The 276,019-nt window shown below is 43.6% G+C and overlaps 2 protein-coding genes across 10 annotated transcripts in view; both read left to right on the top strand.

Moving 5' to 3' along the window:
* Window positions 1-93,168: 93,168 nt before the first annotated feature.
* Window positions 93,169-203,756, top strand: SCAF8 (SR-related CTD associated factor 8). 9 transcript variants are annotated; one of them, XM_070417428.1, is made up of 22 exons: window positions 93,169-93,249; window positions 93,587-93,670; window positions 100,006-100,068; window positions 123,559-123,642; window positions 124,918-124,962; window positions 128,000-128,161; window positions 129,177-129,330; window positions 130,180-130,310; window positions 132,327-132,503; window positions 133,496-133,575; window positions 135,528-135,645; window positions 137,562-137,693; window positions 137,968-138,080; window positions 139,667-139,860; window positions 142,430-142,530; window positions 144,451-144,564; window positions 145,388-145,544; window positions 147,571-147,704; window positions 149,184-149,328; window positions 150,837-150,905; window positions 154,298-154,516; window positions 155,214-157,322. In XM_070417428.1, exons 1-22 carry the CDS (start codon window positions 93,169-93,171, stop codon window positions 156,662-156,664), a joined length of 4,008 nt encoding a protein of 1,335 aa, XP_070273529.1. In that variant the 3' UTR covers window positions 156,665-157,322. The 9 variants fall into 9 exon arrangements, with proteins under 9 accessions (XP_070273529.1, XP_070273528.1, XP_070273526.1 ...); XM_070417420.1 differs by lacking the exon at window positions 93,169-93,249 and adding an exon at window positions 202,485-203,756 and having other exon boundaries at window positions 93,590-93,670; window positions 155,214-156,678; XM_070417421.1 differs by lacking the exon at window positions 93,169-93,249 and adding an exon at window positions 172,271-172,758 and having other exon boundaries at window positions 93,590-93,670; window positions 155,214-156,678.
* A 22,774-nt stretch (window positions 203,757-226,530) lies between these two features.
* Window positions 226,531-276,019, top strand: part of TIAM2 (TIAM Rac1 associated GEF 2) — a 184,314-nt gene continuing 134,825 nt past the window's right edge. The window contains 1 exon segment of the mRNA XM_070417418.1: window positions 226,531-226,559. The gene's annotated coding sequence lies outside the window, so the exon portion shown is untranslated.

Genomic DNA, 276,019 nt, shown 5'->3' with positions numbered 1-276,019 from the left:
CACAGCGCCAGTGAGCGGGGCTACACGGCCAAGGACCACACTGACATTCACCTCTGGTCCTATTTGCAAACCAAGAATCTGTCTAGGACATCAGTATTCGGAGTGTTGACGGATTTCTTGGACCTTAAATCAGAAAGACAGCATCGTTAATGCCCAGAAAGGGTCTTCATCTCTTCTTATGACTCTCCCAATAATGGCTATTTAAACAGGAAAAGGTCATTTTTCAAGAAAGGCCACAGAAAGCTACGTGGGTGAAGATCTTTTTCTTACCCATCAGCAATAAATTTTGTTTTCTAATTTAAACACAAGTCTCAGGCCATAAATTCATTTTGGATTTTACATTCCTGTGTAAGAAAGCTTTTTAAAGGATAAGAACCTTAACAGTTCGACACCAAAATAAAAATGTTGCAAGCTTTTAAATTAAATTTGAAAGTATGTGAGAAAAAGGAGAGGAAGGAAAAATAACAGTACTTCAGGAAATTTCGCAAGTTGTTTCATTAAAACAAGCTACAGCAATTTATAGAAAAGAAAAACTGTGAAATCACTATCACAAAGAATTAAATTAACTTTGTATGTTAATAGCTCCATGAAAATACTTGTACATTTTATTTTATTTTATTTTATTATATACAGAAAACAACAAGTCAAAAAGACATTTAATTCACTTAATGACTTCATCCAAAGATAGTGGACATTAAAAAAAATAAAAGCACAATATCTTAATGATAATATGTCATATATTTGTCAAGCAAAGGAAACTAAAAAAAAAAAAGAAGCACAAACTCTAAGTAATATTTTAGGGTAAGAATGTTATATGTTTTCAAGCTATGTTTTTAAATGAAAAAAATGAGCTGGGTATTTAAATCCATAAAAATATAACCTAATTGGACCTTGAGCCATATAAATTATATATTAAACATTGTATATAGTGACTATTCCTTACTCTTTCTTATTAGATGTAACCAGATCCCATGGTTCTCTGTAAAGGAACCCCACATGTGCATTGAACCTGAAAGTAAATCGGTAAAGGCTGCTCCCTCTTCCCACACTGCGCCTCACCCCCCAAAGCCATCGCTCCCAAGGTAAGATCAGTTTCGAGTCTTCAGACTGAACCAGATCCAGGTGAGTTTGCGGGATGGATAGGGAAGGACAGCATCACTGAAACAGGCCTCCTCCCCAGCATATGCCAGGACAGCTCCCCTGGGTACCACTTCCTGTCAAGTCTTATTATCATTGTAATACGACTTCTGTTTTTCTTGGACTCAGTACAGAGAGACTTCAGTTTTGGATGAAACCGTTGGCTTAAAAAAATACTTCGGGGGGAAAACATATCACTGAACAGAGTTAGCAAGGGCCTTAGAAGTCATGGTTCCCGACCCCTCCCAGCCTCCTCAGTGGCAGTTCTCTAAATATTATCCCTCTCCTCTGAGCAGGCTATGTTATCCCTGAGCCCACTCCCAACTGCAGGCTGGGGCTCTCTGAGAACTCCCTCTCCTCTGCACCGAGACAATGCTTCAGAAGGGAGGGAATCCCTCCAGCTTCCTCTGCCCGGTTCAAAGTCTTTCTCTCTCTCCATACGCACAGCCTACTCGCTACCTACCTGCCATGGTGCCAGGCATCCCACCCGTAATCCTCTGCTTTACAAAAAGGCTCAGAGAGGTTCAGAAATCCACCAAAGTCATGGAACATGTCTCCAATGATATGTTCCTCCTCTTTGTCTCAAAGAAGCATCCCATAGTTGACAACACCGTGTTTAAAATTGAAATTTGCTAAGTGAGTAGAACATAAGTGTTCTCTGGGGGGGAGGGAGGGACACACAGAAAAAGTAGATATGTGAGGTGACGTGTTGACTAGCTCAAAGGAGGATCCTTTCATGAGATATACATATCACTATGTAGACCTTAAGTATAGTACAATTTCATTTGTCAATTATACCTCCACAAAGCTGGAAAAATAAAATAAATAAGAGAAGCATCCCTATCAAATCTTATACACACACACCTGTGCTTATTCCCATCCTGCCCCTCGCTTCCGGTGGCTTCTTTATCAACCACCCCCATGACTTCCCTTTTATTCCAAACCGGTCTTCCCTTTACCCTCCTGTGATGGTTAATTTTATGGTAAAACATTATTTCTGGATGCGTCTGTGAGGGTGAATTCTTGCTCTCTCTTCTTGAGCTGGGACACCCATCTTTTCCGGCTACCAGACATTTGAGTGTCTGGTTCTGCGGCCTTTGGACTCAGGCCAGGGCTTAACCTAGCCCAAGAATTCACCCTTCCCTCACCGTTGGTCCCCTTGGCCCCCGATGGATTGGATGATGTCTGCCCACATGGGGCAGGGAGGATCTTTTTACTCGGTCTACTCACTCAAATGTTCATCTCTTCCCGTAACACCAGCAGGGAGGGCTGCTCACCTGGACATGTGTGTGGCCACCCCTCTCTCCAGTTAGGCCTCAGTGCAAGAGTCCACACAGAGAGGCCTCGCCTCTGGATCAGGTGGCCCCTCCATATGACCCAACTCCTTCGTGCATAGCATTTGCCAACATATGAAAATATTAGGTATGTTCAGAGTTTATGTCTGTCTCCTCCCATTAGAATGGGGCCCCCCCTGGGGTCAGGGTTTCAGTCACTGCTCCCTCGCCCTCTGCTCTCTCTAGGAACAGTGTCTAGCACAGAATAGTTATTCAATAAATATTTTCTGGAAGAATGCATTGAACCCATTGGCTTATTCCTCTCAGCTTACGTACAAACTCATGTTTCTCTCCCTAAGACATGTCTTCTTTCCCCTGTGAACTCCACTGGCTCCATGGCTTTCCTGCATTCCACCACGGATTTTCTTGAAAGAAGCTTCTCCCTTTCTTCCAGTCACACCTCTGCGACTGCAGCTTGACCTCTGACCCCATCACTTTATTAAAACTTCACTGTGCCTTCCTGGTGGCAAAACCCAGTGCCTTTTTTCAAATTCACACTCTACCCAACTACTTTGCAGCTTTGTATCCCCAGAGCCTAATTCCCTCCCAGGCACATGATAAGTGTTTCGTACTGGTTGAATAAATTAATAATTGATTAATAATTTGACTCAGATTATCACAGACTCTTGAAATTTTCTCTTTATTTCCTTCCACTACATTGTCTTGCTTTTTCCCAATTGGCCACTTAACTAATATTCTTCTTTCTCAATCTTTTTCTTTTCTTGTTTTTAATTTTTTCATTTTTTCAATTACAGTTGGTTCAAGATCTGTTTATGTGATACACCACATAAACGAAATGAGAGATAAAAATCATACGATCATTTTAATACATGCAGAAAAAAATTTGACAAAATCTAGCACCCATTTATGATAAAAACTCTCAGTATAGTAGAAATAAAGAGAAAATATCTCAACATAATAAAGGCCGCATATGACAAACCCACAGCTAACATCATAATCAATGGCGAAAAGCTAAAAGCATTTTCCTTACAATCAGAAGCAAGACAAGGATGTCCACTTTCACCATTTTCTCGGTCTTTTTCATGGGTCCTTTCCTTCAGTAGATGTTTTTACTGTTCATCAAGGGAAATCTTAACCAACCCAATAGCTTCACTTGTCACTGATCTTGGAGACTCTTCCGTCTATACCTCCTGTCCCAATCTCCTGCTTAAGCTCCAAGTACATATCCCCAACTTCCAAAACATACCTTCCTGTTGATAATGCACAGTTACATCAAGTTACACTTGTCCAAACATAGCTCCCTCATAGAGAATTCCAAAAGCCCACTTCTCCAAGCTAATAATCATGTTTCCAGTTCCAAATTCACTCCAACCTCAGGGGTTAACTGTAGGCTTGTTCAATCAGTTGCCCAAATTTAGAACTTCAAAATACTGTCTTCTGCCGTCCACTGACTTTGTAAAACATTAGAAGCAGAAGAAAGGGTGGAGGGTGGAAAAGGGCAACTGAGAATTTTGTATTCTGCTTTATACCATTACCAACACAGGAAGTGTGCCAAATGTTTCACACACTCCAACGGAGATGTGCAGGAAAATGTAATGTCTTTCGTTTGGTCTTTTTCCTAAGCCTGGTCAATAGAAAAACAAATTAAGTTAAATGTTCAAGTCTGTTGAAAGCACAGTGCAGGCCAATAACTTAAAAAGGCCATTTAGGGAATGCCAAGTGCCTGCCGGGAAGAACCCCTCAGTCTCTCCGCCGCCTTCCCCTCTTCCACTTCTTCCTTAAAATCGTATCCAGGTTATCGATGTAGAAATCGTCCAAACCTGTAGAGGGTTTTTATAAGAGTTTATCTGGGCCAAACGGACAACTTATGCTGGGGAGAAAGATCTCAAATGCTCTGGAAAATAACAGTTTTGCACTCTCTTTTATACATTTGAAATTAAGGAGGGACATGAAGGAAGATTGCATGGAGGTGGGAGAAAGCAAGGTGGGAATTGAATTACAAGGTAGTCAACAAGATTATGTGCCCCCCCGGAAGGTGGTTATTGCTTATTTCCAGGGCGTGTTAACTTAGGTGTACAGAAACAAAGGACAGGTCTTGCTTAAAGCAAAGATGAACATTTGCTAAAAAGTGACATGCCTGGGGGGTGGCTACCCACCATGACCTGCCCAGTTAGGCATTTATGATCAGTCGCCCTGTGAGGGTACTTTGCATAGTAAAGTAACTTTTTTCATTCACCAGGTGTATAGGAACAGAGCTGTGGGACAGATGGGTTATTGAGGTTTGGGGGAGACACTGGGGCTCTCAGATCTACACAGAGTGGCCCAGAGATCCTGGTCACACCAGTGTGGGTGGGCCTGTGATCGGGTCCTCTCGGCTGGGTCTGACCAGCAGGGCTCAGGGCCGTCTCACCTCACTGCTTCCCCGGAGCCGAGGGCCGCAGGTCGCCTTGCTTCAGAAGGGACCGCGGCTGCCTCAGCTTCGTTTCCGCACAGGGGTCGAGGCTGACCTCAGAAAGTATCCGCACTGCCGTATTTTTCGGAGGCTGCACCCGGGCTGGCTGTGGTAATAGCTCTCCTCCTTGCTCTTGGACGTATACAACCCACTGGCTTAATGGGCCCCCACCCTCTGGAGACTCAGGGCAGACTTTCGGCTCTACTTCCTCTCCTTCCCCATCACACAAACATCCTCTGTCTCCCTTCTCCTCCCCACCAGCCCCAGGACTAGAAGGCGGGTGGACTTCCCTTTTTCTTCCCCATGCTCTGCCCTGCTCTTTGCTGATTCCATCTGTAATGGGGGCAGGAGCCTCTCCCTCCCCTATACCGTGGGAGAATTCCATAAGCCCACTTCTCCAAGCTAACTTGTTGGTATGCAAAAAAAAAAGGGGGAATTAAAAGAATTTGGAAAATATTTTCTCAAGATAGTCTGGCAAGTCTCATATAAATTAAAGCTGCCGAAGTAAACTTGACCCAGCAGGCTAGGAATTTTGATTGATCCTAACTAAGCTGACCGCTGTAAACTTATTACATGTTTTCTTTACAAGATCACATTGGCTGCAGTACAGAGAGTTTTTGCACCAACAACACGCACGGAAAATGGTAACACTGTCAGGCACAAAGGGGAACGGAAAGAGGTGGCCCCAGGCCCCTCCCAGCTTCCATGAGGACCCAGGGGATGAACACACCTGGAGCACATTCATGGCTACCCATTGATAAAGCAGGACGTGCAAGTCTGGAAGTCAGGAAACACTTCAAAAGGTCATTGCAATATCATGCAAGAGATGATCATTGTCTAAACAGTAGTTCTTCCTGGCAGGGGATATGGGGAGAAATGAATGAGTTGAAGGATACCAATGAACTAGGACATTGTGTTTGATTGCACCGCTGGGTACAAGGTGGTCCCGGTTCATGGAGATTGAAATAGGTTTTCCAAAGCAGTGGCAAGAGGTTGATGTTCTTGCCAAGTCTGAAGTAAGGAAGAGATTACTATGGGGCAAAAGAGCTGCTGATAACATTACAAAGAATTTTGTCTAAATTGTACAAGACCTTGCAGATCACGTTTCCCAACCTGCCCATTATACGGATAAGAACAATCTCACTGGTTGACTGAGTGCCTCTTATGTTTTAGGCAATGATCCAGTTGTACTACAAGTATCACATCATTAATTCACAGGTAACGCTATGCGGTGGCTGTTATTACTTATGAGTGAAGGTCTGGAGTCTCTAAGACATAACTAACTTGCCTGGACAACTCAGAAATTCAGGCACAGAGCCAAGATTCAGATCCCGACCTCTCTGTTGCCCAAACCAGTGATTTTCCCACTGTCCCATACCTCTTTAAAGAAAATTTGATTTATTTTTTAAAGTTGCACAGCTATGCATGTTTTAAAATGTCTAAAATGCTTCCATTTTATGCCCAAAGTCATAGAGCCAGTTAACAGGGATTAGACCCAGGTCCTGCCTCACCTTCCACTTTTTCCCCACGCCCTCCCTGTGCCTTTCTCTTCCTGAGCGAAGTGCATGTTGGGAAAAAACAAGACTGCATTTTGTTTGTGAGCCACGTTGTAACTTTACAGCCACCTGTACACCTGTAGAAACTCCCCATTTCTGCTGTATTACCATGCTGACTCTCTCTGCAGACACTCTGGGGCTCTCGGCTTCAGCACCCCTCTTTGTCCCAGCATCCCCACATTTAGTGATGTCTAGATTATCGCATGGAGGTAAAGCATGGGGAAAGGTGGACAGCTTCAGATCTTCCCTGAGCCTGCTCATATGCAGACTACTGCTTCTTTGAGTCCAGTTCTAAAAGGCAACGTTTTAAGACTGAACATAATTTGCATTTAATTCTATTTAAACCTGTGTCTTTTCCTTCTCACGGTGAAAGACACCAGATAACTCTCCCCATTATTAAGGATGCAACATACATTATGCATGGGGTCAATTGCCCCAAGTCCGATGAGATCATTTCTGTGTTCATCTTAACCATGCCCTGGCCCCAGGGGGAATGACTCCTTTCGCTCATTATGAAAAGTCAGGGCTTCTACCTGAGTTAAGATGTGCTTGGTGATATGATTTCATTTTAGAACCATGGCATTTCTAAGTCATTAAGCCTATGCTAACGTAAGCTTCTTAGCCATGTATGTTTTGAGTATAAACAAATGCCAGCCTTACCATCAAATTCTTTAGATGCCTCAGCACAATTAAAAGAACTAAGTTGCTTCAAGTTAATTGTGTGGATTAATGTGTAATCCTGAGTAGTAACACCCTGGCAAGCATGAACTTGGCTTCCTTACCGTGGGGAGAGCAGTCAGATGGGTCGGGGGAGAACGCAAAACATAGGCTTTCGCCTCTGCGAACAGGCTTGGGTGACGAGCTAGTGTTTCAGTAACTGAGGGGATCTAACGCGGCTGAGCCCAGTTACTGCTGGAACGCCCTGGGAGACCCATTGCATCCCTAGGCGCTGTGCCAAAAGCATTTCTCTGCGAGAAGAGAGGAGACAAAGTATCATTATGAAATTTCTTCTAGGGTTTAAACTGGCAACTGAGCCTATATTTATTATTATATATTTTCTGGGGGGGGGAAATGTTCTATAAATATTCATGTATACGTTCAGCAAATCAGAGTAAAAGAAGTATAATTATTGTTCTGATTGAGATATTTTCTACTTTTTACTAGTTACTATGTAAGGATTCTATGAAGTAAAACTTTACAAAAGAACATTCCCCACATTTAAAGGGGGGTTAATGTGAAGGCAAAAACAATAATCAGTATGTGAAGCAGATGACAGCCGCCCAGAGGAACCATGTGACATCTGACATCTTTGTGCCCCATGGAGTTTTTAGGGCCCTTCGGAAGGAAGTGTCCATAGTGTGACAGGGCAGATTTACAGCTCAATAGGTCTGTCATCTCCCTACTCATTCTACGTTCCTTTGATGGTAAATATTGTTAGTAAAAAACAGGGATGCATTTCAGAAACATAAAGTTGAGTGAAAAAAGTAAGTTCCACGGTTTTCATACAATAAGAAATTATTTTTGTGAAGCTTTCTAACAAACAAACCAAATAATATTTTGCTTGTGAAGTATGTACCTCTAAGCAATACCTATAATAATAAAAGCGTAATATGCAAATTGACCAAGCGGCTGAACAATGGAACAACCATCTGGATGACCATCCTGATGACCACTCCATGACACCCACTGGTGCCAGGCCAGCCAAAGTGGGTGCAATGCAATTGGTAAGGGGCCTGGCCATCGCCCAATGATTGCCCTGCAGAGGGAGGCCTAGGCCACCGGTGGATGGGGTAATGGATCAATCAGGGGGCTCCACAACTGCCCCAAAGAGGGAGGCCCAGGCCACCAACAGGCTGGCTGCAGTGGGTGGGCGGGGCCTCCCTCTGCAGGGGTGATCAATCGAGGAGCCCCTGCCTGGTGGGCAGAGCCTACCTCCTTGGGCAATCGATCGTGGAGCCCTGCGATGGATCGATGGATTGCCCCAAAGAGGGATGCCTAGGCTACCCAGCAGTGGCACTGTGGTGGGTGGACAGGGCCTCCCTCTGGGGGGTTGGGAGGGGAATCCATTGCGGGGAGTCCTGGCTGGGTGGATAGGGCCTACCTCTTTGGGGCAATCTCCAGGCTCCCAGACTGTGAGAGGGCGCAAGCCAGGCTGAGGGACACCCCCCCCTCCCCCACTGGGCCTCTAGTCCTCCTATCTAATAATAGACAAACATGGTAATTGACCGTACCTTCGCTACGCCTCCCATGGGCTAATCAGCACGATATGCAAATTAACCACCAACAAAGATGGCGGTTAATTTGCATACGTAGACTCCAAGCGGCGGAGGGAATACTGAAGGCAGCTCCAGCCGGAGCGAAGGCCTGGGTCCCGGGTGCCAGAGGAAAACCTGTGCCGGCAGCCAGGAGAAGGGAAGGCCTAGTGCACGAATCTCTTCGTGTAACAGGCCTCTAGTAAAAACGATAAACAGCAAGGAAATGCATGTACAGTATCCCTTGCTCTGGTTTAGGAGGGAAAAGAATAGGATCTGAGTGGGCCCACAGGTCATTTCAGTGACACTGGTAAAGTTCTAGTTCTTATGCTGGATAAGATTTTTGTGATTAGAATACAAGACAGATTTTTAGGGTTGGCAGTGTGGCCTCATAAGCCGTAAATCAAGTCAGGTGAGGCAATTTAGCTGCTTATGTCTTAACCAGATGTCAAAATAACATTTTGTGGTGGACACTTTTTCAAATAAACTTTATTTGATGACATTTTCAGGTCTTTTTGCGCATGCCAGCTGTTAGGTTTGGGGGCAAGAACCCTGTAATTTGAGGACACGTCAAAACCAGAAGGCATGTTCGGTTCATATTTCTGCATCCATTAAATTGCTGCCAGGAAGTAGACGAGCGTCCAGGAAAATTTCCATCAGGTACCAGAAATCTGCAGGGATGGCTTTGTGTTTCAGTCACCGCGCTGTGGACACAATGAGGGGAAATGACCCACTCGAAGAATAACATCTGGACTTGCCCAAACACACTCATTACTTCAGGCCTGGTCAGTTGCAATGTCACGAGAGTGATGATACCATCATTTTCAAATGTGTTTCCGTTGACGTGCCAAATGAGGTTGGACCCCGTAGTCATTCTGGGTGGCATGGGACATTTGCTCTCCTAACATCCTGAAAAGTGATCTCTCTTTTCTAGTTTGTTTTATGACGGACTGGTCCTATGTTCTTACTTTGCGGGCCACAACCTCATCCCCCAAAAAACAAAACAAAAGCCCCCAAACCCAGCACTAAGCAGACCAGCTGGCCCTGTGTCAGTGGAAAGTGAACGGCGGTAGACTCACATGACCCTGCTCCCAGCGGGTAGCCCACTGGCTACCGGTGTGAGTAATGTGGCCACAAGCCCTCTGACCTTGAGTGTTCTCAGTGATTAAATGGGGAAAATCACGCCAGCCGGGTGCACAGGGCGAGGGCGAGGAGCATGGTGATAGCATATGTGGCTACAAAGCATTGGAAGTCAGTGTAAATCAGTGGTTCTCAACCTTGGCTGCACATTAGAATCACCTGGGAATCTTTTTAAAATCCTGATTTCTGGGCCTCATCCTCTGGAAATTCTGTTTCTTTGTTACTAATATTGTGGCCCCACCCCATAACAAAGAAACAGAATTTCCGGAGGATGAGGCTCAGAAATCAGGATTTTAAAAAGATTGCCAGGTGGTTCTAATGTGCAGCCAAAGTTGAGAACCACTGGTTAAACAATCATTTTAAGTGGACAGGGACGTGTAGCAGAGGAAACAAACAAACAGAGGAGAAATAAGAAGTGGGGCCTGCCCGAGGAAGGAAGGAAATTCTCAGCTCTGATTCTAACAATTTTAGGATGGATAACAGGGAGATGTGGAAAGTATCTACTAGGAAAACCCGCTTGAGGCCTGGTTTCTGTATTAAATATCATCCGACCCTGACTCTTCCAAGCAGTTTCAGGCACACACGCCAACCAGTGCAAGTTCTCCGGATGCGGGCTGTTTCACAATCCACCAAAAAAATCATGCTAATCTTCAGAGACAATTCAACCAGGGCTTCAGCCAAGGAGTCACTTATAGAAAATTCTGTAGAAAGGGGTTTTACTTACCGGTTCCGAACTGCCTGGCAGGATCCAGAGAGAACCCTCAGAGGCCCGGAGAAACTGAGGCGATTCCCGTGCGCTGAGAGCTCAGGTCGCTCAGCCGCGTTCGAAAGGGATGCTCAGGCCAATGGCCGGCATGATGGGCAGGGTATCGAGCAAGGGGGTGGCCCAGGCCTGGGGACCTGGACACCCAGTTTCAAATCAGGCCCTAGAGAACTGGTCTTCGGTTCTACAGAAACACAAAAAAAGATGTGCTTTTTCAGTACAATCAGAGTCAAGCGAGAAGCCTATTCACTTCTCGTTGGTCTTTTGGTAACAAAAACGTAATGCTTTCAACAATGGCGGAGCTAATTAATTGATCAAGCCCCGCTTGATTGGCTCCATTAGGAAATAGGAGAAATACAGCCCAGCAGGAGAACATCAGTGGCCCTTCATTTAAAGGGCCCGGGCCCTCCTGGGGGAACCCAGCTGCGGAAGCCGTAGTTCAGCAGTTCTCAACCTGTGGGTCGAGACCCCTTTGGCGGTCGAACAACCCTTTCACAGGGGTCACCTAAGACCATCCTGCCTATCAGATATTTACATGACGATTCATAAAAGTAGCAACATTACAGTTATGGAGTAGCAACGAAAATAATTTTATGGTTGGGTCACAACATGAAGAACTGTATTTAAAGGGCCAGAAGGTTGAGAACCACTATTGTAGTTCAACTTCTCGGTGGGGGAAGGAGATCAGAAGGAGGTGACAAAATTAATATGCAAATATTCATAACAAGTACAGTTGTTTGAATACTAACTCTAGCGCCTCCACTCTCACTTACAACTCAGTCTCCTATTGCCTTCCCCCTGCCTCCTGCCTGACTATTGCTACCTTGATCTGAACAGACTTCACCAGGATAACAATGTCAGCAATGGAGACCGAGACCAGCCACACAGTGTTGGGGGGCGGGGGTTCCTTGACTCTGTTAGGAAGAGTCTGTGAAGTCTGCGTTCAGAAAAAGACTGCATGAATTCCAACCCCATCTCCCTCATGTCCACCTCTCATCCAGATGACCCTGAACAAGTCCCTTAGCTTCCCCAGCGTCCCTTTCCTCACCTATAAACAGGAATCTGCAGATAACAGTGTCTGTCTTGGCTGTGCGTGTGGTGTGTGTGTATGTGTGTGTGTGTGTGTGTGTGCATTAAATGAGATAATATATAACACATAAGGCAGGTACTCAGCACGTAGTAAGAATTATTATTTTTCTTGGATTTACTAATGGGCTTTGTATTTGGGGTTTATGCTTTCAGGGGAAAAATCCAACAGGATATTTGCAGGGAGTTCTGGTTTTCAAAACTCTAAGCAAAGTGCTGTATTAGAAAAGGGCAAAGTCAATATTAGCTTCGTAGAGAGCTCTGTATCCCAAACAACCAGCTTCTTGTTCATTGTCAAGTTCAGTTAATGTACACAAAGTCCCAGAGACCTGATAATAATTAGCAATACTCACAGGCTTCTTCCTCGGGTTCCTTTTCATCACGGCCTCAATATTTGGGTGGTCCGTCAACTGGCCTCTTTGTTACTTTATCCCACCTTTTGTTCCGAGTCTGGGACACCTGGGGAAAATTTCTAAACTAGAACATTTGCTGCAACGGTTGTCCTTCTTTCATGCTCTGGTTTTAATAATGAGACACGATTATTCTAGAGAAACCCTTCACAGACTGAATATTGTTTCAAAGTCGGCTCTATTGACATTTCTCTCGGACCTCTCTGTGGTACACTGTGTTCGGTAGGAAACATCTGTCTTTGGGGTTTTCGTCACTGAGAGGCAGTTAACTCCAGGGCACGGCCTGCCTGCCTGCACACAGATAACTCCCCAGTGGGGCCTGGCCGGTGCACGTATCTGCAGTGACGTCCGCAGCCCTGTCCTCCCCACTGTCCTCAGGGATCCAGAGGTGTGGTCCAAACAGAAATGCCCCCAGCGGGTCCCTGGGCAGTGTCCATTAGTGACCGGAGCCCAGCCTGTCGCTAGGACAGAACCTTCAGTAACTCAGCAATGCTATCTGTAACCCTGGGGGCTCTTGTCCAGTGAGCCCTGGTCTTTGAGGGACGCACACTTTGGGAAGTTGGAATTGATCAGAACGTTTGCTTCCCGTTGACATGTCTCGTTTTTATGGAACTCCTGTGTGAGCAGTACCTTAAGAGTTGTGTTTTGAAATGATTACTCTGGCTACTCCAGGGACAAAAGGAATCCAAAAGCCTGGTGTCCTCAACCATGCGACTCAGTTCATTGCTTATGCTCTACATCTCACTATCCAAAATCTGGACCCAGCCCTGGGCGCCTGGTGTGTTTCATGATTATCTGCTTCCTGGTAGACTTCCTATGTTGGTTTTTAAAGATTGGAACCACCTGTACCCTCTCCTCCACCCCCCCAACACACACACACACAGAAAAGCTCATGGGAACCTGCCCTGAGACTCATAGATAGCACTGATTTCCACGGCCCAGCCCAAGAGGGATACAGATCCCAGCGACAGTGTGGGATAGTGGAGAGAACACGGACTTGGACTTAAACCTACCTCTGTTCCAGTTCCAGCTTTGATAGTTACTAACTACAGAGCTTTAAACAAATTATCATACCCCTCTAAGACACATATGTAAACAGGGGATAATGATGCCTACTCAGAACATGATGAGGATTCAATCAGATCATGTACATAAAGAATCTGATTCATAACAGTCTAGAAAATAGATGATTATTATTATCATCATAATGATTGCATGATGGAAACACTGTGATTTATGGGGTTTTTTCTAAACCACAGAAATTATTAACATAGTGCACACAGAATTGAAGTAAACAAAAAACAACAACAAATAAACCGAAAGGAGCTTGTAAATAGAACTGACAAACCAGTTTCGTCCAATTATCCCAAGACACGGATTTGGTGTTTGTGAGAAACTGCTGGGTGTAGGGAGAAAGTGATCTCCCAGAAAGTAAAAGTCAATAGCACGCGGACAATTTCCTGGAAAAGTGTTGTTTTTTTTTTCCAGATCTCTTGTTTGAAGAGCAGTTAGATTGACAATGAAACACAGATGCTGAAGCCTTGAACAGGAATGAGATTCCGCAACGTCCCATCCCAAAAAGGGAATTGTATTTTGATGATCCAGCAAGAAGTGCTCGTTAGTGCAGGCACACATGCCTGCCACCTGTCCAGGGAGGCTATCATCCCATGATCAACTCCCACACAGCAGGCAGAGCTGTAACCATCTTTCACCAGGCCGCGGAGATCACAGAGCGAGCATGCCCTCTCAGCCCCAGGTCTGAGGTAAGGAATTCACAGGTGTGCTGGGTCTACCCCAGGTCAGTGAGTCGAGACCGCTATACTGGGACCTCCCCCAACCCAGAGAAGGTTAGCCCCAGACAAAGCTCCCTCATCTAGCAAGGGAAGCTGGGGTTCATGTGCACCTACTTCCCTGTCTCTTGCTCGTCAAACTTCATCACACGTAGACTAGACTGCAAGCAGTGACTACAAACCCAAAAGGGAGGGGAAGACTGGAAATAGTATTGACAGCAACAGCTTACTGTTGTCTGACTCAGCAACACATACATTGCATTCAGATGCGCAGGCCAGGGGTCTACAGATTTTTCATGCTTTGGATACTTTCCACAGACCACCTACTTTACTCATCATCTCTTACCACGACAGCAATGTGTATATGTTCACAGTGTATATATGTATACTAGAGGCTCAATGCATAAAATTCATGTAAGACGTAGGCCTTCCTTCCTCCTGCTGCTAGCACTGGCTTCCCTCCAGCACCCAGGACCCAGGCTTCCCTCACAGAGGGAGGCCCCACCCACCTGCTGCAGCCTGCTGGTCGGTGGCCTGGGCCTCCCTCTGTGGGGCGATCATGGAGCGATGGCCAGGCCCCTGACCAATCACATCACACCCGCCTTGGCTGGCCTGGTGCCAGTGGGTCTCATAGCGTGGTCCCAGATGGTTGTCTGATGGTTATCCGGATTGTTGCCCAGATGGTCATTCCACTGTTTGGCGGTTTGGTCGATTTGCATATTATACTTTTATTACATAGGATGGTGCTGTGTGGCTGACAAAGCACTCTGGCATACATGATTTCATCATAATCTTTATAGCAACTCCATGAACAAGGCCATCAGTGTCCCTTTTTTTACAGTTGAGGTCACTGAGCCTCAGGAAAAAAATTAAGTGGTTCACATGAAATGGGTCTTGGGTCAGGGATTTGAACCTGTGGCTCCTGACCCCAAGTGTTTTTTGTGTGTAGCTACATATTCCATAGAGTTGCGGGCCCTAATTTCTGCATATCGTCCACAGTATTGTCATGGCTCTCAGCGGGGAGTGGGACAAAGTGCATTGTGCCTGTGGCTCTGAGCTGGGGCTGCATCAGAGAGTAGGTAGCCCACAGAATCAGTCCCCATAAGCCAAGTGGTCATCAGTCCAGAGCCCAAGCTGCCTGGCCTGAGGGAGTGTGCTTTGAAAGCACAGTCTCGGTCAAGCCAGTAATCTCCCCAAAGCCCAGGGGATCATGGGCAACTGAGCTCTGTGAGGGAGCCGGTTTCTTTCTCTCAGTCAGTAAAGCAGCAACGTGGGTTGAGCGATACAATTTGAAGATCTCTTTGAACCTATTAATAAAATTGGAGCAAATCATCCAAACTTAGCCTGAAGGTCTGGTCTTCAACTTTGGTTAAACATTTCCTTAGAGTAAAGTCTTTTAAGTATAGAATCTTGACCAAAAGGTTTGAATGGAGGCTTTTGCTCCCATTTTGTAATTTCTAAAATTTTTATAACCTGTTGTTCTTATTAACAGAAATGTGTGATGTGGAAACTATCTTAGCCATTTAAGGGATGTGTGCGTATTTCCTTTGGTGGCCACAGGTTCTCTGCCATGAACCTTAGTAAGCATGTAAGCTCCATGAGGGCAGGATTCTTGTCTCATGTATCACTCATATGTCCTCAAAACCTGGCACATATTGACTGAATAAATGGATTGTGATGATGTGGGGGGGCATTTTACGTTGCCTTTTGGCAGAAAAAGTTGCTTGTTTGGAAGGCGAACTAAAAAAAAAAAAAAAAAAAGGTTCCCTCATTATAAAGTACAATGATTATCTTGATAAAGACAATATTAGGTATCTTCCCATTTACCTGATCCAGTAGCTGCAACTAAGATATAACCTATTTATTGTGTTTGCAATAGCATGTCAGATTCAAAATTACCATGTGGTTATGCATACAACACATAAAATATGTGAAGTGTAAAAGATACTAATTATGACAGCCATTGTTTCCCATAAGAGCCAAGGATGCCACACCCTAGTTCTACAGGGGATTATGGCCTCATATCCTATGTGACTTTCCTGTAAGAGGAAAACCTGTTTATATTATCTGAGCTCAGAACCGAGCTCCACTTCAATTCTAAACACAAAGTATTTTGCACCATTTGAATATACACAGAATTCTCCAGGAAGGCAAACATCATGTAATCTGAAAGAATATTGAGACTTGTTTTGTTCCGGAATTTACCAAAAGTAAATTGACTATTAAAGAAAATTACCATCAACAAATGCTCATACTATTAATATTAGATGCACTAGTTAGAGAGCACCTATGTTTTTTTGTATCTGTTGCATTCACAGTGATACTAAATTAACAGTCAAATGTATGTATTTAGACTTTCACTCCCATATATGAAGTATTATTTGGTACAGGAATTACTCTCCTGCCATGGAAACTGAACAAAATACATAAAACAACTGTTTTTCGGACATGGGCCAGCTTGGCAGTGCTGGTCAGACTGTGATCCCTGATGGGAGAGATCAGGTGAGGTGAGTGTTACAGTTGCCCCAGCTTACTGCCTGGAGCAGTTTCCAAGCCACAGCCCTGGACCCAACGGTCTCACTGAGTTAGGGAGACAGAGAGCACAGTTAAGGAGCCAGGGTGGCTATGATTTGTGAGGCAAAGGACTGGCAAGGAGCGAGTTTCACACAGAGAGAGAGAGCTCCAAAGATCTGCAAAAGGCTTCTCTCAAATCTTTAACTAAATTCTAACAATAAATGTGATCACTGATAGGAAAAAAAAACACTAGATTGTATTGATAGCAATTAGACACGACAGAAGAAAGGTCAGTAAACTTGAAGCAATAGTATCTCTCCAAACTGAAGCACAAAGAAAAGGAAGACTGAGAAAAGATAAAAAGCATCAGTGACAAATGGAACAACATCAAGTGGTCTAGAACATGTATAACTGAGTAGCAGATAGAATGGGTGAAAATAACAGAAAACGTTTTTAAAGAAATAATGGCTGAAACTGTCAAAATTTGATGAAAACTACAAACTCTCAGACTTAGGATGCATCAGGAAGTCAAATAAAAATAATCATAAAGAAACCAAGCTAACAAACATTATAGAATCAGTGATAAAGTTAAAATCTTAAAAGCTCTGGGGTAGGAATTATGGGGACACATTACATACAGAGGAACAAAAACGAAACTTTGTAGGCCGGAAGACAATGGAGCAACATCTTTAAAGCATAGTCCTGAAGAAAAAAAAAAAAGCTTTCTATCTAGAATTCTATACCCAGAGAAAATAGCTTTCAGAATGAAATGAAAATAAAGACTTATTCAGGTGTACAAAATCTGTGTGAAGTATTACCTGAAGGATGTATTACTACAAGCAGTATGGAAAGGAATTCTTTCAGACGGAAGGAAAACAATACCAAATGGAAATTTGGATCTGCATAAAGGAAGAGCATAGATATTATAAATGTGTGAAAATGCATTAAAAGGTTTTTTTCTCATTTTAAATCTCTTTAAAATACAATTATTATTAAAATCAATAATAATAGCATGTATTGCAGGGCATGTTTGACAAAAATAGCATGATGTATGACAACAACCTGTAAGAAACAATAGTGCAAAGCACAGGAGGAAGAAATAAGATGCTCTATTGTGATGTGCTTACAGTATATGTGTAGTAGTATAATAACATCTGAAGGTGGTTGTGATAAGTTAAAGATACACTGTAAACCTCTGAGCAATCACCAAAAAAAAAAAAAAAGGGTAAGGGAGGGTAGGGGTTTGTCAAGGGCGGGGGGGAAAAAGGACACTTATGTAATACCCTTTGTAATACTTTAAGCGAAAAATAAAAAAATAAAAAAAATAAAAAAATAAAAAAAAAAAAGAAGTGAGGTAAAATGTATAGCTGGTCAATCACTAGTGATGAAAAAATAATAATCATTTTAAAAACCTCAGTAAATCCAAAAGAAAGCAGCAAGCAATAAAAAAGGAGGAACAAAAGCCAAATTGAACAAATAGCAAGATGATAGATTTAATCCAAACTATATCAGTATTTATATTAAATGTAAATAATCTAAACACACCTATTAAAAGACAAAGATTGTCAGATTTAAAAAAGAACCAAACCTACAGTGCTGTCTGTGAGAAAAACACTTTAAATACAACTAAACAGATAAATTAAAAGTTAAAGGGTGGGGAAAAACATCTGAGAACATTAAGCAAAAATTTGAAAATGTTGAAGGAGCTGTCTTACTATCTGATGAAGTAAATTTCAGAACAAGGAGTATTCCTGGGAATAAACATGCAGCACTTTTTTTTATGACAAAGATGTGAATTCATCAAGAAGACACACAATCTCAAATGTTTACTCACCTAATAACAGAGCTTCAAAATAATGAAAATGGTAAAACTAAAAAGAGAAGTAAAATAATTTGAGATTTCAACACCACTCTCTTAGTTACTGATAGGACAAGTAAACAGAAACTCAGGAAACATTTAACAACACTATAAATAACGTTGTCTAATTACTTTTTCTAGAACACTCCACCCAGCCACAGAACATTCATAAAGATAAATTATATTCTGGGTCATAAAACAAATGTACTTATTTAGTCCTCATTTCAAAATGCCAAATATAAAGACAAAGTGTGGGAAATACTCAGTTAAATATCATTCTTACTTATAAATCTAACTCTATTCATTGCAACAAGAAGCAAGTCTCTGACTACTTCATTATATCTTCTTCTATAGCAACTGAGAATTTTATATTGAACTAGAGGCCTGTTGCACGAAAAGATTCATGCAATAGGCCTTCCCTTTCCCTGGCTGCCGGCACCGGTTTTCCTCCAGCACCCGGGACCCAGGCCTTCGCTCCGGCCGGAGCCGCCTTCAAAGCCCTCGCTGCTCCGGCCGGAGCCACCTTCAGTCTTTGCTCCGCAGCTTCACACCGTTTGCAAATTAACCACCATCTTTGTTGGTGGTTAATTTGCATATCGTGCTGATTAGCCAATGGGAGGCGTAGCGAAGGTATGGTCAATTACCCTGTTTGTCTATTATTAGATAGGATTGCTTTTTATTTGTTGTGTTGCATGTAAGACACTGTATTGAAGGATATAAAATGTGTGTGTAAAATACCATAATAAATTTAATTTTGTGACAGAGAAATGAGAATAACAAAGTGGTCTGCAGAAAGGGACATGGGCACAGTGGAATATAGAAACACTTGTCTAAAGCAAAAGTAAGACGCGCCAATGTTCCTTTTGTCTTTACCATAGTCTGGTAGAAAAGCTAGCAGTGAAGTGGAGCTTCTCATATATGCAGACTCCAATCCCTTCCCCTTGCCTAAATGGCATGCTGAGGTAGATCGCTATAAATTTGAATTTTGTGTGCAGAAAACTCAGAGTTGAAAGGAATTGTTAAAACTATAAATGCAATATAAACAAAATAGAGTGCAGTGGTGTCATTACCATCCTAGACATGAAAAGCATATTCCTGTTAATGCAGCGACAGTTGTAGCTAGTTTTTCTAGAAGCCCCATCATACAGTTCATATCACATTTATGATTCACACGTTTCCCATAGGTAAAAGAAGTGAAAAGACATGAGCTTTACATTTGACCAAATGAAACTTTGCATTTACTTACTCCTGTTAGATTTTATCTCATTGACCTGTGAATTCTACTTCCAGTCTACTGAGATGATTTTGAATGCTGATTCTGATGAGCTTCATAGAGTTGCCTCCTATCCCCCAGTTTTGTGTCAGGGGTAAATCTGATTATAGTCTTTAGGCAAGAGGTGAAATGTCTTTGACATACATTCATGCTTTTTAATCAATCAGTATTGTTTTGCCGGAAAGCTCCAAGAAATGTATCTTGCACTATGGGTTCCAGAACTGGGGGCTCCATGGGGCAGCACGCCAGAAGTCTGGGTGACTGTTGTCTCTCAGCTCTGCACCAGCTCTCTATACCACTGAGGCGGGAAGTCTGCAAACCACGTTCTCCAAATTCTCTCAGCTCTGTCTCGTAAGGTCTGTCAGAAAGAAGCACGAATCTGAAGCAGAGAGAAGCCTTTTGTTTACTGGCAGCTGCTAGCAGTTTGGGGGAGTCATTAAGATGGGAGAAGGGTGGGGAGCTACGTCGGCAGCCCAGGAAGTGACCACCTCGTTAATGGTCCCAAGCTGGTAGAGAAGACCTCCTCAGTGGATCCAGAAGCCAACAGTGCAACATCAGGTGGAGGCTCAGGATGCGGGCGTAGCTCAGCCCAGGAATACTCTCAGCTTCTGACATGTGGGCATCACCCCTGTAACTTGTTGCCCCTCAGGTACCCTTCTTCAGTCTTTGCCTTTCCAGCTCTTTTAGGGCATCTTACACCAACTCCCTGTATTAAATGTGCTCTATTTGAAATGTCTAGGGTCATCTCTGATGTTCTGTTTGAACTTCGATGGATACAGTGACTTTTGGACCACATTCTCAAAACCACCACCTTTTCATGGAGGAAAAACTCACTTATTGGGTAATTGCGACATGCCATGCACTTTGCTAGGCACTGAAAACACAAGGTCAAATAAGTAAGACATGGTTCCCACCGAAAAAGAGATTTCAGTATGGCCAGAGAGGAAGAAAAGTGAAGAAATGGGTAGAGTCATTGGATAGTTGTTACATTAGAAATGTGTGTGAGGTTTAGGGAATGGAGAAGGATAGCTAAATATAAATGGTTAACTTGGGAAGGGAATCTGGAGTATTCGATGCTTGTGGGGCATTTTGAAGGTTAAGACAGACATCAGTGAAGAAAAGCAGGAAGGGCATTCTAGGTACTCGTGGTAGGTGTAGACACGAACTACCAGGATAACTTCGGGAATGTTGTGTTCTAAATGGCTGGAGTTCACAGATGCGTATGGATTTAGGAGAACAATCTCCTACTGAACACCCCCAGCCTTTCAGGGACTGCAACACTGCCTCAACTCCAGGGGTTTTGCGCTGTTCTGGTATCAACTCAAAAGGTTTTGCTGAAGAACTTCTTTTGAAAATAGCCTGGCCGGTGAGGCTCAGTGGAAAAACCAAGCTAGTATTTCATTTTGATGCATGACTTATTGGTGATTAAATATGCCATTTCTGGTTAGTTTCACGGAAAATTTACCCGATATATGGATTATAAAGGTAGTTGGACATGTTTCCTGTTTGAAAGTGGATGAAGTAGCATCATAATGGAAAAGCAGTTAAAAATTTTTTATTGTACAATATGATTAGAGAGTTATTTGAAAACTATGTCCCTGTGCTGAAACTTGCTCCATGAAATAAAGCTTTAGTACAATTTAAATTATGCAAGCACATGAGCTAGAATTGCAATTATATGTAATTGACTTTGCCAATATAATTGAAGTGTGTGGTCTTACTATATAATTTACAAATCTGTACACAATTAGCTTTGGATGGCCTTTTTGATCTCTTTTTACAATGCTATCCTTCTCCAAGTTATGTGAGATCCAAAAGCCTACTTCTAAGGCCACTGTAGGTGAGTACACCTCTCTGACACCCTTCATAAAATATCCATCCCCTTGCCATTCTGGCTCTTGGCTTAATTGACTAGTGAAGAGACCCAAATTGGTTCTGTGCTTAGAAATTGCGTTCTTCATAATTATCTGCACTCTCATTGTAATCCTCAACCACCACCACCACTATTTCGCAAAACATTAATTAAATATTTCTTTGGATGTTTTATAAAGAAGGGCTTTACAAATGCATATTTACTGCCCTCCAGAAAATAACTTAAATGGAATATATATTATCTGCCTGAATTTCTCAAAATTTCAATATTTCTAATTTCTACCCAGAAACTTAGAAATTTTTTTAAAGATTTTTTCATTGATTTTTTAGAGAGGGAAGGAGAGAGAGAAACATCGATGCGAGAGGGAAACATGGATCAGCTGCTGCCTGCATGCCCCCTTCCAGGGATGGAGCCCCAAAACTCAGGCATGTGCCCGACCGGGAACTAAACCAGCAACTTTTTGGTGCACTGGACGAAGCCCAACCCATTGAACACCACCAGCCAAGGCTTGGAATTTTGAATAGCAGTTCCAGGAAACCAAAAGCTTTTGATGATCATGGGGAAGATATTTGCTGTCTTCTGGCCAAAAGTTGACTTCCTAACGATGTGGCGGGACCACATAATTACTAGAACTCCCAGTTCTTTATCTTTGGCTCACCCTATTCAATGACAGCTGATCTTAGTAAAGGCACTGTCTCACAGGGCCGGCAGGATCGGCTCAGGAGTCTCCGGCATTTGTTTGGAGCTTTGAAGGAGTTGACACTTTGCAGCTTGTGTCTTTGTTCTTCACTTCTCCTTCTGTTAAGACTCTCTGATTAGCAACTGCTCTCTCTCTTTCTTGGATGGAGGGTTATATGCAGCCATATTTTATCCTTTGGGTGTGGTCATAGACCCTCAATTATCAGGAACAGAGATATGCTCAGGCCACCTCAAGAAAAATGGAGAAATATAAAGATATGTGGGTGGCTATGACATTGCTAGGCAGGTCTTGCGATACCTCTCCTCTCCATCTCTCTGTTTGAGATCCAAGTGGCATTGCCTCAATCTATGTGTCTGCTCCATCTTTCTGGAATCTACTCTGTTTTCTAGAAATAATAGTTTTAGAGAAAACTAGTCTGGGTGGCTTAGCTAATTACTATCCTTGGATGAGGCAAAGCCCTTCACATCTGGCCATGGGTTGAGTGCTCTATCTGGTCCCATCAGAAGCAACCCTTGCACAGCTAGAGGTAGATACTGCTTCACTAAGCAGGGGACTGTGACCAAGGTGGTTTCTATTTCTACTCAAAACAACAAACAAAAACACCTCGTGGCAGCAGGCATTGTAATTAACCTCCCCAATACATGTTTCATCAGAATTACACAGGTGCCTCAGCCTGTGCTGAGAGAGGATCCCACAGAAGCCTGATACGTCCTCCTTGCCCCACTTGGAACTGATCATTCCTGAGCCTTGGGATTCTACAAAGGAAAGCGTTGGCAAAACGCAACCCTAAGGTACTCTGAGTGATAGATCCAGAACCACCTTCCTTTGTTCAGTTACCCATCTGCTTTTTGAGTCATTGACCTAAGATTTTGCTCTGAATATTCTAGCCATTCCACTGGTTCATCTGTATAGTAGGAAATAATTATACCTCATATGCACTTAATAAATAGATCACACTGCTTAACATTCTGTCCTACAGTCAGAAAAATCAAAGGGTAGATTGCTCTGCTTTTTGCTAACTTTTTAGTGACATCAAATTTGGGGAACAGATTATACAAACCTTGAGTCCTGGTTCCCAGCTCTTGGAATAATAAGATTTTTTTTTAAGTTTATATGAACATATAATAATCACCAAGATTTCGGAAAGCTGCAGAACAATAGGCCTTTGGACTCCTGGGCTAGTTTTTAAGAGAAAACACAGCAACCTGGGTTTTTGCAACAGCAACTCACCCTTTAGTCTCTCCTCAGATCAATGAAACCCTAAAGGGATTGTTTGGTGACCTACACCACTCTTTCTAATCCCCCCGCATTAAAAAAAAAACACCCACAAAGTATATTTTAACTTTTCTAGTTATTTTCTCCTTAGTCTTTTCAGACCCCCACTAATTTAGGGGTACACCTCCTCAGGAACAAAGTTGTCATCCTGAAGTGTCGGGTGCTTGCTCTTGCAAAAAGAGCATTGGAAAAAATGTTCATTAACATTCGTTTGGAAGTAACATTTCCTTCTCATGATATTATCATCGTTTCCCTGAAAACATGCCATTCAAGGTGTGGCATGTCTCAGCTCCAAGAAAACTACAAACTAACCTTAGATGAACTGAGAGCTAAAAATGGACCCGACGTCGTGGGGTCAACAAAGCCTGGGTTATTCGGTCCTGCTGAGAGCAGCCCTGTGCTTGGAGCCTGTGCATCTGCTTCTCTCCAATCCGGGCACATATTTACTCAGAGGAAATGGGGAAGCAAAGCTCGGCTCGTGAGCAGCAATGTAAACAGCGTCACACGTACTCTCAGCAGGAATCGTTTGCCCACCTGTCTTTCTTGGAAACGTTTCAACGGGTTGTTTTCTCAGGTTCACGTACAATTTCATGAGGCCCTGGAAACACCAACTCTGTGTCAACGGTGCTGGCCATGAGAGAGAGAGAAAGAGAGGACATTATACACCAGGCTCCGTTCTCTAGATGCTTGTTCAATGCATGTCAGATAAAATATGTAAATTTAGAATTATAAAAGAATATAACACATAGGAATAGAGAGGAGAACACAAGGAATCCTCATGCAGCCTGGGGAGGAGGAAGGAGGAAGTCAGGGAGGGCTTCCTGGAAGCAGGGACCACTGAGTGTTAGAAGGAAAGCAGGAGTCAGGTAGAAAGAAATACATTCTCTACAGGGAACCCGGCAACGGAAAGACCCTGGAGATAACGAACTGTTCACAAAGGCCTTAAAGTCTTCGGTGCGGGGCGCTGGGGGTACCACAGAAGTTTAATATTCTAGAACCCAACGTGTGGGCTAAGCAAGGATTGGAAAGGAGGCTGGCGGATGAGAGGAATGGAATCACAGAGAGCCGGGTCCACCACCGTGTTTGGCAAAGGCTGCCACGTTAGAAGGTCTGTTCAATACGATGTAATAAAAACTAATTACTGTAGACTTGAGAGATTATCCAGGAGACATCCTGCCACTTTGATACTCAGGCAGGATATTAAAGATATTTTCATACAGAAGCCTTTGACTAACTCTCATGTCTGCGACACTGCCGTCTATGCTTGCATTTTCACGTTCCAGCTACTTAGGCCTCATGGCAGTCCTTTAAGGGCACAGAAAAAGGAAGCGCAAACTAAAAAAAAAATTATTGTAATTAAAAAATAAATAATCAAAGCATCTGCTTAAATGTTGCTTTCTGCCAAGGTCATGACGATTAGGAAGCCGAATGGTGGAAAACTCCCACTTGTCTTCACCAATGATTCCTTCAAACGGGGAAGGCTGGATGTGCTGCCATCGGGCGGGACTTGCTCACACATTGCTCAGACCTTCTCCGGTCAGAAAATAAAGGCTTGGGTCACCCAAAGGCCTCGCAAGGAGCAATCAGGTCATGCCACCAGGGCCCCCGGAGTCCTTGTGAGTAAATAATCCTCATTTTCCTTTCTCCCCCCGTTCTCTCTCCAGCTCCAAGCAAAGCCAGTGCAGTGGGCAACCTCTGACCTGACCCCGTGTCTGTGAGAACATGGCTTCTGCTCCCTGGCACACACAGAGGGGAAACAAAGATCAAAGAGTCTTATAACTAGGGAACCAGATGCCCTGCCTCACCCGGCACCGTCCCAGTTTATGTCTGTGCTGTCAACAGAAATACCAATAGTGTCTCTGCTGGGATAATAAGTCATATGGTCACCCTGCTTCTAGAAGCTGGGCGCCTGCGCCTGAGCCTCTCTCCTATTCGGTCCCGCAGCAGCTGACACGATGGAATTCCAGTGAATTCCTGTGAAACGTGAGAACTGGAGCAGTGCCTTAGAGATTATGGTTAAGAGTGTGATCTGTAATTATACATTCCAGGACCTTTCGGATAACCTGGAGAATTGCATTTAACCAACACAAGTCCTTGTGGTACTCCTATGACAAATAACTCGGTCATTTTTTAATACACAAGGAAGGCCCACCTCCCACTTTAAGCAAAAATGAACAAGGCACTCAGAAAACCTAAGGCAAAGCGTGTGATGAAAGCAGACCAGGAAGCGGCCATCAAACGCCATTCCTGCAGAGATGGCCTTGGGTCATGGCGCAGGTCTTCTGGTCTGGTGTTCAGCCATGAGCTGGGAGGGCAGCTTTTTCCTAATAATGCTTCCCTCTCCCTCTCTCCCCATTTTAAACAGCACGTTCTGCAGAGTTGCTGATTCTTTATTATTATCATTATCATTATTATTATTATTTCAGAGAGGAAGGGAGAGGGAGAGAGAGAAACATCGATGATGAGAGTGAATCATGGATCGGCTGCCTCATGCACACCTCACAGTGGGGATCTAGACTGCAACCCAGGCATGTGCCCTGACAGGAAATCAAACCCTGATCTCCTGGCTCATAGGTCGATGCTCAACCACTGAGCCACGCGGGTCGGGCCAGAGTCACTGATTCCTTATCTCTCTCTCTCCTTCCCCAACTCTGAGTCTTTTTAGAAGAGTCTAAACTGTTTTTTTCATTTGTTTTATTTTTAAAAAACAACTTTTTGAGACATAATTAACATGAAACAAACTGTCCATACTTAAAGGGTGCAATTAAATTCATTTTGCGGTCTGATTGCTCCTATGAAACTTTTGCCATGATCAAAATAATGAACATGTCCATCACCCCCAAAAGTCTCCTCCTGCTCTTTTGTGAACCCTCCCTTAGACCCCTCCTACTCCCCAACTCCCATCCCCAGGCATCTTTCATTTGGCTTAAAACAAAACCAAAGAAGCAAACAAACAAAAATCTTTTAAAAAGGGATTCCTTTCCAATACTTTTAAATTGCTTAATTTAAACCTTCTGAAGCTCTATGACTTCTTGCTAATCCATGTGAAACATACACAGCAATCTGCTTCATTGTCTGGCACACTCTGCCCATTAAAAAATAAATAAAATACCAGAAAATTCCAAGAGAGCAAAGAACATATTTGGCTTGTTTGACAAGCATAAGGGGAAGAAGTATTTGCTTTATCTTAAAGCCATTAACAGCATTCTTTCCTATGGAAAAGGGAATGCCGGGAACAGCGAGACGCTGACATGGTCCAAGTTTTCATTCAAAAGTGAGAGGTGGCCAAAACCGGTTTGGCTCAGTGGATAGAGCGTCGGCCTGTGGACTGAGAGGTCCCGGGTTCGATTCCAGTCAAGGGCATGTACCTGGGTTGCGGGCATATCCCCGGTGGGGGATGTGCAAGAGGCAGCTGATTGATGTTTCTCACTCATCGATGTTTATAACTCTCTCTATCTCTCTCCCTTCCTCTCTGTGAAAAATCAATAAAATATATTTTTTAAAAAAAGTGAGAGATGGCGTTGCTAAAAAAAAAAAAAAAAAATACCCACCCAGGCCATAGAAATAAGCCGAGTTTCACCCGAGTGAGTGGAATGCCTTCGGTTTCCATGGAGGCGTTAATTATTGAGCAGCCTCTTCATCAATACTTCATTTAAGAAACTCACTGGACACTTTAACTTTGAAAAGAATGCTCAGTGTGTATTCTTGGTTCAGACTGCACTTGCTTTGGGAGGGCAAGTCCCTTTTAATGATGGGAAACTGGGAAAAGCAGAGTTCTGAGCGGCTGAAGATCCCTCCATTACCTGACTGCCAGAGCCGACACGTCATTTCACTTCAGCGTCTCATAGGCATCGTGAGAGGATTGAACCAGAGACTCTTCAAAGTCCATTCAGGCTCCAAATCATACAGTGTGTGACCTTTTCAGGAATATCTTTGTCCAACAAAGGGCTCAGCTGGTTCAGGTTCACCCTGGAGTAGAAAGAAGAGGAACGTTGGTGCCAGTAACCACCTTCCCTCCCACAACCCTCCTCTGCTACAGCTGTAATACTGGGGTGCACACTCTAGAACTGAAGGATGGCCAGTGGGTGACTATTGTCGAGGAAAGACATGCGGGCTGGAGGGTCTGCACGTGTGAGGAGCCCTCCTGCTGAAGGACAGAGACGGGGGGAGAGAAGGGGCTGGGCTGTAGGTGGAGGGCTTCAGTCTGTGTTCTTGCCCCAGACCTTACATCTTCTGTGCCTACTCCAAAGTCAAGACGTCCAGGCCATTTTCTGCCCCCAAAGCCTGCCTATCTGCCTCATGTGGCCTCTCAGAGCTGCTTCTACACTGCACTTGGAATTCGTAGCCCCATTCAGAACTGAAAAACCATGTGGAGGCTGAGCCACTCCATGCCCCAGCCAACTGGGATGGGGTTCAAGCCTCCAGTGGCAGTGAGACCAGCCGCACCTCCTGACAGGCAAGGACACACTGCTTGGGGGGATCGGGCCACAACATGGGGGTCCCCCTCAAAGAAGAGGGCAATGGGCAGGGCACGCACCAGGACCAAAGGTACACTGGGATGACGCGAGGCCCGAGCGCGTGGCTCCCGCCTGGGATGCTACCACCACACACTCCCCGGGAGTCCCTTCCTCATTCCACGGCTATGACACTGCACTCTTCTTAGAAGGACCAGCCATGCTGGCGCCACCTCCGGTCTGCTGCTTCCTAGAGGCAGGTCAGCCTCCGCAGCACAGCACACAGGGCGTCCGGCTGCACCGTCTCACCCTTTGCTGCAGCCTCTGAAGGGCGGTGCGGCACGGGGGTCCCTCCAGACACAGTGGCTCCCCCTTGGAAAGCGTGAGCTAGTCTCGCCTTGGCCAGGGACACTCTGATGGGTCACAGGGCCGGCGGCCAAGCTGGCCTCCGTGCAAGACGAAGAAGCAGAGAGTCCTGATGGAAAGAATGCGTCTGATGCACAGCGAGCATCAGAGGCCAGAGGCATGGGTCCCCGGGGAGACGGAGGGAGCAGTTTCAGGTTCCAGATGGCTTTTCAGGCTTCAGTCTGGTTGAAACAATGGCCGTTTCAATGAAAATATCTTGTGCTTAAAGACAACAGGATTTCTATAACCTCACACACGTACATACACACGGAGACAAAAACAAAAACACCTGCTTTCACTTGAACATACTTGAGGGTATCAATCTGGAAGCCAGGAGAAACATAATCAAAAGTAAAGTTGCTTGGGGAGATCCCATTCACACAAGGCAACACGCCCATGCCTGTCACTCAGGTTCCACGCCACGTGAAACGCGTGAACCACGTCCTCTGAGGACCTTTGGCCCCGTACCCCTGGTTCACAGATGGCGGAGTCACCGACCTCGCAACGCTGACCTCTCCAAAACACCAGCCATACCTCTCCACTGCGATCCTGACACAGAGCTGCCCTTCTCGCCCATAGGAGACCACCCGCTATGGACTGGAGTCCAGTCTCAGTGGGTGGCTCCTTGGGGTTCAGCTACATCACACACCAGGCACCAGGCATCCCCTGTGGCCTCAGCCCCTTCCTTCTTTAAGAACTGCTTGTACCAACCACTTCTCACACGGCACGCTGCCCTGCTCGCAACCTTCAAACCTCTAACCTTTGAGATAGGTCCTATTTCTGCACTTAGGCTATCCTTCTGCATACAGCCTTGCCTTCTCAATTCCTACCATTGGAGTCCACGCCAGCTACTCTCTTCTGAGCACCCTTTGCAGACCCCCATCTCAGTAGTGATCCCACCATGGTGAAAGTGCATTCCTGCATTTAGACCCAGAACCGGAAGGTAGGTAACCAACCACCGGACATCACAATTCCATAGGCACGAAACTAGAAATCATGCAGCCAACATGGTGAATTCACCCCTGCAAAACTGCGGAGAATCAAAACCCTGCGAGTCACAGCTGTGCCGAACCCATTTCACACCAAACTTCAAATCCCATCAGACAGAGAGTTTACACAAATTCACCTTTTAAATATAAGCTGTCACCGCGGAGTTCACAGAAGCAACAGCCCAGGGAAAATGTCATTATCTGCAGCCGAAGGTCTTAATCGGAATGGGCAGCGAGTGAAATTATCCACAAAGAGCGATCCTCCAGGGACGGCCACGGATGACCTGCGTCAAGCAACCAAAGAGATTTTTTTTCCTGGTAGAAAGGCTAAAGATAAAAAGTCCAATCATTAATGAAGGGCATACCTCTCCCTAGACGTTAAAAAAAGAGTGATTAAAGTTTTATAGAGTTAAACACACTGTCTCCCAGAACCACTTTTTTCTTCCTGCTTTTCAATGTGGGTCTTCAGATTGCGGCCGATCATTCTTATCTGGGAACTCGGAGTTTACTGTGACACAATGGCCTCCTGAAAGCCACCGGGGTTTCTGCCAGATCCATACAACCGAAGCCCTTTGATGTTCCCCAGACGCAGGTCCTTCCTCACCCCTCCGACTTTGTTCCCACCACCAACCCTGCCTGTGGCTGCCCCCCTCCTCTCTTCCCATTCAAATCCCAACTCTTCTTCAAGGCCCAGCTCAGGTTCCAGCCCATTCGGCAGCAATCTTTCTCACAGCTCTGGATTCTGATGTGCTTACTACCCATCTCACTAATTTGGTTTCTATCATGTATTGTGTTATGTTTTGGATTTCCTATGATGTCACTTTCTCACCCTATTGAACCTCCTTGGAACCCCTATACCTATCAGCATTGAAATGGGATCTTAATTCAGTGACATATATATAATGAGTGCTTAGTAAATTCATCTTGATTGGTTGGATTGGAATATTAATAAATGAGTGTTTTAATAAAGTGTAGGGTAGTTTCTAAATATCACAAACTTTTTATATGGATGTATTATAATATATAAGGACAAATGCTTAATCTGATAAACTACAAATTAATTCAAGAGCCTTAAGTATTAAAGAAAGATTCAACTCAATATATTGTGGGTACATACCTTTGAGAAAATGTTTGAGAAACAAGATTTGACATGCACTGTATTTGTTCAAAATCTATTCTTGGATTTGGGGTGGCCTCATAAAACTGCTGTCAAGCTTGGACGTCCCCCATTCCGGGCCAGGGTGACCTGGGGCAGGGGTTAAACCAAAGCCGTCTAAACAAGTGTAAATGCATGGAAAACTGACTGTGATCCAGAAGAACCCAGGGTCTGAACACCAAGTTCAAGATTCTAGGTTAATCTAGAAAATGGAAAATCAAAAGGGAGAACGAATGCAATGTGTGGAATAGTTCAAGGCAACTGTTTCAAAATTAAAGTTGCAAACAGCTGGAAAATTATGCAGAAACTCTTTCATGTGGTGCCTAAGGCATGACTAAGGGGTAACAGTGGACACTCACAGGCTGGGCAATGATTCTTAAGTATAACACTCAAGAAACCAGAAAACATTCTTCTTGCATTCCCTCAACCTGCTGTCCCATCATTCATGCATTCCCTGTGCAGCCAGAACCCAGGACCCTTTGGTCCGCAGGCCAATGCTCTATCCACTGAACCAAACCAGCTAGGGTGCACACTTATTTTCTCTTGGTGTATTTCCAGAGTGCATCATAGTGCCTAAGTAATAATATAGCTTCTAAGTTCTAAGTTCTAATATAGGCTCTAGGTTCTAAGTAATAATATATTTACCTCTAAACTCCAAAACTTAGCTGCCTTGTTCACAGTGATATGCTCAGTACCTAAAACAGCGCTGTACACATTGTATTCTCAATAAATACGCGGTGAATGAACAGGAATGAATGAATTAGTGAATGGATGCTTGCCTATGTGCCAGACCCTCTCTAGGTGTCAGGGAATATGCACATTCCCTCTAGCAGGTTAAAGAAATTAAATTCTTGTCACATATTTTATCCATAATCAGGCAGTGAGTATGGAAGGTGAATGTGAAATAACCATTGAGTCATCTGAGACCAAATGTTCCAGGCAGTTTAGATCTAGTGCCATAAACAACTACATAAAAGACTACCCATGCAGACATTAGCAGCCTAAGGCATTCCTACTTAATACACTTGGGCTGAATACACATAGCTCCACCCACCCACACCAGTATCTGTGGAGCGAAACACCTCTCTCAATAACAAACACATGCCCTAGGAGTCAGACTGATAACCACCACGCCCAAGCACACCCAACCCAACCATAAAAACACATGTGCCTCTCCTTACACCTGTACCAATGGTGAAAGTTAACTGCCCAACCCAGCTTCCACCTTGACATAGGCAATAGCCTTTGACCTTATCTTCTAAAGGTTCAGTCTCCAGCACACATGTATGTACAGATGTTTGCATTTATGTACACATCCACACATGTGCATATGCATGCATGCAAACGCACACATAATGTGGTTTCTGAAGGCAATAGTTAATACTTCTCTGAAAAACAACAGCTTAAAGACTACAAAATTAGGGGCTATGAGTTAATTACTCATTTATGAATTTATTCACTTATTCTTTCTTCATTCATTAAACATTTATTGAGTCCCTACTCCTGCCAAGTATTTTTCTAGTGCAGAGGATTCAAAGGTAAAAATAAGACACATTTCTTATTTTCCAGGAGACTACAATCAACTGGAGGAAAGAGACAATCAAAAATTACTGTGGCCCAGCTTACGTGGCTCAGTGGTTGAGCGTTGACCTATGAACCAGGAGGTCACAGTTGGATTTCTGGTCAGGGCACAACCTGAGTTGTGAACTCGATCCCTAGAGTGGGGTGTGCAGAAGGCATCTGATCAATGATTCTCTCTCCTCATTGATGTTTATATAACTCTCATCCTCTCCCTTCCTCTCTGAAGTCAATAAAAATGTTTTTAAAAAATTACTTTGGAGTGTGGTCTCCACTACAATAGAGACCAGAAACTCCTGTTATCACACTGATGGCAGGAACACACTTTTTAAAAAAATATTTTTATTAATTTCAGAGAGGGAGGGAGAGGGAGAGAGAGATAGAAACATCAATGATAAGAGAGAATCATTGATCAGCTCCCTCCTGCATGCAACCCAGGCATGTGCCCTTGACTGGAATCGAACCTGGGACCCTTCAGTCCACAGGCCGACACTCCATCCACTGAGCCAAACTGGCCAGGGCAGGAACACACTTTTACTGAGCGCCTGCTCTGTGCGAGGAGCTTCTCAGGGGGTATATCATTAATACTTAAAAAGTCTTATGACGTAGGTATTATTATATTTTTTTCCAAGTTTTAAAAGGAAACTTGAGGAGTTTAAGCAGAACCAGGATTTTAATCCAATTTCATTGACTTGCAAGTCGGTTACCTGGAGTATTCAGGCCTGGCATCACCGAGGAGATGGAATTTTAATTAAACATTAAAAGATTAAAGGTCATTTACCAGACAGAGCTGGTGACTGGGAGAGAGGGCGCCCAGGGCAGTGGGAACAGCATATCCAAGGCTCCGAGGAGGAATATTTAAGGAATGGCAAGTAGTATAGTTAAACTAATGGTCAGGTAAAAGACTGCCTTCCATCTGGATCACTTCCCTGTGGTTTCTCTTGGAAGTTAGTCTCTTGGAAGTTAGGACCAAGTATACCATCTCCTCCTCCATGTCCAATCTGCTTTTGCGAGCTTGTGGCTGCTACCAGCCCAAGGAACTGTCCTCTCCCTTTGCTGTCAGCTGGGATGTGTTTGTTTTTCTAATTCATTAACCTCACTATGAGGAATTCAGGCTCATCAAAGCAGCATTACCAATATTTACGTCAGTTTTCAAACTTAATTTCTCGGCGCGGAGGAGGAAGTCGGCAGTGGTGGTGGAATGTTTTTGTTTCATGAGCACAGGATTTCTATCCTGGCTTTTCATTTTGGCTGAGGTCGAGGATGCCTCCCTGTTTTTCCAGTCAAACAGTAAACACTACCTTTGACGCCTGGACCTCCTGGATAAGGAGATAAATAATAGTGACTCTTACAAATTTTGTTAGTGAACTCGATTTTTAGCTCACTGTAGACATTGTATAATGCATCCCAAGTGGAATAAGACGTGATGAAGACCATGGTTATTTGCCTGACGCTTCAGTTCCATCCTCGTTCCCATCCCGGAGATTGGTACGTCTCCAGCTATTTTCCAAAAGTACAGACTGGGTGCAGGTGGAGCCTGATGTGGGCCAAGTCATCCCTGTGTCTTTCCTCAGATATCTCTCCTCTGGGACTCTAAGGCCTTAAGGGCAGGTTCTACACATCTGCCCCTATTCCTGGTATGTAGTAGGATCCTGGTTTGTTGTTGTTGTTGTTGTTGTTATGGTTGTTAAAATAATAACTCAATATGTTATCCTCAAATGGCTCTTCAACCATCTGCTATGTTTGCCAAAAAGTTATCTGTTATTAACACATTGAAGGAACCCAATAGGGTCATTAGTTTAGGGCAGGTGTGATCAAGGGAGGATGACGGAGAATTACAACACACAACTACTCCTGCGTCTCACCTCCCTCCTCAGTGCATCGATCCTTTGCCCTTACATCAGTGTCTTTGTGCAGCTCAAAGCAGGGCTGATGGTTATCCCACCTTCTAAGTTACACCGCCTGCCCTTGCTGATTTGCCTTCTTGTTTTTAGTCTCCCCGTCAACGCTTCACATGGACCCACTCCTTGATCACAGCTGGATGGTGATGGGAATGGGATTCTGACAGAGACCTGATTTGCTAGGAGCTCTGTGGGCTGGATTCGGGGATATTAGAAGACCCACAGGGTGTGTAGTGAATGCTCCCACCTAAGCAGTAGACAAGGGAGGGAGCAAGCGATCCCATTCTCCTGCATGCCAATGAGGCTGAGTGCTGAGAAGCAGGACTGAAACAAGCCGCCCAAAAGGCACGTTGGTCATCCCCTCTCTCCTCCAGGCAGACAGAGGAGGAGATGTTATTGTGGAAATGGAACCACAAGCCTGTGGCTGAAAGGCAATGTGGTTGAGGCTGCTGAGTCAAGGAGTCCCCAACACTGACAAAACAAAACAAAAAACAATGCTAGCAATGAGGAACTTGCTATTCGTTATCGAGCTTTCAGTGCATCACAAACAGAACTTTGAATGTTTCGGAGCCAAAAGCAAGTGGCTGCTCAAGAACTGAAGTGGACGCACAGCCTTGCCACATACAGGAACTCTACCAGGCTCATGTGCCCGGCCCCTGCCACAGCCCAACATGGCAGCAACAAGGATGGGGTGCTGGGTACCTTGGTGGCCAAAGGCATGAAGGATGGTGACAACATGCACAGAAAAAAATGGGGCCTAGAAGCCAGGCGCCCATCGAATGCCAGAAAGTTCTTGGGAGAGGAAGCAGCATCCTCCTCAGGCCCTGATGCTGGAGCAAAGAGTCATGGGAGAAAAAAAAAGCCACCCCACCATGCCTGCAGGCTGGCCTGCCCCCCACCTGGCATGCCTTGTCCCCCCCAGGGTGAGGGCAGCGATCCCCTGGCTGCTGCTGCTCTAGCGCCGAGCTCACCACATGCACACTCTTGTCCAAATTCCTGTAGGGAACATGTTACCAGATTTCAACTAATGGGGCTTGGACTGTGGGGAGGTGACATTAAAATAACTTAGCGGGTGAGGGCCCCCGGTGAATTGATGTATTGTTGTGGCTTCCACGTCTGCATGTATATGGAGTTGATACATTACTCACTTGGATTTCCCTACTCCTGAGTATTAGAGGAATTCTCCTATTCAGGGTCTGTGGCATATGAAAGGTGCTAGTGGTCATAGCACACACCCCACTATCACCATCATCACAACCTGCCCCCCTGTCCTGGCCCCCCCTCTAGGTGGTCCAGTAGAAACACTATAGAATCTGAGAAGGGGAAAGGGAAACGCAGTGCCCAAGGCGGCCACTTGGTACACCCTTGTTAAAAATAGGAAGGCAGCTATTAACCTCCTACTAAGCTCTTGTGGAAATTGGAGCTCTTATAATATTCCTGTTTGGAGTTGGGTCAACTCAGTGTCAATAACTAACAAGATGGGAAGGGCCCACAAGCCTCAGGAAGAGTGGAAATGGGATGATCAAGAACACAGCTGCCCCAGTTCCAGTGGCATCTTGTGTGGGGAGCAGCTACATACAGTGTTTGGACAGGTTCAAGCCTTGGACTGATGAGAGGGCACAGTCCTCTCATTGCCACGTGCAAGTCCCAGCTTGGAGGGCAGGGCCCTCCCAGCACAATTATAGCCAACAGCTGTAGTTGTAAGCTTGAACCTATGGTCTGAACCTGTGGTCCCACGTGCCTGAGTGATGTATAGAGTTCAGGTGCATGTAGTTGAGTAGGATTGAAGCCCATGAGAATGTTGTCAACATCTTGATCATGCCCTTACTTTGCCTCGTGGCATCTGCTATAAAATAAAGACATGGCTGTGGGCGCGGGCGCGGGCGCTGGCGCTGTCCATCAGAGAAGCAGCGTCCCACTGAGACTCAGCTTTCATTTCCTTGTCTGTCTTTTCTAAGCCTTTTAGCCGTCCCCACTCGGGTTCACCCCTGGCAGTGCTGGCACAGCACAATCTTGTGTTCACATGACAAAATAGTAGCTACTCTTTGAGGAAAACTTCACACACACTCACACACACACACACACACACACTCATACACACACACTCACACACACACACACACACACTGCCACTGAAGGAAAGCCATTGGCTCAATGGAGCCCTCAATTTACAGAAGTTCCCCATAATACCTAGTTACCTAGGCTGATGGTTTGGCTAAGCTGAAACCCTGGGTGTTTTGGTGTCCACTAGGCTGTTGTGGCTCAGCAAACCCAGTGCCAGGGATGCAGAACTAAAAGTAGAATGAGGTTACTCCATTCAGTAAACAACCTAAAGCGGTCCTCACAGCCCTGGACAATAGTCCCCTTAATGAAATGTGCCGTATGTTTACTGACGCTTGACTGTTGTCAATGTTCTAGCTGCCCCGTCTGCCATATGGAATTCTACAGACTATCAGATTGAAGACACTTTTCTTTGGGGCTCTGAACTGTGGAAATGAGTCATACTTGTCACTCATGTAGATTTCCAAGATAAGGGCCCATTTTCTGGTGAGAACAACTAGAATCAAGCTAAGCAAGGCTGCGCCGTTCAGACTGCCACCATTACCACTTGAATCCATCATTGCACCGTAAATGACAATGAACCCACCACCGTAGATGGGGCACACAATTTAAAAAAATGACGATGCAGAAGCTAACACTGTGATTTGTGTCTCCTGCCAAAATTTGGTCCATTTGTCTTGTGGTGAAGAAGCCATATAGCGTTGGTATTAACCCCTTCTGCTCCTGGCAAATTGGCTGTATCAGACTTGACCTCCTCCCAAAGGTACAGCTGGTATCTCCATAAGGTTGACACTTTTTCAGGGTACAGTGTTGCTGCTCTAGTCCAATCAGTCAACTCTGATGACACCTTGTGGCTCTTGAATTGTGTCATGTTTGTCTGCTTTCTGGATCATGTATAGTCAGAAAGTGGTACACCTTTTGTTGCAAAGATTCAATAAAAGCCAGTAGTCAAAGGTAGTCCATGCTCCCTCCAATCCACACCATCAGGGATTGCTGAACACTGGGCTAACCTCTTCAAAAACCCCTTCTAAAAACGCCTGACTCGAAAAGATATCCTCTAGTCCAGTGATGGCGAACCTATGACACGCGTGTCAGAGGTGACACGCGAACTCATTTTTTTGGTTGATTTTTCTTTGTTAAATGGCATTTAAATATAGAAAATAAATATCAAAAATATAAGTCTTTGTTTCACTATGGTTGCAAATATCAAAAAATTTCTATATGTGACACGGCACCAGAGCTAAGTTAGGGTTTTTCAAAATGCTGACATGCCGAGCTCAAAAGGTTCGCCATCACTGCTCTAGTCCCTCCTGGTCCACACAATGTAATAAGGCAGTTAGGCCACCGAATGCAACTGTCTCCAGAAAGGGTTTTATCCTGGGTGGTAGTCAGAATAAAAGGGGTGAGGGGCTTCACAGACCTATTTTGAAAATCCAGTGTTCCAGGCATGATATGGCTTTCTCCTCCAACAGCAAGCCCAGGCCAGCCTATCTGGTACACTCCCTGGGTAGCAACCAAGCCGAAAGGAGACCTACCTACCATACCCCAAATTAAATCTGGTCCAGCTGCCTGAATTCTCTTTGTGAACTGGCATGGTCCTAGATCAAGAAGACAATGACCACCTGGTTGGGTACACTGTCCCCTGAGTTCCCACTCAGACCAGGTGGACGATGGAATTGGTCTCCATAATTTTACCAAAAACACTGCCCTTCCCCCCTCCCTCCAGAGCAGAGCAGCTGGGCCTGCAGGGGAGGAGCGGAAGCCTGGCCCTCAGTGTGGGTCCTCCTCCTGCAGCCCTCATTGAGGCTGCTTGGAGTGAGAGCTGCTTCCTTACAAAGCTATACATTCCAGGGGACTCGATCTTACTCACCCCTCCGCCATAATGCTTAGTGGACCGCCTTGCATGTCTGGGCTCTCCATGAAAACTTGGCACTGGCTGCCCATGGCTCTCAGCCCTGACCTTTACTGCTTTGGATCTGCTGCCCCAGGAAATGCAGGCTGGGAAGAAACCTCGAGGGGCCGTCTGGGTCATTTGGGAAGGGGCAGGTGAAATAAATGTCCCTTGTGTTCCGCATCAGGAGGGAAACGGACAGGCCCAAGGTGACACAGCTGGCTGTGGGAAGGGAGTGGGGGCAGGGCCTGGCATGAGGACCCTCTGTTCTTTGAATTACATTAAATTACCATTTGCCTCAACAACTATTGAGTTTACAGGAATAAATCTTTCCAGAAAACACTGGAAAGAACATCCGTAATAGTATTTGCAAGAAATGCGTTAAAAGCCATTATTCATCCCTGGAAAGAGGCTCCAGCTGCCCAGAACCGCCGGATTAAGTTTGCAAAGGGCAGGCGTGGAAAAAGCTACCTCGCCTTTTTCCCGAAAATGAAGCCAAGAGCCGACTGGCCCTCCACACAGAGGCCTCCTCCTTCCATAGGCCAGAGAGGAGCATTGTAGGAAGTAAGTAATGAATATTTCTATTTTTTTCTCTTAAAGCTGAACAATGCTTTTTATCCTCAGGTTTCATCAGCTCGTCTCACTTTTTCTTGTATTTCTTTTTCGCAGCAGAGATAGGAGTGAGGAAGCGTCCATGTTAGTCTTCCCGGACTGAGCCCCCTCAGTCTGGTATTATAATAGATTCCAAATTCCTTTGCTTTTATTCCATATTACTTTTTCCATAGGTGGCCGTTTCTATTAAATCCATAAATCAGTCATTTGCAGATGGTTGGGCTTTTTTTTTCTTGGTCATAAGATATATTATACTAATAACTATTAATTTCATTCACTTTATATTTTCATTGGGCACATTTATTTCAGCTCTGAGTCATAAGAAAATAGTGTAGCAGACGAAAGAAACACAGATTTCATTGAGTGGGGCCAACCTAATACCGATAGTAATAATGCTCTTTGTAAACAATTTGAAGCCCGTTTCTGTGAATATTTAATCCTAGAATGTTAAACCTAGAAAAAAATGTCAGGATTCATCCCCTTCCACCCTCTAGTTCTCCAAAAGAGGACCCTGAGGCTTGAGTGAAATTAGGTGCCTGAGGCCTCGTAGCAAAGTAATGGCAGAGGCAGGGCAGGAAATCAGATTTCTCCATTTCTAAGCAAGCTGTTTATGGGAAAACCAAAATATTGTTCTGTAAAAATGTGTTACTGAGGCCTTGCACATAGTAGGCCTTCAATAAATATGTTTCTTGAGTACCTGATTCATAGAAATTATAAAGAATCTCTGATGGCCGTAACCGGTTTGGCTCAGTGGATAGAGCGTCGGCCTGCGGACTGAAGGGTCCCAGGTTCGATTCCGGTCAAGGGCATGTACCTTGGTTGCGGGCACATCCCCAGTAGTGGGTGTGCAGGAGGCAGCTGATCGATGTTTCTCTCTCATTGATGTTTCTAAACTCTCTATCCTTCTCCCTTCCTAAAAAAAAAGAAATCTCTGGTGATAATAAGTAAATGGGGGGAAGAGACAAATCCGTTCCATCCTCAGGGAAGTGGAGCCTAACTCCCACTCCTTCAGTGTGGGGAGCTCATGGTGATTATCTTCCAAAGAGGACAAGTGGGCATGGGGAAGGGGGAGGAGTAACTTTACTGTGGAGAAGCTGACAACCGCTACCTCAGCCAGTGATCAAGGTCAACATCAACAATGATAAGTCATTTCGTACCCGCAATAAGGTGTCATGCTAATGGTACTTCCTGTCTGTCGTCTTCCTTCCCAAAAAAACTCAAAATCCCAGTCTAATCATGAGAAAAACATAAAGTAAATCTCAACTGAAGGACAGTCTACAAAACTCCTCACTAGTGCTCCTCAAAACCCCCGAAACTAGGAAAGTCTGAGAAGCTGTCACAGCCAAGAGGAGCCGCAGAGATGTGACAGCTAAATGCAATGGGGTGTGGTGGAATCCTTGAACAGAAAAAAGACAGTAGGAAACATGCAATGAGACCTGAGTCAAGTAAGAACTTTAGTTAATAACAATAGTGTTGATGTTGGTTCATTCATTGTAACAAATGCACCATATTAATAATGTAAGATGTTAATAATAGGGGAAACCCTCATATGAGTATATGAGAACTTTGTATACTATCTTCTCAATTGTGTAAATTCCAAACTGTTCTAAAAATGAAGATTATTTTTTAAAAATCATTGACGAAGGGGTCAGAAGAAAGAGCAAGTGTTTTCAATGGCAGCCCATTGATATATTGGCTTGCTCCACTGCATCTATTTCACCCATCACATCCCATCTAAAAGCTACCTCTCAAGAAGGAGTTCCCTTAGAGAAAAAGGGAAGAGGAGTTACTGTGCTTTAACTTCACCAGAGTTCCCTTCCCACTCAAATATGTGTGCTGTTTGTTCACACAAACCCTCCAGATGGGACAATAGACTAAGAAAGCGGTGCACTGAAGTTTCCCAAGTCTGTAGAGAGTGTCTGGTACCCAGTAAGCTCAACAAATATTTGTAAAATGACAGCCTTAGGGTAAGAAACTACACTTGTTAGAAACATCTATTATGTGAAATAAGATCTAAAGTGCTATAGCTAATTTTTCAAAATAAATATACCCAAACTTAAATAGCAAAATGAATGTGATCCCTCCAAAGTAGTACCCTTGGCAGGCATACACTTAATTCAATCCTGCTGTTACTCTGAATAATTTTAGGATTCTTCCCTTGGACTCTTCAGCACTTCCAGGATCAAGTCCAAACACGAAAAATGAGAACTTCATAGTCTAGCCCTTCCAAGCTCTCGAGGCTCATTGCTATTCACCCCTCTCCCACCGTTTCCTCTAAACCACTTCCCATGAGACAAGGTCCTCCTGCCTGAAACCTTTCCCATAATTCCTCCTTAAAATCCTAGCTGAAGCGACACATTCTCTGAAAAACTCCTCCTTACTGTCACACCACTATCATCCTAAGAGATAATTAATCATATTTTTGATCCTGCCTCTGTCCCCTGTCATTGCCTTTATCATGATGATCTGTGTTCATGTGTTTATCTTCATTTCCCATATTACCCTGTGAGCTCCTCAAAGGAAGGAGCCTGTATCACCCATCTCCATATCCGCAGCGACCTACAGAGCTGCTAACTCAATGGCTGCCTGTTGAATGGCAGGAACAGAACAGTAATTAAGTCCAGAGTCATATGACTTACTCCTTTCAATAACCTCAGTGGTGGGAAATCTTAATGCTTTTAAGATTAATATATGATTGGAAAAAGATCAAAGCCATTTAGTAACTATTGAGCCATGCTCTTTTATACAACACAGAAAAGTCTACAAATAATGAGATCAATGTCCTTATGTCTCATAAGGTAAATAAGTTCAAAAATTATCTTAATATCTAATAACTAAATCTGTACCTATTACAAAATGCTTACATATATAGATAATGGAACTCATTCATTTATTCAACAAGGTACTTTTCAAAAAATGGAATAAGCATGATACTGTCTAGATCTGTGGTATTGCAAGAATGAGTAAAATCAGGTCTCTGTCCCCACCAAACTCATATTTAAGGGGTGAAGACAGATATACCTGGTTATCACACAAGTCAGACTGTGATAAATGAACAAATAAAGGTGTAAACACTAAAGGGACCCAGATTCTGAAGTAGATCTTTTATTATTTGGCGATAATTTTAAGTGTAGAATACAATATTGTTGACTATACAACATTATACAGCAGATCTCTAGAACTTACTCATTCCGCTTAACTGAAACTTTATGCCTGCTAATCAGTAATTCCTCATTTTCCTCTCCCACCAGCCTCTGCCAACCACCATTCCACTCTTTAAGTCTATAAATTTGACTATTTTAGATAGCTCATATAAGTGGAATCATGCAGTATTTGTCTTTCTGTGATTGGCTCATTTCAATATCCTCAAGGTTCATCCATGTTGTCACATATCGCAGAATTTCTTTTTTAAGGTTCGATACTATTCAATTATACTTATACCACATTTTATTTATTCACTCATCTGTCAATGGACATTTAGGTTGTTTCTTGGCTCTTGTGAATTATGCTGCAATAAACATGGGAGTAGTTCATTTTGACTGGGAAGGTATTGAGAAAGCATACTTATGAAATTGTCTTTGGCCCACTCCAGCTCTGGATGCCTATAGTGTGCTGACAAGCAAGGTTTAGGCCAGATTGTGATAACCTTTCAATACTAGCCTATGATATCATTCTGTAAAAAAAAAGTGCAGCCATTAGAAGTTTCTAAGCTCAAGGCAACTACCAGACCTATGTTTCAGAAAGATAACTCTATTGCTTGTATGAAGGACACACTGAGGGTGGTCAGGGTAAGGGATGAGATGGGAAAAGCATGAGAACAAGGAATACCAATTAGCCAAGGCATTCATGGAGGCCAGTGATTGTCATGCTATTGGTCCCAAGACCCTTTTATCCTCTTAAAAATTACAGAGGATGCCAAAGAGCTTTTATGAATGTGTGTTGTATCAATCTATATTTACTGTATAATAAGTTACAGTTGAGAACTTTCTAAAACAGAAGAATGCAGAATTCTGTTAGCCAGCAGAGATGTGACACCATCATAGTTTTTATAGCATCTGAAAATTTTCACTTTCTTCTTAAAGATTGAGAGTAAAAGAAGAAAATAATGAAAATAATGTTTTATTATTACTATAAAAATATTTTGATCTTAAAGATACCCTGAAATTATTTTTAAAATCCCAGTATCTTAAGAACATACTTCAGAACCACTGACCTGGGTGACAGGCTCAAGGCAGAGATAGCAGGGAAGAAAAGAGCAGATGGATTACACGTCAGAGGTAGACTCAGTAGGACCTGGTGACATTGAATTAGTGATGGCTCTTAGTAGGGTGGTTTGTGAGCAAATGAAGGAGAGAAAAAAGCAAACAAAGGAGACTCATATTTTTATCTTGGAATACTGTGTGAATGGTGATTCTTTCTCCCAACCCTTCCCACACTTATGTATGCGATTAATAAAATAGAATTTGAATAGGCTCACATTATACTCACACACTTTAAAAGTGTCCCTTAATTTTTTTATATCCCTATTGAGAAACTTAAGCAAACTCATGCCATTCTACCCATAGAGATTCTATGAATCTATTTCTCCTACCAACACAGTACCAAGTATAGTAAAGACTCCATATAAATGTTTGATGAGCAGATGAACTTTGACTAAACTAATTGGGTCTAGTAAATAATTTTCTAAGCCCTCAGATGAAAAACATACAAGTGAAAATGTCCACTCTTTAACAATGAATCACCTTTTAAATATTTATTGAAATTATTTTCATAAGGGCCCAGCCTTCAACTCTGCTAGTCCAAGAGCAATAGTACTAAGCTGGCCTTACCCTAAAAACACCCATCACTTAACTGGTTTTCATTTAAAATCCAATTAACAAAGTTTCAACATAAAACAACAAGATAAAAGTCAACATTTTATTTCCTGACCCACTAAATCAGTCTCTGATGATTCTGACTGAACCTGAACTTGTTTTTAAATTATATTATTCCAAAGTCTTTCTGAAGCCCACATTCCATTTCTCTTCCCAACCTCTGTTCCACACCCTTCTTTCTTTTTAGCCCATTAACCTCATAAACATGTTTGGTTTGCCATTTGATCTTAATTGGCCACTTCATTCCATTATTTCTGTCCTGTAACGAACCCGGATACACTCCCAGAATACAACACTATACATTGGGACATGATACAGAATTAGCACATTTTTAACATTTAGAAAGTGTTCGCTCTGACATGCAGAGCCATCATGAGACCTGAGCTCGCATTCAGCTACATCCCTCTCTAACCTCCATGGGCTGTCCCTGCCATGTCTGAGTGGTCTTGTCATTTCCTGGTCATCTTGTGCATGTCATGCTTCTGTGGCTTTTCTCTTGCTGTTCCCTTCATCTGGTTTGCTTTCCCCCCTCTGTTTCCTTTACTTCAAGGTAACAATTCACTTGTCTTCCTACAGGATGCCTTCTCCAGTCCCTCTGGCTCTTCTCCAGTAGTTTCCCAGTTCTTTACCCCATGACTCATTAGGCTGTGGGCTGCTTTCATTCATAATATCATGTGCATAATCAGTTCTTCATAGTTGTTGCTTGAGTGAGATTGAAAACCCAACAAGCATAGAAAATAACCTTTTAACTCAGCATGTGTACAGAAGTTTCCCCAAATCCCTAGCTCACATTTTATCTCTTTCTTTGTCTTCTCTGTGGCATTTAGCATATATTCCCAAGTATGTCATTTATCTTAAGAGTCATTGAATGTCCAAGTCATCATCTCAGCATAGGTAGTAAAGAAGCTTTTAACTGGAGGAAAAATAGATGAGATGAGATCCAGAACAATGAGTGTGCTAAGCATGGATCTCCAAGTACTTTCTACATTGACATTTCTCTCACCCTCTGTCCAAACACTGTGTACCTTGGTTTATGAATGAACTTATGATGTCTATTACTGACTCCAAGAATACAGCTTGTCTGAATTCATCTCTGGTCTTGAGTTACTCCCCAAATCTGAACTGTCCTTCCACCATTCCTTCACATTTTCCTTTGAAACCAAGTTCATATGGCTTCAACTTTCCTTGACCAGAATGAGGAAATGTTAGCCCTGGAATTTCTATAGTTCACCCCCTTAATTAACAAATGGGGGACTGAGGCCATTTAGATGAGGTGACTTGTCTAAGACCACAGAGCTTCCCTGAAATCCAAGTCTCTTCGATGTGTAACCCTACCCTCTTTCACCATCCCCACTTCAATCTTTACTCACCTTGCTCTTCTCGCAGCCACTACATCAGGTGAGAAGTTTTTCATGAGGGATAGAAATTTATGGATCCCAGTCCCTGGTAAGATTATGGAAAAGAATTATGGGAGTCAGTGTGATGAAATAGAAACTCTATGGCATTTGGGATTAAACATAGACTCGAATGAGGCTCTACCACACTCTAGCTATGTAGCTGTAGACAAATAATGTAACTTTCTGAGCCTTCATTTCCTCGTCAGTAAAACAGGACTAAGCATGAGTGGGGCCCAGTAGATGCCAGGAGGTTGGATCAGCCATCCGAAGATGGACACTGACCACAGCAGGCTGTTTAAGTGAGGACCAATTCCTGACACTGGATGGCCTAGAGAGAGTAGATAGCATCTGTATGGCCCTCTTTCCATTCTAAATCATTTCTTGACTCTGGGATTCAGGGTGGTGTCTATTAAAGCAACACGTCAGCTTGTTTTCAAGAAGGGAAATGTTTATGCTGCCTCTGCATAGTCATTAAAAAAAGTCTCCCAAAGATATAGTCCAAAACATAAAAATAATAACAAAAAAACTTTAGCTTTCTGCCAAAATGACTTCAACGTTCTTCAATAATTCAAAACTCTAAAACTTGACCTTATGCTCAAGGGCATCAACCTCCCAGTGCAGCTATTTTGGTCTTCTTACCCTGACCAAGGGCTGTGTTTCCTTCTTGACCAGATATGATATCCTGTAACCCTTACCTCTGTGTCCCTAAGCGTGGAATTCAACTTTTTATCGTTTCAAAGCAGACCTCAGCACAAAGCCTGCTCACTGAACCCTGGGCGAGAGTACCTCATACATCAACCTTTTAAAAAGAGATACTCCCTTTTAGGAAAACCTAGAAAAGGGAGCCCTACATATGCTGCATGTTTTCCGTGTCCAGGCTGGACTCAGAAATGCGAGATGAAATGAGTGTCTCTTTCTTTAAATACCTCTCGTACTTTGATTATGCCATGGAGCATGGAGCTGTTTTGGCATTTCATAAAATTATTCGTTTTCTTAAAAGGCACTCCGTTTAGTTATAAACAAAATGGGTTGGTGGTGGTTGTGATTTTTATCCCCAACTTGCCTCCACTTCCCCAAAAGTTCCCAAATGCAGTTCAGGAGCTGATGTGCAATTTGATCTTACGTTTCCTAAATTAGCCATAAACTTCAAGTTCGCAAAAGTCAGTCAGTTCTCCCTTTTCTCTTGATTTATAGACATAGCTGTGTGCAGATTAACTTTCCCTGATCAGTAGGCATTTCTTTGTGATTTATTACTATTGATTGCTCCCTACCCAGCTTCCTTGGCGTCTGCAGTGGATGCTGTTGGCACCCTGTTCTGTCCCTTTTCCAGTGGGTGACACCACCACCCAGCTGCACAAGGCTGGTGACTGTTGGCTCACAGGTGCCCTCTTCTCGGGAGAACTGTTCTCACTAAGACCTGCCTAGGAGGTCATGCCTCCCACCCCTCCCGGCTGGGGCGGTGCAAAGCCACTGGCTGAGCAAAAAGGCACAGTCCCATTGCCTCATGTTCCGAGCTGCCCTTGGGCTTCATTGAAAGCCATGTCTTTGTGCCTGCCCGGCCAGCATGGCTCAGTGGTTGAGCATCTACTGATGAACCAGCAGGTCATGGTTCAACTCCCGGTCAGGCCACATGCCCAGGTTGTGAGCTTCATGCAGCTGATGGATGATTCTCTCTCCTCATTGATGTTTCTATCTCTCTCTCCCTCTCCATGCCTCTCTGAAATCAATAAAAACAAAACAAGCAAACCAAAAAAGCCATGTCTTGGCTTATTTTCTTGCCATTTCCTTACTTCCTTATAGGTTTCTCCCTCAATAAATCACTTACATGCCCTAAGTCACTCTCATTTCAGGCCTGGGACAGTGCCCTTGGAGACCCTTATGAGCAGCATTTACATAATTATACATGCATTTATAACTGATATATACACTTATATCATGTGTGTGATTTCATATAAATTTCATACAAATCATAGCTGATTAAAACCTAAAATTTTTTTTAAAAATGACAAATTATTACAAAGAAACAACTGGCTCACTAACCTCCATACTCAGATATGATGAAATCCAAAATGTTGTTCAGATTAACAGCAGGGGCCAATGCTCCGAGGGGAGAAACCAGGATAAAATGCAGTTGTTATGCCCGGCATACATGAGGGAGGGGCACGTTTAATACACATTTAACAACTGGAGAATTTGGGGGGGGCAGAAATTTACTTGATTGGCACCCAATTCAAGAATGGAAGTGACTGATAACAATGATTGTAAAACTGTTCTTGCGATGTTTATGTAATTTTTTGGATCCCAGGATACCCACTTAACATGGAGGGGGAACTATGCAGGCTTGAGGAATAGCAAGAAGGCAGGTCAGACCACACTCCAACGTTCAACTGGCCTTGCCCATTCCCGCATGATGCCCGACTCCACTATCCTGAACCACAGCCCCGAGGAAAGGATGGACCCTGTCGGGGTCTGAAAGAACCCCGTCTCTGAATGCGCCTGGAGGGCAGGCCTGACAGCTGTGTGAAATAATAATAATAACATACACAAAACATGTATTGACATCTTTTTAAGCTTTCTGAAGTTTTAATAGATTTAATACAGTGAAATAAGAAATAAAGAAAGTTACTGGCATATTGGTCAATTAATATAGAATCTATTTTTTATTCATAGGATAAGCTGGAATTTTCCTTTTCTCAGGAGAATTTATTTTATAGTCTGATCTTGATCCAGAATAATTGTATGTAAATAGAATTTTAGAGATAAGAAAGCAAATGACATCCTTTCCATCTGTGGATTCAAGTCATATTACTAAAGACCCAAAGGAAAACACGTTACATCATTTTCTGTGAGGAATGCAAGCGATTGATAGGAATAAAGTTTAGTCACTCTGCAATGTATAAAGTGGTGAATCCTATTTCAAGTACTATATAAATATTCACAACGTGAAGCCCTAAAGAGCATGTCTACATTTAAAGGAGTCAGTCCAGGAAAATATCTACTTTTTCCAATGAGGTTGCCATTGTTTAAATAATTTAGGAGACCTTACTTTAGAATCACCTTCACAAACTACAGCATAATTCTTTTTTAAAAACATTTCTTATTTTTTAATTACAGTTGACATACAAATAGTATATTAGTTTTAGGTGTACACCCCAAATTAGACATTATATAACTTACTAAGTGATCATGCCAATCAATCTCACACCCCTCTGACACCATACAGAATTATTGGAATACTAGAGGCCCGGTGCACAGATTCCTGCACTGGTGGAGTCCCTTGGCCTGGCCTGTGGGGATCGGGCCAAAACTGGCCCAGTGCATGGATTCGTCCAGGGCATGTCCGGCCCATCTCACCCAGTCCCAATCGGCTGGACCCCAGTCGCAAGCTAACCTACTTGTCAGAGTGTCTGCCCCCTGGTGGTCAATGCACATCATAGCAACTGGTCGAACATATTGTCGGACACTTAGCATTTTAGGCTTTTATTACATAGGATTATTGACTATATTCCCTATGCTGTACTTTACATCCCCATGACTATTCTGTAACAACCAATTTGTACTTCTTACTCCCTTTATCTTTTTCATCCAGCTCCCCAACTCCCTTCCCATCTGGCAATTGTCAAAAGGCCAGGGGTGCCCAGCCAGTGTGGTTCAGTGGTTGAGCGTCAACCTATGAACCAGGAGGTCACGGTTCAATTCCCGGTTAGGGCACATGCCCAGGTTGTGGGCTAGATCCCTCACTGGGGAAGGGAATGGGAGAGATATAGAAACATCAGTGATGAGAGAGAATCATTGATTGGAGTGATGGAGACAGCCAATCAATGATTCTCTCTCATCACTGATGTTTCTATATCTCTCCCATTCCCTTCCTCACTAAAATCAATTTTATTAAGGCCAGGAGCACAATGAGGCCAAATACTGTTTGGTTCACAGCTTGGCCTCACCGGGGCACCTCACCCTGGCCCTGTTGCCTACCACTGGGTATCTCCATGGCGGTTGTTTTTCATCTGGACAGTAAAATCTGTTGAGTTTTTCTATAACCCTGAAGTTCAGTTCTCAGGACATAAATTAAATCATATAATATGACAATAATACCCTTGGCAGTAATCTCTCCATGATGTTAGCTTGAAGTTTGACGTCTTGCAGCCTGTGTGCTCATCAGTTACATTTCCCTAAATCTTTACACGGCAGCGATGCCTGATAATAGCATGGGCCCTGGAGCCAGGCTGCCTGGGTCCAAATCCCTGTCCCGATATTAATAGTAAGGCCAGTTACTTAACTTCTCTGGCCTTGAACTCCACCATCTGTTAAGTGGAGGTAAGAACTGTACCTTCCTCGTGTTGTTGTGGAGATCAAGTGACTTAATATATTTCCAGTGCTTAGAACAGCGCCTGCTGCACAGTCAACACTAAATAAGTATGAGCTACAGTAACTATTTTGAATGGTAGCTGTAACAGGCAAACAATGAGAAGCTAGCCTTCAAAAACAAACCAAAACAAAAAAAACACAAAACACAAAAATCAACCCTTTATTGATTCCAACACTATATTCTCCTAATCCAAATCAGAGGGCCTTCGAAGGATCTAAGGCCACATAATGATTCACAGGGCTCTGAATCTATAGCCTACAGGTAGCTGTTGGGAGGCCCTTTACAGCACCCTCCTGTAGTTCCCAATGTAATTGTAGGAACCTCCAAAGAGGTGGGATTATTGCCGTTATCACAGAGTTGGCTGTTATACTGTATTTTATTGACTATAAGATGCCACCGATTGAAACTGGTGTCTCTGTCTCAGAGATACGAGTATGAATGACTGTGCGCCTCAGAACCCATGAGATATGGTCAGAGTGTCTGAAGGACCTCTAGCTGGCCAGCTCGGTGGCTGCTTCTACATTCCACGTGGGGCCCCAGCCCTGAGACGGGGAAGCTCCCCAAGATGCAGTTGCCAAGGTGACACCTGAGCTTCGGGGGTAGCACCGTGAGGAGGGGGAAGTCCCCCAGGGAGGACCACGTTTTATACGAGGCGAAGAAAAGGCAGAAGAATGTGGGAAATGTCGAGCGAGCATACATGGCTCCTAAGGAAGGTGTTAAAAAACGACCCGAGTGAATTCTGACATTCGGGAGGGCTTTTCCATCTGTGGAAAGAGTACGTTGTTCCAGTCCAGAGCGAAACAACCGCTCAAGAGGGACGAGCTCCCAAGCTTCTCTTTCCATGTTGTCCTCTGGGCTCTGGCAGCTCCGGGTTTGGACTGCAGCCATGTTTTCTGTCACCTGGGCTGGCTGGTCTTCTAGGTACCAGAGCCAAGACACCCTGTAATGAACATTAACGATGCAAATGGAACAGTGGGCCCCCAAGGCCAGATCCCGTGTGTAACCCTTTATGTTTATATACCAATTCCACAAATATTAGTCCAAGAATCCGGACTAGGTACCGGGTATTGTTTTTTTTTAAATGGGACCAGGTGCAGAGTATTGTGCCCTAAAGGGTGAGAAAAAGCCTCAAATTTGGTGTCCACCTGGAACTCCATTCTGTGCAGGGGATGAAGGGAATATGAACTGAGAAAGACGGGGAGGGGAGGGGAGGGAGAGGAAGAGGAAGAAGGAGGTTTCACCTGCAAACAGTCCAATTTTCTGGGTGTTTTGGACTGTTCTAAAAAGATCTTGCCGAAACCGGTTTGGCTCAGTGGATAGAGCGTCGGCCTGAGGACTGAAAGGTCCCAGGTTCGATTCCGGTTAAGGGCATGTACCTGGGTTGCGGGCACATCCCCAGTGGGGGGTGTGCAGGAGGCAGCTGATGGATGTTTCTCTCTCATCGATGTTTCTCTCTCATCGATGTTTCTAACTCTCTATCTCTCTCCCTTCCTCTCTGTAAAAAATCAATAAAATATATTTAAAAAAAATAATAAAAATAAAAATTAAAAATAAAAAATAAAAAAAAAATAAAAATAAAAAGATCTTTACACAGAAGTGCAGGAAAGCCTGCCTTCTGGTAATCCATTGTAATCCATCCGTCGGAAATTTGAGAGGAACTGAATAAGTGGTCCTAGGTTTCTTTGCATCTCACACTCTCTCCACCCTCCAGCTGCAATGGTCTAATCTGTAAATGTGCACCATACTTCCTATAGAAGAATGTGACTTTTGGACCCACCTCCGCTGGTTTGGAAGCCTTTCTGCATAAAGTTGGAAGTTCTGAGCAAGCCCTTGAGTAAATCTACTGCTTTTTTATTTTTTGGCAGATGAATGGGATATCATTCAAGAATGATCATATCTTAATATGAAAACTGGAAAATGAACAGCAGCATAACATTATTTTTTAAATTGGGGTAGGAAAAAATGTATCTTATTTTTATCCACTTAGAAGTAACTTCTATTTAGAACAATTAACAGTTATGTTTCAGTAGTTATTTAATAATAATGCTCATACACTATTGCAAGTAATTCTAAATTGTTTAATGTCTCCCACTTATGATTTGGATCCAATGTTACTTGAATTAGGTCATTGAACATCTGGTCTTGAAAAGCTTGTATACAAGGATTTTGGATTAGGAGAATATAGCATTTATTATGGAAGAATTGGTGGTGATCTATCAGGAGATTACCTCAGAACATCATTTAGCTAACTCAACTTTTCCTTTTTGTTTCTCATATGTTTTTAAAAGGCAAATTCCCAAATATAGAAATGACTGTGTTTGGTTATCTAGTCTTTCATAACTAACCCATTAATGTCATTGTTAAATGTTTTGCATCGCATTTTTGTTGTCGGCAAACTGAGTTGGTAACATATCGAAAGCCTGTCAGCTCCACCTTATTCTCTTTCAAGCTTGATGACCTCATGGCAATGAGCTTGAAGTCTTCCCGCTACCTCCGCTTTTCCTGGTATTTTTCACCACAGTTCCACGTCACTTTTGTCTGAGGACCTAAAAGATGGCAATGACAAAGCAGATGACATCGTGTAAACTATGGTATTTGGATTTGGATGTTGTCCTGAAATATAAACCCTGCCTAAGGCTGCCAAGAGATTTGGCAAAGGTCAGCCTATGCTAAGTGGGTGAAATCGGAGTTCCTCAGCCTTACACATTCTTGCAGTCTCCACAAACAGCTCCTCCTCTCGAACATCAAGTTCACCTCCAGTGTTTACTCCCATGTGTTTGGCCAACTAATACTTCTTTTAATGAGAATTCCATTCCCTGCCAGAAGTCCCATTTGGATCGTTTATTTTTCCTTTGTTGATCATATCAAGCAAATCACTACAAATAATAATACTATAATAACATAGTTCTTTCCAGGAAATGTCATCTTGCTGATGGCATCTAAGGCTGGATATTATTAAAATCTGACTTGCTTTTTTTCGTTCGGCCTGCAGTGCAATGTAACACCCCTTGAAGAGAGGCAACATGGAGAGATTTTCTGGCTCATGATCAGCATTTCAGGTTGGGGGGCGGATGAAGGCTCCGATAGAACTCTTTCCAAGTATTTGTTGTGTACTCGTAGATGCCTGTGCTGCCCTGACTCAAGCGGTTTTATAAAATCCCTCTGTGAAAACTGCCCATGAAGGCAGTCCAGAATGAAATAGAAAAAATAATGATTTCATTTGTTTCTCATTTTCTGAACATGTATAATCCAAATAACTTTATTACCCCTTCATGGCAAATGCATGCAAAAAATGCCAAACCGTGCAAAAACATTATACAAAGTTGAATTCTGAAATAACAGCATTTTCCTCCATCTTAGGGTTCATCTATTCTTGTCCCATCTGTTCTGATGCCCCACCAATCACACAGAAAGAGCACCTCCTGAATTAATGAAGGAAACAGTGCTGGTTTGAATGAACTATACAACTTTCTAATGGAATATTAGTTTCCAGCAGAACTTTGTAGAGCACACTTAGTAAATGACTTCTCCAGAAAAATGGCAAGGACTACTTCTTTGGCAATAGATGGATAACAATTTTTTTTTAAATGTAGAATCTGGGTGCAAAATGCTTAATCTTAATGTCAGGATGTACTTGGCTAAAATTACAGAATACCCAATTAAAAATAACTATAATATAAGAATTTCTATTTCGCTTAAGCAGAAGCCTGATAAAGGGTTATCACAAGTCATCGATGTAAAAACCCTTAGTCAACAACATCTGTTAAATATGGCATTCATTCATTCTTCACTCATGCCTTTAAATATTTCCTTGGCCTCCTTTGAGCTGGTGTAAGGTCAGAGAGCTGGTGAGTGAGGGAGCTGGCCCTCCACCCCAGCCAGCCCGGCTCCACCACCTCATCTGCCCCTCAAAGTCTAAGTAGAGCCTCTGAGTCCCTGAGCTGATGGCCGGTATCCCAACTGCCAGGAATCAAGAAAGGCACGTATGTGACCCTGTGCCGTCTAAAACTTACAGAGGCCAATTCTACAACATGGAAAGGAAGATCAAATGCTGAGCGGGAAAAAGTACAAATACCACTCCAAAGACTATGAAGAAAGACAGGTAAGAAGTAAAATAAGTGAAGGACCCAAACATAAGGAAAAACATCCTAATTATTCTTAATTATTATTAAGAATAATAGTTATTAATAATTATTAAGCCAGCCAAGATTAGGTCATCTTTTCTTTCTAGGGGTTAGAGATACACAGATATAAATATTAGTGACCAGAGCCTTGTTTTATTTCTCTCCCCTTCGCCCTTTGCCCTGAATTTTTGAGCTATTTCAGTTTATGCTCCAGTTAATAGCTAAGAAGACCCTATTGATAATGCCACATTAATCAACCCTAAGGAATAATTACTAGGATTTCTTATGTTGTTTGCAAAGATAGAGAAAAATAAATTGTGTTATTCCAAATTACTTGGATTTATGTACCCAGCATCCAGTGAAACATGTACAATATAGTATTCATGTACTTTGATAATGGGGTGGGACTATAAGGGAGATAAAGGGAATTTAAAACCCTTTAGCAAGGGAGCCCTGTTACATTTACTAAAGACATCAAATCACAAGAACAAACATTTGAAGGAAAAGTGAATGTCTTCTTTGATAAAAATATATAACTAGGCATCTAAAGTATATACATATGCAGTATTTTTCCTACAGGAGAAAATCTGGCATGGTAAAACCCAGAATGTGAATTTAAAAGGACATATGCCACAGGTGCTCGCTCAGCTAAGTTTGGAACAAGAGAAAAAACTAGGAACACAGCTCAGAGAAGAATTCTGCACTCATATTTCCTTTTCCATATTTTGCACACAATCTATCCTCATTTCCTTAAATGTCATTATTCTATTTAATAAACAAATGATAAAGAAAGGGCAAGTCATGAAGCAAGTGGCACAATAGTTTTCATTTGATTTTTTAAAAACCCCACAGTTAACTGTAAAGGCCGATTTGATTTGAAGCCTAGAGCCAATGACTTTTTGAGATGTTCCCTGTTTTCCTTTCAGAAGAAAAAAAGCCAGTATGAATAATAAGGATTTGTGGCAAATTCTAAACATAAAGCCTTCTTGCATTTATTTACATATTTCCACCTGTTTTGTTCTCTTGCTCTTGAGTTTAATTTCTTTTGTAATTCCACAAATATGAGTTTTCCTGAATTTGCTTTTTGACAGCTTTTCAATAGGTAAAATGGATAAGTGACCTTATTATTTTTCTAATAACAGTTAGGGCAAAGGCATCACATTCATCTCTGTTTCTGATACTTGTTTCTCATTTATAAAGATAAAGATTCTGAAAGGAAGTTTTGGTGACTGGGAGAGGCAATGTTGTTTCTGTTTAAACTGACTTTCATTAAGAAAACTTCATACTGCCCAGCCTGTGTGGCTCAGTGGTTGAGCATCAAGCCATGAACCAAGAGGTCACCGGTTCAAGTCCCCATCAGGGCACATACCTGGGTTGCAAGCTCAATCCCCAGTAAGGTGTGCTGGAGGCAGCCAAGAGATGTTTCTCAGCCATCAATGTTTCTATTTCGCTATTCTTCTCCCTTCCTTTCTCTCTAATATCAATTTTTAAAAACATTTTTTTAAAAAAAGAAAGAAAATTTCATACTGAGTTAAACCAGCCGATTACCCCATCCCTGGTGGGGCTGTACTCTGGAAAGTCACTGCTGCCTTTCATGAGTTGAAACTCAAAAGGTCAAAAATATACTCAGAAAAACTCTAGTGTTTTTTAAAATAATTCTAGTCATCCATAAATGTAACCTCTTTGTGGTAAACAGGGAGCACTTACTGAGAAACTGGTCCATGGACTTGGTCTTCACCTTGTACGGCCATTCTTGTTTGTCCTAAAATGGCTTAGCTGAGCTGTCAAGGCTGCCTCTAAATATCTTCCTGATTTTGGATCTTATTTCAGATACTTTCTTTATGAGGTAACGTCGTTTACTTCCCCTTGGGAAGAATGATGAAGTAAATGATTTTTATCATCTCTTCTTACTTTCTTTACCTTTATAAATCCATAAATACTTGGTTTTAAAGATATGTGCTAGGAATGTTAAGACTGTAGACATGTTCTCTGATCTAATTGATCCTTGATTTCTTAATCAGCAAAATGAGAAGATTAGCTGGAGATGATCTCTAAATTAACTTTCTACAGTTAAACTGAACTTACGGTGAAAGCTTAACCGTATTCACCGTCTGTGCTTCACTTCAGGTTCACACTGTAACATGAACATGGTCAACAGCCAGGTCACTTGAATCTGGAAATAAATCCAAGGTGTTATACTCAGTTGAATTGTCCCTTTTTTCCCCTTTAAATTCCTCAATTGGGTTCACTAAAAGTTACCAAAACAATCAAGCTAACAGTTTTTCTTGTGCCTTCGATCCTGAAATCTATGCGTTGAATTTTTCTATATTTCCTCTTTGTCATTCTTTTGATGCCCCCATGTTGGTGAGGTTACAAAATGACCTTACAAAGTGACCTCTTTCACATGGAAAAACATTTAAAAAGACATCCATAAGAATCACTTTACCCAATGATTAACACTGAATCTTTTGCAAAAAAGTGTTTGTTTTTGAGAGATACAAGTAAGTTGAGTCTCAAATTATGCAAAATAAATATTTATCCTGTTTCAAGTGAAAAAGTAAGACTTCTTTAATGCTATAATGGAGATCTTGTATTATGTAAAACAACATTCAGACTGTTAACACTCTACTAGGTAGTGCTTTAATGTTTCATGACTTTCTTGGGCACACATTTATTTCTATTATTAGATTTAATTATTTTTCCTCCAAGGAGCTATTGTTGGTTAACCATTAATATTCTCATTGTCATGAAGTTAAATTAGTAACTAACTTCATGACAATGAGCATATCAATAGCAAAGCCATCATCTAACACTGTAACAAATATAAACTAGAAGGTCTCACATGTTACATCAAAATAAGTTCTAGGTGGATCAAAGATTTAAATGTAAATAAAGAGAAGAAAAAGAGAGAGCGCCTTGGGGGGAAAAAAACTTATACTGGAGAAAGCCTTTTTAAATATGACTCAAAATATGGCAACCATGAAATAAAGAATTGCTACATTTGGCCACACAAAAAAAAACAACCCACAATGGTAAACTGGACAATACTTGTAATTTCTATCACTGACAAAGAGCTAATTTCTGTAATATAGAGATATCCTAGAATCAATAACACAAAGAAAAACAAACCAATAAAACAATGTGTAAAAGATATAACCAGACAGGTCACAGAAAGGGAAATAAAATAGCCTTTTAATTATGAAAAAGGTATTTTACCTCATTCAAAATAAAGGAAATGCTAATTCAAACTTTACTGAGATACTTTATTCAATGGTCATATTTATGAAAATGAAAAATTGTATGATTCAGTATGTTGGTACATTCTCATACTTTACTGATTGCATTATAATTGATGCCTCTGAAAGAATTTAGTGATAAGTACTAACATTTAAAATATTCATACCTTTGCCCTAGCCAGTTTGGCTCAGTGGATAGAGCATCAGCCTGCGGACTGAAGAGTCCCAGGTTTGATTCCAGTCAAGGGCACATGCCAGGGTTGCAGGCTCGATCCCCAGTGGGAGTCATGAAGTAGGCAGCCAATCAATGGTTCTCTCTCATCATTGATGTTTCTATCTCTCTCTTCCCCTCTCTGAAATCAATAAAAAAAATATACATACTTAAAAATAAAATATTAATATATTTTAATCTAGCCAATTACACACAAATACACACACACATAGTGATAACAAATTGATTACAAGGCACATATTAGGAAGTGTTCATATTTAATAAATAGAGGCCCCGTGCACAAAATTTGTGCACCGGGAGGGGGGAGGGTCCCCTCAGCCCAGCCTGCACCCTCTCCAATCCAGGACCCCTCGGGTTCGGACATCCCTCTCACAATCCTGGACCGCTGACTCCTAACCGCTCACCTGCTTGCCTGCCTGATCACCCCTAGATCACCCCTAACTGCCTCTGCCTGCTGGCCTGATCGCCCCCAACTGCCCCCCCCCTGCGCCCCCCCACCAGCCTGGTCGCCTCACGCAGCCTGTTTGGTCGTCCATTCAGTTGCAATGGTCGCTTAGGCTTTTATATAGATAGATATTGAAATTACTTCCACAACAATAAAAATACAATAGAAGCTTCTTGAAGCTTCTCTCTCTCTCTCTCTCTCTCTCTCTCTCTCTCTCGCTCTCTCTCTCTCTCTCTCTCTCTCTGATAAGCTATTGTGAGCAAGAAATTAAATTAAAATGTATGCATTTTATTTATGGGACACAAAGCAACAGAATGAAAACTTCAGTGTCACCGACCCTAATTCAGCAGATTAGGGGAGCAGATTTCAGGGTTTTCCTTGCTTCTTTCATTGTAAGATTCTTTCCATCTTCCCACATCAGTTCTGAACTGAAATTCCCAGTAACTGTCCCAGTCTGTGACAGAGACACACACAGAGAGCTTCCTACTCTGGAAGTCTTCTCTGTGCTTTTGGCTGGAAAGAACACAGGGAAATCAAAGCATTTCCTAAACAATGAAAGCCAGGATAACCTACTCATTCTAAGAAACAATGGAAATGAAATTTCCACTGGGATCAAACTCAACACAGCCGATTAGCATTGCTTTCATGCTAAGTTTTGGCTTATATATCAGGGTAGGGGTTAGTAGAGGTGAGTCCATTAGCCATTATACCAAACATGAACGTTCACCAAAGAGCAATTAACTTGTGTTTTACTTCTTCAAGTGCCCTTTCTCCTTCCTAATGGTCAGTGTTAAGTATCCTATCTTGGACCAAAATCTTTGTTTGCTTTTCACATTTTTCCAGTTTGACAGTAAGAGGCTGATTCTACTGGTAGAACAAACCAGACCACCCACCAACCACCAACTAGTAACATTTTGTTGTATATTATGTTGTGTTTCTAATCCATCTTCAGTAGCATTTCTATCCTGCTAATGAAAAGACTCAAGTTTCTCATAGTTGTTCTTTCTATTTAGCATGTAACCTAAGTGGGCAACAGTGGGAACCTAAGAATATTTCAGTAGACATAATATGTTCTTTGGGAGGGAATCTAACCTTGTTTATGCATCCAATACCAGGCAATTAAGACTGGTATCTTCTTTTCAATGAAGGCAAACCTAGCCACAGGTTCTGGTTGGCTCCAGAGTTATATTTACTGTACGTACGTTGTTTTCATCTTGTGTGTCTGCTCTCTCTTCTCTTCCCCTGGCCATTTATCCCAAGTACCCACCTGTACTATCCAAACTCAGACGCCAGCAGTCGCCTGTGCTCCATTTGAGCCTTCTTTACTCCCTTCATGACTTTAATTCCCCCATCACCTTGAACTCCAGGTTCACTTCTTTTTGTGACCCAGGTCTCAGATTTCTGGGTTCAAAGCTTGGCTTTGGCTTTTTTGTCTTCTACTGGCTCGTTCCACCTTCTACCAACCTCCAAATGCCTCTCTGGGTTGTTAGACCTCTGCTGCCTTTACTCTTTCTCACTCTACGCATTCCCTTTGTTTTTGGTGTCCTCCACTGTCCCAGCGAGATTATCCTTGTGTGGTTCTCATCCTTGGACGATCAGGGAATCAGGAAATATTCATATCAGGATCTTGTTTCAACAGGGACTTCCTAAGTTCCACTTTACACTGGATTCTGTGTTCGTTGAGGTTCAGTATAAGTGTTGTATCCACTATTTTATCCCCAGCTGCCAACACCATGTCAAACATATGAGATTCTCAATCAACAAATGTTCACTGAGTAAATTTCTAAGACAGTGACAAAAAGTACTTCTACCATTGGTCCACGTAATTAAATGAATGATTTCGCTTTGTGAGCAACATGCGGGTTACCTTCTCTCATGTTCATTTCCCTTCTTTGAAGGCATAGCTACATTGGGCAGCACCAAATACACACACAGTGGGCTACATGGACTCAGCTGGACCTCATTGAATGACCTCGCAGTGAGAAAACTGTCTTATGAAACCATGACGCTAATCTCTGAGGTTATGATGACAGTCTAAGATCACCAAAGTAATAGCAGGTAAGAAAATTCAAGACGGCTCAGAAGATTGGCTTAAAGATAATCAAGAAGTTAAAAAAATTACAATTGGTGTGGGATGCTGTGAGAGTACACATTATATTCTTTCCCTAAAACCTCTGTTTTCTTACCCCAGCTTTCATAAGATTCAACACCCTGCTACCGAACACTCTAAGACAGTGGTTCTCAACCTGTGGGTCGCGACCCCTTTGGTGGTTGAACGACCCTTTCACAGGGGTCGCCTAAGACCATCCTGCATATCAGATATTTACATTATGATTCATAACAGTAGCAACATTACAGTTATGAAGTAGCAACGAAAATAATTTTATGGTTGGGTGACAACATGAGGAACTGTATTTAAAGGACCAGAAGGTTGAGAACCACTGCTCTAAGACAAAAATGTATCAGTAAGTACATTGCTATGAAAAGGATTTCTAATAAAATATATAGTAATTTGATAAGACTTATCAAAACAGCATGAATAGCCCTAACCAGTTTGGCTCAGTGGAAGAGCGTCGGCCTGTGGACTGAAGGGTCCCAGGTTCGATTCTGGTCAAGGGCATGTACCTCGGTTGTGGGAACATCCCCAGTAGGATGTGTGCAGAAGGCAGCTGATCGATGTTTCTCTCTCATCGATGTTTCTGACTCTCTATCCCTCTCCCTTCCTCTCTGTAAAAAATCAATAAAATATATTTTAAAAAAACAGCATGAATAATAGAATTCTGTTCCTGTAAAAATGTACAGAGACAGAGAAATATCTGGAAGATTTTTAAATTGATACATAAAACCCTTACAGTAAAGTGCACAAATCTTGTACAGCTGATGAATTTTTACTTTGTATACCCCACATGATGACTAACCACATGGAAATATAGGATATTTCCAGGACTCCAAAAAGCTCCCTCTAGCCCCTCTCACTTTCCCCAAACATTTAGTAGTTATCCTGTTGGAGGGATTGAAGGTGATTTTTAACTTTCTTTTTTATACATTTTTTTTTGCTAGTGTTTTCTACATTAGTATCACCTATATCATCAGAAAAATAATGCTGTCATTTTCATTGCAGACTTTTTGAGCAGCAGGAATACTAATAAACTAATCTCAAGGAAGGGGACTTAAGGCATCTGAGTTCCTGAGTCCAGCATTTACCTTGTTTTCAACGTTCAACTCCTTTATTATTCTTATTTTTCTTGTTAAAAAATATATTTTTTATTGATTTCAAAGAGGAAGGAAGAGGGAGAAAGAGATAAAAACATCAATAATGAGAAAGAATCATCGATCGGCTGCCTCCTCCACGCCCCCCACTGGTTCATAGATTGATGCTCAACCACTGAGCCACGCTGGACGGGCTTTCTTATTTTTCTTTGCATATATTTTTGCTTTTCTTTTGTTTCTCTCCTTAAAACCTTTCTTTTCTTTCTAACAGCCTAATCTATTCAAGTGAGCAGGGTAAGTTGTCCATGTTTCCCGAGCCTCCTGGACATGTGTGGGCTACATACACGGAGTGTGGGTCTCCCCTCCAAAATCCACACATGAAATCCTAATGCTCATGTGATGGTGTTTGGAGGTGGGGCTTTGGGGTGATTGGGTCATGAGGGCCAAGCCCTTATGAATGGGATTCCTGACATAACAGAAACCTCAGAAAGTGACCTTGACCTCTCCACCATGGGAAAGGATGACTCTTACCCGGCACTGAATCTGCCGGAAACTTGACCTCTGACTTCCCAGCAACTGTGAGAAATAAATCCCTGTCGTGTATCAGCCACCCAGTGTGTGGTATTTTATTATAGCAGCCTGAACAGACTGAGACAGGTGGCCAGCTAAACCCAAAGCGGAATGAGACCAATCAAGAAAGAGACACAGAGTCAGAGAGAAAAGAGTATCAAAAGGTAAGGTTTATTACTGCGAAAGGCATACTGAGGAAGGCAGCCTGGGTCTGCAGCCAGGATCACCCACCCTGTGGCTCACACACCCACAAGCCCAGCTCCCTGCAGAGACAGCCTCCCTCCAGGAAGCGCGGCTCGGGTGAGAGTTACAGCCTCAGGTCCCAGCTCCAAGAGATGGGAGACCAAGACCCAGCGCTCAGTGCTTCCTCCCAGTCTCGCCACACAGGGAAGTCGCCCAGGGGAAGTGGAAGAGAGAAGAGCAGAAGTCATCCTACTAATGTTCCCTCCAAGGACTGGAGTGGGAGTTTTCTTTTATAGAAACATGAGGATTCAAAAATATGATCCCTCCAGCACGCTGGGTACACGGCTGACGGAATGATCCTGAGGGCTCCATAAATCTAGTAGACTCTTGTTTCTCTTTTCTGTCTTTCACTATCGGGGTTTTTTGTTTGTTTGTTTTAAATATATTCTTATTGATTTCAGAGAGGAAGGGAAAGGGAGAGAGAGATAAAAACATCAATGATGAGAGAGAACCATGGATTGGCTGCCACCTGCACGCCCCACACTGGGGATCGAGCCCACAACCTGGGCCTGTGTCCTGACCGGGGAATCGAACCATGACCTCCTGGTTCATAGGTTGACACTCAACCACTGAGCCACACCAGTCGTGCTCTATTAGGTTTTTTAAAGCAGGTTTATAAGTAAATAAACAAGCCGACAAATGAGTTTCATGAGATAAACAAGAAACTTTAATTATATGGAAGCTTACACGTTATTGGTCAGACACAGGGTTGACATCCTCTGAGAACCCCTGCATTATTGCAAAGACAAAGCAAAGAGAAACTGGCTTACTCGTTCCAGTAACTGATCCCCTTTGTGCCCGGACGTCCCTCGTTGTCACAACGTGGGACGAAGAGTCACTGGAGTTTCTGTGTCAAGTGCAGTTGGCAGCGGATGACACGCTGCGGCTGCAATTCCCACCACGCCTGTTTGTGTAACCTGTGAAACACATTCAAACAATTCAGGACCCGTTTCCTGAAAGGATGTTCTCCACTTTCCAGCAACTCTGCTGACTTAAAATTGGACTCAGCCTTCAACTGGGGAGTGTGAGGATCCTGAAAAGGAAACCATTTTTTTTGTGTGTTTCTTCAAGTAAAAATCTCCAGGGTGGGGAGGGAAGGGGAAAGGTTTACAGGATAATGACTCCCTTTCCTTCAAGAATTCTCAAAAAGAAGTCATGCAGATTTATGTACTTATTTTGTAAGTTAACTTATTTTTTCTGACGTACGGCAGCCCTATGGGGATGCAAAAGTTGGACAGGGAAGAAGGCTGATAGGGAAAAAGTGCATTCACTTGCAATGCCGTGTTGGAGGAGAGCTGTCCAGGTTCCCTGGGCCAGAAAGATGAACAAGTGAGTCCTAGAGCAAACAAAGCCTGAAACATTACTGGAGGCAGAAGTAACACTGAAATTGTCCTGCTTCAGGACATCATGAGAAGACAGGGTTCTTTGGAAAATACAACAATATTGGGGAAAATGGAAGGCAAAAGTGGAAGACCAAATATGAGCTGGACTGAGTCCATAAAAGAAGCCCTAGGCATGAGTCTACAGGAGCTGAGCAGGGCTGTGGAGGGAAGGCCATTATGGACATCATTTATTTGCTTTATTACCAGGCACTTGGCAATTTTGATGCTAATACAAATCATGTTTTTACTTACATTTTCTAATTTTTTTTTTGCTGTCCCTAGAAACATAAGTGATTTCTGTATATTGGCCTTATATATAGCAACTTTATAAATGCAGCTATTAATTCTAACAGTTTAATTACAGAGCTGTTTAATCCGCCATGTAAATAATCATGTCACTCATGGATGGTGAGAATTTTGTATCTTCCCTTTTGGTCATTGTTACTTGCTAAATTACATCCTTCCAAAATTCAGATGTTGCAGTCTTAACCCCCAGTTCCTCAGAATGTAGCCATATTTGGAGATAGGTCTGTTACTCTGATATGCCTGCTTAGAAGAACAGGAGATTAGGACACAAACACACACGGGCAGGAGATGGTGTGAAGACACAGGCAGAAGATGACCATCTGCAAGCCAAGGAGAGAAACCAACCCTGCTGACAGCTTGACCTTGACCTCCTAACTTCCAGGAATTTGAGGAAATAAATGTCTGTTGTTTAAGCTACCCAGTCTGTGGTATTATATATGGCAGCCCTAGGAAACTAATACAATCATTATGCTTCATTAACTCACAGTGACTGAATTAGATACTATAAGCCGGGCACTGGGCTAAGCACTTTTCATAACCGTTTCTTTTATGTCTCACAATGTCCAAAAATATATGTCATACTGCCTCAACTTTACAAACCATCAAATAGACCCTGAGAGCTAGACATCAAACCCGAATCCTTGCTCCTCTGCCTTCCCAGAGCTGTGAATCACAACATTTGTGCCTTCAGTTGCTTTCCTTTCATTTAATTGAAAAATAATTCATTTTTTTCTCAGTGGGGAATCTATATTCACATCATAGAGGCCTATCTCTGGTCCAGTCCTATCACCCAGAGCTATAAGATTTAACCAGTATCCCAGAGTGAAGTGTTAAGCAAGATGCACATTTTCAAAGGATCTCACAACGGAAAAAAACAAAACTGGCATATAATTCTTGAGCCCCCTCGCCTCACTGAGAACATAAAAGGGTCAGAAGAGAGTAGATGGAAAGATTCTAGATTGAAAGAATCCCCGCCCCACCTGGAGCCCCTCCCACCACACACGGAGGCATTGGCGAGGCCTGGTCCTCTCCTCCCCAGCCTAGTGGGAGGCCCGGGAAATCTCTCAGCGTGGGGAGACGGTGGATTGTTTGTTCTCTGGTTCTCAGCTGAGATCTCCAAAGTGAGATCGCAGGGACAGCTAGCAATGGAGGCAGGCCAAAGGGCTGTGAACAAAAATATAAATGGAGCCACTTTCACATGCAGCCGGAGCTGCCATCCAGAGGCACTGCCTTGCACGTTTTATGCCTCAAATCTCTGGAATGTTAAATGACCCTTGGACTGGGCCTAAGGCGAAATGGTGTCCCAAAAGAACTGTTTGCAAAGAAAGCAAGAAAGCACTGATTATGACTACGGGAATGATGACTACCAGACTGAAAGTTAAAAACATTGTTTAAAATTAATGTTACTATGTCCCGTTATCTGCACCAACAGAAACGCCTCGCTTCTATGATGTAATTGTTCCCTTTTTCTTTCTCATAAATACCCATTGCTTTTGTCTCCTAATCGACCATTATTTGTTTGGGCTTCTGCCTGAACCAATGGTTCCCGAATGGCTCTTCTTATTGATCTCAAATAACTGCGTGTTGCCTCTGCCGCGGAAAGGCCTGGATTTTCAAGCTAACGGGAGTGATGGCAGTGCTAGGCCATCCACAGCTGCAGAATCTTTTTTTTTTTTTTTAAAAGAAATGTTTCTTGTTGTTTTTTTAATATATGTTATTGATTTTTTACAGAGAGGAAGGGAGAGAGATAGAGTTAGAAACATCGATGAGAGAGAAACATCGATCAGCTGCCTCCTGCACATCTCCTACTGGGGATGTGCCCACAACCAAGGTACATGCCCTTGACCGGAATCGAACCTGGGACCTTTCAGTCCGCAGGCTGACGCTCTATCCACTGAGCCAAACCGGTTTCAGCCACAGCTGCAGAATCTGTGGGAGCGGAGATGAGCTGATGTTTCACAAGGACCTCATAAGAGGAGGTTATTCTAGGTCAGCGGTTCTCAACCTGTGGGTCGCGACCCCTTTGGCGGTCGAACAACCCTTTCACAGGGGTCACCTAAGACCATCCTGCCTATCAGATATTTACATTACGATTCATAACAGTAGCAACATTACAGTTATGAAGTAGCAACGAAAATAATTTTATCGTTGAGTCACAACATGAGGAACGGTATTTAAAGGGCCAGAAGGTTGAGAACCACTGTTCTAGGTCCTGTCCAAAGGGGCAAACTACAGGAGCAAAAAGTCCTCAGCAAAGAAAAGTAGACATGATCCCCAAGTTCTAGCTGCTGAGGGAATCAGCAACCAGCTAGACTGAACTATATTCTCTGTGTGCAAGAGGAGAGAGGAGGGGGTGGGTAGGCCGAGCTCACCCCAAAAATCAGTAAGTCAGCCTTAAATTAAACACCTGCAGGCCCAGGAAATACCAGGTCGCCTCAGGACAGTACCAGAAAAAGAAAGGGCTTTCCTGGTCTGGAATTCCCCCTATCCCTGTTGTCCAGCAGAAAAAAAAAAAGAAAAGAAAAAAAAAGGAGTGGGGGTGGGGGCAAAAAATTCCTTTCTTTTAGGCTTCTCCCAAACCCCCCTCGGGGCTTAGCTGGGGGAGGGGAATAGATGCCTCAAGCTTAAATCAGTTTGGACATTTTCACTAAATCATGATTCTTTGTAATACCTAAGAACAACTGGAAAAGTAATCTGGGCAGAGGATGTAGTAATCCCATTCAATAAATTTAACAGATATAAAAGATAACTAGAAACTGCAATGAGAAACCATCATAATGGCCATAAAAAAGATAATACCAAGTGTTGTCGAGGATGTGGAGAAACAGGAATCCTCTTATCCCTGGCAGGAATAAAAACGGTGCAGCCATTTGTAGAGCAGTGTCGCAGAGTGTCGAAAAGATAAGCATAAACTTAGCCCAGCAATTCCACAGCTAGCTACCTACCCAAGAGAGATGAAAACACGTTCATTCAAAGATTATTACATGAATATTCATAGCAGCTTTTTAAATAATAGCCAAGTTCTGGAAACAATCCCAATGTTGATCCACTGATGAATGACAATTAAAATGTGCTACATCCATACAATGGAATACAATTCAGCAATAAAAAGAAGCGAACTACTGTTACATGCTACAACACTGAGCAGCATTATACCCAAAACATTATACAAATTTTAAAAAGTGAGATGCAAAAGACTATATATTATATGATTTCATCTAAATCAGTGGTTCTCAACCTTCTGGCCCTTTAGATACAGTTCCTCATGTTGTGACCCAACCATAAAATTATTTTCGTTGCTACTTCATAACTGTAATGTTGCTACTGTTATGAATCGTAATGTAAATATCTGATATGCAGGATGGTCTTAAGTGACCCCTGTGAAAGGGTTGTTTGACCGCCAAAGGGGTTGCGACCCACAGGTTGAGAACCGCTGACAAATGAAATGCCCAAAAAGAAAAAAAATTTATAGATTTGTAGATTAGGGTTACCTGAGGCTGAGTATGGGAGTAGGATTGACTTCAAACAGCTATAGGAAAACTTGTTGGGGTGATGGGAATATTCTAGAACTATGTTGTGGTGATGGTTTCACAATTCTATAAACTTTATATCATTGATTACAGTTCAATGTAATTGTACATTTTCTTACAATGAGTGACTTTTATGATATGTAATATGATGCTATATAATAAAAGGGTAATATGCAAATTGACCCTAATGGCAGAACTACCAGGAACAACCAGTCACTATGACGCACCCTGACCACCAGGGGGCAGACGCTCAATGCAGAAGCTGCCCCCTGGTGGTCAGTGCACTCCCACAGGGGGAGCTCTGCTCAGCCACAAGCAGGGCTGATGACTGCAAGTGCAGTGGCAGTGGCAGGAGCCTCTCCCACCTCCGCAGCAGCACTAAGGATGTCACACTGATGGCTTAGGCCCGCTACCCACGGGTAGAGGGTCTAAGCCAGTGGTTCTCAACCTTCCTAATGCCGAGACCCTTTAATACAGTTCCTCATGTTGTGGTGACCCCCAATTTCATTGTTACAAATTGAACATAATTAAAGCGTAGTGATTAATCACAAAAACAATATGTAATTATATATGTGTTTTCTGATGGTCTTAGGCGACCCCTTTGAAAGGGTCGTTCAACCCCCAAAGGGGTTGTGACCCACAGGTTGAGAACCGCTGGCCTAAGCCATCAGCCAGACATCCCCCGTGGGCTCCCAAGCTGCCAGAGGGATGTCTGACTGCCAGCGTGGGGAGCAGGCCTAAGCCAGCAGGTGAACATCCCCTGAGGGGTCCCAGACTGCAAGAGGGTGCAGGCCAGGCTGAGGGACACCCCCCCCCCAAGTGCACAAATTTTGTGCACTGGGCCTCTAGTACTTCAATAAAACTATTTAAAAAAACCAATATGGGATCAGAGGTAGGGATATATAGATAAAGCAAGTTTGGCAATATATTGATAATTATTGAAGCTGGATGATGGATAATGAGATTTTATTATACTATTCCCTCTACTTTTATGTATATTAAAAATTTTTTCACAGGAAAAGATTTTTAAAAGGCAATGAGAGATTAAATTAAAATTGCTTTATAAAGACATACTCTTTTAAGTATTCACCATAACTCAATCATTACACCTACATTAAATGTGGCAGTATTCAACAGAAAACTGGCCAAGGAGATGCAATTGACTGATGTGTTAACTAGATCTGTACTTGTAGATTGCATCCAACTTTAATAGGCCTAATGCAACTCAAAAATCATGGGGTCAAGAAATCATAAAGCTAAGAGACTTAGAGAAGTCACCAGATGACCTCTGCTTCTGAAACGGTCTCACACAATAAGGCTATCTTTTTCTTTTAAAATATTTAGAAATGTACGTAGGGAGAGACTCAAAATTCCTTTGCTACTTTAAGTCCACACAGTCTGGCTGCGTTAATGAATACCTTCCTGTGCTCTGCTGACAGCCAAGTCAAACAACGAGTATTTGGGAGCCAGAAGTAGGTTATGCATCCATTCTATGTCTGGCTTTTAACATAGAGAAAGAGCTAATGAAGGAAAAATTACTGAGCAATTAAACATGTATTATTAGAGAGTTTTTAAGATACTTTGTTTTTAAGGTACTATGATACCCAACTGGCTCATGGAACAGACGTCCCTGAACCATGGGTTGACATCTGGAGGGTTTGCCATGAAATAGTTGGCAGTAAGACAGCACCATCTGTTGATATATAAAAAAAAATGTTTAAGTCTTTCCAAACGCTTGTTAAAGAGTCGTGTTAGAATTAAAGCCACAAGTTCAGTGGAACAATTACCAAATTGTGTTTATATAACACGTTTCCCATGGAAACAGTCTATTTGTATAGACTAGGCTGTTAAGTGTGCACGCACACACACACATACACACACACACACACACGCACACAAATCTATATTGTTATACATAATATATAATTTATATAATATCTAAAAAGTGATATCAATGTTTGCACCCCTGCAGATATCTGAAATGTCTCCACCTTTACTTTCTTCCACTACTTGAAACAATTATGTGGGGCCACTTAGAATCTGTTCCTATGACTTACTGGAAGTTTCTAATCTTGATAGTTATTATACTCCTGCTGTATGCTGCTAGGTTTGAAGGGATTGCTGATAAATTTTGTCGCGTATATTAAAACCTTCTTTCCAAAACAAGTTAAACATAAACAAATAGACATTCCCATTGCAATATCAATCCTTGTGAACGGTGATATGCTCGTTTTTCACTCTGAATAAAACCCCTGGCCTATTGCAATGCATAAACATCTAAACACCAGAATACCTGGGCCTCTTACTTGAGATCAGTATGTACAAGGAGGGAATAAAACGCATTGTCATTGTTCACAAGGACCTAGAAGTCAATGTTTTGATTCCAATTCTTTCCTCAACCTTTCAAGGTTCCTGAAAACTCAATGCTTCTAAAATCAGATAAAACAGTTTTAGTTTATGTGCTAAAAATAGATAAAACATGGGTAGTTCCCACCGTGAGCACAGAAAGTTCTCTAGTCCTTTCCTGGAAGATTCCAGCTCTTACACAAAACAAGGTCTTTGTTAAAGCCTGTCAAGTGCATGGCCTTTTTAAAGCTAGTAATTCCTGTCTTTCAAATGAAGGAGCACTACATTTATTATTAGTTTTGAAAGAAAATGTTATGAAAGAGTCAGAGTACATATACTACTCCAAAGTTCAGGCATCTTTCATATTACCGAAACTTACCACATGAAATCCTTCCAAGATGCTATCTATAGTTTTTGGACCCAACTTGCTAAACATTGTCTAAGTGCTTGCAATTGTGAACATTCTTGATTCTTCCGTTCAGTCAGCCACTTCATTCCATTCAGGAAGAACCCATTTGAAAGAGTCAATGGAAGAGATGTCAGGGAGTGCAATTTTCCATGATTTTCCAAGAAATGGAGACCTGGGGTGCCGTGTCTTGTGACAATAAGAAAGAAGCAAGCATGGATGAAGAGTAGCCAATCCTCGGGAGAAAACCCCCTTCCTTTGCGGACACTGCTGCTCAGGAAGGCAGAGCCTTGCTCTGTCCTGAAAATCCAGTTCCACAAGTGCTCACGGCCATTCATCTCCAGAGTGGGCAGGTAAGACCGTTCTTTGTGGAGTAGGAAGAAAATATCCGAATGCCTATTTCGGGTTTTGGTTTCCATTTTTGTAAATGTTGTCTGATATATGCCATTAATAGAGTGATTTATAATTAAATATATATATTTACATATATATTTAATTATAAATATATTTAATTATATATATATATGTAAATATATATATATATATATATATATACAGGTGAAAGTCAATAAATCATGTGTTTTACCAACAGGAGTGAGAAATCAAAGAAGTTTGGGGTCTGCTATTTTAAGAAGCCATAGCCAATAAATGGGAATTGTTATAAGGAAAAAAACTAATTGTCATCACTACTTTGGAGTCTCTCTAATGTACTGCAGCATCTCTCACTCACTCAAACAAGCAAACAAACAAAAACACACAAATAAGCCAAATCTTGATTTACTCCTCTACTTCCTGGTCAAAAAGAAGAGCTTCCTTCCCCTTATGCTCATGACCAATACAATAGGGACCATGTTAAAATTCTGTTTTTATCCCAACCTTGAATCCTACTTCTCATTTAGTGACAGACTCTCTAGATCAACTGTTCTCAACCTTCTGGCCCTTTAAATACAGTTCCTCATGTTGTGACCCAACCATAAAATTATTTTCGTTGCTACTTCATAACTGCAATGTTGCTACTGTTATGAATCATAATGTAAATATCTGATATGCAGGATGGTCTTAGGCGACCCCTGTGAAAGGGTCGTTCGATCGCCAAAGGGGTCGCGACCCACAGGTTGAGAACCTCTGCTCTAGCTACTTATATCATCAACATCACTGGGAAGAAAGATTTGATTGACAGAGTTGTACTTTCCAATATTTACCAGGGTCTCATCTATGTGTACTGGATGGCGATAGCCATTAGTGCTAGTCACCGAATATTTCACCCTCTGCCTTCTGGGCACGAGGTAGGACTGTGCGTCCTGGTCCCATTAAGTGTGGGGACAGTGGACACTGAGCGATGTCACCTCTATTCTGGAGCATTTGATTGGCAGTGTGAGAGCTTCCGTGGTGTTCTCTTTTCTCCCTCTACCAGGTGACCTTCCCCATCAGCCGAATGTCTGAATGACCACTTTGAACAAAGCCATCTGCCAACTGCTCAGATACGAGCTCCAGTGAGAAATAAACCTTTGTTGTTTTAAGCCGCTGAGATTCGAGGGTTGGTTGTCACCCGAGCATGATCCTATCTGCCCCATGACATCTTGAGGGGCACCCAAAAATCCACTCAGAACCCAACAATCACATCTCAAAGTTCTGGTCAATAAGTTGTTGTATATTGCAAGAGGTCCAGCCTTAGTGTCAAATAACAAAAAGTTCTCCATTAATAAATTCCCCCAAGAGACGATTGGCCCTACCTATTCCTGTAGTTTTGAAAGGGGAATTTCACCCTTTGAAGTTTCAAAGTGGAGCCTCTGGAATCAGGGCCAGGTGGGTCTGCTCAGAGAGCAAAAAGCAGGAAACCGTCCCATTTAACTCTGACTTGAAATTTTCAACCTTGAGCCCTCGCCTCCCGAGGTGAGAGCTGATGAGATCTGCAGACCTGGTTAGTCTTCCAATGTTTCCTTAATCTCTAAGCAAAAGGAGAATTAATCTGATGTAATCAATTCCCCCCTAAAAAAAATCCCATTTATATTTCATAGGGGATTAGTGTCCAAATATAGGGTGGGGCAAACGTAGGCTTACAGTGGTTCATATAGAAAAAAATACAATAATTAATAAACAATAATATAAGAATAAACTCTGCGTTTTGCACACTCACAACTGTACACCTGCTTTTGCCTTTCCTTGTGTTATAGTTTTAAGTATACAAAACACAGAGTTCATTCTTATATTATTATTTATAGTTATTGTGTTATTTTCCATACGAACCACTGTGAACCTACTTTTGCCCCACCCTGTGTGTTCTCATGCTGTTTTATTGTCCTCCTACAGGACTATATTCTTTCCCCCCAGTGGATTATGAAAGGAGGGAACTATGCTAGGCTGTTCCCAAGCCTCACACAGGCCCAGGAGGCAGGCAGCATGGTGCAGTGGGTAAGACATGAACTTGACCCTCAGTGTTCAAGTCACAGCTCTGCCCCTAACCAGCGTTGTGACTGCGTGGGTCACTTCACCTCTGCCAGCCTGTTTCCTCCCAGTAAAATGTTCATGATTGTGGCCTCCCCTCGCTTGGGGACCGTCGGTCTCTAAAGAGACATTGCGTCTGAAAGTGAGCAAACAGTTGTGTTATTTGGCAGAAGGATCATGTGCTTGGGAAAAGTTATGATGAATCAACACAGACTTACTGTCTCATCACTCGTTGAGCCAGATTGTTTCTGACTCTGCTCTACAGCTTCTGGTGTTTTATTTTTCCTTTCTAATTGTCCCCAAGTCCGTTTACAGAACCGGAAACTCTCCCATCACAAAACAGGAGAGGCCAAGTCAGGGCAGAATGGTCGGCTTCCTCCCCTCTCCCTCCTTCTTGGGGCCTTCCTTTCCTTTGACTCCATCCCCGGTGCCTGCACTCACCTGCAGCTTCGGTTTCCTCCGCTCTTGTCCATTACCTCTTACACCTCAGGATGTGGGTTTCTGTCTCTACAGCTCGCCAGGCAGCTGATCTGATTAAATCACCTCTGTGGCCTGGCCTGAGTGGCTTAGTGGTTGAACATTGACCTATAAACCAGGAGGTCACAGTTCGATTCCCGGTCGGGGCACATACCTGAGTTGCAGGCTCGATCCCCAGTGTGGGGTGTGCAGGAGGCAGCCGATCAATGATTCTCTCTCATCATTGATCTTTCTCTCTTTCTCTCTCCCTCTCCCTTCCTCTCTGAAATCAATAAAAATATATATATTTTTAAATCACGTGTGATACCACTCTGCAGTAGGTGGCCTGTCCCCAGCTGGATCCTCAACCAGAGAAGAAACACTATGGTTCAGGTTTGGGAACAGATGAGAGGGAGGACAGCGTGTTGAGAAAGGGGAACCTGAGTCACATTCTGCAAACAATTGTGTTCACAGCCCACACACAGGGGGATGCTGGGGTCATGGCCAAAGACACTGGCCAGGCCAGTGTGAGACCTGAGATGGAAGTCTGGCCCCGAACCCGGAACCAGAGCCTGGGTAACGTTCTGCACCCATCACTGATGGAAACCAAAAGGATAACCCAGGAGCTCTGAGTAACGAACAGAAAAATCATGCTCTTGTTTCGGGTGTGTTTTTTTCTATAAACGTTGAAAAATATGTGTGGTGTCCCCTGCCAGAGGAAGCTTGTGGAATTTATGTTGCTAGTCCTGAGCCCCTCAGGGTCTAAGGCACTGCAGGAAATGCTGTTGGGAAGGGTGTGTGTGTGTGTGTGCGTGTGTGCATGTGTGTATGTGTGCGTGTGTGTGTGTGTGTGTGTTTGATTTTTTGAATGATTTCTAAGTGTAGACTAGTTTGGAACTTCTCATTTTTAGGATGTGCTGTCCTGCTGTCGTTTCTTTTTGTTTTGCTCTCTTTTAACTACATGGGGATGTGACATTTTCAGGAAGAAGAGCTTGGAGAGGAGGGAGATTGGGGGAAGAGGAATCAAAAAGACACTGGAAACTCCCCTAAGGTTGGAGCATCTCAGAGCGGGCAGCCAGGGATGCGCCGCTGAGCCGGGAGGCAGGTTTCCCGGGAACCACGCACCATCTCCGTGATCACACAGGCTTCCCGTCAGCGTCCGCAGCAACTCAGGGTGGAGTAGTGAGAAAACCTGTCCTGGTCCTGACGCACCGCCTTCCACCTGACACACAGCCAAGGAGCGTTCCCGAAGAGCACCGTGTCCGGAGTCTGCCCCAAGATGTTTCAATCTTGATAGGCAGAGGATTCCCACCTTCTGTCAGAGCACAGCCACTTGTCGGTCTCTTGTAGATTTTCACACAAATGCCCTATGTCAGGCACAAAGGGGGTGCAGCACCAACACCAGGCATGTCTGCTGCCCCCAAAGAGCGTTTGGGTCCATCTCAGCCTCAGCACTGAATCTACATCAAGTGGAATCCTCGCTGCGGAACTTAGTCTATCCCCCCCACAAAGGCAGGTCACGTTCCTGTCTGTGTTTAACATGACTGACCTGGCTCTCAGCCGGAGGTCAGTAAAATAAACGTAAGCGTGTTCCTCAGCTTTGTTTATTGTTAAGGAGCTTCGAGGAACAGACCTTCTCCCAAGCAAACCCTTCCCAGCTCTTCATGGGCTGCCAGGTGTGGTTTCAAATAATTACCCAGAAACCTCAGCGTGCAAGCTCGTCTTCCTCTCCTATTGCCCCTTCTGCTCTGTAAGAATGCAGAAATTTTTTAAATACGTTTTTGTTGATTTCAGAGAAGAAGGGAAAAGGAGAGAGAGAGAAACATCAACGATGATGAGAGAGAACCATTGATTGGCTGCCTCCTGCACGCCCCACACTGGGGATCAAGCCTGCAACCCAGGCATGTGCCCTGACGGGGAATCGAACTGTGACCTCCTGGTTCATCAGTCAACCACTGAGCCACGCCCAGCCCTTCGCAGAATTATTTGTGGGTGGATGGACGTGAAGCACCTGGAAACCATCCAGCATGTGGCCCTGACTCACCACCTGGAAGAGAGCCCACGGCCAGGGGCAGGGTATGCCCGTGTGAGAAATCAACTCTTGTTTCTCTCAAGTCCCCAGACTTCAGAGTTAGGAGGCAGCAACGTCTATTAGCCCGGCCTCAGAGCACTGGTGTTGGATGGTGAAGTGGTGGTCAGAGAGAGGAGTTAGAGGTCAAGATCTTGCACGGGGAGCAGATCCAGGAGATGGCCTACAGTCTGGCCATGTCCACCGGTCCGTGGGTGGAGTGGGGATACAGATCATTCTGCTAGAGGAGGGAGGAGGCCTTCATTAAAGGTCTATGTAAAAATATCTCCGTAAAAGTGGTCACTCCCACCTAAGGGATAGAGTTGGATTCAGTAAATAAGAAGGAAGACATGTGTGATGTGGTATCTAAAGTCTTTCCTTTGGAAGGCGGTCTATGGCTGAGGCATTCCAGTTGGACATGACATACAACGACTGTGAAATTCAGCTCACACTTCCCATACTCAGAATGGAGTGGGCCTATCACCTGGGAGAGTGAATGAGCCTGCACCACACCTGGCGTGCTTCCAGGGCCACGAGCAGGACTTACTTTTACTTAGAGCGAGGAGCAGTTGAAATATTGAAGGAAATGGTGAAATGACAGGATTTCCTGTAAAATGCACGAACAAAGCAATGCTGCACAAGGTGCCGTCGGACACGGCCCTGTGGGGTTACGTTGCACAAAAATGCCTGGCATGACCTTTTGTGCCTTTGAGGTACTTCAGTTACAGTAACATCAGAGAAGCTGGCCAAACGCGTTTCCTATTCGTTCAAATGTTTTCCTATTGATGTGAATCGTGCAGGGAAATGAATGCCTACCTCATATTCAGACACACTGAGAAAGGCTATCAGCAGGCACACACACAGGGGGCACGAATACACCCTGTGTACCCTGACCCCGTCTTGTTTTGATGTTATATGAAGGGAACACCAGCGAGCGCATGTAGTCTAGGGAAGGAAGCGGCAGGCTTCACTAAGCAGTTACGAGATTCCAGCCACCAAATTAGCATTCCTAAGTCACTGGCCGTCTGAATGATTTCACCAAGATTTGTCCTAAGTAATTAACAAGTCAAACACTTTCCCCTCAAGCGCCTAGAACTTGGCAATATTAAAGACTCTTCTCATTACTTGGCCATTAAAATTCATGCACCCCCCCCAATTATACATATTTGAGGCATTTTAGGTTTAAATTATTTAACACTTAGTAATAAAGGGAAATAATATTATTCTATCCTGTAGTCTCTAAACTTTTTTCCCCTTTCTATGACTTTAGTCACTGGATTGCTATTGAAGAAAGCAGTTTTCTATAACATTTTATTCTACTGCAAAATGTTGCTCCTGTACTTATCTAGAATATGTATCATGATATTGCCTCAGTACCAATAAGGGAATGGCAGGCGGGCAAGATCATGATGGGAGAGACTAGAAGAGAGCAAGAAAGTGTAAGCTGTAGGGACTTGGGTCTTAATGAGGAACACACCTGTGAATAACATAAAAAGCTATTGTAAAATATATGCCATTGTATACCTGTACCACATTTTCCTTATCTATACATCCATCCCAGGCTTTGTGCTAGTGCAGGCAGTGGCAACTTACAATGAGTCTACAGGGTCTGAGCACCAGACTGGCCCGCAGGGAACAGACACTCATTCCAAACCCCCCTCCCCTATTCCTTCTGACTTCCATCAGGGCCTGTCCAGAGAGCAGCAGCTGCCATGGACCAGCTTCATTTCAGTGTACCCCAACTTTACACGGCATTATAAACACATATTTACAGTCCTCTGTGTGGCCTCAGAATATCAATGGCCCCGTTATGGATTGAATTGTGTCCCCCCAAAAGATATGTTGAACCCCAGTACCTGTGAATGCAGCCTTATTTAGAAATAGGGTCATGAGGTTATCCTGGATTAAGATGAGCCATCTGCAGGCTTCTGACCTATGAATAGTGTTAATAATTATTTATGGGGCACACAAGTATGTATACATAAAATATACATGGATTGAGTACTTGAATTCAATAAAACTATTGTTTTATGGTTTAAACGCTTCTTAAATTTAGTTTTTTGTCCTTTGCAGAGACATTTTTTTTTTTTTAGCTGATTCAGATTAAATAAACTTTTGTGAGAGGTAGTGGTGGAAGTAATGATTTGGCAAATGTCAATAGAAAAAGAGAGAGAGAAAGAAAGAGAGAGAGAGAGAGAGGAAACTTACTAACAAACTTGCCAAAAAAGAAAATGAAAATTTGGAAATATGCCGTATGTGGTATAAAATCCAAGATTCTTTTAAATGAGGGCATTGTTCACAGGAATATTAAAGTGATCATTCTATTATACTTCAAAAGAATTTAAGACCTAATGGAACAGTGTGTCTTTCATCTCAGCTGTAAAATATCCAAATAAGAACTACACCAAACCTAAATTTCTCAAACCACACATTTGTGGCCTAAACTTGCTCCCAGACTCCCACACCAGTTATTTCCTGCCTGGGAGGGGGGAGGGGTAGGGGGAGGTTTAGGAGGGTCGAGGTGGCGGAAATCTACCAGTGACTTCCCAAAAGACTTGGCATTTCCCAGATGAAATGATTTCTGCTCCCAAAAGTTTGGGATTAAAACCAGATTCTCATCAAAGAAAGCAAGGGGGTAAAATAGGAGGAAATGGAGTGGGAGATAAGGCTAATGGGAAGTCCTGTTGATGGCTTTCACATTCTGGTTCTCCCTGTGGTGACCTAAGTGTCCTTGTGTCCTTTTGCGAGGCTTGAACCAGGATTTGGCATCAAAGGTTTCTGCTTGGGCCCTACCGGGTTTGGCTCAGTGGATAGAGCATCAGCCTGGGGATTGAAGAGTCCGGGTTCAATTCCAGTCAAGGGCACATGCCCCAGTTGCAGGTTTGATCCCCAGTGTGGAGCATGCAGGAGGCACCCATCAATGATTCTCTCTCATCGTCTATGTTCCTATCTCTCCCTTCCTCTCTGAATTCAATAAAAATCTATTTAAAGAAAAAACAAACAAACATTTCTGCTTGGTACCCAGGTGTCCAGCCCCACCTTAGGCTAGGAGAGCTCTCTTCACAGGGAAAAGAACTGAACATCAGTGATAAGTAAACACTTATACTCTCACCTTTCTCTTCCCCGAAGACATTCTGGGTTTTATCAATTCATTAGCAAGGATATTTCCCAGGCTTGTTCACTAGAGGTCTCTCTCCTGACTGTGGCCTCCAGTTGGTCTTTTGTTCCAGGGAAAGCCTGCGGGAGCCAACGCGGGCTGCTGCTCAGTGTGTCCAGCAGATGTCACTAGACTCCCATGGAACAACTGCACTTCACTGACAGCATCTCACTTCTGTCAAGACAGGTTCATTACTTCGATACATTTTTATTTTATTTGTATTTTTATTTTTTTTAATCTATTTTAGAAAGTATTACATATGTCCCCCTTTCCCCCCCCCATTTCCTCCTCCAGCCTGCCTCCACCACCTGCCCCAGGCCTTCACCACCCTATTATCTGTGTCCATGGGTTATACATATATGCATTCAAGGTCTTTGGTTGATCACCTCCCACCCACCCACACTCCCCCGCCTTCCCTCCAAGATTCCACATTCTGTTCCATGCTTCCATGTCTCTGGATCCACTCCGTTCATCAGTTTATTGTGTTACTTAGATTCCACATATGAATGAGGTTCTGTGATACTTGTCTTTCTCTGACTGACTTATTTCACTTAGCATGATCCTCTCCAGGTCCCTCCGTGCTGTCTCAAAGGGTAAGAGATTCTTCTTTGTTACTGCTGCATAGTATTCCATGGGATAAATGTACCACAGCTTTTTTATCCACTCAATACATTTTAAAACATAACACTATTTGGTTGTCAAAATAGTCTACCCAAAACACACATAACTCATCTTCGGGGAGAGCAAAACAAAATAAGATATCCTGCTTGAAATAACAAGGTAATGGGGGGTGTGAGGAGGTATGGGGGGTAATTGACAGGAAGGGCAACTGAGATTGGGTTCCAGGTTGTTTTTTCAATGGCTTTCACTAAAACCATACTACATCTAAGATCAGGGATACAAATGAGTGCATATGGCTTCCAGTGTCTTAATCAGGTTGAGCTGCCACAACCAAATACCATAAATGAGGGGTCGTAAAGAGCAGGAATTTGTTTCTCACATTTCTGGAAGTGGAAAGTCCAAGTCAAGGGGCGTGGCTGCAGGTAAGGACTCTCTGCCTGGCTTGCAGATGGCCACTTTCTCAGTGTTTGGGAAACGCGGGCCGGACCAGGCTCGGCATCAGCTGCTGTCGCCATGGCTCCACAGATGTCACACGCTGTTTGGTCACGTGGGCTCCATTCATGAAGCCTGCTCTGGTGTCTCTTCTTACCAGGGCACTAATCCCAACCTGAGAGCCCACCCTTAGGGTCTCATCTAACCCTAATCACTTCCCCAAAACCCTAAGCACCATCCCATTCGGGGTTAAGTCTTCAACATGATGTGGAGGAGGTGCAGCTCAGTCCACAACACCGAGTTGAATGGTCAATAGATGCCCACGCAGCCCCTGTTCAGTGAGGCCTGCACTATGTCAGAGGAGCCTGGCCTTTTAAACCCAGTGAGGCCTCCAAGGCCTTGTCAGCCCCCAAAGCCCACCCTATTCCCTTATAAGAAATTTATTGCTGCACTAATTGCTTCAGAATTCTAGTTCCTAGGCCATCTGCCTGCCTACAGCGGCCCCACCCACTTTACCTCTAGGACTTTGCTTGATTTATCTGGAAAGCTATCTCAGTGTATCACTATCTGGGCAGGTGCCATTATATGATGCATTCATGGGGGGCTCTTGTCCACTCCCCTTAGAGCCTGGTGTATATCATGCTATTCTACTTACTGCCCATTTCATAAATATAACATTGTGAGAGCAAAAGAGGCTATCCAGGAAGGATGAGTATGAAGATAAACCTTAGCATCCTTTTTATTGTTATGACTTAACTGAAAGAAAGAAAAACAAAGACAAAACAGGAGCTCAGGTCACCATATTGAACCAGAAGTCTCAAAATTAATTTGAATATTAAAAGAAGCTTTGTGCCCCAAATTAATAAATTAAACTACATTATCTACACTAATAAAAAAGAGAAAGATGCAAATTGACTGTACCTTCGCGATGCCCACCAGACAATCAGGAGTGAGTATGCAAATTAGCCCAACAAAGATGGTGGGTTAATTTACATATGCCAGCAGCTCTGGGCCTCTGGGCAGCATGGGAAGGCGGAAAGGCGACTCCAGGCTGGAGCGAAGGTGGTGCCGGCAGCCATGGGAAGGAAGGCCCATTCTTGCACGAATCTTCATGCATCGGGTCTCTAGTTTACATATAAAAATTAAGGTAACATATTGAAACTTATTAAATAATAATACATCATGCAGTGAGCAAAAATGAAGAGTATCTAAACTTTGTCTGATGTTTTAGAAAATGAAAAGAGAGTAGTGGCATAAGGAGGGGACCCCAGAAAGATGCCAGGAATGGCTCAGAAAATCTGAGTTGGGAGGTAGACAGACAAACTACCCAACAACTTCCTTAGATTTGGCCTCATCGGTTTTCAACCCCATAATGAGGTCACACCTAGGAAAAATTAGTTTACATGATTCTGAAGTTTCTTTTTTCATATGGAAAATATTACGGAGGCTCTCAGTTACCAGAGAATTTATTTATTACTGTTAATTGTTTAATTTTCACTCATTAATAATATATTTATTGATGACTTCTTACTGTATGCCAAGAACAACTGCTCTAGCCACTAAAAAGAGCAAGACAAAAAACAACAACAACAACAACAACAACAACAAAAACCAACAACCTCACAATTTGAACCTGAAATTGTTTGGTTTCATGGTGAAAGGGAAAGATAAATAGACACATGTACCCAAAAAAGGAGGTAGGGAGCTCTTAACTTTGCCTTGAGACGGGAAATCATTGTAGAAATGGTTATGTCTTAGCCTAGACTCAGAAGAATAGGAGTGAGCGATGTGCAAGCTGGGAAGGGCATCCCAGTCAGCATGTGAGAAACACCACGTGCTCGGAGACCGTGGTGCCCTTGGAGACTTACAAGTGGTTCGATATTTGTGGAGCATGAAGTGTAACAAGAGAGAATTCTAAGTTGACACCACATACAGTAAATGCAGATCAGTGTGATCTGGGCCACTGCTGTTTACGAAAGTATTTATAAAGAAGATTGTTATCAAATGTGCAAAAATACTTTGAAGCTAGTACAGAAACATTGGCCTTTCTTTCTAAGCCAAACTCATATTTCAGATTATTTAAAATCTCATTGGATTATGTCATAGTTTTTTTCTAACAAATTACTTTGGTCAGGTTTTCTTGGTCTAGAAATTGACTTTCCTCCTTCCCTTAGACAATATGTTGAAGCTAAAACTAACTTTTCCTACACCCTTCAGGCAGTCCTGGGTGTGTTGCTATAAAACTCTGAACAGCCATTTATTTTATCATTTCAGATCAGATTAATGGAACATAGAGTAGTTAAACAGAAACTTTATTTGTTCTATTTCAAGTTGAAAAATAGGAGCTATTCACTCCTTTCATATTTTAAGAACCCAGAGGTAGCTGCTATTTCATCATTATCTTATACAAGGGATGTATGGATTCTAAAAATGAACAAATTCTCTAAGAGACACCCAATAATAAAGACTTTCAAAAGAAAATGAATTCCCAGTAGAACTCAAGTGGAAGACAACAGACTAGTATTGAATCAATGTCCTATCCACTTAACTTTAAAAAAAATCAAAATTGATTTCTTTAGAGCCTGGTGATTTGTTTTTGGTTTTGGTTTTTGGGCTTTGGGCTTTTTTGTTTCTTGTGGTGTTTTTTTTTGGTCACTTACATTTTTTTAAAATGTTTGGCTTCAGTTTCACAAGCCTCACTTTCTCATTTCACATTTCTAGCTCACTTAAATATTCATGGAGGATTTTTTATTCTTGATTTTGTTCCAGCATCATTGCCTAAATATAGAATCTCTGATGAGCAAGCACTTAACCCCAGTTTACCCCTCACAATCCCACATTCCCCTTTTCACGCTTAACGTTGCGTAATATATTTATTCTATTCCTTTCATAACCAAATAGAAAGATTTTTAAACTAGAGAGTGCTTGTTCTTCATAAATACTTTTATTAGGGAGCAGTGTTGCAAGTCACCTGTTATAAGTGTGCCTGGGCAAAATACTTACGGGATAATCTGTTTGCGTAGTGGGAATCTGTAAAGCATCTACTATCAGCATAATGTTAGGCATGGAGTAGCAAACAGAATCAATATGAATATAGTCCCTCTACAGCAGGAGCACATCACCTTACTGAGGAGAAATACAGAGGAAACGGACTAGGAACAGTAAAAGGCTATCAGTGATTACCAAACCAAAGGGAGGGCAATATGTCTGTTTCCTATGCTTTCCTAGCAGAAACATCCCCTGGAGAAGATTAGGTCTGGGAAGGAATCAAGGAATTTGAATTTACAAGAACCAGGTGTTGATTATTATTAAGATAAAAGCAAAAGCAAAGCACTCTGCTGTGCCCAGGAGTATTTCATTACGGAAATGAGCAGCCAGCTGAACCTAACAGGATGGAAAGGATGTAGTCTGATTTGAGAGCAGGAAGAAAGCTGTGTGTGTGTGTGTGTGTGTGTGTGTTAAAAAGTGTGCTAAATGATGTGTTTGGCTGAGGTCAGAGAACTCATTTTAGAAGTAGCAAGAATTAAAAGTAATACAGGGACTAATAAAGAATTTTTTTTTAAAAAGTAATACAGGGTTTTGTTCAGGCTGAGAAAATTCTCACTTTGTAGACAATGCAAAGGTATCAGAGCTGAGGACTGACACAATAAAATCAGCCTCTCAGCAATATTTATCAGGCAGAGGCCTTTAGGATAAATGCATGGTGACAGCCAGGAGACCCCGCCCACGCATGCATTCATTCACTTAGCAAGTACATGTTGAACACCCAAACAATGTGCCATGCCCTGTGGCAGTAGGAAGCGTGCACAGCTGTGAGAACCAACAGCCAGAAGGAGTAGAACACCAGCTCTGGGAGTTGTCTGTGTTGAATCTTTTTTGGTCACTTACATTTCTTGTTGTAGCCTGCCTTAATTTAGGACTATCCTAACAGCTTTCAGTTCTGTATTTATGCTAATTTGCCTGCCTATTTGGAGTTACTGCATTTGCAATTAAAATGTTCTATGTGGTTGTTAGAAAACTATGTAACTGAGATGAAAAACAATTTTGTTCCACCGAAAATATATTTAAAGGACTCTGAGAGAGAAAACTGGAGATTTTAACAGACCCTCTCAAAAATACATTGCTAAAGCCTACTAAAAATAAGTGCAGATGCAGATGCTATAAGTAACATGATTAATAAACTCACATAAAGAGCTACATAAACAACCAACCAACCAAAAAACAAAAATTCTTTTGCAGAAACACATGTAATTCGGACAAAAATTCCCCAGAAACACTCTCAGCTGACTTCTGTCTACATCTCACTGACCAGACCTGTGGCTAATGGCCCCTCCTAGCTGTATAAAGCTTATAAACTAGCCTAGGTATTGACTAACCTCTATTGGAGAGGCAGCAAGGGAAAAAGGATGTTGAGAATGATGGTGAGTCAGCCAACCTACACTGTCTGCCATACCTTGGTTATGTCATTGTTCTATCCTTACTTGAATGATCAAGAGCAACTGAATTTACACATTCAAATCCCAAGTTTTTATGTTCAAAATTTCAAAGCATTGCCTGCATCCAATGCAGAGAAGAGAAGTTTTATATCTGTCCCTTCCAAGTTCCTTTGTAGTTGTCCTAATTTTTACTCTGAAAATTTTTAGGATCTTTATATTTATTTATATTCTCATATTCTGAAATTGAGTGACTGTGTCTAGGTGTGGGTTTTTAAAAAATTGATCCTATTCAGCCTCAGTCAGCCCTTTGAATCCGAAGGCTTCTAGAAGTTTTCTTCTATTGTTTCTTTGACAACATTTTCTCTACTTTCTTGAGACTTCAGTTAATGGGATATTTGGGCTCTCCTGGGTTGTCTTTCTCTCCTATTTCCTGTATTATAATTTTGGATTCTCTTTTCCCGCCTTCTATATCTATGGCCCTTCTACTCACAATTTGTTTGTGGACCCAGCAGCCCTAGCCTCACCTGGGAGCTTGTTAAAAATGTAGAACCATCAGGCCTCACCTCAGAACTACTGAATTAGAATTTTCATTAATAAGATCCCCAGGTAATTCTTGTGCACATTAAAGTTGGAGAAGCATTGTGGGATTTCTTCCAACTTTTCTCTCAGTTCTATTGAAATATTTTTGTTGTGGCATTTATAGTACTAGTTTATAGTAGCCCTTTCATGTACTGTTTCCTTTTTAAAAAACATTTTTAAAATGTATAAAATACTTTTTGAGACTAATTTTATTTTAAATCTTCTTCTGTTCCTTAAATTATCTATTGACTCTGGGATTTTTAAAATAATATTTTTATTGATTTTTAGGGAAAGAGAGGAAAGGAGAGGGAAAGAGAGAAAAAAAATCAATGAGAGAGAAACATCTATCGGCTGTCTCCTACCAGGGAACAAGCCCACAACCTGGACATGTGCCCTGATTGGGAACTAAACCAGCAACGTTTTGGTGCATGGGACTAGGCTCAACCAACTGAGCCATACCGGCCATGGCTGGAATTTTTTTTTCCTTATATATCTTAGTCTAGCTCTTTCATGCTGCTTTCCTTGCCCCCCCCCCCCCCCCACCCAAACATCTGTTGATTCTTGATAGCTCCTTTCTATTTAAGAATATAGAAGTGATACAATTTTCTCATGCAGTTGGAATGAATTTCTCCTAAACCCCTTTTCCTAAATGGGGAATTGTTATATGTTTTATGGACTTGTTAATGGTGATGCTGTATGACATCATTGGCAGCCAAAGAATCAAGCCAGTACTCACCTTGGAAAACTTAGGTCTTCAAACTGCTAAATTTTCTTAGAAATCGGGCTTTCTTGTCACTTGTGGTGCAGCCTCTGGTGAGGTATGAAAGTTGGGAGTGGACTCACACAGCTCTTCTATTTTTTCAGCCCCATTTTGCCCTCCCACTCTCTTTGATTTATTGATTCCAGCTGGTCTCCTGACTAGACTGCTACCCTATTGAACTGAAGTTTGCGTTCCTTCTTATCCAGCAACACACACCTGTCCCTCTTTGTCTACCAGAATTTATCGGCTGATAAATCCCCTCATTGTCTACTCTATGGCAGTGTTTATGTTACTTTTTCTATTTCCATTGTGTCACGTCAGTGGAGTCGCAGAAGGGAAGTGAGGCAAATACATGTGCTCCGTTAGGTTGCTTATCTTGAGCCAGAAGCCTCTACAGCAGTTTTTGTGGTGCCTTATTTAAAGCATAAAAGTGTGGTCCTTAACTATAGGCTTAAAGCTAAGATTCCCACCATGGCATTGTGTTTAAAGAGGATTTGTGAAAGGAATGCTATAGCATTTACGAGGAATGTAACTGCATTGCAGGATGCTTTTGTAGACAAGTTGATATAACGTGGGTAGATTTGTATTCAATGGAGTAATAAGAAAAAACTGAAACTGCTCTTTGATGTCAATTGCGAAAGGGCTCTAAAGCTATAGACTCCTTAATAATCAGACTTTTTTTAATGGCTATTGACATCATGACATTGAGAGTGTGCTGATTAAATCTCCAGATGAGGTAAAAATAGGAAACTAATAGATTGGACAGAATATGGTTGTTGTTTTTTTTTAAAAAAGGAGTAGATTGGAATGATGGGCTTAATCTAAGAACACGAAGTTTAATATAGAGAAGTGTAATGCTTGGCCCAAGAAACCAACTAGACAGGAGTACAGCGAAGATCAACAAATGTGATGTGATATAGGAGCTAAAAATAGCAAATGCAATTTTTTAAAAATATATTTTTATTGATTGCAGAGAGGAAGGGAGAGGGAGAGAGAGATAGAAACATCAATGATGAGAATCATTGATTGGCTGCCTCCTGCACGCCCCACACTGGGGATCAAGCCCACAACCCAGGTCAAACCTGGGACTCTTCAGTCTACAGGCTGAAGCTCTATCCACTGAGCCAAACCGGCTAGGGCAAGCAAATGGAATTTCAAGTTATCCAAATAGAAGTACAATGGAGGCCTTACTAGGTCTGGTCCTCTCTGAGCTGGATGGTCCTTATTTGTAGCATGTGTAGTGTTGTTTAGAGAGTCACTATTTAGGAAGAAATTTAGACTCTGGTGCAGATCTGAAGACAATGGTTTGATTAGTGAGACGATCATATGATGAATGACTAAAAAAATGGGGGGGGGGGGCGGGAAGAAATGGGAAACAGTAGTTGTTTATGTCAAGTAGGAAACATGATAGCTTTGAATTCTGAAAAGGTGTTTTGAAAGAGGAGTCAAACCTACTACACAGTGTGGCTCTGGGATATAGGCCCGAGACAGGTGGGTGAAAGTTCCATGCAAGCATGTTTTGGCTCAGTTTGGCACACAGAGCTGAGATAAATTGGAGAATAAATTGGACTTCCCAGCACTGGTACCACAAAAGCAGACACTGTCTGACCACTTGTGAAACATTCACATAGGGGCTAAGCATTGGTGTATGCTTATGTTCTTTTCAACTCTGAGATTTTATAAAATATGAATAAGGGGGAAGGAAATATAGGTTTGATGCTTTATTCAGTTAGAAATGAAAAAATGTGAACTTAGTTATTTCTGGACAATTAATCAGTGCTCTCCAAATCATGGGCTTGTTTTCAACACAATCTGGATGTGTCCTATAGCCTTATAATATAGATTTATATCTATTATATAGTTATATGTCAAATGTGCAGATATATAGCTTCATAGTAGGTATACTTTATATCTTTACATTATCTTCTGCCTTATAGCTTAATTATTCATTACTTTATTGATAGAACTTGATTGGTTTCTACTAATATAAATAATGCATCAGTGAGCAATTTTAAAGATAATACTTTAAGTTGAAGATTATATTCTATCTTCAACAGATGTGTATGTGTTTATATATGTTATATATATATAAAACATCATATATACATATGTGTGTATATACACACGGTTACTAGAATGCACGGTAATAACGTGAATGAATCTTATAAGCATTATATTAATGAAAAATTGAAAAATACATTATTCCACTTATATGAAGTTCAAAACATTGCAAAACCCAAAATAAATTGTATAGGCATACTTACATATCTTAAAAAATCTGGAAAAAAGCCAGAGACTAATAAATACTCACTTTATATGGTGGTTACTTGGTGGATGTAGGAAAAATGATTGGTATACAGTGACAAAATTTGAGATGGGCCCAAGCAGGAAGCGGTGGCAGAACAGATTAACAGCAGGCCTGAGACTGCTGTCCTTAGAAAGACTCCCAGTTTAGAGCTTGGCTGGTGTCTGGGCGCTTGGGTTTCACCTCGGGAGAGTTCCCACCGTTGCCTAATGAGAGCGGCCCTCTGTGCCTGAATGTTTGCACCAACAGTGTGCTTTGTGCCAAGCACCTGCTTTCCTTCCGGAAGTCTTGACTTTTGGGAGGCGCGCCAGGCACAGGGAGGCTATGTGTGCAGCCCCAATAAAATCTCTGGGTGCTGTGTCTCTAATGCGCTTCCCCGATCGGCAACATTTCATACGCGTTGTCACAGTTCATTGTGGGAGAATGAGACTCATCCCGTGAGACTCCCGAGGGAGGACTCTTGGAAGCTTGCACCTGGACTTCTTGTGCCCTTTCCCTCTGCTGGTTCTGCTTTTGTCATTTCACAGCAATAAATCATACTGTGAACAGGACTGTTTTCTGAGTCGGTGAGTCCTCCTGACGTAGAACCTGGAATTGTTCTTGTGACTGTCTTTCAGAGTGAGTGACACAGGTATTCGTTTTAATATTTTTATATCATTGGTTTATTATACATATTGTACATATTTACCAGTTAATAAAAAGGAAAGATGAACATGAATTATCCAAGTAAAAATGAGATGCAACTGTTGCAGCAAGCATTCCAGTGAAATGAAATAGCATGGCCAATCCTGGTGTGCCCAGCATCGATGTTTCCTATGTCCCTCCTATGACACTTTTCTGAGTTTGTTGCTGCGCTCCAGGTACGTAGTCTAGGAACCACTGGCCACAACCCCTCGTCCTCTTTAACTCTTACTTTATATTTCTCCTCTCTTTGCGGTAAATCTCTTGAAGAAAGTTGTTTATAGTTACTCCCCATCCCATTGCGCTCTGGTTTTCGCTCATGCCCCTACCCTGAAGCTTTCACCAAAGTCACCAATGAAACCTGTTTACTAAACCTCATGGAAACATCCAGACTCCCAACTCCCTAACTTTAGGACAACGGTGGATCCTTTTGACTGCCATCTCCTTAACATGCTTTCTTTGTAAAAACGTCCCTCTTGGCCTTTCTCTCATTGTTGCTGCTCCTTTTCCTTTTAAAATCACCATTGCCATGTCTTAGAATGTAGAAAAAGTTGGGCATTTTGTAAGCACCAAAGACAAATCCTAGAAAAGCCACAGAAACATAATGCACGTGTCTGGGAGGGGTGGACGGAACCACTGATGAACACAAAAGGTAACTCAAACCGAGCAATGAGAACTTGCCAGTGCAGGCCAGGTGACCTGGTGCTCAGTGAGCATGTGTCTTTTAGGGCAGAAATAACGTTAGTCTCAGCCTCCACCTGCTTGCCTCTAGAGCTGTCTCTCATGGGCCCAGCTATTTGAATGGCAAGGAAATTCCAGCGGACCCCCATCCCACTACCACAGTGCGGGATTCAGGTTGCCCCTGGAAAATGGAAGCGCCTGGGACTTAGCTTCCCCAGGCCTGCAAGTTGCTCTGGCCCAGTCAAAGGGAAAACCCATTTTCTCCTCCTGCCAAAGCTCTGTCCTGACTCTAAGCCAGTGTAATAACTCTGCCAACAGTGAAGACACATTTCACGTGATCATGCTGAGCAGCAACACATTTCTTCATTTTCAGAATGAAATTGTAAACAAAAACGGTATTCCCCATTGCCACTCCCCCGCCCTCCCCGCCCGCCATAAAGAGCAATTTTGGTATCAGAAAGGATTCCAAATCTCTTCCCCCGGAATGAAACTGTTGGCAGCCTTTTCCACTGCATGCAGCCTGCAAGCTTTAAACAATATTGGGGTCCCAGTCTGAGAATTTTGTATGACACCTGTGTTAGTTCGCTGGGGCTGCCCTAACAAAGTACGAGGGACTGGTGACTCCCGCAACAGAAATGCATGTGTTCAGGATTCAGGAGGTGGGAAATCTGGGACGAGGTGTTGGCAAGGTTGACCTCCTCCAGGCCTCTCTCCTTGGCTTGTGAATGGCTGCCTTTTCCGTGCGTCTTCACACGGTCCCTCCTCTGTGTGTGTCTGTGTCCTAATCTCTTCTTATAAGGACACGAGTCATATTGGGTTAGATCCCATCCCAATGAATTCAGTTTTAACTGAACTGTTTCTTTAAAGACTTTATCTCCAAATAAGAACCCTGCGTTCCCGACTTGGGGTTAGAGGAGAACAACCTAACAGTGAATTCTTTCATGCTTATGCTAGCTCGAATGGGCTTGTTATGCTGGAAATAGGAGTCCTAACTAATATATACATACATCCACTATAGGTGTGGGAATTGACATTTTCACGTTGTGGAGGTGTGGAGGTGTGCATGAACTCTTTATTTTGTCATTGCTCTGAGTTTCCAGGCTCCCTTTGCCCCCTCTAACCTTGTCCTCTACTTTTCTTCTTGCTTTACTTCCTCCTCACCTTAAGAGTGTGTTTAGGCTGTCCTTCCCTCCCCCCCCCCCCCCCCATTTTCCTTTCCCTGATTAAAGTATGCCCTCTGCTATCTTCCTGGGTGTGGAAGTTTTATTAAATCAGGCCATGTAACATGTTAATACCCCATTTTATTCTTTAGCTTGAACTGCATTGAATCTCTCAGGCCTGAGTAAGTCAGTCAACATCCATTAATGACTGACTGAATAAACAATCTCTCATCCGCCAGAGCAGTGAATGCTGAGAATCTGGTATGAGTAGAACTGAGTGGGAGACTTGTGTGAGCCCAGCACACGACCATACGCGGACTGATTAGGACAGACCTCTCGAGGGAGGGCGACAGAAAGAGGAGTCAGCTTTGAAAGGAACCATCACAGCACCCCGCTGAGGCAAGAGACACATGCAAGCATCCTCCTCGGTAGGAAAACAATGCTGTCAAGGAAAATGGGAAGTCATGTGGGCAGAGTGAACAAGCAGGAAGGTAGTGTGAGCTGAGGCGGCCGGACCATGGTAAGAGGTAATGATCATAACTGAAGTGCAATGGGAGTTTTATAGAGATTTAAGGAAGGGAGTAACCTTATCTGATTTGTGTCTAAAAAAAATAAATCCCCCAAATCCTCTGGCTACAGTCTGGAGAATGAACTACAGTCAAAAAGCCACCTACTGACCAGATACATTCTGAGAAATGTGTTAGATTATTTTGTTGTGGGAAGATTATAGAGCAGTGATGGCGAACCTTTTGAGCTCGGTGTGTCAGCATTTTGAAAAACCCTAACTTAACTCTGGTGCCGTGTCACATATAGAATTTTTTTGATACTTGCAACCATAGTAAAACAAAGACTTATATTTTTGATATTTATTTTATATATTTAAATGCCATTGAACAAAGAAAAATAAACTAAAAAAATGAGTTCGCGTGTCACCTCTGACACGCATGTCATAGGTTGGCCATCACTGTTATAGAGGCACTTACACAAACCTACTACACACTTAGGTCATGTGGTCTAGCCTATTGCTCCTAGGCTACAACCTGTAGATCATGTGACTGACTGTATAAAACAGGAGACAAAATCAAGCAAAGCAAAATGATTCATTCAAGAGATGTGGTAAATAGGAGATATATGAGACTGCTGCTGGCAGAACATGGCACAGTATTTAATAGCAATATTTTTTATAAGTAAAACGAGTATACCCTAAAATGATAAAAAAGTATAGTATAGTCAAAACATAAGCCAGTAACATATTCATTTATTATCAAGTACTAGAGGCCCAGTGCACAACATTTGTGCACTGCGGGGGAGGGTCTCTCAGCCCAGCCTGCGCCCTCTCACAGTCCGGGGAGCGGGCCTAAGCCGGCAGGCGGACATCCCCCAAGGGGGCCTTAGTGCTGCCACAGAGGCAAGAGAGGCTCCTGACACCGCTGCTGCGCTCACCAGCTGTGAGCCCAGCTTCTGGCTGAGCGCACTGACCACCACGGGGCAGCTCCTGCATTGAGCGTCTCCTGCACATCATAGCGACTGGTCATATGGCCGTTCAATCTATTTGCATATTAGCCTTTTATTATATAGGATTATATACTGTACATAACTTTATGCGCTATAGTTTAAAATATATATATTAAAATTTATTTCAGAGAGGAAGGGAGAGGGAGGAGAGAGAGATAGACATATCAATGGTGAGAGAGAATCATTGATCAGATGCCTCCTGCATGCCCCTACTGGGGATTGAGCCTGCAACCTGGGCATGTGTCCTGACAAGAAATCGAACTGTGTGACCTCCTGGTTCACAGGTCGACACTCAACCATTGAGCCACACTGGCCTGCTGTATGTGCTATAGTTTTATATGACTGGCAGGGTAGTAAGTTTGTTTACACAGCATCACCACAAACAGGAATAATTCATTGTGCTGCAATGTTAAGTTGGGCTATGATGTCAATAGGCCATGGAATTTTTCAGCTCCACTACAATCTTATAGGACTGCTGTATCACACGCTGTCCTTCCTTGACCGAACCATCATTGCTAGTATGTGGGTCATGACTCTACAGGCAGACAAGCAGGGTGGCAGTTGGGAGGCTACTGCAGTTCCTGACAAAAGATGAGAATGGGTTGGCTTAGGAGAGTTGGGGATGGAGAACTTTGTGACAGCAGCTGAGATTTGAAGGTAAAGTGTTGGGGTCCTGCCCCAGCAGGTCCAGAGGTTCCCCAAAGGTGTGGACGGAGTCGGCGAAGAATGAAGGACACGGAGGCAGCGTTCAGTTGATCAGCATAGCCACGTTCTCTCTTTATTGTCTTGTTACATCTGTATTTATACCATTTTATCCTATAAGCATGCCTCTATAATCACATCATGGTATGTTTTGGGTAACCTTCTACAGTTCCTTGTTCCATAGTTTCTTATCTGACCTTTACCAAAAATCCTGTCTCTATCTAGTTCTGTTGATCTTAATCCTGTCTAGGTTAATCTCTGTGTTCCATTATAAGGGTTATTCCAAGGTCACTGCTCTACTGATAGGCTACAAGGAAGTGACTGAAGGAGATTCTCCTACCCAGTAAAGGTTATGTCCTCCCAGCCTCGCTGCTTGCCTTACCTGGGACTGCCCTGTGTCGGTGGATCTCCAGGGGTATAGGCTTTGGTGTTTTCCCTGGTGGGCAGACCCCTGGGGATGTGGGCCCAACAAGTCCAAAATTTATTGCCAACAGTCTTAGTCCAAGTTCTTCATAAGTAGTACATGGTATTTCTGTAACACTAGGGGTTTTCACTGATTTATTCTCTCCTTAGTCCTGTTAATCCCTAACTCCACGGAAAAATCCTCACCTGGGTAAACAACCTTTCTCGGGGAGGTGGGCCTGTTTAAAACACATAGTGCTAAGAGGGGGAAGCAAACATATGCCATATACGCCAGGTCCCTTGAAACATAAGCTGTGCAGATGTTTCTTCCCTGCAGCGACTGTGTCAAGCAGCAAGGGTGGACCGGCTTCCAGCAAATTTCCCCATTTTTATTTATTTATTTATTTATTTATTTATCATAGCGCGTGTAAATCAGCGGCCACCTCTCGGATTGGGTTGTTTAAGACTCGGAAGACCTGTTTGTGACTTTGCCAACAGGTCAGTCTGAGGCTTAACCCTATATCGGCTCCTCACAGTGAAGTATAAGCTCTTACAGATGAGGTTATCCCTTTTAGCCTGAGTCTCCATATTAAAGCTGTCCATGAAGTCAACTCAAAGACCTAAAATGCGAAGCAGCCAGTGGTTCTTAGCTCCATAGGGCTCAGGACCCCGCTTTCAACCAAGTACCTTGGTTACAATCCTCTACTCTCCTTTGCCTCCCTTTCCTTGAGTGAAGTAGGGAGAAAAGACTGCTGAAAACCTCTCTCAGCAAGAGGACAGTGGTGCTCAGGGTTCGATGATACACCCTAACTTTCAATGTTAAATAAATGCTCACTTTTATTTTGGTATTCGTTATTTTACCTTGCACAAAGTGAGAGGAGGAGGCATTTGGCTCCCCTTTCACCTAGGAGTATTGTATTCACCCTTTTACTCCAAACCACCTAGGGCAAAAATCCTTTAGAATAATTCATCTTTCCCAAAAGACGGTTCCCTTTCACCTATCCAAACCTTGTGCGCCAGAGGACCCGCTCCCTAGAGCGGACAAACGCACTCATTGTCCGCGCCACTCCCGGCCCCGGATCTAGGAGCGTGCATTTCCTGCAGCGACCTGCCTGCGGCTGCAAGCGTGCTCGCCGTCCGGACCCGGATCGGGACCTGTGTTTCTAACGTGACAACCTTCCCCACCCCCCCGCCGCGCGCTATTAAAATGCTCGCGCACAATTTTCGCCAAATAAATGAATGGGAACTTTTCTTTCCTCCGTTAAACTTTAGGCCACCGTCCAGCAAAGTCCTGATGGTCAACAAACCCCAGCCTGCCTTGTAAAGGGGCCGAGCCACACGGAAACAGCAGAAACGTGGCAATGTTATGACTTCCTAAACTTGCGGCTTTGCCGGGCCGTTTGCTTTTTTGTTTCGAGCAACGCTCAGCACGGTCCTCCCACCGGCTAGCAGCGCTCGCTCCCGCGTGGGCGGGGCGAAGGGAGGGGGGCGGGGCGACGGGAGGGGGCGGGGCGCGGGCTGTCCCAGAGCCAGGCCTCCGGGCGGCGACGCTCTGGCCGGGACACTCGATGGTCTCCGCGCGGGCGCGGCAGCCACGCGGTCCGGGCGCCAGGGGGCGCGCTGGTGGGCGCCGCGGCGCTCGGAGCTACGCGGCCCGACTCGCTTCCGCCATATTGGATGCCGCAGCCGCCGCCGCCAGCGCTTCCTCCTCCGTCGTCGCCGTGCGCTGCCGGTTCCTGCGGCCCTAGCGGCGGGGAGGTGAAGCCGGAGCCCGTCGGAGGAAGAGGAGGAAGGGGGTGGAGAGTGTAGGGACCGGGACTCCCGGGGGGAAGACCGAGGCGGAGCAGGGCGGAGAAGAGAGGCGCCGCGGCCCAGCCCCTCCCCCGCCGCCGACCCGCCCAGGCAGCGTTGTGTCCCCTGATCGGCGCTCCGCCCGCCCGGCGGCCATGCCCGCGCCGCGCGGCCCCTGAGGGCGCCCTCCCCGGCCAGTGCTCGCCCTTCCCCTCCGGGCCCGGGGTCGCCGCGGCCCTGCCCTCGCCAGCGCCCCTGCTCGCGGCGCCGCCGCCGCCGCCGCCGTCTCGCCCGCCCCACGCAGTGCAGTGGCCGCCGCCTCTTCCGCCGCCGGGCTCCGGGCCTCCGCGCCGACAACATGGAGGCTGTGAAAACCTTCAACAGCGAGGTTGGTATTGCCGTCGGTCCCCCCACCCCCACCCCCACCCGCACCCGGGACGAGGCCAGCATGGGGAGGGAGGGCGCGGGTCTGCGGGGCTGTTCGGGACGGGCGCGCGGCGGCCTAGCGCGCCCCCGTGGGGGAGGGGTGTCCTCCCCCCGGCGCCCCTCCCCCGAGCCCGGGGGGAGTGCAGGGGGCGGGCCGGCCCGGGCGGAGGGCGGTTCCGGCGTCGCCGGCGCCCTGTGAGTGGCTGCGGGGCGGGAGGGAAGGCCCGGCGGACCCTCCCCCGGAGCCTCCGGGCTCGTCTCCGGGGTCGGTTCCGCGGGGGCCTGGGCCGCCCCCCTCTCTCCCGGGCCCGTGGGCTGTGAGCTGCGCGCTGGACATCCCCGCCCAGACCTCCCCGGGTCCTCGCTGGTCCCTGCATGGAGGGGGGCGGTGCAGGGGGCGCTGGGGGCGGATGCGCTCGGGCCCGTGCGCGCAGCGGGTGTGATGGAGAGACTGTGGGCCGGTGACCTGCCAACTAGGAACTTAGCGAGGAGGAGGGTGGTGGGGAGGCGAGGTCATTCTGTGATTTCTTCTATTCCAATCCCTCCGTCCACTCCCCCTCCCCCCCCCATCACGACAGAAAGACAAATGGTAGGACGAGGTCTGCGCGTGGAGGGGGCGGGCGCCGGGGAAGGGTTTCCCACGGGCTCGTTCCCGGGGCAGGTCTGACACTAGAAGTGCACAGAGCAGGCGTCCAGTCGTCACTGTTGAATTGAATTTGCGAGCCAGCTTTTGATAAAGTATGTTTGAAACATTGCTAGAACTCCGACTCAGGCATCGGTGCAAACATTAAGTAAACATCGCAAGCACATGACCACACAGCCCGATTGATCCTTAACCTGTATGCCTTAGGGGGAAAAAAATTAATGTAATGTTAACTACGCATGCATTTCGTGAACTTTTGATGTGGAAGTGCTAGTACTTTATTCAACAGTATCATTTACAAAGTCTTACCTTTTAAAGTACTAGAGCTGCCATGATAGTACCAAGAGGGCAGAGCTTTTGAAATCTACTTCGCAATTTTGTTTTTCCTTTTATTCATGTCCCCGCCTCCCCCGAAGAATTGGCATCTGGGAAGCTTAGCAAGGAGGCTGAGAGTTAGCTAACTCCTGTGAATTGGGCTCCCCCTGTGAGTAGAGAGCAGTGGCACCGCTGAATGAAAACAAGGTTTTTTGTTTTGTTTTTTGTAAAGGATTTTCTCCTCCTTGACAAATAAGCAGAGCAATAGACTTGAGAATATTTTTCATTATATTTATGAATTTATAGCTGATAATTTCGGGCAAATTATAAAATTTGGTTCCACCCCCACAATACTCTATGGTGCTAAAATCTGGAATAATAAATATGTAATGATACTGTGATCTGATTTGTTGTTAATAGTTTCACATCTGTGCAGGAAACCTCCCCTGTCCCCAGCTCTATGTAGCCTTTTTATTTGCTACATAGAGTGCTACAGCACTAATACAGTGTTAAACTTTATTATTTTTTAAAAAAATCTTTTGTCTTCCACTGCAATTATTTGATTTACCCTACCCCACCTCTTTTTGATGGGTGTCTCTCCTGTTTGTCTAGGGCAGTGGTTCTCAACCTTCCTAGTGCCGCGACCCTTTAATACAGTTCCTCATGTTGTGGTGACCCCCAACCATAAAATTATTTTCGTTGCTACTTCATAACTGTCATTTTGCTGCTGTTATGAATCGTAATGTAAATATCTGATATGCAGGATGTATTTTCATTGTTACAAGTTGAACATAATTAAAGCATAGTGATTAATCACAAAAACAATATAATTATATATGTGTTTTCCGATGGTCTTAGGCGACCCCTGTGAAAGGGTCGTTCGACCCCCAAAGGGGTCGTGACCCAGAGGTTGAAAACCACTTGTCTAGGAGGTTCTTAATATGTATTCTCTGTGAAAAACAAGATCCCTTATGTGATAGATAGAAACAAACATAGTATGTATGATTGATCACAGTAGAGCACAGTGGAATAGAAATGTTTTTCCATTTTAATATTGACATTAAGTATTAGGGACCTAACATTGACATGGCACTTCACCGCTTTATAGGAACAAGTAAGTAGTATTCCCATTTTAGTGTATGTAGCACTCATCCCTCTCCCCCTATGGATTTCAAATAACTTAAAATCTTTAACTCCCTTATTTCCTAATGTGCTCAAATTTCACCACGTTTGAAAGTGGGGTTAACGTAAAAGTAGTAGACATACTACTATAGGTTGAGGAAGGGAAATATATTTGAAGAAGATCCACAAGAAGAGTATGCTTAAACCTTTTTTAAAAAAAATTTTTGGTTTAAACACAAAATATATAATCTTGATAGTTTTTTTCTGATTTTGAATATAGTTTCTGTGAATGTCTTATTATACTTGCTGATGTGAAAATTTTGTGCAAGTAAGCACATAGTGGGAAATAGTTCAGTAATAAGTGTTTTCCATTAAATCGTGTTGCAAAAGTGCAAAATTAAAAAGAAATCTAAATTATAGGATTAGGGTAAAAGATGTTTTAGGTCCTTTGGGGGTCGCCTAAGACCATCGGAAAACACATAAATAATTACATATTGTTTTTGTGGTTACTCACTATGCTTTAATTATGTTCAATTTGTAACAATGAAATTGGGGGTCACCACAACATGAGGAACTGCATTAAAGGGTCGCGGCATTAGGAAGGTTGAGAACCACTGTTTTAGGAGGTTGACTGTGTTTGGTTTTCAAAGGCATTTATCCTTGGGCTGAGCCCTTCAGCACTTTCTCTGCTATATTTAAAGATATCTTTGAAGCATTGAATTGTGAAGAAATTCCGTTTGCTTTACAAGGCACCAGAAAGTAGCCCTAAGCATAATTATTAATGTTTGTCAGTGAGATATTTTGATACTTAAAATGTGTAAAATATGAAATGCTTAGCTTTTATGGCTTGCTACTTCTCAGGTTTTTCAAGACTGCCTCCCCCACCCTCCCCAATTGGTTTGAAAACAAGATCATGCCAGAAATTGTAGTCCTGGCTGGTGTGGCTCTGTTGGTTGGAGTGTTGCCCAGTGTACTGAAGGGTCACAGGTTCAATTCCAGTCAGGGCACACCTAGGGTTCAAGTTTGATCACTGGTCAGGGCCCATACTAGAGGCAGCTGATGGCTCTCTCTCTCTCTCTTTTTTTTTTTTTTCTGTTGGTGCCACTTGAAATATGTATTTTATTGGTCTGAAAAACAGTTATATCACTAACGTAAGAGTTATAGACCTACCATGTGGCAGGCTGATTAAAGAGAATCTGCAAGTGCTCTATTTGTTAGGGACTAAAAGTTTGTGTCCTTCCCCCCAAATATTTGTGTTCTCTCAGCTCTCTTTTTTTTCTGTCTCTCTCTTTCTCCTCCCCCCTCCCTCTCTCCCTTTCCCTGTTCCTCTCTACCCCTCTCATTCTCCCTTCCTCTCTCTAAAAAATAAAAAACAACCAATAAAAAATGAATATAGGTTTTAATCTATAAACAATGGATGAGTTTCAAGTCTGAAAATCCCTTACCTTATGCAGGATATGAATGAGTCATGGTTGTCATGCTCCCCTCCCTCCCCCACCAATAATTTCTCAGGGGTTCTGTGGCCTCCCCACCCCTGTGTTCAAAATTAGTGTCAGAAGATCCTTCATGTGGTTATTTCTCTTAATTATCATGAGTTAAAGGGGATTTAGGCTCAGGAATTGATACATTTAGGTGCCCACTCTGTTTTGTGGGAAAACTAGAATTTCCACTTAAATGTCATTGTGATGAAATAGTTAATGCCATCACCACTAATGTCAGTTCTGAAGTGAAAGAAAGAATGTAAGACTTCCTAAGAGTCGATGCTTGACTGGGCAGTTAACTCTAGAATTGTTATCATTACAAGATGTTGTAGTTGTTGATACTCTAAGATAGTGGCCTTTGCTTATGGTTTAGTGTTCTCACCTAAGTGGAAAGGGTCTCATTGGTCCTCTTAAATCTGTGGACTACTTTAGTGCCACAGTCGATTACTGGATTGCAGCAGCTTTATGTGAGTTGTAAATTTATACTCCGTCCTTAAGAATGCCACTGTGTGGAGGCCATTATGGTAAAGTTTGCTTTTGAAAAGAGGGAAAAGAGAATAGCAATGCATGACCCTTTGTTTAGGAAATTATAACTTAATTGGAGGGGGCACTTTCATAACGTCGGAACTCCTAATACATGAAACACAGAAGAACCTGTTATGCATTGGTTGTGCTTGGATAAGAAAGTGAATGGTGGTGGTAGATTTTGCTTATGTAGTGGATATTTTTTTCTATTTAAGGACTTTAAAAAAACAGCACCAATTCCAGTTCACACTTCAAAAATTAATAAATCTTTAAAATAATCAAATACCAGTCAGAGATCATCCATTTAAAAAAATATATATTTTATTGATTTTTTTACAGAGAGGAGGGGAGAGGGATAGAGAGTTCGAAACATCGATGAAAGAGAAACATCGATCAGCTGCCTCCTCCACACTCCCCACTGGGGATGTGCCTGCAACCAAGGCACATGCCCTTGACCGGAATCGAACCTGGGACTCTTCAGTCCGCAGGCCGACACTCTATCCACTGAGCCAAACCTGTTAGGGCTTTTTTTTTTCTTTAGGTTCTTTGTATAGCTAGTTGCACTACTATGGTTGTTTTCCCCCTATGAGCCATTCTCTTGCTGCTCTGAGTAGGCTGCATGGGAAGGGAAGATCTAGGACCAGATTTGTAGGTATGAGATGCAGTTTAATTTTTGGATTTCCCTTGGTTGATCAATTCTGAGAGGATTCTAGTGCCTTTTATCATTTTTGGATACTCTAAATTCTTAGTGTTTTTGTCCTTAGTATCCTTTGGTTAGTCAGATAACTTACTCTAAACTGTTCCAGGGTGCAGACTTTCCAGTCATTGTAACACCATTCTATGCCTTGTCTTTCATATCAAAACTGAAGTCCCACCCTCATTTAACTCTGTTTCCAATTTTGTATCAAGAATGTTGATTTGCTTAACTATAGGACTTTTTATACTCTTTCCACCAATATCTAGAGATAGACATGGGTTGGTAGAAAACAGTGGAAAAGGTAGAGGGAGGAATAAATGTGAAAATTTTTACTTTGTGTATTTTCCCCTTTGTTTATGGTTCAGGAAAGGGAATTTATGTGAAGCAGCTATAAAGCATTGCATTTTCTTTAATTTTCATCTGCTAAGGAATCTGTTTCTCCTTTTTCTTTCCTATTTTAACTTCCCCGTGGGAGGTTTGGTTAATTGTATCAATCAGGCCTTCTTTTTTGTTTCTTCTGCCTTGTGAAAACTCCTTAAAGGTGTAGCATACTAAGTGTTATAACAGAAGGAAGCCTTCACTAACCCCTCCCTGCCCCACTAGTTTAGGTCAGGGTTTCTCTGCTTCAGCACTATTGATATTTTGGACTAGATAATTGCTTGCTGGGATGAGCTGTCCCGTGCAGCAACCCTGGGTAGAAGCAGCAACCCTGAGTGGAAGCCAGAAATGTCTCCAGATATTACCAAATGTCACTTGGAGGACAAAATTGACCTTGGTTGAGAATCACTGACCTAGCTCTCCTGTTAAACAGTCTTAAAGCACTCTGTACTTTCCCTCCTAGTGATTACTACACTCTTAAGTGGTTACCTTTCCCCCAGAGTGTAAGTTCCCTGAGGACAGTGACCATATATTGTCATTGCTTCATATCCTTCATACATAGCCGTGTCTTAATACATTGTGTACACGAAATACAGATTTCTTGAGTGAATGGATGGATGACATACTAGGCAGATGATTGACTCTGGACCAAGGTAGTTAACACTTCTGGATATTTTGTTTTTTCCTCTGTAAATAAATTACCAATTTGAGATTGTATTTAGACTTCCTGTTGGAAGATTCTTAGACTAAATATAAAATTAACTTTTTGAAGGGCTTAGTATGTATAAGCATTATTTGGAAGGTCATTTTATGGTATTGTAGGACTATAAGAGATTAGATGGACATTTTAAAATCAGAACTTTGATGTGTTTATGATTTTCACTTCTTGCTAAGGGGGAGAGTCAGGAGGGGACTTGGCTTAGAGCTAGTGATTATATTACTACTCGTACACAGAACTTCAGATATGTCTTTCTAGGGCCAGTTTTGCTGGTGTTGGACAACTACTAAATCATAGTGATATGAGAGAATGTAATGAACCTTGACCTTGAACACTGGCTGAGTTCCTAAGCTCTTAAGTGAGCTCAATTTATTCTGGTTTTGTTTTCTCAACATATTTCTCTACTCCTCTCTCTCAGGATTGTGCCTCTACTCCTGCTTGTACAGACTGCTTTTCCAGCAGCATGGACACAAGAAGCATAGTAAGATGATTATAACCCACGTAAGGCAGGCCCTTTGGAAAATATTAGGTTTAGATTGATACTGAAATGATGTCTTGATTATATGGGCAGTACTTGGGAAGCAGAATAAAGCTGGTCACTTAGAATATATTAGTAATCTTAAAAGAGAACATGCAGGAAATAAGTTTAATTTCTTCACACACAAAAATAGGTTAAGTGAAATAGAAGTTATTTTCTTAATAGTGAGTATAAATTATATATACTCTGGTTGCATTTATTTGCCTTCTGCTTCACAAAATTTTACTGTATGTTTTGTAAAAAAATTCATTGCCTACTTAATATGACTAAAATGCAATTTGATGGTTGGAAATAAAATGCATCTTATATTTTGAGGAAGTTCTTCAAACTATAAGATGACATATCATTGACAGATATGCTGTAGGAATAGAGAAACAAAAATGATAATCAAATTTTTGATTTTTTAATTACAGAAGAGCAGATTTTGGTAGAGGTACTATTTATGAGAAATAAATGTTGATGAGAAATGTTTCTATAGCCTGTGATTTCTTATCTGAGTTAATACTATCTCAAGTTTGATTGTAAACATGATACATTTGCTTTCCTGATTTTGATTTTATGCATTTATTTTGTCTTTCTAATTCTGCTTTACAAGAGTTTCTGATAAGACCATATTTTAAACTCAGGGAAGGGTATGTAAATGTGTTATGGTATCTACTATAGGTCAAGATATAGCTTACAAACTTTGACATCTATTTAGTTAGAATGGGGAATATTGATTATTCATTGTTTCTGATTTACTTATTTTCTATTCATGTTTTTAAAAATAATGTGGCTATTAAGTTAATATATGCCAAGTTTTTAAAATAATTCTGCAACTTAATATAGGTTGACTTGAAAGACCTGGGATTTAATTTTTTCGTTCATTTATTCATTCATTTAACCAATATTTAATGGATATTTGCTATGTACCAGACACTTTTCTATCTGCTGGGATAGTGATAAACAAGATAAGCGAAAGCTTACCCTCTTGGAGCTTATGTTCTTGTAATCCTTTGAGTGCAGTGGTCTTGCTGCAGAGCTAGTGAGGCTGGTAGGCATTACTGACTCCAGTTGATTCTTTTCTAGGGATTGCTTTGTCTGGGACATCTCTCCAGGCTCAGATCTGCCTGGTCTGTTCTCAGCATTTTGCCTTACAGAGTCCACATTGCTCATCTATTCAAAATAGAGATTGAGCAAGTAGACTTACTTAAACAAGAATATGGTATGTTTTCAACAATGGCCTAACACAGGGGTGGGCAACCTTTTTGTGAGTGTGTGCCTAAACCAGCAAAATCTCTGACTCAAAATTCTTCTGCGTGCCAACCCTAATTTTTTGAGAACATGTTACGCCTACTTGATATCTCTTAAGGTGTATGTATGTGAAGAACCTTGAAGAAATAATAAAATTCATTCGAGCGACAAAAACACAGTATATGATGATGAAAAATACATTTATTTTTTAATGTATACATGTTATATAAAATTATTTATCTAAGATGCGCCTACACTGAATTTATCTGAAAAATAAAAAAGTCGATATTAAGAAAAAAAATTGCAAATGGAAGATTATAAGAGAGGGTTTCCCGTGCCAGCAAAAGTGACTGGCGGGCCATGTTTGGCACGCGTGCCAGGGGTTGCCCACCCCTGGCCTAACATGTATTTAAAAATACACTTGGTATTTTGGAATAACTCTTTCTTACAAAATACAGCCAATAAGGATGTTTTCTTTTGTCCGTGAGATAGCAGTGTCCACATGTAAATGATTTAAAAATACTTTAAGTGGTGACCAAACCTTTATGAATTTAGAAAAATAAATTAATATTTTTATAACAAACTTTCCCTTGACTTAAGTATATGAAAAAATTTGCCCCCCCCCCCCAACATTTTTTTGAATTTGGTTTGATTCCTCAGGGCTTATTTTAATAGCACGTAAGTAAAGGAAGAAGCAGTTTGGATCATGTATTTACTCTGTAGAACTTGGAAAATGATATGAAGATCTTTTTGTACTGGGTCACAGTATGTAAAAGGTTGACCAGTATAGTATACCTGAAACTAATACGATGTTATATGTCAATAATGTTTTAATTTTTTTTTAAAAGTTGACCAAGTCCTAGTTAATGGCTTTCTTTAATTTAGCAATGTTTTGATACTATAGTTTTATGGCAAAAAAATCGATATAGCTATTTCCATTTCTTGAAATGTTTGAAATTATATTGGTTAAAAGGATGTTGAATAAGTTAAAATTTTTGTAAACCAAAACATTGTATGCAGCAAGTGTCTAGTTTCTAGAACCAGCTGCTCGCTATGATGAGAAATACCTGGCTTATGTATTTTTGAAGTACTACTCTTTTTTTTTAATCAAACATTGTTAAAAGTGAGCCGCTGTAATATATAGAGCTTTATAAACTCCTCTTTTCCCCAACCATCATTATGTTTCAGTAGATCTTTAGGATAACCTTGTGAGAAAAGTAGGATAGGTATGACCCTCTTTTTCACAAGTGAATAAATTGAGGCCCAACCATTGTGGTTTTACCCAGGAAATGCAGCTTTGTGAGTATTAGAGTTCCATCCAGGTTTCAAACTCTGATTGAGATGTTTTTCTTATCCTTCTGTGTAAAGGATAAAAAAAAATCACTTGATTTTTCACAATTTCTTTTTACTGGCATTGTCCAAATATAAGTTAACTATTTTTTCTCAGTTTTTAAATTTTATTTTTACAACTTCAGATTTACAGAGAAGTTCTAAGAATGATAAGAGAATTTTTGTGTGCACTTCATCCTAATTCCTTTACTTAATTATAACCATATTTTTTCTTTCTTTCTCTCTGAACACATGCAGGCTTTTTTTTTTTTTTGGAACATTTTGAGAGTAAATTGCAATTCATGATACCTTTTACTTCTAAATAACTGTTTTCTAAGAAGAAGAACAAAAAAATCACATTGAAAGCATTGTTTCCTGATCAAAAAACAATAAATAAAGAGAAGGACATTCTCTTATATAACCATTGTACGATGATCAAAATCAGGAAATTAACATTGATACAATGCAATAGTTGCAGATCTTATTCAATTTTACTAATTGTAAATGATTTAATTGTAAATGAGTAAATTGTATACTACACCTTGCATTCATTTGTCTTGTCTAGTGTCCTTTAGTCTAGAGCTCTTAGTTATTAGTGTCTTTGTCATTTATGGTCTTACTAGAGGCCCGGTGCACGAATTTGTACACGGTTGGGATCCCTTGGTCTGTCTGGTGATCCAGGCCATCTGGCCGATTGGGGCCAGCCGAGGAAAGGAACCGCAGGAGATTGGCCGGCTGCAGGAGGTTGGCTGTGGGAGCGCACTGACCACCAGGGGGCAGCTCCTGTGTTGAGTATCAGCCCCCTGGTGGTCAGTGCGTCCTCATAGCAACCAGTTGAAATGGCCACTTAGGCTTTTATATAGAGAGAGATAAATTAAGAATGGGCCAGTTATTTTTAGAATTCCCTCAATATGGATTTGCTTGCTGTTGCTTCATAGTTATGTTTAGGTTATGCATTTGGCAGGAATACTCCAGAAATGATTGTGTCCTCTGGAAGTAGATGATGTCTATTTATCCCATTAATGGGAATGTTAACTTTTTTCTGCAAATTTTCTCCATTGTAAAGTTATTCTTTTCTCCTTGGTAACAAATATCTTAAGGGGAGATACTTTGAAACTATGCAGATATCCTGTTACTCACCAAACTTGCACCCATTTGTTTTAGCAACCATTTAGTTCTTCCCTGAATCAGTTATTACTAAGATGGTTGCCAAATAGTGATTTTCTAAGTCTATTCTTTATGTATTAGTTGGACATTTTGTAAGAGCCTTTCTTTCTCCTCATTTATGTATGTATGTATACATGTAGTATGAACTTATGGATTCCTTTTTACTCATTGGGGTGTTTTGATGCTTAGCTTGCCTCAGTTTTGACCAGTCAGAGCTCTTTCAAACTGGCTCTTGTGTTTTTTGTTTGACATGTGCTCATCATTTTTTGAGCACCCCCTTACTTTCTTGAATAATACGACATTCCCACCCCAGCCCTGGAATCAGCCATTTCTCCAAGGAGCCCTAATTTCTTTTAATAGATATCTATTAACAGATTGAGCTGAAAATTATATATTTATATATATACATAATTTTCTTTACCTAAAAAGCCATTGAGTTCACCCTGATGATACCATCAATTCCATTCTAACATCGAAGGGTTCATTCTAGCCTCTCCCCTTTCCAAATGTTATTTGATCAACCATAAGGTACACGAAAGTAGTTTCAGAGTTGTTAAACCGTATGTCTGTGAAAATAAACCTTTATCCCTAGATGGTTTGGCTCCGTGGATAGAGCGTCGGCCTGCAGACTAAAGGGTTCTGGGTTTGATTTTGGCCAAAGACATGTGCCTGGTTTTCAGGCTCAATCCCCAGTAGGGGGTGTGAAGGAGGCAGCCTATCAATAATTTTCTCTCATCATTAATGTTTCTATCTCTATCTTCCTTTCCCTTCCTCTCTGAAATCAATAAGGAAATACATTTTTTAAAAAAGAAAACTGTCCACGGCCATACCACCCTGAATGCGCCCGATCTCGTCTAAAAAAGAAAACCTTTAACCAAAATTTAATATTTGTTTATAGTTCGTTTTTTATTTAGCCTTAGGGTATACAGTCAAAATACTGTGTTCAGTCATTGCTTGGTCAGTTTTTTCCCTAAATGTAGTTTTATTCATTTAAAATATAATTAGGTTCAGTTTCTTCCTGTTTGTATTAATTTTGTTTTCTTCTTTTTTGTTATTTTCTAGTATGTGAAACATTAAACATAAGCTAATTTAATCCTCCTTTACTTTTTATTAGCTTCAGCTTCATAACCACTTAATGCCTTAGGTAAATAAGTTTTTCCTTAACATTCTTAAAAATCAAATAACAAGCCCAAACTTCAGAGGTTTAGATGTAGAGAAAGTTAGATCTGTTTTTAATGGCACAGTTTCAGTTCATAGATGGAAGAAAGTATGAATTCAAAAGCTTTCTTCTCATGAATGGTATCTTTCTTCATAGGGGTCAGTAGACTCTGTAGAGGACCAGATAGTAAATATTTTAGGTTTTGTGGGTCACTGAAGGTATTTTTTGCAGTCTTGTCAGTCACAATTCTTTTTTTTTTTTTTTTTTTTTTTAACACACACAAATATTTTTGGCTTGAGGGCCTACAAAAATAGGGCATGGGTCATACTTTACTGGCCCCTGCTGCAAACTTTGAAACCTGAGAACTTGAATTTATAGCATGCTACTTATAAATCAGAATTAAAATTGAGCAGGAAGTTACATTCCTTGTAGACCTCATAAGGCTTATTTTAACATTAATTACCAAACAACTTAAAAAGACTGCATTAGTGAGAGTATTCATTCAACAGATTTCTTGAGCACTTAACCACTATGTGCAGACGCTATTCTAGATTTTAGAATTTTAACAGTGTGCAAAACAGATTTAAAAAGAGATGCAAAAAAATCTTGCCCTCATGGAGTTTACATTTACTTTTTGTGTGTGGGTGTGAACTGGAAATGCATATTTTCTTGTTCATTTAGTGACATTTTATCTGCTAAACATTGTTGCCATGTTAATTGCAGAGTGAGCATTCTTTCTTGAAAACTTGATAAAATATACAGCAAAAGGGGTGAACCTAAAAATTTTGCTTATTGCTTCCCATTTCTTTTTTTGTGTGAAGCAAGTTTTATTTGAAAATGATTTTCAGTCATAAGCTTTCAGTGTGCAGCTATACTAATTCACTAAAGGAGGATAATGAAGTAAATCCTTATTAATTGGGACAAAGAACCCATACTTAATTAGTAATAAGTACATGTGTATTATAGGATCTTTAAAAAATATTATCCAAGTACATAATAGTAATTCAACGAATCTTTCTTTAAGGCTTTAATGAATGAATGAGAATGATTCTTTAAATATTTGCTTATGTAGTTTCTTGAAATAGGGAGAAAGTCTCCTGATAATGTTAATGTTTATCTAATAAAAGCTCAAGAACTATGTGCAATTTACCTGTTTTTTTCCTGTCTAAATATCAACACTGCTGGAAAAATAAGTTTTACCATGTTAGATATTTGTTGCAGTTTTTCTATAAGTGTTTAATAAACCAGTAAGTCCCTTTTAATTATTTTTTTTTTTTGGTAAGACTTTATTAAGATATGAATAACTGCTTTTGTAAGAGTTATTAACATCTTTGGCTTTTTTTATACCAAGAAGAGTGTCTTTTTTGTTTTGTTTACTCCTCACTGAGGATATTTTTTCCATTGATTTAGAGAGAGAGAGAAACATCCATACATCGATGTGAGAGAGACACATGAATGGGTTGCCTCCAGCATGTACCCTGACTGGGCCTGGGAATTGAACCCATGACCCTTTGATGTTCGGGATGATGCTCTAACTACCTAGACATAAGGGTCAGGGCAGAAAAGTGGTTTTTAATGCAGTAGCAGCTAGTGATTGGAAAGAATGCTAGAAAGTATTTGCTGTTTGTTTGAGTTTTATTATTTACTAGAGGCCTGATGCACGAAAATATGTGCACTTGGGGGGTCCCTCAGCCCGGTCTGCACCCTCTTGCAGTCCGGGACTCCTCGGGGGATGTCCGCCTAAGCCAGCAGTCAGACATCCCTCTCATAGTCGAGGAGCCCTCGCTCCTTACCGCCTGCCTGTTTGCTGCTCCTTAGTGTTCTCTCAGGCAGGAGAGGTTCCTGCCACTACCGCTGCGCTCACCCGGCTTCTGGCTGAGCGGTACTCCCCCTGTGGGAGCACACTGACCACCAGGGGGCAACTCCTGCATTGAGCGCCTGTCCCCTAGTGGTCAGTGCGCATCATAGCAACTGGCCGTTCGGTCGATTTGCATATTACCCTTTTATTATATCTGATGATGTGTACTATCAGGCATTGTATTCTGCAGAGTGGTTGCCAACATTAATTAGCTGCCTACCTCCTTTTCCTCAGACAGCTCATTTTCTAATAGAGTGGGTTGGCAGTGAATTACCACAGAGTTAGGAGAAGGTAATGTGATGAATATTATGAAACAAAGAGTAATGATGTAGCCATTATACATACTGTGTGTATACTCTTCTGTGTATATCATGATGTATATACAGCATAAAGAAAGAGACATTGAATGAGGCAAAGATCATTTTCAAGTAATTGTCAACTTTGGGTAGGAGATAGGGTCATGGGGAGTGACAGAATTAGGCAAGGATTTTCTGATGGAGGGCCTTTGTGTACTATGCATAAAACCTCATTTCTAATCAAAAGTGAGTGGAGATTCTGAATGATTTTAAATAAAAGCACAAGTTTTAAATTTGTGTTTTAGAAAGGTGATTAGTATCTTTATTGAGCAAGACAGGGATGAAGTTGGGGGGACAAGGAAGGTTAAATTATTACTAGTATAGAGGAGAAGAAGGGAAGAATGCAAGAGAAGTTTACTAATAATAGAGAGCTGGATATGAGGAAGAAGAGGGTGGTAACAGGGCTTTGGCTAATGGACCAGGTAGTTACAATTGTATAGTACCAATCACTAAGATGGGCCAATCAGGAAGAGCAAAAAAACCTGAGCAGAAAGAATTGGTGGGTTGAGTTGAATGGTGGATATTTTTTTACTTAGAATAAAATAAAGATCTTAAGAATGGAAGAAGAGTTGAAATCATCCATATCTCAAGACACTGACTATTGTGTTGACTGTGGCAGTAGTGATGTACTTCTTGAAGATTTGGTGTCTGTGGGACCTTATGGTGGAGATATACAGCTGGGTATATATAGGTCAGGCACCAAGGAAAAATAGGCTAGAGATGAAGATTTAGGAGAGGGTACAATTGTCTAAAGAGGTGATGTAGAGAAAGAAGAGAATGAAGCTTAGGGTAAAATCTTGTAGATTTTTATATCTTCTTCAGTTTTTTCCCTCCAGAAGGCTTTGGTCCCTTTTCCCTATCATTGTATTTGTGAATACAAGGACATTTAAAAGCAACTCCATGGAATATGCTTGCTTTAAATTCTGCTTATGCAACCAGATGTTCCTGTGTGCAATTAAAACTTAAGTAGTAAATTGAATGATCTATGAATAAAATTAAATATTTAGATTTTGTTTAATGAGATTTTAACAGAATTTCTTAACATTAAGTCTGCTCATATCATTCAGCATTTTATTAGCTCCTCATAGTCACATAATGCTTTATCTTAAATCTGTCTACAGTAACCGCTTTATTGTGAACATGGAATTGTGGATTTAAAGGCGATATTATTAGAAATAGAACCTATGTTTATTTGAGAAATTCCAGCTAATATGGTTTATGGGGATTGATTATGAGAGGATTTATAAATGAATTATTCTTCCTCTTGTTCTCATTTGGCCATTTCACAGTTACTAGTATTTCTAAAATTAAGAGGAGGTAAATTTAACATTATTTTCATTTTGATGTTTACAAAAGACATAAGAAAGAATTTAAATTAAATAAAGATTAATTGCTTGGGTCCCAGGGAAAATTTAAACTGAAGTCATTTTTATATATGTGTTTGTCTACATGTATATATTTTGTTTTCTCCTGGAGAATCATTTCTGTTCCCTTTAGTTTTAGAATAGGGTAGGCTAAAGACTATTACAGTCATGTTATGCATTGTATTTATAGGCAGATCTTAAGTTTGTGGTTCTGTGATTGGGTTCCTTGTTTATTTCCATGCTTAATCTTGCTTTCAAGAAATTACAAATTTTAGACCTGAAAGACGTGTGATAATATATCATTTAACTGACTCATTTTACGGCTGAAGAATCAAGTTTCTGATAAAACTTGTGTAGAATCACAGCTTATCAGAGGCATGTACTTAGACGTCAGATAAGAAGAAATTTCTGCTCTGTGTCTTGGTTTATTCTCATTTTCATTTTCTCCATATGGATTTTTTTGGAATGAGAATTTGGTAGTGTTTGTGTTGGAGGTGGAAGCGTGCAAATTGGTGGTTATTAGATTACTATCGTTTCATGCTAACACTGGCCAGGATAAGAAACAAGCTACAGTACTGCCACTCTTGTTCATAAAATAGGTTGCCATACGACAACAGCATGTATTTCTTGGCAGGGAGGTATTTATTGTACAGTAACATCACTTAGCCAGCATTTTTTTAGCAACTCAGTAAAAACAGCCTTTGGGTAGAAAGCCCATGTACCTTGATCTTTTTCGAAGGAGTGCAGTTACTCTATAAGCCTGTGTCCTTAGCATGTTTCTGATATTCACATTGTAATGATGGTGGCTACTTGGTAACTACCTTCTTTAGATTTTCATAGATTACTGTTTAGAAGGCTCCTGGTGCAGGTATATAGAAGTATGACAAGGCTACAAAATTAATGTGGTTGCTATGATGTGATAGGTTACAATTGGCAAGAAAGAAGGTAGTTGTTTCATCATTTAAAAAATGGAATTAGATAAGGTAAGCTTTAGGATCTCTTAAATGTTAACCCTAATGAACAAGTTTTCCAATTTTTCTTAGTTTTAGTTTATTCATTTTAAATATAGGGATATAATGATGCCTTCCCTGACTACCTCATATTTGATTTAAATATTTAAAATGTTGGCTGGTTTTAAAATATTAAAAAATGGTTTGAATACATAAAATTATAAGATAATTTTATAAAGTATTTGGGAAGCTAAAGAATACTAGTTATAATATTCTTATTTTTTTAAAATTTTTGTTTTCTAAAATAGTTTTCTTAAAGAAAACTAAAAAAATAAGAAGTAGAGGTAGTTGGAAAAAAAGGCCGCAACTGGAAACTTTTGGTGTCATTGTGAATATCTCTGTCACCCTGAAAGATAACTCCATATTACAACATAGTTAATACTGGATAAAGTTGTGGAGATTATGAGTATAAAGAAAGTGCTAGATTGTGTTCAGCATATTTTCCAAGTTGGAAAATTAGTTGAACAAAACTTTTCAGCAGCAGAAAGTAACAAAATATAAACCATCATGTTTTTTGTATCAATAATATTAGTCGACATCTATAAGAATTGTTTTACTAAATTCAGCAAGGCTTTTAAGAAAATCAATTTTAGACAGTTATGAAGAGGATAATTTTTGCTTAAGAATATACATTTAAAGTATTTCAGATATACACATACACGTTTATAATATTTACTAGAGGCCCGGTGCATGAAAATTCATGCACTTGGGGGGTCCTTCAGCCAGGCCTGCCCCCTCTCACAGTCTGGGAGCCCTCAGGGGATGTCCTACTGACGGCTTAGGCCCGCTCCGCACAAGGAGCAGGCCTAAGCCGCAGTCTAGCCTCCTGCAGGAGGCGACCAGGCTGATCAGGGAAAGGCGCTGCCCCTATCACCCTGCCACTGCTGCTGCCTCTGGCCTCCCTCTATGGGAGGCAATCAGGCTGATCAGGGGAAAGCACCGCCCCCATCACCCCGCTGCTGCTGCCACTGCTGGCCCTCGCAGCCACTGCGGCTTTGTCCGGAAGGCTGTCCCGAAGATGTCTGTCTAATTAGCATATTACTCTTTTATTAGTATAGATATGTATATAATTGCATATAGAAAGGCTTGAAGGCAGGCAGCCTTACCAGCCTTTTAACTGATTATTTCTTAAACAGTATGTGGATGGGGTGCAGTGAATGAGAGCTTTTAATATTTAGAATTTTTCACAGCATTTATTACCATATTACTTTTCTAATATTTCCCTCAAACCCAAAAATACTACATGTCTTAGCTTTTGGGAGAAGGATGGAGTTGGCCTATTTTAATAATATTTGAATTTAATCTTTTAGATAAAGTGAGTTTCATTGTTAAAGGTTGGAAAACTGAAACCTGTTTGAGGATTGCTTAAAATTTATATTTAAATGGAATTTATTTAGCTGTTAACTTGATCAGTAGACATTAAATATCATAATCTGATGTTTTACAGTTTTCTTGGTTATTACTTAGGTTGATACTATTACATGGTATATCTACGGTTATCTATCATCTTAGTGACTCAATTGTATATGTTTATGTTTAGTTGGTTGCTAATTGCTGGACTTTTTTTTTTTTTTGGAAAATGTGTGTCTTGGTAGCCAGAACTAAGTTTGAGACATGGTTTTGTAGCTTATTACCAATTTGAATTTAATGAAGTCACTTAGCCTAAGTTTATATATCTATAAAATGAGAATAATATCTTATTGGGCCATTCTGAAGGTAAAAGTGATAAAGCATTTGTGATAGTGCTTAATAACTGACATAGTGCTATAGAGATGAAAAATGTTACTATTATGTATGCTACAGTGTGTCTTTTTAGTCTTTGTATTTGTTGCTCTATTTCTGAAATGAAATATAGGCTGCTAGGCTCTTCTTGTTCTATTTATAGTCTCTCTGATATTTGGTCTTCAGTATTTTATTCTATGTCTCTTCAACTATTGTCTCTTTAGGGATGACTTGTATTTTGGCTTTTCTCTTCTGGGATTCAATCTTATATCTTCTAGGTATTTTGTGTACATTTGTTCATGAAATAGGATCCTAATCACCTTGTTTTTCTTCCTCAAACTTACTACTTTTAGACTTTATTTTAGTAATAAAATCATGTTCCCAAATACACTTGAAAACTTGGGTACTTCCCTTTTGTTTATATCTTTTCAGTCACAAAATTCAGTGAATTATATTAAAAAGATGTTTAGCATCCTTCCTTTCCTTTTTATTCTCAATCCTAAGTAATAAAAATAAATATTGATACTTTAGTCAATGTCCTCATCACTTTCCCCTTGCTATAAATATGTTTATCATATACATTGTTTATATGCAATACTATGAAACAGGAATACTTATTATATGCAAAGCTCTGCATTATATATTCCCGTCTGTGTGTCTTGTTACGGGTACTCAGTGACAGCATTCTGTTGAGATTTTAATGCTTTCCCATTAGGAAATAGCTACTTCTCCAATCCTTTTAGAAAAATTACTGTTCCTCAAGAGAGATTTACTCATGAGGGAGTTACATATGTAAATAGTGTGGAGGCAGAATCACAGCTGAACAGGAATGCTTTCTTTTTCAAGTCAGTCCATTTTACGTCTGTTTTCTTCATTAAACCTTTTCTCTGTTGTTCCCAACTAGATGTACATTTCATTTGTCTGAATACCTCCCCCAGAAGCATTTTTATATTTTGGCACTAAATTATGACATGTGTTCTTGTTTTCATGAGGCAAAGTCTTAAGTGTTTAAATACCACTTTATTAGTATATTGTTTCTCTGTTAAATGCCATTTGGGAGGAGAGGGGAGAAAAACAAATATGTTAATCCACTAATAGTTAAGTAAATTGTTTCCTCATACACCAACTTTTTAATATACACACTTTAAATTAGTGTCTCCATAAAATTATCTGTGATTACATTTTAGACACCTCCTACTGGGGATCAAACCGCAGCCTGGGCATGTGCCCTGACTGGGAATTGAACCATGACCTCTTGGTTCATGGGTCAACATTAAGCCACACCAGCCGGGCTGTTCTGTTTTATTTTAATTGGGCTAGCATTACCTTGAGAAAGTTCTTATCTAGTGGGTTAGTTAGGTTATGGTTTGATAAAAAGTAGAAGACCATTCTAGGTGGAGAGAATAGCATGAAATAGAAAATAGGACTTTTGTTCTTTTTTAATTTTAAGGAAATATTCTATGTTAAATAAATTATATGCAGTTGTTATAACTGATACTTTTCTGAATATTTTTCCTAGTCTTATTTTTGCATTTAATTCATACATATATAAAGTTGTAGTTACTGCAAATATATTGTATTTGTTATGTAACATATTAGACATTTTCTTACTTGTACATTAACAATAAATTTCTATTACTTAGTATACCTTAAAACTCTCTTTCTGGACTTTTTAAAAACTGTCGTGTAATATCTTACCTAATAATAGACAAACATGTAAATTGACCATCCCTCCGCTATGTTCACCAGCCAATCAGGAGAGTATGCAAATTAACCCAACATATATGGCAGTTAATTTGCATATGTAGGTGTGAAGCAGTGGAGCGAAGACTTAAGGCTCCAGCTGGAGCAGCGAAGACTCAAGGCTCCGGCCAGAGCAAAGGCCTGGGTCCCGGGTGCCAGAGGAAAACAGGTGCCGGCAGCCAGGCCTCTAGTGTTATATAAAAATAATTGTGATAGATTATTTATCCTGTCCGTTTATTTAAATAAGTAATCCTGTCCATTTACTTAAAATATATAATCCTGTCCATTTACTTAAAATATATAGTCACTAGTGAAGTTTTTATACCTCTTGTGTTTAGCAACATGCTACATTTTTTGTCAATACTGTAATTTTTCTTCAGTTCTAAAATTTCTATGTTTATTTTGTAGTTTCTTTTTCTCTGCTGAAATTTCTTTGCATTTATTTCAACAGTTTTTCTCCTTTACCTTATTGAGGATGATTATAACTTTAAAGTCTTCGACTGATAACATCAGTGTCTTCATGGGGTTGGCATCTGTTATCTTTTCCCTTGAGCAGTGTGGACAGATTTTCCATGTGTGTGTATGTATGTATGTGTATGCCAAGTAGGTTTGGCTTTTGTATACTGGACATTTTTAGTATTGTAGGACTTCATTAAATCCTCTGGAGAACGTTGATGCAGGCATTGAACTTGGTAAGGTTTGGGATGCAAGTTCTGTGTTGCCTTTTTGTGGTTTTTCCAATGTCACTACAATTTCAGAGCATTTATTTTGCTGTTTAGGTGTGCCCAGCACATGTGCCACTCAGGAGTTCATCTCTGGGCATTGGGTTTACACAGGTTTTAGTTCTAGGGGCCTTAGCTGCTGGGCTTCTTTGGGTCTCTTTCATGAAAGCCCCATTCCAGAGATGAGCCCAGGACTTGTTAGTTCATACACAGAATTAGGGGAGCTTCTTCTCCAGCTTCCTCTGGGTTCCCCCATACTGTGTGCAGGTCCCAGGACTTCCTTTTCCTGCTTCCTCTTTCTGGAGATGGCTCTTCTCTTGGGCTTTTAGATGCTGGCCGCCCTGTAATGCTTAGAAGGGCCAGGGGAGAGAAGGAAGAGTGGGGCATACAGGAAGAGCCCCCTCCCTGATAGCATGGAGGAGTCCTTTCAGCTAGCCAGCAGACAAAGGGGGTCTCCCCTGGTGGTTTTGCTTGTAGTATTGGCAAACCTGTTGGATTCTGCCAGGTCTGGGATCAAAGCCCAGAGATGATAGAGGAACACAAATCACTGAAATTTTTGTGTTCAGCACCCAAACACAGCCCCTCCCCTGCTATCACTGGTCACACTCAAGTTTGACTCTAGTGTTCAGTTGGCTTGCTGTTTACTTTTCAGAGTCCTCAGGCAGTTGCTTTTTGTAGTCTGGTGTTTTAGTTGTAGTCAGTGTGAGAGGCTGTAGTTGGCTTACTACATCTTGGCTCAGTGTAACTCACGTACTTTTTTTAAAGAGTATTTTTTAACCCCCTTTATTCCAAGAATTTGGAAAAAGTATAAATTTGTGCATTGAATTAAGGACCATGCAAATAAGTTTTTGTGATCTAAATTTAGTTTTTTTAGTGTTTTTTTTTTGTGTGGGAGGGAGATTGATTACAGTTTGCCTGTTATTAACACAGTTTTAAACTATAACTTAGGTTCTAAAATAAATAGCTTCCTTTATAACAGTATTAAAAACTGTACTATTAGCCTTAGACATCTGCCAATGCTTGAGAAATATGATATTCTACTTAATAATAGAAAAGATTAATTATTTATGTGAAAATGCTTATAGCCCATAGGAAAGGATAATTGGTTATAAAGCACATAAACATACATATTTGTCATAATCTTGTTAGTACTTACATATATCAAATTATGGCCTTATTTCCTTTTTCTTTTCTTTTTTTTTTTTCTTTTTAAACAAGAGGTTTTCTTTTTTATCCCTCAAAGCTTGGTATATAGGGTTGATCTTACTAGACAGAGGTTTGCTTCAAATTTATAATTTTAAGAAAATAGACATAATTCCCCCTTATGTATTTGTAGTTTTAAAACAAGAGGTTCTGGATTTGAGATTCTGAGGAAGATGGACAATTTAGCATTCTCTTCACCAAATAACATTTACTACCTTCATTGTGTACTTAACTACACACTCTGCAAACTGTGTCTATTTGTTTCTTAGAATATCTTCTGTCTCCAGATGTACCCAATTTGTTCCATGAAGACAGAGACCTTGTCTGCCTGTTCTATTGGGTCTATAGTGCTGGCACTAATGAGTATATTTGATTTGAGTGCTGAATTGTTGGGTTATAGATGACTTACATTTTCTATCTTTTGTGCTTAATTGTATTTTTCATTTTTTTCTCTACTTAAATGTTTTTATAATGAGAAAAAAGTATGTTGTTTTTGAAAAAACAGTTATTTCTATGTTTACTCACTGGTTTTTAGGTATAATAACGTTTGGGATTTTATGTTACAAATGGTCTTTTTTTTTTTTCTGCAAAGGTACATTTGAAACTGTTCTGAAGTTTTCATACTAACACAACACATTACTTAGTATAAATTGTTAAAAGCCTGATCTGAGGGGGGTCTTTGAAGAATATCTTTAACATAATCTTTTGGCCTTTGCTCTTTAAAAAATTGATTGCTCAGGAATATTGCTACTTCAGTAGAAGTAAACCCACACTTATATTTTTAGAGTTTTATTTCAAACATTTTTTACAGAGAAATTTACTTTAAAAATCTTAGGAAGAAATCACTGTTGTTCACATTATTTTAGAGAGTGCTTTTCTTAATGTTGACTCTGATACAGTTAATTCTAATGTTATTTTCTGGTTACATTTTATGTCAAAGGCATCTGACTTTGTGTGTTACTTTGTTACATGCTTATATTGTCTAATATTTTATGTTGTGTCTCATACCAAAAATAATATGGAAGATGGTGTTCTATGGGAAAAGAGAATTTGTATGTTAGGGAGTGAGAAATTTTGGATGTAGAGAATATCTAGTTTTTGTCTTGTTGAAGTAAAATTTGTAATAAGGTCTATTGGTTTCCAAGTAGTAAAGTTTGTGAATAATAGGCTCTTTTTAAAAGTTAAATTTATTGGGGGTAACATTGGTTAATAACATAATAACACTGTGCTCACCATCTGTTACTATCTATTTTACTCCCCGCACCTTCCCACCCCCTTCATCTCTGGTAACCACCATTCTGTTGTCTGTATGAGTTTTTGTTTGTTACTTTTTGTTTGATATCCTATATAATAAAAGTCTAATATGCTAAGTGTCCAGTCGTCTGGTCATCTGTACAACCAATCAAAGCATAACATGCTAATGATATGCTAAGGCTGCTCAACTGCTCATTATGACGTGCACTGACCACCAGGGGGCAGACACTCCTACCAGTAGGTTAGCTTGCTGCTGGGGTCCAGCCGATCGGGACTGAGTGAAATGGGCCAGACACACCCTGTAGCCCTCCTTTGGTCCCTCCCCAACTGGCCAACCTCCTGTGTCCCTCCCTGGCCCTGATCATGTACTGGTAGGGTCCCTCGGCCTGCCTGTACCCTCTTGCAATTCGGGACCCCTCGGGGGATGTCGGAGAGTTTCGGCCCAGTGGTGGAACAACTGGTCGCTGTGATGCGCACTGACCACCAGGGAGCAGATGCTCAATGCAGGAGCCGCTCCTGGCGGTCAGTGTGCTTGCACAGGGGGAGCACTGCTCAGCTAGAAGCTGGGCTCATGGCTGGCAAGTGCAGCGGCGGTGGCGGGAGCCTTTCCTGCCTCTGCAGCAGCACTAAGGATGTCCTATTGCTGTCAGTTGGACATCCCCCAAGGGCTCCCGGACTACGAGAGGGTGCAGGCCGGGCTGAGGGTTCCCCACCCCTCCAAGTACACGAATTTCGTGCACCGGGTCTCTAGTTCCACAAAAGAGTAAAATCATACAGTTTTTGTCCTTTCACATCTCACTTCACTTAGCATAATACTCTCATGTCCTTTCTAATACCTTGATTTTGAGTGGTGGGCATCTGGAATTCTTCAGGACAAATTATTTTTCTCTTTGGTTATACAGTGGGGCCTTGACTTATGAGTTTAATTCGTTCTAAGACCGAGCTCGTTAACTCAAATTACTCTATCAACTCAGTGCAAAAAATCGGCCGAGAGAGAGCTGGTATCTCAAAAAACTCGTTAGTCGGGACACTCGTAAGTCAATGCCCCACTGTATATTCTTTTGTATGGACTGTGGCTTGAGTATTCTTCTCTGTTTCATCAGTTACCAATCCTTACACATTTCCATTTTCTGGAAATTTGTGACATTTTGTCTGCTGATTCTACTACCCTCTTCATTCTGCTTTTCATTGTGAGTTGTTGAACCTTCTGAATTTTTTATTTATTGTCCTCTTAATAGGGAGAGGAAAAGACAATGTCTGTGGTTAGCATGCTATCTTGAATTGAAAGTGTCAAGATTGTATTAGTTTAAGAACTTTTATGATTTCTGATTTCTTTGGAGATTTAAGGGATCCTAACTAGTAATCTCAAGTCCCGAAAGGACCACTGTTGAAAAAATGGATTGAGTTGATTACTGTTTTAGTTGCTTTAGGTTCACACTTAAGGTTAATTCCATTGGTCATAGAACCAACATCTTTGAAGGCATAAAATTAGTCTGTAAATGAGTAAGATTTCACCCAAATTTTGATGGTTCTTTGGGGTATGTCACGAATAAGTTCTTTGATGGGTTCTTCCAAGGTGATAATAGTATTTACTTAATAGTGTTCAAGTTGAAAAAGGCACTCGTTTTTGAACTGAAGAGTACTTGAAATAACAAGCAATAGAGTACAACATTTTAAGTTTGGGGTAACGAGCTTCACTCGGTGTATAGATGAGGGAGGGCATGAAGATGCTTTCTAAGGACAGAGATTGCAATGTGTATCCTCCCAAAATAGTGCACATTTGTAGAATTGAAAAACATTGCCCAAATGTAGGGGTTGGCCTGCTTTTGTAAATTTTGTTGGAGCATGCCCTTCCCATTTATATATGGGTTTTCAGTGGCTGCTTTCTTGCTATGGGGATAGAGCTAAGTGTGGGGAACTGATATAGGGTTAAGCCTCGGACTGACCTATGGGCAAAGGAACCCCTGGATCCCATGGGGCTGGACCCCAGCAGCTAAGTATAAGTAGTGTGATAGAGATCATGTGGACTCCAAAGCCTAAAATATTAACTGTGCTGACCTTGGCCTGGGTAGTAATCAGCAACTTAAAAAATCTTTATTAGAAATGAAAGTTTTTGTTGCAGTAGCCACTAACATGTAAGATATCCCAGTTTAGGTAAAAGATTCTTCAAACCTTGATTTGATTTGAAGAAGTTGTTTTTAGATCTAAAAATAAGTATTTGATGTGCATATAAGTGATAGTGTAGAAATTTAAAACGTTACTAATTCAAAGAGCACTTATTTTTCAGTGTACCTGAGGGGAGTTGAAACATAAATAATGAATTAATTAGACTGAAAACCCAGGCTATTTGTTTACATCTTTCCTTTAAATTGATAAGTCTTCAGTAGCCAAAGGAAGGGGCAGGTCAAGACTGGATTTCATTTCAATCACTGGGGTCAGATGGATAGAGTTTGGGTAAGTAAAGAATTGTTCACACGGTATTAGATAGCATTAGAACATAGCACATGAGGGGGGAAAGCTTGAATGTGGGAAGCAGAGTGTAGACACAGCAGGCACCAGTAGCTCTAAAGAAGTTAAAGTAGTGTAAACGGAGGGAATAATTTGATGGAATGGCATAGCAGGATCAGCAGCCACTTTAGACTTTGGAAAACATGGTAGTAGGGAGTCAGACCCCAAGAAATAGATGGTGGGATTACAACCCATATTTGAGAACACTGGGTCTGCAGAGAGCCAAGCCTCGGGAGCAAGTAGCCATTGCCTTCTGACTCAAGCATAGAGAGAATTGTCAGGCAAAGGAAAAGAAAGGTCCCAGAGTCAACTTTTATTCTCTAACATTTTCCATTGTTCAAACCATGGTGTGTTTTCTGTCCCGGATCAAATTTTGAGTGGTAGGTTATATACAGGGTGTCCTCCCCAAATGTATACAGTTGAACAGCTGATAGTTCAAGTGATATTTCTTTTCAGATTTAACCCATTGGAATTATAATTATTCAAAGTGTGTTTACATTTTTTGGAACACCCTGTATTTGATTAGAATGAGGGTTTAAAATACTGAATGGTTATAGTGACATCCATAAAAATTCTTAAGTCTTTGATGGAGGTCCAAGATGATTGAGTTTGATGCAATGGTGGAATATGTAGAATATTTAAATGTGAAGATGGAAATAGAATAGAAGGAGACTGGATGATGACAAGCTGTTTCTGATGTCATGTGCTGGGTAACACTAGTTCATTAAATGTGTAAATTTATACACCTACTTCAAAAAGAACTTTGAAGCATCTTAGCATTGTTTATCACAGTTGAAAATAGATTTTATTTTTGTATACAACAAAACTAGTTAAATATAGCAGAGAAGTAGATGTTAGTAGATGTTTGAGTATATGTTTATACTACTAAACATAAGCAAGGTCCACCATAGAAGCCAACGCACAAGAAAGGGGAAATGTTAAATCATCCTTTTTCAATAAAAAATAAGCACAAGGGAATTAGCTCAATCATTCTTATGTTTCTGAATTCAAGGAAAATATATTTTGTGAATTTTTGTATAAGGGACTTTTTGGTACAGATAACTATTTCTTTAACAGGTTGCTAAAAGACAGTGTTCTAGGGGAAATTTTTATCAATCTTTATAAGTTAAGAACAATATAAAATTTTATTACAGGAATTCACTGAGGAATTAGATGAAATGATCTATGCCTGTTTCCTGATGATCAGAGTTCATAAAGAAACGAGATTTTAGAGAATCTAGAGAAAAAGTTGGAAGCATAATATGTATTCAGTGATCCTTTGAAAAATACTAAATTACTATTTCTCTGAGTAGTGCCTTAAGTTTCTGTAGTAGATGCATTGTTTAAATGCAGTAGATTTAGAAAGGGGTTCTCAGATGAAAGGTGACTTTTTAGATTGTTGAAAATGTTTGACAAGTCTAAATTATTTTTCTGCTACCTCACCTCCCAGAACCTGCCTTTCTCATCCGCTCTCTAACCACCTCCCCCCTACCCTCCAGAAAAAAAAAAGCCCGAAAGCAAAGCTTTAGTCTGCTCAAGTATGGACTAATTAATGCTTGATTGAAATTTCAGGGCTTACCAAAGAAAATGAAAGTAATGTATTGTTAACCATAGGTAGAACTTGATACATTTTCATTGCCCTAGTAATATAAATGACTATAGAAAGGACCTTCAAATGGCTTAGTGAAAACATGTTTGATGGGTCTTTTAATGTTGTTCACTTAATGGAGAATAACTACCAAAGAGGAAGGTTATAATGGTCAACTTTGTTGAGCTACTTAATTTTGTTCTAAAAAGTTTATATGCAGTGTTTCTGTGAAATGAGTATTTTTATTTTGTAAATGAGAAAACTAAGCTTTAGAGGTTTAACAACTTGTAGTAAGATGACTTAGTTGGAATTCAAATCCAGGTGTTTCTGTGTAAAGCTTGTGCAATGCTGTGTCTTGTATTTGTTCATTTTAATTTATTAAGAAACATATATTCTCTACTGGACACACAGAGGATACAGTTTGGTGCAAAGAAAAAAAATCTAAATCAAGTCAGGGTTTCATTCTTAGAGCTTATTCTCTAGTAGGAGAGGGCAGTAGTGGGTTTCAGATGGGCAGCAATAAATTCTTTGCTTTACATGACTTGTTATAAGCACTATATATAGCATGTGTTGATGTTATTTTGCACCTGGTGAGTAGACTGGCATGGGGTAGGAATTACGGCTACAAATATATTGAAGTTCCTTGTGAGTTTGACAGAGATGGCACTTCTTAAAGGATCTGATGAGATCCTCATCCTGGTTGGGCATTATTATCAAGAGGTGGGCAGCTTTCTTGGACAGCTCTTGGTGTACAATTAACCTCTTGTTAACTTAAACTGCATTAAGGAACTTACATCCTTTGTCTTTTATTAATACTCAGGTATTAAAAATCATACAAGTAAATGCCAAATTACTGCAATGAATACTTCGAAGGCAGCTAACAGTAGAGTGAGAGCATAAAAGAAGGTTTTGATGTGGTTGGGGAGGGGGTAGGGAAGGCTTTCCTCATTAGGTGATGCTTTAACTAAGATGGATGAGTATGCATTAACAGCGGGGAGGCCCTGGTGGAGAGTATTCCAAATAGAACAAACCCATTTTAAAGGCTTTGAATTGGGAACTGAAAAAGATCTTTGTGCCTGGAGCAGAGGGCTGGGGAGGGAATCATGGGGTGAAATGAAACTGGAAAGGTAGGCAGGAGTTAGATCAAGGCAGGACCTTGTATATGTAGATTTTTGTGTTTCTTCAAAGAATGGGAAGTCACTGACCTTTTTAAGGGGTAGAGAGAATGGTTGGTGAATATTAATCACCCAATCAGATTAGTTTTGTAAAGGTAGACATGCCACATTTAGGTGTTCTCTGTATGAGAGATGAAAGTAATTTGGACTATGGTTGTGGTCATGGTTGGAGGAGGACGAGGAGAAACAAATATGGGGAAAACGGTAAAAATGAACAGAATTCAGTGATGAATTTCTAGTTTATTAATCAAACTTGCTTTTATTGTCTGTACAAGTTGTTTTTGCACTGTTGTAATGACCAAAGGTTAGTTTCCAGACTTGTATATAGTATCTTACAGCATTATTTAAAACCTTAGCATCACTGAGTACATTGCAAATTTTAATCACTATTCATTTAAGCTCAGTTATTTGTTGTTTCCTAATTCCCCACCTTGTCTCAGTTTTCTCTCTAATTTTCTCTCTAAGCAGTATTATCCTTTGCTTAAAATAGAAATTTCAAAAAAGATTTTTTTGAGGGGGAGATTATTGCTAAACAAGAAATCTATTGATTTTTAAAAAGTTTTGAGATACAATTCACATGCCGTATAATTAATCAATTTAAAGTGTATAATTCACTGGTTTTTAGTATGATTGTATAACCATCACCACATTTAATTTTATAATATTTTCATTACCCCTAAAAGAAATGCCGTGCTCATTAGTACTCACTCCGTACTTCTTACCAACTCCCCCCTCTTCCACATTGTTGACAGTCACTAATAGATTAGTCCTTTCTGGACATTTCATAGAAATACTGGAGGCCCGATGCATGAAATTTGTGCAAGAGTAGGCCTTCCTCCCCCTGCTCCCGGCACCGGCTTCCCCCTGGCACCCGGGACCCAGGCTTCCCTCTGGCCGCTGGCAGGCACCTGGGACCCCGGCTTCCCTTGTAGCCCCGGGTTCATCCTGAAGGTCGTCCGGAAAAACCTCTGGTCTAGTTAGCATATTATGCTTTTATTATTATAGATAATCCTATAATTGTTTTTTTTTTATTTAAAAATTTTTATATGTTTTTATTGATTTCAGGGAGAGGGAGAGAGAAAGAGAGAAACATCGATAAGAGAGAAACATTGATTGGCTGCCTCCTGCATGTCCCCTACTGGGGACCAAGCCCACACCCAGGCATGTGCCCTACCTCTAATCAAACTGGCAACCTCCTGGTGCATGGATCGATACTCAACCACTGAGTGACACCTGCCAAGCTGTTTTATTTTTAAATTAATATGGCTTTTCTTCTTTTTTAACTGAGTATAGTATTTTTTAAATTCATCTGTTTTGTAGCATGTTTCATTTTTGTTTCCATGGCTAATAATTTCTTTATTTAATTTTCATCAGTTGGTGGACATTTGGGTGGTTTTCACTTTTTAAATGAGTTTTTTCGTGAATAATGTTGCAGTAACATTTGTGTACAAGTTTTATGTGACCGTATATTTTCAACTTTTATATATACTTGGGAGTGGAATTGCTGGGCTATATTGTATATTATTATGTTTCATCTTTTAAGAAACTGTCAAACTGGTTTCCAAAGCTGCTGTACCATTTTTACATTCTCACGAGCATTGTATAAGGGTTCCAGTTCCTCCACATTTTTACTAATACATTATTTTCTGTCTTTTTTTACTATAAGCAAGTTGACTCAGTACCTCATTGTAGTTTTGATTTTCATTTCCCAGATGGCTAATGATGTTGAACTTGATTTTTAAAAGAAAGGCAGTACTTTGATTTCATTGAATATAAAATTGGAAATGTTTGGTAATTTCATATAATTGCTTAAAGACAGTTTTGCTGAATTTAAAATTTGTTGTGGCTCAGTTGGTTGGAGTGTCCTCAGTCAGGGCACATACTTGGTTATGAGTTCAATCCCATCTGGGCATGTATGGGAAGGCAATTGATTGATGTTTCTCACATTGATGTTTCTTCTCTCTTCCCTCCCCTCCCTCTAAAATCAATAAGCATGTCCTTGGGTGGGGATTAAAATTTGTTGTTGTTGTTGTTTTTATTAGCTGTATTCCCTGAATGACTACAAGCCACCAATTTCGAAAGCGAAAATGACCCAAATCACTAAAGCAGCCATCAAAGCTATTAAGGTAATACATTTTATTCTTGTTTTTAAAAAGAGAATACTGCAGTAATATTTTGGAGCTGGGATAATTTTTACAGATTATATATGTTCTTCCTCTTTACAGAGTTAATTCATATTCATGGAGAAAAACACAAAAATGAAAATCTATCACTGTAAACTCTCCCACCTAGAGATAAACACTTACCATTTTGATAGCTTTTCTTCCATAAACTTTGAGCCAGCATTTTTCCTTACTTTTCTTAGGCGGGTAAGATTTTAGATATGGGCACATTTTGGAGGATGTGTTTAACACTGTTATTTGGCACACTGACTTTACAGAATGTTGAAATCTTGAATTAGTAAAATTTTTCTAAAAATTTTTTTATTGCTTTTTTTTCTTATTGATTGTATTAAATATTTGAAAATGAGCCATTATGGAAAATAATTGAGCCTCATTGTACATAGGGCATTTGAATTGTGGGAAGAGGCCACAGACATTTAACCATTGCTGTCATACGATGGTTTTGAACATGTTGACTCATGGATACTTCTGAAAACCTCAGGAAGAGGTTGGATCTTCTCTAGAGAAGTATACATATACACAAAATTTATTGGCGTTAAGGACCTTTTGAAGCTTAGCCGTAGACATCTCTCTAAGAGGTTCCTGTTCCCAAAGCTAAGACTCCCTGCTTGAGTAGGGCTATTAAAATTGAGAATGAATGCTTATTTTTAATTATGTAGTTATTTATTAACCTGTGGATATTTGGTGGTATGTTTTCCTACTCTTAATAAGAATATCAGCAATACCCTGAAGTACCGGGGTAAGCAGGGAGATAATGACTTTGAAAACAACTCCCTTGCATACATTTATTAATGCTTTTTGTTGACATTTATTTGATTTTTCTACTATGCTAATTTAGCTTAAAAAATGATACTATAGAAAATCTTTTCCTTTTGTGCAAATAAGAATATATATCTGCCAGTGTGCTTATTACAAATATTTTGCTGTCATTATAACTATTTGTGAAAATATGCTTTCATAAAGACAATTCTTGTGTATCTGTGTTAATGTAACACATCTTGAATATAATGCCATATACCTACTTCAGCAATTCCTTTACTGATTAGATATCATAGGTAGTTGTAAAGACCAGTTACATGAATGGCTGTCTCAAAATTCATGATTAATATTCATTGTTTTGATAGACCTTTGAAACTATAGTAAATCCTATGTTTAGCAGGAAAATGCTAATTGTAAGCAAACAGATTTTTAAAACCATGCTTTATTTATTTTTTTTAGTTCTATAAACATGTGGTACAGAGTGTTGAGAAATTCATTCAGAAAGTAAGTATATAATTTTCCTTATATATGCTTAATGAATTATAATGATAGATTAATGCCTTGTGCTCTTCTCATTTAAATCAAATACCGAAGTTGAAATTGTTTTAACAGACTGTTCACTTACTTTATTTTCTAAGTAGAGGCCCGGTGCATGAAAATTCATTCACTCGAGTGGGGGGGGGGGGGGGGGGTCGTTCAGCCCGGCCTGCGCCCTCTGGTAGTCCAGGACCTCTTAGGGGATGTCCACCTGCCAGCTTAGGCCCGCTCCCTGGGGGATCGGGCCTAAGCTGGCAGTCAGACATCTCTCTGGCAGCCCAGGAGCCCAAAAACATTGGTAGTTGGAAATTCTAAAGCCTTTAAAAGTCTTTCTGAAAAGGTTTGAATGTCTAGAGCAGTGCCTAGGGATCTTGTTAAAATGCGGACTCTGATTCACTAATGTGGGGGGGGCTCAGGTTGCATTTCTGTTTCGAGATGATGCCTTTGCTTTTAGCTCCTAAACCACAGTTTGAGTAGTAGGGGCTAAAGGATAAATATGAATTTATGCATTAATGTTTTTCGACTGATTTGATTTGGGGCAAGGGTACTTTTAATTAGTTATTTCAGAATCTTAGGAACTCCTTGGGTGAGCACAGTTATTTTTATTGTGTGATAATTGTAGAGTCAATCTGAAGAAGCAAGTCAGTAGCTGAGGGAACATTTTTTTTTCAAGTGAAGAAAATGGATGGAATTTAATCTTCATTTGTAGGACACGGCAATACATGAAATTCCACATAAATAAGAAACCTATTGGAGGAGAAGCTTTGTATAGTATATATAATTTGGAACTGTTCAAGTATAGTTTTTGTTTTAAAAAGTGCTACAGTAACAAACCACATCCACATTTAAAGAGTTCTTATAGAAACTATAAGACAAACTTAAACCAAACAAAGTGTTATCGGGGAAATTGGGGTTTCCTTTTCCGCACTGCATGCTGGGGGTGGAGTCATTCTGACATCTAGAAAAAGAATTTTCTGAGACTCACACTAGAGAATGAATGATTTTTATTTGTGTGGAATTACATCCCTGGGTTTTCAAAGTCCCATTTTCCCTAGTGCAGTTATAGAAGTGCAGCTGGGGCTTCAGCAGAGCTAGAAGCAAAGCCAATGTCCAGAGTTTGCGTTCCATGTTGCAGCCAGGTCCAGTTCAGCCTCATGCTAGTTGCCCATTAGTCCATTGTGTGTGGGCAAAAGCAGGGGAACCAAGAGCACTCGAGCCCCCCATGCAACAAGTGTCCCAAAAGCAAAAAGAGAGTGTAGTCCTTTGTTTAGGTAATTAAATATCCCAAATTTTGCTCCTTTGCAGTAGCCACACCCTTCTGGCTAATGACTTATTCCCAGGTGTCACTGATAGGCAGGTACCTTCAGTGTCATCCCAACTTTACTGGGTATGAAGCTATTCTGTCTGCACCCAGTCCCTTCCCCCAGCCATCTATGGGGCACAGACCAGTGAGTCCCTGGGGAGTGTAAAGCTTTAGTTTCCTGGTGAAGCTGCCCAAGTGACATGCCTATAATATTTGGCCTTCCTTGTGTTCCTTTCCTTTTATTAATAACTAGGTTAATTATAACTATCAAAAGTACACAGCTAACAACTTTTGCCTCAGTTGTACAATCTAAAAGTTAAAGGTCCCAGGAGGGCTACCCTGAACTTCAGAGTTAGTTTTTGGCACATTTTGATCATTCCTCTTCTTCGAAGGAGAAACACTTCTCAGTCAAGTATAATGAATATTAATGAAGCTTTATAGAGCTTTATTAATGAAACTTAGAGGCCTGGTGCACAAAATTTGTAATTTGTGCATGGGAGTGAGGGGCTCCCTCAGCCTGACCTGCACCCTCTCACAGTCTGGGACCCTCACTCCTTACTGCCCACCTGCAGCAGAGGCGGAAGAGGCTCCCGCCACCGCCCTGTGCTCGCCAGCTTTTGGCTGAGCAGCGCTCCCCCTATGGGAGTGTATTGACCACCAGGCGGCAGCTCCTGCGCTGAGCGTATGTCCCCTGGTGGTCAGTGCGCGTCATAGCGACCGGTTGTTCCACCGGTCTTTTGGCTGTGAAATCACTCATTTATCAGTTAAAAGTCCTAATAGAAATGTGTATTTATGTGTTGGGGGTGTATTCTCACTGGTACTTGAGTTTCCAAGAACATAATTTTGATTTGGTGCTGTTTATGATTTCTAGGAAATTACTTAATTAGATCCAAAAGTTGAACCTGCTTTTTGCAGCGATGATTTCATTTTAATCAACAATATGTTTGGGAAACAGGTTTTATTATGCTTTTGGATATGAAGACAAACTAAAAGCAGTGAAATTGTTAGTAAAAGGATTCTGAATTGTGCTCACCTAACTAAATAGGCTAGAAAAGCTTGTGGCAAGAAAGGAGGAGACTTTATGTTCTTCAATTTAGGTAATGGACATGAAGGTTGAGGAACATCCTTGGAATAGCTAAAAAATGTTTTTGTAGAATAAATTCTTGGAATCGGAATGGGAGTGTCTTAACTTTTTACAGGTGTGGTATTTGAGAAAAGTTTTGAAACTTCAGGCTCAGTACATTTAGAACGCTATAATTTGCCATTTGGTATTTGTTCCTACATTAGTACAGAAACCCTATTGTTACCTGTTTCACATGAAAGCTGATGCACCTTGGCAATGCTTTTTCAGAGCTCTTCTTTCCTGGATTTGCTGCTTCCTTCCATGGGGCTTTGCAAAATCATTGCCCATCATTTTTAATTGTAATTTTTTAAAATTATTCTTTTTTTTTTTGTTATTCAGGACAATTGTGCAGTCCTACATTGGAACTTAGGTGATTGACAATTGAAATGAGTGTGTAGAGTAGCCCAAGGAGATTCTTTAAAGTGCCACTCCAGACAGATGGAATGGGGAATAGTCAATGTCTAAATATGCAGAACCTTAAAATGAACAGTGCTTGTATAGGACTTACGATGATTTTTGTCTGCCAGGAATTTTACCTTCTCATTTCCTTACCTTTCAACTCTTCTTTTTTAAATCAGTGTAAACCAGAATACAAGGTACCTGGACTTTATGTTATTGACTCCATTGTACGACAATCTCGACATCAGTTTGGTCAAGAAAAGGATGTGTTTGCACCCAGATTTAGTAATAACATCATTAGCACTTTCCAGAATTTATATCGTTGCCCTGGGGATGACAAGGTACGCTTCTTCTTTTTTTAAAGTGGACAGATAACATTACCTTTTGGGGCTTAATGAGACTCTTTAGATTATCTTAATTTATGATTTTATGTTATCTTTTACTCTTCAGTTATTCTGAATTTGAATATTTAGTTATACTACCCATGTTCCTTTTTGTTCTTAGAATTTTTTTAAGCAGAGTGGAAAGATGTAGGTTGATTTTGCTACTTTTTAATTTATTGAAACAATTGATGCTAAGGAAACTTGCTATCATGAGCTTTTGGGATTATACTAAAATTTTATTTATTCACATTCATGACCAATTCAGAATTTTGATTGTTTGACTTCATTTACCTATTTAGTGTCTGTGAAAAACAGATTTGTGAAGCAACTAATAGAAAATAACTAACCTGCATCTCAGAATTCTTTTGTAATGGTAGAGTTTTATTGGTGTTGGAAACCACACTACTAGGCCTGCTAGGTCTGAATGAGTAAATATTCTGTACCACACAAAAAAGGCCTTACAGCCTGAGGGAGAATAACAAGGGGTTGTTTATCTTCATACATGCGCAAAGATGCTAGAAGTTTTAGACAGTTTTAAAATAAAATTTTTTATAAAGTCACGTATGATAAGGACTTTGTCTTGGTGTTACTTGTTTAAAAGATAAAGTTAAAATCAACTACAAATATGACTTTAATACTGATGTGAATCCTGACCTGCCGCAGCAGCTTGACATTTCTCCAGCCAACCATAACCGTGATCTCATTAGACTTCACATGGCAGCTGAAACCTAGTTGCCCTTCCTGCCTTCTGCTAAGTGTAGCTTTAGCTTAACTTGTGTATCTGTCAGAATGAATCTGTGTGGTTTTTTCCCAAGTCAGTTAAGGTTGCCGAATGCAAAATTATAGAAACAATTTCAGGGCTGGAAAGTTCTGTAGAAATTATTTTAATCCATTTTTCCCACCCACTGGCCAAATAGTATGTGCTAAGGTTTAAAAGCAAAAAAATCAGTGTCATTTTTCTTTTTTCTTCTAGAGTAAAATAGTGAGAGTATTGAATTTATGGCAGAAGAACAATGTATTTAAGAGTGAGATTATTCAGCCTCTTTTGGATATGGCAGCAGGAATTCCTCCTCCAGTTGTCACACCTGTCCTGGCCAGTACTACTGCTGCTATGAGCAATACCCCAGGTATGTTGCTTTGATACAGACTTATTCTCCAAATATTGTGCCCATACTTCTCAGGTGATTATTCATATGTAAAATAATGATTCCGCAGTGCAGGAGAATTTGACTAGACTAGGTAATGGAAAAGTAATTTGAAGGAAAAATAAATTCAGAAATTACATTTGTGTGTAATTCATTTCTAAAAACTAGGGAGCTGAATATTTTTAGTCCTTAGATAGATAAACATAAAAAGCCTTTGGGAAATTGGTGTGTCAGTTAGGTTTTTCCTGATTTAACTGCCTATAATCTTTTAAACTTCTATGCAAATCAACTTGATAATATTTCACAGTATACTAGAGAAACATAGTATTATAAGAAACCATGAAAAAATTTGATGGAGCCAATAATGCTTTAATAATCTCAAAATCAGTTCTTGAGTTTTAATTGACATACTTTAGCATATCCAAGAATTACATTTGTTAACATTTTGGTATATATTTAGTTTTTGGTGTGTGTGTGCATTTTGGAACAAAAATAGCTTTATATATACTAGTTTATAACTTTTCATTGAAGATTGTATTTTGGTTAATTTTTTATGTAATTGATTTTCATCTGTAGTAAGATTTTTAATGGCTGCTAAGTATTATAGTAGTAATTTAAAGTAGTTAATTGTAGACAAGAATGGACCATCCTTTTGGTATTTTAACCTATCTGATTCTGTAATGATTTTTCAAAATAGAGACAGTAAAATAAAACATTTATATAAATATGTATGTGTTTTATGAAAGTGACACAGCAAATTTCTCTACCTTTTCAAGCTTTATTTATTTACTTACAAATTTATTGGGGTGGGTGTGATGTCTCTTTTTAAAGGAACTCCTGTGACACCTGTTACTCCAGCCAATGTGGTCCAAGGTTTACCTGATCCATGGGTATCCCAGATAGCAAATACAGATACACTTACAGCTGTAGCTCAGATCTTACAAAGTCCTCAAGGCCAGCAGGTGAGAAGCTTTTTTATATTGACAATGATATAGAACTCATTATTTTCCTAATGGATTGTTTCTAGAACAGTGGTTCCCAACCTTCCTAATGCTGCGACCCTTTAATACAGTTCCTCATGTTGCAGTGACCCCCAATTTCATTGTTACAAATTGAACATAATTAAAGCATAGTGATTAATCACAAAAACAATATGTAATTATATATGTGTTTTCCTATGGTCTTAGGTGACCCCTGTGAAAGGGTCGTTCGACCCCCAAAGGGGTCGCGACCCACAGGTTGAGAACCACTGGTCTAGAATGTGTGTGTGTTTTCTTAGCACTTACTATCTTGCTACAGTGTATAAGTTATTATTTTGTTTATTCTGTTTTTTCCTACTGGAATGTATGCTAGGGTTTTTGTTCTGTTCACTGCTGTATCTGTAGTTTCTAGGTTCTAGCAGGCATTTAACACTCTTTTGTAGAAGGAATGAATAATGTATATTGCGTATACAAAAGATATTTTAGAGTTGAGTTGTCTGGAAGGTAAGGTGGCCTGTGCCTATACATGTAAGTTATTAGTGAAAAAGTTGAAATGGTAGATTAAAGTGTGGGGCCTGGGTTTTACTATACATAAATGGTGAGCTGAGAAATAAAGGATTGATAAAAAGCAGTGGTGAATTGCTAGATATTTTTATGTTGAAGTCACATGATCTGAACTGTACTTTAATGGGTGGGAGAGGAGAGAAGGTCTGGAGAGAGGAGTATCTTTGTTTTGGTAACAATGATAATGTAAGGGAATAATGACTATGTGAAAAGTAGTAGGGACTTTAAAAAAGGACAATCTCAAAAAAAGGGACAATATAAAAACCAATTCAATTATATTCATATATCAGACCCAATTCCTACATTTTTGGCACAGTTAGGAAACTGAATTGATAATACATAAAATTATTGGATTATTAATTTTATTTTGTGATACTGATATTTTGAAAATCATAAAGTAAATGTTTCCATTTTTAAAAATACTTATGAAAATAAATACTTTTAGCAGGAGATGGGATTTTCCAGGAGAAATAATACATAGAGTCAAGAAGACACAGTAATTGATAGAATATCAAGTGCAGAGTAGAGGAAAAGTAGGATCCTGCACTGGTTTATACCTGGGTGACTGAAAATATAACAGTGCTATTGGGGAAAAATGGGGTGCCAAAAGGGGCAGTTAAAGTGTGTAAAGGAAAGATATGGCCTCTCTTCCTCCTTCCCTCCCCAGTTCCCTTTATTCCTTTCTCTCTCTCCCTTTCTTCCTCCCTTCATTCTGTCTGTTCTGTAGCTTCCTCAGTGCGGTAATTCAACCATCATATATTTTTAAAGTATTTTTTTTTTTTTTGGTATTATATTAGCAGTCTGTAGTAAATGTTTATTTGATAGCTTAATGACTCCTTTGTTTCTTAATGTTGCTATTTTAGATAGGCATGAAATTATTTTACTGTCATCTTGAGTGGTGTTTGTACTTTCTCCTGCTAAGAGGGTGGATGAGAAGAAGGGGGAAGAACGGTTACTTTCAACTCTTGTTGCACTGTTCACCTTTATTTTCCTTTGTTTTGGACTCTGCTTCAAGAGACAGATTTCTCTGCTTTCCTATTTGAGGAAACATGCTATCAGATGTCAGATCTGAAAGGTAGTAAAAGCAGTAGTAGTCAGTGCTTGTCCTTTTACAGAGGTTAAGTAAGTTAATTGAAGAAGAGATGAAAAGCTTTGTGAAAAGAAATGAGTCTGCTTGTGATGAGTTATTTATTGGTTATTGAACGAACACTTTTTTGTTTTCGGACTTTCCAGAAGCAAGACAAATTTATTAAGGAATGTTCTATATAGGGCACACAAAATTTATTTTTTTAAAAATTAACTCTTGTGTTAGTTTACATTTTTTTCTTCATCTCCAAAAACTAGAATGAATTCTATTGACTAAAAGCTTTAGATGGGCATTCTGATAAAACCCAGCACCTGTCTGTATTAATTTTCCCGTTTTTTCCCTTCCAGTTTCAGCAGTTAATACAAACTTTACAGATACAACAGCAGAAGCCCCAGCCTTCCATTCTGCAGGCCCTGGATGCTGGTCTTGTTGTTCAGTTGCAGGCTCTGACCGCACAGCTTACAGCTGCAGCTGCAGCAGCCAATACGCTCAATCCCTTAGAACAGGGAGTGTCTTTTAACAAGGTAGAAATTAAGTTATCAAGTCTGTTCTATGTGAATTACGGGATTTTATATACTATCATGTAGGTAATTGAGTTTTATCATAGAATTATTTCAATATCTACTGTACAAGATGTTACAAGTTTTACAAAAGGCTCAAATTTCTTAAATTAAGTACTTTTATAATTCTGTTTGAAACATTTACAATATTTTCCTTTGCATAAAGATAAACGATTTTTAGGTTAGTAAAATTGTGAATTCATCTTTAAGGCAATTTATTATTTTCTGAATTTCTAAATTTCTTTTTTGGATGTTTATTAATTATGGTGTTCTATAATTTTAACCTGCTAAAATTAAAGCTGTTCATTGTGTAAGTTCAAAGAACAACTTTTCTACAAGTTGTCATTATTCTATAATATTTTGATAAATTGAGGTCTAACTATCATGTTTTTTAAGTTGAAAACTTTTCATGTATAGCTTATTGTGCGATATGTTCATTATTCTTATTAATTATGGGAATATTAAAATACCTTGGAAGTGTTACCCATAATTTATTTGTGCTATTATTATTTTCCATAGAAAATAATGATTTATTGAGTTACTAGATTTTTTCAGCCAGCAGCTTCTAAGTGTAATTTAGCCTGACTCTAGCTAGACCACATAAAATTCTTCAAATTGATCATTTAGAAAACAGTGGAGCATTTTAAGAAAACTGTACTAGGAATAGATCATTGATTATAGTCCTAGATATTTTTATCAAGCTTTATTACCATTGGCAAGTCACTTTATTTTGATTCTAATTTTTTCAAGAAAAGATTCACTCGAATAAAATGTTTTAGTATATTATAACATGAAAGGATTATATGAAACATTTTCATATTAACTATTGAGTAATACAGATAAATTAGTGGGATGTAATTGACCTTTAAATAAAATAGCATTTGTAACATATTTGTGAGAAGCACTTCTTAATCTCTCTCTTTCTCTTCCTCCCCTTCCACACCCCCTCCCCCCAGAAGTTGATGGATAGGTTTGATTTTGGAGAAGATTCTGAGCATAGTGAAGAACCGAAAAAAGAAATTCCAACTTCTCAACTGTAAGCATCATTATGTTTTTCTTTATAACCATAAATGTTTGATGGTTTTTTTAAATAAACATTGGATGGAATGCTGCATTCTGAACTACTAGATATCCTTTGAATAAGTTAGGCTGTTTTGTTCTAACATTACAAAATGATGGTAGGATGGTTTTCTCGTTGCCTCACTATATTATTTGGACTCTCAGATCTTGCAGGTAGTTGGCTATATGAAAAGTCTTTATGGGAATGTTGATAAAATGTTGATAAATCTAGTTGTGATATTTTCTGTATCTATATTAGGCTTTATTTATCTCACTTGTAAGAACATTTGAAATGATAGGAAAGAAGCTTGCTTCTAGTGCCAGGGACCACTTCTCAGAAGTATACCAAATCCTGGAAGTGTATCAGACTAATCAGAAGTAGAGGTTAGGGTTGTAGGGATTTTTGTTGTTGTTGTTGATAATCCTCACCTGGTGATATTTTGCCATTGATTTTAGAGAGAGTGAACAGGAGAGAGAGACAGAGGAGAAACATCGATGTGAGAGAGACACATCGATTGGTTGCCTTTCCACATGCCCTGACCATGCCCGTTGATCAGGCCTGCAACTGAGGTACATGCCCTTGACTGGAATTGAACCCAGGACCCTTCAGTCCTCAGCCGCTGCTCTTCCCACTGAGCCAAACTGGCTAGGGTGGGATCTTTTTTTTTTTTTAAAGAAATGATTGTATGTTTTTATTTATCTCAGCCTCCCCACCCCCACCAGTTCTGCAGAGCCCTAAATTTTGTGAAGGTTCATGAAAACAACATTGGGTGTGGTGTGGAAAGTGGGAGAATGGAAGGGGATTGATGAATGGGGAGAACTTCTGGGAATCTTGTTTCAAACGGTTTATTAGTTTTATATATCGGGATAATGTATTTAAAGATTATTTATATAATATAAAATACAAATATATTATTTTGATAAAAAGATTGTACTTGAAATAATTAACAACTGATGTTTTAGATTGAGTTGTGAAGTTAGAAGAAGCATTTGAAATTATGTAGATCAGTTGCTTGAACAATATAAGAATCATCTATCTTTAATAATCTTGACAGCAAGGTATTTATCCAATATAGTAATGCCTTCCATTATGAGAAGTTAAGTAATTATTATTGTTTTATGTTCTTTTGTTACTGAATCCTGTTTTTGATTTGCCATTTACACACTCATCCCCGTTCTCCTTTCTGAAGCAAGGAAACATTTGCTCCACTATCATTTGAGACATAGCCCTTCAGTTTTTGAAAATAGGTATCATTCTTCTCTTTAGGCTTATTTGCTCCAGATGACGTACTCTTTTTTTAACTGTTTCAAGACTTCTCACCATCCTGATTGTCCCCTTTGGGATGCCCTCTTTTTTGTTCCTTTTACCTTGTGGCACCCAGAATTCCAGGTGTGAATTTCCCAGAGTATAGTTAAATTATTTCCTCCTATTTAAACATTGTTTCTGTTAGCATATCTAATAACATGAGGGCTTTTTTAAAGAAAGCAGATTAATTTTATGAATTTTATTGTCAATTATAATTATAGATTTCATATGTACTAATAGAACATTTTTCCCACTATTTATAGAGAAGTTAAAGTGACTGTTTAAATACTTTTAAACTGATTTTAGAAGTTTAATTGAGCTTTTCTTAAAATGTTCTATTGTAAAAAGTACTAACATATTTAATAGCATGAGATAGTAATATCAAATCTTTATCAGAGTGTCTCTAACATGTCATATATTGAAACACTATTGAAGAGTATATTTCTATTTTAACATAGTAATGTTTTGAGGTATTCCATTTTCTTAGTTAGTATTCCAAAAATAAACATTGTAGTAGAGTATGTTTCATTTCCTTGGCATTGAGGTCAGGGTTAAATACTCTGTTATTTTTATATTATCTTTACTGGGTTTTAAAATATATTTCCGCTTGTTTTTCCTTTTAGTTCTCACGTTTCAGAATCTGTGAACAATTCCATTTTTCATCAGATAGCAGAGCAACTACAGCAACAAAACCTAGAACATCTCAGGCAGCAACTCCTGGAACAGCAACAGCCTCAAAAGGTTTATAACTCCATCTTGTGGCCTTCAGAATTATTGCTGTCTGTATTCTATAAATTGAATTTTCTTATTAAATATGGTGATTTTTCTTCAACTATTATTAGGAAGATTAGTCTTTTTAGGATTTAACAGTTTTTTCTGTAATCAAAATGTACTCAAGCAACTTATGAATGGATTGAGAGCATTGTAGAAATTAATCTCAGTATCCTAGAAGTGGAGAACAGAAGACAGAGATGGGCTTTCAGTACCACAACTTAGTTCCTCTCCACTCAGTGAGTTCTCTCTCAAGTAAGGTAATGATGCTTTTGCTGTTGTTGATGGCAGTGATGACAGAATAGACTGCTGCCTTTACTTCAGCTATTACCATGTGGCAAGAACTTTATTAGGGTGATTACATTTAATGCAGATGAGATAGGTCTTTTGACTCCCATTTTATACCATAGAAAGTTGAAGGTCAGTGAAATGAAATATCTAATCTTTATAATATTCACAATTTTTTTTTTTTTAATTTCAGAAAGAGGAAGGGAGAGGGAGAGAGAGATAGAAACATCCATGATGAGAGAGAATCATGGATCGGCCGCCTCCTGCATGCCCCACACTGGGGATGGAGCCCACAACCCGGCATGTGCCCTTGACTGGGAATCGAACCCAGAACCTCCTGGTTCATAGATCAACGCTCAACCATTGAGCCACACCGGCCGGCCTGTATTCACAACTTTTTGGTGAAAATGAATTTGATACAACCTCACAGACATTTAAAATAAGCGTTGTTAGACAAATAATACACACAGAGCTGAACAGAAAAGCAAGTCCTCAAGTAACCTCTTCTCTGATGAAGCGCATACTTCGTGGGGACATAGGCAGAATTCTAATTTCTGTAACAGGTACAAGTGAAGGACTGGAAATATGGAAGAGGGATAGTTACTTTAGTGCTGTTACAGAGGCAAAGGGTTGTCGTGATGGAAGAGTTTATCCAAAAACAGCTTTGTTCATCTATCGTGACACTTTGGAATTGCCTTAATTCCAGTTTTATTTCACAAGGTTTAGGAGAAGCAGGAAATTCAAGGTGTAGTACTCTTGACCAGCTTGTAATTAACACCAAGTTTTGGAGTGAAAGGTGAAAATAATACAAACTTGAGTATGTGATCCTGAGGAATCTCAGTCTCTCCCGTCTTGGCTTACTTAATTGCTCTATGTTATTCATAATTTTAGAAGATACAGTAATAACACCCTTTTGAAAGGAGTAGATGTTCTTAAAAGCGTCATTGTTAAAAAATGAGTGAAGAAAAGGGAGTGGTGAAGAAAAACGACTTTCTAATGCATAAGGTAGATAGTGTTTAAAAAAACATTTAGAATTGGAAGGTATAGCAACGGAGTAGCAAATCAAATAAATTGTTTAATTGGCTCTACCAATTCAATTGCCCTACTGTATTTAAGATAGGGTTTATAAGAAAAAAAAACTAAGCATTTTTATTTACCAATAAGCTCAATATGGCTGTCTAAACGTTTTAATAGTGTCCTAGAGAAAAGAATAGGATTACTAGTGCCACTCTAAACATAGTCGCCCTGACCACACGTGGAGGTTACCATTACATATCATTCATGATATCCTCCCTTTATTAATTCTTGATAGTTTATATTTTCCGCAATTAAAAATTCACTTGAAGACCCACTTGATTTTCTCATTCTACTCTAACATTGCAGTCTTCTCCTCTTTTATGAAGTTCTGCTTTGCTTTTAAATAAACTTGGATTTGCACAAAAGTTTAAGTTTAGATTGATCATAAAAGATTAAACATAGAATTTCTTTATGCTTTGGGCTCAAATTTTAGAAATTGTCCTGTTTGTGTGTTTAAATTTTCACTTGTAATAATATTCACTATTTCTCAATGTTTGTGTATTTGTATATATTCTCAATAGGCAACCCCTCAGGATAGTCAAGAAGGAACATTTGGATCAGAGCATTCCGCGTCACCCTCACAAGGGAGCAGTCAACAGCATTTCCTTGAACCTGAAGCAAATTTGGATGATTCTATAGATATTCAGCAACAGGTAAAAAGTAAATGCTTTTTTGGGTCATAAATTTATAAATTAGAGAAAAATATTATAAAAGACGGTAATTTTTATTTTAGGTAGAATATTTTATTATCCATTTTATGTAAAACAATAATATCCTGAATGTTTTTTCTCCCTACCTAAGCTCTGCACTCTGTTTTACTATTAGACATTAATGCTACTATATGAGTAGTTTGTAAGAAAGAAATGTCAACATGTACTGATTCTAAACTAGGCATTTTGTTTGTTTGCTCTTCTTTTGACTATTAAGGACATGGATATAGATGAAGGGCAAGATGGAGCGGAAGAGGAGATCTTTGAACAAGAAGCAAAGAAAGTGGCTGTTCGCTCGAGATCAAGAACACATTCACGCTCTCGTTCAAGGTTCTACATGATATTTAAAAATAGTTGTTTGTAAACATTTAAAATGTTGGCTTTATTTCTTTGCATCAAGATGTAAGGAATTTTTTTTTCTTAGAATTATATCTTATATTGTCTCAGAAAGAAGTAATTCAGAATTTGCTAAACAGAAAATAGTTTGTTCTGTTTTTACTTGGATATATCTGTGGTCATTTATTTGAATAATATACATGAATCACAGCCATATCATGAGACCTTGATTTTGGATTGTGTCTGATTATAGTTAACTAGAGGCCCGGTGCATGAAATTTGTGCACGGGTAGGGTCTGTAGGCCTAGCCAGTGATCAGGGCTAATCAAGTTCCCTGCCTCCTGGCCTCCCTGCCTCCTCCTACCCTCACTTCCTCAGCACCCTGCCACCACCGCTGCCCGCCCCTGGTGGTCAGCGCACATCATAGCGAGCGATCAAACTCCCAAGGGGACAATTTGCATATTAGCCTTTTAATAAATAGGTTATTATATAGGATAATATTTTGATGATATCCACCTTTTAGGATATTGATGTCTCAGAACAACAGTTAAGTCAGGGTGTGGAGGAAGTGTTAGAAATTCTATCGTATTTCTCACATTCCATTTCATCTCATAATACCACCAAAAATGATCATAAAGATAACACTACAAAAGTTTTATAAACAGTAATCATAATATCAAACTATTATAAAATATCCTATAAATTTTTTTTGTGAGCTTTTCAACATGGCTAAGGCACATTAATGTACATGCTCATTCAACTTTGAGTTGGATGGTTTTTCTTAACCTCGTAAATTTTTATGGAGCATGCATACATTGGCTTTACTACAAACTGCATTAAAATGGAAGGTCATTAGTCTTTAACATTTTTTACCCTATTTTCTACACATGAGTACCCTGAAAATCTGAACAGTAAGTAAATACTAGAAGAGGGAGCAGTATCTTTGATCACCTTTTCAGTCATTTCTTGTTTGTTTCAAGATGTTATGAGTATTTACCTCTACTAAATGAGAGCCTGACCAGTCAGCTTTCTCTAAACCCATCTCATGTCACTGAATTATTTGGCTAAAGAAGTTACGTTAGTTATAATTTGGTTGTAGCACAGTGGCTTCCTTATTTGTCTTGTAGCTCCTCCTTAATAAGCAGGTTGGAGAAGTTGAAAGCTTGTAAGCAGAATTACATAATGGCCTAATGCTCTGTTGGAAACATTCTTTGTTTCGTAATTTTAAGAATGTAACATCTACATCACCTAAAGGATCTTTTTATATTATTGGGTTTTTTGTCCCTGTTTGTGACTCTTGGAAAAATAAATTGAAACACTAAGAGAAAGTGAGACCCTTATGGGGTCTCATTTTCCTGTTTTTCATGGTTGTGGATCATAACCCAGACTCAGTAAGAATTATTGAAAACAAATATTTATGACTCGTGTATTTGAGAAAATGCATATTTAATACTTGATTATAGTTAGATTTTTTAAGAGGTAGATAAATATAAAACAACCCTTTTTTTCTCTCTCTTCAAAGTAAGAAATTTAATATAAGAATAACATTATCATTAGTAGTAAAACAAGATTTTTTTTAGGTCACCAAGAAAACGAAGGTCTAGGTCACGGTCTGGATCTCGAAAGCGTAAGCACAGAAAGCGATCACGCTCACGCTCAAGAGAAAGAAAGAGGAAATCATCACGTTCATACTCCAGTGAAAGAAGAGCTAGAGAAAGGGAGAAGGAGCGACAGAAGAAGGGGTTACCTCCAATTCGGTCTAAAACATTAAGTGGTAAGTGACAACATGCTTTTACAAACTTTGGTGTCAACAGATACTAAGAAAATAGTTATCTGCTACAGAGCCTCTAAATCTTACTTTAATACTGAGACTTTGCAAAGTGGTTTGGTAAATGAGTAATTTTATCCTTGGCTTTTGTCATGTGATAGGGGAGAAAAGGGAAAGGAAGAACAGTTTCTACTCAAATACTAAGGTCATTTGAGAGTTAAAATTTTTTAAAAATACGTTTATATTGATTTCAGAGAGAGGAAGGGAGTGGGAGAGAGAAACATCAGTGATGAGAGAGAATCATCAATTGGCTGCCTCCTGCACGCCCCTTACTGGGGATCGAGCCCACAACCTGGGCATGTGCCCTGAGGGAATCACACTGTGACCTCCTGGTTCATAGCTTGACACTCAACCACTGAGCTACACCTGCTGGGCCTAAATTTTTTTTTTTTAATGCATTACTAAACATAAGACTTGACTAATGATATATAAACTGGACCAGGCATAGTGTCTTTACATGAACACCGTGACTTCTTTGCATTCATGTTCTAACCAGTTAACCACCAGGTAGGTCTGTAGGAGTAATTATTGTAGGAAGCATGTAAATTTTAAAGCTAATTATAAACTTACTGAAATAGTATTGGAGACATTCCGATTGTATAAATTTTGCCTCCTCTGTATGTTAATCTACAATGTATGATTAGAACAAATTTGATAGTAGTGGGAGTTTATTTTAGGAGAGGGCTAGAGGAGAGTTCATGTAGTAGGACTGTGAGGTACAGGAAAGTAAGTTGTAATTAGTGCCAAGTTCTGCCTGGAGGATTCTTAGTGGGTTATATAACTTCTAAGGTGAACCAGCAGACTGCAGATGGGCAAATTACATAAAATTGAACAAATTGTCTTTCTTTGCAAAGAGCTGAACATCAGTCAGGTGATCTGATTTCCAGAGGTCTCCAAATATATTCTTTCTGTCTTGGAAATAGATAAATAATTGGTATAACTTATAGTACTGCTGAAGCATCTTGGAAATTCAGGCTTCTAATTAAAGGCAGTAGCCACCTGCTTACTAGGTTCTGGCGCTTTGAGCAATCTTTGGCTATTTTGCTAGAATCTTATCTGATTATGAGAGACAGTGTTAATCTAATGTCGCTCTAACTCACTCTGACAGTTTTTATTTATCTCTTAAGGTAAGGGACACTGAGGGAGCCGAAGGTGTGACCATAAAATCTCTTCCATGCCTCTTCCCATGATTACATTTAAGGCATTCAGAATCTCCAATTTTAGGATATAGCTTTTACCTGGTGTGTCTTTCATGTAGTTCCTCACCTAATTTTTCATGTTGCTACCACCATTTACATAGTTTTGACTATGGAATTTATTTTCTATTGTTGTTTTATTTTCATGGGTAAACACAATAAAAACAAAACAGAAAGCACATAAAGTATGGTGAGAAGGATGTCTCATTTTTTTTTAAAATCTCAAATCTCTCCGTGGAAGCAATATTAATTTTATGTGGTCCCAACACATTTTAAACACAGGCAGTAGTTTTCCCCTACCATTGGTCCTTAGAACACAAGAGTTTTTATGAATAGTCCAGAGGATATGAAACATCAACACACAGTAGCATTCTGGGAATCAAGTGTCTCCTCCTCCTGGAATGGAGGAGACTCGTTTTTGCTTTAAAGTAAAGAAAAAGATGTTCAGGAAAAGGAGATATTCATGGAGGCATGAACAGTACAGCTAAAAGTAGACAAGATGTCTCATGTGTAACATTTGTTTATTAATTGGTAGTGGCTTCCAAGTCTTTTATTGTAACAGTTAAGGAGTTCTAATTCAGTCTTTTGCTCTTCGTATTTTCATGGAAATTATTATTTCCTTAAGGATAGAATACAGTTTTGAGATTTAAATGTTAATTAGAGACAAACATCCATTTAAACTTTCCAGCACAGAAAAATACTTCAGTCCGGCCAGTGTGACTCACTGGTTGAGCGTTAACCTATGAACCAGGAGTGTTAGCCTATGAACAGTTCAATTCCTGGTCAGGGCACATGCCCGGGTTGCGCGCTCTAGCCCCAGTGGGAGGTGTGCAGGAGGAAGTCGATAGATGATTCTTTCTCCCCATTGATGTTTTTCTCTCTCTATTCCTCTCTGAAAAAAAAACAATGCACATTTAAACAAAATACTTGAAAGGTACACAAGATTGCAATGAAAAGTGTTTTGAAACTTTGTTCCACATTAGAATTACCCATGGTCTTTTAAAACTCCCAATTTCCACTATGTCATACTCCATACTATTCATCATCTTTACAGTGGGATCCAGGTACCCAAAGTGATTCAAGTATGCAGCCACGCTTGAGGACAGGTGACATGATAGAGATTAGCTTGGCATAGATGCAAATGGATAGATACCTAGGATTTTAGTTGATTTTAAATAGAAAAGATAAAAATGTCAGTAAACATGTATTTTAAACATGCTGTCTTAAATTTTAATGTTATTGTTAGTAGAGCTACTCAGCTCCTTAAAAAAAGGAACTGTCTACGTGATTTAGGTCATTTGCCTCTTTTTTCTTGACAGTGTGCAGCACTACCCTCTGGGTTGGTCAGGTGGACAAGAAGGCAACACAGCAGGATTTAACCAACCTGTTTGAAGAGTTTGGACAAATTGAATCCATTAATGTAAGTATCACATTTTAAATTATAGTTTAAGGTTAAAAAAAAAGAATAGAGTTTTCACTCCTACCGAGAGTCACTTTGGTTTCTACTTAGCCTAAGTGTATCTGTCCGTACACATCTTTATAAGGATTGTTCAACTTTGATCATTTCTGTATACATTCTGCTGTTTATCATCTTGCTTAATTAATTTTTAAAATGGAATTCTAACAAAAATTCTTTTTTTATAGTAGTCAAACACTTGATCCCTAAAAACATTGAATTTTGAGTTAGTGGGAACTAGTGTGATCTAGTTTAATTCCTTTTTATAAAAAAGAAACTGAGTCCACAGAATTGTAATCCACCTGCACATGAGCACACAGGTAGTGTGGAGACACAGCTGGATTTTGAGGTCCCAGTCTTTTGTTAGCCTCTTCTTTCCTCCCTTTCTCTTCTTTGTCTTTTCCTCTCAAAGCCAACCTTAAACAAGAAAACCTGTGTGGCCAGGGCATGTCCAGTCACTTGAGTTTAACTCTTTAACTCCTCAACTTGATTCTTTCAGTGGATTTGCCCCGCCCACTCTTCTTTGAGTAGTTTCTTCTTCCTGAAGGGCTGCGCTAAGGATGTCCGACTGTAGCTTAGGCCTGCTCCCCGTTGGCAAGTGGACATCCCCCGAGGGCTCCCGGACTGCCAGAGGGATGTCTGACTGCCAGCTTAGGTCCAATCCCCCAGGGAGCAGGCCTAAGCCAGCAGGTGGTCATGCCCCAAGGGGTCCCAGACTGCGAGAGGGCACAGGCTGGGCTGAGGGACCCACCGAGTGCACAAATTTTTGTGCACCAGGCCTCTAGTAGATAATAAAATACTTTATGTGGGGGGAAAGCATAGTACTTACAACCAATAGGCACTGAGTTTTTTTGTGCCTATTTTACAAGTGATAAAATCCTGGATTTGAAAAATTGATGTAAGATTTAGAAGACCTTTGAGGACCAAGAAAAGTTTGTTAGATTTAGCATTTAGTAGATTATTTGAGAGCTTGAAAAAAATATTTTCAATTGGTTGGTAAGGAGTTGGGTCTGTATCATAAGATTTGAAGAAGTATGTAAGGTGTTAGGTAGATTTCACTTTTGAAAGGTTTGGTATTACAATGACAGTAGCTTGAAGTGTTAGCAAGACTGAAGGAAAGGTTTTTATTTTTAACAAATAGAGTTTATGAGATATTGGGTAATAATAAAGGGATAGAATACCTTTTGAGTTCTTCAAAAGAAAGTGAAAGGCTCTGTGTGTTTTTTCTGAATTAATACATTAAGGATAATTTTACGATCTGGCAGTCTATTGAATAGTTAAATGCTTTGTAAATAAAAGCCTCAGATCTTTACAATGAGGCTATTTTCCCGTTCATTTTAAAACCCACTTCCAGAAGTACGTGGCCAAAATTAAGTTGTGTAAATTCCAAAGCTTTAGTTTTATCACTTATTGTAGTTTATAGATTTTGTATTAAGGTTAAGATACCCCAAACAATAGTTCTTCACACATCACTCACTATTATTTGGAAAAATTGAAATAATAATGTGAATAAATTGTATGCTTTCAAATATGTGGGCCATACAATATTATTTTCCTTTTATCTTGTGGTATTGTATGCATGTTTGTATACTTTTTAAAATAGTTCTTTATTGTGTATTAGATACACTTTAATTGATATGTGATGATTTAAGATTTTGCATCCATCATGGCTTAGAGTGAGACCAACTAGGTTTTGGATTTTGTTCTTTGTTTAAAACTAAGTAATTAGTTGTACATGAATTGAAGCAGTAAACAGCTGGAGGAGGAAAAGGGAAATGATTCCGTATTCATCAGTAGTTAATGTTCTTTTTCATGAAAACCATAAAATGCCAGAATGAATCGTCCTCCTTATATCCCTTCTAAAGGAAACATTTTTTTTAATAGATGATTCCTCCCAGGGGCTGTGCTTATGTCTGCATGGTTCATCGACAAGATGCATTTCGGGCTCTTCAGAAGCTTAGTTCTGGATCATATAAAATTGGGTCCAAGGTCATTAAGGTGAGATTGGGGTAAGGGGACACATACTTTTGCTTTATTGGATTATTAGGATATTTCTGTATTTAATTGATTTTTAAAAAATGTTTAATGGGCAAAATGCAACAGAAATTTATTATTTCAGTAATATTGAGTACTGAATTAGATATAGATAGATTAATACCCAAAACTTTAGTCAATTTATATTATTAATTTCTCCTTTTTAGCCTATTTCATACAACCCAGGCCCTTATGAAGGTTTTATTTTTATTTTCCTTTAATCTTTAAACTGAGTAATTATGTATTTTTCCATTTTTACCTCGTATAACCAATTTCTTCGATTTGGAGATAATTTATTCCATCAGTTTCTGTAACTGAATTAAAAACGTTAATGTAACTGCTTTCAATGGAGGTAATGTGCCCATGCTTTGTCATTTTATGGCAGAGTGTTTCCTGTAAACTCCAGTGTCACTGGTCTCTTTTCTGGAGTACCAAGTTTTTGTTTAAATTATAATAACTATTCTAATTATCGATAATGTAACTTGACATTTTTTATGGTGAAAAGTAGATTTGGATATTGTACCTGGAAATGTGTTGTCTTAACGTAAGAAGTGGAAATAAATTTCATAAAGACAATCCCAATCTAAGGCAGTTTTTATTTTACAAACAAAAACAGAACATGAAAACTTTTCATGGCTGCTGTTCTTTCAGTAGTAATGCTGTGCCTGTCCAGCTGATTTTTAAAACTAATTTTATTTGTATTTACAATGTCTACATGTTTTTTAATGTTTTGCCCTGTTTTTACAGTATCGATAAGCTTTCTGTTTCCTCTCCTAATTCCTGATAGATTGCTTGGGCTTTAAACAAAGGTGTAAAAACAGAATACAAACAATTCTGGGATGTGGACCTTGGAGTTACATACATACCATGGGAAAAGGTTAAAGTGGACGACTTGGAAGGTTTTGCAGAAGGAGGCATGATTGACCAGGAAACTGTAAATACTGGTAAGAACCCTAAAGGTTGTTTTATGTTTAAAAAGCACACTTAAATGTTTGTAATTGGTAAGATAGGGTGAATTGTGTTTATTCTATTTCCTGGCTTCTTTCCTCCAAAAAGAGAAAAAATATGAAACACTTTTGTGTTCAATGTATATGTTTCATGGGTTCTATTTCATTAAGTGTCAGAGTAGAGAGAAGAGAGTATTTTAGAAGTCTACAAATGTAGCATTTTTAGTGTCTTTAACAAAGTTTTCCTCTTCAAGACGAAGAGTTATATATTGTGTATATGGAGGTTTTTTAAAACTAAATATTTAATTCCTTGAGTTTAAATGAGAACTGGAGATTTCATAAGCTTCTTTGAAAAACTGCCTAGATTATTTTGATTAGTATCCATGTTGAGAATGGTTCATATTCATGTGATTTGAGAATGCTTATGTGCCCATACTTTGTCATTTTATGGCAGAGAATCATTTGCTTTAACCAAATGATCTTCTGACATGCTCTTTTAAAAACCTTGTCTTTTTTAAAAAATATATTATATTGATTTTTTACAGAGAGTAGGGGAGAGGGATAGTTAGAAACATCAGTGAGAAAGAAACATTGATCAGCTGCCTCCTGCACACCTCCTACTGAGGATGTGCTGCAACCAAGGCACATGCCCTTGATCAGAATCAAACCTGGGACCCTTCAGTCCGCAGGCCGACGCTCTATCCACTGAGCCAAACTGGTTAGGGCAAAAACCTTGTCTTTTTATTTTAAAAAATGATTAGCAATTATAACCAGTAAGAATTCTTAAAATAATTGAAATATGCTATATGTGTTATTGCTTCACATCTTTGTAGCATAATAGCTAATTTTTAGAATATTTTTGTTCTCAGGCCAACTCATATATTCAGACACTTTTCCAGTTTTCTTCTTGTCAATTTCTCCTTTTACTTGATGGATGTTGCTCCAGAACATGTATTCATTTACTAAATATTTTAGTTCCTGCTGTGTGCCAGGCATAATTTTAGGAACTGGGATTATAGCAGTAAGACAGACAGACAAAAATATTTCATGCAGTGCACGTTGTAGTATAGGAGTTGATAACCTATAGTCCCTGGGCCAAATCTTGTCAGCAGCCCTAGTCTGTAAATAAAGTTTCACTGAAACAAAGCCCCGCTCACTTAAGTTTATCTATTTTATATGACTCCTCCCCCCATTACTTTAGTATAGGAAAAGTTTGCCCACCCATGTTCTAGTGGAAAGGTAGATCATGAACAAAAGAGATAAACTATACGGTATTTCTATGTTTCTAAGTTTTAAGAAGAAAAATCAAGGGGAGATAGGCGGTCTAGTTGTGGAGCTATTGCAATTTTTATCGGTTAAAGGCGCTATAACGGAGAGGGTGATAGTTGAAGGGGTGAGATGTGCAGCTATCTGGGGAACGCATTCCGTATAGAGGAACAGCAAGTGCAAAACCTGTTCAGAAATCAGGAGACCAATATGGCTTGAGCAAAGTAAGTGAGGAGTGCGTAGTAGGAGATGAAGTCAGAGAGATACAGAGGGGTGAGCTCATGTAAAGTCTTATTAGTCATTATAATGACTTTGATCCTTACTCTGAGGGAGATGGAGAATCATTGGAGGAACCATTAGACCATTCTATTTTTGCATTGCTGTATTTTCAGAAATATTTTTTGGTATTGGGTTAGTTCTTGATGGTTTTCCCTTGTGACAAAATATAGAATAGGTGGGTTCCTCTTGTGTCAGACAGCCTTTGAGATACATATGTATTATATCCCTTCTAAGTGTTTTCTTTATACCAAATATTTTAGTGTTTTTCATTTGTATCTCGTGTCACGCTTCTTTGGAGTCCTAATTAGATTTATCTGGGCAAAACCTAAATTATCACCTATAGCTATGGACCCATCTTAAAGATAGATGTGCCAAGGTAGATGAAGGACTTAGGCAAGCATGAAATAAGTATATACATAGAAATGAAATTTAAAGTTGCACTTATCTAGAGGAAATCAATTTCAAATATTTTATTTAGAATGGGAAACTGTGAAAAGCTCAGAACCTGTTAAAGAGACGGTCCAGACAACTCAGAGCCCACCTCCTGTTGAAAAGGAAACAGTGGTCACAACCCAGGCAGAGGTTTTTCCTCCACCTGTTGCTGTGTTACAGGTTAGTGCTGGGTGTTTTTGTTGTTGTTTTACATTTCTGTTTTTACTCATGTATTTACTTTCTAAAACCTGGAGGAAATTGTCCAAAATGCAATAAATAAGAGTTTACGCAAACACTTTCTTAAGAAGAATTTTTAGAAATGATCTAATTCATATTTAAATGCTTATTTATAAAACAGATGATTACTGATTGCCTGCTCTGTGGCATTTATTGTTTTAGGCACTTGAGATTAGTATACATCACTGAAAAGAACAAAAACAAACCACAAATCCCTGCCCTTAATAGAGCTTTTGTTCTCCAAAAGGGAGACAGAAAATATAAAATAAGTTTATGAGATACTATGGAAGGAAAAAGATAGTATAAGGATGATCAGCTTGGGTAGATGTGACAATCTTATATAATAACCATTTGGCTATCCAAGGAAAAGGCTCATGCTTGGTGTGTTCAAGGAATAGCAAGTAGGCTAGACTAGTATAGAAAGGACACCTCTAGAAAGACTTTGGTTTTCAGTCTGGGATGTGGATCCTTTGGAGGATTTTGAAGGAAGAAGTGACATGATCTGGCTTAAAGTTTTAAGGGATTGTGCTGGCTACTATTTTGAGAATAGAATAGTGGGCATTGATAAAAGCAAGGGAGCCCGGTGAAAAGACAGTGAGAGCAATCCCAGTGAGAGATGATGGTGGCTTAGACTAGTAGACTGATAGCAGTGGAGGGAATGAGAAGTAGTCAGATGCTAGGTGTATTTTGATGTTATCACCAATGGAACCTCATGGCACAATTAGATTTGAGTTGTGAGGAAGAGCAGAGGGAAGGTTTTGGTCTGAGAAATTGGAAAGATGGAGTTACTGTTATCTGAGAATGGGAAAGACTGTGGAAAGCATTTTTGGGGGGAGGACAATTGGAAGTTAGTTAAGTTTTGTGCATATGAAGTATCTTTTAGACAACAAAGTTAAGATGTTGAATAGACTGTTAATATAATAGGGATTTTAGAAGAGAGGTATGGCTACAATGCAGTTAAATATTTGGGGATTACTGTACCTAGGATGAGTACAAGGTATTTATGCTAGGAGTAGAAAATAAACTTATGAGAAATTGGAGTAATTTTAAAGTTGTTATTGACATGCCTCCTAGGTTGCATAGCAGAGTTAGGTACTATAAACTTACTGGGAGATGGCAATTTAAAATTGAGCCTTATATTCACTATTCAAATAGGTGCCATTACTTTATATCACTTGAATATAAGATCGATTTCACAATCTCCACATACACTGTCTGTTGAGAAATAGTGCCTTGCTTTTACCCCAAGTAGACTGACTTTTACAAGTATTCAAAAAGGAAAGGAACAAAGCAGCTTAATATAATGGTATTTGTTACCTTCCTAAACAAGAAATAGAAATAATTTACCTTTAGGTGTTCCAAGATGTAATCATTGCAGATGGATAAAATGATTTATGGACTTTTTATTTTCTATCCACGAAGATTCCAGTAGCACCAGCTGTGCCTACAGTTAGTTTAGTCCCACCAGCATTTCCTGTGTCAATGCCGGTTCCTCCTCCTGGATTCAGTCCATTACCTCCACCTCCTTTTCTACGAGCAAGTTTTAACCCTTCACAACCACCTCCTGGTAAGGAGTTTTTGTCTTATTAATGGAACTCTAGAATATCATTTCTTTTTCCAGGTTAAAAGGCTATAGTGCAGTGATTTTTTAAACATTAGCATGTTGGAATCACTGGGAAGGTATGTTAAAGCACAAATCGCTGGTCAGCCTCTTTTTGTTGGGGACCACACATTAAGAAGCATTGACAGAGAAGAAATGGAATCCTTTAAAATCATTGAAGTGCTCTTAAAATAATTTAATATTTATGATGAAATTGTTATATATTAGTTCTTTATAGTTATTATTCATTGGAAAGTGTGCATTAAATTATATATATTTTTCTCCAAAAAATCATTAGGGTTTCCATTTTGACCTTAGAAATAATATCTTAAAATGCTAATTGAATTCATAATGCATTTTGACCTAATTGTTGATAAACAAAAGTTCTTGAAATCAGTGTTTCTAGGTAAAAACTATAGATTACTTAAATAACACATACTAATTACATATAAGTAATTGCTTATATAGAATTATCTGTCTATTTTAACAAACAAGGTACTATACTTTGATATTTGTAATTTAAGCTCTTAGCTATTAAATAGAGTTTCTAAAAAATACTAACAAGGCCAAAAAATGAATTCATTGTCTGAAAATGCTTGTAATTTGTTTGTCTTATGACATAAAGTTTTAAAATTACAGTTTACTACGTTAATTTGAAATTGATGCAGATTTTAATAAGAATTTTATTTTTGTATATTTTAAGTATTTGACAATTTTGTCAAAATTTTCAGTATTTGTGATTAAAATTTATTTTCAGAAGATATTATAAACTGATTATTTCAAAAACTATACCGCTCAGACTTTATAAAGTCATTGTCGAGCATTCATTTGTTGAAAATCACATCTCTTTTTTTTCTTATCTTCAGCAACTGTTTTTTAATTCAATTTAATGATAGCTCTGTATTTTAAAAATTCAAGGAAACAGGTTTATAGTTTGATTATTTAGTATTGAAAATCATCAAACAGCCAGTATTAAATTGGAGATTTGTTTCAATGCTCAAAACATAATATAGTAACATCCAGATTAAGGAAAATAAATACCTTATCTAGTAGGTAAACATTATATTTATCAAAGAAATATAATAGCACCTTTTACAGATGACATTGGTGCATATAATGTTATCAGCAGCTTGAAATGCAATGTTTAACTCCCCAGGTAGTCACCATGTTAACATATAAACAGGTTGCCTGGCCTGTAATCTTTAATTTGATAGCATTGTATTGAGTGTCACAGAACTTTCTCTTGATGAGGACCTCTGTGCATTGCTTTAGCACACTCTATACTAAGGATCAAATAAGGTAGTATATATAAAAATAATTTTTAAAATGGAAAGTACATTCACAAATATGAGATTGTAGTAATAAAAGGCTTTTTTTAAGGATGTAGAATTTGATTTTTAGCTATTGAAATCTTTGCTTTAAAAGAAGTAACTTTTCTTATGCTATTTTATTTTGGGTCTTTTTTTCCCATGTAGGTTTTATGCCACCTCCAGTTCCACCACCTGTTGTACCACCGCCTACTATTCCACCAGTAGTACCAACATGTGAGTTTTCTGTTTTAGGATTTTCTTAATTCATGGAGTGTTAATGTGTTGTTTCTCATTCTTTTGAAGTATTGTTCTTTTTTATTATGAAAGTTTTTAGAAACACATTTTTTTGTTGTTGTTAAATGATTTCTAAAAAATTTAACAATATCATATGTCAGTCCATGTTCAGATTGGCTTTCTTGTCTCAAAATGTCTTTTTATAATTGGTTTATTTTAGTCAAAATTCAAAGAAGGGTCTCTACATCTTATTTCTGTGTGTGTATGTATTAAATACCTTAATCTAGAGAAGTACTGCCCAAACCTCCCTTTCTTTTTCAATTCTTTTTTAAAAAAATATGTTTTTATTGATTTTAGAGAGAGGAAGGGAGAGGGATAGAGAGATAGAAACATCAATGTGAGAGAGGAACATCAATTGGCTGTCTCCTGCACACCCCTTACTGGGGGTTGAGCCCAAAACCTGGGTTTGTGCCCTGACCGGGAATCAAACTGGTGATCTCTTGGTCATGGGTTGATGCTCAACCACTGAGCCACACCAGCTGGGCTCTTTTTAAATTCTTAATACATTTGATTGATTAAAGAAACAGTTATCTTCCCTATGCAAAATTCCAAATGATGTATTTGGGTTTTTTTTGTTTATGGTATTGAATTTATCCCTCTATCTCCTTGAATTTCCTATGAATAGGAAGTTTTTAGCACCAAAGGCTTGCTTCTTTTTTGGTGAGAATCCTTAAAGGTGTGGTGCCTCACCTCAGGAGCCATGCAGTGCCTTCTTTTCCCACTTTAAATGATGTTAAGATGCCTGGTGATTAAAAACGTTTCCCTCAAATTTGTATCCTATGGTTTCCATCCATTGATCACTATTACTTAAATCTAATTTTCATTCATTTCAAAGTGGTGATCTTTCGAATTTTATAATTCTTTGCATATTGCTTAACTAGAATTTTTCTATAAAGAAAAACTTCCTCTTATCATCTAAGTGTATCTAGTTTACCTTGACATACAGTTGTACATGCAGATGCTAAATTATTTCCTGTAAATGCCTTTTTTTCAGAGTAATGAGTTAGTTCTATATTAATTCCTATCCAATGGTTGAAGCTGGAGAGGATTTCTCTTATTTCTCCTCCTCTTTCTCTCCCTTTCCCTCCCACTACTTTCTCCTCATTTTCTTAAGTGTTTATGGATTATGGATGTTTGCTTCCAAGCAGTTGCATTCACTTTCCTCTTTGCATTTTCGTTCCATTTTCTTTTTACAAAAATATATTTTTATTGATTTTAGAGTGGAAGGGGGTGGGGGGAAGAAAGTGATTGAAACATCAATGATGAGAATCACTGATTGGCTGCCTCCTGCACACCCCCTATCAGGGATCAAGCCTGCAATCTGAGCATGTGCCCTGACCAGGAATCGAACCATGACCTCTTGGTTCATAGGTTGATGCTCAACCACTGAATCCCCCTTGGGCAGACTGCTCCATTTCTGACAATGAAAGACCTTTGATATTGCCTCTGGATCTTTTGAGATGTTTCTGAGAGCTTCTTAGTTTCCGCCAATGATGGCCTGGTGGACTTTATTGTAAAGAGAGTGTATATGGTAGAGAGCTCCCCTTTTGATAATATCTATTTCTCTTCTTTTTTTAAATTCTTAACTCTCTTTTAGTGTTTAGACCGTATTAGGATTCTTCTTTTTTTGTTATTGTTGGTTGGTTAAGTAGGAAGAATTGTTTAGTCTTCCTGATAAGTTTTTAAAAAATAATGTAAATATTTTTATTGGTTTTTTTGTTTGTTTGTTTTTTGTGGGGTTTTTTAAGTGAGGAAGGAAGAGGGATAGAGAAACTGGGGTTCAAGCCTGAAATCCAGGCATGTGCCTTGACTGGGAATCGAACTTTTGACCTCTTTGTTCATGGGTTGATGATCAACCACTGAGCTACACTTGCCAGGCTGGAAAAAATTTTTTTTAAATTTATCTTTATTGTTAAAAGTATTACAGATGTCCCGCCTTTTCTCCCATTGACCCATTCCACCCTGCTCCCACTCAGAAGCCATATCTGAATTCACTATTCATAGAGACTTAGGGAGAAAAGGAAATACCATTGTGTTCCAGATACTCTCCTATTTACTCACTCGATCTCATTTAATTCTTAAAATTTGCATTTGTGAGCCCAGGTGGTTTTATAGCTTTCTTATGTGCTAACAGTTTGTCCAGATAATTTAGAGCTAAATATGAGGATAACACAGTTCCTAAAATCCCCAAGTAAATGATTTAATAGTATTGTGATAAAAATTGGGCTGAAAATTCTAATTGCTTGATTGTGGTTTTATATTCCTTTAATTTGTTTTTTAACATATAAATAATATAAACATTTAAGGGGTTTTCTACACATCCTTTTAAATGGAATGTTTATACCTTTTTTATTTGCAGTCCACTTTATCTCCTCCCATCTGATGAGCTCCTAACCTCATTTTACAAAAAGTTGTGAATATAAGAACCCCAGCCCATTCTAATTTCAGGGCGATTGGGTGGATATTCATTCTTATACATATTTGCCAGTCTGCACTAATCATTTCTATATATTCAGAGATACATGTGCTAGCTTCCTTGGAAAATTATGAATTTTTTTTTGTATTGCTGAGATTTTCTTAAATTACTGGTCCTTATTTTACTAAACATTTTTGTGCAAATATTTCTAAAAATTTTTTAAATTAAAAAATAACATTTTAATCTTTATGGTGACTCATTTGTCATTTTAAGCCTCAGTTATTACACAATGTGCTAGGTCAGTGGTCGGCAAACTCATTAGTCAACAGAGCCAAATATCAAAAATACAACTATTGAAATTTCTTTTGAGAGCCAGATTTTTTTAAACTTAAACTATATAGGTAGGTACATTGTTATTAACTTAATTAGGGTACTCCTAAGGCTTAGGAAGAGCCACACTCAAGGGGCCAAAGAGCCACACGTGGCTCGCGAGCCGCAGTTTGCCGGCCACTGTGCTAGGTAATACAGGGGTGCTATGAAAGAATGTAGTTTTTATTATAAATGAAATAGAGGGACCAGAAGAAAATTCCTATAGGAAGGTCCTCAAGTAACTTTGTTTCACTCAATGTTGTTTGGTAACAATGTTTATGAGATCCTTAGGAACTTAACACTTGTTTATATCAACTAGCCAATGGTTAGTTACACCATTTTAAAGTCACAGAACCTACCGACAACCTTAAGTGAGGACCTACAGTATGTTGTTAATTGAGCAATCATACCAAACAATTGGGGAGAGAGGATAGGGAGTCATTTAAAAGTTTGGCAAGGCCATTGTTATTCATGGTTAATATTTTAACTTAGCACATGAATGATGAGATAATTAAGTCTGAAATACAGTCTCTCACTCTTTAAACAGCTTTGGTGCAGCCGCCATTATCCATGACTCCAGAAACTGTGAAAGAGGTTGGATTTGGTAGCCTTGTTTTACCAGGTGGTTCTGTTGCCAGCAGTCTTGCTCCTTCCACTCTGCCAGCTGGAACTGTTTTTAATCCTCCCCCTAAACAAGCAGAGCCTGAAGAAAAAGTACCTCATCTTATAGATCACCAGATCTCTTCTGGTGAAAACACCAGATCAGGTAAAAACTAAAATGAAAATCCCCAGAAACACATAATTAAATCATAAATACTGCTTCTGTATAGTGGTGTTTAATTCCGAGGTGCCATGCATTTGTAACCAGTTTAATGCACAAATATTGAAATGCAGTTTTCAAAAAGATCACTGTCCTTTGAAATTTATATTAAAAACAAATTTGTTATTCTGTTCAGGATAGTATAGATTTTGATGCCTTTCCATTGAGACCTCATTCCCTCTACTTATTTTTTTCTTTTGCTTAATGGGACTGATTTAATGTGTTATCAAAATAAGACTGCACAAAATATGAATACCTACAAAACGATAAAAATGAACACATACTAAGTATAAATAACGTACTTATGACAGGTATTATTTAGCCAGGTCTACAAATAAATATGGTGTTTGAAAGCAAGTCCTTTTTTTTTTTGGCACCACGGTTAGCATATATATAAAGAATTATGGTTTAAAGGTGGCAAATAAGTATAAAACCTGGCATTTTTGTTAACTTAAAGATCATGTTTAATATTTAAATTTTACTATAACTGATATTAATCTTAGCTATAATTCTTACTTAGTATTTAGTATACTTTGAATTTAGCTGATTAACTCTAAGCTAACTGCTGGAAATTATAGCATTAGTTTTCTTTTTATACCAGAATAATTTTTGTTTTTTGTTTTTTCTCCCCTTTCCATTTTAGTGATTCCAAATGATATTCCAAGCGGCTCTGCAATGTTAGGAGGACAGCCGCCAAATGTGACAAACAATTCTGGAATTCTTGGAGTTCAAAGACCAAGTGCACCAAGTAATTCTGAAATGCTTGGAGTCCGGCCATCTAACGTTTCCAGTGGTTCTGGGATTATTGGAGCCCAGCCACCAAATATTCTAAATAACTCTGGAATTTTGGGAATACAACCATCCGGTGTTTCGAGTAATTCTGGACTTATGGGAGTACTACCCCCCAGTCTCCCTAACAATTCTGGACTTATAGGAGTACAGCCACCCAATGTTCTAAATACATCTGGACCTTTGGGAACACAGCCACCCGGTGGGCCTCAAAATTTACCCCCTTTACATCTCTCTAATCAAAGGATGCCTGTAATGCCAATGTTAGACCTTCGTCCAGGACTAATACCGCAGGCACCTGGACCAAGATTTCCTTTGCTACAGCCTGGAATTCCACCCCAACGAGGACTCCCTCCCCCATCGATGCTTGATTCAGCTCTTCATCCACCGCCCCGTGGTCCTTTTCCTCCAGGAGATATTTTTAGTCAGCCAGAAAGACCTTTTCTAATTCCTGGAAGGCAAAGTATAGACAATATTGCTAATCCAGAAAAAAGGATACCGCTTGGAAATGATAACATTCAACAGGAAGGCGATAGAGATTACAGGTTTCCTCCTATAGAAACCAGGGAAAGCATGAGTAGGCCTCCCCCAGTGGATGTTAGGGATGTGATTGGGCGGCCTGTAGATCCCAGAGATGGTCCTGGAAGGCCTCCATTAGATGGCAGGGATCATTTTGTAAGACCTCCTGTAGATATTAGAGAGAATCTTGTGAGGCCAGGCATGGATCACCTTGGTCGAAGAGACCACTTTGGCTTTACTCCAGAGAAGCCGTGGGGGCATAGAGATTTTGATGAGAGAGAGCATCGGGTTCTACCTGTCTTTGCTGGTCCGAAAGGCTTACATGAAGAAAGAGGGAGATTTCGGTCTGGAAGCTATCGATTTGATCCCAGAAGTGGTCCTTGGAACAGAGGATTTCAAGAAGTTCACAGAGATTTTGATGACCGCAGAAGACACTGGGAGAGGCAGAGGGATAGGGATGACAGAGATTTTGATTTCTGCAGAGAAATGAATGGAAATCGTCTTGGACGAGATAGAATTCAAAACACCTGGGTCCCCCCTCCCCATGCTCGGGTTTTTGATTTCTTTGAAGGGGCCACTTCTCAACGAAAAGGTGATAATGTGCCTCAGGTTAATGGTGAAAATGCTGAGAGACATGCTCAACCACCACCTTTACCAGTACAGAATGAACCTGAACTTTATGAAAAACTGACATCTTCAAATGAAATAAACAAGGAGAAGAGTGACACAGTTGCTGATGTAGAAAGTGAACCAGTGGTAGAAAACACAGAAACTGAGGGGACATAATCATCACTCAGTAGGTAAAAAGATACCTTTTGTAAAGTTGTCATCTCTCTGTAATAGATTAATGGCTGACTGGACCATAGTTGTTCACTTTTGTCTGCCAGAATTAAGTTAATCTGATGTTCATGTTCACTTTTCTCTTAAAATAATTGTACAACTGACTTGTATAGACATTGTTCTTAATATGAACATGATAGGTAAACATTTTTTATTTTTCTGATAAATATAAATGTTGCCCCCAGATTCTTTTAACTTCAAGGAAATGAATAACAGCTTGTCAGAGACTTCCTATGGAAGAAAGGATTTTTTAGATACTACTATTAGGTTGGATATGGTAATAGGTATATTTCAGAATAGCAAGCCGTGGTATATCTTATCCATATCTTTAGGCTGCTGCAGAATTTTAAGGTAATAGACAAAGCTGTGATATTTTCTGCAAAGACTGGCTCTAGGTATTTGAGGAGCACAATACAGAGATTTTAAAAAGTGATTTTGTAAAATCTACATACACTATGGTCTCTGTTTCTCCAAAGTAAGTGTTTGTGATTTGTTCCTCATACTGCAGTGAGTAAAAAGAAAACAACAACATAAATATTAAAGTACGTTTCAATGTTGGGTGAATTTTGTTTTTAGATGCCAATAAAACTTATTTGTTTGATAACAGTGTTCTAGGAATTGTATTTTTTTAACCTACAAATTCTTAAAACCCTGAATCGTTAGCTGCATGTGCTTAGTTGCAAAAGGTTTCTCTTACTCCTAATAACAATGAAGAACTGTGGTGGAAAAGCATGTACTTTAATATAAAAATCATGCAGTCTCATTAGTTTGTATATAAAATCTGTGTATATTTATTGTGTGAGTCATAGGTTATTTTGTTTCTCTGTATGTCTATATTCATGCACATACAGAGAAATATAGATGTTGATAGTTTAGATAATAAAATACTTTTTAAAAACTGAATAGAATTAGATAAATTTGACATTGCTCATAGTTACAGCTCTTAGCCTTTATGAAGGGGAAAATAAATACTATAAAGAAATACATTGGCGGTTTGCTAATTTAAAAAATAAGTAATTAATCATGAAGCCAGATTTAGCATGGGCCCACATTTCATATAAATGCTTGCTTGCATTGTGTTGTTTCACATTATATTTACTATTCTGCATAGATAGTGCTAGTACTAAAGTACTTCCTGGCCACTTGCTTGACGTGAGTATCTTAATGGCACAAAATATAGAGTGTTGTTGATGGATTTAAAAACATTACTTTGTATACCAGGAACAAAGTGTCTGTCCTGTGTTCTGCAGGCTCTGGGTAACACTGTTCAGATTAATCTCCAAGGTAAACTGAGTAGCAGAAAAATTTGGTCTTGGTTTCTGTTATTTATTTTTGTTTTCGTTTTCATTCATTTATTGTTTGTGTCTCCTTTGGGTTTTACGTATGTATACACATATGTATAAAACAATTGGTGTTTTTTCATTTCTAATGATAACTTTCATTTGGTCCTAGTTTCCTGTGCATTCCCAACAATTCATCATTTGCTCTATTTAAGTAGAAGTCTTAAGTCAGGTTTGTCAAAAATAACCCCAGCCCCATGATAAGATCATACCAGCTATTTAAAATTGGATGTTTTTGCTAACTGTGTTTGATGACCTAGAGAGCTATAGGTCTTTACGGTTCCTGGACAAAAAGAAAGTCTTTTCTTCTTACAGATTCTGAAATAGAAATAGTACATTCTTTATTTTGTCATTTGGAAAAGTGGTTGAGGGGGGGAATTTGGTGTTTATTTTTAAGGTAACTCAGTTCAGTTTAATAATTTGAATTGGTTTCCAACAGGGAAAACTGTGACAAAGGCACAAAATTTTAATGTTTGGGAAAGATTTGCTTTGTCTTCAAGGAAATTACATTGACTGGAGTGTCTCTCAGACTCCTTTAGTTGCATTTACCATTATTAATATTAAATGACATGCACTTAGAATAGGTAATAGGAAAGAATGTGAGACTTTTCACTGGCTTCTAATCCCAGACTTTTCAAATTGCTGTTGGGCCTTCATGTGCAAACTTAAAAACAAGACATGTGCAGGTATTACACTGGCTGGAAGATTGTGGTGGTGCAAGTTTCCTCGTCATTTGTCAGTACAGAATCTAGAAACCTATCTTGAAATGTGTGACGCTCTTAACGTAGCTGAAAAAAAATTTGTGTACTTATTCTCACAGTGATCTTGTTTTGTTGAATATTTAAGTGAAAGGATACTAATCATTTTCGTACTGAATTTTCAAAATTGATATTTATGTTCAATTTTTTAAAAAATGATGCACAGAAGAGTTAATTGTCTTTGATAAGTTTGACATAGGACCTATCACACTTTTGATGCTTTTGGTCACAGTGCTGTCACTAGAATGCTGGCAACTAGAAATTTACAAGGAGTAACCTACCACTTTACTTTAATGAAATGATTAAAGTGCTACAGGCAATATCGGCATTGTACACCATAATGTTGATTTGTGATTGTTAGAGAGAGTATGATAGGACTTTCTGCAGTATCAGTAGCCTGCAGTATTAATAGACATTAATATTTAAATAGTTTTTATGTCTTTAAACATTTCATTAAACATTGGCTCTGTCCTTAGCATAAGTGTATATACTGTACTTTGATCTTTTGTATGGTAGGTAGAAACTTATTTTACAGCAAAGTAGTCTTTATCTGCAGCATATTATAGGTGGAATGCACCTTTATTCTAATTTTTATGTCTACACATAGGGCAGACAAATACTTAGAAAATAGGAAGATCGCATAGTATAAAATTACTTGCTTAAACCTCTGGAAATTATATAATAATTCATTGGTGAAATTTGTTACTTATTTAAGTTATTATATTCTTACTAGAGTCATTTCTTTTGTCCTGATAATTTAGTTGCTTCATTAAATTTATTGGCCATTTTTCACTCGTATCAAAGATTATAGTTTATGGAGCTCTACATTTAGGGTTGTTTGGAGTGTGGGGCAATTGTGTTACATTTAGAAGAAAAAGTTGCTCTTTTAATTGGAAAAAGCATTTTTTATAAACAGTTCATCAGGTCTAAGGTGCCATTTTTCATTGATTGTAAGAAGCACCATTCGGAATAAAATAAATGCTTCCAATATAACATGTCACTGATTATAAGACCCAATTCAGAAATGTTAAAACATAAAAAGTATCTTAGAATCAAAGAAATGCAGTATTCATTACTGAACTTTATGCATGTATTTCAGATGGGCACAACCTTTAATGAAAAAGAAAATTTTAATATTCAATTAAATTTTATTATACCTTATGTGCCTTCTTCATTATTACTTTATTGGGTGCTATATTAATAACATGTTTTAAGGGCTTTTAACTCTTTCAAAGAAAAAAACTAACATTTTTCTTTTTAAATATTTTGCATAATATAGAAGAGGAGAGCAGTATCTTTATATTTTTAAGATAAGCAAAATAAAAATGACATGAGTAATCATAAATACTGTAGTGTGGCAGAGAATTATAAATGTTTTAATTGATTCTGTGGTTTTTATATAACATCTTTTAAACTATAACTTAAGTTGATAGTTATTTTTTACTTTTGAAGAAAAAAATCAGGTTACTCTAGATTATAATAGGAAATTTAAAAGCAAGGTACTTTGATCCAACAAAACTTTCTGGAATTAGAATTTAAAATTAATGGCCCAGATTGTTTTCTTTTGGGGGCATACTTTAAATAGTGGCATGCATATTGGAAGCAGTTTGAAATACACTACTTCTGTGGTTTTCAGGCAAGAAATGAATAATAGAATCACTGGTGGAGCGCTGAAAGTTTGGGGGTTTGGGGGGACACCACAAACATACCAGTGCAGAATCTCCTGGGGCAATACATATTTACACACACACACAATAAACCCCCACGTACCCCCACTTAAAATACATAAATATTTAATGTACCAAATACTTGAGATTCTTAAAATATTTTGAAAAGTAAAATACTTGAGTGATACACAATTATCTTTAGTATTTCAAGAAAGTAGGTACTTAATTGTGGCAGCTGGTGTTAGAGGACGAATAAAAAAACTAGAGAAGTCCGTTATCACAGATGTTTTAAACTCAAGCATTAATTTAAAAATGAACTATAGCAGACAAGGATGGGAGGAAGCATATGAGATAGTTTTTGTAGAAAGTAATTTTGACTCAAGTGAAACTTTGTTTAGGATACCTCAAATAAAAATTTACTTGATATCATGTAATAAAATGCGTTGGTTATGTAGAAAGCCCATTTGAGACAAAACTGTAAGCATTAACTTTATCAGAGACTAGAAGTAGCGTTATCAGTGGGATTACTGAGATGTGGGTTGCATATCAAACAGCAATGCAAATCAGTATTGTATTTCGGCACAAACTTTGCTCAGACATTTTCTTCTCTACTTAACTCTCTCCTCTTTCATGCGATTCTTTTCATCCTATATATACACTTGCAGTTACACTGTCTTGTTCTAATCAAGGTATAGAGCAAATACTCTAATTTGTAAAATGCATATAGTATGTCATGGGGTGTGATCGCGCTAATGGGCTAACTTTATATCGTATGAGAAATGTCGGGTAGTTGGATGACCTGTAATGAAGGAAGCTGAGAGAGTGCTTATGCACTGAGCTCAATATATGGAGAGTGAACTTGTAACTCTGAGCCCTGAGAATTAGATGAGTTTAGTGAGCATATTACACTTGCGGAGCAATGGCACATTTGTAGAAGTTGGCTGACCTGTGTTGAAAACCACCCCCTGCCCCACGCCCTTATCAACTCGCCCTGCCTTGGGCAGCTGTCACTATTTTGTCTTGTTTTTTTCCTTCCCTTCTCAGCATCTTCAAATCCTTCTCATCGTAGCCTCTTTTTGACCCACTGTTCCAGGCAAGAACTATTCAATGGATTTGTCTGTTGAAAGCAGCTTGCCTGCCCCTTGGCTTGATGATTTCTAAGTTCATTTCCAGCATTTAAATTCCTTGCGTCTATGAAATAAGGTTTCTCTTCTGTAAAAGACCAGGTGAAGAAGCAGGAGGAACAAAGGGAAAGACTGACAAGATTGAGGTGGTTGTTGTAAGGACACAGGTTTTGCTGCCTTTGGGTTTTCAAAACTGGCTTTTTAACATTTGCCAGATGTATGTCTTTGAACAAAATTACTGCGCCTCTAAGTGCATTCCTTAATAGCTAATCTGTAGGGTATGCTTTTTTATTGATATTAGTTAATATTTAATGGACATGTATTATGTGACAGGAACTAGAATGATTTCATTACCTGCATAACATAATCCTCACAGCAATCCTGTGAGGTAGTTAGAAAGAAGTCACAAGTGACTTCCCAAGGTCTTATAACTTGTAAATATTTGAGCAAAGAATGAAACACAGGTCTATTAAATTAAAGATTAGTCTGCACCACCTAATAAAGTGTCAGACACACATCACAGAGGCTCACCAGAGATTCCTCTTCACTTTAGGAAAGGCAAATTGAGGCAGAAAACCATAAAGAGGAACAGCCCCACCAGGCTTGCCCTTCTAGGGTAGGGCTGCAGTTAAACACTGAACTTGCTGTTCTCATGGTTACAAGTATACGTACATGGGGCTGTCTTCTTTTGCTGTAAGCAATCACTGCAGCTTCATTTTCTTAGATTTTATGTTCAGGATTTGTTTTTTCTTACAGTTATACCATGGCATAATGTTAACTTTCTTAATAATTTGCTGTTTAAAAAAAATTTTTTTTTTTTGAGAGAAACATTAGTTTGTTGTTCCACTTATTTATGCATTCATTGGTTGCTTCTTGTATGTGCCCTGACCAGGAATCCAAACTGCAACCTTGGTGTGCTGGGATGACACTCTAACCAACTGAGCTACTTGGCCAGGGCATTACTTGCTATTTTGGAAGCAGGTTTCTGATGCATTGGTATTCAGTAAGATTTCTTTTTGAAAACACCTTTTCCCACAAGTTAAATAAGATTTTAAAACCTCTTGTACTTTAAAATGATTTGATACATTCAAAGCAGAGCCAGTGATTACTAGCCAGTTTACATTTTAGATGTGGCTTTGGCATCTCCTTTCCGAAATTTGGCATTTATATACTATATGTGTAGCCAAAACCTTTTTTCTTGTGTATAAAACTCCTATATTAAGAATATTCCATGACTTGAGTTAAATGAGATGTAAAGTTATACACAGTAAACATTCAGTGTTAGTCTTTATTCACCACTTGATTGAATTCAGAGAGTTTAGAGACTAGCCTTTGTCTGTGGTGTCAGTAGTTAATTTGCAGTCATTTTACTTTATTAGAATATATAACCCGATTCTAGGTTTTCTTTCTTTCCAAGTCTTCTATTAAATCCACTGAACTTAGATTTATGTAAAGTTTAATCTACAGCATGTCATGGTGTTGGCCTTGGATCACCTTTTTCAGAGTCTTTGGGTAGATGAATCTTAGGCCATTACTGCCTAATGCACACATCAAGGGAACATGCTTATCATACTTGTGAGTTATATTTCTCTTTCTACTAATCTTACCAAAAGTAGTTATTATTGCTTATGTTGTGATTATTACATGAAATAAAATGTTCTTGCATTTGAACAATCTTTTTTAATGGCATGACTCTTGTGTTTATTACTGAGCTCGGGTCAGTTTACACATTAGTAAGACTATAGTAAAATCACAAGACTTGTATTAAATAAGTAACAACCTTTGCAAGTGTAACAGGATAACGCTTATTTAAGAATTGACCTTTCCTTTGGTGTTGGATCTTACTTTGAGCCTTGTAGTTAAGAGAAGATAGCACTTCACATCTCAGAAGTTTCTGCAGATCTTCACATCTTGTATCACTGTGGTCATACGCAGGATAAGGATTTAAAGATTTCTAAATAGTAAAACCATTAGGACTTTATTTAGGACTATTTTTTAAAATGAAATTTATTTAATATTTTAATTACAGCCCTCTGTGTTCATCATATTACTTTCTGAAATGTTAGTCAAATAGTCTGTTGACCACGGGTTAAAATGTATCTCATTACTGGAAAAGAGGAGAGGGTGTGACTTTCAACCTCTGTGTCGCAGACTACACAATTTATCTTCAGAAATACACCGTTAGCTAGGATTTGTTATTTCTTCTTTACAAATAGAGAAGTAAACTCAAAGAAGTCCATGGTCACGTAGCTTTTGATTTGTGTGGGTGTTTGAACCCAGGTTTTGCTGACTTCAGAGCTGTGCTATACTTAAAAGAATGCTCCTTTGGAACGGTAGATTTTACCAGATGGCTGGGACGGTTAGTTTCCGAGGGCTACTGTAACGACGTACCAAAAACTGGGTTGCTTAAAACAACAGAAACTCATTTTCTCCAAGTTCCAGAGGCTAGAAGTCTGAAACCAAGGTGTTGGCAGGCCCATGCTTTCTCTGAAGTCTCCAGAGGAGAATTCTTCCTTACCTCTTCAGGCTTCAAGCAGTTCTCCGCAGTCCGTGGTGTCCTAGAGGGACCGCTCCAGTCTGCCCTGTCATCACAAGGCCGTCCATCGTGTGTGTTCACATCCTCTTCCCCCTGTGTCTAAATTTTCCTCTTATAAGGACACCAGTTATATTTGATTAGTGGTTCACCATACTTCAGTATGACTTCATCTTAACTAATTACATCTGCAATGACCATATTTCTAAATAAGGTCACACTCTGAGGTACTGGGAGTTAGGACTTCAGCATATTTTTGGAGGACACAATTCCTAACAGCCTGTGGCCTTAAGTTCTAGAACTATTTAAAATCTAAGTAAATAGACATTTTACATTTGAAAACACACAGTGGGGAAGGTGATCCATTTTAGAGTGACAAAACATCTGTAGAATTCCATTTTCAAATTACTATGGATATTATCACAATCAAATTTAAAATATTGAAACTGTTACATACAAATAGCACTGCCTAACTTTCTAGATAATTTAGTAATGCCCATACTCTTGTCTTATTAATTTTTCAAAGGAAACCCAACAATTTTAGTATTCTATAGCAAAGAATCTATTTACTGTGAATTATCCTTGCATTAAAAAAATGTTTACTTTTTAAAAGTGGAGGGTTTTTTTTTTAGACCTCAGTACATACAGCTAACCTGGAAATGTGCAACGTGAGTCTTTCCATTTCACTTCCATCGTTTGTCTTTTAAAACTAGTATTAGCACTTTCTGTTTTGTCTACTCATAAAAATTCCCTCTTAAGTGATATGACTACTTGCCATTTCAGTGGTTTATTTGAAGTAGGTTTTTTATTTACCAAATAAATTACCAGTTCACAGTTTATTTGTCTAGTATTATAAGCTTAATACATTTCTATTTTTTATAGAATTAGCTAGCATAATCTTTATTTGATCAAGTAAAAAACACCTTTGTATCTGACTGAAATTCAAGTTACATGGCTGTATAGGTCTTTACTAAACAGGTATCTTAACAAGGCCCCCTCTAACTTACAGAAATTTGAATGGATAATTCTGATTTTTATTTGAAGAGCATCAAGGCACTTAGAACACTGCCTGGCACATAGCCCTACATAAGGTCCCTGTTGTTATAATTGTCAATAAATAGTGGGTAATAGAGATTTTTGGGATATGCAAATCAGTACTGTATATTAAGTACAAATAATTAAGGGATTATTTGTGCAGATTTGAACATTACAACCCAAACTGGGAAGATGGGAGACAATGGAATTGTGTGGTTCTTGGAGCTTTATAGGTCTAACGCTTTTCTACCTCCAGTGCATCAACTCTTTGAGCTATATTTGTGTTTCTGGTCCTCAGTACCAGCCTTTAAACACAGCTGTCAGATTCATTAGGCCGCTGGCAAGCATCCTGCTGCCCCAAGTGGCTTGCATGTCAGAGAGAGATGGCTCTGATCTAATTTCAGGAAGAACAATTAGAACGCTTCCTTTGTTAACTGTCTATGTTCAGATAGAACAATTTGGTTAAAAATATTCCTGATGTAGCAGGATCTCAAGTTTTAAGAGTAGATTTTTTTCCCCAGGGGACTTGAAAAAGGCTGATAAAATTTACACTTTACCCATGAATATATTCATGCTAAAAAAGAATTGTTAATCACCAAAATAAGCTACTTTCTTAAATGTGTCTGACTCAAGGTCTAACACTGTAATGGGAAACCACATTTAGAAAAATGATTTTAAAAATATTTCATTAGGCTCTCCTATATGATACTGAATTTGCAAAGCATATTCAGGGCCATTTTATCCCAGAGTAAATCTGTCAAGCAAAATGTAAGATCTCAAAAAATTATCTATTTGGGGAAGAGAGGTGAAGTTACTTTACTACTGTAGCCAGTTTAGGAACACATAGTAGGGATCTTGGTTCTACACAAAATGCCCTAATAACTATAGTTATCTGTACTTTCAAATGCAAAGCAGTAATTTAATTTCTTATCAGAAAAAAATAACACTGGGGTTCTTCAGTGGATAATGTAAAATTCAGTTGTTACCTTGATATATTTAGTAAGCTTAAAATGGAAGAAGGCTGTCTCTTAAAATGTTTTACAGATCCGATCTTTCTTTGCCACATTGATTATTTTAAATTTATTTGTTGGCCTAAAGCTATAGATGTGGGACGTAATGGAGAAGACTAAGTGTCTAGTACACCGGCCAACACACTCAGTTCACAGCCTTCATTTAAATGTAAGCTGTGTGTTTATAGTTTTCCTCATAACAAGACTTTTATATTTCTGGGAAGTAAAATCAGTCTGCATTTTAATCAGTGGCAGACTAAGGTTGATTTCTAAGCTAATATCAGTCTTCAAAGGGTCAAAAAAGCCCCCCCCCCCCCCCCCCCCCCAAATAAAAGCAATTCCACTAAACTGCTAGTAGAAGTAGGGAATGTGGAAATGTTTATAGATGAAGAACAAATTCTGATGGTGTGTGCACCTGAGAAACTGGGAATGAGGCCCTAGCTTCCCATTTCATGAGCCTCTGGTGATTGTTATCCTAGCAATCCGAAAGTGTAGACAAGGGTAAGGCCTTGATTCTCTTCTAAAGCACTAAACATCAGATGAAAATTATTTTAAGACACTGTAGGAATAACTAAGTCTTAAGAGCAGTCACAAAATGTTGATCGGAGAATTGAATGAGGCTGACACTTCGTGGTCAGTCCTGAAAGGTGTGGTTTTTCTGACGTTTCCCAAAGGAATGCTTCACTACTTTTCCCTTTGCTCTTAGCACTTTAGAGCAGTGGTTCTCAACCTTCTGGCCATTTAAATACACAACCTCATGTTGTGACCCCAACCATAACATTATTTTTGTTGCTACTTCATAACTGTAATTTTGCTACTGTGATGAATCTTAATGTAAATATCTGATATGCAGGATGGTCTTAGGCGACCCCTGTGAAAGAGTCATTCACCCGCCAAAGGGGTCGCGACCCACAGGTTGAGAACCGCTGCTTTAGAGTCTAAAGTGGTGATCTGTGAGGTCTGAAAGGTTGGCCACCGCTGGTTTAAGGAAACCTGTGGAGCAGTCGTTGCCAACCGGTGGTCCGTGAGGTTCGAAAGGTTGGTGACCGCCGCTTTAGACAGCGCTCCACTCCTTTTTGTAGCTCTGGTGGGAAAAGAAAGTGGTTATAGAGCACTCCTCTTTCCTGGGTTTCTTGTCAAATGCCTGCCTACTCAGGCTCCTTAAACAAAGTACCTGTTCTGGTTTGGGAGTGTTTGGGCCCGGTTGATTTTTTTCTTATAAATATTTTTCCAGTTGCTCAGTAGTGATCTGACTTCACTTTTGTTTCTCTCTTGGCTGTTTACATTTTTAATTTAACATTTCAAAATAGTTTCTAATCTAATACACTCAATTGGAAGTACATATATGTATGGATGTATGTGTGTGCATATGTGCACACACATATCAGATACCTTCTCCAAGAACCTTCAGCAAATCTTATAGAATTTCTTTTGACCTTTTCATGATGGCGCTTGACTATTCTCTCAGGAATTAGACAACTTAAAACCAGTATCTTTTAAAAAAAAATCTATTTGAGTTTCATATCCACTTACCAAGTTTGTACTTGAGAATATGATCTTTAAAGCCTGGTATTTTCTCATCAGGGTCAACACAGTCCTCATTAGAAAAATGGCTCTAAACACTCTATTAGCCAGAAATAAATACAAAACGTATACTCAGTATAGTACTAAATGAGTTCTCAGTGTGAGAGTGGGCAAGAGAGCCACCTATAATTTTTAAAGAAGTAGTGTTTCTGATCGCTGGCTAAAAAAATGTACTAGCTTTAAATCATTTTGAGGCATTACTTCATCTTCTGAGTAATTATAACCTGACAGTACGCTTTACAGTTACTATCCAGTGCACTTAATAGCATCAGTTCATTTTGTGGATTTGCTTCAGCTTCTCTAGACCAGCTGGGTCCAAAGCTGCCAAAGCTTAATTGAGGCTGAACAAGACTTCGGACAGAAGACAGGTGTGAGACGTGGGGAGCGGTGCATGGGCAGGCACGTGTTCCTGTTGACCTTTGACTGTCGTATGTTCAGTGTTCAAACAAGAAACCTATTTTTCCTTTTGTGACTTCCTTAAAAGGCTATTTTATGGGCATACTCTTGGATGTTCTAATTTGTGAACCATGACTCTATAAACTCCTTTTTATCAAACTGGTGATTTCAAAGTAAAGTACTTTGTGTCATTGAGCCAGTGTTCGTAGGATTGATTCATAGGGATGAAGATGGTATGTTGGACTCATCATGTATTCAGAGTACATATTTGAAGTACCAAATTTGGTGTGATGGTATAAAACAAACAACGCAGGCTTTTATCTGATTTTGGAATTTAGTCCAGGAAAGAAAATCCCTTGGGTGTTCCTGCTCAGATGTACTGCCTTGGACCAGCCCTCTTTAATATGACAACTTATTCTAGTGAGTGAGAATCAATAGCGTTCTCAGTGCCTTTGTGACCATAGTTATTCCTACACCACTCTGAGCATGATATAACACAGAACTTACCTCTGTAGCAGAACTGCTAAGACCATAGTGCCTGCTTCTGGCTTCCCCGTATCTTCCCGACATTAACAGCTTTCACCTGTAATTAAAAGTCTGAAGCCCCAGGAGGGGGAGTCACATATTATAGGGCCTGCTTTTCCTCGAACTTGCACAAAAGAAAGAACTCAGAGCCTGGGGAAAGTCGGCATTGTAAACCCGTCAGTGGTAGAATTTGTTATCTTGTGCTACAGCACTCTGGTTTTTATCTAGAGCAAGGCTTCAAAATGTGGGGGGTGTACCAACATTCCCCTTCCCCCAAGAGACACGTTCGCTTTGCTGGCACAGCTGTGACAGATACCATTAATCTATCTCAGACTCTTTCCGGCTAATCCCCAAACTTCCCACATTTCTCCAGGCAGCCTCTAGTCTTAGTTGTTAGCATTAGATCTGAAACCTCTTTTTCATCTTGGTCTGGAAGCATTTTACCACTTAAAATGCATGTCTGTCTTCAGCATTTATTCCATTGACCTCCTCTCAGTCTGCCTGGACAGCTCTTCATTCTTAAGGTTACTCTCCATTGCCTACCACTGTACTGATGTTCAGTCTTGCCTTCACTTGCTGTGAGGTTCAGTCACATACTATATAATTTAATCAACCAAGTGCCAGTTTCTGGATTCTTCTGATTTTTCAAAATTGTAAGATAGATAAAATTACCTATTAGCTCATAATCTTGTGGATGTCATAATTATATTTTGATCTTACTTTCAGCTCTTTGTAAAGGGGAAAGGAATCCCAATGAAGTTATTAAATGGAATAATTCTTTTGCCATTTGTTTTAGGTTGACTTTAACCTTGTCAATAAAATTGTTTTAAATCATTATTAGAAACATGCTAAGGCATGATGACCTTTGAACCCAGTTAATTTTTGTTTCAGGTGATTAAAATAGAATTTTATTTGTATTGAATTAAGGAAACCATTGAAAATAACTCAGAAAAAGAGAATGGAATTAGAACTAATATACTTGTATTATTAACCAAAGATAAAACAAGAAGCCAATATAAAGATTGTTTAAGAAAAGAGAAAGCATTGTTTAATACTTAAATATACCAAGATTACTTCTTGAGATGAAAAAGTGGAGCTTTATATCAAGCTTTCATCTTTTGAAATCCAAGTATTACTGTTAGAATAGTATATTTTAAGATTATGGGTGAGCATGGAAACCGATACTTGGCCTTGTTGGACTTGTTAATACTAAGTACCCTCAAAGGTTGTAGACATTTTGTATCAAGAAAAATAAAAATCTCAAAAGTATGTCTACTGTAGAACTTGGCCACACTTGGAACTTTGAAGTGTCCGGTAAAAGCTGATTTTCTTAATGTTGGCTCTGGAGTCATTTGATTTAGTTACTTGCAGCAATAGACAGTTGTTTTTCTGTCAGTAGCTTAAGATAGGAGCCAGTTATAGAACTTCGTGGCTTTGCTAACTCCAGTTGAATTATTTATATCTAGACTGTTCTTTAACTACACTTAGATTTCTGCCTCAATTCTTATACCTTTTAGCATGTTTCCAAGTTATGGGCAATTTTTGTTTCCTTTGAGAGGAATAGAGTTATACCATAACACTTTAGAGATACTCCCGATTGCTGTATGAACATACTTGTCTTCAGTAGGTTTTTTTTTACTTGCTTGAATGTAGGCCTAGGTATTGTTTTATAGTCAGATTTTGGGTAAAGTGCACGGCTTTTTCTAATGTGCCCATTACCAGATCATATCAGAGGCCTCAAGTGTACAGGTCACGTTGCACTTAGAGGCACATTTGAATGATGTTATTGTTCATGTTGGTCTTTAGACTATGGAATTTCAGCTTAATTTTTTTGCCCTTTGATCATTACATATAGCAGATCTGAAAGTGAATCCAGCTTGAATTTTCTTTCTTTCAATATTCAGAACACTTCAGATGGTTATAGACCCGACAGGAGTTCTGTTTAGCAAGAGAGACTAACCATGGTGAGGTTTTAACGAACACTGTGGCTTCCCTCCGGTGGGAAAAAGCCCTATTCTTGAACATACTCTTATTCAGAGGGTTATAAAGCACAGAAGCGAGTCTTTGCCTCTTCTACCTGGGAATATTGCTCTCGCATATTTCAGATATTTGTATTGAGATGCAGTTGATCTCTTGAGGAGGAAGAGAATGCAAATCCAGTTCTGTTAGCTGCACTTGAAGGTGTTCAATACGTTATGGATCCATAGGAGAAATGTGTCTGGGACTGAGTAATAGCTACATTTAGGAGGTGTTTAAGTGAGATAAATTTCTTTACAGATCACTTTCCTTGGTAATATTGATAAACACTGGGCGTGTTATTGTACACTTGGTCTCTCTTCACTTGCGTGAGGGCCACTGCCTGAACTGTGCTATCAGCAAGAACCGTTTGCATATTTTGAGGAAATTATCAGATTAAAACATAAACCGAATTTTCAAGTAGAAAGATTCTATTTGGAAGATAAAGTTTAAGTGAGATAGCTAGTTGTGTCCTCTGCCCGCTCACTTCTGGCAGTGTGCTGTCATTAAGCTTTTCGGACACCAAGGCATATTCCTTTTTCTCTCTACACTGAGCACAGTATTAATGTGGACTAGTACCCAGCAGCATATGAAAGTGAATATGACAGTTTGTCAACAGCGTTGCCTAATTATGAGATTATTTCATTTTTATGTCTTAAAAATCAAATGTTGGTTGTAATGGGTAGGATTTGGGACGTAGAAAATATAGAAGCCTTACTGTTGACGACTTTGCAAAATTATGGTTAAGTGATAGATTCAGGGGCGGGAGAGATCAATTCAGCTTTTACCTCTAAGTTTTTTCTCTGGTGAACAAGAACGTGGTTCTTCTAAGAGTGAGAACGCTTTTCCAGGTGATTTAATTCCCTAAGATGTTAAGAATGTTTCGCTGCTGAAACCGGTTTGACTCAGTGGATAGAGCGTCGGCCTGCCGACTGAAAGGTCCCGGGTTCGATTCCGGTCAAGGGCATGTACCTGGGTTGCCGGCACATCCCCAGTGGGAGATGTGCAGGAGGCGGCTGATCGATGTTTCTCTCTCATCGATGTTTCTAACTGTCTATCTCTCTCCCTTCCTCTCTGTAAAAAATCAATAAAATATATTAAAAAAAAAAAAAAAAAGAATGTTTCGCTAAAGATCCTTCAGGCATCCTTGAAGCTCAGGCTCCTTAGTGTCGTTTCGGGAGAGCCCATATATGGAAAGGGGCTGCTCTGTAGGCCTTGTGCAGTGGTCGGCAAACTCATTAGTCAACAGAGCCCAATATCTACAGTACAACGATTGAAATTTCTTTTGAGAGCCAAATTTTTTAAACTTATACTATATAGGTAAGTACATTGTTATTAACTTAATTAGGGTACTCCTAAGGCTTAGGAAGAGCCACACTCAAGGGGCCAAAGAGCCGCATGTGGCTCTCGAGCTGCAGTTTGCCGACCATGGGCCTAGTGGAATGGAAACTATTGCTAACGCTCAGACAGCTTTGCCTCCTGTAGTATGTGCCTCTCCTGTTCTCCACAGAATCATTGCAGAACTTCCCGCTCACCACAACACATCCTTTTTTCTCCCTCTCAGGAGAGGACCCTCCTGCTTTCTGGTGCAACTGGCAGATGGAAAGCACTTGGTTCCGGCAGCCTCCCTGAGCCGGCCTCAGATTGCCGGGGCCCTGCTTGTAGACCAGCTGTTTTTAATCCCGAGATCTGGTCTCCCACACCTTCCCCCAGAGGGTATTTGGCAACATCGAGACCCTTGGTTGTCTCACATCTTGGATGGGATGGGAGGGCTACTGGTATCCAGTGAGGAGTAGGGGCAGGGATGCTGCTAAACATCCTCCCACAATGCAGAGCGCGGCCCCCAGGACCAGGAGTCACCTCTCCAGATGCTGGGAAACCTCACTCGGGCTTAGGAAGAGGTATTGCTTCTCTCCCTCCTGTATTTTTCATCTTTTCCTTTTTGCTGACCCCAAGTTTTCTATTAAAATGCTTAAGTCTTTCACACTTAAAAAAATAAATCTTGCCCTTGACCTTGTGTCCTTTTCTAGTTATTGGTCCCTTTATTCCTTTATTCCAAGTTTTTTGGGCAGAGTGTTTTCATGTGTCTCACCTCTTTCCTCAGTGCACTGTGTCGTCAGCTTTTGACGTAGAACTGCTTTTTGTCAAATTTCCAGTGGCATGCTGGACTCTGTGGTCTGTTCACCTTTCCTGGGCCTCCTGTCTGAGCTCCACCATAAACATCACGTGTTCCAGCCACTTGAGCGCCTCCAGGGTCCTTTACTGCTTGTCTTGCTATTTCTTCCCCTGCTGAGATGGGATCCTCTTCCCCACTGTGTGGGCCTCATTTGCCTTCAGGACTCCGTGCAGGAGCCCTGGCTGCGCCTTTTCTCTCCCGGAGCAGCGCCCCCTCTCCCGGCACCCCGTTATTCCCGGGCTGTCGTACAGTGCAGTGACTTGAGGGCCGAGGCCAGATCTTAATTTATTTATGCTCCTAGTGAAGTTCCTGATCATATTGCATATAGGGTGTCCCCAAAAAGGCATACACACATTTTGAACAATTATAAAGGCAGTCAGTGTTTATTAAAATACATTTCATTTTCAAAATTGAGCTATCAGCTGTTAAAGTGTGCATACATTTTCAGGGACACTGTATTCAGTAAAATTTGTTGAAAGAATAAATGAGCATTAAAAAGATATTAGAACTGTTAAGAAAATCACTGAGATGTGAAACAATTCCTTCTTAGCTACTTAGCCTTAGACAAGCAACTTCGCCACCACACCTGGGAGCTTGTTAGAAACCCAGAATCTCCGTTTCTCGCGCAAAACTGACTGAGGCTCTTGACTGAGGCTCTGCACGTGAAAGAGATCTGCGGTGATTTGGAGGAATGATAACGTGAGAAACAGGGCTCTCGCTCAGCTCTCTTTTCCCCAGCAGATGTGGGTTTTCATATGTTGACATGGAATAAAGACACTTGATGGTTTTGATGTTTGTAAAGACTAGAAGAGGTGTTTTTGTAAATAGGCTCAATGGCAAGAAGGAAAAAGTAAAATGAAAATTTCGAGGCAAGGGCCAATTTAATAATGTGCCTCCTGTTCTTTAAAATTACATTACTCGTCAGAATACAGTTAGCAGAAGCCCGAGGAGACTTGTTTCTGACCAGGAAGGGGAGGTCATTTTTAACTAGAAGTGCTGCTTGGTATGTTTAAGGGCTTATTTATCACCTCGGTTATGTTTGTAACAAGAGCCGTGAGTGCATTTTTCATATGAATATTCTTACTTTGTCTATAGATTGAATTTCATTACATCGTGGGGACCGGAGGCTATAGATTTAGATTGAGGGAATACATTCCTAGACTCCTTTTGGTCCTTTCTGATTTGGGGGATGTGTGTCCCAAAGTTTATCTTGGCTTCACTTTACCAGGAGATACTGGCGCTGTGCCATAAGGAGTGAATATAATAAAGTCTGAACTAGCAAGGCTTTGTTACGTTACAGTTCCAGGAAGCAGTATGACTCAGCTGTGCTTTTAAGAACATATAAGGCCGAATGCTGTTTCATGGCACAACTTCTGTGTAATAAATGCAGGGTTTTAATTGTAAAGTTAATGCAACATAATTTCCAAAAACATGGGAAGTCTGCTTTTTTTATTAATGGGTCTAATTAAAAAAAAAGACAGCTCAAGGTTAGATGTTTTTAACAAACATTTAAGTTCCAGGTTTCTTGCCAGATTCTTTGAAACAGTTTGCAAAACTTGATTTTAACACCCAAATAGAAATGCTTGAGGGGCGAGAACTGGAGAAAGCTCGTTACGCTTGGGTTTATCACTGGAATGGAGGAGAAATACATTCCCAGTAAACTCGGCACATACCTGTGGAAGGGTCTATATTTCAAGTGCTTTGAGTGATGGAAGTTGGTGGTAGTAGGTGATTGAGGAAGATAGTGAGGAGAGGGCAGAGCACAGTTCCTGGCTTCAAGGGGTTTATCTTTCCTGGGCGCAGGAGTAAAGTATTTGTGTGAATCGCTCTGACAGAAGGATATGCAGATGCAGCTGGAACATAGAGGAAGGACACTGATCGCTAGATTTCAGTTAGAACTTGTCTTTTCATTTCAGCAAATGAACCCCCTACGTCTCAGTATTCTTATGTATAAAAGGAGGATATAAACATACCTGTCTGGTAGGCTTGTTTGGAGGAGTAAATGGAAATCCATGTACAGTGCTTCGTATAGCACCTAAACTAGGTGACTGCTTAATGTTAGCTTACCACTGCAGGGCAGTTGCTGTGCCACTATAGAGACCTGTCCTCTGGCTTCGCGGTGTCTGCCTCCCTTCTCCCCTCGCTCTTCCTTTTGGCTTTATAACCCTGGTCCCTGACTGGAAGGAAGTATCTCTAAAACCTTGGCGGTTAAATTTAGATTTCTTGGCGAGTTTATTTTCTCTTGTCGTCTTCTCTCCATCCTCAATGCAAAGGACTCATTTTTTAAAGTTTTTAGGACATTAGTACTGTGGCCCTTTTACAATATAGTATGTTCCTCTCATTCGCGATCTGCTCTGTCCAATAAGAAATCTCTTTGTCATATGTGACTATTTAAATTCACTAAAAATTAAAAATTTAGTTCTTTAATCACACCATCTGAACTGAAATACTCAATAGCCACACTTGGATTGGTTAACATAAATATAGTACAATTGGTCACCGTACATATAGATCGTTTCCAAAAGTTCTGTTCTGTATCACTATTCTAGAACAGTGGTTGCTGATAGCCTGGGACCCAGAAGCGGGCTGTTTACCTTAACAATTTATGATTCAAATCCTCTCTCTCCCACTTACATTCAATGCTTTTTTAAAGGTTTGTCACCTTTGGTTATTTTTCATTAATGAGGTCCAGTGCTTGAACAATTTTGATTCTTATTTTTATAAGTATAAACTCTGGATTAGTCATTTAATTCTCATTTTAAGACCTTTATGAAAATCTTGGGTTTTCTTTTCAAATGAATTTTAGTACAGTTTTAAAACAACATTTTTTAGAGAGCCATCTTTAAAATGTTATTCTGATTAATCATAACAGTGTTTAGATTAAGCATATTTATTCAACAGAGTGACTTCCACCTCTTCCTTCTTCTTCAGTCTCTTATATCTTACATTTGCCAATTTTTTTTTTTTTTTCTGAGCAACTCGGCATGTATTTTCCAAATAGAGACAGTGTTCAGTTAGGGTGTTTCATCCTGCAGCTGTCATTTACTCCTACATTGTTACTTACGCCACACACACAAACATACTGACAGATAATTTTGAATAAACAACAAAAATAATGAAAAGACCAAAAAGGTTCTCTATTGCTGCCGGCAAATTTACAGTGAGTAGAAGTGCTCAGATGTACAAGCATTCCAGATCAGCGTGCTAAGAACCTGCCTCTGATTTATCCTAGAAGTGTCCACATGTGTGCAGTCAGAGACCCTTTTAAAAAAATATTCTATAGCCCTAAAACTGGTTCTCCTTATTTGTTGCAATAAAAATAAACTGGATTATAAGTAAATACTAAGTTTTCATTATATGAAATATTCCCCTGTTGCTCTGTTCAATTCATGGTCTATGATTTGAAGCTGTACTATCTACATTACATAGAAATATCTGTTATAGCCCTAGCTGGTTTGGCTCAGTGGATAGAGCATTGGCCTGCGGACCAAAGGGTTCCAGGTTCTATTCAGGTCAAGGGCACATGCCCGGGGTTTCGGGCTTGATCCCCAGTAGGGGGCGTGCGGGAGGCAGCCAATCAATGATTCTCATCATTGATGTTTCTATCTATCTCTCCCTCTCCCTTCCTCTCTGAAATTCATAAAAATATATTTTAAAAGAAATATCTGTTATAGTTAGTAATTATTCTGAAAGATTAGATATCAGGTCAGAATTGAAGAGTAAGTGAATAACCCCTTAATGTTTTTAAAAATAATTTGAATTTAGAGTTTGAAAGCACCCTAGAGATCCCTTGTGTTTTTACACAAGACAGAACTTAGATTATGCCTTTACTCGTGACAGACCTGAGTAGCGATTGTAAAATGTATACATTTTACTCCATGTAATAGGTTTCTATGCAGTTCACATAGCATTCATAGTTTACACATCTCCATAGAAATACAGTGAACGAGTGTGAATTCAAAGTCAGGTAAAAGAGCAAGAGTCAAGTAACTTTATCTCTCAGTAATCTTAGGGATTTTTGTTTTGTTTTGTCAAACAGGGCTAATTATTGTACCTAGCTCAAGTGTTTGCTTTGAAGTCTTAAAAAGTAATGCATGATACTAATACATGCTACAATATGGTCGGACCCGGAAAATACTATGATAAGTAAAAGAAGCCAGACAGCCGAAACCGGTTTGGCTCGGTGGGTAGAGCGTCGGCCTGCGGACTGAAAGGTCCCAGGTTCGATTCCGGTCAAGGGCATGTACCTGGGTTGCGGGCATATCCCCAGTAGGAGATGTGCAGGAGGCAGCTGGTCGATGTTTCTCTCTCATCGATGTTTCTAACTCTATCTCTCTCCCTTCCTCTCTGTAAAAAATCAATAAAATATATTTAAAAAAAAAAAAAAAAAAAGAAGAAGCCAGACACAAAGGCCACATTGTGGATGATTTAGGTATGAGAAATGTCCAGAATAGGCAAATCAGAGACAGAGAGTAGATTATGGCTGCAAGGGCTGAGGAGAATAGGGGAATGGAGCCTGACTGCTAACGGGTACACAGTTTCTTTTCCGGGTGATGAAAATGGTCTGAAATCAGATAGTGGGGTTGGTTGCACAACTTTGTGGATATGCTTAAAAATACTAAATTACACACTTGAAAAGGGTGAATTTTACGGTGTGCGAATTACACCTCAATAAGAAAACAGAAAGCAGTCATTCATGTAAAGCATTTAGCAGCTACCTGATATAGAATAAGCTCGCCATTAAGATTAGCTGGCCGCTACTGTTAGGAATGATTGGTGAATTTTAGGAAGAGAATATTGGTCGATAAATTAATAAATAGAAATAATGAATAGGAAACATATTACAGAAATATTGAAATCCTAGTTATCAAAGTTAAATATCTTAACTTTTCCTAATCTATTACTTCTTTAAGTAATAAATAATATTTCTTGACAAACAACTCTACATTTAATCTATATATATTCTGTGCAAAACCCAGATGACTCACCGATCTGCAACTATTTTTATTATGAATGATTAAAAAGAAAGAATATGAGCAAGACTGGAGAAGTTGTATTTCCCCACAGCTGGAATGCAATCTTGTTTTGAGCATTCAACTGTGAAAAGTGTCATTTTGAATTCTTTCCTACTTTATTTTCTGCAATGGAAAGATACAGAAATTAAATTTCAAGGAAATTATTTCAGCCTACAAAAATTAAAAATATTCCTGTTGGTTCTTAAAAGTTCATACTTTACTTTCAACTCATGTACAATATCTTAGTCATAATTACATGTGCATTAATGTTATATAATGAATCATATGAGGACTTTGAGGTTAACTATTACTTGACATTTTTCACACATGTAGGTAAGATTTCCCCTTGGAAGTTTTTATAAACTTAAAAAACCTATTTACAACTAATTTTATTTTTGATAACCTTTGAGACTTCAAAGAGAGAAAGCAAAGCTTTTAGTAGTATTACCTTTGAAAACAAAGCAAACTATAAGGAAGTTGGGACACTTAATATTTGACAAATGAAAGCTTCAGAGCCTTTGATAATTTTAAATATATCATTCTTGCCGAAACCAGTTTGGCTCAGTGGATAGAGCATCGGCCTGCGGACTGAAAGGTCCCAGGTTCGGTTCCAGTCAAGGGTATGTACCTGGATTGCGGGCACATCCCCAGTGGGAGATGTGCAGGAGGCAGCTGATCGATGTTTCTCTCTCATCGATGTTTCTAACTGTCTATCTCTCTCCCTTCCTCTCTGTAAAAAATCAATAAAATATATTTAAAAATATATATATATATATCATTCTTGTTCTGTAATTGGTGCCTTAGGTAACTTTGAGTCTATTAGAGATATTTCCAGAAAGGTGATTTTTTTTTTTTTTATAAAAGCTTTGGTGCCATGACATGTATTCTTACTGTCACCAGCGGGATTAGATTACTGTTAAGTTTTTTCCAAATATTATATATCTGGTCTATTTTAATTGGAATGTTTAATATCAATAGAGTAGGGATATGTTTTCATTAAAAATTTTTAAAGATTCCAAAAGAATAAATATTTATTAGTGGGGCCTCTGAAATTCACTTAAAGAGAAAAATGCATTTTGGGGATTCTATATTTATACCAGTAGAGGGCACTGTACACCTATGAAAGGAACCCCAGTGCTGCTGTCTGGTGATGGGCTGGTTATCCTAGAAGTAGTATTCATCATTGGTATTTCTAGGAATTTAACCACTCCTCCTCACCCCCAAAGCCACTTGCCTGTCATCATCTAAGAGATAGTTGTGTCTTGTTATTCATAATTGGAGCACATCTTGGTGCTGTTTAGTGGGGTCCTGGCACAACTTCCCATTCTATAGGTGCATGAGTTAAAGCACCAGAAATTATGATTTCACACACGCAAAAAGATCATAGAATCTCAGGAGTTTGAAGGAACTTTGACATTCATTAGATCCAGCATGTAATATTTTAACATTTAATTTGCTAATCTGAAATAGCCTCAAAGGTATTCTTTTCAGAAGAGTCATCTGCTAATTAACAGTATAGAATCTTATAAAAACTGCTTATATCTTCACACCATTGTGGTGTTCATATTGCACAGTGTTTCATTCTTGGAGTAGTTCGACAAAATATTTCATAGGAGAATATTGTTTTAGGAGGTTATTTCCACAGATATCTCTGCTGATATTAACAGCAGAGTATTCAAGAGCTAAACAAATGCTCATCCTATGTAATAAAAGCCCAGCAACCATACGGCGGAACAACCAGAACGACCGCTTGACCAGTCGCTATGAGGTGCGTTGACCACTCTCGGTCCCTCCCCCCGGCCCACAGGCTCCGATAGCAGGATGGCGAAGGGGGAGCTATGGGGAACCAGGGTGGGTGGCGGTGGGGCGGGGGGACTGGGGACTGGCAAGCAGGTGGAACGGCCAACCTCTTGGTCCCTACCCGTGGCCCTCAGGCTCCGATCGCAGGATGGCGAGTGAGGAACCACGTGGGAACTGGGCTGGTGGCAGGGTGGGATTGGGGACTGGTGAGCGGGCGGAAGATGGCCCTGATGGCAGGCTAGGCCTAGGGACCCTGCCCACACACGATTTCGTGTGCTGGGCCTCTAGTTTATTATAAAACTGTAACGGTACCCTTGCCAGATAGTCAAAGCAAACCTGTACATCTCTAGCTTTGTACAATGATCCAAGTTACTTTTTTTTTTTTCTTAAAAACTTTTTTTTTAAAAATTCAAGTTACTTTTAAAGTGGATGCCAAAGGACATAGGAAAGCTGTGAAAGGCGCAACCAGGTGGGCACCAGAGCACACTCTTATAGACCGGTGTGCTTGGGCCTCCATTTGTAGAATGAGAACATTGTGCTGGTGCCTCTGCAGGCTCCTTCAGTGCTGACTCCGTCCTCAGTGGGCAGGGCACACAGCAGTGGTTCACAGCTCGGGGCCTGGAGGGAGGGCTGGATTGAAATCACAGCTCTGCTCCTTACTAGTTCTGAGGTCCTCTTGTAGTTAGTTACTCTCGCTGCACCTCAGTTTTCTCTTCCTTAACATGGGATGCAGAACCACCTGCAGTATGCAGTAATTAAGTTCCTAGACATAAAGTATTTGGAATAGTACCTAGAATTTAGGAAATAAAAATGATCAAGCTGCTGTTACCACACACCATTTTTTTCTTAAAACCCGTGCTGGGATGTGGTAGCTGAATTCTTAGACCTTATTCTGCTCAGGACTGCTCCCTGCAGATTAAAATAAGAGTTTATTCTGTGTTTTCTCTAATTAACCCTCAAATAGTGATCTCTGTATCTAAATGTATATATAATTCTTAATGATTAAAGCTTTTTCCTTTTTTTTTGTTGTTAAAGTTCTCATTAATTCAATGAGTTTCCTTCCTTTGATCTAATATTTTTCTCTGGAGTTTTTCCTGTGGAGTATATTATAATCACATTTCAGTTGCTGGTGTGTGTGTGTGTGTGTGTGTATTAATCCTCACCCGAGGATATTTTTCCATTGAGTTTTAGAGAAAGTGGAAGGGAGGGAGAGAGACACAGAGAGAGAAACATCCATGTGAGAGAGACACATCCATTGGTTGCCTCCCACATGTGCCCCGACCAGGGCCTGGGATTGAGCCTGCAATCAAAGTACATACCCTTGACCGGAATCGAACCCGGGACCCTTCAGTCCTCAGGCTGACGCTCTATCCACTGAACTGAACTGGCTAGCGCTCAGTTGCTATTTTTAATGACTCCTATTGACACTATTTTTTTTTGGATTTAAATATCCTACTTTTAGCGAAAATCACTTTTTTTAAAAACAATTTCTCTAACAAAATGTATTACAGTATTTCATATTGAAAATCTATTATGTCATTTATAAGGCATTTGTATGCAATCCAGTTAAAATATTTAAAACAGTTATCTACCCTTTTATATAAAAGGTCTCTCTATTAACTTTCAAACTCTATGTAATAAAAGTTTATTACCTACATACCACTTCTGAGTGAAGGAAACCAATATCTGGCACTTTAACTATAAAGGCACATTTTTAAAGGTATGGATTTGGTGTTAAAAGGTGAGACTAGTAAATACTTTAAATTTTTATTTTCACTATATACTTTTAAACTTCACGCCCCTCACCAGTTATCCACACAGCATGGCCTCTTGGTAGGTGGGATAAAGCAATTATAATGAGACATTTGGGTTCCAGTTTGCCACAGTCTACTACAGGTATATTAACTAGGGTGGGGGGGGCGGCGATTATTATGCAAATGTGTTGTCTAATAAACATCTGGCATTTCTTAGGGGGCGGGGGAGGGACTCCCTAGACTAGATAGAGACCGTAAACTACAATGTCTTTTTTTTTTTTTTTTAAACATATTTTATTGATTTTTTAGAGAGAGGAAGGGAGAGAGATAGAGAGTTAGAAACATAGATCAGCTGCCTCCTGCACATCTCCTACTGGGGATGTGCCCGCAACCCAGGTACATGCCCTTGACCGGAATCGAACCTGGGACCTTTCAGTCCGCAGGCCGACGCTCTATCCACTGAGCCAAACCGGCTTCGGCAACTACAATGTCTTTCCCATTGACTTAGGAGCTGTGTATTTCTTAGGCAAAAGGTGTTAAATAAAATGTTGACTGAGATATTCCCTAGAAGACTATGCCTTATTAACACCCAGATACCCGCACTCAGAATTTTAAAATAGTCGTGAACGTATATAGCCTCCCCACCACAAAACAACACAGAAACACACACACAAAACCATCCCTGCTACAATACTGGCTCTTTTTTTATATGCAACTGCCTATCAGCTGTTCCGGAGGCAGGCCTTTCTGCACATTCTCCCTGTTACATTAGCATCTCTCCTGTGATGAATTCAGGATGTGGAATTAATTTAATTTATCCAGATGGTCTAATGGCTAGGGGACGGGCTTTTACTGGAATGTACTACCATCTGTTTCATCAGTCTAAGTTACAGGCTTGTTTTGTTTTTAAGATAAAAAATAATCATTGCTTTTCAATGCTTCCCATGCATTTTATAAGCTTATTAAATAAGACTTGGAGTTGAAACATAGGTTTCCTAAGTTTTCCACAGTGACGTTGTGTCAAGATAGGTTTCTTCAGTAATCTTTTATGAAGGCTCAGGAAATGGCCATGATCACCTTCCAGAGTTTTATTTTTATTTTTGTATTCTACCCTCTTTCTTCTGCTCAGACCTTTTCCCTGTGTAAAATTTTAGCTAAAGAATTTTAAATTGGGGTATTTGGATAATACATGGATGAAGGCCATAACTTTGGAGCCAACCTTCTGTCTGTGATATTGGGCATGTTACTCAGCTGCTCTGTTTCTTCATCTGTTTAAGAGGGTTTCTAACAGCCCTCAACAGTGCAGCGTGACATTTAGAATAGAACTGGCATATGGTGAGCACTTCATTCATTACTATCTAGATCCTAGAGAAAAAGACTCTGAGACTGTAGACCTTGGGAGAATATTCATTCTCAAGAGAAAATGACTTGGAAAATATATGGTAATGAAGGGGTATCTTCAGGTTTAAAGTCTCCCTCTCTTTTTAACAGTACTTGACTTTCAGAAAAGCATACATTTTACAAGATAGGTGTATGGTAATGTGCGGCTTATGGGATGAAGCCAACCAAAGCTGTAGCCCCTGCCACCTTATTTATTCACAAACAGCATTACTGGGCATAAACGTGTAAGAAAGTGTAGAGAGGAAAAGGGCAACCCTTCAAGAAGTCACCCAGCCTGCAGGGCCGGATGGGCATAGTGCGTAGCTCACCGCAGCGGTGGACAAGTCTCCTTGGAGGAGGGGGAGGGAGGCCCTGTGCTGGCGGAAGCCAACATGGCCTTCAGAGAACTGGCTCTAGTGAGGGGGGTGACTAGGGAGTAAATGAGTGAACCAGCTCCCCGCCAGCCCCAGGTCGCCAGCCCCAGGTCACCCGCAGCCAGCTGGGAGCCAGCAACTGACTGTGAGGCCGAGGCTGGAGGTATAAATTCCATTGGAGGGAGATTCATGAACAAATTAGCCTTGGGACTTAGCAACGTTATGGGTCATAGATCAAAGAAAATGAGAGCCAGAAGGCACTTGGGGGATTATCTGGTCCATGAATGAGAACCTGGTGTGTCCAGCTGGGGAGAAGAGGAGGGGATTTGAAAGGCATGGTTAACGCGCTTGGTTTCATGATGCGAATTAAACTTCAGATCCTCGTGGTTGAGGGAAGAATGTGGAATCCGATCCTGTGCAGATTGCAAGGGGCTTAGGTTGGCTGCCGTGGTGAGATGGTGACAGCCCATCTCTGCCACGGCTAGAAAGCAGTGCAGAGTGTGCGTCATATGACGTCACGGTCAAATTCCTTGGAGGTTTGAGGAAACCAAAAGAAACACTTGTAAATGAATGGCACTGTTTGTTGCACTGCTGGAAACCACGTGCGTGCATAGTCTCTGGGAATTGAAGATAAAAAAGAATTCCCTCCGGCTCCCTTTAAGTGAATTAAGTGAAGAGAAAGGAGGTAGTAGAAATAGAGTTGCCAAGTTTTGCAAATAAAAATATAGGACATCCAGTTGAATTTGAATTTCAGATAAATAATGAATGGCCTTTTAAAATAGAAGTATGTCTGAAGTTCAAACTTACCTGGGTATCCTATATTTTATCTCCGCATTCCTCATTAATTAGAAGCCTCTTAGATTCTCCGTAGCGCCAAGACACTGGCTGATGGCTCGGTCTCCTAGAACTGTGGTCGGCAAACTGTGGCTCATGAGCCACATGTGGCTTTTTGGCCCCTTGAATGTGGCTCTTCCACAAAATACCACATGCGGATGCGTGTACAGTGCAATTCAAACTTCGTGGCCCATGCGCAGAATCGGTTTTTGGCCTGGGCGACTTATTTTGAAAAAGTACTGTTGATATTTGGCTCTGTTGACTAATGAGTTTGCCAAACACTGCCCTAGAATGTGTAGGGCTTTCACCAGTGGCCTCGGATCTCCTTGGCTTTTCTAGATGCCTAGAAATGATGTCTCACTCTCTCCTTCTTCCTCCCGCCTTCCTCCTCATCCTCATCCCCAGGAGAGGGGAGCGTGGGAACAAGCATTTTGAGGGCATTGTTGAGCATTATGTGATTGTCAGTGTTATTGGAGAATACTAGTAACAATTAGTGATTCTACACTGAGTACCTGCTGTACCACACCCTTTACATAAACGGTTTATTCTGTGGAAATAGGCACTATGGTACTTCACAGATGGAACAAGGCAATTGAGCCCAGTTATGTAGAGAGTGTGAGCAGAATTCGGGTTCTAACCCAGACGATAAACCCTGTGTTCTTAACATCCTCTCTGTGGTTTGGATCAAGGTCTGTAGCCAACTCCATGACAGAAAGTTCCTGCAAGCTTCTCTTTTTTCCTTCCCTGTCTATGGTTGTGACATTCACCGCAGAGCCATGTCCTGCGTGTTCAGATTGGTGCTCTTTCACTTCAGATTTAGAGTTTGTTCCCTGTGTTTGCCTAAAATACTATTTTACCTTACTAATTAAAATAGGGCGCTTTGATCCCTTCAGAAAGATTTAGCTTTCCTCCTCGCATTTGTAGAGTTCAGGGTGAGAAAAGTGAATTCATGCCGGCATTACGTGTCACAGCCCAGGGGGAGGCCTACGGGGTGCAGAATCTTGTTGGTCTGCGCTCAGCGTGTATCTGTCCACTAGACACAGCTTTGAAAATGTTACAGCAAGTTAAAGCACGGACATCTATTGTTGAAAACATTCAGTCGAACAAATGAAATTTAAGGTTATTCTAGGATTGCTCTCTCTTCTCCATCTGATGTCACTTCTGCCACGTTCTTACCTTGTAAAGATTTTAGAAAGATGATGATTTTGGTTGACTATGAGATATAGAACATTTTTATTCAAGATCATCAATTTAAGTTTGACAAAAGGAATGTCAAACTTAATGTGATCAGTACCTACCCGGTGAGTTTTAAACCTAGAAAGTGGTGTTTTCCGAGCGATGAGAGGTTAAGTTTTGGCCCAGTTGAATTTGAAGGGAGATTTTAGTTACAGGAATGGGAAGCTCCTGTGCACCCTGACCAGCTTTCACCACGCGGGCCCACCGCACTTGGAGAATTTTGTCTCCGCGACTCCGTTAGAAGCCCGAGAGCTGCGTGTGCTCTGGGTCCCACGCGGCCTTGTCTTTGTGCTCGTTCTCATTGTTTAAGCTGCATTTGACAGCTGCATGGACATTTGGGAAATTGTTTTCAAAATTGTATTTGGGTTTTAGTAGCTGGTTTAAATGTGGAAGAAAACCACATAAAAAAATTTTTTTAAGTTGAAGGCATATGCGTTTAATATCTTGTAGATCAGGGATAAAGTGGGTGAGTAATGGCCAAAGGGACCAATTTTGTTAAGTATCTTAATAGCATTTTGGGCTAGGGGGCCTGGGAAATACCCAAATGCAATGCAATACAGTACTTCAATATGAACTCACACTGTAACCATGAGTAGATGTAAGCTTGAATTCTAGTGGAGAAATTAAAGACATGTGCAGTATTGGCTATCATTTTTGCAGAACCTGTTTCCATGTGGATTGTTAAGTAGTAGTAAATCATTCATGACAAATGACCAGGAGAAATTAATGATAGTCGTCCAGGTAGGAATTTCACCACAGGCATATGCTGATAATGTAATCACTGTGTTTGACACGGTCACAGGTATTTGCTCTTAATCACTGTGCTAGGTAATTCCTATGGACTGATTATTGTAGGCTCCTTGGTCATTTGGGGAAACTTTTGGAGCCAACTTTTCTCAGCTGCATTACTGATACCCAGGAGCCAAGCTTTAGATGTCGCTGGTTCCCAACTGTTGACCTCTGGTGCTCAGCAGAATGCCCCACCATGCCTCGCTCCCAGTAACCATTTGTTGAAGTGAAATTAATGGTCCCATTGGGGTATTCATATCCTATATAATAAAGAGGTGATATGCAAATTAACCCTCATGGCCTCACGAGATGGCTGCCTATGATCAGGCCGGCAGGGGGGTTAGTGAGGGACGATCAAATGACTGAACAAGCAGGCTGCATGGGGTGACCAGGCCGACAGGGGGGTTAGTGAGGGATGACCAAATGACTGAACAAGCAGGGGTGACCAGGCCAACGGCGGGGCAATGAGGGGTGACTAGACAGGTGGGGATGGGGGGGCAGTTAGGAGCGACCAGGCCGGCAGGGAGGGGGAAGCTGATGGTGATCAGGCCGGCACGCAGAGGCAATGAGGGGTGATCAGGCCAGCAGGGGGGACAGTTAGGGGCGACCAGGCAGGCAGGCAGGTGAGCGATTAGGAGCCAGCAGTCCAGGATTGTGAGAGGGCTATCCGACTGCCGGTTTATCCCGATCTCTGAGATCGGGCCTAAACCAGCTGTCAGACATCCCCCAAGGGGTCCCGGATTGGAGAGGCTGAGGGGATTCCCCGCGCGCCCCCCCCCCCCCCCCCCCGCACGAATTTTGTGCACCCACCCACTGGGCCTCTCGTTTATTATATCTAATCAGAAAGCAAAATATCATCTCTTCATTTCACTTTATATGTTCCCCTTATTCCTCATCAATGTGGGAATAGAAAGTTTGAGGTACTAATTTACTTCAGTGGACAACCTAGATAGATAACATTTTTAGAAATATCTGTAAATTCAGTTGTAAGTAAAGAGGTGTGTTTTTTTTCCCCTCAAAAAGCATATATCAGTAAAATATACTCACCTCGTCGTACACAGGCACCTATAAAAATGAGAGGGCGATGTAAGAGACATGGTAGAAAACCACAGCATTTGTCCTATTTGCCCAGAGCCCCAGTTTATGCCTGTTGTCCCAGTACAATTATGATTGTTAGTTTTCATCCTTGAAAGTGTTTTCCCACAGACAGTAAATTACATGGCCATCAGACTTTTAACTAGTGAAGTCAGACAAACACAACACAGTTGTCACACGTCATACAATACACATGCAATTTGAGTGAATTAGAGAAGAGACTGGGAGTTGTCAGAATTTGACAGTTAGCCGACACCTCTGAAGCGGTCAGCAAAAACAGCGACTTTCCGGTGAGTGCGAGGAGGATTGGTGCCCGGCGGCAATGCCCCAGAATGGCTTCTAACCTTGAGTGAGACAGTGACTGCAACAAACATCTGTTGAGTGCCTACTGTGTGCCTGGTGCCATGGGCAGCGATGGGGTGCAGCAGTGAACAGGAGAGAGCTGGCTCTCGGAGCTACAGGACTTACCAATTCATCTTTCTGACCAACCCACATAGCAGGCCTTCCTTTTGCTTCGTAACCAAAGATGTAAGCTCTGTATCTGAAGTCTGCACCTTCTCTCCCACCTCACACGCTAATGTGCTTCTTTGTGGATCATGCGTCCAGTGCAGCGTTTGTCTGGGAGCAGCTGTAAGGACTTGTGATTCATGGGGTCAGCTCTGCATCGGTCGTGCCTGAGACCCGCTTACTAGCAATTCCTTCAGAGAGACCGTCAGAATGTCCGCTGTTAACGATTTACTTCTGAAACCATGCAAATTATCGGGTATTTACAAGGAATGCTGCCTAATTTAAAGCCACTGACCCAGAACCCTTGATGGTTCTTAAACAGCTTAGTAAAAACCAGGATGTGCAGATCAGCGCTCCGGAGTAGCCCAAGCAGTTGGGACGAGGTCTGTTTTGGAGAAGCCCATGGCCAGGGCAGTCGTTCAGGTTGGACGTGGTCAGACAGGCGGGTCCCGGGTCTTGCTGTCAGAGCCATCAGGCCCTATAGAGTTGGTGGGTGTTCTGTCTGTGTTTGTAGCCGATTGAGGGGCATGGTCTGCCGGTCCAGCTGAAAGGAGAAGCCCCTGTATTCACCAGAGAATGAACTCCGGTTCGTACCTCAGACCTGCTCGGAGAGTCGTGGTCGTCGGGATTTCCAGCCCCCATAGTAAGAGCTGGAGCTGACAGGGTATCCTGCTCGAGCAAGAAATTCCACCAACTAGTCCGGCAGCCAGCCCAGCGTCTGGTATCGGGCCAGCAGCAGTAAGCAGTACCGCTGGTAGCTTTCACATTGGGAGATAAGACAGAAAACTTACTGAAGAGCAAGAATAACGAGCCACAGGCCTTGGTTTCACTGTGTCCAGATGCGCCATTGCCGATGGAGTGGGATTTATGCTCCATGTGTCATGTGGTCCTGAAAAATGACCTTATATGGAATATCCCACTTGTCAACGTTGTAGATAACAGATTTCTTGATGGTTGTAGACAGCAAGTCATCTGTTCTCGTTCCAAGTCAGTGCTGGAAATTCACATTTAACTGTGAAGCCTGACTTTTTTCTTTTCTGGTGGATTTTCAGGAAACCAGCTGTTCTTTTTTTATTTAGGCACTAGAGGCCCGGTGCATGAAATTCGTGCAAGGGGTTCAGCTCTTGCAGCTGCAGCGGCTTGCCTCAGCCCTTGCAGTCCTGGCTTCGTCCAGAAGGTCGTTTGGCTGTCCAGTCTAATTAGCATATTATGTTTATATTATTATAGATAGGAGGGAGGTGGCTGTGGCCTTGGCTTTTTTGTGTATGTAAGATGTTGAGTACCATTTTGTCTTCTCTCACCACCAAATGGCTTTCGGAATGTGCACTGCCTAATTGTTCTTTCATTTGCAAACACTTTGAAGTTCTTCCAGTGTAATTAAGAAAGCTTATTTCTGCTGAGTAAAAACAGTAGCAAGTCTGCTTTACTTGAAACTAAGTGCAGCCCGGCCAGTGTGGCTCAGTGGTTGAGCGTTGACCTATAGACCAGGCGATCATGGTTCGATTCCCAGTCGGGGCACATGCCCAGGTTTTGATTTCGATTCCCCAGTGTGGGGCATGTGGGAGGCAACCAATCAATGATTCGCTCTCATCATTGACGTTTCTATCTCTCCCTCTCCCTTCCTCTCTGAAATCAATAAAAATACATATATTTTTTTTAAAAGCAACTAAGTGTAAAGTTGGTTTCATAGAAAACGGGTATGATTATGTTATGCTAAAACAGGGGCCTTTGAGGTCGTCCTGATTCGAATCCTGAGCCTGCCGTGGGTTGGCATTGAGATGACAGGGAAGACATTCATGGGCTAAGCCTGATGTCCCCTGTGTGGGACAGGCAGGCCCCAGACAGCGCAGTCCTCAGACTTCCCAGCATTCCTCAGACTTCCCAGAGCGCTGTGGGGGATGCAGGAGGCATGCCTGTAGGTCTCGCACAGGCCTGGTCTGTACTCAGTACTCCCGGCTATTTTTATTTCCTTTAGATGTTTCTTTTAAAGCCTATAGACTTAAAAACCTCTGTAAGTAACATCTTAGGAGCCACTCTCCCACCCTCCCCAGGTGCCTGCTTGCAGGGCTGGGCAGGGCAGGGCAGGGCGTGCCTGCAGGAATCCCTGCTGGTGCTGAGGGAGGATGGGGGAGGGGATCACCTGCGGCCTGGGGCGGTGAGGGGTCCTTCGGGGAAGCGGGGAGTATTCCGGAGAGAGAGTGGGTGCTGGAGAGAGAGTGGGTGCGGGGGAGATAGTGGATGCGGGAGAGAGAGTGGGTGCTGGAGAGAGAGTGGGTGCGGGGGAGAGAGTGGGTTCGGGAGAAAGTGGACCTTTGACATTCCCTGTTCCAGGGAACGAGCTTGGTTTCTATTTTGGAAGATGGTAAACACTGTAGCAAACTTTAGTTCTCCCTAAAACATCACTTCTGACCTCCAGGAACCCTGTCCGGAAGCAATCACTTTTCCCCCTGAAGTCTCACAGCTCTCGCCTACAGTGACCTGGGTGTGTGCTTCATTTTCCGTGTATGGCAGCCGTGGAGTGGGTGTGTCCACGCTGTGTGTATCCTATCTGAGCAGCGGACAGAAGGCGTCTTGTGTGTGTTGGCTTTGATGGTTCTTCAGGAATCGAAATGGCAGTTGGGCGTGGGTTGCATTTCGACGTGTGTCTCCCACCCCCCCCCCCCCCCAGCCACCACCCCCCCACCACCCCCCACATCCATGATCACCACCCTGCTGTTAGCGACCACCATGCCTGTCTAGGCAGCACGCCCTCCGCGGGAAAGCGCTTGGCGGCAAGCAGTTTATAGGAGACACGTTTTTGGAAAGCTCCGAGCATTCCTTCTATTCCCCCAAGGAAGTTCTCTCTGAAATGACCACCTTCGTTACAGTTAGCTGGAAACATTCATCGCACGTCCGCCTAAGTGCTCCGTTAGGCGGGATGTCTGTGTACGTCGCCGTATTTATGATGTGAGGGGCCCTGAGTAAACGCAGCCCTCCCTCTACAAGGAAAACACGCCCTGGAGAGGAAACACTGGGAGTACTGTGCGTGCTGGTGTTTGGGGTGGGAAGTTCGCACACGCCCCCCAAAATGGTGTTGCACCGCCCTTTGGAATGCAGAAACCAGCCAGTGGAGCAGGGAGCGAGGTATACAGCTGGAGATGAAAGTGAAAGGATGAAGGGCGGGTGATGCTGGGGCAGATGCTGCTAGAAGACGCTTGTAACTCCTGCCCAGCCCAGCGATGGCCGAGGGCAGCGTGGTGGAGGGCTGACCACAGTGGACGTGAGGATTAGCGGGTCACTGGGGGCCTTACTGGTAGGACAGGAGCACACAGTACAATAAAGCTGCACAGTAAGGGACCCAAGACAGAGCGGGCCCCGGCGACGGGTTGGGTTAATGCTGATGGCAGCTTTGTGCGTGGCAGTGTTACCTTTATATTCCTCTAGAGGAGGAGAGAATTCTCATTGTTCTGCCTGCTTTCCAAATAGTATTTTAACCATGACCCTCTAGTTTGAGGCAAGGAGGTAGTGTTTAACTTTAATTAGTAGTTTTCTAGCCGTCAACAATGGGGAAGTGGCGTCCTCTGTAACAGATGTCCCACAGGTTCTGGGTTTCACAGTGGCTGGGACGGAGTGCAGAGCATCTGAAGGTTGGGGTTCGGTTCCCAGCTCTGACACTGGCCTGGGACCCTTCTCGCCCCTGAGCCTGTCTCAGGCAGAAGGAAGGCCGCCGTGACGCCTGTCCTGCGATAGTGGGGGATATGGTGGCTGTGTCTAGAGACAGCGCTGGCACGCGCTCTGTAAATGCTCCCTCGGCCACGCCACCTGTGAGGAGCCCCGCATCGCCAGGGCTGTGAAACATAGCAGCACATCGGCATTAAACCTCTGTTGCTACAGTCCCTGTGACGAGGACAGAGGGCCTTGGCTGCAGAATGAAGACTCCTCCCGCCGTGGCGACCCAGAGTAAAATAGTGCTCATTCTAAGTGTTAAGGACTTAGTAGGAAGCTATTGAGCAGATAGACATTGAGTGCCACTGCTCGTTTCAGTGGACACTAGTTGTACTGCACTGGGAGACATACGTCCCCCCCTGGGGGTCAAAAGAAGTGAAACGGACCTCATGCCCATCGGTACCGGTATGGACAGTACCAGGACTGGTCAGAATGGTTACAGTGGTTAACTACCCCCCCCCCCCCCCCCGGGTCCGGCTTCACACAGTAGCTGTGAACCTCCGACGGTTGTATGTCCCAGAGACCAGATAGCCAGTCACCTGCAAGGGCTGCCCACCGGGCCTTCCCCAGTGGCACCGCGCTGTCCGTGCTGCCCGGTGGGGGCCTGCCTGGATCTGCATGTCAGAAAGATACTGCTCTCCCTGGAGGTTAACTCGCCCACTGTGCCCCTCACTTCCGCTGTGTGTCCCTGCTTGTGCCTGTGTTGATTTCAGTAAAATTGAGTTCTGTGTAGACACGTATCTCTCTAACTCTCTGCTTTGTTCTCTTCTTTTCCATTCAAGGAAAGTAAAGAGTGTCCTGCCCAGCCTCCTAGGAGGCTTGTATGTGACACTGCACTGGTTTTGTAGTTGGTAGGAAGTTGATAAAGACATTAGATTCATATCCATAAAATGTATAGTCTAAGAGCTGACGATTTCTAAACCAAAAGCTATAGGACAAGGCAGGAAATGCCAGTCTGAGACTTGTTCTACCATTCTTTTAGTTTTCAAGTGGAAAAAAAAAGTATTAACAGATTTTCAGATGTCCTGCATTGTTATTTGAAGTAGTAGAGAAAAAGGAGAAGCTTTAACTATAAAGAATGAGCACATATTGGTCATCAGTTTGGCTTTAGGCTTTGTTTATTTGTTCACCCAACAGATGATTGAGTGGCCAGGCCCTGTGTTGGGTGCTAGAGCAATGACATGCTGTCATCCGTTAGAAGCTCCGAGTGTAATAGTAACAGAAGGCAGGAAAGCATGGAAACCAAGTGTGTACCCCGTGTTGCATGGGACTCCAGGGACCCAGGTCTGGCGGCTGAGAGGGACTCACCTGAGAGGCTTCAGAAGGAAGGTTAGTCCCACGAACTTTGAAGACGGTAGGGGGTGAGATTTTACAGAAAGATGGCTGGGGGCGGGGGCGGGGGCAGGGGCGGGGGAGCTGCAGGCCTTAGAAAGCCAAACAAACCTCTTTGGGACAGCGAACCTTGGTCAAGTCCCGATCCAAGTTTGCTGAGGGCAAAACACAAGGGAAATGGCATAGTCCTGAGAAGAGGGGTGATGTAAAAATACAATGTGGTGGTAGTTTTAAATGTTTTCATGGTGGTTTAAGATGTTTTTATCAGGTTCGGAACGATGAAAGAGTCTCACTTAAGCGTTTTTAGAAAGTCAAACAGGACATTTTTTAAGACATCTTGCTTCTTAACCGTAGATATAAAAAGCAAAACTATGATGACGCTTCATATAACTGAATCCCGGAAAACCTGGCTCTTCTTCTGAAGTCTTACGATAAAATGTTCTCTGGACCCTTAATGGAAGACAGCTTGCCGGCACCAAATCGTTAGTTGGCGGCAGAAACTCAGAGCTGCCAGCAGAGGCACGTACAGATTTTCAGATCATGGGATTATTTCAGCCAGGGGCCAGCCCATTGATCTCCATAACTTTTAAAACTGTGAATAGGCGTGTAAATGCACAGAACTGTCCAACTGCGCAGAAGTGCTCCTCTTTGTACTGTAGGCTGCAAGCGTCTTACTTCCTAAGAGACTTGCCTTGGTTAGAATTAAGCTGTTTAAAGTAACTCGTGAGTTTATCTAAAGACCACTTAGGTTAAATTCAGCTTTTAAAAGAGAGTTCATGTTACAGTCCTTGACGCTGTCATCGCCTCTAACCTTGGAGAGGTTAGTCAGCATGTCGGGGACATGTCCAGGTTCCTGCAAGACCACACGTGCAGTTTGTGAACTTGGGATTTGCACAGTGCTCAGATAATCTGTGAACGTTGGAACAGGTTTAGAAACACTCCCAAGTGTTCACCTTGGTTAGTTAACAAGTATACTAAGGCCTATGGGGCTAGGTCCACCCTATACCCATACATTGGTCATATTCGTTCCCATGTAGAGGTTGATTAGGTTGGGGAGGTAAACAGAAGGCCTTTGGGAGCTAGACTCCCCTCTGGACACAGTCGGCTCAAAGTGGGTGCAGGAGGGGAGCGTCAGCAGAGATGCCTGGACCGGGCTGTGGAGGGAATGGGACCGAGTGCCTGCAGGCCCCTTCCCACGCCAGCTGGCTGGGTGGTGCCTCTTTAAAAAATAAATGTACCTTTCCTATTTATTTTTTTAATAAAATTCCAATCATGAAGACTCTCTAGTTTGCAAAACTTCCTCTTTCTAATTTTTAAATTTTTGCTAAATGTTGTTAAAGAAGAAATAGTATCTGTCCCATAGAAGCTTAAGCGACCAGAACGACCGCAACGACCAGTCACTATGACGCACACTGACCACCAGGGGGCAGACGCTCCATACAGGAGCTGCCCCCTGGTGGTCAGTGCGCTCCCTCAGCCAACCTCCCCCGGCCGGCCAACCTCCCGTGGTCCCCCCCCCCCCGCCCCCCCATTCCTCTCTCTGGCTGGCAAGCCCCGATCAGCCCTGATTGCCTGCCAGGCCTAGGGACCCCACCCTTGCACCATTTTTGTGCACTGAGCCTCTAGTTGTATAGATAAAATAGAGTCTCAAAATATGCAGATTCTATTTCTATTCTTGTTTCTATTTTAAAAACAATACAATGAATGCATACAATAGAAAAAAGTATAAGAGGTGTAAGGTATGAAAAAAAGTAAAGTAGCCTATAACCCTAAATCTAGGCGTTTTTTTATTTCGAAAAATATAGAAGAATTATTCTGTTTTCCATATAGAATGAAACATTGCAAAGAGAAAACTTTTTCATTTGAAACTAATATAATGTTATGTCATATGTATATGGGTCAAAATTAAAAATGTAGCTAGAAAAAAAATGAGTAATATGTGTAAATGCTGGAAAGAAGTAGTAAAATTGTTCTCTTCCAAAAGAGAAAGAAACAGTAGAACTTTCTAAAGAGTGTCAGGCAGTGCAGGGTGAGGGCGGCCTCGGGTTTTGGAGTCGCTCAGAGCTGGGCTTTCCTGTGCTGCCCCTTCCTCACTGTGTTGCCTCGGGCCGCAGGCCTCTCTGATCTCTGCACAAATGGGGAAAAGGATGACTGTCCCGGTTCGTATGGGAATTCATGGCAGAGACACAGTGCGAAGTAAGGGGTAGCTGTTACTGCAGACCTGGTGATGCGGGCCTTGATCGCCTTTGGCCAACCTAAAGCTTGTACTGTAACATGTTTTGGAAGACAGATTTCACAGGGTTCAGGGAGAAATTCAGTGGACGGAGTTTCAGAAATGGAAGCTCCCGCAGAGGAGGAGCTAAGAAACTCCACATGTCATCCTGCTAATGAGTGTAAATTGAAAAACTACCAGTCAGGGAGAGGCCCACCGCTTGGGCCTATGGTGTTCTGCCCATGGATAAAGCAGAAAGCGCCCGTCAGAGGGAGGCGAGCCTAGGAAAGTTAGAAGACGGTGAGATGGCCGTGTTGTCCTCGGGGGGCCTTGGCCTTGAAAACGTACACCCCTGGGCACTGGAAGAACTTGCAGACACCCCAGAATCCAGGGCTGTGGGAGGAGGACAGCTTCCTGTGCCTGATTTGCAAGCAAAGAAAAAAAGTCCACCAGACATCTAGACGGGCAGGAGACACCCATCAAGAAAGTGGCCCCTGAGTGCAGAGGAGGGTTGGGTCCTGGGAATTTTGTGTGGGGTCCAGGGCCTGCATTGTGGTGGCCCCTCATTTGACCTGATTCATCGGGCGTGCATAACATCACTTTAGAACAAGGCTTTCCAGACAAAAGTTGTGTAAGACCAGTGGCTTTCCAAATGTATCTTTGAGACGGTGGGGCGGGAGGGGGCGGGATCTCAGGCAGGACTGGGCAGACGGCCTCTGTCCCGACCCTGGCAGCTCGGAGATGGGAAACGAACGGTCCTGGCTCTCATGGATGTGGTCCCAGCTCTTCCCAGCCACCTCACAGCGTGTAATAGTCCGTCCTCAGCTGAGGCACGGAGGGGAATAGCAAGGCCCGTGGGTGGCAGCGAGTCACCCAGTGACGCTCTCCTCCCCCGTCTCCACTGGGCTCATCGGTGCTTACCTGTTTTTAGGGGGAATTCCATACTGTGATGGGATTTGTAATTGGGGGGTTGCTCACACCTGAGGTCTTCTGGGAAAGGGCCTGGGCCTCCGCACGGCTGGACGGAATGCAGGTGCCAGGGCCCGGAGTCCTGAGGCGGGTCCGGGGTGTCCCAGGCCACCCCAGCTCCTGAGCACGTGAGGCAGTCGTGGGGGCACGGGTGTGCTGCACCTCCACTCTCACACACTGCCCGTCAGGTTTTCTTACCCCAGACCCTGGCCAACCGTGGCTGCTGAGGAATGCGATTGCAGAAAGCAACCCATTGCCAGCAGTCACGCCCGTTCTGTCCCGCGCTTTCAGATCCACCGGAGACACACGTTCCCCCGACTGCGCCGTGTTTGCAGAGGAAGAGCGTCTTTTGGTGGTTCATTAACTCGGTCATGTTTGGAGTTCTCCGTGACCTTCTAAAATAAGGCACCGGGCCTTCCTGAAGACTATCATTCTGTAAAAAGAGAAAAATAAAACACAAAAGGCCTGCAGCTCAAGGATAGTGCTTGTCCCGACGCCGGGTTATCCCTCCGGGGACGCGGGGAAAGCACAGGCTGTGAAGGGCTGACTCAGCGGCAGGGTCCTCGCTGCTCTGGCTGTCAGTGTGAACGTGACCGTGGCTGCTGCATTCGCTAGTTCTGCACTACTCCTGCCCTGGACGTGGGGCCAGCTCCCGTCCCGTCCCGTCATTCAAGAGCACACGAGAGATAGCGCAGGCAACTCCGATCGAGCATCAGAGCAGGCACTCCCACCAGACACATGAATAATAGTCTCTTTTCTTCTTGTAATTTCGCTCACTTACCTTCCTGGGGTTCTTTTAAGCGGGCAGTTCCCGATTTTAGATGCTTCTAGGTAAGGAGAGGACGCAGATGCCTACGAAGTACAGACCCGACGGAGGCCTGAGTCCACCCTGAGGCCAGGCTGGGCCTGGAAGCCTGTTCTGCTGCCTGTCCCCTCCGACCTGGGGCTCGCTGTCCCACGGGGGCGGGGGGTTTTCCTGCCCCAGAGCTCTGCGGGTCAGCTGCCCTGGCTCTGTTTCCTGGCTTCCCAGGAAAGCGAGGGGCTTGTCCTCTCCGGACGCAGTCATGTCGGTCCTCTGCCACTGGGCCCCTTCGCAGATGTGTTTCTGCTGCCAGTACTGAAGCATCTGCTCCCCGAGTGGCCTATCGTCTCCTACTCAGCTGAGAAGGCAGCTGAGGACACCAGACTGAATTAGCTCTGAGCAAGTTGGACGTATGACACTCGAAATTTTAAAAAACGGATGATTGATTGTTCAGTTTTCAAAAGGGTTTCTTTAAACACTGACTTCTTCCAATAATAACACATAATTAACGTCCCGTGCTTCTAGAGTGTAATGCTTCATGCATAAGGTGCATGCCTATACAAATATTGGGAGTCAATTTTAACATGGACGTTTAAAATGATTAAAAATGCACTAGCCGATGACTTCTGTTTTACTAAACACATGTTAAATGTTATAGTGTCTTTTCTTGGGAACCCAGAATGGAACCTGTTAACCTTTAAGCGGGAGGGGAGGCTCTCTTGTAAAACTCATGAGAATTAGCTCAGCCCCGGCTCCAGGCTCCCAGGCTGGCGAGGGGATCCCACGGCCCGAACCCCACTGCCCGACGATGAATGTCTCGGGGCTGTTTTCATACAGATGGTCTGCAGTGATGAAGGTGTAGCAAGTGGACGGTTACACATCCAGGATGACTCTTGACTGTTGTTCCACTTTCATTCCTTCAGTCCCATGGAGCAGCCCCATGCCCAGGAGCGGGGATCTTATAACAACACAGACAGGCCCGGCGTTGCTCTCATGGAGCCTGTGGTCCGTTCTTCCCATCCGTTAACATGGTCCGCCTGCTCTCTCCCTTTCTCCTTCTGCTTCTCGTCTCCCTCCCACCACCCATCCCAAGGTGCAGATGTTGGCGTGCAGTCTTGTGAGGGCGTATGTGAGTTGTTAACAGCAGTTCTTTTTTCTTCTTTTTTTTCTGGTACCTCTCTAAAGGCATAAGCTTTCACTTATAAAAAATATATAGATGCATATATATATTTATAAACTACATAGATTCCTAGTTGCTTGTGAGGATTCTCTCCTGCGAATAGGAATGGCCTAGAGCAGGGGTAGGCAACCTTTTTGTGAGTGCGTGCCAAAACCAGCAAAATCTCTGACTCAGAATTCTTCTGCGTGCCAACCCTAATTTTTTGAGAACATGTTATGCCTACTTGATATCTCTTAAGGTGTACATATGTGAAGAACCTTGAAGAAATAGTAAAATTCATTTGAGCGACAAAAACAGTATATGATGATGAAAAATACATTTATTTTTTAATGTATACATGTACACTGATAGTCCGACAGAAAACTTTATGACTCTGTTTGATATTATCAGTGGGACTTTTGCTGCTGCATCACTGATGACAGAGATTTTACATCAGGTTTATATTTCGTGACCTTCAGAGATATGCACGAGCTACTACTTTCATCTGTCAGGCTACTCCTATTACGAGACTTAACAAAATTCATCACTGAGAACAAAGATTCACAATTGTAAATGGAAGATTATAAGAGAGGGTTTCGCGTGCCAGCAAAAGTTACTGGTGTGCCATGTTTGGCACGTGTGCCAGGGGTTGCCCACCCCTGGCCTAGAGAGAGGAATGTTGGAGAAGGAGGGAGGACAGGGTAGTTCGGTTGGGGGTGGGGTGCATGCCTAGAAGGGAGGGATCCTGACTCTTGGGTGGCCGGAGTGGAGTGCAGTGTGTGGTCAGCAGAATCACTGACCTCCTGATCCAGGAGGAGGTGAGGGCCGTGCCCCTCAGTCACTCAGTCATCTCAGAGAGCCCTCGGTCACAGGAAAGGGAGGAGGTGCTGGGACAGGCTGTGCCCAGGTGTGGGCTGAGGCAGGCTGGTGACCGGGCCTTCGCCACTTAGAAGGCAGCCATTGAGCAGAGGGTGTTCAGTGGCCGAGTAAGCAAGCGCGATCAAGGTAGAGAGGAGAGGGAACAACATGCGGGCAGAGGGAATGGCAAACTTCCGCCTTGTTCCTGTCCCCTAAGCATCGATGAGCATGCCCGCTTCCTCTGTGGTGAACGCTGCCCCCACTACCCCTCCCTGAATGCCCACAGCTGGCCTCAGTGGTGGGTATGAATCGCCATTTTTACAGTTGAGGAAAAGCATAGTAAGCTTTCCCATGGACTGCACACTTAACAAAGAGCAAAATCAGAGGCCCCAGGCTCGGGGGCCTGACTGCGGGTTGCACATTCTAAACGGGGTGCTCAACTGCCTCTCCACGGATGCGCTCGCTGGAGGGGTTCCCCAGACCTGGGCCTGCGCCTTCCTCCACCTGCTCACATAGGATTCAACGCCTTTGGACCAGCTCAGTCCACTGTGGTCCCGGGTCTGTTCTATTGGGACCATTCGTACCAAGTGGCACAATTTTCCAGGATTTAATATGTGAAATGTTTGAATTAAATGAATGAGGGACATTAGAGAGCAAAGAGTATATTGTAGGACAAGAGAGCAGATCATCTAGATTTTCAGTCTTTGTGTGCCCATGGGCGAGTGTGAAACTTCTGAGCTTTGATTTTCTAGTGTTTAAAATGAGACTTTTGTGCCCTCTAATTCCTAAGGTCTGTTTTAGCACTAATGTCCTTCTTTCGATCCTCTTGGAATTAACTAGCTTTTCTAGGGAATCTCAAAGATTATACGCACAACCCACGTGTGGTCCCGGAAGCAAAGCATGGTCTCGGTTTCTCAGAGGAAGCTGGGTCTCCCCCATCATCGAAGTAAACTTCCCTAATAGCAAGTAATTGCCTCCATTTAATCATCCTCACGCTTGGTATTGGCGAGGCCTGGCTTCACAGTGTTCTGATCCAGCGGGACGTCGTCTGCCACATCTTGAGTAGGTTTCTAACTGCAGAACAGTAAACACTTGCAGATGATGCTGGGACGCACACTGGTCCACGCCGGTCTGCACCAGCCTTCCTGCTCCCATACGCCAGCTGCGTGGACCAGCTGGAGGCGCAGATGGGGCCTGGCACCGGGAGTCATTGGCTCCCCTTTGGCCTGGCAGGCAGGGGCCGAGGCTCGGCACCCAGAGCGCTGGGAGGCCCAGTGTTCCTGGTACAGCCGTCACTTCCTCATGGGGCCGCTGGTGACTAACCCCGTGGCTTTAGTGCTGGAACACACCACCCCGGGAGGTTTTCTCTCTGTCCTCCTCTTGCCACGAATCCCAGCCAGCAGCCTTGCTGATCGCTGGCAGCTCTGAGGGGAGGTTTACGGGGGAAGAAAGGAAGGAAGGAAGGAGGTTAATCAATTACAAAGGGGCCCGAGCCTCCTAATTCCGTCCCTCCAGGTGTTCTCCCCGCCTTTCTCCCTCCCCTGTGGTGTAGAGGTGGTTCTTGGGGCTGTGGGCAGCTGGTAGGTCATTTGGAGGTCAGAACACATTCACTTAAGGAGGGAAAATGTGCACCAGGCCACAGACGCCTTCAAGCTGTTAGCCTCGATTCTGTTTCTCCCTGCAGGCAGCCGGGCTGTGGTTCTCCGAGGAGGCGCTCTGCTGGTCCTTCTCCCCCTCCTATGACTGTACAGTTAATGTAGAAGCTGGGCCGCTACCTCCATACCTGGGTTAGTGTGAGCAGGAAAGGCTGTGGCTCTTCGAAAGCAGTGTGCCTCCCCATGGTCCTGGTCAGCAGCAGGGTCACTGTCAGGGTGGCCACGCACAGGGCTGGCAGTACAGGAAGCTGAGGGAATCCCTGTGGCAGGGAAGGCAGAGAATTTGGGGGGCCAGGCCATTGACTCTCCTGAACCCCCCTTTTCTCCTTTGCAGTGTGGGACTCCCCCTCTCTACCTGGCAGGGCTGTTTGTGTGGGTGGGTGAGATGTGTGTGGAGCCCCCAGTGAGTTACAGCTGTAAGGAGTGCCTGCCTCGTGTTCCCTTAACTGTGCCCATTTCCTAAGAGTAACTACCTCACCCCCCCAAGCAGTGCCCAGTTAAAGACAGCTGCAGCGAATACGCCATCATGGCAACGGGAGCTGCAGAAACTGGTTCTGGGACTTTTACACTTTCCTCCAGGTGTTACTTCCCCTTCCAGGCACTGCCACGTCCGTTTTTTGTGTTTTTTAAGTCTTATTCTTTGTGCCACGTTCTCATTGAAACGTGGGGCTTGGCCTCCTGCTTTTCACTCGTAGGAAGTTATAGCAGCGTTGCAGGGGCCGAGAGGCACGCTGGTACCGGGTAACAAAGACCGACCCCCAGTGAGCGAGGAGGCCGCTCTTCGCCACAGCGTCCAGCTGCTCGGGAGCTCGGGGCCGGCCCGGTGTCAGGAGTGTCACGCGGTGGCCACGCTCTCCGGAGCGGTGGGGCTTCCTCTGTGGCGCCTCGAGGTGGGGTGGGTCTCCGCAGCACATGTGACACTCCGCAGGATGTCGCCGTGGGAGGAGCAGGAGTGCCAGTCCCCGCGCTGGCATTTGCCATGGGCACTGGGCAGGGCACTCTCCGAACCTCAGCTACTTCGTGGAGACCATTGTCTGTCTTGCAGGGTGTTCCTCAGAAGGCAATTACAGTGACCTAACGAGGCAGAAGAGACAAACCATAATAATAAATCATGAGTTCGTCCTTCTCAGGGTCACTAGCCAGAGACAGCGTGTCGAAAAGCAAGAATCAGCGGCCTGGTCTCCCGCCCGCCTCCTGCCTCGGCGACTCAGTGCTCAGTACGTGAGGCAGGCAGTGTAGCATAATGGTGAGAGCACCAGTTCCAGGGTCAGACTTCCTGGGTCTGGACCCCACCTGTGCTTACCAGATGCATGTCTTAGTAAAGGTACTTGACATAATTCCTTAAGCTTGTTGAACTTCATGGTTGTGTAGCGTGCTCTTACATACGGCTTCCAGGTTATTGTAATGATGTGTTTTTTAGGTATTCTAGGATTACTTCATAATTTACAAAAACGAGCAAGTAGCAAAAAAATGACACACTTAGGTCTTAAAACAGTAAAAGGTGTAGAAATGTGTATCTTCAGAGTTGTGTGTCCATGTGACTCCATCACGGCATCATTCAAGAAGATTTTAGTTGACTTCAGATGCTAACAGATATTGTGAGACTTCTCTGGGATTTCAGCCGGCTCTCAGCTCGAGGCTGAACTGGGACCCTGGGGGCCCATGTGCAGGTTTTGTAAGCGGGACCATGGCTGGTCCTGCTCTCGAGGAGCTGTGAGGCCGGGACTGCAGGGGTCCGTTACTGTGGTCGGATTGGCCTCCGCTTTAAGACCTCGTCCATGGACGTCCTCTTAGCCTCTGTGTGAAGGAGCCCGGCCAGCGAGGTGACCTTAGTTACTGGTGGAATCGCATCTGGAGCCTGGGCGTCCTGGCGTCCGGAACAGGGGTGTCTCCAAGCCATTCCAGCCAAGGAGAGACGGACACGGTGCTCCGTGCTCCCTGCTCCCCTGGAAGAAGACGAGGCGTTGCAGAGCACAGCCCTCCATCAGACATTGAAACGTTTGCTGCTGTATTGACACCATCTCTTCTGTAGGAATTATCTCAGGGAGGAAAAAAAAACACAACGACGCTAGGAAAAGTGATTCCATTGACCAGTGATGACCAGTTATTGTTCCTTTTGTCAACAGGCAAGATGAATGAAGTGCTGGCAGCTTCCCGTGCCCCAGGCCTTGTAGGAATAAGTGAGCCGCGCACCGGAGGGCTCATGTGCGCCCCACCGGACCTGGTGCAAGGACCCTGTGCAAGGAAGCCTTAAGGAACCCGCCGTTACCACTGAGAAGGCTCTGTGCCCTCGGGCCTTGCTTCTGCTTGAATCCAGAGGTTGCGAGCATGCCTCCCTATATCACCTGTTGGAGCAGGTTTAATTTTATAAATTTGAAACACAAACTCTATGAGTTTCTAGTCCATCATTGTTCTTGTTGAGGATCCACGCAGATGAACAGGGCGGCGTCCGTAGGCGATGTGCACGTCCGCTGGACCAGAGTTGACTGCAGCATAAATGGCAGCGGGCTCCATCTGCATCTCCATCCAGGGCTGCAACAGAAGGACAGCTAGCAAGGAGACCCCTCCAGGAGAGAACCACAGATTCCTAGAGCCGTAGCTTCAGTGACCAAGACTGTTCTCTTGAACACAGCGTGCGTAGACTGCAGCTCTTGATGGTGGCTTTCATCCATTATCATTGATCATCGCCTTGGACAGTCGCCAGCATTGGACGTCTTACGCGTTCATTGAAAAAAAATGCAGCTCTGAGAGAATCCAGGGCTCGATGCAGTGTTCTGGGCACTGCGCTCCAGCGTTCGTGTCGCAGTATTACTCATGGCAGGTGCCCAGGTGGTTGATGCCAAACCTAGTGGGAGAGGAAGCAAAATGGCAACGAAGGGCATATTACATTGTGTTGTAAACATACTTTATAAGTACATTTCTTATTAGCTTCTTATTCGGGCAGAGACGATAGCATTTCTCTCTTGAGTTTCCAGACCAGGATTTGTGTTTTGGAAATTATCAGTGTTCACAATACCTGCAGGGGGAGGAAATACAAAAACTCAAGTACAGCACTCTTTATACCCGAAAGAATGTTTTTATCATTCTTCTATTTGTTTTGGCTCTGTCACGGATTAAAGTGCTTGGAATGCCAGAGTCTGTGGTCTCTTAAAACCTAATCAGTGAGAACCTACCACCCTCACAGTATGCTGTCACTTTGGACATTCATGATAAAAACCGAAACTAATTTTGATTATTAGTCATTTGCTTTGCTTTGTAGCTTATTGTGTCTTTTGTGGTTCATCTTTGCTTAGCAACCAAGAAATTTCTATTGTCACATATATGGACACAGAGATGCATACATAGTTCAGGCCTTTCACAGTCTCCTGCATTGAATCACAGTAGATTTCTATGTTTAAACAAACACTCTGTTATCTGTTGAAAGGCTGAGATATTTTTGAATGCCATGGTGTTTTTCATTATGCATTCTACAACCTGGATAAAAGATAACCTATGAAGAGTTCACCCTAGCTATCTTTTTTTAAATCCTCACCCAAGAATATGTTTGTTGAGAGAGAGAGAGAGAGAGAGAGAGAGAGATGGATACTTCCCATATGCACCCTGACTGAGGATCAAACCCAAAACCTAGGTATGTGCCCTGATTGGGAATTGAACCACAACCTTTTTTGTGTATGGAATGCAGGACAACACTCCAACTAAGCCACCTGGCCAGGGAGCAAGCTATCTTCAGTTTCTGATTATGCTATACTAGAGGCCCGGTGCACAAAAATTTGTGCACTCGGGGGCGGGGGGGGGGGGGGCAGCACGGAGAGGGGGTCCCTCAGCCCGGCCTGTGCCCTCTCACAGTCTGGGACCCCTCGGGAGATAATGACCTGCTGGCTTAGGCCTGCTCCCGGATGGCAGAGGGAAGGCCCAATCCCTAGGTGCAGCCCCTGGTCGGGCTCAGAGCAGGGCCAATTGGGGAGTTGGGGCACCACCCCCTGTCATGCACAGAGCAGGGCGGATCGGGAAGTTGCGATTCCACCCCTAGTCACGCTCAGGGTAGGGCCGATTGGGGGATTGGGGCACCACCCCCTGTAACACTCAAGGCAGGGTCGATAGGGAGGTTGCGGTGCCACCCCCTGTCACGCACAGAGCAGGGCCAATCAGGGGGTTGGGGCGCTGCCCCCTGTCACGCACAGAGCAGGGCCCATCAGGGGGGTTGGGGCTCTGTACCCTGTCACGCACAGAGCAGGGCCCATCGGGGGTTGAGGAGCTCCCCCCTGTCACTCACAGAGTAGGGCCAATAGGGGAGTTGGGGCACCGCCCCCTGTCACACACAGAGCAGGGCGGATCAGGGGGTTGGGGCGCTGCCCTCTATCACCCACAGAGCAGGGCCGATCAGGGGGTTGGGGCGCTGCCACTGTCACACTCAGGGCAGGGCCGATGGGGAGGTTATGGCTCTACCCCATCACACACAGAGCAGGGCCCGTGGGTGAGGGGGCTTGGGGCGCCTCACCCTGTCACACACAGAGCAGGGCTGATCAGGGGATTGGGGTGCCGCACCCTGTCACACACAGAGCCGCAGGGCGATCGGGGTTGGGGAGCTCCCCCCTATCAGGCACAGAGCAGGGCTGATCAGGGGGTTGGGGCGCCTTCCCCTGTCATGAACAGAGCAGGGCGGATAGGGAGGTTGTGGCCCCGCCTCCTGTCACACACAGAGCCGCAGGGCGATCAGGGGGTTTGGTCGCTGCCCCCTGTCACACTGATCCTGGTGCCGGGAGGCCTCGAGGCTCCGCTGATCCCGGTGCTGGGAGGCCTCACTGCTCCGCTGATTCCGGTGCTGGGAGGCATATTACCCTTTTACTATATAGGATAGAGGCCTGGTGCACGGGTGGGGGCCGGCTGATTTGCCCTAAAGGGTGTCCTGGATCAGGGTGGGGGTCCCCACTGCGGTGCCTGGCCAGCCTGGATGAGAGGATGATGGCTGTTTGCAGCTGGTCACACCCCCTTCTGGATGGGGGTCCCCACTGGGGTGCCTGGCCAGCCTGGGTGAGGGGATGATGGCTGTTTGCAGCTGGTCATACCCCCTTCAGGGTAGGGGTCCCCACTGGGGTGCCTGGCCAGTCTGGGTGAAGGGCTGATGGCCATTTTCAGGTTGGCGGGTGACTGAAGCTCCCAACCTCTCCTTTTTTTTAATTCTGGGCCAGCTTTAGCTCTGAGGCTTGGCTCCAGCTCTGAGGCCTCAGCTCCTGAAAGCAGGTATCTGGTTCGTTTGGGTTCTATAATTGTAACATTGTTGCGGTCCTGCTCACTCCAGCTCTGAGATCCCGGCTGGCTGAAAGCAGGGATCTGCGTTTGTTCTATAATTGAAACAATGTTGCGGTCCTGCTGGCTGAAGCCCGGCTGGCTGAAAGCAGGTTTCTGGGGTTTTGTTTAGCTTCTATATTTGTAACAATGTTTCTTAAACTGCAAGCTCAGAGGCCGGCAAGACAGGCGGGGAACATTGGCTTCCTCCGTCACTGAAGCAAGCAAGCCTCCTGTTCGCTTCAAGCTGCCTGGCTGCTGGCCACCATCTTGGTTGGCAGTTAATTTGCATATCGCCCTGATTAGCCAATGGGAAGGGTAGCGGAGGTATGGCTAATTACCATGTTTCTCTATTATTAGATAGGATTTTCTGTTAAATTGATTACAATATAATTCCAATTCCTTTTGATTATAATGTTTTCTATTAAATAAGTAGAAAATTGGATAAGGTTGTGGGTGATATAGCCATAGTTATAGGCTTTTCAGTGGCATATTCTGTGTTTGACTCTGCCCAGTGTGAAACAGAGTGTGTTTTTATTGTAGTGAGAAATTAAAGTTAAAAAAACTGCAAAGAAATCCAAGCACACACACCTATGGAGACCTTGCTTGGCACTTTTACCACATTTGATGTGGAAATAAGAAAAGATCCCCTTCTTTCTATTCTTTTGTAACTGAACTGACTTACCGCTCTAGCTCCCCCCTTCTCCCCCTGCTCCCATCCCACCTGCCACCCCCACCCTGAAAATGACCAGCACGGACAGTCTGGTGCACATATGAGTAAATGGTTTTGGAACTCTTAAATTTGGAAAAACATAAACAGGAGGGGCGGGTTCTTCTCGGTGGATGGGGCGGGAGGAGAGAGAGTAGAACAGCAGACACTTAACGGGAGGGTCCCTCCTTCAGAACTGAGGCACGTGCAGTCTTCACATTCAGTGGGCGGAGTGTGTCTGACCACAGGAGACAGCAGGGCCCATCTGCCCGGAGAGTAACCCGTCTAGAAATCCCAGGGCGCCGCCTCTGTTCTCGGGTAATTCCCTTTTCCGAAGCCTCCACACCCCTCTGCCCAACATCTGGACCAGCTCGGAGGCAGCGTGAGCATCTAACACCCACGCTCCTCGCTCCTGGCTCCTGGCCAAGGCAGAGGAAAGCTTGCAAAGTCATTGGTCTGGGGGGGTCGGGGAGGCTTACCTCAAGCAGAGCTGGTTTTAGACACAGTGTCAGGGACTGAAACACCGAAGCTTTGGGCACTCACACATGTAGAAAGGGTCCTGGCTGTGGGTAGTTTGGTTTGTAAGTAAACGCTGGCCACGCTCTCACTTTCTAATAACGAGATCTCATTCAAATGAGATGGGTGGTGTTAAACAGTTTCTTTGTGGTTAACAAATTCTTTAGAGAGTTTAAAAACAAACAAACAAAAAAACAACTGAAGCATCTGTTTCAGAATGGCCTTCCCATAGGAGCTGCACATAGGTGATGGCTTTCATCCGAGCAGTTAGGGGAGTGGTCCAGTTTGGTGCCTTGGGTGAAAGCCTCTTTCCCTCCTTTCTAGTAATTCCTCTACGTGCACCGTGTCTGTCCCTTTCTGGAATGGGGGGATACCCCACCACCTGTGGCTGGCAGTGAAGCACCTCGTTTCTATGGCGGGGCTTCCTCTGGGACTGCCCACCAGGAGCAGGGCCTGCACAGTGGGCAGATGGGGCTGTGTTTATTGTTGATGGACATTCTCTGTTCCTTAGGTCTGAGAAATGCTGTGCTTGCTTCTCTTGTGTCTCCTAAGGTGCGCATCTCTTTCAAAACATTTCTTCAAATAGCATAGAAAAAAGACTCTACCCGTGGGCTACGAGGAAATAAAATGAAGCCCGTTTTCGCACGTTCTTGTGTTGTTGCAGAAATAAATGCCTGACTTCAAAATAGACAAACAGATCACGTGGCTATTGTTACAGACAGTTTAAGAAATATTATAGCCCAGTTGGTGTGGCTCAGTGGTTGAGCGTCAACCCATGAACCAGGAGGTCACTGTTCAGTTCCTGGTCAGGGCACATGCCTGGGTTTCGGCCTCGATCCCCAGTGGGGGGCATGCAGGAGGCAGCCCATCAATGATTCTCACTCATGGATGTTTCTATCTCTCCCTCTCTGAAATCAATAAAAAAAATATTTTTTTTTAAAAAAGGAAAGATTATAAACTAGAAAACTATATGCACATTTAATTATCTAAATGTTTTATATACAAGTTCAAGTACTGTACTCAAATATATTTTCTAAAAAAAAGATACCATTCATATGATTAACACAAATTTAAAAACCCACCAGAGAATCCGTAGTCTAGAAGTAAGCGTGGCCTTCAGTAACTGTGGACAAGAACCTGAACACACCTTTTATAATTTCGCCTGGATCGTCATGGGTTGGGAGGAGACTATTATATTTGAGTAGCAGCAGTTGCTATTCAAAAAAAAAATTTTTTTTAATGTTACTATATCATCTTCAAGGACCCTTCACGAAGAGTTGCACTGATTTAAAAGTTCCCTCACCCAACATCAACAGGCTAAGTAAGGAGACACAGCAAAGAGACATCCACTGGGCACCTCCCTCCTCCATGCATCGATGTCACCCTCATTCCTGACAGGAGAGGGAGACGTTTGCTGGAAGTGTCCATGTTATCTAGAGTTTATCTTGCCCGTGTAGATGTCAGCACCGGACGTGCACACACTTGATGGGACTGGAGGTCATGGCAGGGAGCTTCCCAGGTCACAGAGCAGCAGGGACCCCCGGAGACAAGGCCTGGCGGAGACCCTGTCACGGGGGGGGCCCGCCCCGGCTCTGCCGTCAGCACTGGGAGCTGCCTCCTCCCTGCGTGTTACCCAGCCCCGCAGGTCCAGGCCCTCGCCTGCATGCCGTAGGCCTGGCCGCACTCACAGCCCCGTCTCCTTCACAACGTCGGACTCCATTCCCGAGTCAGGCTGTTGAGAAGAATGTACATTTGTCTCCAAATTCCAACACTCCTCCCTCCAACACCTGTTCATTGGCCTGAAAGATGCCTGTGCCCATCCCGGGATCTGCATCGGAAAGGAATTCAGGTGCGCGTTGCACAAGGAAAGAGGCTCACACCCAGGCAGTCATAAAGCAATCGTTTCCCTAAAAACAACTCATGCTTTACCAGCTCAACTTGCCACTGAGAGAAAAGGAAACTGTTCTTGCATAGTTTACCTTTCACTTTGTTCCATCCAGTGACAAGTTGATTGTGTATTTGGTTTTGAGAATCGGGGGGTTATATTTGCCTACATTAGTGAGCCATTCCTAATTCAGAAGTGCCCTACTTCTAGGACTTAGCTGGAGTTGTGGTCTCACAGCAAAGTTCACTGGAGCAAGATCTCACACAGACCTTCTCCAGCTGGGCCTGTCCTACACAGGGCCCCTCCTTCCCTAAGCCTCTAACCTTCAGCCCAGGGACAGGTGCCACCAGCCAGGATGCTGCATTACGTTCTACCTGAGCTGCCACAAGGCTCAGCTGGACGCGGGTGGAAGGAGCAGCTCGCATGCTGCCCAGCCCAGTGGCTGTAGCCTCACCACCGTTAGGAAACTAGAAATAGAACACGAGGAGATATTTCTGCTATTAAACCACCAGGACTCAAAGTTTCTTGGGAGATCTTGTCTTTAAAAAGTATATTTAATGGGACAAGAATAGCTTACAACTTGAAAGCAGATGGAATACAAAGAAAGTTCTTCTTCGCCCACATTTTTCTGAAGCAAGTTATTTAACCCCGTGGAGCCTGGGGTCCTGTCTAATGGTGCCGGCGTTTGCTCATCCGTGGGGTGAAGACGCCGTTTACCCTACACGATCGGTGACAGCGGGTGGGATGCGCTCGGCACAGGGAATGGTGGCCGCCGTTATTCATCTCTAGGGTAGAACAAAGCCGGATCCGCCCCAAACAAGGAAACTCACCTCAGATGACGGTGATGTCAGCTTCGTGAGCGTGAACGCAAGTCTGGCGACAGCCAGCTCCCAGCCACCTGGGACGCTTTTTATCTTTCCTCCAGCAGTTGCATTGTTCCTCTCCTGCTGGCCGGGTGGAAGGTCTGAGACACCCTTCCACTCCCAGATAAGGCTATTGTGTCATCTGTTTTCCCAGGATGGGCTGGGTGGCCCGGCCTTTGTGGACGGGGTCTGCTTGGCACATCAATCTGAGAATATCTGGGAAGTGGACACTCGTGAAAGGCCTGCCTGACTCGATGGTCTGCTGGGCACTGTCCCACCCCAGGCAGCTCCCAAAGGACGCCATCAGGGAAGGGCTGATGAGCTCCGGGTCCTCGCACATTAGACTGACAGCTGATTGTAGTTTTCATCTAATAAGTCTCTCCTCTGTTCCTCCCATCTTTTAAAATGTATCTGTTGTTTTGTATTCATCTCAAATAAACAAAAACTAACTTCATCGAGAAAAGAAAGCCCAGCCACCATGGCTCAGTGGTTGAGCGTCGACCTATGAACCAGGAGGTCATGGTTCAATTCCCAGTCAGGGCACATGCCCTGGTTGTGGGCTTGACCCCCAGTAGGGGGCGTGCAGGAGGCAGCCGATCAATGAGTCTCTCTGGTCATTGATGTTTCTCTCTCCCCCTCTCCTGTCCTCTCTGAAATATATATTTATATATATATATATATATATATGGAAGGAAAGAACCAGAAACACGGTGCCAATAGATATGAAGGTGATTCCTGCAGGCCGACTTGGGCGAGAACAGGGAGTCTGTCTTGTTTTGTCCCCTGTAGCCCTGGGGGAGTGGCCTTTTGCGGAGGGGCGAGGAGTGGTGTGATGTACTCCTGCGAGAATCCCAGAGGGCAGAGTGTGGGAGCTGAAGGGAGCCTGAAGGGTCACCTGACCCCAGGGCCCCTCCTTGGCTGTGAGCTGCTGAAATTATAGGCCCCGTCCTAGCACATGGCAGTAGCTTTCCCTCAGATTTGCAAAGAGCTTGGTAACCCTCCAGCACTTAAGGACCCGCCTTGTTCACGAGGAAACGACAACAAAACCGTACAAAGCCGCGCAGGCAGCAGGAGCACCGCTCTGCACTGACCACGAGGCCAGTCCACCCAGACACACCATCATGAGAGCACAGCATTGGGGCGCAAGAGGCAAATGAGAACTGGGGGCCAATGTTTTGTTTCCTTTTTCTGTGACCCCAGTTCTTTCTGTACCAAATTGTACACTCAGTTTTTAAAAATTTGCTTTTTAAAACTTTTGACCTGGAATCGTCACTCTTGAATTCAGTTTACACCGACTTTAAGCAGGTGTCTGACCTGGGGAAGCTAGACAGCGTCAGAGCTCACCGGGAGAGCGATAATGTCAGTCGCCAGCAGTGCTGTCTTCTTATCAGAAGGCAGGGGTCATTACATTGACCTACTTCGTGGGGTGTGAGCTGTAATGACTGAAAGTCCATGTCGTTAAAACACAGGACGTGCGATTGTCTGGTGTGTGTGTGTGTGGGGGGGGCCTTTGGAACTGCTGAGCACACGCACACACTGTGGTCCCTTCTCCTGACACCACAGACGTCTCCACCGGCTTCGATGGTGGTCCCCGCGGCTCACGGCGGCCCTGCTGTCACAGAAACAAAGGCCAGTGTTGCCAGCTTGCGTCGCGTGTTTCTGATTTAAAAGCTTCCCGCTTATCACCTTCCCTTTTAAGCTTCCCACCCAGGGCCTATCAAGATTGGAAAAGATGACGAGGTGGGGCCGCTGGGAGATGCAATGTGTGGCTTCTGTGTTCACCTTCGGGGCCTTCCCAGGCCTTCCTGGGTCCCTCGAGGAAGGTGGGAAAGTGCAGGCTGTCCCTGTCACAGCCCAGCCTGTCCCCGGGTGCCCTCTTCACCCACTGCTTCCCCGACACACCGCGCAGTCTCACCTCTAAAGGCTGGGAGCCAGGCCTGTAGTGAGTGGCTCCCCCACAGGGGCAACATCTAGACCCTTCCAGAAGGTTCTGCACATCCTCCATGCGCACCCGTGATTCCCGAGGAAGCTTGGGTGTCAGAGGCACTTTGATTGGTCAACAGGGTGAGCCTGAAGAGGTTCACAAAGCCATCCCTGGGCGAAGGGTATTTTCCTGACGTTCTCATGGCCGCATGTCGTACCTTTCCATCCACATGTCCTTCATGGCAAAGGAGGGCACCTCAGTCCCCACCTGGGGCAAACGGCATGGCCCGGATCAGTCACGAGCACTGAAATGTCTTGTTTGATCACAAAACTCCTGATTGGTCATAAAAACTAGGGACTCTATTCCAATGTCTAGGCTTGATTAAATGCACAAGTCATGGTTTGTAGATCAGACTACCTAACTCTGTGACGACACCTCCTCCGTCTTCAAATAAATGAGGCTGCAGGGGATGCTCAGTGTTTGTCCTAAGGCTGTGGTCGGCAAACGGCGGCTTGGGAGCCACATGCGGCTCTTTGGCCCCTTGAGTGTGGCTCTTCCATAAAATACCACGTGCGGACGCGCGTACAGTGTGATTGAAACTTTGTGGCCCAGGCGCAGAAGTCGGTTTTCGGCCTGGGCGAGTCTATTTTGAAGAAGTACTGTTGATATTTGGCTCTGTTGACTAATGAGTTTGCCGACCACTGCCCTAAGGCTGTGTGTGCCTGCTGTCCCCATCGTGGGCTGGTCACGCCTGGCGCTGAGCCCTCTCAGGTGCGGGGGCAGGTCCTGTGGAAGCGCCAGGCTGCTTGCAAAGTGGTCCCCGCGCTGTCCGTCCTGCCTGGCCTTCCAGGCCCTGTCCCCCCCCCCTCCCCCCGTGTCAGTCCTCCACCTCATCCTTCTGGGAGGTCCCCGAGGGAGCTTCTGTGTTGGGTGTTTCCCAGCACCCGCTGTTTAATCTCTTAGAAACGGGGAGATCGTTATCTTCCTGCCTCTTTTTCCTTCCCATTTTCCAAAGCTCTTCCAATCTTCCCGCCTCTCCTGCCAGTCTCCCAGCGTGTGGGCAGAGATGGACCGTGACACACAGTGAACAAATGAAACATGGGAGACGCCGAGCCAGGAGGTCGGCCCAGCCGTGTCCCATCGTCCCTCCTGGTGCCAGGCAGGTTCAAGGGAGCCGCAGTGCCACCCCAGGCCCGAACCGGAAGTGCTCCCTCCACACCTGTAGCCTCGCGCCGGGAAGGGGCCTCGTGGGCCCGCGTGTGGTTGAACTGTGGGAATCGGGGAGCGGTTAACTGACTGTGGCCCACTGTGCTGCTCCAGGCGCCATAGGCACACCCCTCACAGAAGTTCGCAGTTGTTACTGTTTTCATGTAGCCGTCGATGTCTCAAATGGGAGTGGAAACCCGAGAAAAAAATACTTTTTTCTTAGCTAATGTGCAATGACGAGGACGCAAGAGGCATCCTGGTGATTTCTTTTAAGCGGTGTTTCACCCTCCTCTGAGGTCTTATAAATATCCATAGGAGGGGCCCTCAGGTGGCGCTCACCAGCACGTCCTGTGGGCTGGGCCCTGCTGCCTCCCTCTTAGTTCTCTTCACACCTTCCCAGGTGAACTCTCACATCCCCCCTTTTGCAGGCAGCTTCAGGGGTCGCTCAGCTGCGAAGGGGCAGAGCCAGCATCCAAGCCCTGTCCCTCTGACCCCTCCTGACCATGCCACACCCACACCCACACCCGCACCCGCACCCGCACCCACACCCACACCCGCACCCGCACCCACACTCACACCCACCCCTCTCTGTGGAGGAAGCTTGCCTTCCTTCCAGATAAGGAACCGTATCTAAAACCAACAGCTCAAAGCAGAACTCTGGACCCGTTTATCGTTCCGGGTGCTGGTGAATTTCCAGCTTTTGTCGTTTTGTATTTAGGGAACACGTTTAGTGAGGCGCTGTGTTTCCTTTTCTGCTGGACGTCTTCTTGTCTCTTAGGAGTTAGAGTTATGCCCGAGGAGAAGATCTATTTCCATCCATAACTTAGCCAGCATGTCTTCTGGATTCGTTGTTTTTCTCTCTTTTCGCTCCTGAAGCTGGAGCTGCTGTACTAGTAACGGATTCATACAAATGCAGTTTCCAACTTTATTCTTAATAATAAAGGCTTCCCCCAGAGGGCGCTCCTTGCAAGCCTTAGACTTACTCAGTTCTCTCGGGCCTGAAACTTGGTTTTAAAACATATTTTCAGAGAATGGATAGCAGTCCTGTATGAGTAGAGAGGAAATTCTTGGAGAAGGCATCAGGAAACAAAATAAAGTTCAGGAATTTGAATTCTTAGGATGGAGATCATGACAATTCAGGGATTTCGATTCTGTAAAAATTACTATAAAAAGAACTTAAAGAAAAACTTGCCTAATTCTTGTAGTATATAGAATCATAGTATTAGAAGCCTCTTAATATAGGGAGGATTGTCTTTTCCTGTTGGAAAGGACTTTAGGGGGGGATTGTGTAACCTCCTCAGTAACTGATTCTGTAGTTTTATGTACTGATACAGTGTCCTGAAGTAGGGGGTGTTAGGACTTTTGTTTCTGTTCTTTATAAAGTCATATTAGCTCTTCTGAAGAAAATGGAGACACAGTGAAAAGGGCAGAAGAGAAATGAGACTAGAATTCTAAAAAAAATATTTAATTATTCCAGAAAAAAGGAAAGAGAGAAGCAGAGAAATTTTTAAAAAAGAAAAAAAGATTCAGATGGGACAAATAGAAAACAAATCAGAGTTGCAGACTCATATCTAACCGCACCAATAATTAACATTAAATATAAATGGACTAAATACTTCAATTTAAAGGCAGAGATTGTTGGACTTGAGAAAAAGGAAGACCCCAATGATAGGCTGATTTTAAATATACATACAGGTAGATCGAAGGTAAACAGATGGAGCAAAGATGTCATGGGCACAGTATGCTTTAGGAAGCTGGAACATGAGATGGAATAGCCCTCAGGAGGATGAATATAACCAGAGATAAAGGGGCAGTTCTCCAGGAACACCTTCATAGCAATCGTAAATCCGTAGTATATGCTTAGGAATAGAGTGTAAAAGACATGAAGCAAATAGCAACAGAATTTAAGGGAGTAGTAGGCAAATCTACAGTCACAGTTGGAGATTTTAACATCCCTCTGTCAGCAATTGATAAAGCTAAACATGCTTGGGTTGTGGGCTCTGTCCCCAGTAGGAGGCAGGAGGCAGTCGGTCAGTGATTCTCTCTCATCGTTGATGTTTCTATCCCTTTCTCCCTCTCCCTTCCTCTCTCTGAAATCAGTAAAAAATATATTTTTTAAAAAGGCATTTCCATTCATCCAGATTGGCCATCCACCAGGGACTGAGGTGGTGTCAGCCAGCGCATACTCTGCTCACGACAGGTTTCTATTGGATTTTCTTGGCTAATGAGGAAGCCGCCGTCTCAGCATCCTTTGTCCCTGAGGACGCCCTGAGATGGATTATAATCGCTGTGCGAGGGAACCTGAGGTCTGTACCTTGGCATGGGAGCCACGGCGAAGTCCCTCTTCACCCACACACTTGAGATCGACCCTGCAGTCTAGACAGGATGAGTTCCTGGTGAGCAGACTAAATTGCTTCTGCCCAGATGAGGGGAGGCCCCTTTCCCCAAGGAGCCTTTTGTAAGGACTGGAACACCAGGCTGTCGGGGAACTGGGCTCCTTCAAGGGCCCTTGTGCTCAGGGTTTGATTATGCTGATGAGCCCTTGAGCTGGAGATGGGAGTCTTACCTACCCAGCTAAGTGCCACTTAAAATCAAAGGCCCCTTTTTATCTTACAGCCACTCACTCCAAGACCAAATTGTGTTGTGCTAAGAGCTGCCTAATGGGATTATCGTGTCTCCAGGGGCGGCCTTCCTCGCTGGGCCCCTCTCGCCCTGTCACTTACCACTTCTCAGCCTGGCCGTCTCCTGAGAAGGGAATTTTTCCACTTCAGTTTGTCCAGCCTGCAGAAATAATGGATTATAAGACTGTGGCTACTCTGTCCTGAGTAGTTGTTTTGGTTAAAGCATCTTAGGTTTCTGTATCAGCTGAGATACCTGTGGTTGTGGAGACTGGGCCCTCTGGCTGGTCTGAAAGCCATTCTTATTTCTAAGGTAAGAGCATGAAAGAAGAGCTTTGCAGTAAGAAGACTCTTGGGTCCACTTAAGCCTCATTCCCGTATTTTCTAAACTGAGAGGAGCTGGAATGTAGAGCTATCATCCATCTCCCCGAAACAGGCGGCACAGGGCATACAAGCTCAGTTAGAACCACGGAGTCAGTTTAAAGACGGGCACCTGGGCAGTGATGGGGAGGAAACCTCCCAGGTGGAATGCTGATCTGTTGTTGGGCAGGGAAAGACCTTCTACAACAGGGGTCCTCAAACTTTTTAAACAGGTGGCCAGTTCACTGTCCCTCAGACCTTTGGAGGGCCGGACTATAGTTTAAAAAAAAAACTATGAACAAATTCCTATGCACACTGCACATATCTTATTTTGAAGTAAAAAAACAAAACGGGAAGAAATACAATATTTGTATTTGCATGTGGCCTGCGGGCCGTAGTTTGAGGACCCCTGTAATGTACAGCATAAGCAGGCAGCTGGTTTCCAATGAGCGTTTATCTGTAGACGGTGACACACCCCAACCCCACCCGGAGCAGGAGAAAGTCAGGAAAACAGGAGGGGCTGCTCCGTGGAAAACAGATAAGACTGACCACTCAGCTGGTCTGTGAGTCACTCCGGCCCGAGGCGCTCCGCTCCCAAGTCAGGGCTTTTATTTTTAGAATCACGATTGTGAGAATGACCGTTTTTGTTTCTTTTGTACAGTGCACTTTGCGTCTGTTGTTCTTTCCATCTGGCTTCCTCTGATAGGTTAGTGACTCTCCTGATACCAAAGAAGGCCTCGGAGTGCCCCTCACATCCTCACTGGCCCCCGCGGCAGGACCCCCGGTGGAATACGGCATTTTCCGTTTTCTTAGAACATGAAAGAAGGACTTATCCCTCCAGGCCCCTGGAAGGCCCGACCACTTCCCCCTGACTTTCATCACTGCTTAGACCATCTATGCAGGCGAGGGGGCAGTTATGGTATCGCATCACAAATCACCCAATAAACCCTCCACATTAGATACTTCTCTTCTAATGATTTAATTATGTCCTTGGAGACCATTTATTGATATACAGGGGTGGGCAAAAGTAGGTTTACAGTTGTAATAGAAATAATAATAATAATCCAAGAATAAACTCTTTCGCTGGGGTAGCTCGGTTGGTTAGAGCGTTGTCCCCATATGCCAAGGTTGTGGGTTCGATCCCCGGTCAGGGCACTTACAAGAATCAACCAATGATTGCATAAATAAGTGGAACAACAAATCAATGTTTCTCTTTCTCTCTCTCTCTCTAAAAAAAAAATCATCTGTCAATAAAATTGGAAAAAATAAACTTTCGTGTACTCACAACTGTAAATCTACTTTTGCCCACCCCTATAGAATAGATGTAAGAAAGGGAAAAGGTGGACAACTTTTTTCTCCTCTTTCCCTCCAGTTGTTCAACAAGTCGGTAATCGTGGCGTTTAGTGGACAGAGAGACGAGGACTTGAGTCCAGGAGGCCACTAGTTATTAATTCCGTGGCCTTGGCCTACGAGTGTCGTCTGAGACTGTCTCCTCGCCTGTGGCCCTCCTGAGGTTGTGTGAGGGGGACACTCGTGCTGGTGAGAGGCTGAGAAAGGCCAAGGCTCCGCAGATGGCAGCATCCTGGCTCCCTCGTCTTAGCTACAACCTGGAGCTGCTCTTCCCACTACGGGAGGCTTCTCATCAGCTGCTTTTCTTCCCCCATGGCAGGCGGTTGTTCCTACCTTCGCCTCTCCCTTCTTCTTTTTTCACTGGGCTGGCTAGCGATTATGGTTTCCATTATTTACTGGGCACTCAAGCTTTAAATACGAAACTCTTTGCCTTTAAAACTGTCTGTAAGCATTTCACAGTGCCTGCTTTCCGGGGGGAGTTCTTGGGCCCCACCTGGCCGTTTTCTCACCTTCATGTTGCAGCTTCGCATTTGATATTGAGAACCAGGCGTTTTGCGTTTTCTGGGAACTGGATCTGATGGAGAGACTGAAGGCACCTCCTCCTCCGACTCCCTTTCCTGGGCGCTGGGGGCCTCCGCCTTCCCCGCCCTCAGCCCCGCCTGCCGCCTCCTGCCACAAACTAATGCCCTGTGGATTTCAAAGCTCCTCTTTTTTTTTTTTTTTTTTTTAGCTTCCAATGAAAGTCCCTTTGAATAGACTTTCGGAACTGACTTTAAGACACCAGGCTAGAGGGCAGGAGCGCCCACAGTGCTCTCTACCCCGAGTCTGAGGCTGGGTGGCCCGATTCTCCTTTTGAGGATATGTCTCATTGATGTAATTCTAAAACAATTTGAAACCCACAGATTAAGAACATGTGTTTCTCCATGTCACATGTTGGGAGAGACTTCAGCTCATTCTGAAATCTATATTGAAGAATGTCTTAAAGCAAAACTGCAACTTCCCGGCTCTATCAACTACAGGTTATATGCGTCTGAGCGCAGTGACCGGAGTCAGAGCAGAGGCCGGTCCAGCCTAGAATCCCCCCCTGACAAGGCCGCGGGGTCTCTGTGCTCGTGCAGGAAGGTGGGTTGTGGTGGTGGGCGGAGGTGACATAAGGTGGAGACATAGGACTCCTCTCAGACTCAGGATGTCCGCAGTGCTCCTCAGGGTGAGGCTGCCAGCATGCCCTCTGCTAGCTCCTTTATTCCTTTCTGCTTTATTATGCTTTATCTGCTACCTCTTGGGACAGGCTTCATATTTTCATTATCTACGGTCGTGCATACTTCCTCTTTTTGTCCTAAGATCGCCTCTTGCAAGCTTCAAGGAGTGCCCTCTGCCTTCGGGACTCGGACGCGAGGATTCCATTGGCATTTTCTCCTCTCGGTTCCACTTGATCCCGGGGCCTCGATGGTATCTGCTCAGCCTTTGTCTGTCAGGACTGAGAAAGCTCATTTGGGATCAGAAAAATGGAATTTATTTACTTTTTTTTTAGAAAATGGAAATTTCTCTAAGGCACTTCCTCCGTGAGCCGCGTCCTGAGCCAGGGTGCGGCGTGTTCACGGTGGAAATGCAGGGCCACGTCTCGGGCCTGTGGACAAAGGGTTAAGCGTCCGGACAGCGTGAGCACAAGTGAAAAACAGAACCGATCCAAAACACATAACGTATCCTCCAAAGTAAGCCAGGCTCGCCCCTCGTAATGGGTCGCTGCAGACACGCCAGATCCTGCAGCCAGTCAATCGCGTCCATATGGTAAAGCTTATCAGACCGCGCAGCGGCTGCGGCAATATGATTTTAATTACGTGCAGATCGGGTGCTGGCCGAACGCGCTGGGATTGAATAAAGTTAAACACAAGCCCTTTTATAACTGGGCCGGGCGGGCGGCGGTTGGGATGCATGCAGATGACTGCCTGGGCCGCGGGGGGAGTGTGTGGTGTGGGGGGGTCTCTGGGGGCGGCCCCATCTTCCCGGGGGCGGGGGGGGGGGGGTGCAGTTGTTTATCTGGAAGGGGAGAGTTTACAGAAACGGTGATTACGCTACTTTTGAAGCCGAGACCAACGCTGATGCTCGCACCTTGCTCCTCGCATCCTCCCTGGCCCTGAGCAGGCTTGTCCCTGAAAGAGGAAATGGCTGCCCTCGCTGGTTTGGCTCAGTGGATAGAGCGTTGTTTGCCGTTGTGTGCAGGAGGCAACCAATCGATGAGCCTCTCTCACATTGATATTTCTCCCTCTCCCTTCCACTCTCTCTAAAATGGAAAAATATCCTCAGGTGAGGATTAACAAAAAAAAAAAAAAAGAGGAGATTGCTCTTGGGGACAAGGCCGAATTCGGTTTGGAAGGCTGGGGGTTGCCAGGGCGGACTGGTCGTTTTGAAACTTCTTTTCTTTCTAACCAGACTGTTTGTCTGTGCTCCTCGTTTCCCTGAAGCTTATTTGACAGAATGACTTCAAACGTGTGCTGCCTGCTTCACCCCAGAAAAGACACGGGCGCGCGTTTGCTTCCCGGGGCCCCGGCCTCATGGCTCCGGGGCGTGCTCGTCTTAATGTCAGCAGCATGGCTTTGGTTTTCTTCATAACTTCCAGACGCTTTCCTCACTGCGTGTCTTTCGGGGAAGCCACCCGGAATCCAGCTTCCTCTTCTGTGAAGTGAAGGTGGGCTCCCCAGAGCCCACTGGACGGAGGGTTGCCCGCAGGCGCCAGGACGGACGCCCTGGCCAGGTCGCGGGCCCTGCAAGCAGGCTGCTGTGACCTCCCAGGGCTCCTGTCCTACGGAGCTGCAATGGCACCCGGTTGTCTGGAGCCTGTGCCCCGATGGCATCAGATCATTTCAGGGACCAGGCAAGCCCTAATCAGTGCCTTGGCCGGGGGAGGGAGTGCCTGGGATTGAACTAAAGGGCAGGCTGCCGGATGGATAGGCGTGGAAGGTTCTCCCCCGGGGATTGTGGAAAAGGAGGGGGAGTGACTGGGGTCCCCCAGGGTCGTGGGGGTGAGGGGGGAGCTGCAGGACCCCAGTGGGTGGGGAAGAAACACACTCCCGCTGCCTGTGGCTGCCTGAGCAGCAGCGATTTCCACCGGCTCCTCAGCCCCTGGGCCGACTGGGTGGCGGCCTCAGCCGTGGGAAGTGTCTGTCCACGCCAGTCTGTCCCTTTGTGATGGTTTGTGAAGATTCCCCGCACAGACACGAATCTGCAGAGATGCGTACACACTTTGGGCTTTTTGGCCCCATGATTTTCTTGGGAAAGTCGCCAATTTTAACCTAGAGGGAGTTCTGGGCTAGTTAATTAACTTGGTTAACGTCGTTACCTCCCTCTGGGGGCCTGGCTCTTCCTGGCTTTAGTTTCCAGCTGTGCGCCATGGCTCCTTCCAATACAGGCTGCCCTCACTCGACGTAGCAGAAAGCACAGACATTGACAGACATGATCGCTGTGCAATGTAAGAATGTGATTCGGCAGAGGCGCGCACCAAGAATATAATGGCAGCCCTAAGCCAGGGCAGATAGCCGTGACAGGAGAAGGAGGGAGGGCCTGTGGAAGGCAGACACTAGGCAAGGCTCTGAAGGATGAACAGGGGTGCGCTGGGCAGACACAGGGAGGGCGTCCCAAACGCTGGGGATGAAGACATGCGGGCATCAAATCCTGGCACCGTCTTGGGTAGCAAACATTCAGCGTGGTGGGAACACAGGAAAAATGGGCGAGTGGGAATTCCCTGGCTATGAGACGGCTGCACCAGGTTGGAGCCAAATTACAGTCCCCACGGTCCGTTATGGATTGACATGTCCGTATCGCCCGCCAAAGTGTCTGCACACCGAGATCCGGGAGTGGGTTTTACTTTCTTCCGAGTTCACCGTGGTTTTAAGAGGGCCAAACGGGTTTGCGCTGAACGTGGCCTGAGTGGATGCAGGTTGGCAGTGGAAGTCATTTGAGGCCACTGATGCACTGAGTGGGCTGTGAACTGTCATGTGCCACGGAGATTTGCGTGGCCTTTCTCTCTCTGTGAGTACAGAGCCATGAACGGTTCTGAAACAGAGGCGTGATCGGAACTTCCTGTGTCTGAGGGAGTAATTCTGGCTGCAATGGGATAGACTGGCTGACTCGGAGGTTTGAAGGCTAGTTAGTAAAGCGACTGTACTATCCAGAGAAGACACTGGGAGGCCTGAGAGGGTAGAGACTTGAGAGCTATTTATAAGGCAGAATAAGAATCCTGCCCTAATTCTTGGTGACCAATGGAAGGGTGTGGGTGGGGATCAAAGATTACTGTTGACGCGAGTGAAACTAAATCTGACTTTCGAGTAGGGTCATACTCAAAGATTAAGAGGGAAAGAGTTCCTAAGACTTGGGCACTGAATATAACTAGCTAATGGAGGCTGGCCTAGAATCTTAGTGTGTGTAGGAGTGAACTAGCCAGTAAGATTTACATGGGTATATGATAAAAGGAGCTGATTTATACAGAATATGCAACATACGCATTGCTCTTATAGCATCCAGAATATGCAGAGACAAGAGGATATTCTGACATTACAGATATAATCGGGGCTGCCGCTGTGGCTTCATGGGGCAGTGTTACCCCCTACAACTCCTGCGTGTCCCTCTCACCCTTCCGCTCAATGTAGAAGGGACTGTTGCTTGTAACACCGATGAAGGTAGTTAGGGTGGGAATTCGGTAGACTTGCAAGGTGAAGTCACATGATGGGAGTCTTTCTACAGCCAGGTCCTTAGTGTTGGGTGTGTGCTGGGTAGAAGGTGTCTTTCCGTGTTGAAATGTGCTTCTTCCTCTTTTCCAAGGCCTTGAGAGCTGTTGCTCTGATACGCGCTGGCAGCGGTGGGAGGATCCGGTTCTGGCGGTGGTGGTTTCAAGGCTTCCCCTGCCGTGGAAAGTGGAAAGTGGCCCCTGCCGGGTGCTACATGTGTTTCTCTTGCATTGATGTTTCTCTCTCTCTCTCTCTCTCTCTCTCTCTCTCTGTCTCTCTCTCTCTCTCCCTCTCCCTCTCCCTTTCCCTCTCCCTCTCCTTTGGTCTTGTTCAAAGTGAGTGGTATGTGGATTCAGCCATTAGAGGAAATGGACTCAGAGGAGCAGAGGAGAAATACAGTCCCTTATATTCTTTCACAACAATCATGTTGCTTTAAAATTTGAGAATTTTGCTTCCATGCTTCAGGGGAAATAGCAGAATGCAGGCTTGGCTTGCTCCCAGCTGCGGCCCCAATGTGGCTGGGGTTTCAAAATCCATCTGAGCGTTTCTCTGTGGCCTGAGACTCAGCTCGGAGGATGCGGGGGAGGGGGCTCTCCAAAATGCGACAGAGAAGAGCATCTTCTAGCGTGTCCCACCGCCCGGGGCCCACGGGAGGGAAAGGAGCCTGGTTGGTTCGAGCAGCGCAGACCACTGCGTCGCAGACAACCTCCAGCTCCTCGGGCCCTGGGGACCCAGTTGCTAACCTGCGGTCTGGAAGGGGCCTGGGCAGAGGGCGGGCCGTGCACCAAGCCAGGGCTTCTCCACACCATCCAGCCGGTGGAAACAGGTCTGGCCGCCTCCTCCGGGCCCTGCATTTATTTTAAAGAATGTCAGAAAGGAAATATATCGCTTCCCACCTTCCTCCCTCTTTGGGTGTGTTTGTTGTGATTGGAAATCCTTCTCATCCACGTGGCTGCGGCTTTCCCTTCCCTCTTTGTGCTGCTCTGCTGCACAGCCCTCTGTGCAAATAAACAGAGGAGGCCAGCACGTGACTCCGCTGCAGGAGCAGGAGCGGCTGGGAGCTGGAGCGCTGGAATCCTGTAACCAGGCTCCTGTCCTCTGGGGCCATTTCCTCTCGCCCGCCCGCCTGCCTGTCTGAGGCCGGAGGGGCATGGAGGCCTTTGGTGCCTGCGAGCCCACCCCAGGGAGCCTGCAGTAAATGGTACCTCTGGCCCTGCTTCGTTTGGAGAAATCACCTTGGGTTTATCTTGACGATTCCTGTTTGGGGAGGAAATTTTGAGCTGCTCTGAACTTAATTAAAAGCTAAAAGCAAGAAATAAAGCTGGAGAATGTACACATCTTGGATAATCATATATTTAAAGATCTAGTTCCAAAGCTAATGAAACCTCCATCTGTTGGCACAACAGATGCATTTGCCTCCGGAACCGTTCACACTCACTGTCAGGCAGCAGGAGCCAGTGGCTGCCCGAGATCACTGGGTGCCTGACACCCACACAACCTCAGGTGCAGCCCCCTGGGGCGGGGGGGGGGGGGGGGCAGGGGACGGGAAGGTGGCCTTTAGCTTTCATTCTTCCTGTCCTACTAGACCTGGAAATAACAATTGGCCTTTGTACTGTCAGTTCTCTTCCAAAGAAATGATTTTGTAAAATGTAAATCCCTTTAGTTGAAAGGGAAAAAGAACTCTACAGCTACAGAAGGACACAAAAATCAAGTGTAAGGCTTCGTGAATGACTGTAAGCGGAACATCTCCATGCGGCCATCTGAGCCCACCCCCTCGATGGGCCCCCTCCAATCACAGACCCCTCCCCCTGAGCTACCCCTCCTCTGCACTTCCACGGAATTCTCTCATGTTTAATTACTAACAGTTTTATCACCTAATTGTGTCTCTAGATTCAAAACTTTAATTTTGCTTATTTAAAAATATTTAATCTCTCTTTTAATGATTTTAACAGCTGTAGATACCTCCTCTGCCCTTTTATAATTTATCTATTGAACAACCTTTAGGTAGAACTGAAAGTATTTAAATTCTACCAGCAACACACTCACTATGCTTAATTATTTTGCTAGCTATAGTTTTGAGACTTTTTCCCCCCTAAAAACAAAACGATAACGCCGAATTTTAATTGAAGCCTGGTAAAACCTAAAAATAGACAGCATTTAAAAGACTAAGAAAAAGGAACGTCTTTTGAATCTAGCCTGGTAATAGAAAAGAGCGTCGTTTTGCTGATGTTCAGGGGTAGCTTTCATTCTGTGATACCATTGATTTTGTGATGTATGCACTGGTTATATATATATATATATATATATATATATATATATATATATATAAAATCATTATATTAATCATTACATTACATTTGATTATCTATGCTCTGGACAAAGAATAGAAAACAGCTTATGGCCCTTTAAGAAAAAGCAAATTGCCGACCAGTGTTGCTGAATGTTCGTTTCCTGGTCAGGACACATGTCTGGGTTGCAGGCTCAATCCCCAGTAGGGGGCGTGCAGGAGGCAGCCAATCAATCTTTCTCTCGCATTGATGTTTCTCTCTCTCTTTCTCTCTCTCTCCTCTTCCTCTCTCTGAAATCGATAAAAACAATTAAAAGAAAAAGCAAACCCACAGCCAACTGCACCAGCCAGTTTCGGTTCTGGTTCCACCACTGTGTGATGCTGAGCACGACATCAGCTTCTCTCCTGCTTCTTCGTCTGGACCAGGAATAGGACCTACTTATAACTCACCTGACGTGATCTGAATCCTGACAGAAACCGGAGAAAATGTCTCCAGCGGCAGTCTGGCGGATTGCCACAAGTCTAACCTGTGAGCGTGGCATCTAGGGTCTGTCTGAAGGAAGTTTTAGGAAAAGAACAGAACATTTCATCACAATTTTATCCGGGTCAGGGGCATCGCAGTGGCCTGCCATCCCAAAGGAGGGCTGCTCTCAAGGTAAAGATCACTGACAGGGCCCAGGTCTGGCTCCCTGCGGCCTGCCTTCCAGACCCCACAGGCTCTCCTGCAGTCTCACCAGTGGGATGGTGGGGATTCGTTCCCGACCTACCTGGTCTTTGTAGACCTAGCCCAGTAGGGCTTGACTTGGGTCCCCTCTTCTGGAGGTTTCATGCCCTCTTCTGGAATCTGGCTCCATTGTGCAGACACGACTGGTGTCATTGTGCCTCTCATGCTCCATGGGTGCCCACTCTCTTTCCCAGGCTACAGGAGAAGGGACCCCCACGGCTTCCTTCTCTAGTCCCTGAAATTTCATACCCGTCCTTCTCAAGCTCTTCTTAGCTTTGAGCATTGGATGGAGGCATCTCATCGTTCAGAGACCTCTTGGTGGTGAGAAAACAGGATGGTTTCGCTCTGGAACTCGGTGCTAATGAGGGTGGACACTCACTCCTCTTTGCTCTCACCATCCCGTATTCACTTCTAATAGAGCACTTGTCGCTTTGTTCCATAACTCGAGAGCTTTCACGCTCGTTCAGCCATGACCTATAAAAGAAAATATCCTTTACATTGCAAACCAGTACACCAGACATGTTTAGGATTGACACAGGCCTGCTGATCTTTCCGTGGGAATTTCCTGGACTTTACTGCATGCACCCTGATGTTTTCCATCCCATGCCATTCTCTTCTACTTTCTGGGTTCATTCATTTACTTTTTAATGCCGATTAAGACCCAGGAAATTAATGCCATGACCTTCTATGGAGTCGCAAGCTGCTGTTTGAACAACACAGCACTAATGAATGTGCCTGACTCCCCCTCCCCCACCCCTGGCTGGACTGTGGTCTCACCGTGGGCAGGAAGCCAAGCGTGTCCATGTCTCCTTTGTATGCTCAGCGCTACCTATGAGTTGAACTGAGGAACTCAGCCAGGTCTCGTGCCCATGCTCGCCCTGTGAGCAGGTGAGAGAACACAATGAGGTCATGTGTTTAAAGCAGAGAACACGGGCCTCACACCAGCACATGCTCAGGGAACACACGTTTCTTGGGTTTTCCTGGGCCTGGCCCTCCCTCTAATTGACCATCTGCCTGCTCTGCAGTTTTTGTTTTTTTTTAAGCGTAATGAGTGGTTTGAACTCCATTAGCTTAAGGCCTTGCCCAGGCCAGCACCTTCAGACTTTCTAAGATGCCAGGCGCCAGGGACACTTTGCCCCGCAGGGACAGGCTGAGCAGGGGTGGGACCTGGGGAGAGTCCTTTTGTCGTTTCCTGGTGGGACTCACCTCCGTGATGAGTAGAGACGTGAGCTGATTATTAGGGTTTCTTTGCAAAAATGAAAATTGCTTCCACGTTTAAAAAGATTATAGGATGCGTTTGAGGTCAACAGGAAACTTAAGCGTTTCGGCAATCGCAAGCCTTGTTGAAAGCTCTCATTTCAGAAAGAGCCCCGGTTAGAGGACTTGCGGTTCCCCAGCGACTGGCCGCTGGACTGTGGGCGGTGCGCTCTCCGGGAACCTTCAGCGTTTCCTCCTCCAGTAACCATCGCTGGCGACTGGCAGCCAAGGCGCACGGTCAGGTTATGGGGGAAACGAGGCCTCCACAGGCAGCTTTGGCGTCAGTCATGGCAGGAGTTTGTTTGATTTGTGTTCCTCTCCTCAGTGAAATGCGAGCTTTGGGTTTAACGAGGTGTGATCTGGCGAGTCCCATGCGAGTAATGTAACGAGGCCCGTGTTTTCTTCTTCTAGGACCGAAGGATGTGGAAAAAGGGAGCCCCCAGGCCCAGCGGCTCCGGAAGCCTGTGCTCGCCAGCCGCCTGGATTGGCTTTCAGGTCAGTAGCTCCGCTTGGTGCCCGCACGTCCTCACTAGCGTTTCTGGGCAGGCAGCCGTCCTGGCGAGCAGGGTGGGAGGGAGCGGCTGCCCTGCAGCTGTCTGGGCGTCGGCCTCACGGTGTTTCCAGACGTGGTGTGGAGGTGATCAGCGCAGCTTGCTACCGCCGGCCCTGGACAGGGAAGCTCCCATCTGCTCCTGGGCCCTGCCCCTGCCCAGAGTCCGATGGACAAGGAAACCAGGTAATGCGTGTTCCGCTCCAAAGGCTAAGCTCCCTCCACAAAATACGAAAAAGGACTCCCCTACAGTTTTGTTTTCGAAGTGAACACATATTCAGCTGCCCTACCAGGCAGGGCTGTCACAGGGGGCTGCACATAGGGAAAAAGAAGTTAGTGTGCTAACTGGTCTTTTTCTCACTCCCCTCTTCTCTGTGGCTCATCACGCTCATCGCATTAACCTCCTGTCCCCGTGTCACACCCTGCCGTGGTTCTACCAGTTGCCACGTAAAAGAGGAGGAATGTCCAACGGTGTCACGCCCCTGGGAATGCCCCCCCCCCCACCCCCAGGCTCCCATCTCCCTCGGGATTAAATCCAGCCTTCCACCCAACTTTCAAGGGCTCTGTGGCCCTTCCCACCCTCCTCATCAGCCTCACCGCTTGCCTCTCCCTCACCCGGGACCCCATTATCTCTTGGGTCCCGCTCAGTCTTGGCTCTTGCTGATCTTTGTCTGGCATGATTTCTCAGCCCCTTCCTCCCTCTCTACCCGCCCACCATGTTTCAGCCCCACCGGGCAGCCTTTCGGGACCCGCTGCTCCGGGACCCGCTGCTCCGGGCTGCAGGCCTCCCCCGTGTGCCTGTGGTCCCTGCAGAGACCTCTGCCCCTCACTCACCGCATCCTGCCCGGATCACATTCTCACTTTCGCCCCCCTCCCTCCTGCAGGCCTGGTGCTGTGCGTGGTCAGGTCTTCCTCATTCTCGAGGCCGGCAGCACAGCGGGCAGGGCACAGACCTGGGAGCCTTGCTCTCTGGTTCACGTCCCGCTCTGTCACTTACCGACTGTGTGACCTTGGACCCCGCCCCTCTTATCTTTCCTCTTCTGTAAAGTGGAGGGGACAAAACTACCCACATTGCAGGGCTTCGTGCGTGTTGAGTTACAACGTATGAAGCGCTACGGACCGTGCCAGGCACGTGGTAAGAGCTAAGTGTTGCCTGCTGTTCGTGCTCATCTCACTAAAGGTCAAGTTCAAGGAGATTGTGCCTTTTCCCCTTGAAGATCAGAGGTATGCAAATTGCAACCATGATTGTAAATAATAGATATTTTCTGTAAATTTTAGAACATTTGCTAAAGGAAGCTGAGTGTAAACATAGGATGTCATGAGACCTCTGGGTTTCTGCAGCCGCCCTTGACTGAACAGAACCGGCAGGCCAGGCGGGTATCACCGCTGTTTTGATCCCAGATGCGTCCAAATCGTAGGCCTGCCAGAGACTTCCAAGGCTCTGGCTACATCGTCGGTTTCTCTGAGGCCCGCCCTAGTCCGTTCCTGCTGCTATAACAAAAATACCGTAAACCGAGTGGCATATAGAGAGCAAAGGCATTTCTCACAGTTGTGGAGGCTGAGAAGTCCGAGGTCATGGCACCGGCGGATTCAGTGTCCGGTGAAGCCACTTCCTCCTAGATGGCACCTTCTTGCAGGGCCCTCACCTGGTGGAAGAGGCAAGGGCGCTGGGGACTTTTTACAAGGACACTAATCCCACTCGTGAGGGCCCCACCCTCCTCGCCCAGCACCTCCCACAGGCTTCGCCTTCTAAAGCCGTCACCTCAGGGGTTAGGTTTCAGCATATGAATTTGGGGGAGACGTGACCATGCAGACTACGTCACCTCCCGTTCCCGCACCTCCCCAGCACCCCTGCCAGGTCAAGACGTGGGGAGAGGTCCCGGGGCAGGTGCCCGTGGGCCTGAATGTCCCCTAGCTCAGGCCATGGCGGAGTCTGTGTTCCTTAGCCCACTCACCACTATTGTCAACAGAAATGCTCAGATTCCACTGGACTCGGCTGTGACAACCCAAAGGTGTGGGCCACTTGTGGGGAAGAGCGAGGAACTCAGAACTGTCGCCCATCCTTGCGACGTGATGGCTGTGTGCACTGCCCTAGGAGTCCGCAGGCCATCGGCTCTCTGCACACCCCCCCACCAGAGCACACGCCTTCCTGGACCTGCGGCCCCTGCACATGCCCTCCAGGCAACAGGCACTGCCACCATCCGCCACCTTCTCTGGGCTCAGCGGGGCTGTGGACATGGAGGAGCCACGCATCCAGCAATCCGGGCCATTTCATTGTGTCACGTATGGACCTGCCCCCTGGAGAAGAGAGGTGGGTGTGTGTGTCATACCTGGAATTCGATGAACACGCTCAGGACGAAGGTCATCATAACCTTCCTTGATCCTCCTCCTTCCTGCGGCTCCAAAAGGCCTCCCCAGGTGTGGTCCACAGCCCTGCTGCGGGCCCCGCACCTCCTCTTTCTTCTTAATCCGCCCTCTGCCGCCGGCTCTGCCCCCACCGCTCTGTGACGTGTTATCTCGCTGGCCACTAACGACCTCCTTTATTTATTCATTCATTGATTTTGTATTAAATCTGTTTAATATCGTTAATCATTCCACTATTTCTGCATCCTTCCACTAAAGGGCCTTACAGTTCTTCAGTTTATCGCAAGCACATCTTTGAAAAAGCCAGCCCTGACCTTGAAGCTGTGATACATGTTTACTTATGGGCACTATACTGTGAGGCACCATGGGGACCATTGGGTTTAAACGCGTGGCAGCCTCGTCTCGCTCAGGGTCCTGTTGTGCGGGGGCCGTGTGGCAATTGCGCATTCGCCGAACCTCAGGTGGCAGGACCCTGGGCCGCGAGTTTGCTACGGTCCCGCCAGCTGCTTCTCGTCGCCCTGGACAGCCTGGTGGCGGGTAACGTTGACACCCCGCCTTGTCACCACTGCCCTGCACACAGCTGACTCCACGGTAGCAGAACACTCTGCTCCCTCAGATGCAAGGCCCAGCGAAGGCCCCCCACACCCCCGGCCAGCACGGCGCTCTGCGTGACAAAGTCTCTACCTCCTCAGCTGTGTTGATTTCAGGTGCTGCCTCATTGGCTCATTTCTTAATCTGTGCTCTTGCTTCGTTTGCACCTTTGTCATCTTTCCTCCAGTCACTCTGCAAATAGCCACTGTGACTAGCCGCCAGCCAGGCCCTCCGCCCGTTACAGCCTGGGTGGCTGCTGAGCGTTTTTATACGGTGGGTCCAGAGCTGCGCCCACAGCACGATGCGCCAGCTGGGTCTCCTTGTCTGCACTCAGTTAAACCCAGCACGTCATAGAGTCATCGTCACTTTCCTCTTCTTGGGGGGCGGGGGTGGGTGGGTTCCGGGTCCATGAGTGACCCCCTTACCAGTAAGAAAAGCCGCCGTGTCCTGCCTCAGCCTCCCAGGCTGTCGCTGCTGCTGCCCCACTGCCCGGTCCCCCCAACCCCTCTGCAGGAAGCTCTCCCTCCGGCTCACCTGACAGAGCCTTGCCTCATTCCCTCGGCTCCTGGGCAGACCCTTGGCTGGACCCTCTCCCCCCAACCCCAACAAGCAGATTTGGGGGTGCCTCCAGGTTCTCAATTCTGTTCTCTTAGTGATACATTTTCTCTTTTCAGAGAAGCCACTCAAGGGGGACTTCTAGATTCGATTCTCCATTCTGACTCCTCTTCTGCATAATTGTCATCTAGATATTTCAGCTTGAGGATCTCTTCACATTCAATGGAGTCATATCAAATTATTCAAAGTAATTTTTTGAGTAGAAAAAAATAAAACTACTTTCCCCCAAAACAGGTTGATTTGAGAAGGGTATGCCTCCTTTTCACTAATTTTGGAGGTGACACTTTGAACTTCTTGTTATTGGTAAATATTCCATTGAACTTTTTAAAAATATGTTTTATTGATTTTTTAGAGAGAGAGGAAGAGAGAGAGAAACACTGATGAGAGAGAAACATTGATTGGCTGCTCCTGCAGCCAGGATTGAGCCCGTAACCTGGGCATGTGCCCTGACCAGGAATCAAACCAGTGACCTCCTGGTTCATGGGTCAACACTCAACCACTGAGCCACTCCGGCCAGGCTCCACTTAATTTTTATATGAACATTAAAATTGAATACCTGGTTAATATGGAAATGGCCCTGGAGAGTTGGTTGTCTGGTTTCAGGCGAGGTGAGATGTAGTCAGTTCTGCACTTTGTGCGACGTGCCCCCATGACAAGAGCTCCCCTCAGCTGGCTCCCATGTGGCCCCCACAGATAACCTGAGGCAGAACCCTCTGTGCCCCGAGGCTCCCGTAGCAAGATCTCACATGGAGAGAATTCTGTTTCTGTGGAATTTCACAGCCTCGCCCCTGGCCTGGCCTCCCTGAGACTCTGTTGTGCTTGGACAAGAAGAAAAATTCTCTGTGAACTTGAAACTTTCATTTTGGTTGGTTTCTCCTCTTTCACTTCCTCCTGGTATTAATGGGCTGCCCATGGATCCAAGGTAAACCATTTTCCCAAACATTTGATGTTTTATTGCCAGGTTATGAGGCCCAGCCTCCTAATTTGCCCCATAAAGTTCTAGAAGGTAAACATCTGAGCGTACAGTTTCATGGGTGTCAAACTCACCCTGTGGGCACACGCGCCTGTTGTTACCTCTTTGAACTCAGAAGGAAGTTTCAGGGGTGTGCGCCAATGGACACCGCCATTGCATTGGGCACACGCCTTACTCCTTACCTAGACGCCTGGGTCAAGGGAGAGGGAGCAAGCACCAGCCTCACCCTACCTGACGGACAGCCCCACCTCACATACATGCACACACATGTGCACACAAGACACGCACACGCTTGCCTGCCGGCTCCCCCCAGCCCAGCACACACGTAGTCTTTTAAAAAAATATATATTTCATTGATTTCAGAGAGGAAGAGAGGGGGAGAGAGAGAATCGTTGATCAGCTGCCTCCTGCACGCCCCCTACTGGGGGATCGAGCCCACAACCCGGGCATGTGCCCTTGACCGGAATTGACCCCGGGACCCTTCAGTTTGCAGGGCTCTATCTATTGAGCCAGACTGGCTAGGACCACACATCTATTCTTCACGGTTTGCAAAAGGCTTCCTCAAACACGCACTGGATGTCCACGTGGAGAGTGCAGTGTGGGTAGAGACTGGACACCTTGAACAGTTTCCAAAAGTTCCTCTCCTTTCTCTTTACCCGTCAACCTCCCTCCCCTCCCTTAGCCAAGACAGATTTCCACGGGGCCCTGCTTCTCCTGGCTTTTGTTTCTCCTCTCCTGGTCTTTCTCCCAGCAGGGCTCAGCCTCAGGGGTCCCTCCTGCAGGAGCGACTGTGACCTGTGTATCCAGAGCCCTGTGCAGTGGCTGTTCTGAGCCATCCTCCCTGCCCTGGCCCTTCCTCTTGTGCCCAATGGCATTGGCAAGTCCATCGGACCCTGGGCAGGAGAGAGCCGAGGCCTGGGTAGGGAGCCAGCCCCGAGCCCCGTCATCACTGTTCTAACCAGTGGTGCTCCCTGGCACGAGGAGTTCATTATGAGCTGCGTCAGGGACCGATATTGTGACCTCAGAGTCCATCGACCTAACTCAGTGGCCACTGAGCTACGCTGAGAGGATGTGCGCCAGACGACCTTCAGGCGGTCAGATTTGGTTTTCCATCTTAAGCAAGTCTCTGTGCACAACAGCCACCGGGTGAGTGGGCACCCATGTGTACATGTTGTAAGTCATTATTGCAGAAAGTCTGGGGCCTTGCCAGTGGGATCCGATTTTTAAAGGCTGCGCAAAAATGCAGAACGAGAAGAACGAGGAACCAAGGGTGACTATGCCCAAGACCGGCACAGTAGGAGCCGGAGATGAGCCTTGGCCTGCAGAGAGGCAGAGACGGAAAAGAGGACTTGGGACGTTACCTTTAGACAGAAGATTCCTTTGGCGTCTCGTCTCCGTGACGCCAAGTGTCCGACGGCTGGGGGTGAGGCTGACACCGATGCCCACGTGAATCCCAACCCCTCCTACCATGGCTTTCTACTCAGACCTGCTTCTGACCTTAGACCAGCCATTACAGTGTGAAGTTTGGGAGAAATGTCTAAACTTCTAATCAGCACAGGGATTTGAGAATTGTGTATCTTCTGGCTCTACAGAACTAGACTGTCCTATATCCTGTCACACACAGAACGGGAGCTGTGGGGAAGTTCCGGGTCAGGATGGAACACCTCATGACCTCGCCACCTCGCCCTGTCCCACCTCCCCAGCCCGTCAGCACCTGTCACTGTGGAACTGGTCGTAGGGAATCCCGCTGGGGTCACAATGAAGGGAAAGGCCTACACATCACACCCTCCCACCTCCAGTCCAGACTTGGACACTGGCATTCGAACAGCCGGAATCTAAACATAACCCGCTGCCTTCATTTCCTCTCCATCCCTCCCTTCTTAACCTCCTACCGTCCAAATCCCCCCGCCCCCCTCCACTGTTTAAAAATCTCCCGTGGGCTCCCCATGGAATTCCAAGAGGCATTTCTCAGGGTCATAACACTTGACCTCCCTGGTGGTGGCCCACCCCACCTTCCTCCAAAGTCTCTCTTCCCTTGACCTCTGTGGCCCTGAAATTCCCATGTCCTTTCGCTTCTCTGGCAACTTCTCTTTCTTGTTTGGAGGGCATTCCACAAGGGCTGTCCATCCTCTGGGCCATGAGGCTCTCTGACCTCCTATGGGAGCAACTCTTGCATCCGTATCTCCCACGGGAATAGATCTCCCTGCCCGTCTCCCAGGCTGAACGACAGAGATCGGTCCCCTCCTTCCCGCCCTTTGCCCACACCCGGGAGTGCACTGCATGTCTGCTTTTCCTCGGAAGGAGCTCTTAACACGCACAGCCATCTCACTTCCGGCCCCTCGCGCCTGGAGCATTTTCCCCAAAACCCGTTTGATCAGGCACATCGACAAGGTAGGTTTGTATTATTCCTCAGTTTTTCAAAGTCTTTTAAAAAATTGAGGTTTAGTTCATTCTTCCAATTTTTTATTGTTTATGTATTATATACTGACTAGAGGCCTGGTGCACGACATTCATGTACTGGGGGGGGGGGGGGGGTCCCTCAGTCCTGCCTGAGCCCTCTTGCATGCAGTCCAGGAGCCCTGGGGGGATATCCTCGTGGGGAGCGGGCCTAAGCCAGCAGTCAGACATCCTTAGGGCTGCCGTGGAGGCAGGAGAGGCTCCCGCCACCGCAGCTGCGCTGTGAGCCCGGCTCAGGGCTTCTGGCTGAGCAGTGCTCCCTCTGTGAGAGTGCACTGACCACCAGAGGGCAGCTCCTGTGTTGAGTGTCTTCCCCCTGGTGGTCAGTGCACATCATAGCAACCGGTCGTTCCACTGTTCGATGGGGACTTAAAGAACAGAAATGTATTTCCTTCCCATTCTGGAGGCCAGGAGTGCAAGGTCAGGGTGCTGTCAGGCTTGGCTTCTGCTGGGCGCTCTCTTCCTGGCTTGTAGGTGGCCACCTTCTCGCTGTGCCCTCACAGGGCATCTTCTCCGGGCATATGGAGGGACAGAGAGAGAGGTGGTGGCGGAGATATGGTTTTATAAAACAGGGAGAGGTATGTGTCTCTTCTTTTTATAAGGATAACAGGTCTATCAAAATAAGGCCCCACCCTTCCCACCTGATTTAACCTTTGTTATGTCCGTCGGCTTCATCCTCTTCAAATGCACTCACATTAAGGGTTAGAACTTCACATGTAAACTGGGCAGATGGCCACCCGCTGCTCAGAGTGTCACTTACACGTTGATGGCTGCTGTCTTATCATTGCAGCCGAATTACGATCCCCGAAAGCTTGCAGCCAGCTTTCCTCTTCATTCTATCCCCGTCTCTGAGCACTGACTCCCCACCTGCCCGCGCTGCTGCCCGGTCCTCCCTCCGGGGCCCGTTCGGCCGTGAGGTTGGGCAGAGACCCGTGGAGGCCTGCGGAGCCTGTGGACCGAATGTGGGGCAGGCGGCCTGCGCGCTCGGTTCCTCAACCCACACGCCTCAGCCTCACGCACGCGGTATTTCCCCGAAGTGGGTGATCTATTCTCCCCAAGGTTTAATAGAAGGAAAGTTGGCTGCCGATTGGAAGGGACGCTTTTGGCTGCCAACTCAGGTCACCTTAAATGAAGGCGATGAAGGCGACGTTTGGTAGCAAAGCATCCGTCTCCTTAGCGCAAGGTGGGGCTCAGGGTGGGCGCACGAATCACTCCGGCAACAATTTCCTGGACCGCGCACTTGGCGTTGACCCTCGGGGTCAGTGCGCCCACTCGCAGGCAGCAGAGCCGGCATCCGAGGAGAATTCGGGATGAGGGACACTCAGGACAGAGCGGCTTTGAGACACCGACAGGTCAGCACGCCTGCAGCTGTTTCCACATCTGGAATCCCCCTGGACACGCACCAGCCAGTGCTGGCCTGGGAATCTGAGACCAGAGGACCGAGATGAGGATGCCCACTCACTCCCTGGACTTGAACTAACGGCCCGTGGCTGGCAGGCAGGCAGGCAGCTCTGGGTGCACCGGGGGAACCAGGCCGGACGGGGCGAGCCCCTTCCAGATCCCTTCTCTGAAACACGCTTCTGTGTGGAATACATGGTGCAGACTCAGAATTAGCTTCTTAGTCCACTTCAGGAGGGGATTGTCCAAGAAATTGAATTGTTTCATATTTAACATACATATTTTTCTTATTTACACGACAATGCTGGCAGACTCCGTGGATGTCATAATTGTGTTCCGAGTCCAGAAGGCAGTTCTAGCGTATATTTCAAGTAGACGGTGGCTCAGGGCCCGGACCAAGGTGACCTGCAGCCTCCTTGGTTATGCAGCGGCCAAGGACACGCCTGGCACTGGGTGATGCCCACACGACTTGCACAGGCTCTGCAGGCTGCCACCCGTGATGTTTTCCAGCTACAGGGTCACGGCAGCTCCCTGTGAGGGTTAGTTAGTGTCGTTTTCTCTGTTTTTCACCATAACTAGGGGCTGAGCTGGAGAGAGTGACAGACTTGGGGAAAGGCCAATGCTGTCCCCAGAAATCTCTGCTAGTTGGATGTTTCTTTGAGATCTTTGATTCTTTTATTTTTACATGAGACAAAAAGGGAGGGAGGGAGAGAGGAAGGAAGGGAGGAACAAGGGAGAGGGAGAGAGGGAAGGTAAATGCGCCTGCTGTCAATCCCATCCAGCTCCATGGAGCCGCCGCCAGGAGCAGAGTTTAGCTCAGGACACAGGTCCCCCCCCGCCCCGCCCGTGGCTGTTGGCAAGGCCCGCGGGACCGTTACACATGGCACAGGGCAGGGAACAGCGCTGGCCTTCATGTTCCCCTGCGCTTGTGCTGGGGCCTGTGCGGGGAAGGGCCACGGGGCTGCCAAGGGAAGCATTTTCACAGCCTGAGTCACACGGACAGAGCTTTGCTTTGTGGACACGAGACAGGCGAGTGCAGAACACAAATGCCCATCGTGGAAGCTGGGAGCCGGTCCCTGCAGAGGCCGCGGGTGCGCACAGGGTCACGCCTCAGGCCATCCTGCGGCTCTGCCTCGTGGGAGGGCGATGCGCGCTCCCAGTGCGTTGGTGACAGGACTCCTCGGTGTTTTCTCTGAACCCTGCTTTGAGGCGCAATGGTACAGGCCAGGGGGGCGTTTGGAAAGTCTGTGTTCGCCCTCGGAGTTTAATTAAAACACACGGAGCCGTGCAGAAACCCGTGGCCTGGAGTCACGGAACTGACTCCAGGGGACTCAGAAGCACAGACGGAGCCCAGGAAGAGGTCAGATTTCCCCCCAAGCGCCGGATTTCTTGTTGTCCGCACCCCGCCCCCCCCCGCCCCCCCGATCCAGACTTGTAGTTGATTATTCTTAAACTTTTGAGTTACTTTCCTAATCAAGGATTAATCAGTTTCATAGTTACAAGTATTTGGTGTTCACTTATGCGGAGGCATTATCCAAATGTTCATACTATTTCATATTCCTTTGTGTTGGGTTCATTTGTGAACACGTATTACCATGCACCTACTATGTGCAAAGGGAATGTGGGTGCTAGGGAGACAGCTGTGAGCAAAACCAGACCCTCCTGACCCCTTGATTACGGAGCTTCTTAACTCTGTGGTGCCCCTGTGTCTCCCCATCCTGTGAGGAGCAGGCCACTTAGCTTATCTTCCAAAGTGAGCTTGACTCCCATAAAGTGTCAAATAGCTCAGAAACACGAATGAGTGTGAACACAGCGCGTGTCCCCAGCATGCAGTTCTCTGTAACTGAAGATATGTTTCCCATAGTGATGGTCCGGCAGCATCCGCAAAGCGCCATGTGCACACCTTACCTCCACACATCGAAGCTCGTTTCAGGGGCTCCGTGAACCAGTGGCGGGGGTCCCAGCTGCCCTGCCAGGAGGCGGGTTTGTGGGCTGAGCCGAGTGTTTATTTCTCGGCATAGTTTATGCATCCCAATCATCTGTTTATGTTTGTAAAAATTCAGATTCTTTAACCTCCAGATCGGTGGAGCTAGAATCTCAGGAGTTGAGGTAAAAAATATGCATTTCTTTCTTTTTTTAAAAAAAAAAATTTGCCGAAACCGGTTTGGCTCAGTGGATAGAGCGTCGGCCTGCGGACTGAAGGGTCCCAGGTTCGATTCCGGTCAAGGGCATGTACCTGGGTTGCGGGCACATCCCCAGTAGGAGATGTGCAGGAGGCGGCTGATTGATGTTTCTCTCATCGATGTTTCTAGCTCTCTATCTCTCTCCCTTCCTCTCTGTAAAAAATCAATAAAATATATTTTAGAAAAAAAAATTATTTTTATTGATTTCAGAGAGGAAGGGAGAGGGAGAGAGAGATAGAAACATCCACGATGAGGGAGACTCATCCATCAGCTGCCTCCTGCACGCCCCACATTGGGGATCAAGCCCATAACTGGGGCGTGTGTGGTGGCATAACACCATTGCCTGGGAACAAGGTCAGATGGCCGGAATGTTTTCTGTGTTTGAATTTCCTTCCGTGTTTGAATTTCCTTCCGTGTTTGAATTTCCTTCCATGTTTGAATTTCCAGGGACAGAGATGCTCATGCTCACTTTATAACTCCCGCTACGCCCAGATAGCCAGCACGCACGGTTCATTTCCTGGTTTTGTGAATGACTTTCAGAGGATGGAGGTGAAGAACCTTCCTTTCAAAAGAGCATGGAGACATCAATGATGAGGGAGAATCATTGATCGGCTGCCTCCTGCACGCCCCCCACTGGGGATGGAGCCCACAACCTGGGCCTGTGCCCTGAACGGGAATTGAACTGTGATCTCCTGGTTCATAGGTCGACGCTCAACCACTGAGCCAGGCCAGCCGGGCCCGAAGGATTGGATGGTGAGCTGAGCCACAGCCACGCCTGTGACTGTGAGGGGAGGCGGCTCCTGCCCACCTAGCAGCAGAGCACGTGGCCCAGCAGGTGGGCAGAAATGCGAGCTAATAATTACTTCACAAGCAAACTGCCGGGTCAGAGGAGGAAAGCCCGCCGGAACCAAAGGCAGCTTTCAGCCTCCTGGGCGCGGAGACCCCGGGCAGGGAGACCCTGTGCACGGAGACCCCAGGCGGGGAAACCCCGGGCGTCCGCACCAGAGCCGACTCAGGCGCCCTGGCTGGTTATCACTCAGATCCCCTGTTTCTGCTGCAGACCTTTCAGGGGATTCCTGTGAAATGGAGATCTGACTCCTCCCCGGGGTGCCTTCTGACTACATGGTAAATGGCTGGTTGCTTACGATGGAGGAAGCTTTGCCCAAAGACGCTAACACTGGGCGGCCAGGAAAGTGTACACACGTGGGTGGGACACGTGCTGCATGTGAGGCAGAGTGGCCTGGAACGTATTTCAGTCCAGAGAGAAGAGAAGAAGAGGAACGGGGGATGGGGGAGAATCCCGAATGAACAAAGTAAGTGTCCAAAAGAGACTAGAGCTGTAAACTGGAGGGGGAAGTGAGTGGCTTCGGTGGTGAGATTTCGTGTCCCACTTCTGTCGGGGGTTAGATTGTGTCTTCTCAAAAGATCGATTGAAGGCTAATGCTGTAGCTGGGAGTCCGGCCTTATTTGGAGACAGGGGCCTTGCAGGTGCAGCTGAGTTCAAATGAGGTCATTAGACAGCGCCCTCGTCCAGGAGGACTGATGTCCTTAGAAGAAGAGACACAGAGAAGGAGACCCACAGGGAGAAGGCCATGTGGCCGCGGGGGCAGAGGTTGGAGTGATGCATCCACAAGCCAAGGATGCCCGGGACTGCTGGCAACTCCTGGGAGCCGAGAGAACGGATAGAACATTCTCTCCCACAGCCTGAACGGCGATCAGGCCCCCTGACACTCTGATTTCAGACTTCCAGACCCCAGCACTGTGGGACAGTGAATGCCTGTTGTTGAAAGCCATCTTGCTGTGTTCATTTGTTACGGCGGCCCCCCAAAAATGAACACAGCTACTGACCGGAAGGGGGCTGAGTTCAGTTATGAAAAGGAAAGACAGAGTTCTGCACCGGTCCTCACGTTTCGTAGTACCCTCAGGTGCGAGCCCGTGTTTTCCTTGGATCTGGGTGCCCCTCTGTTCTCTGAGTGCGAAGGAGTCCCTGAGTTTGAATCTACACCAGCGTCATCGTCTTACCCACATCGGGTTAGCCAGTGGCAGGAGGGCTTTGCTTTTTCTGGTTCTTTCATGAAGCTAGAATAGCAGGCTTGAGTCCAAATGTATATTCACCGAGGAAATGGATACAGTTTACAACCATGTGTACTTTGCGGTTAAAAAAAAAAAAAGAAGAAAAGAAAATTCACTCAGTCCAAGGCCTCATTAGGAAGGAAATTACCGAATTAGTGCAGTTAGAATATTCTCTCATATAACTGTACCACGCAGGACAATCTGCTGGGGTGGTGGAAGGGCTCCGGGGAGTCCTCCTCAATTAAAGTGCCCTCATTGCTTATTCGAGTGTCTGAGATGCCATCATGTGTCATTGTTCCTTTGCTCCTCAAAGGCGTCATCAGTTTTTCTTTTTTTTTTTTTTTTTTTTTTTTTTTTTTTTTTTTTTAATTAAATCTTTATTGTTCAGATTATTACATTTGTTCCTCTTTTTTCCCCCCATAACTCCCCTCCTTCCAGCTCCCACCCCACCCTCCACCCTCACTCCCCACCCACTGTGTTCATCCATAGGTGCATGATTTTTGTCCAGTCACTTCCCGCATCTCCCACACCCCTTTTTCCCCCAAGAATAGTCAGTCCATTCCCTTTCTATGTCCCTGATTCTATTATAATCACCAGTTCATTCTGTACATCAGGTTATTTATTCACTTGATTCTTAGATTCATTTGTTGATAGATGCATGTTTGTTGTTCATAATTTGTATCTTTACCTTTTTCTTCTTCTTCCTCTTCTTAAAGGATACCTTTCAGCATTTCATATAATACTGGTTTGGCGGTGATGAACTCCTTTAGCTTTTCCTTATCTGTGAAGCTCTTTATCTGACCTTCAATTCTGAATGATAGCTTTGCTGGATAAAGTAATCTTGGTTGTAGGTTCTTGGTATTCAGCACTTTGAAAATTTCTTGCCATTCCCTTCTGGCCTGCAAAGTTTCTGTTGAGAAATCAGCTGACAGTCGTATGGGTATTCCCTTGTAGGTAATTGAGCCTCTTTCTCTTGCTGCTTTTAAGATTTTCTCTTTGTCTTTTGCTCTTGGCATTTTAATGATGATGTGTCTTGGTGTGGTCCTCTTTGGATTCCTTTTGTTTGGGGTTCTCTGCGCTTCTTGGACCTGTAAGTCCATTTCTTTCACCAGGTGGGGGAAGTTTTCTGCCATTATTTCTTGAAATAGGTTTTCAATATCTTGCTGTCTCTCATCTTCTGGCACTCCAATGACTCTGATATTAGACCGCTTAAAGCTGTCCCAGAGGCTCCTTACACTATCTTCACACTTTCGGATTCTTTTTTCATTTTGCTTTTCCAATTGGGTGTTTTTTGTCGAATCTTTGGTTTGATTATTGTACTCCTCTGGTCTGCTATTGGGTATAATATTCTTTATTTCAGTCCGTGTATGCTTACTTTCTAATTTCTTTATCGTAGCATCGAGGGTCTCATTAGTTTTCGTGAGGTTCTGCACAAATTTATGGCAAGCCCTCAAAATTGCGATTCTTAGCTCCATATCCTCCATTTCTGTCATGTTTTTTTGTCTCCGCATCTTTTATGCTTTCTTGGTGCACCCCCTTGTGGTCTCTGTGCGCAGTCTTGTTCTAGCCAAGCCTTAATTGTTGTAGTTAACACTAGGGGGATTTGACCCTCAGGCCGGCTGGCTATAGTAATCAGCTGTGCGGAAAACTCTGTCTTCTGGGGAGGCGCTAATCCAGCCTTTGCCTGAGGCGATCGGCAAATGGCTGTGCGCAGGCTTTGGGCGGGGCGGGATCAACAGGGCGGGCGGAGGGAGCAGTTATGGCCACGCTCAGTCCCGTTCCCAGAGGCTCTGCTTCTCAGAACCCCGGCAGCCGCTGCAAACCTCGGAGAGAAAGCTGCCCTCAGGTTCCAACTGATGCCGGGTAATCCCGCTTCTCCCGTTTGAGTCTGGGTCCCTAGAGACTCGCCCGGATCTGGAGCCCAGAGTCTGAGACTCAGTCCCGACAGAAAACGACAACCGCGCCCTCAGCCACCAGCCCGCTTTCGCGCGCACCTCGGTACCTTTGTATTTTCCACACTGCGCCGCCTCTGAGCCTCGATTTGCTGTTCTCTTTCCTTCTAGTTGTAGAGTCTCTCTTCAGCCAGCCTTCCTGTGGTTCTGGGTGATGTCCGTTCAGTCTTTTAGTTGTATTTTTGAAATGGTTGTTTGCGGCAGCGGTCTCCGGTGTTTACCTACGCCGCCATCTTGGTCGACTCCCATCAGTTTTTCAATTAAAGCCCAAATATCCCCTGAGAAAGTGCACGGCTGAAGCTCTGAGCAACAGCCAACAGTTGCTTATTGCGTGGGTTCTATCCGGGACCTGGAGGAGGTACCGAGGATGTAACGAGGAAGGCCATGCTGGCTTCCACCGTGGCCTAGAGCGTGACCATCCTCATCGACAGCCAATAGCTGATGAGTATCCATGTAGGAACAGTAGCGATTCACCTGGAAACCTGGAACTATATTTTCAAAATAGAAAGGCGTTCGTTAATAAAACGAAGAATCTCGTCTTCTGGTCCACTCTGGGCCAGCTGGTCCCTCGCTCTCGATCCCGGGCAGGTGGCTTATCTTTCTAAGCCTCAGATTGCTCCTCGCCTGCGAGATGGGGCAATGATGGTACCTCCCTCATCAGGGCGTCACACGATACAAATGAAATACATTGTCTGGTGCTCGGACGTGCCTGGCACAGAGTGAACACTCAGCCAGCGCTGGTGAGGCCTCAGCCGCGAACATCTCTCTGCGGTTAGCACGCAGCTGCGTTTCTGCAGGCAGGGCTGGTTTTGTGCTGAAACCATCTGTGTTGTTCAACTGACTTCTGATGTCGGTCCGCCATGGAGCGGTAAGGAGCGCCTGCACCTGGCCGAGCCCGCACGCTGCCCCCGGTTATACTCTTCATGTTGCAGATGTGGGCAAGTGAGACAGAGCATCCGGATTCCAGAAAGCCTGCCATCGCTTCTAAGCTCACGTAACGTCAGATTGTGCCTGCGGCGTCCTTCATCAATCCTAACTCACTTCGTCCCTATACAATTCCATCAGGTCTATTGTATTGTCCCCTTTTACACATGAGGAAACTGAGGCACGAGGGCTTAAGTCACATGGCCAGTGTACGAATTGGAGCCAGGATGTAGCCAGACATTCTGACTCTCTCTCTCTCTCTCTCTCTCACACACACACACACAGGCACGCACATGCACACACACAGAGAGACTCACACACACTATGTTTACATTCACTTCCCTGGAAAATGTATGATGGTTGGCGCTTTCAGACTGTTCCTTGTGTAACCGCAGCTGGGATGGTGGAGCGTGGAGGCCAGAACTGGGAAGGGGACTGGCTTTTGAATGAAGAGCCTCTGCCACAGGTGAGGTTTTCTGGAGGCTTAGCTGGGAAGGGAGGGGCGGCCACCTGCGGAGTTCCGACCAGCTCCTGCCTCAGCCTCCCAACGGGAAGCGGCCCACAGGAGACGGCGAGAAGGGTTACCAGCGGCCAGCTCCCAGAGGAAAGAGCAACGGGAGATTTTGGAACCCAGTTCTGTTAAACCTGGTCACAGGGTTGCCTGAGGGAGAGTGGAGGGAAGGCGGGCCTCCTGCCCTGGGGGCAAGGCACTCAGTTACCACATCAGGGGCGGGGCTTTGCAAAGTGTGTGCTCAGCAAAGGAGGCAGCTGCGCCCAGAGACAAGACCACTCATGGCCAGCAGGTGCCTGTGCTGCTCCAGGTCCTGCCCTGTGGCCCACTGATGACACGGGACAGTAGCGCAGACCCGGTTCCACCAGACAGACAGGAAGACCTTCGAAGACACTTGCCACTTCTGCCAGGTCCCGAGGGGCGAGAGGTTCCCAGGAGTTCGCTGCCACTGTGGGGGCAGAACTGAGGGGAAGGTGGTGGAGATGAGAGCGGTTTGCAAACTCTGCAGGAAGCAGCAAGGAGAAGACTGGAGGCCAAATGGCATGGGAGGGAAGGTCAGGAGAGGTCAGAGGAAATAGGTACGGGCTTGGGAAATAGGGACCTACTGACCGAGGCGGGAGCAGGAGAGAGGAGGGGAAGTCTGGGAGGCATCAGAAGGGCAGGGTGCCTGTGGAGAGAGGTCAAGGTCACCCCTCCTGGGCATGGGAGTCAGGGCAGTGGGAATCGTTCTCTCTCGATTTATTTCTTGCCCTCCCCCCACTAGTAAGTATTTTCATACTGATGAGCTTGTGTTGGACTGGAAAGAAAATGGACGCAAAATGAGACTTTCACTGGGGGTAGCAGGTGGGGAAGAGGCTGTGTGTGGGGCCATGAGGCTGTGGACCACTTGGGTGACTCTCAGACTTCTTGTTCATTCACTTACTTTTAGCAGGAGCTGGTAGATGGTTGGCCTAACAGCAGGTGTCCGCCTCCACCTGTCCATCAGCCCTCTGTCCACCAAGGCTGGGGAGACACAAATACCAGAGAACTTTCTCAGGACGGCTTGTTTCTCATTACCTCACCGCAGTGCGGGAGGCTGGGTTTCTCAGCGCCTGCTCCCTGCTCCAGTTGGTGAACTGGGAGAGCCCGCAGGTTTCTGTGGGAGCAGGTAGCGCCTGGAGCCGGCTGCTTGGGAATGATCACCGGCGCGGGCGCACAGCTTCCTCCATCGCAGGGCCAGGGAGGACTGCAGGCAGCTGAATAACTCCCTCCTGTTACAGAAAGTTGTACTTGAACCAAAAAATGTTCTAACACATGCGACAAACTGGGTCAACCTATTTAAAGGAGCCCAGGTTGCTTTGTAAATTGTTTCGCAGCACGGGCTGGGAGTGTGCGCGCAGACTGGGGAGACTAGGTGGGAGCAAAGAAGTGCAGCAGCGCCTGCCCCGGCTCCGGTCCTCTCCTGTCCTCAGGGCTGAGCGGCACACGGGCTGTTTTGTTAGGGAATTCCACAAGAGCAGTGTGTTTGCGGAGACACTCATTCCAATGAGGGAAGTTCCCGGCCCCTTCCTGGGAAACGGGTCAGGGGGTGGACAAAGGTGGGAGGCTGCACTCCAGAGGCTTGGGGAGTAGCTCTCAACTTCTTTCTTTCCCTTTAAAAATGGAGAACATTTTAATGTCAAAATGATTTGAAATATTTCTATGGAACCCTATATTACAGGGTAATGAGATAAAGCTAACATCTTATAGAAAGGTGTTATATATAGTCCTGTAAGAAGCTTATCTAATTTAAAAGCCTAGAGTTCCGGTTATAAAGCCTGTGGCTGGTTTAAAGCTTATAATGAGAAAGTTTGCGTAAAAACTAACAATAGCCACAAGTTCAAGGTGTTATTGCTGTAACTGCAGTAAAGATCCATCAGCTCATGTATTTGTTAATTCAAGTAAGTATGTTAGACACAAAATTTAAAAAGCAGGTTTTTTTTCCCTTGAATGACATGATTCTACATTCTGTCAATCACTGAAGTTTATAAATTCCTTTAAAAAGTGTAACAGTACTTATACAGCTATTAAAAGAATCTGGTAAGTCCATGTTTTGACATTCACATATATTTATTCTATACTAGAGGCCCCGTGCACGAAATTCTGCCTGTTGATTGGTGCAGCGATGGGGGGAAAGGGAGGGCCCGCTGGCACGCACTTGGCCTGGGGCCTGCAGGCTGGGGGCAGCTCCTTTATTGAGCGTCTGCCCCCTGGTGGTCAGTGTGCATTATAGCAACCAGTTGTTCCGCTGGTTGTTCCACCGTTCAGTCGATTTGCATATTAGGCTTTTATTATATAGGATGCATACATGTAAATATAGGAGGTAGGCATATTTGATGAATATTTACTATAATTGTTAAAGGATACCCTAAGACTTTGTTTTTCTTTCTTTTGAGATATACTGGATGACGAAGAAATTGGCAATCATATACATCTGAGCTCAAGGTCAGGTTTTGGCTCACTTAATACCCCAGCTCTGAAATGGAAACCCCGGAGTTATATGTCTCCGAGTTACATCTTTTTGAGGATGTCCTTAACAGTTCATGTGCCTCTATCTATTCAATTACGCCCAGTACACCTAAGTGAATTTCATGGCTGTCTCTGCTCAGAGAGAAAGCTGCTGGTTCTGACGGCCTGGCAGACGTCCCTGCTCCCCATAATTAAATTTCAAAAATCACTTCCCTTCTGCAGTCCTGTCTGTGCACCAGCTGGCTCCCTGCCAACAGCCCTCAACTTCGAACGTGGCCCCAGTTATCGTTGTCAGCAGGCAGACTTTCTCTGTTTTCTCTCCCTCCCCACCCACTGGGAACCTTGACATCCAAACCCAGACCTCACTACTTTCAATAACAATAAGCGGCAGCTCTTACAGCACAGAAAGCCCAGGGGGCCCTGCCCTTGAGGGCAGAGTGGGGATGACTGAGGGTAATGAGTGGGGTTGGGAGGATGTGAAAGGAACTCAGGAGAAACTGTGACAAAGTCCAAGACCAGCTTAACGGGATGGGGATCGAAGAGGTGGAACTTAGGCCCATGAAGGGACTTTGTAGAGAAAGGGCGTGCTCACATGTTGTAAACTTTGCATTTCACGGGAAGTTTATGGGCTCAGCAAGCACAGTTCCTATGCTGAGGGCTCAGGGAAAATAAGGGCTCACCCTCTAAGCACTGGCGAGCAAGAATTGGCTGGACAACGTGAAGGTATATTGTATGATAATCGACACTTTACTCTGATGCATAAAATATTAACTTTCCCATCTTCAGATATGTTAACCGGACGAACTTTATAAATTGCAAAAAATAAAAATAAAAATGAAAGGGACTTAAAACAACAGGAGTTTTATCAACATAGAACAATCAATGTCACAGGCAGTTTTTTAAGGCTGTATCTTTTGAAGGTGAAGTCCAGGTTGAAAGTGTATCCTGGAGGGTGTCTGCATAGGGTTATGTAGGAACCAGCAACCTGGGCTGCTGCCCTCAAAACTCACTCTCACAGTGAGGAGTGGCACGCCTCCCAGACAGGACACTGAGGACCTGTCTCCTTCTTGGAGATGCTTCAGGATGGAGCAGTGACAGGACTGGCCCTGACCAAGGGAGGCTCTGTGGGATTGAGCAAGGTTTTTATTTTTTATTATTATTTTTAAATATATTTCTTTATTGATTTCAGAGAGGAAGGGAGAGAGAGAGAAAAACATCAATGATGAGAGAGAATCATTGATCAGCTGCCTCCTGCACGCCCCCCCACTGGGGATTGAGCCCACAGTTTGTGCATGTGCCCTTGGCTGGAATCGAACCCAAGACCCTTCAGTTCTGCAGGCCGACACTTTATCCACTGAGCCAAACCAGCTAGGGCTTATTTTTATTGTTTAATATTTTTATTGATTTCAGAGAGGAAGGGAGAGGTAGAGAGAGAGAAACATCAAGGATGAGAGAGAATCATTGATTGGCTGCCTCCTGCACGCCCCCCAATGGGGATTGAGCCCACAATCCCAGGCATGTGCCCTGACAGGTAATCGAACCTTAACCTCCTGGTTCATAGGAGCCATCCCAGCCATGCGAATTTTCTACCTTTTAATGAGCCATGGCCATGGTGCCCCCAACAGGCTCTGGGTCTCAGCCTGGGGGAGGAGGAGGCTCACCCTTGGGGCTACAGCTCAGCACCAGGGGTAGTGGCTGCTCTTTTCACCCTCATATCTGTATTCCCATTTCCTTTTGAGTTCTCTTTACTTCTGACTAGTCAATCCCTCGTTGCTCCAATCCTGTTGTAGTTAATAATTCTTTATATTAAACGTCCACTGTTTAATTGCTGAGTGGTTTCTCTCTCCTGATTGGACCCCGGCAGATGCACATGGGACGGGGGCTCCAGCTCTGACTACTTGGTATCAAGGGAACATGCCCCAGAAGACTGGGGAGTTGGAGACATTTGGGCTATAAATATTTTTACAAGTTTGTGCAATGAGCATATTGCCCGTATTATAATAAAAATATAATCAACATTTTAAAGGTGTGAGCTTTAGCCCGTTTGGTTCAGTGGATAGAGCGTCGGCCCGAGGACTGGAGGGTCCCGGGTTTGATTCCGGTCAAGGGCACATACCTCGGTTGCAGGGTCGACTGTCTGCCCTGGTTGGGATGCATTTGGGAGGCAACCAATCTATGTGTTGCTCTCACATCAGTGTTTCTCTCTCTGTCTCTCCCTCTCCCTACCACTCTCTCCAAAACTCAATGGAAAAGTATCCTCAGGTGAGGATTAACAAAAAATAAATAAAATAAAGGTGTGAAAAAAATGCAATACAAGAAACAGGGAAAACACATAAAAGCTCCGGTGTGGTAGGTCTGTCTGTGGCAGACATAGGCGACCTACTAAGGGCAGAGCTAGGAGGAGGCATTTCCCAGGCCGAGCCAGGTGTGCCCTGTGGAGGGGGACCAAGGGGAGGCCGCGGGGCAGGAAGGGCTGGGTCACCAGCGCTGTGGCCCCGGCAGGTGGACAGCCAGGTCTGTCCGCTCCCAGCACACCCTCGTGCCTTCATTGAAAAGCAGTGTGTGTGGGAAAGTCCATTCATGGGTCTCTTAGCAGCCGGAGGAGTCTTCCTGGCGGATTCCCAGTCACCTGCAGCTCGGAGCTGCCCTGACCAGGGCCGGCGCTCTGAGATGCACCTCTGGGTGTGTGCCCCGCCACGCTTCCCACCAGCCGCTCCCAGCCCAGGACCGGCGGAGGCGTGGATGGTGCACTTAGGGCAGGTGGTTCCCAGGAGAACTGGGACCCCCTGGTGGGGACTGTGGGCGTGGGACTCAGATGATCTTCCTGGGATGAGTAGCAGGCAAGGCGGGTGGCGCCCCTCCCTCCTTCCCGGGTCAGCCTTGCCGACGCCTGGCCCCGCCCCGGCCCCTCCGCTCCCGCCCACTTACTCCCCAGCCAGTCCCCTAGAAGTCCCCGCTCCGGCCCGTCCAGGCGCCCGCTGCTGGGGGAGCCACACTCACGGCACCCCTGCCCTGCCCTCCGCCCCGGGAGCCGGTGTGAGAGCCGGGCAGCGGGCCGGGCACACGGCCCTGGTTCCCGCAGACCCCGCCCCGCCCCGCTCAGGTGTCTCCACTAAACCCGCAGTCTCCGCCGCAAGTCCGGCTTCTCCCCAACTCGGTCTGCACTCGAGTGTCCCCCGACCTCCCTCTGCCTCGCCGCCGGCTCTGCCCGGGCGGTCCGGGACCGTCTCCGGTGAGCTCGGGGAGGACCGGTCCGCTTCCCGCGTGGCGTCCGCGGCGGCAGCTGAGCACCCGCTGGGCCGGCGCTGGCTCGGGGCTCGCCGAGTTGAGCTGTCGGTTCTGTTGGTGGAGATGTGAGGTCCCGGGGAAAACTCGGGGCGCGGCGGGAGGAGCGGGGCCGGGGAGGCGGCCCGGGGGGCGGGGTGGGCAGGGCGGGGAGGGAGGCGGGCGGCGCGCCCCGGAGCGAGGTGGGGCCACTCGCCCGCCGGGACGCCGCGCGCAGGGAGAGGCCCGGGTGGCCGCGGTGGCCGGAGACTCCCCGCCGGCCCGGAGGGGGACTCAGTGGCCCCGGCAACTTCTCTGACTCGGCCCGGCGCCTCCCGCGTCCATCGGGGCCCCGCGTGGGGGCGCGGCGGCGGGGCCGGAGCGGCCGTGAGGCCAAGGTAAGGGGCGCGGGGCTGGGGGCGCGGGGCGGGGAGCGGGTCCCAGGTCCCAGACCTGCCCGGAGCCGGGATGCTCCCTCGCGTCCTCCCCTGCGGGCGGGCCCGGCACCGTCCCGCCGTCCACCTCCTTCCGCTTTGTTCCCGAGTCTCCCTTCCCCGGGGTGGGGGGTGGGGGGGAGGTGGAGCGGGAATGGGGGGTGCGCCAAGGTCCCGGCCGCGGAGCGCACAGCCCCGAGGAGGTGTCTGCGCGCGGCGCCGGGCCCCTCGGAGGAGTCCCACGCGGTGTCCCGGTCCCCACGCCCGCGAGTCACCCCAGCTCCGCCCCGGCCTCCCGTGTAGGTGGGTCCGCGCCCCAGGCCAGGCCGTCGTGGGTGCCGGGCGGGGGCGCAGCGCGCGGGGAAGGTGCTGGGGCGCCCGTCCTGGCCTGGCGGGGGCTCAGCTTCCAGAGCCCAGCCCGGGGCCCTGCGGGGAGTGGGGGGAGTCCCCAAAGAGCCCCGCTGCTGGGGTGGGGGTGGGGGTTGGGGTGGGGCGAGGTGCCAAGTTTCTGGGAAAGCCGACACGTTGTGTCCCAAATGGATCACATTTACCAAAAACAGTTGAGGAAGAAAAGAGCCCATTCTTCCCACCGCTGACGCCGCCCGCCGCCGGCGAGGGGTGGGGGTGAGGTTGCTGGGCAGTTTATCTTCAAGAAACGGTGGAAGCTGGGATGGGTAGGCTTCCATGCCTCTTCTGAGTTTTTAAAAGAGCAAAATAGAGTGACTTGACTGAACTGGGGGAGAGGGGGAGGCGGCTTGGTTTTGAGGATAATTGCATTCGCTGGCGATTTTTCCTGCGTTTCCTCTGCGGTGGCCTGGTGACCCTTTGAAAGTTCCAGGTAGCCGTGTGTCTGGTAGGACCTGTACCAGCATTCACCACGTGGCGAGGATCTTGGGGTTCTGGTCTCCTGGTTATTCACCCTTCTCCTCCCTTCCTCAAATGCTGCTGACATAATTGTTTTAACGGTTTGCACCTGGCCATCTCCGGTTCCCTCTCCAACAGATTTAAGCCCGAGTGTGTCTAGAACAGTGTTTCACACAGTAAGTCTCCCAGGTTTCTTACAGGTGCAGGCCATATGCTAGCAGTCTTTCAGGCATGGCCTCTGCATACAGAGTGTCAATGACTGCGCTTATAATTTGAGCAGAACCAATAAGACTTGTGTATGCACACACTCAGGGATATTTCCTGGTATTCTTGGGGGGTGTTTACTTTCTAAAAATGCAGCATGGAGAGCGGCATGGGTCTAAGAGCAAAGCGCCGTCCATTGAAGTTTACCTGCTCAGCTTATGGGACAAGACCTGTTGCTTTCTGGCATGAGAGACTTTGTGATTGTGTGAACGCCATGGCAAGGTACACTGGGAGAAGAGTTTGTTATTTACAAAAGAAGGCCCTAGAGCAGCGGTTCTCAACCTGTGGGTCACGACCCCTTTGGGGGGTCGAACGACCCTTTCACAGGGGTCACCTAAGACCATCAGAAAACACATATATAATTACATATTGTTTTTGTGATGAATCACTATGCTTTAATTATGTTCAATTTGTCACAATGACATTGGGGGTCACCATAACATGAGGAACTGTATTAAAGGGTTGCGTCATTAGGAAGGTTGAGAACCACTGCCCTTAGAGAGCTCAGCATCAGGTTTCAACACCTTAACGTCCATAAAAGCTGCTGCTTCTGGCCTCCGCCTGCCTTTCCAGTCTCATTTCCTGACTGTTCCCAGGTCTCCCTCCCATCCCTCTCCCCCATATGCACACGCACACACCCTGCCAGACCCGTCACACCACTTCCAAGCTGTCATCTCCAGACCACTGTCTGGAATGAACGAACACCCTGCCTATATGTTCCTGCGCCACTTGTCCATCTGTTGATCCCCCACACATCCTTCATGTGTCAGTCAGATTCCTTCTCTACGAGACTTCCTTTCCCATTATCTCTAGGCCGTTAAGCTCTTTCTTCTCTAGTAGCCACTGCCTTTTCCGGAACATTTTTTTTTTTACACATCTGGCCATGCCATGGTCAGCCTGTCCAGTGGAAAAGTGGAGCCTGACATCCAATTTGCATTTTGCTGGCCATGCCCCTGGCGCAGTCCTCTCCTCTCCCCTGAAGTGATTCACCCAAAGGCACAGTGGAGAGAGGCGAGAGCAGGATCACCACCAGCCCACACTGAGGGACAGAGCAGAAACTCTTTTGAGGTTCCTTGATTGAGTGAGAAAAGAAAGGATTGTTGCTACAGTAGTCTGGAGGCAGAGTTCTCATATGTCAGTATATAGGAATGTGCCTCGCTTTATCGCGCGTCTGAGGGATCAGGTGATGCTTGGATGTCTTCTTGATTACAGGGGAGAATCTGGGCGTGTGAATTCACAGGTGGGCACCGACGTGTGCCCACAGGTGGTGGGCCTCCTCAGCTGATTACCACTCAAGGCACTAGGTCAGTGGTTCTCAACCTTGGTTGCACATTAAAATCACCTGGGAATCTTTTTAAAATCCTGATTTCTGGGCCTCATCCTCTGGAAATTCTGTTTCTTTGTTACTAATGTTGTGGCCCCAGCCCATAACAAAGAAACAGAATTTCCAGAGGATGAGGCCCAGAAATCAGGATTTTAAAAAAATTCCCAGGTGATTCTAATGTGCAGCCAAGGTTGAGAACCACTGCACTAGGGTTTCCACCTCTAATGTCTAATCATGATTTGCTGAGGGAGTGAAGGGTGCAAGAATCCGGAAAGAAGGCCATAAAGAGCTTTGCACACTACCATGTGCTATAAATGGGATTGAAGTGCCATGTCATATACAATAACTTAAGGCGTCCTTAAGTGACTCAAACACGAGTTACACAAGAGAGTGAAAAAGGAAGGCTTGGAATTGCATTTATGTAGGTTCTCCAATGAGGTCCCATTTAAGATCACCAGTTGCACATGAGAAACACCATCTTCACCTTGCAGCCATTTGCAAGCTCAACTGGCTGCAAGGTTCTTTTCAGTGCTCCACAGCTGTATGTAGTGCAACACATCCGACAACTTGTGGGGCAATCTGGAGATATCTTTTAAAGCTACAATCAACATATGGATCATCTCACAGAGATGTATAAAAATTCGATGTAAGATAATATACTTGTAAATGTCAAAGAACTTGCCAGTTATAGGAAATCCTCAAATCTCCAGGATTTATGACGTACACTAACGTTAGAGATCATACCCAGAGTCCGTTATGGCAAAGGAAGCGTAGGATCAGGGGCTCATCAAGGGCCACAGAGGTTACGGAGGGGCACAGCCCAGATGAGCTCTCGGACATCCTGGCTCTTAATTCATTGCTGTTTATTCAAGGGCCTGTGAGAACAGTCCTCTGTGTCTTCCATCGTTGGCTTCAGTTATAGAAGGTATAGACCAGTGGTTCTCAACCTGTGGGTCGCGACCCCTTTGGCGATCGAACGACCCTTTCACAGGGGTCGCCTAAGACCATCCTGCATATCAGATATTTACATGACGATTCATAACAGTAGCAACATTACAGTTATGAAGTAGCAACGAAAATAATTTTATGGTTGGGTCACAACATGAGGAACTGTATTTAAAGGGCCAGAAGGTTGAGAACCACTGGTATAGACTAATTCTAATATCTCAGGAAGAGGGAAAATTCTTAGCATCACACACTTCCCTGTGGGAAGTAGGCATGTGATAAATATTTGCTGAATGCAGGAATGCATGAATGAGCCAGTTGATAGCTTACTTATTTAAAGTAATTATTTGGTATAGCACAAGCCAAAGTCCTTTGGAGTCCATTATGGTGGAATTTGGCCTCTGCGTTTGTATTCCTTAAATGTCATAAAAAGTATTGGATAAACTTTATGGAAGAGACGGGTAGGAATTGTTTTCTACAAGAGAAGCCAGAACCCCTCACAGAAGGGCATCATAGGAAAACCCAGGATTGGGAAGCCATAGGTCTGCCCCACACTAGCCTCGATCCTGCAAGTCTTAAACATCACCAGCCTCCGTGTCTTTGGGGAACCCCATAAGTCTCAGAGTTGTCAGAAGGATCAGAGGAGCTCAGGTGCGTGAGAGCACTCTGCAAACTTTGGGACATGAATAGTAACAAGATGCGAGTCAGAATGTGTGGCAGGAAGTCTCTGCCAGGCCCGAGGCGGGCTCTGTGTCCAACATCCCTGTATTCCTCGGAAGAGGGCAGCAGGCTTTGTGGAAGGAGGAAGAAACTGAAGCCACACAACTGTCCCCCAACATTGACCAGGTGGTTAGTGAGTCCCTCTCATGTCTTCAGTACCTTTCATCTCCAACTTCAGTAAGACAACTTTACTTCTAGGAGAGAAGCAAAGCAAGTGACATCAAAGCAAATCAGTTCAGTTTTAGGCAGAGGAGCGATCTGCATTGTAGACCAGTCCCGTTTTAGATTGTGGCTTAAGAAAGCAAGATTGGCAGGAAGATAATCAATTGTCACAGAGCAGATGGTCAGAGGGTGCGCCAGTCGGGTGGTGGGACAGGCAAGGGGAAGGTTCCCGAACTGTAAAGGAGGCAAAACGCACGTGGCAGGTGAGAGAATGTGGAGGGCAGGACGGGTTATATCCAGTTAAGGTTGTTTCCTGGTTCTGGCAACACAGAGGAAGGGTGGGGACCGATGGAGGCCACTCACCCAATTAAAAAAAATGTATGTGTATATATACATTCAGAGAGAGGAAGGGAGAGGGAGAGAGAGAAACATCAATGATGAGAGAGAATCATTGATTGGCTGCTTCCTGCATGCCCCCTTCTTGGGATCAAGCCCACTCCCAGGCATGTGCCCTTGACTGGAATCAAACCCGGGACCCTGCAGTCCGCAGGCCATCGCTCTCTCCACTGAGCCAAACCGGCGAGGGCTACTCACCCAATTTCACACAGTTATGAAGTCCCATAGCGGAGACTGGACCCAGGCCTGATTCCATGCTCCTTCCTCTCTCCCATCCCATCTCAACTGTTAGCACGTCTGTAACTGCAAATGAAGCAAATCTAGAATTTGAAAGCTTTGACTTTGCTGAGTGAGTTAATAATTGTAAGAAAGAACAAGAAGTGCCCAGTCTGAAGCCCTCCCACAGAGCCAGGCCAGCAGGTGTAGGCCAGTGCCCGAGAAGGTTCCCACCAGCCGTGCGTGATGCAGTTCTTATCTTGGGTCCCGTCTGGCCCGGGACCCAGCGTGCTCCTCCCAGGCGGCCCATCCAGCTGGAAATCGGTCCGCTTTGTTTCCATTCACGAGGCTTGTAGATGGAGTAACCGAATCTGGCCTGCAGCTTTCATTGTATTTTCACGGTGTTGGGTTACAAGGTTTCTTTGACATTCCTGGTTCGATTTCTGAATGTGCCTCTTGGACGTAGTTCTTCCAGAGTTACGTTAGTAAGTGATTCCCATGCATCGGGAATAAGATTTCTTAATTTGTAACTTTGGTGGGCAGGGGCGTCACAGTGGACTGTCTTTTAGGGTTTCTTTCAGCTATAAAGCTCAGTGATTCTATGTAGCAATAGGAGGATGAGAAAGCAGAAGAAAACTTATGAAAATTTAACAGCCATGTATTTGTAATGTGCTGTTGTGCTCGCTGGCATTTAAGCATGATGAGGTGACAGGTAACCAGCACCCAATGCCAGGAGGTCTGGTGAAATGTGTTGGGTCTTGATAAATCCAGACGGAGAAATTAGACATTGCTAGGCAGTTATTTATCTGTGATCTTGAGGGCTGTGGATAATATGAATTTCAAGGCCTCTGGAACTGGGTGTAAGAGAGTTCAGTGTTGAACTAGAAGAACGGCCAAGGAAGAACCTGAAATAAGATCAGTGGCTCAATGGAGGCGGTGAAGATGGAGTTATGGAGAACAGGGCCAGTGTAGAATATATGTAAACCCAGTAGCCACGCAGACCGTATGTAAGCAAGGTAGGAGCGTAAATAAATGTAGACCAGGGTAACCACAGTAGGCCCATGGGAAAGCTGTCAGGAGAATGTTGATGAAATGGTGGCATTGCGGAGTCTTAATGTGACAGACTGTGAAGAGGAGTCAGGAGAGAATTCAGCTTCTTCCTGGTGAGAAACTGAAGCCGGTGACGGGAGTTCTCAACCGCGAGTTTGCATGAACCCGCTTTGGAGCTGGTAATGCAGAGGCCTGGGCCTCAACGCCAAGTTGGTGACCTGGAGGTCTGGGTGCAGCTTACCAGGCACACCAGGTGCTGCTGCGGGCTCTTCGATTGCATTTAGAGAAATTCTGCCTTTGGTTGAGACTTGCCTGGACAGGACTGCGGGGACTTAACCATGGTGGTTAATTTGCTGGAGAAGGGCAAGCGATGTGGAGGTTATCACATATAAATGCGGTATGATTTCCCTTCATTCAGATTGACCCATGATTTGTGGTTTGACAGGATTATTTCAAAATGAAACATTTGGCCCTGGCCAGGTAGCTCAGCTGGTTAGAGTGTCTTCTCAAAACACCAAGGTTATGGGTTCCATTTCTGGTCAGGCCACATACAAGAATCAACCAATGAATGCATAAATGAGTGGAACAGTGAGTTGATGTCTCTCTCTCTCTCTCTTTCTCTCTTTCTCTCTTTCTCTCTCTCCCCTCCTCACTCCCACTCTCCCTCATTCTCAAAAAAATCAATTAAAAAAAGAAAACTTTAAAAAAATCTTCCCTCTAAAGAAAAGATTTGTTACATATATAAATTATAAGCATATTAACAGTGAAAACTAGTAGGGAAAATTTCAATCAACTTAGAAATATCTATTTTGTAATAACTATAATCAAGAAGTATTTCCATCTCTTCAGGAGAGTCCATTTCCTGAGAAATACTAACAGCCAGAGTTTTGTTCGGTTCTCTTATTGCTTTCCATGTAATTGGAATTTGAAAGGTTACCTGTCTTTAAACATGTAGGGATGTCACTGAATCCGATTGTACAGAGTTCCACTGTAGCCACTCATCTAACCGTGCGGGTGCTTGGCCGTTGCCGAAGCCCCAGTGTCTGTGCGAAGAGCACGTCACTGCAGTGTGGCATTTCTGACGCGCTGGCTGTCGCAGAGCTAAGTCTGGATGGCTCGACAAATCTCATTAGTTAGAAAATTCACTAAAACCGGAATGGCGTAAACAGAGTCGGCAGCCAGCGCTTGGAATTTTCAGCCAACCAACGAATGGGTGGTTCTGAAAATGGGTGAGCACGCACACATTTTATTGTCGCCATTAAATGACACCTTGTATAACTTTCTCATTCTCGAAAGGACATCCTGTAAACAGCTGTAGGGTGCATTACACATTCTTGAATAATTTCAAAGTGTGGAAGTCCGGTTAGGTTTCTGCTCGCAGTAGAAGACATGACAGTAGGAGACATGACAAACTTTAGGAGGTATGTAAAGGATAGTGATGCAGACATGAGGATTGATAGTCACTGAAAATTCATAGTGAGTGCTGAACAGGGACTGGATTAAAATCTTTTACTTCATGAAGGAAAGAAGGAATAGCGGTTTGGATGCGTCCATTCTGACGGTGAGGTCTCGCGGTGCTGGATGTACCAGCTGCATGTTGTAATTTCTCACTGGGCATTCTTTTAGGTTTCGTTCACCTGGCATTCTTGAAATTTGTTAAACTAGCAGGAGACTGAGATGGGGCTCACCGCTAACAGTCTGCCTGCGGCCTCTTACGTGTTCATTTTGCAGGCGGTCAGCAGATTCACTTGTGTAGATGGCCGACTCGGACCTCAGACCTCACAAAGCATACGGTGTGGTGACATTAACCACCTCGGGCTGGGGTGAGAGACAGCTGTTCCTACGGATGTTTCAGTGACCAAATTCGGTTTCCCTGGAAGGAGCTGTCTCCTAGTTGAGTAAGCTCCTGCATTTTATCTCGTGGTCTGTTTGGTGCTCTTTGCAAATATCATTGATCCTGGATTTCTGGACATAAGTTTTCAAGGCATGGCTCATCACTTTGAGGTTTAATTCCGCCCTGCAGAATGATTCTTTGAAATCTTTGAAACTTCTGTTTGACCCTTTCGGAGGTGGGTGTTCTAACTGAGAGAAAAGTGCATGGGCTGCCTTACAGCAGGGTTGGAATACTTTCCCATGAGCCCTTTCTGTTTCGGTGGGTGAGTTTAGGGTCAGTGTTTTGCGGGCAGTTTCCTGTGCAGTGCAGTAGTGATGTGGGGTTAGAAGAGGAAGAGGATGAGAACAATGGAAAAATAATGAGGGTTGTTCCAGAGCAAAGATTCTTAGAATTTAGGGCATCAGACTATCCTGGAGGGCTTGTTAAAACCCAAGTCACTGGGCCCCACCCTTGCAGGTTCTGACTGGACTCTGGGGTCCCCAGGAACTTGCATTTCTCAGACATTTCTGGGGATGCTGCTACTGTTGATCTGGGACCACATTCGGAGAACTGCTGCCCTGCAGGCTCCATGCTGGTCTATACTGAATGGGGATCTAGATGCATGGGTACCATTCAGTTTCTCAGGGTTTGTTTTCCTATCTCTGAAATGGGACAATAATAGTGTTTTCCAAACCTTGGAAATGAGAGGCATCTTTTTTTCCAAACTACATGTTGTGTGCAGCTCCAAATACAAAAGAGGTAAGAGCCCAGCCGGTGTTGTTCAGTGGTTGAGCATTGACCTAGGAACCAGGAGGTCACAGTTCGATTCCTGGTCAGGGCACATGCCCTGGTTTCGGGCTCAATCCCCAGTAGGGGGCGTGCAGGAGGCAGCCACTCAAAGATTCTTTCTCATCATTGATGTTTCTATCTCTCTCTTCCCCTCTCCCTTCTTCTCTCTGAAATCAATAAAAAAATATTTTTTTTTAAAAAGGATAATAATAAACTGCAACTACGCTTGCTATAGCAGAGGTAGAGGACAGAAGGATTCATATGTCCTTGTCCTTCTTACTCCCCTTGGGTGGGGGAAGGGGTGGTCCCTGGGGTCCCCCTGAAGAACCTAATACAGTAATGAACCCAATGATAGAGATGATTGCTAAGGACCCTAGCATTTGTAGCTTCCTCTTTGATTCCGCATACGTACTCTTGAAACTGCTGAAAGAATCTGACCAAAAGACAACTTTTAAACATAAGAAATTGTGTTTAGGATAGATAAGTATACCTACTTACTAGTATACTCCATAAGTTTGAGACGTTCATGATAACATAAAAGAATTACAGCATTTCAGGTAGAAATAGGGAAAGACTCAGAAGAAAGGAAATGGAGGTACGACTTGGGTACCAGGCATGTGTCGTCTTGCCTTGCACTCAGTAGGTGTGTGTAACTGAATTGAAATAATTTAACCTGTTCTTGTGAGTCTGGTGGTTATACCTGAAATTGACTCTCCTAATCTTTACCGGATTCTTTGCTGGAAAGATTCTCCTGATAAGAGGGAGAGCAGGAGTACCAGTGCTTCAATAAAAAGAATGGAAGATTCCCTAAGTCCCACGTGTCCAAAGAAATGTCTGCCTGCTGCTCTTGGCTCTTTTCGTTCAACCGCTTTAAGAAGCCCTAAAATTAGGGAGATGTAGTTTTAACTTGACTTTGGTTCTCAAAGATTCTCTGTTCTGGGTTTTTGGAAACTTACTTTTGCTCGTCTTTCTTAGCTCACTGTCCTTATAAGACAAGATCTAAATAGAAACAAAGTATGTAAATACCCATAAATACGGAACACTCTCTGTACTGTGTTAAGTGGAGAGGGTCAGGTGCGGAACATGGTATACTGCATGCAGCCTTTTGAATAAAATAGTGGTTTTCAAACTGTGAGTCATGGGTAGTGACATCAATTTAGTGGGTCAGATTTTAAAAAATAATTTTTTAAATTTTAGGAACAGACTTAAAAAAGAATTTCTGTGGCTTTCAACTTTTTCTTTTTTGGCCAAAGACCATACGAAGACACATCCAATGTAGAATAACAAAGCATGGTATGGATTAGAAAGTATGTACATATATCGCTTATTATTGTTTTTTGAAACTTTTTAGCTTAATGCATATATTTATGTACATATATCTGTGTATAGGTGTGTGTGTGTGTGTGTATGTGTGTGCACTATATATAGTATATTAGTCAGGGTTCTCCAGAGAAACAGAACCAGTTGGATGTGTATATGTACAGAAAAAGTGTTATTATAAGAAACTGGCTCACATGATCATGGAGGTGGAAAATCCAAAACTGACAGACCGCCCAGAGACCCAGGAGGGCTGATGGTATGGATGAAAGCTGGGGCCAGTTGCCTGAGAATTCCCTCTCGCTCCTCAGGCAGGCCCTTTTTGTTCTAATTAGGCCTTCAACTGATTAGATGAGGCCCACCTGTATCATGGAGGGCAACTTGTTTTACTCAAAGTTCACTGATTTAAATGTTAAGCTCATCCCCAAACACCTTCAGGTTAACAAATAAAATTAACCATCACATGCAAGCATGCTAAGCGACAAGGCAATATGTCTTACATATATATGTGTATATATCTATATGGATATCCATATGTATATCCCTAGGATGGGTGGGTGGATGGATGGATGGAGTATCTCAGGAGGGCACACACACGCAGGTCAGAGCCTTGGCTGAAGCAGAGCTTCTCAGTCTGGGGAGAGGGCCACCCAAAGAACTTTCCCAGAGTCCGCACGTCTGTGGTCTGTGCTTCTGTCCTTCCTTACTCTTTCCTGCCTCTCCTTCAAGAATGAAGTTTAAAGTTGGGGGTGGAGGGCGATAGAAAGCAAAGCAGTTCTTGGAAAAGTTTGATGGACTGAAGCAAGAAAAGACTGGAACTCCGAGGGTGGAATTTGAGGCGATAAGCACTCGGGGCCGGGGCTCTTCTGAGCTCCTGCGGGGGGACGTAGTACCTGGCGGTTGGCTTTGCTCTTTGCTGTATGAAAACCAATGCTGCTTCGCCTACGCCCCAAGTTTTACCCAGATGCGAACGTTCATGCTGCGTGATGAACATCTCTGTGCTGGTAATGCCCACGGCCTGTAGAGCCTGTGCCAGGTGCTCCTGGGATTCCCATGACCCTCTTCCCTGCTTTACAAATGTGTTGTTATAACGGATTCTTAAAAATATTGTAGACATAGCCGTTGAGTCACAGGTGACCAGCTCTGCTCTGGGTGACGTTTTCCTAGGGGCGAGGGATTGCGAGGTACGTAGCTCAACAGGTCGATCATTTTCTGAAGTCTGGGAAGGAGGTCAAAACATGATTAACTTTTTATTCTAAAATTTAATGTATTTTACGTGAAAAAAATGCCAGCCCCTGTTCATGCTGGGTGAGCCCTCCACGACATGGTGTGACCTGAAAAATGATTCCTTAGGTAGTTCAGGTAGCCGCTGACTCCTGGGTAAGGCAGAGGTGTCATTAGGAGGCGGGGGCCTTGTTCTGGAATCGACATTAGTGGGAAACTTCTGGACACGTGATCATTCCATACGGGCCTTACCTTTGAATTAGCAGCCCTCTGCCTCGGGCCTGACCACAGAGCTGTTGCATCCCAAGAGGGACTCAACTTCTAAGGCAGACACACTGCACTGAGATCGTGTGGCTTCTCAGATTCGGGCCATAGGAGAATAATGGGGTGTGAAATGACTCGTTTTGAACAGCGAAGGCAGCTACTTCGGTCGCTGCCAGGGCCGACCTGAGCTGCGCATATCTCGGCGTTCACGCCTCTTGCCCGGCTCTGCAACTCGGGTGTGTCAGACAGTCGTTTGCCTGATGACTAGGGTATAATTGAAACATGTGCTCAGCATAATTTCAGCTCCTCTGGGATCGCCCTCAGTTTTATACCTTATCTGGCCCTGAGAAACCCACTTAATTGCAGCTCTTTGTACGCTTGACCAAGTCACTAAGGCCAGGGACCTCTCCCTGGGGAGAGGGTCAACTTCTGATGGGCATCCAAGCAAAAATGGCCTTCTCCTGCACAGGGACGCCCTTTCAGGGTGCTAGTTGGCAGCCTTTTTGGAGGGTTCTGGTGGGCACCAAATGGCGCCGAGCTGCCGCGTGTGTGGGGCATGTTGCGGGGCTCGGTTTCGGCCTGGCCTGTGTGCTTGGCGTGCTGAGCTGCTCCCAGGCAGGAAGAGCCTCCCTTCAGAACCAAATGCAGGCCCTGGCCTTCCGCCAGGAGAGGTTTGTAAATATATCAAAGCGGATCCCGGGCCGAAGTTCTTTCTAGAAAGAAAAAAAGGAGTGGTTAATAAATAACATTCCGTGTTTGAGCAGAGCCTGCACATTCAAGGAGATCATCTTTCCTTCTGGCCAGTTTGTCACAAACAGTTTATGTCCAAGTCCTGCTTCTCTCTACTCCCCGCACCCCACCCCCTACACACACACACACACACACACACACACACACACACTCTGTTCAATTCCGTTTTATACTGTAGCACAGGTCTGTGCAACTCTTCACCTTGGGGCTGAATTTCTCATTCTGTTCTTTACTGTGAGGTCACTGAGAAAAACGAAGTTCATTGAGCAGGAAGAGAGACATAATCCTTACATATTTTGATGTGTTTTTATCCCCCTTTTGAGCTTTGGATGGGATATGATCTTACAAAAAACATACTTTTTCTACCTTTGTGCTGGGTGGGTGAGAGTGTTGAAAACAAAAGCATGTTTTTATAATATACATAATGATATTTTGCAGAATTAACCACAGGACAATTTGTGATGCTACTGTAGAAATAGTTCTCTCTCCTCCTCCCTCCCTCCCCCCCTCCCCTTTCTCCTTCCTGCCGAGTGTGGACATCACACTGGGCTTCTGCGGGTCCTCTCACTTCCCTTCATGCTCCGCACACCTGGCTGCTGCCCCCATCCTGGGCCGGAGGCCCCGGTCTGAGCATCTGCTGCTTCTCAGGCACCTGCTGGGCTTGGGGCAGCAGCCAGCTGGGAGGTCTGCTAGGGAAGCTGTGTGCGGTTAGGGAACCCAGGAAGCAGGTGAGAAAATACCTCTGTGCTTCTTTCCCTTGGATATTCTCTAAATTTCCCATTTGGCATTGGGCATTTACACGGAAGTTTTCCTTCAAAGAACTCTGTCTGGGAGAGGCTGAGGGGCCGGAGGGAAGAGAGGAGGGTGTGGCTGCGGCACGGACGGCCTCCCACGGCCTTGCACAGCGTCCTAAGTCGATGCCCCTCCACGGCATGAACAGGACTTGGAAAATCCGCTCTGTGGCCCAGGCTAGTGAGGCCGAGAGCTGGGATTGGGTCCCGGTCTGTCTGACTTCGCATCCTCCCTCCGTTCCTTCTGGAGAGGGGGTGGGAGCAGCGCCCACGTGTGTCTTACCAGCCATATGGGACCGCGGAGAGCCCTCGGCGCTGGCAGCTGGTTAGATTGTCTGTGACTCCCGTCCCGCCATCAGCATGGATGACAGCCTGTCGACACTTCCCCTCAGAAGAGGCTGGAGCCCCGTCTGGAGCAGCACCCCATCTCCCCCAAGTGCTAAGGATGCTTGAACTTGGACCCGATCGTTCCTCCGGGGCCAGAGCACGGTAGAGACTGTCAGGCCAGCTCTTTTCTTCTTTAAACAACTCAGTGGAGCAGGTTGTTACTCTGGTTGCTGTGACGCAAAGAATGTGGACGCCTTTTCCACGGACCACAGTTCAGAAATCTATTCCGACTACTCTCACGCTATTCATGTTCATATTCCGCTTGTATTGACTTTTTGCCCTTGAAAACATCTTTCCTCACCGCTTATCTCGTTTCCTCGGGGTGTGCTTTCTCTCTCTAGCTGGTCTTGCGCCTCTTTGAGGTCACTGAGCTTATCCGTGTATTACCTCAATTAGGACAAAGTTTAACTCCTAGGCATCAACTCCGTGTTTATAAAGTTGTCACCTGCGGTGTTTCTTTTTCCCAGTTGCTACTTTAAAGATGAAGCATCGCACCAAGTAGTTTTCGAGTTTTGTCTCTTCCAGTTTTATTCAGTGAGTTTTGGCTCACCCTGGTGATTTTTTATTATTATAATGTCACCAGGTTCTCTTGCTGCGCGGTAATGCCAGCCATTGAGGAATATCCGGTTCAGGAAACTCTCCTGGAGCAGATGTGACTGTGTGTGCACATGGAGGGTGCTCTTGGCTGTGGTGGATGGCTTTCCTAGTCTTCTCTGTAGTTCTTGGTCATTTTGGAATATCCGAGAACATTCTGTTGTAGTTTCTTAGAAGTTTATATTAAATGATTCATTTACGTGTCCTGTTACTTCTACCAGTTTTCTTCTTCAAGCTTAGAAACAAAGGCATTCTTCTGGCCAATGTTTTTCCTCTTGAAGCTACGAAGGAAAGGCATTCCCGTGCCCACCCCTTCACCTCTGTTCCTTCTCCGCACATTCTTCTCCCATCAGAGGAGCATTTCCTTGTCACGAAGCAGCCAGCCTCGTTCCTGCTGAGCTTGGAGGGTGAGGGGGTTGTGGCTGAAAGGCTGGAAAGGAGGTTGGAACAGAACTGGGAAGGTCTTGAAAGTGTGGTTACGATGTTTGCACCCCACTGGGCCTGTACCCAAGGAGGTGATGGTGGGTTGGGCTGCAGGGTCGGGGTGTGTGCTGGGCTGCAGCTGCGCAGGGCACTGCTGGTGTCCTGGTCATCAGTGGGGAGTCTGCACCCAAGGGGTCAGAGTGTGGCGAGGTAGCTGATGCGGAGGATGAACTGCCCAGGCTGGCAGCTGGCTGGATGTGGGGGTGAAGTGTAGGGAAGAGGAGAGTATGGCCCGGCCTGGCCAGCGTGGCTCAGTGGTTGAGTGTCAAACTAGGAACCAGGAGGTCACGGTTCGATTCCCAGTCAGGGCACATGCCTGGGTTGTGGGCCCAGTCCCCATTGTGGAATGTGCAGGAGGCATCTGATCAGTGATTGTTTTTCATCATTAATGTTTCTGTCTCTCTGTCCCTCTCCCTTCCTCTCTGAAATCAATAAAAAAAAATATTTTAAAAAAAGTTCTCTGAGGAGTCAGAGGTCTGGAGCTAGAGAGAGAGTTCTCGGCTGGGTGTGTGGAGGTGGCTTCAGGCCCGGGAGGGGCGGACTGACCCTGTGGGAGGATGACACCGTCAAAGAGGAGGATACGATGAGAGGGGTGAAAGGGACAGGGACCCAGCTTGGTCGTCTGCTTAACTTTGGAAGTAAAACATGAAAGACAAGGAGACAGAGGTGGTGGCTCATGAAAGCCTGCCAGAGAAGGGAATTGATTTCCCGAGAGCCGCCAAGGGTGGGAGGTGAGGGACAGGTTTTAGAAGGCAGCCTTGCCCGTGGCTGGGGGTGGAGCCACTGTGGAAAGACGGGAAGAGTCTGTTAGGATGTGAAAGGCACACCGCCTTTGGCCCCGACACCTGTCCCCGGGCCTCTACCCCGGGAAGTACAGGCAGCTGTGCAATGTGTTTGTGCAGGAATATTGAGTGCAGCATTGTCTGCAGTGGCAAAGAGCTGCGTGCAAAGTGGATGTTTCCAATGGGCCTGGTTGGAGAAAACGGGGCGCATCATGCCTTGGATGGCTGTTCTGCTTGACTTGGAAGGATTCCCACGAGAAAAGAGGAGGCAGAGAGCCCTGTATGCCAGGATCTGGTTTTTGTAGAATATAAAGTGATGAAAAACAATTCTCTATGTGAATGCTGCCATAGGGGGGCTGGGAGACATTGGTACTGAGGGAGGAGGCAGGTGGCAGGTAAATAAAAAACAAATCTGCTTACAAAATGTCTAAGGTAGGCCACATACACAGGGGGAGGGTGGTCCCTAGAATGTTCCAGGTCAGTATGTCAGAGTGAGGCGATGTAGCTGATTCTATTTTCTTCCTTATAACTTTTCTGCGTTGGTTGCAGATGAAGGAGAAGGGTCCATTGGATTAGAAACCGTTAGGAGAGCAACTGGGAGGGGAAGCCCGATGTCTTGCTGTCAGGCATGGTGACAAAGTAGGGATCCGGAGGGGCTGCTTTTTCAGAGGACACCTTGAGGGAAGACCTTTGGGGGCCAAAAAGGAAAATGAACTTGTGGCTGGAGAGAGCGGTGGAGGGAGCTGTGGAGAGAGCGGTGGAGGGAGCTGTGGAGAGAGTGGTGGAGGGAGCGGTGGAGAGAGTGGTGGAGGGAGCGGTGGAGAGAGTGATGGAGAGAGCTCTGGGAGGGGACGCTCATTCAGTGCAGGGGAGTAGGTGGTTTGGAGGCAGAGGAGGGAAGAGCTGTGTTGGAGATGCCAAGGAAGATGCCCCTGGGTGGGGAGTGGACACGTGGTCCCACTGGGTCTCCTGGGGCACAAGGATGGCCTGGCCAGTGATAACATCGGAGGCTGGCTGGCAGGAAGGCCTGGTGAAGAGAGAGAATGATTTTGAGGTTTAGATGAAGGACATTGAGAGACAGTGATTTAAAAATAATCTGGCCCAGCCGGCGTGGCTCAGTGGTTGAGCATTGACCTACGAACCAAGAAGTCACGGTTCCATTCCCGGTCAGGGCACATGCCCGGGTTGCAGGCTCAGTCCCCCATGTGGGACGTGCAGGAGGCATCCAATAGATGATTCTCTTTCATCATTGATGTTTCTATCTCTCCCTCTCTGAAATCAATAAAAATATATTTATTGGAAAAAAAAAGTAATTTGGGAGCAGGACTGTTGGCTGACACAGGGGCTGTAGGGTGGCTTTCAGACTTGGGTGCCTGTGAGAAGTTGGGGACATCCTCTGGAAGGGGTGGTAGAGAAGAACACCTCAGTGGACTCTAGGAAAGGCAGAGAACTGGAATTCCTGGTCCCCTTCCCCAGTAGTAACAGGTAAAGGTCATCTGTAGAGGGACTGGTCAGTCCAGGAGCAGGGATGCAGAGAGGGACTTTGGAATTGACTTCCGGTGGGGACCAAGGGACATCCTTGAAAATTAAGGGGCAAGAGGCTTTCGGTTGGAAATGAGGTCATGGTGGAAATGACTGGGCATAGTAGTGTCCAGCTGATAGAGGGACACCGGTGGGTCAGAGGGTCGCTCAGAGAAGGCTGAGGGGCTGGGGCCGGAGGGAGGCAGCGGGATGGAATGGAATTAGGGGGTCTCATCCTGGGAGTCTGAGCTCTTGGAGGGGCAGCTTCCCTGTTTGACGCATGACCTCACCTTACCTCATGCTATCTGTGTTACAGCATCCCTGGCTTCCTTTGTCCCCGCGCAGGTGATGTCCAAACCCAGCCTGACTTTCTAAATCCTCTCTTCGGGATTTCTCCTGAAGTCTCTGCTTTGGCCTAATTGGTTTAGTCACTGCCCTCAAAACCCCACTCTGAGCCATGTGCCTCGAGACCCGTGTGTCCACATCGGGAGCCACCGGGCACACGTGGCCAGTGCAGCTCAGGTGTGCTGATGGAGCAGCACACACCAGGCCCGAGGCATGCAGAGGACATGAAACGCGCTTCTCAATCATCTTTATGTTGTTTATGTGCTAAAATGATAGTACCTTTGGTATATTGGATTGAAATATATTGTTAAAACCAATTCCACTTGCTTCTTTTAAGTTTTCTCAACATATTTTGTTTCTGTTGGTAGCACTGTCCTTGGCTTTGCTGGGGCAGTTTTCTCTGTTGGATATTTCTCAGTCTCCATTCACTTACCCACCTCTTATCTGTTTGTAAACTCTTCTCCTGTCTGCGACACTTATTCTTATTCTTATTTCAGAGAGGAAGGGAGAGGGAGAGAGAGAGAGAAACATCAATGATGAGAGAGAATTGATCAGCTGCTTCCTGCACGCCCCACACTGGTGATCAAGCCCACTGGGCATGTGCCCTGACCGGGAATCGAACCGTGATCTCCTGGTTCATAGGTCGATGCTCATCCACTGAGCCACGCCTGCTGGGTTGTGACACTGATTGTCTTGACTCTTATCATGTACTCTTAGCTTTTGTGGGGAATGTCACAGGTTTTCTGTCCCCATCTGTGCTTGAAATCTGCTTGCTAGCCTTTCTGATCTCCCTCCTTCAAGATACGAAGGCATTGCCTTCACTAGATTGTAACCCCTTGGACCCAGGACTGGAAGAATGGCTTTTCCTTGGCCTCTGGTGATGTCTGCATGCTGGGCTCTGTCCCTGAGAGGAGCTCACATGTTTGTCCAGTGAATGGATAGATGATCTATTTGCATTTCCACTGGTCTTAACAGAATGTACTTTAACATCTAAATTGGTCATATAATACTACCTGAGTATTTTCCCTGTCTCAGGCATCCTCTGAATTAGGAGAAGTAAAAGCTTGCTGTAGTTGAGATGGTTACAAGGTAATTACAGGCTCCGGGCAGTGAATGTTAGAACTGACGGTGGTTGTTAGTAAGGCTTATCAGGACATACTGTGTGATGTCCTGGGTTTGGCTTTGGCTGTGTGGCTGTGGATATGTAGAAAGTGAGTTCGTTTTCATACCCATCTTAGGTTTCCTCTTTTATGGCGTCTGTTTTGAAGAAGTGGTTTTCAAACTAGGGCATTGAGAGGGAAGGAGGGACCCAGCGTGCCTCCTCCTGCTTTTTCCTGGCAAATGCATTTACTTTGAAATCTGCAATCCTTTCCTCTTTGTTCACGATGCCCGATTGTGACTTGGACCCGCTTACAACCACTTCGGGGAATGGACTTTGGAGCAAAATCTGGGCCGAGGGGAATCGCAGCTGGAGGTGCCGCCTGGCCTGGCACCTGGCTCTGTCTGAGCCGAGGAGCAGCCATGAAGGAAAATCCGAGGTGCCAGCTCCTGCCAAGGCGCAGTGCTGCAGGGGCCAGGCCTGTGTGTTTAGCCGCAAAAACAAGTCTTAGGAACATTTGCAGCTTGACAGCCGAGAGTTTGCCTTTCCATAACGAACCTCCGTCCTTTCCAGATGCTTCTGTCCAAGTGGGCACGCTCGGCGGCCGGGATCCCGTGCCTGCGGGCATGGAGCTGCGTCTGCGTGCTCCCTGCTGCTTTCGCCGCCCTGAGCGGCTGGGTGGCACCCTGGCCTGGGACCAGCTGTGAGTGAATGGTCTTAAGTGGCCGAGCAGAGACGAAGAGGCATTGACGCTGGATAAAGGCGGGTGCTCCCATCACCCTTTGGAGACCTCTTGTGCCCACACTCAGCAGTAACGAGGGCTCGCGGCTTCCTTGGAGGCGAAGCCCCTTGTGAACGTGAACGATTTTGTGCTTTTGTCCATCAGACATCCTCGCTGAAGCCCTGCTGGGGTCCAATCCCAGCGGGTCCAGGGGTCCCCAAAGGTGTGGACGGAGTCGGCGAAGAAGGAATGACACGAAGACAGCCTTCAGTTGATCAGCAGCCTAGTCAGGACCTCTAGCCAGGATCTCTAGCCAAAGTTCTGGTTAGGAACTCCAGCCAAGCTCTGGTTAGGATCTGATGAGGATCTGATGTTTATTGTCTTGTTACATCCGTATTTATACCAGCCGATTTTAATCCTGTCAATTTCTATTACAACGGTTAGGGCGTTTCTTATCTCCATTCCAGGGAGTAAAGATTATGTAGCTTAACTACCCGCCTGGCACTTAATTAAGGGGTTGTATCCCCTCCCTAACCTCAGGGAAAGATCCCCACCTGGGGAAACAACCTTTCTCGGAGAGGTGACCTTGGTTAAAACACATGGCGCTAAAGGGAGCAAACATATTAAGAACAGTATGCTATATATGCCAGGTCCATTGAAACATATGCTGTGCAGATGTTTCTTTCCTGCAGCGACTGTGTCAAGCAGCAAGGATGGACCGGCTTTCGGCAAAGCCCTAGGTCGCTCTCCCTGCTCCGTAAGCCACTTGCTGAGCGGCGGGTTGTTGGCACATTCATTTCCCTGGAGCAAGTGTTTCCAGCCCCTGCCTCCTCATCAGCCACATGGTCATCTTGCTGGCCTTGTAGGAGCTGCCAGTGCCAGGCCTCTCTCCCCCTGGTACTTTCTCAACATCTCACGTAACCACATTTCTCCCGAACGGGTCCCCTCCCAATCCGCAGGGGGAGGGGAGGGGGACGCAGGGCCAGAGAGGGTGAGGAGTTCAGCAGCAGAGCCGGTTTGGACCCAGCCTGAGTCCCAGGCACTCACTCTGCGGACTGCCCTGTGCTGTCACCGACAGCTCCATGATCCTGGGAAAGGACTCGTTGGCACGGTGCTCTGGTGAGAGAAGTACCAGGTGTACCGGTTACTAATGCGGCTTTTCCCCAATAGCTGGAGTTACACATATGTTGATATACATGCGATTTGATATGTATGCTACTTTGTTGTTTTGACAGCGAGCTTCAAAACTTCATGTCAAATCTGCTGAAGGTGTTAACATCAAGATATTTTTACCCTTAGAAATGTCGAATTTTGTACCAAAAAAAGAGCATTTGCAGGAAGTTTTAATTCATTACTTTATTTTGAAGAAAAGTGCTGCTGAAAGTTACCGTATACTTTGGGAAGCTTATGGTGAACATGCTCCATCTCAAGATACTTGTGAACGCTGGTTTAAACGCTTTAAAAGTGATGATTTTAATGTGAAAGACAAAGAACGTCCAGGTCAACCGAAAAAGTTTGAAGACCAACAATTACAAGCATTATTGGATGAAGATGCGTGTCAAACTCAAAAACAACTTGCAGAAAGATTAAATGTTGCTCAGCAAACAATTTCTGATCGTTTACAAGCAATGGGGAAGATTTTAAAGGAAGGAAAATGGGTGCCACATCAACTGAACGAAAGACAAATGGAAAACCGAAAAGTCATCAGTAAGATGTTGCTTCATCGGCACAAAAGAAAGTCTTTTTTGCATCGAATTGTGACTGGCGATGAAAAGTGGATTTATTTTGAGAATCCCAAACACACCAAATCATGGATTGATCCAGGTCAACCAACAACATCAACTGCAAGGCCAAATCGCTTGGGAAAGAAGACAATGCTCTGTGTTTGGTGGGATCAGGAAGGTGTGGTGTATTATGAGCTTTTAAAACCAGGTGAAACCATGAATACTGATCGCTACCGACAACAAATAGTCAATTTGAACCACGCTTTGATCGTGAAACGACCAGAATGGGCCAGAAGACAGGGCAAGGTAATTTTGCTTCATGATGACGCACCATCACACACTTCAAACCCAGTTAAAGACACGTTAAAAGATCTTGCCTGGGAAGTATTAACCCACCCTCGGTATTCACCAGACCTTGCTCCTTCAGATTACCACTTGTTCCGATCGATGGCACACGCACTTTCTGAGCAGCGCTTCAAAACGTACGAAGAAGTGGAAAATTGGGTTTCTGAATGGTTTGCCTCAAAACAAGAAAAGTTCTATTGGGACGGTATCCACCAATTACCTGAAAGATGGGGGAAATGTGTCGCTAGCGATGGACATTACTTTGAATAAAGCACTTTTGATGTTTCTCTTGAAATTATCATGTTTTTCTTTGATTACAAAATCCGCATTATTAACCAGTACACCGGGCAATTGGAGAGTAGAATGAATTTCACATCTGCTTCCTGAGAATTGAGAGCAGTCTAGGGGATCTGATTTTCTAACTAAGCACCAATATCTGAACCAGCAACTATAAGAGCAAAGAGATTTTAAGAGAAATGAAACAACATGATATAATTTTATTTAATCTCATGGAATTTTCAGACCCCCAAATTTCCTGGAGAAAATTGTGTTGTTTTTTTCTGAGAGTACCATGCAACTGGAGTTAGGCATTGTCTTTGGTGGCTGCTGGACAAGTTATCTTTGATGACTTTAGTATTTTTGCTTTAAAGGAGAAGATTCTATTTCTAAATTGCTGTTCCATTTAGGTCTTCAGGGGTGGGAGCCTATGAATTTGCTATTATCGTAGACCAAGACCTATATATAGAGACACTCAAATTAAATGTGGTGTAAATCCATGTCTTTAAAAAAAAAAAAAGAAGAAGAAAGCAATTACTATGTTTGAAAGCCAAGCTATAAAAAGAAAGTGAACTCATAGGAGAGCCAAGGCAGGATTTCATTTTCCTAAGCAAATGGCTCGAACTTTCCTTCCCTTTTGTGTCCTGCAGCAGCCGCGTGGGGAATGCGGATGTTTCCAAGTCAGCACCATGGGCGTTGATAGGAGGCTGGCATTGGAGAGCTTCCCTGTGAGCGCTCGCTCATCGATGGCCTGAGAGATGGATCAGGAAGGGCGCAGGGCTCTGAAACTCAGCCTGTGTTTTGTTCAATGCCATTCTAGTTACTGAGCATCCCCTGGAGCCTGTTTTGTTGTTTAAAGGACTTTATTTGTGATTTAATATGGACTCATACACATTGCCCTAGTTTTCCTTTAAACTTAAAATTCAGGTTCTTGAGACTATGCATGCCTTTGGCCACCAAAGCTAGACGAGTACCTGCCAACTGTGCCAATCACATTTAAAAGCTGATTTCAATACACATAGCAAATCGCTCCCCTCCGCCCACCCACTTCCCCAAAGAAAAAGAGGAAGGACAGAAACGTGGAGCCTTTGGGAAAGTCCTGGACCTTCGCTGGGAGCGGCTGGGCGGGTGGCGGCCTCCCCGGGCAGTTCTGAGAGCGAGAACACCCAGCCTTAACTGGTCTGCTTGTCTCTCCACCCCAGGCACAGGCCAGGCTGCCCTCACCACGCTCTCCTGCCCACAGGGGCTGGCAGCCTGCAGGCCCTCCCGTGATCACAGGCTGGGTTTCTGCGTGGAAACTGGAAACGGAGAACAGCTCACATCCAGGCGGTCGCTGGGTCTCCTGCAGATGCGACATGGCTTTGGCTCAGGCACTAGATGAACAAGACCGTCCAAGGAGAGGGACATTTCAGACCTGGGTGAGCTGCCGCATCACAACAGGCTAAACCGTGTCCCCCGTGGGGACATGCTCAGAATTTCAAATGACAAAGGTCCCTCAGCAAATACAAATGGTCTGGGCATTAGTTCTGACTCGCTTTCCCCAAGTTCTTCCTAAGGTTTCCACGAGGAAGCATCCTTTTGCGATGGGAGTTGTTTCTCACTTGTTTTTCTCGCCGTGGGGGTAGAATGTTTTAAGGCTAAGCAGTGACTTTTCTGTGCAAACTTCCCTGTGGCTAACCGGCATGTTCTGAAGGGAACAGGCCTCCTTGGCAACGCCTGTGTCGCAGAGCTGCAGGCCGTGGTGGCGCATCGGTGCGGGCTTCCGGGGCTGACTCCCCCGGGACTCAGGTGGCAGCCTGTGTGGCCCCGGCGCCTGCCTCTGGGCCGGGCTCTCCGTGAGAACTGTAAGTGAAGGTGCGCGGTTCAGGTGTGGGCTCACCGCTGGCTGGGGACTTGGTGAGAGGCTGTAAGCAGCTCGCACACACCTTTTGGCTTTGGCAACGTCTGAGATTTAGGAGAGACGGGAACCGCTGGCTCTACCATCCGGAAACTCCCCCAGAGCAAGGGCTGGGAAGAAAAAGCACTTGGCGGTTCCAGCAGTTGTTACAGCGTCCATCCTCTCCCTACTCGCTGCGCATCCCACCTGTAAGCTATCCTGTCTCCATGTAACTGTTATCTGCATCTGGACTTTAAATATTTCTGGGCTTTTAATAGGAGCAAACTATTAAAATGGTAATTTTATAGAGTATTTTGCCATCTGATAGGGGAACTGCTCTGTGTTTTAAATAGTTTCTCCCCTATTCTATATTTTATCTCCAGCTTTTTATTTTTTCATTAGTGGTTTCAAATTACAAACGAGTTTGTTTTTGAAACTGAAGAGGTGGTTCATCTGGAAGAGGTTGTGCCTCTCTGGCCTTTTAGAAGGAAATAAACGGCAGAGTTGCCTGTAAAACAAGGGGAACTAACTATACTCGGGGAGATTTCTGGGTCATAGAATTAAGGGCCAAAATGTAACATTATCAATTTCAATGATCTCACTTGCTTTTCTTGTATGTTTAATTTGAGGGATCTATGAAAAGCTAATTTAATGTGTATTTTGAAGGGGTAGAGTGAGACCAGGGGCTATTAATAGAGGTGGAAAAGTCACAGCCCCTGAAAATACTGGAGAAGACAGAGAGCTTCTCCAAATATAGAATGTACATTATAGAACATAGAATACGCGGTGTGATAGAGAGAGCAGAAGGTCCGAGAGGGAAAAACGGTGATTCAGAAGAGAGGCTGTGCTCATGTCGAAGGGAAATGATGTTTAAGTTGAACAGTCTAAGTCTTTTTTCCAAAATGTTTTCCTCAGTGTTTCTGTGTGTTTTCTCCTTGTACATTCCGCGCCTCGTGCCTGTGCGAACCTGTTTGTGAATAGGAGTTAAAGTTTGGAAAGATTACATTATAACCCTCCCTCACCTCCCCCTTGCCATGTCGGGCATGGAATGGACCACTCAGTGGGCTTACGTTTGAAAAATACAGATGCTGATAGTGATCTGCACCATTAATCATTAAACCCTTGTTCCTACAAGTAAAAGTAAATGGAGTGGAGGCAGCTGCCCGAAGAGTTCTGGGAGAATCCTGTGAGGATGATTAGGGTTTCTTTTCTTCATCTCTGCTCTCTGCACCTCTTCTGTATGCAGGAGACTTTTAAATTAAACACTGGGGTTGTCTATAGACCAGAGGAATTTTTGGCAAATAAAAGAATTATTTCCCCTCATATTTTATGTCTTTACGTTGAAGACAGCCGTGTATGAGGCTGTTGTAGTTGGACATTCAGGGATCACAGCTCACCTAGGTTTCCTGTGTTGGCCGCCTCGGTGCTCTCGCACGTGTGGTAGTTATGTTGGATCCTAAGCTCACATCTGGCCAAACTGGTTTTGATTTTCCTTGTTCTCAGGTCTCCTGGTTCCTGTCCTGGATGTGGGGAGTAGGCTAATGCAGGTGAGGAGTGGGCTGATGCAGGTGGGAGTGGGTTAATGTAGGAGGGGAGTGGGCTGATGCAGGCGGGAGTGGGCTGATGGGGGCGGGGAGTGGGCTAAGTAGGTGGGGAGTGGGCTGATGGGGGCAGGGAGTGGGCTGATGGGGGCGGGGAGTGGGCTGATGGGGGCGGGGAGTGGGCTGATGCAGGTGGGAGTGGGCTGTTGCAGGCGGGGAGTGGGCTAATGGAGGTGGGGAGTGGGCTGATGCAGGCGGGGAGTGGGCTGATGCAGGTAAGGAGTGGGCTGATGGAGGTGGGGAATGGGCTGATGCAGGCGGGGAGTGGGCTGATGCAGGTAAGGAGTGGGCTGATGGAGGTGGGGAGTGGGCTGATGCAGGTGGGAGTGGGCTAAGTAGGCGGGGAGTGGGCTGATGCAGGCGGGGAGTGGGCTAATGCAGGTGGGGAGTGGGCTGATGGAGGTGGGGAGTGGGCTAATGGAGGTGGGGAGTGGGCTGATGGAGGTGGGGAGTGGGCTGATGTAGGTGGGGAGAAGGCTAATGCAGGTAAGGAGTGGGCTGATGCAGGTGGGGAGTGGGCTGATGCAGGCGAGGAGGGGCTGATGCAGGCGGCTCCCATTTAGAGCACATGTGTATTCACTGCTACAACCATGGTCTCGGAGCCTCGGTAGCCCTGCCCACGCCTCACGTGAATGCAGCCCACAGGGACCAGGTTTTGTGTTGTTACCACTGGGCCACGTCTGTGGTCTTTCAGGAACCATGGCTAAGTGGTGTGGACGCTTAACTCCCATAGGGCGGCTGGCTTCTTTCTCCAAGGCAGCAGTTAACAAGATGAAAGATAGCCCTGTGCTTTTGAGGCACATTATCTGCAGTCTGTGATATCTATGGCTGAGGACACACATTTTATATTACGATACAGTATTCTGTAATCGGATATTTGGTATAGCTTTTTGGTTCTGAAATCCAGAGCAGAAGCACAGCACGTGTTTCAGGTTTGAGGATAACCAGGAAGTTTAAAAATGGAAAGGCTTAGCTTTTTACTTCCCAGTAAGAGCGGTGCCAGATATGAATTATACTCTAGAAAAGCCATGTTGCGGGGGAGGTAGTCGTCACGTGCATCTTCCTCAGAGCGGCCCTGTCCGCCTCCTTGAGCACCGCTGTCTCTTGTCTCCTCCTTGAGGCGTCTTCTGCCACTGGCTTCTGGCCCAGTCCCTTTCTCAGAGCTCATTTCTTTCTTTGCTCACCATTCTTTCCTGCTTCCCTTTGGGTCCTCCTCCCTCCTCCCACTGTCAAATGATGGCGTCCCCTGTCGGTGTCATCCCAGGTCCTCTTCTGTGGAGAACTGTCTCTGTGCTCCTGCCTTCAACTACCTTTGAGACATGCCCGTTACTGCCCAGTTAATACACTTCTAGTTGGGCCCTCTCTTCTGGGTCCAGTGTAAGATAAATTTTAAAAGGGTGACTGTGTTATCTACTGCTGTGTAACAAATTACCCCAACACTCGGAGGCTTAAAGCAGCAATTTATTCTCTCTCAGGTTCTGTGGGTCAGGAATCTGGGTCAGCCTCAGCGGGGTGCCTCTGGCTCCCGGTGTGACACTCAGTTATGGTCAGCCTGTTGGCCAAGGCTGCTGTCATCTCAGGCTTTAACTGGAGGGGGGACCTGACATGGTTGCTGGCTATTAGAATCATATTTCAATTGTGTAGGAGATCTGTCTGTATCCAGAAATCCTGATGTAAAGAGGGTGCTGGTTTGTAATTTTATTTAAATCTGGGGTTTGATAGGGATTTGCTCGAAGGTGGATATACTTTTAAAAAATACCTTTATTGCAGTATATGGCTATACCTTTTTTTTTTTTTTAAGATTTTTTCCCTTCTCTTTGGCTTTGATAAGATTAAAATTAAAATCTATGTTCCCAACCTCTTACTGTCTTGTGATTATAGTCTTCATTGTACCATACCATTTATTAGCCTAATACTGGTAAGTTATCTCTTAACTTGATTGCTAAGCACTTCATATTTGTCATGTTAAGTATTTGAAAAAGTGACTAACTTTGATGGACAGTTTGGAGCACGGATTGTCAGCTGTGCGTCTCTGGCGAGTTGGTGCCGATGGAGCCAGAGCAGGTTGCTTCTCCCCCTTTTCCTCACGTGCTCACCACACATGTCACACCATTTCACACACTGTCACCTTATACATTTACACATTCCATTTACAAAGATATATATAAAACCTCCTATTATACATAGTGTATATAATCTATTACATAAAATATATGTGATCTTTGTTATATATACCATATATAATTCTCTAGTATCTATAATATATAATGTATTATATATAAATGTCAATCATATGTAATCTTATTAATATAATCTATTCCATATAATTTAACATCTATAATAATAAAAGCATAATATGCTAATTAGACCAGACAGCTGAACGACCTTCCGGGTGTCATTCTGGACGTCCCTTCCAGATGAAGCCGCAGTGGCAGGGGCTGAGGCAGAGGCGGTTAGGGGTGATCAGGCAGGCAGG

Source organism: Myotis yumanensis, unplaced genomic scaffold (assembly GCF_028538775.1).
Source record: "Myotis yumanensis isolate MYYU_CA2020_CCGP unplaced genomic scaffold, mMyoYum1.0.hap1 SCAF_6, whole genome shotgun sequence".
Classification (NCBI taxonomy): Eukaryota; Metazoa; Chordata; class Mammalia; order Chiroptera; family Vespertilionidae; genus Myotis; species Myotis yumanensis.
This window is presented reverse-complemented; position numbering and strand designations above follow the sequence as displayed.

Bases quoted from the DNA above. Each gene is read 5' to 3' on its own strand.
- SCAF8 (XM_070417427.1), top strand. From the start codon at position 93,169: ATGCCGCAGCCGCCGCCGCCAGCGCTTCCTCCTCCGTCGTCGCCGTGC. The intron at 93,295-93,532 runs GTGTAGGGACCG...TGCCCTCGCCAG, and splicing joins GAGGAGGAAGGGGGTGGAGA to CGCCCCTGCTCGCGGCGCCG. The intron at 130,311-132,326 runs GTGAGAAGCTTT...TTTCCCTTCCAG, and splicing joins AAAGTCCTCAAGGCCAGCAG to TTTCAGCAGTTAATACAAAC.